Consider the following 276534-nt stretch of genomic DNA (forward strand, 5'->3'; position numbering starts at 1 on the left):
AATGGAATAATCCTTTAAGATACCCACCGGATAGGAATTAGTGTGTCCTCTCTTTATGTTGATCATCCTAACAAGCAAAAGCTTGAAACGCTTTGGTTCTGAAAATTTCCACAAGGATCATACTGAAAGAAAGAAAAGATGCCCTTGCTCATTAATCAGCCTCATAATTGCTGCCTCACACATGCCACACACTCAGAGTTGTGCAGTCACAGCATAGGCTTTTATGTAGGCCGTCAAATCACAGCTAAATGCCGACTAAAGTGAGAAAACACTCCCAAGATTTAGTAATGATTAGATTAGTAGCCTCCTAAATTAAAGAGAAAATGTGTCTTTCAGCCAAGCATCAAAAAGATGCTGTGAAAACATTCAGAATTGCAAATGATAGTGACAGAGCTAATTAAGCTGTGGGTGTTGTGTGGCTCTAAAGGAGCTGGCTAAAGGGTCTAAATGTAGAGCTGCAGTTATGTTCCTGTCATCTTTGCGCATTGTGCGATCATTTAAAGCAGAGAATAACAAATTAGGGGGTTTGTGTCTGTCGTTTGAATTAACCTGCCACACACTTTCGCGGCATAGTTAATCTTGAGCTGGAGCACGAGCAGGATAAATCCCTTGTTAATTTTTCTGCTTCTCTCGTTGATTAAAAAATTGGATGTGTGATAAATTGAAAATATTACCTTTTCTGATTTATATCTCCCTGTTCCTGTCCCTCCACCTTATTGATGCACAATTTGTATATGAAACAAGAGCAAGATTAAGAACCCCTGACAGTGAAATATGAAATGATCCAGATGCAAATACACTGAATGTCTGTGGCCGCTTTTTTGTAATTCAATTCAAGGGCAGAAATTAGACTTGCAAAACTTCACCCAAACGCAGGGAAATTACACCGAGATGTAGCCTTGCTCTTAGTGGCAAACAACAGGGAAATGAAACATGCACCTAAAAGATGGGAACATCAATCTAATGGGATTCTATTGCAAATTCTCTGCATTTCAGTATTGCCAGCGCTCACTGGGGTATAGTCAACAGTGGAATAGCTTTCAGACACTTCAGAGGACAGCGGCTCTCTAGATCCCACGCAACAAGCGTTATTGCATGTAAAATGTTTTTTTTCCCTTTTCTATAGAAAGAATAACAGCTTGAAATAGAACATTGTGGAATCCAGTAAAAGCCAAATCAGTGTCATTACACATGCTAATGGCCTCACTTAGTGATCGCGGCCACAATAGCAGTGGCAAGCATTAACTCTGCTCATTAAGAAGATTTGAGCCTCACTGTGACCTATACATTTTCTTAACCTTAACGTTGCTATTCATCATGGTGTGGTGCAGATATTTCATTTAAATTTGTTCGAGGGAACTAGCGATGTAAGTAACCTGAAGCATGGCTTTTTTTTTTTTTTATTCAGAGCAAAAATGGAGCTTGAGAAGCCAAACTCTTCCTGTGGGTACACTCATTTGTGCTGGAAAAGAAAGAAAGTGGAGGGTTTGATGACAAATTTGGCGGAGGGAGCGTGATTACCGAGACTCTGGCAGCATCGGTTGTCACTTCTGTAAAGCCTCAAAATGCAGCCATCCTTTTTTTCAGACTCATTACAACTAGTGTGAAATAGAGGCGAATGAGTTAGAGTTGCTTACACATTATGACTGATAGTAAAACATGAAGACACCATATGACCTTCTCACTACATCAGCAGATGGCTCAGTGCAGTCACGTCACGTCACACAAGATGAAAGTCCAACAACCTTTGCATCACTCTCGCTCTCAGCTACAGCGAGGCATCTGGGAATCAGATATGTGGGGAAAATTGTGGGCTGAAGAGTGAAAAAATCCACCACAACTTGTACAACAGAGTGTAATACATTAGGAGGCAACCGGGCTGCAGACCTGTACAGCCTGGATCTGCATTTTTAAAAGTCTAAACTAAATCCCCTGTTAATTGTCAATACTGGTTATTTGTGGTAATAAGCTTATATTGTAAGGCTCACATTATTACAAGTGTTCAGTGGACGACCTCCAGATTTAGCAACACGTTCTCTCTACCAACTCGTCAAATACCGCCATTTGACCAGTGACCCTAAGCTTCAAACTATGACCCTCTAGCTGCCCCTCTAGCGTCAGTTTTGAACGTGGCAGGGACGGCGTTTCCGTTTTTACTCGTTACATGCATAGTGTCTTTTCAAATAAACTTCCGTCTACGCAGCAGGTTAAGTTTAGGCAGCAAAAACACTTCGATAGGTTTGGGAAAAGAGCGTGGTTGACTTTAACTTGACTGCCGCGACGCGGGTAGGTTTACAGACACCGACAGGCACTGACCAAGCATCGGTATTTGACAAGTTGGGAGTGATGCCAGGTTGGATTGAGACTGTCCTCCCAAGAACAACAACAGCATCAGTCGTTTCAGCAAAAGCTCCAAAACAACATCAAATATGTTTGCGTTCAAATGACAAGCCCTCGAGCAGCCATAGTAGTTATGACGGGAGAAAAGGAGGAAGTCAGGTGATGTTAAAGTCTTCACAGGGAAGAGGTTGGTGTAGATGGGTCAACAAAACATGAGACTTTAAATTTCTTTTATTTCCAATCATGTTGATCCATAGCCTTAACCACATGTTTTATTGTTAACCTTACTATTAACCTTAATGTCACCAAACCACAATGTTTGCAATGCTGAACCTTAATTATATTGTCACCTCATCAACGCATCAACTGTGATTTGAAATAGTTTTTCGAAGGCACAGACGAATGATGTCATCCTTCTATGGTGCAGGAGGAAGCCGATATACATTGTTTTCCTCATTGAAGTCCTCATTCCCTCAAATTTGTAGAACGGAGGTGGCAAGTGGCAAGTTAGTGCGACCCATAGAACCGCACGAGCCACATTTATGGGAAGTTTCCCAAATTTAAATAAAGCAGAAATTTCTTTCAAATACCCAACGTGACATATAGGTGCAGTAATCAGCCAGACAACCATTTAGCTGTGTTTAAAGAGAACACCAAAACCTCCTCTTCATCATCCTGTTTCCAGCAAATGCAGCAATTGTTTTCAGCTCTAATTTTGTCAACCCCCGTGGTATCACTGAAAGGGGTGTCAGCGTTACTTCACAATGCATATCATAATGCCTGGATGCAAGTGTGATTGCCATGACGATTCTTAGCAGAATGTCAAGTTGAAAAATGAAATGTAAAGCTATTTAATGTTGACAATGTGAAGTTGTAGTTTCATTCGGTTAAAAAACTTTTATTTACTTCTTTAAATAAACCAATCTAAGGATTATTCTCATGACTGTTTGGGCAGTGAGTTTCTTTCAGGAGTTGCTCCATTACGATGAATTTCTGTCAGCGTCTGAGTCCAGCTTTGAATTCACTGCAAATGGTTTAAATGATGTCACCACCCACAGTCTCACTGGGCTAATTAGACAGTAGGGAATGGAGAGAACATAAGCTCAACTGTGGTGAGCACATCTATACTCCTAATTCAAAGCTTCTGCTGCGGTATAGCTGTTTCCGATAGATTTGATGCTCGAGAAATGGAGATTTAATTTCATATGCACAAAGTTTTATGCATTTTTCCAAACAAAGAAACTGCTCTCTGTCAGCTGGGATTCCACTGAACATAAGGTCAAACTACAGTATGTCAATGTAGATCTCCTCAAGATGTTCTGCAAATATTTTAACCTGAGAACAGTGTTTTCTTTCTATCTATAACATCTGGCATTATATTGGTTGGAACAATTTTCTTTAATTGTTGCTGCATGTCATTCCAAAAGTTTGGCTCTTTTGTCATTTGGTCTCATTTGCAAATGAAAAAGCTTTGTACGCTCCTTGAATAGGAAACGAATCTTGGAAGAGTTAGAGGTCCATTTGTTTTCACTGCACTTTAAACAAGGGTCAATATCCTGAAAGAAGAAATAAGAAGCAGCTAATTCACCATTATCAAGAAAATAAGAATAATTTTGACTAAAATCAAAAAAACTATTTAAACATTGAAATGTATGAACTTATCCTCGAGGTACCACTTTTCACTTGACTCCAACTGAACAAAATATAAATTCTAAACCTCAGCTCTAGATTGAATAACAAATAATGTAATATTCAACCTCACTGCTTCACTGTAAACACAACACTTTTAAAACTAAACTTCATATGAAAAGGATAAATGAGAAAAACAAATGGGACAATAATATTTACAGATTGTTGCATTTTCATTTTGCAACTCCTAGACGAGGTGCTAATTGTTGTAACATATGCATCTTGTTAGGGGGGGAGGCATAACCATTCCCGAGAGGTGGCATCCATAATTCATTACCTGTAAACTTAGATCACAAAGAGGAAAGAAATACCTTCATGAACGTGGCGGAATAACAGCTTCTGCATTGAAGGGTCATCGTTCCCTCAATTTCCAATTAAAACGTACAAAATACTTTAATAAATTGGTATACATCAATCAATCAGTCAACCAATCAATCATAACTGTTCACAGTCTGAGTCTAAGTCTGTTGATTTACATTGACTTTTTGCTGTGTTTTGTTACCAACCTGTTATTGAGGAAACATCCCTAGAAATCTGCAATACTGTAACAAGCTTTATGCAGCACTGTAAGTAACCCTTGAGGCAAAATAGGCAAAACGTGGTAATGCTTTATCTTAACCCAGCATTCATAAAAAGTGTATGACATTATAATGTGTCAATTATAATTCCTGCTTTGAAACATCCTTAGCTGATGTATAAATATAATGCAACATTTTAAATCATGTAAATACATTTTCATATGTTTAAAAATACGAAGAGTTTATTAATGATTTTATTTGTTACTTTAATGTTATCAATATATTTTTCTATAAACGTTTAATCTAATTCTATTTATAAACACTCGCTGAAAACTATCCTCTGATGAAGGCCACAAAATGTCTGAAAGCTCCAGAAGAGACGTCGTAAGTGCACCTTGAGTTGTTTATTTATATCTTTTTTTTTGTCAAGAATGAATCATTACGGTCATCATGTCTTCATGAGTTTTGAACATATTATAAACAGAGTTAAACCTGATTTGTATAATACAAACAGTTATGGATGCTCTAAAGGGGAAGTTGTTGACAAATATATTAACAAACACTTAAAAAATGACCATATATATCTGCTTACAACCACATTATTGTGTATTATAAATAATTGATTACGTCTATATATACACCTTATAATGGCTCAAGAGGGGGTGTCAAGTGCTACACAAAGTTAAATGTAATGAATGCAGGAACTAGAATCCTTCTTACAGGGTGGATGGACTGTTGTTGGCAACATCACCTCAAAATATACAAGCCCTGCCATCTGACTCAGATCCCTCTGTTCATTTGTCAATATCACTGGCCATTTTTGCTTTCAAGGGCGCATAAACGAAAGGTTGAGTGCAGACATTGAACCTAATTATGCGGATGGTTGCGGGACTCTAAAAGCCGTGGGTCATTAGCTCTCATAAAGGTCTACATGCCGTCCCCTGAGTGACGTTCTGCTGAGGACAGGGAGATGCATCTGATGCATTTTTATTATAGACTCCACAATGACTGCGGAGGGAGTTTGGTCGATAAAACAAAGGCTTGGGGAGTCACGGGAGAGTATTGTTTTTTCAACTGTCAGGCCCGCTATCACAGGTTTGTATGGAATCCATGCTTTGTATGCAGACCTGGATCATATATCTGCAGTGTAAGCCGCTATTTATGCTGCAGCAATGCGCTGAAGAAATCCAATGCATTCTTTCTGCTATGAAAGTGATTTAAAAACTAGACGAAATGTGTCTCTGTCTTCCTTGTCACAAATATTTCTACTTCATCTGAGGAATTTTCCTGAGAGCTAAATTTATCCATGCAAGGCACCTGGACAAGAACATTTAGAGAAACATTACTTTATTATTTATTGTGACTGAAAACTGGAGCACTTGTGTTCCTTCCTTTAATCTTAAATTCTTTTGCATGTATTCAGCTGGCTGATATATACACCCCCCCTCCCCCCTGGGACATGTATCTACCTCCCCCACACAATAAAGCCTGATTTATTTTCAGTCTTCTCTCCGTGTTCGATAATGTAGTTTAATCTGATCTAGGCAGAATCCTGGCATCCAGGTAGCGAACGCTCCTATTTGTCTGCTCATGGATTTGGACCCATCTTTTTCCCTCGGACCAAATACAAAGCATGTGCTGGATGTGAGCCACGACACAGGCGAGATGCTCAGAAAATGATCTTCAGCATGCATCAATCCTGAAATGATTTAGGTTGGGGGGGAGTGAATGTAGCATGTCTGCAAAACAAACAAATGAAAGTGTCTGGGTAGTTGCTCTATGCATATAGCACTGGAAGGATAACTGCTCATGGTGAAAGAAGCTTTGTGATTAAATGTACCGTCTGTTTGTATATTTAACACATAAACAACTTATTTCAAATATAGTAAATAGTAACCCACCATTCTTGCATGGAGTTATGCAACCACTGCAACATGTAAGCAAAGGTAAATAATCTATTGGATAAAGGTCACACATACAGATTTCAATGAGATTTCATTATTACAACCAGACCACCACAGAAATGCAACAATATATGACCTTTCAAGGCACATAAAGAAGGCTTGTGAGGGTGCATCGATGGTAAAAATTGATTATTTTTTTAGTCCTTCCATGTCAATGTGATATCACATTTCCTATATATAGAAATACCACAATATGCTGTAATCTCACTTGACTGCATGGTGTTATTTTGTTATCTTTCACCTCTCCACAGGAAATGCCATCAGGAGACTTTGAATCCAGGTGACATATTGCATGGTGAGAACATTCAGATGGCTTCGCAGGTGAGCTTGTGACATGGAGAGTAAGATAAATAACAGGGACATATATAAACCCAGGACCATGCATAATTGTCACGTCAAAAATAAACCCTTATTCACAGGTCAAATTAACATTAAACAAGGTGGGATTCAACTCAAATTTGCAAGCCGAGCTGTTGAACTCTAGTTTGTTTCTGCCTTCCTCATAGTCTGTGACATAGATACACATACTGTGTCCTACCTGGATGGACACAGACAGTAGAAAAGCAGTGTAGTGTTCAGACTTTTTAACAGTTTAGTTTCATTTGAAACAACGAGGAGAGAAAGGATAGGTTGTTCCATTGTTAGAGTAAAGAAACCTAATTCAGACTAATAAAGCTCTGTTAGCAGTGTGACCTTGGTGCTGGGTTGTTTGTGCTAACCACTGCCAGGCATGGCTACTGCCTGGGATCTACTGTGGCTCAATAAAACCATGGACACATAAGAGACAAGTTAAAGGCTGTTCCACAAAGATACAGAGTTGGAGTTTCTACCAAATATATTCTGCTATATTTCTTCTTTTTTTTTTAACTGTGCATGATAAGAATAGAAGACAGTGGTACATTTCCCTATAGCAATCCTTTTGTTCATCCGCATAACTTCGATTTTGATAATTACATTGCTCAAATGGAACTCCAGGCACCTACCCAGAAGCACTATTATGGCTGCTACTGCTTTGCGCTCTCACTTATGCTGCATTCAGACTTGGGCTAGTCATTTTTCAGGCTAGTAAAATATTCATTCCTCATTTTTGCATAAATTACATCTCATTATCAGCTGTGCATTCAGCTGCATACTTTTACAGATATTATTAATGTTATAGCACTTTCATCTGTTTCTGTGTAATTGGCTTCAACCTCCTCACAGTTTGTCGTCTCTCCTGGGTGAGATGTTTCTAATTTGATGCCGTTTCTTTGTGCAAGAAAACAGAATCCCTTATGTGGGGTTTGGGTCACAATGAATGTTTTGCTGGTTCTTCATTTGGAACCTCTTTGGCTTATTTTTTGAAAAGGTAACATATTACATACATCCCCTTGCAAATGTATGTCCTTTTTGCAGTTTCAGTTAAAAGATCATACAGTCTGAGATAAGAACTTCTCATAAACTTAAAAGAGAAAATACATTGATGAAGCTAACAGCTATGAATCAGAATGTTCTGGCATTATCAAACTGAAAGACAGTTTCATGAGGAACAAAAGTGTGTCGAGTCCTCTTGTCAGACCTTCTGGGTCCTCTGGAGTAAAAAAAAAAAGTCAATTAAAAGTAAAAGCACCTGCTTTTAGATTGTTTCATTCAATCAAAGATGAAAAGGGCAGAAAAGATTATTGAGACATTAAATTGCATCCCTGCTATGCCTACCTGAAAGGTTAAAAATGTGTCCTTGTTTATTATAATACAATTCTGCATCAGGCCAACACTCGCCACCTCAGCAGGTTTATTAAGTCTTGGAATAAATTGTCTATATGAGACACAATGTTAGGCTTGTATTTTACGTTTTATATTGGTAATTATGCAAGTAAGTGGAGACTCATTTAAATAACAGTTGTGGCAGGAACCCTGATGTTTGTGGGCGGCGGTGGATGAACTGAAGTTTAACAATTGAAGCTCTGAGAAGCTTCATACTTAATGTGTGCGGTCATTGACTAACACAACAGACTTTGACAGATTCATGAGCTGAAACACGAATGCGCGATATCATGCTCAAGTCATGGAATTGGTGTACAACACAGGGGATGTAGCTCTCTGCCATGATGCTGACAAGTTGATTTCTTTCATCCGGACGCGTTACTCTGACAGCTTATTTTGTGCAGCGCTGTGTGGCCATGTGTCCAAACATCTGCCGACTCTAGCGGCCACTCCGTGCCTAAAAAGAAGCCAGCTAGCGCCAGGAGGGAGATAAATGCAGCAACTTCTGAATTATTGAGGAAAGTCAGAGGTATTTTCATTTTAATGACTTTGGACATAAGGGGGATTTGAGGGTTGTCATTGCTCTTTTCAATCAGAGCAGGATATAAAAGCATCCTCTAATTTAACAAGGAGACAACTTCTAATCTATTTTAGAAACAGCAGCGATCCCAAATCAACTGAAACCAAACTCAATGATGACACACAAACCCTGTGCTGATTGTGGAGGATGACCAAGATGCAGCAGCTCGATCATATTTCTGTTACAGCCATCATTTAGGAACAGTAAGAAAAGGCATCTTATAAAGACAAATTGTTCGTAGTTTTAACCTATAACTGTATTATTTCCCTCTGTATCTCAATAACCATTTTGTATCCATCCTAGTTAGCATTTTCATTCATTCAACTGACAGCGATCCACATATGCATGCAAATTCCTTGAGCAATTCAAGAAGTGTTCAGTTATTCTCTCTCTTTTCTGCATCAGCTTTGCGTCAAATGATAAACGGTGAAGACTTTCAACAACCCTCAGTGACTTGCAAATTAGCAGAAGTTGTTGGAAGTGAAATGAAAATTGATCCCCGAGCTTTGCTCATCCCGCTGCAAATTATCTGTAGAAGAAAAAGAAAAAGAAACATTGATGTTTAACAAGGCTTCTCGCAGATTATTCTGCGTTGACTTTTCTTCCATGTTGGAAGCCAGACAGGGGCTGCCATGTGCAGAACAATGATTGCTATGTGAGAACACACAAACAAAGGTAAACTGGTTTCACTACTCAATATTGTAGCCCCAATAGAAAAGTAACATCATCATGTTTACCTAATACTGCGTATATAGTGACCATCTTTTCCGCAAGGTGGTTACCATTGGTTTCTGGTGAAGACAAACACACACTATGCAAGGCCTCTATAGACTGACATCAAGTAAGTTATTACGGCTTCAGTATACCAGATTAAACACGTTGACACTCTGACTCAATATTCTGGATTTCTTGGCTATTAAATCATCCATCCAAGTCCTTTGCTGGGATTCGTTGCCCTTCTGTGATAAATGAATCTATTATATTCTTCAGGAGCGTCGCTGACGGTCCTAGGTGGTTTGAACAACTGCAGTGATTAATGGCAACATGAATTTTGCAGACACCCTCTACTGGCTTCAAATAGTAACTACTACCTCCTCGAAACATTCGAGTAATAACTCTCGTCTTCTCTCTCTGCAAAACTCCTTTTTTTCCTTCTTTTTTTTCATCTCCTTTATTCAATACTGACCACCCAAATATGAAACTCTCCATGTTTCTCTCATTATCTTCGCATTACAGGACATTATTCTTCATCCTCCAAAATTAGGTCAACCGCACCAACATTTTACAACATGGCAAAGCCTCTCATCGTTTGAGTGTACAGTATCACTTTGATGAATGAAGTGATTTGCACATATGAAACAACTGTGTGGCCTTATAATGATAAAAAATGAATCATAGAAATGGGAGACAGAGTGGTTCAGGGCAGAATGTTGTGTTATTTATCTTAACACTCATTGCCAGTGTAAGTCTTCCCACTGAGGGATGGCAAGTACAATATCATCAATAATCAATACAGGGGATAGCTGTTCTCTCAGGAGTTGTATCCTCCTGTTTCCACAGGAACTGCAGAGCTTGCCATCTGCTTTTAGAGAGTTGTGTTGAGTATTACGGCAATTGACACCCTTCTGTTCTCAGGGGCAACTTTGTTTTGATGCACAATTGCGAAAGTTAAATTCAAACCTTGAATCCGTGAGAGGGAATTACGTGAGCACATTCAATATCCAAGTCTTAGCTGGCTGCGACAAAACTCACATTTTACTTGGCAACATCTGCCTATTTCCTTATTGATTATCTTCACACCTTCCCATCAGCATAACTCATGAATACAATCCTTTTTGGCGACTGACTTCCCACAGCACATGAATGCATTACACAGGCAGGCAGACTTTTCAAATCAATCGGTGCATTACAATACAAAAATAATAACTTCAACAAAAATAAAATCAGATGTAATGTTCTTTGTCGTGGATTAAGTTGTCTGTCAAACTATGAAGAAATTAAACTGAACCAGTGATTGCCAACAAGGCAACACAAACTCATTAAAAATGGTTGGCAGCCATCCCAAATACTTGTGTTTCAGTAAATCGACTAAAAGATGCAAAACGCCATAGTCTTTTAATCTTTGAAACAGAACTCAGGACTTGCCATAGATATGAACAGTTTGGCTATGAATCTATCAATGCCAAAGTACCCTTTCAGACTCTAAGCCTACTATAGGCTGATTTTAAAAATAACTCAGCTTCAAAAGGACGAGCATTGTTTTTTCATAAGGTACTTCTAAAGCAAATATTACATAACCTTCATTTGTCATATGAGTTAAGTCTGCAATTGTTCACCATCAAAAATACCCTGGACAGGATGATCCCATTTTATAAGTGTGCGTCCCACTTCTTTATCATTGTTGTTTTGAGGCTTATTTTTTAAAAAGAAAACCCAAAAGTGGTTTTGACTTGCTGGAGGCTTACAGTACTTTTTTGCAGTTTTAGAGTGCTACCCTTTCTAAGTTTGTCCTGCACCTGGCTGACAGTCGTGAAGCATTAAACGCAGAGTAGATTCAGTGAAAGAAACATGACACATTGATGTTGAGAACTGGAGGACGGGCCAACAAAAGATAAAATTATATGGGTAGAGTAATAATGGTAAAAATAGCTTTTGATTCAATAATGTAAGAGATTGAGAATCAGATAAATTATATATGGTCATAGCCTGAATTGAATTACATAATTGATGCACAGTCGTACATTATGTACCAACTGTCAACATGTGAAATGTGTTTGAAAAAATAATACAAGTGTGATTCCTCACCACTTAAGGGCAAAGAGGAAGGAGACGCCCGTGGGGACAATGCTGGTGTCATGGCTGGACTCACATGAATCATGTATACCGCATTTCTTTACTTTTTTAATCTGAGGCCCAGTTTATTTGTCAGAGGAAGTGTTGAAATGCCTTGAAGTGATAAAAGATTGGATTGTCAGATGTCACGGCACACGTTGCAAAGGTCTCACGAAACTACCAGAATACTGCAGAGAGCACAAGGGAAGTTTTGGTGGACTTTTTTGATTTTTCACGGTCAAGGCATGAAGCTCTGCTTTTAAGAAGAAAAAATTATGTCCATGACCCATTTAACACCATGTTGGCTGTGATTGCTTTTATGTATTAGCAACAAAGAGAAAAAAAAGCAGGACTTAGACCAGAAGCATCACCCGTGTGCATTTGACTTCCAGGTGCCATGAGGGCAATTTACGACTGTATTAACAATCATACTGTGTCTTTCACATGTTTCAGAAATGCAAAGTGCAAGCAATTTTCCAGTTCTGGTGCAGGTGTGAAGGCTGGAGTGATTGCAATAAACCAATGGGGGACCAATAGGGAGACAACCCTTCCCAATAAAATGTCAAAAATGGAAAAATGCACTCATTATGAAAGAAATGATTGCAAAAAGATGAATTCACAGCACACTGCATGCATGGAGGCTAATACGTGTTACTGTTCAGGAGAAAATTGAGTTTCAACAGCGGCTGAGTTGCAAGCCACACAATTAGTTTACAAGTGCAAACACTCATCTGATGAAGAACTCTTCAGCGGCATTTGGTTATTAATATTCTCAAGTTAAGATGTGTCATGAAGAGCATGTCACCCATCTCTTTTGTTTTGTTGTTGTTTAAATGCCATTTATTGATTATTTAAAAAAACAAAACAATTGTGGAACATGTACATGCTTTTTATTAAAACTATACGTCTGGATCTTGTTATGGTTGATTTCAAAACAGCTGCAAGACAATGTTTCAGAAAAGGCACAGTGTGCATCACAGAGCCTTGTGGAGATATTTCTTCAATTATGACCACAAATTCTACCATCTTTTTGCATTTTGAATAGTCTATTACTTGAGTTTAGACTGATTGTTTTTTTCTGAGGATGCATATTCCAGCACATGGAAAGTAGTTTGCTGAAACAATAAGGTGACATCTCTAAACTGCTAGTTTTTTGCTGCACAGTCCAAAGACATCATATATATTTCATATAAGACAAAGAAAGGCAGCAAATCCAAACAACCGAGAAGCTGGAACCACAGAATGATTGTCAACATACTTTAGAAATAACTTAAACAATGAACTGATCATTAAAACAGTTGCAGATTGAATTTCTGTCAATCGACTGCTGGACTTATTGTATATGAGAAATATTCAACTGAGCAAATTCTAGTCACTAACAAAATATGGTTAAAAGCTCTGAACAAAAAGAGTTTGTGTTGAGATTATTATGTTGAAATGAAATGATTCGTACATTAGAACTTCTTTACGTGGTTATTTGCATTACTTGTGATGTTTTACTGGTTTGGTGGTATATATTTTTCCACACGCTACACATAACGGTAAGTGCCCTGAGTCTATGTGCCAAAACATTGTTGGAGTCTGCATGATTAATCAGAGGACCAAGACAGAAAATAAAACTGAAAAGAATTCACAAACTACTGTTCAGGTTCATTGCTCTTGATCAGTCAGAATACAGTAAGGTCTGGAGTGTTGTCAACCACGCTCATGTTTTGCAGTGTGTACGGAGGTAGTGCAGCCTGGAGGATCGTGCAAAGGATGCCCACGAGGCTGTGGGAGCTTTGAAAAGGTAGGCATTTTGGAGAGGGAGCAGATGGCCCACATTAAAAGCAGAGGGCCCTTGTGACTGTCTTCAATGGCCCTGCAGAGAACTGGGTAATTAAATGAGAAATTTAATCAGATTCCTCAAATTAAATGTCCAGCTGGATAGTTCTGCGAGAAGACCACTGACTACACATTTACCTAAGGGAGTGTCACTGGTGGATGCATAATTCTCCAATCAGCACACACTCTTACATGATGATATTCCAGGTGATGATTACTGCTAAAGTATTCCATTCACAGTTCTGCCAGCAGGAGGCAAAGGGACATCAGTGTGTGGCCACAGGAGGGTCGTTTTAATAATGGGGCCTGGGAGGAAGCAGCACAACAGTGAGATGACTGGATGGGGGTTGGAATCAGTGGGTTTAGCAGGGAGACTGTTTTTCTCCTTTTGAACGAGGCTTCAATCCTCTGTAGATTCTGAAATGGCCTCGACAGCTTTTCCATCATGTTTGATGCAACATGTTTGATGCAACATTAAAAAAAATTTTTTTTTTAAAAGCAGCACAATCACGTATGGGCTTCAGTGATTAGAGTATCTGACACGCGCCACACTGATTTCTGGAGTCTTCCTTATCGTAGCAACATAGACAGAAACCAGACCCTGGGTCCGCTCCGACTGACTCATTTTGCATTCAGCAAATCCAAGAACCGCCTCCCCTCCCTCCGCTGGTCCCCGCCCCGCGCTGGCTCCCTCTCTCACGCAGCCTGTCCTGTAGATGGGACCAGCAGCCAGATATCCGTGCATGCCTGACCGCCAGTCCACTTCCTGGGTGGAAGAATGGGACGTTTCCAGCACAGCTTTTCTTCGCCTTGTGCATTGCCCTTCGTCACGCTGACGCCACGGATAATCACTTAATAATGACCACGTGCAATCAATATAATTCGACCACTTTTCTTTCTCCGCTGTAGTTAAAGACAGCGATTGATCGCCGATTGACCCTTCCACACTACGGGAATGTCGCTATCTGGAAGCCCGCTACAGGCACGGTGGAGTCCAGCACATTTTGAACTGTTTTTGCACAGCCGTAGCGTACGCATCGTTTCATTCCTCGAAGCTGAAGACAGCCTCCGCTCGGACTGGAGGCGAATAAATTTGTCGTTTTAAAAGAAACAACAACAGAAAAACAGTGACTCTGCCGAATCGCTAAGCGTTACTTTGATGCTCTGCCTTCGTGGCTGCTGTGCCAACTTCGTCCCTGCTTCGGTCGTGTGTATGTGATTTTTTTTTTTTTTTTTTTTTTTTTTAAAGAAGAGAAAAAGACTCAAACTTTGTCACCCGTTGCCTTCTTGTTGCTCTCGATGAGCAGTCTAACATGCGGAGAATACGGGAACCGAGTTACTGGTGGATTTTATCCTTAATGTTTTTAACCTTGCCCAAACACAAAGACTGTCATCTTGGTAAGTACTTGCAACACGGGTGTTAGCTTTCATGCGTGTAGCCTGAACTACTGAGAGTCCACAGTGTTGCATTTGTTGTTTTTTTTTTATAAAGAAGGCTAAAAGAGACTTTTCATTGTCGAATAAAGACATTTTTTTTCCAGAGGCACCGTTCAGCCTGGGTTCCACTAACGGTTCAACGTTACAGGGCCGAGCCGAGTTTAACGTCCACCGGGCGTGTTAACGCCGAGACGTTCAGGCTCCGTGATTTGTGTGCATGTTATTGATTAGGCAGCTGGACAATGGCGCAAACTATCCCCTGCTTTAACGCCAGGCTAAACATTTAGTCCCCGCTAAACAACTCCTGGTTGACCCTGACGCTTAACGTGTTAGCCACAACACTGGTTATTCATACAACATGGTGTCTCAAGAATGTATCTATCTCAGGAAATGTAACGTCAGCTGATGTATCATTCCTGTAGGCACTTAAGAGGGTTTGTGGAATTGCATTGAGATAGTTTATCTCCTGTGGAATTAACAGCATTTCGTTATCTGTTAATCCTTCAGTGTTGTTGTGGTTTTATAAGGAGTCCACAAGTTTTTGTTTAATTTTTATTATAGGCTTACTGTAGTTTTTGTCGTGGTTTATGTGGAGGTATAATTTATGTGTCTGCGTGCTGTCATGTGCGTAGGTAGAAATGAGGATGAGGGAGATAGTTAGCGCTGTTGGCTCGTGGGATGGATGTGCATGTATGAGGGGCGATTAATGCCATTGGCGCACAGATATAGTCCTGGAACATCGGCTTCAGGAGTAGTCTACCAGTTTGAGATGAATGGTGTTGCACCCAAATGTGTGACCCATCAGATTCTGGGCCACTATAGATTGAACTATTAAAGATTGATGGGTCGGTTGGATGTTAACAGGTGAGGTTATGATTGGGTTGAGGGATAACTTTAGCACGGGGACACACCAATACTGCTTTTCCAAGATTGTGCCAATGGCTCCAACATTTTTTATTGTTTTGATGCCTATATAGATATTTGAGAGTCAAGAAATCATCATAAAATAATGATAAATTGACCGATATAACATCATAAAAAGATAATAATACAATTTCTGTTAAGGAATCCATTATATTTGTTTATTAAATAATTGTGAAAAGGTAGGTTATCGTGTAAGCGAGTCGTTTTACACTTCTAAAATGAATGTAGTGCACTCTTGTGGACAAATAATGTGATGTTACTACAATTTTATTGGCATTTCTGTACTGCAAATGTCTTACTTGTTAGCAAACATTCACACTAATTGCTTTGTGGTAAGCTAATATAGCCGGATAGTAATTACCCAGTAGTTCATCAGTCTGGTTGTATCATTCTACCATTAGGAGCATTTAAAGTTACTAAACCGTCGTCGCATCATTATAGCCACTAGAAGGACTTCTAGTTCAGTGGATGTTTTTATTCTATGGCACAAATCATCTCCCATATTGAAGTCACAGTGATGTAACACAGGAGAATGGTTCCTCTCTGAGTCACCCCCCCCCCCTCCTCCCCCCAAATCCCCCAGTTCCCTGCATCCCCCTTCTTAGTTTGCAGCTTTATTGACTAGCAGCCTTCCAGGCCCCAAACACGTCTTGAGTTTTTCCTCATATGGCATTTGTCCCAACAGACCTCTGAGACGCAGCGATACAGGCTGACCGACAGACCATCTCCAAGGTGGTGGAGGATAAATCCAATTTTACTACTTGTTCACTGTCTCGTAATGCATTCATCTACCGACTAGGCAGGGTGACCTAAATCTCAATAATGTGAATTTAGAGTTTACATCACAGAGGGTGCTACCAAACCGGTGCTCGATCACATGAAAAGAGAAGATTTGAAAGGGACGGGGGGGGGGGATTATTTTCTTCCTTAAATCAATGCACACCGGATTTAAAGACATAGCTGTCTATGAATTTGGCACGATTTTCACGACATCTTAGAGAATTTTGTCTGCAGCTATATGTAGAGGAAATAGATTATAAAATGATCAAACCTGTTTGGGAAAAAAGCAGTCTTCTCACTAACATAAATGTGTCTCATGTGTTTCCTACAACGTTTCCCTCCCTACAGTAACATGGAGCGATACAAATCCTTTAAGAGGAATATCAGGAGTTGTGGTTGGTGAAGACTGTAGTTGTTTAAAGTTGTGTGGGTGGAATTGCAGCTCCCGTAGTCTTCTGAAGAGGCATAGCTTGTCATTAATTATAGAAATTCTCCTGATTGCATCACTTAAGTAATGAGGAAATGATTGCATGTTCTGTGAATACGGCAAAACAAAAATGGATAAAGGCGCAACGCCTTGTGGTACAGCTGGGGAATAATCTGCAGCATAGTGAATAACGTTTTGAGAGATATAATGACCATTTCCACTTGTGTGTACTGTACACCTGCACTGAATGTTTGGTGAGCAAACCTGCTGTTAATGTTATTAATGATGTGCTGCGGTGCCAGCAGGATGCCAGCTGTCTGGACATCACTGGTGTTAGCAACGGCATCATTATCATCAAGGTCCTCTTCTACGTCCTCTGGAGGATTGGTTGGATGTACGGTACTGACGCAACGTCTCCAAAGTAACTTTCTCCTGGTTTGTAGAATCGCATCAGCAACATATGCTCAGCGCTCCGGTGTCTGTTGTCTGTCCACCAGCTGCCGGTGCCACCCTCTAAATGGTCCGATGGGGAAACACTGCGACTGTAATCACTTTTCACCCGTGCAGATAATTCGCTGTTTATCCTTTTTTTTTTTGTTTTCCAGCGATACTCATCTTTTGCTTATTGCTTTCAAATTTAATGAGCAGCTTATCAATGTGGCTAATTAGACTGGATCATCTTTGTATGCAATGCAATTTAGTTATTAAGGGAAGCTGTCACTTAGTGTGTCGTGTGGTTGTCGCCATCGCAGCGTTATTTTCCTCAAAACTGATCAGCGGTGGTTTCATTTCACCTGCCCGACGATAGCCTGTGAAATGAGCTACATTGTTATTATTTCTTCTATAAATTATGGTTACTGACAACATAAAATCAGTTTGGTTTATGCTACAACACGCTTCTTTGAAAAATAGGATAATTATGTTAAATGAATGACATTTACGATAACCTCAAGGTAAATAAAAACTATTTTTTTGGGGGGCAGCAGATAAGACGGTCGGAAAAATGAGACAAAGTTTTACAAACGCGAGCAGAATAATTTAAAGTTTGTAATGATTTCTTGTTCGTATTAGAGTGTGAATGATTTATTTCGGGTTCAATGTTAATGTTGCAGAATGTCCTTACTGATGAGAAATGCTGTTGGAAAAATTGGTCATAATTTCCAGCGTGAGTAAACATTTGCAACCTTGTAGTAATTTCAGAATTTATGATCCATTCAATTGCTTTATTAACACATGTTTCATATCAGCTTTTTGGCAGTGAGGCCACTTATAATATGTGGTCATGTATTGAGCTTTTTAAAAAGAGATACTTGCTCTGTATTCCCACACTACTAGATGTAACATCGCTGTGTGCTCCGACACCAAAGAGTCATCTTAAGCACTAAGAAATCAAATCAATAGGCCCGTCTATATTTATAGAATATATTTACGCAACATGAAATGCTACTATGAAATGATGAAAGTGCAGCATGTTGGCAGTTAGAGGCTGTGCTGCTCCTTTAAAGGTGCCCTGTAGAGGTTTCTTGTAAACAAATAAGTTCTATTTACATTCAGTGTTGTTCATCGAAAGGCATTGTGGTTATTCTCGAGGTCTAACCAATCCGTTGAATGTGTGAACTTCCTCCTTTGTTATTTGCCGAGGAGATTAAAAAAAGAAAATTTCAAATCCCACACTGGATACATCTGAATTCTAGCGATCAGTCTTCGTCTTCGCTGCTGGCAGGATGTGTTGTCACGTCACCAGCACAAGGATGCACCCGCCGAAAACCAAACCGGGGGCCCCCTCCTAAAACCATTGGTTCATAGCGCTACGAGCATTTAAACAGTCAACAGGTTACATTTAAGAAATCTGCTGGATGAAAGGAGTGTCATTGATTCCCTGCAAGGTGCATGTACCATACAATGCTGTAAAGTAAATACACTCTACCACCTATACCTTGCTTCTCACTGCTCTTTAGTTTATGTTATTGTAATTGAATTAGTAGAGAATCGATACCCAGCGTACCGTTTCCAGGAGCCCAAACGTAGCCGAAGCAACCGGCGGCGATTACTGGCGAGCTCGCCCTGCCTGGAGATGTCTGGCATCAGTACTGACGTGGACTGTTTCAGTTGATATGAGCCCAACATTACGAGAACAATGCTTTTTATTTAAAGGGTAATTACAGTAATTTGACGTTTATTGTGATTAAGCTGTTTATTTGTATAAGTTATGTTAATCAAGGCAATCAGTCATCACTTCATTACTTGGTGTGTACGGTTGAGTTCACTCCGTCTTCAGCCAAGATACTCCAAGCCGGTCACAGTAGCATTTTAATCATTTAGAATGACTCACAGCCACTTCACACCAAATCATTTCATCTGTCCTAGCAACATGCAACCAACAAGGGACACACACACACACACACACACACACACACACACACACACACACACACACACACACACACACACACACACACACACACACGCGCACAGACCAGATTAGACCAGGCGGGTTGAATCTAGGGAGGATAAATGCTTTTGGGGAAGAGAGTGCACTTATTTCCTGTGCTTCATGACGATAGTGATTAATGTCCAGGCAATAAGGCGATGTCACTGAAGGATGTGTACTGCTTCACTCAAGGACTTCGCCATATCAATAAATGTCCCGTGTCCTTCAGTCGCCTCGTCCTCTTTCCCCTTTTTAACAGTCTTGCCGCGGTGCGATACTGTGTCAGCTTTACTTACAGCTGGACTGTCAGTCAACTCTGCCCTGTGGATGCTGGACACAATGGGACCCTCAGGCTTCACCCCCCCCCCCCCCCCCCCCCCCCCTCCCCTTTTCCTGCATTGTGCTATTGTGGGTCAAATGAGCGTGTGTTTGCTTTGTGCTCTCAAGATTGTCTTTTTTTTTCAGAGGCGAGGAAAGGCAAATTCAAAAGTAGGCTATCCCGTCCACGAGGCTCATTTTCTCTGCCGTGAATTATGGCGACAATCACTGAAGATGTGGGATTAGGCTGTGCATGTGTTATCAAGCTCAAGGTGCTCTGCAGAATGCAAAACAAGCTCATTGAGTGAGAGTCAAGTTGCATTTGATGAATTGAAGTTTAACCTTTTGCATAAATTATGTAGTTATTTTGAGCAACTGTGGAAAATGCCTGAAATATACCCGTGTATACCTTTTGTTGCTATGCAATTAGGTGACTTTTAGTCCACAGTGTCAAGGTTATTACTGTCGGGACAGACGATTGTTTTGTTCGAATGAAACGGAAAAATAATGCCTAGGATTGAAACGAAGGCATGCGAACCTGACGGTCCTTAGATCTTTGGCAGTGACAAAAAACACAGCTGCTTTTAAACATGTCGATTTTTTTATTGTTTAATTGTGGAAGATGGTTGATTATTGTTGGATAGTAGAGGCTGATATCGATATAAAAGTAAAACAAATATGTCAATATATCTGCTGATGGTTGATTTAAAAAAAATATATAGATGCCAAACATATAGTCCGAGAGACGTTTGTGATTATGATCCATTAGAAGTTATTAAAGAAATGTGACCAATGGGCTACATGTACCCAGATATATATAAACTACCTTCGGATTTGAAAAGTCTGCTCAAAAGATATGTTATCTTTGGTGTTAGCAGCTGTTAATCAGCAGGTGTTAATCAGCAGCTCTGTCTGCTCCAGTTTGGCTATTTATTTATAAAATCAATTTACAGAACTAATTGAACTCTCCTTTCAGACTCCATGTAGACTGTGGAGAGAGCAGATACATATTGCTTCTCATTGCTGAAGAAACTCGCTCTACCTTTTTGAAGGTTCTGACTGTAGGAAGTCTGGAGAGGTCCGTTGCTAAATTGGGTAAACAGCTGTCGCCTACCAGCACCCTAACACCTAATACCTTATCTTTCCAAATGGGTGTTTGACTCAGTGGTGACTAACACGCTTCCTATCACAAAAATTAGAGATGCAGCAGTAAATATGGCAGTTTGGAAATAAATCTACCGAGGCATTAAAAAATGTGCGCTCTCGGAATTTAAATGTCTTCTTTTTCTTGTAAGTATGATGAGCAGGTCGCCTCGGCATATCGCATCATAGTTTGATGATATACTCTTTATTTTGGGACGTACACAAACATATTGCAGCCGTTCAGCAACGATCCGACTTGATAACGATGTGATGCCTTATTAAGGGTCACTCATCGTGAGCATTGGACATACGTGGTAAATAAAGAGGAATAGTTGAGGGTAACACCGAGTTGATATCCACTCTTCCACTCCAGTGCTAAACCCACTTCATTAATTCCTTCTTTTTTTCCACCTCCCTAAGTTAACACCCTGAGAGATTAGTCCCCCAGCTCTTTTCCTTTGGGTTTCCATTCAAATTGATGTTCTGTTTGTTTCTCTCACACACTTTGTCTCCATGGGAGCTTTCTCTGTTTCGTGAGAAAGCTCTAAAAACAATAACGATAAGTGTGGGGGGGGGGGTCATTGGCATTTTACAATGTTATTAAAAATTAAAGCATTTTTGGTGGCCTTTTCCATGTGTTTCAATATATTGTATCTGAAAGCTTACTCTCGGATGCTCCACTGTCAGACTGTTTCACAAAATGAATTTTGTGAGAGGAATGTGTGGTGTTGTAATAATGACAGAGGCAGCTAGTGTGAAATTTTGGTGTTGGTTAATTTCAGAGGCGTCCAAGGGAGAAGATGTGCTGAGTTAGCTCTTTTTTTGAGGCAGAACAGGAGTTCAGAGACTACCCTATCGATCCTGCTGACACGCTCCCCTTTGGGGAATGCAAATGTTTCTGTTCTTCAACACAAACATCCAAACCGTACCGGTAGTGGAACCCTAATTAACTAGGGAGTGGAATACCATGGCCTTTTCCTTTTGACATTTTCATATTTCAGAAAGACATTGTTTAATGGTTCCTCAAAAAAGACAACTCTCGTCTTCATTATACCGTGAAGAGACAATGCGGTCAAGAGTTTAATTTGTTGAACATTTGTAGAAACTAAAATTCAGACACCTTCTCGTTGATCCCGGGTAATTTTAGCCGCACTGTCGTACAAGTTTCTGCGTGTCTGCTTTATCTGTCAAACTCTGGTGTGAGCTGAAGGTGTGATAGCTGCTGTATATCATATTACTGTATTATATTTTTACTGCTAAACCACACGACGCAAAGTGTTTACCACAGCGGAGGAGCCCTATCCCCAGGTCTCCTCTAGTCACTCAGGGACTCCAGAGATCATCAACACTTCTCAGGAAGGTGAGACCTAGCAACCACTCTGCCTCAACAGCGCCGAGGCCTCAAGGCATCGCTGTAACATTGAGAGTAAAAAGTAGAAGCTTCACGGTACGAGTGGAATCTCTGAATGCCATCTTTACAAAATTAAAGTGGGCGCTTTTCAGAGTTAAAAAAAATAAACTTTTATTCAAGCCTGTGAATACATTTCTGCTGTCGACGGGAGGTTTGAAGTGTTCGGTGAAGAGGATTCAGAGGGCACTATTAAGGACGTTCGTCTTTGCGCTGGCAGCACTTACTCTGCCTTCCCAAGTCGATTGACAGAAAACTTGCACATTATTTGATTGATTGCTTTAGTTATTTAAAAAAAGAAAGTTATCAAACATCCCCTGGTTCTATTCTCTTTTTAAATGTTTTATGGTTGCTCTTGACCATAAACTGTTATAAACTGAGTATCTTTAGGTTTTAAACTCTTGGTTGGACAAAATAATAATTTAAAGACATCACCTTAAACTGTGGGTAATTTTAACAGCCGTTTTTCACCATGTTCCAATATTTTATAGGCAAAGCATTTCATAAAGAAACTAATCAGCAGATGAATTGATGGTTGCTGCCCTAGATTTGTGATTGGAAATATACAGAACTAGAATAAGAGAAAGGCATGGCTGGAAACGGTTGGATGCAGGTGTTTGTATACGTGTTTCTATACGTGTTGTTCTGTGTCATATCGCTGTTTGTTTTCATGGCCCAAAGTAGAACTATTGTAGATGGACAGTTTACAGCAAATGGCAGTATGCTCCTTAATGTTGCTGTCAAAAAATAGTGAAAAATGTCCATCTCAATTTCCCAGATCCTTGTTTTGTACTAACAACAGTCATAGACTCTACGATATTCAGTTAACAATGATATTTAACAGCAAACACTGTTATCAGATACTGTTGGGCATATTGCTCGATAAATGGCATAAACAATTTTCTGTCAATAGACCAAATGATTCATTCTTTCAGCGACTTGGCTGATTCTGATTTCTTATTTTTACAAGTCTGATTTTCTGTCTAAGAAATATAATTGTGTAAAGGCTCCAAACCAACTTGTTTCACCGTCCCACAAAATAATTTGAACCATCCCTAAGTCAGTGTAAACAAAATGAGATCCTTTTTACTTTTATTATTGTCTTCTGGTTGTTTGCATAAAACAATTCAAATGAAATGCATTGTTGTATTATTTATTATAATACTTGCTTTGATTAAAACAAATGATTGGCATTAGTAGTTTTGATTACGTATTATAAGCTGCTTAAAGCTAGTGGTCGTGTAGGTTGTTCCTCAGCGGCTTACTTTGGACTTGTCGTCTTCAATGACGGAGAGGAACTTCCACACAGACGCCATGCTGAGTGTGTGTGTCGCTGTAACGATACTGTGTGTGTGTGTGTGTGTGTGTGCCGACGTAAAAACAATCACGCAGCCGGTGGCACACGGGTGTAGATGTGATCATGTGACATGGGTCATGGCCGATCAGCGGGCATCTGGCCGGTTTCGTTCTCCAGGCGATCAATAGGTGCATCTCTACAGCGGTAGTTTACGGCAATCGTCACAGTGATCAGAAGATTCTGAATCAGCACAAAGGAGGTAAAGAGCCTCGGTAGAGCTGAGAGAACGACGAGCTTGCAGAAACCATCATAGTTGACTGTGATGATAATCGTGCGAAGACACTTAATGATATCCCCTTCATCTAAATATATATATATATATTTTTAAATCCCATCAGAAGTGGAGCTACATTGTGAGAGCCTTATTTCTTGTACAAATGCTGTACTTCTCTAAAGAGTTACTTTTTTACATTTGGCTCTGATCCTTTGCTGTATTTCCGTTGACAAGCGTGTTTCAGGCCGTATAAACTGCTACTAAATGCACCCCCACATCGGCTTCACCTCTCGGCTGTGGTGTTGCTGCTTGATTAGAATCACTACCTTGAGTCTGGGCCAAGTACTGCTCAATTGAAGGCTGTTTTTCAGCCTTTGTTCGCTCCTGCTCTTGTGTGCATTCAATCTAAAGTTCACTAGCCTTGGGTTTGTTTTGCTGCACGTGTGACTCAATGTAGGATGCAATTGGTGCCAAGGGGGCTTCAAATATGCTTGATGAGAGATATAATTAGGGCTGCAACTAACGATTATTTTAAGAATCGATTAATCTCTCGATTATTTGTTCGATTAATCGATGAATCGGATAAAAAAACAAAAAAGCATTAATTTCCAACCCTTTATTCAAAAACAGAACTCACAGTGCAAAGAATCTTCAGAAAGTGCACAAAGGTTGCTCGAACATCCCTGAGCTGTTAAAGTAATAATTAAAAAATAAATGGACTAATATCAGGAGTGGGGTTCAGCGGGTTACCCACGCCTCTCGGTGAAGGGTAGACACGCTGAGACACGCTGAGCCACTCAGTGTGGCGCGCGTGCAGCCCCGAATATCTTACGGCATCACAGACCTGTTATTGCTCAATCTCGTGTGGCTGAACGCCACTTGTCCCTCTAAGAAGCTGGACGCCGACCGCACGGGGCCGCGTAACTAGTTAGCATGCCGGAGTCTCGTTCGTTATCGGAATTAACCAGACAAATCGCTCCACCGACTAAGAACGGCCATGCACCACCACCCACAGAATCGAGAAAGAGCTATCAATCTGTCAATCCTTTCCGTGTCCGGGCCGGGTGAGGTTTCCCGTGTTGAGTCAAATTAAGCCGCAGGCTCCACTCCTGGTGGGGCCCTTCCGTCAATTCCTTTAAGTTTCAGCTTTGCAACCATACTCCCCCCGGAACCCAAAGACTTTAGTTTCCCGGACGCTGCCCGGCGGGTCATGGGAATAACGCCGCCGGATTGCTAGTTGGCATCGTTTATGGTCGGAACTACGACGGTATCTGATCGTCTTCGAACCTCCGACTTTCGTTCTTGATTAATGAAAACATTCTTGGCAAATGCTTTCGCTTTCGTCCGTCTTGCGCCGGTCCAAGAATTTCACCTCTAGCGGCACAATACGAAGTGTCCCGGCCGTCCCTCTTAATCATGGCCCCAGTTCAGAGAAAAACCCACAAAATAGAACCGGAGTCCTATTCCATTATTCCTAACTGCGGTATTCAGGCGACCGGGCCTGCTTTGAACACTCTCATTTTTTCAAAGCAAAAGCTTCGGACCCCGCGGGACACTCAGTTAAGAGCATCGAGGGGGCGCCGAGAGGCAAACATCTCCGCGACTTATTGAGTGGCGTAATAATCGCGCGACACAACGAATCGATAATGAAATTCTTTGCCAACTATTTTAATAATCGATTTTTATCGATTTTATCGATTCGTTGTTGCAGCCCTAGATATAATGGTCGTCTATTGATGGAGTCTACTGTTGATTTGACCAGAATGGGATTCACTTTCACATGTTAAGACAACTATCAGGCTGCCACGAATGAAAGCAATGCCAAACAAGTGTGTGAATGCAGAGGAGCCGTGGTCGGAGCAGATGTCCTTATGAGTCGCCGTCTTATTGTGACATGTAATATATAACAATAGATTTATTTCAGCGGCATATTGTGTGGACATCAACTATAGTCTTTGCAGTTACAGTTGTTGAGAGTGAAATAAATGCCACACTTAAAATCATCAAATAGGTCCAGAGTTGACAAAAACAGGTTGGATTTTATACATTTTTGAAGAAACTGCATCTGCCACCTAAAGGTGCTACCATTGGTAATAACATCGCTGTGTTTTTATTCTGTTATAGCAAAATAAATGAGTTTTTAACAGTTGGAAACTGAAATTTAATTTGAGTCACCAAAATGGTGGGGACGAGCAGGTGTGAAAAAGAAATTATTTCATTTTCTTGAACACACAATTACACTTTAGCGTGCTATTTTCTTAGGTAGTGTAATCAAATTAAAACATGAAAGTGGATGATGAATACATCATGGATCTTGGGAATACTTCAGCTTCAGTGTGTAAAAACCTCATCTAACTACAAACTAAAATGTAATTTGAATTATGATGTAAAGATCAAAAAAAAAATCTATATTAGTAATCAAAGCAAGCATGGAGCCAGCATGCAGCAAAAATACTACTGACATCCTGTTGTGACCTTAACTTAATGTCTAACGGAACACAGGAAGTAACATATGAAACAATGTCAGTCTTTCATTCATTGTATTATATATATATATATATATATATATATATATATATATATATATATATATATATATATATATATATACCATTTTTCATGTTTTTGCACTTGTGATGCAGTATAAAATGTATATGTTTGGCTAGTAGCATAGTAGTGGAATAGTATTTGGTTCTTGTGGAATAAAGAACTGCGTACAGTCAACACCAGTGAGGCTGCTAAAGAGGTATGCAATGCATTCGTCGTCATAGTTTTATTTATCGTTTCTAAATCCTACCTTCAAGTATTGATTTAGAGTTCAACATCAAAAAGCATTTAGAGAGGATGGTGGGGGGGGGGGGGTCTGACTGCTTGTATGGCTCCCGGGCACACATGAAGAGCCTGTTTGGAAGTGATGCATGTAAAGTCATGCAGTGGGGTTATGGATGGCCAACATTGAGTCATTTGGCCAGTGAGCGGTGAGGTGTTTGATTCCACATCATTTCTAGAATTTGCAGCTTTATTATAGTAGTATTTTACAACTAAATCCCTTCACCGAAGCAACAACAGAACACTCGTTATCACCCGGGGTGTCCCGCGATCAAATCACCGGCTCGGCAGTATCGGTGTCACGCGCTACCTGTTGCGTGAGATGAAACCACTTACATCGGCAGTAATCAACCATCACCATTCATGAACAGCAGTAATGCGCGAGGAGTGTAATGTATCCACCAGAGGCAGCTGATTTTATTTCAGAATCAATCCCGGGACAGGTCACGCAGAGCTACACACCGTGTCCTCAGGAATGACCTCATAAGCTCTCGTCTCTTAAGCGATCCAATTGCCACGTATTGAAAATTGAAAACCTCACTTTACACTGCACATTTACTTGACATCGTCAGAGCTGTTATGTACGGTCCTGCCACTGTGTGTGGAGAAACGTTGGAGGATTGTTTATTGTGGTCTGGAAGGGGAACACGCTATAGCTGTTCTAGTAAAGAGGTCACAAGCCCTGAATTAGTTTAATCTTGTTAATGGTTTTCATCAGAGCCCCTGATGCACTCAATCAGTCAGCGCGGCAAGCTATTTAATGCACTTACTTTACTGTACCAGCGTTGTCCTAAAAGCACACTGACACAATTCAGATTTACTATGTAACTTTACCATCTATTGTGTTCAGTCTGCATGTGAATGTCCATGTTCAACACAGGAAATCATGCAGTTTTAATTGAGGAAAGAGTCAGTGTCTTATGAATAGAGAGAATACATGCCAGAATGTGTTATATTTTCGTCTTTCTTTCTATTTTTTTTTTTTTTTTATGTAAGGCTGAATACATTAGAGACTTCCATCTAGGTACGTGCATGAAGTATAATGCATTTGCCATTGTTCACATTGTATTGCCTAATGTCATTGGTCTAATGCAAATGTCTTCTGCTACGTGTGAGTCTGTTCTTCGATAGCCGATGCTGCTTAACCGTGGTTCACGCTTGCCTGTGTTACTGTCGCATTGAAAGACCACCTGTGATGCAGTTCAGCGCACCAAAACATTGGTCATGGACAATGGTAAATGAATTATACTTTATACACAGACTACACCTATCCGCCCACATGCTCTGTAACAGTCGTTGATGCACTTATTCTCACTTATTCCGTGGAGTCAAAGGTTGAAGAGCAGCGTAACACATGATGCACTGCTCAGGTCTCATTTTGTTTTACTTCTGTATTATTAAAGCACAAGTAATACAAATACTTACAATATAGCGATTCTTAAGAGCGTAGAATCTGAAGGAAATGCGAGTGAGTGAAGTGAAGTGAGAGTGGGTTGGCAGTTGTTGACACTTTTGAATTTGATTATAAAGAGATGGCCCCCATCATCCACTTTCCCTCTGATGCATTTAGAGAGAAGACTGCAGAACCAGTGTGGCATAATGAGAAAGTTGAGCATACCCCCTTTGACCTTCCTCCTATTCTGCTGTGTTCTGTTCGGGAGGAGATCCAAGGTGTGTGTGTGTGTGTGTGTGTGTGTGTGTGTGTGTGTGTGTGTGTGTGTGTGTGTGTGTGTGTGTGTGTGTGTGTGTGTGCGCCTTCTTTAAAAGTTGGGTTTCTGTCACTTCACTATTTCTACTTGTCTCTATATCTCACTCTGAAGTTGTATTTTAGGGTGTTCGGCACCCTGCATGGCTAAGCTCAGCTCTGTTGAATGTGCGATAGCACTTCCTGTCAATTAACATGATGACCAAAGAAGCCTGACAGGCCTTGACATGCACACAGACCATATGCAAAATAATGAAAAAAAAAGATTAAGACGAGCCATCGAGGGAAATTTGAAAGATTCGTTTTTGGAATTTTTCATTTTAGTTTTATTCTTCATTGAGTTACTGAAGGAACAATTTTAACTCTAGACTAATGGGCTTAATTTCACTTAACATGGCTGCATTTCTTTATTTTTGGCCCAAGGGTGCCAACGTCCTCTTTGCTGAAACTGCTAGTTTGCTTTTAGCTGTGTAGGCCTAAATATCTGCTTTGGGATTTGAGTTGTTGCTTTACTATTTCTGAGCTTGATGTTTCGGCCCTACGGCTCGGCTCTCTCTGTTCCGTATCTTTGGCTGATCTTGGCGGGTCCCGGTCCGAGATCCCCGTGTGACTCGGAACACTTCCGGGAATATCGAGCCACATCGTCCACCACCCGAGGAACGAGAAACACACACACTCTCAATATCAAGCTCCACTTCCCCTTCCCTCTATGCTCGACCCCCCCGACATTGTTTCACCATCTTGACTTGCGCTGGTAACCACGTAAACCTCCACACACTGCAGCTGTATGGCATTCGGAATAATATGAGCACATTTGAAATGTAGGTGTGTGTGTGTCATAAATACACGTGTTAGTTATTCACCAAAACAGAAAACCAAGCAGATGTTCTCACATTTGACAGACGCCATGCATTGCAGATGAGATTGTACCGGCAGCTGTCTGCCTCAGCATGCACTTTTGTTCCTCGTATACAGAGCAGTTTTGCATGGAGAGGCTGCCCTTCTATGCACTCGCGGTGCCTCAGAAACACTCAGCTCACTTCTCTTCACTACCAATTCAGACGGAATAATGTAAACGTTGTTAAGACTGCAGTTTGTCTAATTAGTAAATGTAATGATATGCCTTCTCTCTCCCTCTAAGTGAAGGAAAAGATGAGAAAATGGGGATGGGTGACTCCCTCAGTAGCTGCTGTCTGTACGTAGCTGTGTGAATGTGAAGCAGGCCGGCGCTGGAGGAAAATGTCAACGATAACAACGCTGACTGATGAGTTGGAAAATATTTGACTTTATTCAAACGTACATTTTGGTGAAACACTTAATGAAGTCCACGCTCCCCAGGGAAGTTAGTTGTGTTTCACATTTAGTTTTTTCTGCGGTTGACAAGTGAAGTAGTGTCAGCCTCACATTACTTATCGCGGACACAGTGCAAGTAAGCCCAGTTCACTTTCCCTTGATTATTAGGCTTAAATAAACTCATCCTTTCTTGACTACACAAAGTAACTTCAGTAATGTTTGTGGTTTTTATTTGTTCCACTGCCACGTGTCATTGCCGGTTTAAGAGGTGTGTGTGTTTGTGTGTGTAAAACACAGCACAGTTCTAAGATTATCCTGTTGTGTACCTATATGTTCTATCTCGATGTAGGTTGTTTCATATCTCCATTTACGATATATATATATCACAATATAGCTCATGTTAAGGTAATTCACTAAATAAATGGTCTACATGAAATAAGCAAACGGAAAGGTCGATGTGTACTGCAGTGTGAGTTACATGACAAATGAAAAGTACGAAGAAGTTTCTCATTTAATTAAGAAGTTTAGTGCAAAATGAAGTGAACAGTATAAAGTGAAATTATAAAGGAAAACGTAATCCAGCTTTACACTGACTGTTAACATGCCTGCACACAAAAACAGAGTCATTTGATTAAGACAAGCAATTGATTGAACGAAGGAGTTTCCGATTTTCTGAGAGGTTTAAGTTGCTATATGCTTGTTATCTATTTTATTAATGTAGTTGTGTATCACAATATCTTACATGATTTCATCACGATTTGATCCCATTGAAAGATGATGAATTACAGTAGTGACTTATCGCCCAGCCCTAAAAGGTTAGTTCTGTTGATATTCTATTTTATGTTTTTCTTACGGTCAAAAAATCCCAAGAATGAATTGATGCCAGTAAAAAGTGTTCCTCTGAGCCATACCCACAAACGCTTAACAACATATCAGAGCCACACTATTGTTCCTTCATTACCATTAACACGGGCGCTGTAGTTTTATTTTTAGGCACCACCCTGCTTCAGTAATTACTCACTCACACGCGTGCACCTGAAAATAGTCCCCGACAAATACACTATTAACTCCTGTGAAGTATTGAGAGACGGACTAATGCGTGGTTGGTTTTGGTCCTTTCTTGGGATTTGTTGATAGTAACAACATATAGAATATTGGCAGCTTTAGCCTTCACAACCTGTCACTGTGGATGGGTGAAAATAATCAATTCATTGATGACTCACTGCTTGTGTGCGGGCCTAATTAGTGTTCATTTATTCTTACTGTGCCGTTCGAAACATGCCTGTTCAGAACGGGAAGAACCGCTCATACAAACAACTGCACACTCGACATTGTGCTTCCTCAGCAGTACACCTGCTATTACATAGTGGTGTCTCGCACTCACGGGGATGAACAGCAGTGAAATAGGCCCTGGAACACCAGGGGCTTTATCTTTATCTTCAGGCATGTCACTGCCTGGGGGGGGGGGGGGGGGCAAACTAAAAGGGCCCCAAACAACTACAAATGTATTATGTAAAGGTATGAAAAGTACTTCTATTTGAAATCATTGTACCCAGAAATAACTTACAACCTCCACCCCACTCCACAGTTTACATTCCCCAAATTAGCTGTGATCGTTTTCGAAATGTGAGCGCAGCTACGGGGTCCTGAAGCTCCGCCCCCGCTGCTACACAGAGAGCTGTGTGCTTGTTTATTTAAAGTTTAATAAAATTGAACGTTAAAACATTTTTAAAAAAGCACTCCATGTGTGAAGTACATCGGATGAGCGGTTCGATTTATGCGAAGGAAGGACAGACGGACAGAGAAGAGATTCCTTGCTTTATATTTAGATCGTAGTCGTCTTTAAACAAAATGAACGAGAAGCTGGAACCATAGCCGTCTATGGGGAGCGGCAGAAGAGCCTGAGATCTGCACACCGGTGTCTGTTTCTAGTGTTGTGTTTTCTATTTTTAGCCTTTTATACGCCATTAGCTACCATATAGTGCACTTTTACTGTGTTCTCATTTTCACATGAATCACATTTGTGAATCAAATGTTTGTCACATCCGACTCTGTTTGTTGATAATAAGCAATAACACTATTTTAGTGTAAATAATGAGGGTGGCGATATTCTTTCTTGATGTGCATTTTCTTCAGAAGTGGTACCACACAATTAGGACAGCAAGCTGAATACATTTCCGTTCATTTGCTGTATTTTGGTCCCACATAGAATGACTCTGGAATCTGTGTTGAGCGAACGTGCAATCTGTACAAACAAAATCACAGAAGAGAGAAAAAATAACTTCCATTACTATCGTGAGCTTGAGGAAATGTGTTGCTTAAAACACCCTAACTGCGGCACTAAATGTGTAAGTGACACTGTAAATGCCGGATGTATTTGATAGCTTTTCCATCCCCAAACGATCCTGTCGACGCGGACATGCCAGCATTGCTGTCCTTCACGTACCTCATGCCAGCGTTGGTGGTGAGATTGATATTTTAACTCGGGCCCCCAATGACTAATGGAAGTTAAACGTTCCTGTGGCTGTTGTTAGGCTGCTGTTTTTCAAGGGCTCTCAGGGGTTCTTAGCCTGTTGTTGAGTGTGATATTATGGAACAAATAGCGTGGCTTCGTGCTGCTGTAGATGATTTAACTGCCCTCAGGGCAATGAAGAAAGGAAAATGATTTTGTATGCCTAGACATTGTACAAGCTGTTGTTCTGTAGGTGTTTTTGAAGCTTTTCCTTTCCTCCATGCTCCCTAAGAACGTACAGATTCAAAAATCAGGCTATCTTTCTAAATGTAAAAAAATACCCGTAGGGCCAAACTCTCTGTATCGTGCATCTCATTTCAACTATCAGTTAACCTACATAATCTGGATTTCAGATTTCTGTATGTTGCTTGAGTGCCGTGCCGCGCTCCTCAGTCTCCTTCAGGCCCAGCGCCGACTATGTTGCCTGTCTGCTCCGCTCTATCGGAGATGCTGTGGCTTTAATCCTTTGCCCACAGGGGACAGCTGACATGGATGAGAGTAAACTGTTGACATGGTGCTGTCTCCTATGCTCTCTGATCAAAGACGGCGCAGCCCTCCTGTTTCACAACCTGCCTTCAAAATACGCTGCGAGTGTCTGCCACAGAGACACCCTCCATCTTTGTTTCACACTTCACGTTAACCACCGTTTTCCCTGCAGTGAAGCGATACGTCTTAGGATGACAAAGCAGCCATTCATGACTTCGCCCATTTTGCCTCTGTGACCTCCCGTCCAACAATGAATTTGCTTTGGAAAACACTGTGTAAGTGGCTCATAGTGGAGACGGTAATGCATCGACTTTAAGTACAGGCAAAGACTTGGCTTGATGTAGTGCTTAGTTTAATTAATCCGCAGTAATGATGCAACTATTAGTAAGAGCTGAGCTTGTCTGAAGTGGCTGGAGGTGTGTGTGTGTGTGTGTGTGTGTGTGTGTGTGTGTGTGTGTGTATTTGGTGTATGCAGATGCTGATGAGCTGCAACTGACTGTCTTAAGGAGTTTTGACTTCAGGAGTCCAGGGAGTTCTGCTGTTTTTCTGAAGTTGCCTTTAACCTCATGAGACTTCTACCAAGCGTGATGTACATTAGTTGTCATGTTGCATAGCACGAGCTTCTACAGTAGCTGAAGGGAACTTCTGTCACACGTGTTGCGTAAGTGGAGATTTGAAACTGTTGATGTTGTTGGGAGAATCCTTATTAAAACATGCATAATCCGGATCTGTTTTGGTAGATAACATTATGTTATGGATATATTATTTGTACCATACTTCTGGTTGGTACGGCTCTTTTGCTAGTGATGTCTTTCAATGCTGAGACATACAGGTAGAGGCTGTTTTGTTAGTTTTAGTGCATTTCGGCAACCGCGTGAATAAATTTTTTCCTTTCATTTGTAACGTGTTTTACAAAAAAAACTGTGATACAACATGGATTATCTGAATGGATTAAAAAAACTGTATTGCAGCTGGTAAAAGTGATTTCTGCTTCATTTTGATTCTGGCAGATTGTCATCTCTGCTCTTGTTTTAGTTTTTCCTGCCATTCGCCCTTTTTTTTCACAGAAACAATCTGCCGACCCAATTCTTTGCATCCTTCTAGCAACAGGCAGCCAGTATTAGCCAATACATCTCTGGGTTGTGAATGCGACAGTAGGTTATGACCCCTTGAAGCAACACAAAACACTCTTGTTTTGCTCGAGCACCTGATTGACAATGGCTCCTGCTAGAGGCATTTTCTTCCCCACTGGCACAGGCTGCATCCGTTGTGGAGCACATTTCCCCCCGATGAGTTTGATTATTGCGAGTCTGGGACTATAGCGAGTGTGTATGCTAAAGGACACTCTGTGCCTCTAGCATTCGCTGTAATTCTGTTGACAATGTTTGATTTCTTTTGGGCAATTTGCCCTCAGAAGCTCAAGAGACATTTGTGCCCAGAAGACAGAGGGCTGATTGTAAACACTCCTGATAACATACATTGTCTGCATTTTGCTGAATGAAGTTTCCACATAAGAGCGTAGGAGGCAAGTCATTGTGACATTATAATGTGCATGCGTATCGGGGCTGCAGCTATCCATTAGTTTAGTGATCGATTATTCTATCATATTCCATGGATAAATCGGAGTAATCAGATAGAAAAATATATTTGTGCTTTATTTAGGAGCAGTAGTACATATACAAAAAAAGAAAATTAGACCGAACAACTAATTGATTTTCTTTTCGAAAAATCAATATGTTATATTGCTTAAATTGCATACAATATTATTATCTGTCAAAACTAGACCGTAGTTAATTTAAGTGCCATATTACATTCTGGGTTTCGAGGCTTTTTTAACCACCGTCTCAAAAAACGAATTGTCTAGATGCAGAGAATTTACATCAATCATTTTCCAAAGAAATTGCATCAATGATTTCTATCAATCAAGTTTAATAGAAAACGTACATGCTTATTTTGTGAACATATTGACCGTCCAGTCTATTTCAATTTTTTTTATTTTTTTTTCCCCAGCCCAGAAGCTGCTGTAAAATAATTTGATTTATTGTAGCTGTAAGAGAGCATGCAGCGTCATAGGGGCCAAAGGTTGTTTTCTGCTGGTCCCAGATGGTGAAGATCATCACAACCTATTAATAAGGCATGGAGTCAAATGATGTCATCTGGGCTGAAAGCAAAGGATTGTTTCCTGCACATCGTCACCACTGGACTCGTGCTTCGGCTTGCACTGGTTCAGTTTGTGAGACTAGGAAGTTCAGGAAACAGAAATTTGGTTTAATAGCCGAGCCGAGATATATCTCTAGTCAAAAGTATTTTTCAATCACAGTCAGCACTCGGGGCTGCAGTCCCTCCTGAGAGTAGCTGCAACAGCTGCAATTTGAGAGGAGATTTGAGGCACTTTGATTGAAAGTTTCTATCAAACTGAAGTATAGAGGTACTTATACTGTAATCTACAAGTTTGAGCATATACAGTTTTTTTTTTTTTTAAATCGGTTCTATGCAAGTGTATTTACTACCCGTTCATGTTAATAGTGGATGGCTCAGAAAAACCATGGATTTTGTTCCATAACGACACGGTTACATTTTTTCAATTCAATTTCTTTCTTAAAATCATTCCTGCCCGAATCTGCACATGACAAGAACAGTATAGTTAATTGTCAAAGTTTGAATCCGATATCAGGATTCTGGCATCATCAAAATACTGCTGAAATTTGAGAAACGATGCTATTGAGTTATTGCCCATCCCTAGGAGAGAGGAGATGAATCCCAGTGTGCAGAGTCAATGTTTGGCACATTACACACGTATCCATCACCCCAACCTTCATACTGACATTTTGCTGCATTGAGGGCACATTTCGTTCAGGATGGGAACTAAAGATTTTAAATCTAATGTATCCTTTTCTTTATACAGCCGTCACTTTGTTGCCAACTTTTGACATCAGCCATGTACATCTTGAATAGATTTTTTTTGGATACGCTGTCAAAGTATTTGTTCAGGTTCTAATTGAAACTTTTCTCTTCCTGTGGAGTTTCTTACCTCTGTGTCTTCCTCCCACAGTTGCATCAGGTGGCCAACCTCGCGATGCTGAAGACAGGCACCATGGGACCTCAGGCGTAATGAGGGAGAGGAGGGCAGCTGGTGACCCCTATTGGTCCTATTCAGGTGAGCTCTCATTTGTGCGCTGAGCAGAGACCTCAGTTGGAGGGGAAATGCATTTTCTTTGACCCGTTCACCTCAGCTGTGTCTTGCCCATCATTTTACATCGTTTTTTGTCTTCCATTTTTCCAGAAACCGCTATTTCCTCCTCACTGCTGTAGCCAGAAGGGCTCAATTGGCATTTACATAATTGTGTACCTGTACTGTACGTTTTCATTGCCCGTAGTAACTCTAATTACACTAATTCACCAGAAAAAGAAAAAGAAACCACTGACATACAACAACGCAAATTGATCTTCATGTTGCAGCCGTATTTTTCTTTATTACCGGTTACAGATCAGGCATACGGTTTGTGTGGATTGAAATGCATGCCCATCAGTTCATGTGCATTTCATTTAATAAAAAACGTTGCAATTAGTTGTGAACCCTACTTCTCTTCAACCAGTGATGTTTAAAAATACAACATTCAAACAAGTTGCCTGAAGGACTATTGTGACCTATAGGATGCCACATTTACAGTCGTCAGCTGTCGTCTGCAGGCCTCCATTTGTATTTAAGTGTGTTTTTATAAGAAATGCACTAGGCCTAGCTTTGAAAGCCTAGCTAGATTAGTTGTTTTAATCATTCCCTTTATTATTGATAATATGCATCGTTTTAATGCCAAAGGAATTTAGCCTCGTCTCCTCCTTCAATCTCTCAGCTGTCTTCCTTAACAAACTGGAAAGCTGGTCGGAAGTGGCAGCCCAAAGTGAACAGTCAGATGTACGCTCTGATGAGTGATTCATTGAGTGCACTTAAAGCCTGGTAAATATTCTCACAGTGGTAGTATATGATTGCATATGTGTAGAGTTTTGTTTTTCAAGTGAAAACGGCACGTTGATTGTCTTTAATAGGGAGCAGCTTAGTTATAAGCTTTAGAAAGTTGTGTGCAAAAAACAAATGAACCAAAACATATTTTTTTTATTTCATTTGTTAATACAGATGTCAGTATAGTTTCAACTCTAAAATGCATTTTGTACATGGGTTTAACACATCAATTATCATTTTTAAATCTTCACTCTAAAGGCTACCAACATGCAACGTTTTGCAGTAAACTAGTTTTGTATCCACTTACTTATATATTCAATATTTAGATACCACAGGGGAAAAGAAAATCAATGAGAAAAAGCTCCTTCTGCATTATACATCCCTTGTTCAAATGTAGGATGCTTTTTTTTATAGGGCTTAGCCCAAATAATGGACAATTCGATCGAAGGTACCTGATTCAATTGCCAATCTTACAGTCAAATCATTGCAGTGGCTGTAAAAACAAACAGTGTGCTCCGTTATTCTGAAACACCAGCTAAGCGATAGTCGCATGTATCTTGGCCAACAATGTTGTTGTTTTTGCTATTTCTCTCTCTGTGTATATAAATAGAACTTCGAGAGATGTGTTTTTTTGGCGGGCAATAGTTCTGATAAGCAGACATCAATGTTCTTTAGGAGCGCTGCTTCCTATTCAGCTGTGCACGTGAACACGGTGCAAACACAGCCCTCTGTTGGCCATCGAGCAGCTCCGGTGGGAAATAGGGGTTATGTGCTTTGATCGAGGGCACCTCACTGGAAGAGCTCAGGAAGGGAGGAGCACTGAGTTAAATTATATTTACAGGTTTCAAGGTCCAAAAACAGCCCATAGCAAATATCAAACGTGGTCCCTCTGCTCTTGGAGTGAATCACAGCTCTGAAATTTATTATACTGATGGAATATTTTGTCTTTGGCACTGCTTGTCCCATGGTTTGAGGCAAACAAATAAATAAATGCAATTACAGAAAGAGAGCAAAGAACTCTGAAAGGTTTATGTTTGTTTGTTTTTTCATAAAAGTGTATACAGTTTTTCATGATGTTAGTAGTTGGTGTCCCACTACTGCTATAAAACACAGGGGGAAACCATAGCTGCATTATATTTACATCCATCTTTATTCTATCCCTTTTTCATTGTATATGTGCAGATCTTTGATTTTAGTTCATGATTGCTTATTTAAATTTCCATATTCATCACATTCTGACTAGTGGGACTAGACTTAAGTCCAGACTCCAGCAGGAACCAATCTTATTCATGACTGGTTCCGATATATTTACTAACTAAGACATCCGTTTTGTTTCGGACATGGTTCATTTCTTTGCTCTGTTAAATTATAGGACCGTATGTCTTTTATCTGACAGAAAAGTATCTATAATTATGTAAACAGTCGACGCTGCAGGCTGACATGATACTTACTAACATTCAACAAAACCGTTTTCCGGGAATATCCAGCTTTGCTTTTGTGTGCAGTTGTGTGATTTCCTATCAAGAGGCAGGCTGGTAATTTGGAGAAGATAGGATCTCTTAATGTAAAAGATGTTTATCCAGGGAGGGTGGACAAAACAATGAACAAACATCGGGTTGGGGGACTGGCTGACATTAGTTGGTTTTGGACATTCATTTCAGGCCCGTGCAGAGCACCAATTCCTACCAGGGAAGGCAGCTGGCTGATTGTACTGAGAAAGGGGGAAGCATTGAGGGAACACAGAAATGTCCATTGCTTTGGAAAGGTAATTAGTGGCTAAGGCTGTGAATGGGGGACAGACGAGCGTGCCGTAGCAGCTAAATGGTTATTAAGGGCATTTGCTCCGTGCAAGTGAGTGTAAAAGAAATGCACACAGTAGGGTTAGCCTGAAGCTAGAAGCTACTGGTGCAAAACAGACTTCATTTCAGTGAGCTAGACACACATAGCGATAGCGTACATCGCCCATTGTTTCACAGACCTCCCACAGCCTTCACTGTGTATCCCACAGTCTACAAACTTCTGCTGGAGGGAGCCGTTTGAAGACTGTGGAACATTTTTGCTCAGAAATTTTGAGCATCGCAAATAGTGGCGCAACGGTTTGGAAGGTTTCTTGAATCCTTTTGTTCTGAGCAAATGTGTTGGTTGTAACAGTTGAAATGGGCACTCTATTTTGTAACAACAGATTGATGAGAAAGATTGCCTTCGTATTTTACACATCAGCCCAATGCAATGAGGATTAAGACACACGGTGCAATGAGAGCTCGTATCATTCCATCACATGTCGCCTTCCTGTGTGCTTTGGTTATGAACCTCATTGCAAGTTGCCTCGAAACCTGCACTCCGAAATTTGATTAAAAGTTATTTAAGGCATGCTGTGTGCGTGCGTGTGTCTGTGTGTGTGCGTGCGTGTCTCTGTGTGTGTGTGTGTGTGTGTGTGTGTGAGGGATGATATCATACTCACCATCAGACTCCCCGAGGAACAGGGCTATGCATCATTTCCCCCTTTGTATATCTCTGCAGGTTTTCACATCTTCTCTGTTGGTTCCTCTCACTTCCTTTATCGGTCGTTCTACGGTTTGGGCCAATGTAGGCTGTAGTTAGCTTTTGATTGCACTCGTGTTGATTTATTGTTCTAGTTTAATTACAGCACAACAGTTGGAGTACCTTAATGTGCATTTGCAGAAGCATTATGCTTGATCCCCTTTAACAGTGTGTAGAATGAAAAAGCAAAAGCAAATAAGTAATGGCGTTAGATGTGGAAAAATAGATTAACGCCCTGAAGATAATCAACACTCATTTTTTTTGTTTTCACTGCATTATGACATTTCGTCAAGTTCCTGAATTAACTCTCGTGTCATTTCAGACTGATATGAAGCAATCATTTCTAATGAAATAAATGTTCTCGCTGTGCTCACGGGGAGAATTATTGATGATGGTTAGAAAAAAAACTGTGCTTAATTGGGGGATTAAAAATGCAGTAAAGAGCACATGCTGCTGTAGCCCAAATCCCTCAGATGTGATGGAAGTCTACCTCCACAGATGAATAATATAGCTATTAGGCACTACACCTCCAGTGATGTATTTCTTCCTCCAAGCTCTGTGCTCTGCATTGATAGAGCTCCTACTGCAGCAGTCATGGATGTTTGGATGGAAGCCATCCTGACAAGCTGCTGTAGCCACTGAAAGAGCCTGCGATGGTCTGATACGTGGATTATATTTTCCTTCAGTCTGACTGTTTTATTCCACTTCACTGAGGTTTCCTGTGATCATTAGCAATCTTTCCACTCGTGTCTCTCATAATGAAGTGAGTGAAGTGTCATTTTCAATCAATTGCTACGTTGATCCAACTTAATTAGTACTTTAGAGGATAGAGGGTACAAAACAAGATTAGGTAACCCACTGCTCTTGATTGCCAGGGCTGTTTGTTTAGACTTTGCAATAACCCTCAAATCTACTGCTGCACCCACATTCTGTAGCTTTAGATCTATCCCATTATTCTCTTCATTTTTGGGTGAAAATGCGTAGCTACAATTGCACTGATGAGGTGTTCCCAGCTTTTCGGATAACCATGTCAATCATGCATTATTCTGCAATTGGACAATTTATCTCGTTAATATAATCTTTATAGAGACAGTTGTTTGACCAAATTCCCCACATGACTTTTTGTGTCTTTAACATGTTTAAACTCTATGGTTCATACAACCTTAAGTTTGCTGGCTGCTTGTGAAGGCAGGGCACTTTGTCTCTTACGGCATGACACCCCCGACAAAGACTGGAGGGAAAAGAGCAACGCTATGTTGTCATGGTGCCCAACAGAAGGAGCTCTGCCTCCTGGAGTTAATGAATCGAGAGGAGGATTGCTCCCAGTAGACCTCCATGTATGAGAAGCACTTGACTTTAAAGCAAAGCTCCCTGACTATAAGGCCGTGATGGGGTTATGCATGGAGGATAAAGTACGGGGCATTTTATTATACAAGGATACAGGGACATACTCTAAAGGGATGTTGATACAAATACCAGCCCTAACTGAGGTTTTTATGGATAAGAAGATGGAGGTGATTTCCATTAATGAAATCTGATTTATAGTAAATAATGGTGTTTTACTTACAAATATTATATATTAAAGTTTTTGCGGGATTTGTTTTGTGAACTGCATCATGATGCACACTTTTTGTTGTCCAAATCAACACCTGCAAACCAATTGTTAAATCAGATTTCCGCCAGGATGAAATACTTCTAATGGCAGCTGAAAATCACAGATGAATTTAATTTCCAATTATCATCCAGTCCAATAAGCGAGACAATATGCCCTGTGATTCTCCCAAGTGGCTGTTAAGTAATATCAATTTCAGAAGCGGTTGTTTCAGCAATATTTTTTAGCATTACCCAGTTGGAAATATACATTAGTAGGTCCTTTGGTGAAGATATTCTATCACTCCATCACTATGCACCCCAATCACCAGCCATTCACATGATATGTGTCTATTTTTGCGGTGCTAAGTGGTGCACCCAGTCTGCTGCTTGGTAAAGCATTTGGCCCCAACCCGCACCTGCTACAATTTTGTTAAGTTTAAGCAATAGGTTTTCCTCAGACTGTGCTTAATCCCAAAGGGACTGTAGTTTGCCGTGTTTCTGATGTGCCATTCCCGACGACATCAATAGTAAATTCATACTAACCTAGAAATGTGCACTCAGTAGAGTGCAGATCTCCGCCAGGTGCGTCTGCAAAACCCACTGCTGCATCGTTTGTTTGAATGAATACAACCCACAATTGGCTAAGCCCCAGTCTAAACCGCAAGTGTATCAGACACATATTCCACTGACACGTCAGATACGCTCTCATTTTGATCTATACAGACATCTGCACCGGCTCTGTGCAGCCGCGCGTCTCTGCTCCGTCTCACAGGCGTAAAGGTTTATCAAGGCGTCACGTGTATTTTTTACAACATAATATGCGTAAAACGTGACGTTGATAGCCAATAAAAAGGACACGAAATAACTGCGTCTCTGGCTGCTGAGCCACGGCGATGCAGTCAGGTGTTTGGTAATTCCGTTAGCTGATAGCCTTTCACACCGTACACGGCTATAAAAGTGGGCAGACTGTTTTTTCCTCATACATAAAGTCTATGGGTGTCCCCCACTGTGTCTCTGGCCGCAGGGCAGTGGCTGACGTTCGGCAATGCACTCAGCTGTGTTAGTGCCTGTGGCCCCTACCGGCCGACTGAGTTCGGAGTCAACAGGCAATCAATGACAACATAAAACAGGAATTAAAAGGTGTTTTGACAAAGTGTTAGCCACGTCAACCACAAGAGGACTAACTGGCCACCCACAATATTGTGCAGCTTGCTGCAGCAGAATGGGAGAATAGCCGTGGACAAGAGTTACTCACTCTAGAACGTACGCGCGCATACACACAAGCAGGACTGAGCGTCAGGCGTCAGCGTCATTGATGTCTAAGATATCAAAAATACATACATTTTGCACAATGTCAATTTCAACTATTCAATTTCAATTATTATTGTTCATCACTTGCAATACATCTTAATGTCATAACAATTTGAAGTTTTGAGTCAAGTACTGAAGTAAAAATACTGATTGTCCTGTTCAGGGAAAGGGCTGTTATGACATACAGTGACTCAATTAAATGATGTGTCACAGCGACCCTTTCCAATTTTATGCCCGGTATTTTTCTGATCCGGCATTTTAGAAATATAGTCTATTATATTGTTACATTTGTTTGTTTTAAGGAGAAGATGATTGATTAAAATATTGAAACATTAATCAGACAAGTTTTTTTATATTTATATGAGGTAAATTGATTGTTATATTAATTGGGAATTTAAAAGAATTAACTTTAGCATAGTCATTTATTTAGCATAACATACATTTGTCTTTTTCTTCTAAATGCAAAAGTTAACTCACAAAATATTTTGATTTACAATTTCGCTAAATATCCCAAATCAACCAGTTGGAGCAACACAAAGCAAACACTCACTGCCAGTTGACACATGTCATGTGTTCAGGAAAGCAGCAACTTTAACACATTCGATCCCTGGACTGGCACCTCCTGGCTACTGCAAGCCCCTTCAGGCAAATGTGTGATATTGAGATATATAGATAAAACAGACATGGCTTGACTTGTACCCTGACTGTATATATGTTTGTGTTGCCCTTTAGAATGATGCCCTGAGTGGAACCTTTTTCCCTTCATTTTGGGAATAGAAACTCTGTTCATTTACAGGAGGTTCCAGAGGAACTTTTGAACTTTGTTGTGCTCCTCCTGCAACATTCCTCTGCTGCCTCCCGTCGCCACAGCGCTCTCTGGACTTGATTAATTTCCTCCTCTTGGGAGAACATAGAGATTAATCTGTGTTACAACGCTGCATTTATAGTCACAGCCATTCTCTGTGATGATGGAAGCTTAACGCAACATCATCTATATTCCTCCAGCCTTGCTGATGTGTTGTATCAACCTGTAGTAGTACCTGCACTCATTTTTTGAGGAAATGAGAGGTGTAGGAACACTAATTATTAAAAATGAATTTTGCCAGGGCCCAAGCGGACTCATTTTTCATCTTGGTTATTGCTAGCAGTTTGGATCAGCCTTTGTGTGCCAGAATTGGTCCATTTGTCTCCGTCAGGGGTGGGCCCAAGACAGATGTGCCAATATGGCTACCGAAGTTCTGTGCTGGGGGAGAGGCATCTTAATTCTCCATGATGTATCACGCTGGCAGCAACCAATTTAGCCCAATTGAGCTCCAAATCATCTTACTTCCCACTGCTTCTGCCAATCTGTTTCCTTTCTCGAGATGACGTAAATATATTAAGGATGGAAATAAATGAGGGCTTCCTGAACTAATACTCTATCAGTGAGGTTTTGATTCGAGTTGATTGTTCGTATTGTCACATTGGCTTGTCAAGAGAACAGTGTCCTGGGCATGTGCCATTAGGATGCATAAAGCTAAGGCCCAATATACAGCAACAACAATAAATACAGCCAATTATTCAGCTTTCCCTGCATTGGGCAGATTGATGTATCGGACCGACAGGTTTGTTGTGTAAACCTAATTAATTTAATTTCAGGTGTCAGATGGCGTCGGTGTGCCTCGTGGCAGCATATTAGGCCTAGTTGGTGGCTCAGGTCCAACATAATGGATGTGGACATGCTTGGCCTGCTGGGATTTCAATATTGAGGAAGTATGAGATTGCCAGCCCACAGGTTTCCTCTCTAATGTGGTTATGCTGATGAGTTGGAATGAGCTAGCTAGCAGTTCAGCACATTTTGAAACTCATAATCATGATGACTTACTTTGTAATAAGTATATACCCCCCCCCCCCCCCCCCCCCCCCCACAGAGGTGAGGCGTTAACTGCAGGGGGGCAAGGCCGTAATAGTTGCATAATGGCACAATGTTGGGAAAATGTCCAATGCCTTGCTTGAATTATAAAACTGTTTGACAATCATATGTTACAATGCTGAGAGGTATGTTAGCATGAAATTGCACCAGCGAGAGACGGAGTGTATAGAAGCAATTGATGGTCTTTAGTACTGCATTGCTTCTAGTTCACTGCCGTTCTCAGGTTTGTTAGATTGTTTATCCTGTGCTACTATCTCTAGTTTACTGAATTACACTGTTAACAATCGATTCCTGTCTGGATTCTAAATTATAAGGACACTTGCTGTGTAAACATGTAGCCACTGTTGTCCCTGCTTAGCTTGCAGAACAACGGCAACATAGAAGAGTAATGACTGCTGAGGGGGTGAGCCGAGTTTAGAGAGGGCAATAGCTCAGAGTGCTTCCAGCCTGATTTTTGTACCGTGTTGTTTTGTTGGCTAGTGGTGCCTGAGGGCTGGTTGATATGTTATCTTTTTACAGGTGGTGGGGGTTCTATAATTAGTACGGATAGATAAGATTGTTGTAATTTTGTCAATATTGGGTCCATATGATGCAGTTTATCAATCACACTTCTTGTTGGGTAGCTTCAAGTCAGTTTAAAAACTCTGAATATAGCACGTACATCAACAACATACAATCTGAAAGACATTTATGTTAATCGAGGATGATCCAGCTTCATGTTCTAACCGTAGCAGCCAGGAGGAAGAAAACTCCAGCCTGTCATTCTTGGTCTTGTAGAATCTCATGACTCATTTAAGTGGGAGCTCATACACCTGCAAGGGGTAATAAATAATATAGATGTATCAAGAAATTACTGGGTTAGAAGCTACTCTTTGCATATTGCAAGAAAGGTTTAAGCTATCACACATTGTAGAATCCAAACACCCTCTGACACGTTTCCTTCAGCAACAAGGCAGGATTTATACATGAGCAAAACGCAATCCTCATGCTGGAAACATTTTAATGTGTGTTAATGTCTCCAGTTTTCTGATATTTATGAATGGAGCCATTTACTTCCTTTTGAGAAAGAAAAAAAATGAGTCCATTACCTGAGAGTGTGTGTGTGTGTGTGTACACCACAGCCGTTAGCTGCTGTGGTAAAATAATTTCATTTAGGTGGCACTTACAGTAACTTTCTGTTGCATGTGTCTGTAGGAGAAATGCATAGTGAAGGTGCAACAAAGGGCATCACTGGAGGGGAATTGAGAAATAGGATTTGTACTTTTTAACTTTTGTTTTGTATTTTTATGTCCATAGTGGAGAGCTGCCTGCAAGAGCTTTAATTATGAAATGAATTTAAGCAATCTTTTCCAGCACTCCCCTCTCCTCTGGAGTCAATTTTCTGCTCCTCTAAGTGAGCTCCCTCCTCCCTTCTGTCCTTTAATTTCCCTCCTCATCTATCTTTCCTAATGCCAGCCGCATTTCAATTCTGAGCAGGGGTTTGCACGAGGATGCTATGGGGGTAGTGAGGAGGGTGAGACACAGCGTGGATTAGGGCTGGATTTAAAATGGCTGCTTGCTGTGCTTAGCTCAACACTCATCTGGGGATGTGGTCATGTGCTATCTCGTGATTTGTGGCTTCATTAGCATATTTGGGGTACCCAAGGCGAGAAAAACCTGCACAGTTTCTATCTCCGCAGCACTTACTTTAATTCCTTCCACTTTCTTGCCTCTGAGTGTCTACTGACTGACACATGTACCCACATGTGCACACGCTCTCCCACTCTCAAGCTGTGGAAATACGAGCAAAGGACGAGTGAGAAAACCACACAAATACGCAGCAGATTGTAGCTTTGCAGATGGAGGCTTCTCCATACAGCCAATTTAATAAATACATACAATCTGTTTAGTTCAGGTCGAAGTACACAGGTGAAAAATGGAAATATAATTTGGCTCAAGCTGGTGCTTACCTCTGCAAAGAAGGTTATGTTAAGATGGCCCCTGGCTGTCTGCTTTCCGTGTCTCGCACTATTACTTTGGCTCTTCTGTGTTCAGCTGTGATCCCTGCAGAGAGCTCATGCAACAAAGAGGACACCTATTAAATGTGGGGACTTTTTTTGACCTTTCCTATACAATCACCAAATTCCAAGCGTTGGCTGCGTTACCTAACCAGACACTGTTGATTATGAAAGTGGCGGTTAAGTCTGGAGATTATTAGGACTTTTTCACACAGTTAAGTGGGTTTTCGTTTTGGCTTTTCAAACATACATGAATGCTTCTTGTTGATTTGCATATCAGTCGAAACTGGTCAGAGTGAAAATAGAGTGACACTAGCAGTACTGCTAGTGCAACTACTTCTAGTCGTACTTTTAGGAAAAGCTATTTTAATTGTTGTCTCATTGTCATTTCATTGTTATTTTGATATCTTTTTTCAGTGAATCTCTGTCAGTGTGTAAGCCTGTGTTTGTGCACATCTGCATATATCTGTTTCAACTAGTAGAGAAATAGAATAGCTCATAAGCCTTTGGAAGATAATTAGAATGTCAGGGCCGTGCATGGATCTCTGTATCAGTCCCAGACAGCTTGTGTACATGTGATTTCCAGAGCTGATCTCCACTTTGTGATGAAAGATGGAAATCTGATTTTTTTGCATTGCATACTCCCTCCCCAATGTCATTCACAATCTGTACAATGGACAATTGAAGCTAATATAAGAGACAAAATGTGTCCGTCACACATATTGTAAAGAGGACATAATGTATGTATTGCGCAGTACATCTTAGACATTTTGAGAGGAGATAAGCTTTTATATCATGGGCAATTTAGGGAGGATTATTGAGACATTTGCCGGTTTTCACAGTGTAAAATTGGCATTATAGGTCCAAACACTTAAAACGGCAGCTCTTCTAAAATAACACGCACAAGCAGGCGAAATAAAATGCTCGATAACATGTCATCCGATGGTTCACCGTGTGGGTGGAGATCTTTCACCTCTGCCTGCTGACTGGCTAATGGTCTGCTTACTGGTGACCTCATGCTCCGGGGTCATCCTGATGCCATGACATGCATGGCTGAGGGACCTCTGTGTGTCTCGCAGCCTCTGTCCCCTGGGGGACAGCAGCCTGCCATGTCTCCTCATGCCTGTCCTGCTTCACCGTTCTGCAGTGACCCACAGTTAACTCATCCTCCTGCCGTTGCGTCGTCCCTCAGTCAGGGGGGACGAGAGCACTTTGGCAGGCATCTGCCGCTGCTCCCTCTGCCCTCCCTCTCCGATGTCCAGCTGCTTTATGCACGGACGCTGACACAATTGCTTTTGTAATGTTTGGCATTTTTTTTTAGCCAATGCTAGCTGCATGGCTATAGAGACGGCATTGCCTGACTGCCTGCTGTTGTCCCCTTTAGGCCGGATTGAAATATCTCTTGGATGGATAACCATGAAATCTTGTACAAATGTCCACACTGCTCACAGGATGAATCCTACTGACTGGTGATGTTCTGACTTTTCCTCTAGTGCCACCAGAAGGTCAACGCTTTAACTTGTCCGGTGGAAAAGCTCCACATTTACTTGATGAATGGGCACAAATTAATATTCATGGTTCTCAGAGGACCTATCCTAATTACTTTTTATCTAAAGCAGCAGGATCATATTTTTGAGTAAAATGTCTCAACATCTACTGTAGCTAATAACATTGGTAGCAGCTTCAGCTGTACTTTGTGTGAAGGGCTAATTAGGAAATGTTGTTATGCTAATAGCCTAAACTCAGATGGAGAATATGGTGAACGTCCTACCTGCTTAATATCATCATGTTAGCGTTGTCATTGTGAGCATGTTGGCATGCTGATGTTAGCAATTAGCTCCATGTATCTCTGTGCTCAATTACAGCCCTGCAGAGCTTTAAGACATGCTGCTGTATGCAGCAGTCTACTTTGTCATTTGGCACGAATGTGTTTGAAGAGAGTCGGGTAAAAAGGCTCTGTACAGAAAGACAACCGAATCAGAGGAAAGAAAAAAAGATAAAGGGGGGGGGGGGGTTAGCTCTAAAGACGTCCTAATATCATGCATAACATGTATTTTGCTCTACCGTAACCAAACGTGTACTGAAAAAGACAATGAGAACATCATCTAGAGTTTACGCTTTCCACTTGTACCCAGTTGGAGCAGAATGATTTAATGACTCTCTGGCTATAGTGACTTGAATAAGTGGTCGAAGCGTGCCTTCTTTAATAGTCGGGTGTGGAAGTTCATAGCTTAGTTGAAGTTCCTAGAGCCAAAGAAGAGATAATTAAACTAATAGATGAGGCTGCTTAAAATGGAACATGAGGGTATAGCTGCTCAGAAAGAGGTGATGGCTTAGAGTGAGATAAGGTGCTCACTGAAAAGAAGTGTAACAATAGGAATAGATGGAAAGAGTGATGGGACAAATTAAAGATGGATTCTGGTGTGTGTGTGTGTGCGTGTGCGCACAGTCCAACTAGGCAGTGCCCCGATTGGTCCAGTCTTGAGAAACAGAACAGCGATTATTAACATACTATGGTGCAGTTGTTCTCAGTATCTTATCTACGTCAGCCTCAGTGCTTCATCTCGATTTTAATAACTACTGAAATACTCACTAATTATTCCTTAATATCCTATTGACTGTGATTTGAATACAATTGCTATTTCTTTTATTAAACCGTCCATCACACGACCAGCTGCAAGACATTTACGAGTGCCGAGGTTAGCGTCTGTGCTTCCGACAGTGAGCTGATATGAAACGGTTGCCCTTGGACATTGTGGAGTAATGTAGCGTCACTAATCAGCGGTTCACTTTGCGGCTCTACAGAGGAGAGATCTGTGTTCTGCTCGGCAGAGTGCTCACCTTTCCCTCCTGTTTACAATTAGCAAGAGGTTTCCTCGCACTGATGCAGCGTTGGATTGGTGTCAATGTGCACACAAGAGGGCAAAACCCTGAGAGAAACGCTGCTCTTTTATACTGTGGAAAACTATGAAGTTCAACAGAAATAGCCTTGATTCATTAGCTTTATTTAGTTCAGCTATGCAAAAACCCTCTCTCCTCAAACCGTGTCATTACAGACACACGATATGTAATCCTAAACTAAGTAAATTAGAGTGAAGTGTATTATAAGACAACATCTTCTACATCAAATATAGTACTTTTGAATTTCAGGGACTAAAACTCTCTGGATCTAAATAAAAATGTCTGTAGACGAGATGATTTGTTTGTACAAAGTAAAGATTTGGCTGAGCAGCTGTGTTAATGAATCAACGGTTACAGGGAAGCTAGAAATAATAAACAAAGACCATCCATGTGTTAGGCTTTAATTGGCCGTTCTTTTTGGATGTCATGAATTAGTTCCTAGCTGTCCTTTTCAAACAGAAATACATTTCTTCAGGAATGAGACACTTATTCTGTCAAAGTTATTATGAGAGGCCTTTTATTTTGATTGGGATACTGGTGATAATGCTTAATTGGTGGAATAAAAGGACTGGAGAAATGTTACAACAACTGTTGGCACAGTAATGTATAGGCCAAGAGCATGCAGCCCTAACCATGCAACATATTATGCAGTTCACTGCAGCAGAATGTGAGTTAGCCGTGGACAGACACTGAGGGGCACAGTCACTCACGCACTTACAGACGCACATCTAAACAATGTAAACAATGTTGAGTTGCATACAGCTACTGCCTATTGGACACCATTACATTAAAGCATCATGACAATGCCCTCAGGCACACACATAAATAGATGTTTAAATATACCCTAAATGTACCCGACAGCTAACAATGTTCTGGCACCTTCCATTGTAGTTCTCCAGAAGGCAGGCAGTGTAGGGCAGTGCATTTTTGGCCCGATTGCAATTAACCGGTCAGTTTTTCACTATCATAGTTTAATAATTTGATTACATAAAGAAATTAAGTAAAATGTGTATTGCATGCTTTGTATGCTGTTTCATATGTTGAGCTAGTTTGTGGTGAGGTCATCTATTGAAATAATGAACAAATCCGTCTACTTGCAAACAATTTCATCAGATTCAATCCACAACTAAGACTGATGACTGATCAGTTTGTGTAAACTCACTTCTAGTATTTGAAAAGTTGCACATTTTGCAGACTTTTGTTTTACATAAACATTGATCATTTAAACTGCTTGCATTGACTGAAACTGAATTTAAATCACAAATTAAACACAAGTGTCAAGTGAATTTTTTTAATCATAGATTAAATAATGCAATCACTCAAAATTGCGTTACTTTGTCAACATATTACCAAACAGAAAACAATAATTGTGCACTTACTGGAAAACATAAACTAGAAGAGACAGCCTAACCCATTCTCATATCAATAGAAAGGGCTGTAGCCTAAACATGCTTATCATGCAGCAAAATGAAGTAGACAGACCTTTGTCTTGCTTGTTTTTATTTCGAGAAAATGAAATGGGGAAAATCTACATAATCAGAGGTTTCCTGTAAGTCCTTGATAATTCAATTTGAAGCATAACAGGGGACTGGGAGGAATGGTAAAACAGGGAGCAGCCACAGTAAACTGGTTAGGACCTCTGGTATCAGAGCGGGTCTGAAGCTAACAGTGGTGTAAGAATACTTTTATATCATAGAGAACATACAAAATCAACTGCTCAGATATATAGGATACGTACTTATCACAGTAATAGTTTCTAAACGGTTTCCTTTTATTTAGTATTTTAAATAAGATTCTCTAATACTCTCTTAGTATTGCTATTGTGGTTTTTTTTTAATGTAAAGACTGGCTAGCAGAATATGGCAGTTCAGGGAGAATGTGCCCCATCTTTTTCTGAATATGTTGCCTGATGTTGTTTTTAAAAGTGCTAAGCAGAGATATCCCACACTGCATCAGTGTTTTCAGCTTTCTAGTTAACTTAATTAAACATTAACTCTCACGCACTGAGAATTGCAACTCACGCTGTGGACAGTAATCACTTAGGTCAGACCCCTTTCTCTTTCCCTTTTTAAAAGTTGATGTCGGACTTGAGCTAATTATTTGTGGACATTTTGTGTGCAGAAAGATACTGTAGTCTACAGCTGTTTGATCTGACAGAGCGATCTGTCCACCTGCTGCCTCTTTCTCCAATCACCTGAACAGCAGCTGTGCTATGAGGCAAGACGGACCACGTAAAGAGTGATGGAGCACAAACTGCACCCGTCTCGTCTTTCTCCAGCATGCTACATAAGTTAGCTGTGTAACATCAATTGGATTCAAGAATAGAGGTGTTCAACTCAGAGCGAGTCTAACTGGGCCTGAGGGCATTGACTTATTCTGGCTGTGTGGTTTGGGCATCAAATACAGATGTAGCATTTGCAATGAAGCATTATTACAATGATGATTTTGTCATGGACTTGCTTCATCTTTCACACACGCACCACTCTGTGTCGGTAATGCAAGTTAATGAGAATAGATGTGTCATTGTTTCATTTCTGTCAAATGTATTGTGTGGTGATCTTCCAGAGATCCACACAGAAGGAACGGTTCTGAAACATGTTGAGACATGTTGGCTCTCTGCCATGGTGAAGGGGAAACTGTTAACGTTTTTTGAATTGAAGGGGAAGCTCTCCCTCATGGGGACAGAATGTATTTCTGTCCCTCTCATTCTTCACACAAGGTCCTGGAGATTATTTTTACAGACTACGGGATGTTGTACTTACGCAGCGGCCAACACCCAAGAACAGGAAGCCACAATTTCTATGAAAGTCCACGAGATGGAAGCAGATAGCGCCAAGGGAAAACAATATTTTGGCTGGAGCTCATTCTGGTGGCCAATTAGGCCGCAGTGCCTGTATGATTTACCACTTCCTCTACCTGCTTTTATGTGTTTGGTGCTGCTGTGTGGAACACAATGACCCATGATGAAAGATTCAGCTCCGGCTCTGAGACGGCCGTGGCGCCATCCTTATCAGATGCCTTCTTCTCAGAACTCAGCAAGACCACCTGAAATCAATGGTTGTACAGTTTACTACACCAACATACGCACAAGCAGTGAGCATATTTAGACTTTATATATATATTTGATCATTATGATACCAATGATTCTGGTGCTATTTTGGAATGCACTTTCCCAAAGGTCTCATATAAGCGTCTAATCAACTACTCAATATTTGACTTCTTTGCAATGCGTGATGCATAAATGTGGTTAAGATACCAAAGATGGCTTCCCATTACTGATTTGTAAAGGGCCGGTAATGAGCACATGCATGAATAATCAACTTGAAAACGTAAAGTGTAGGCTTTGAAGTCGGCGGCTAACTATTAAGGGCCCTTTAGTCTTTTAAAGCATCTACTGAGACACATTGTATATGCGGATGGATTGTTTGTCTTTGCCTCCACCCTCTCCTGTAGACACAAGCTGGAAGGGAAGCCCGTATCTGGAATGGCCGGGTGGGGTGAGGGGTATGAGGTCACACTGTTAATTGCATAATGAAACATTGTCTGGGTTAAGATAACGCCTCAAATACCGTTATATAACCTCAAATGGGAACTGACTGCAACTTGACAAAAATGTGCAGTCAGACAGTGTTAGGACAGGGATATTTTTGTCAATATTTTAACTGTGATCTCCAGCACATTGTGTTCACAATTTAACAGCTTACTATCAGCTTTAAGTGCGGACTTTTCAGCTTTAATAAGGATGTTTTTAGGGTGTCTATTGTGGCAGTGTAGGAGTTTCTAGCAGTTTGTGTAAATAATCCATCAATTGAAGCACAGTGGAGTAGAACCACCGTCCAAAAATGACCTGATCGAAAACCAATTTTTAATGGGAAAGGGTGCTGTTGACGGGCCAAGTCATTTGACCTCAGACCAAATGCATTTCCCTTGGTGACCAAAAGCCATATAGGAAGGAGTGAAGATTGTTGTAGTGTCTACGGGTTGTAGATTTCAGGCACTGATTGAAAGATTGGCGACCAAATATGAAAAAAATATATAGATTTTGTCAGTATGTTTTACTTCCTGTCCCCTGAAATTCAGGGGATCCTGTTGAAATACAATTCTACATTTCATGTAATGTGAGCCCTTCTAGTCATTGTTTGCACAATGTGCACAGAGGGAACACGAAGGAAAACCGAACATTGTTCATTAGCACACGCCATCCACAATGCAACCAAAACACTGGTTCAAAACTAGCAAAGTTTCCCTTTTTATTCCACTTTTTGTTTGACAGACAGTCTCCAGATTATATTGGTTAACTTGTGTCACACACCCACTCTCTCTTTTGATTGCTAACTCAAAAGCTGCTCAAGCTGCTCACTGTATGGTAAAAAAAACAGTGTTGTCAGTGTTGGTGGGGGTGTGGGTGTGTACTTGCTGGTGCCCGTCAGTTTTTCTACCATATCAGAGGAAGATGCACTCTACTTGAAAGAAGAATTAAAGGGTATGTCATTAAAACGGCATTGACTGTATTGCTGTGTTTTTGTTAGTTACCATAGCAAACATGGTGGTGTTTGTCAGGGTAATAAGGGTCAAACCCTTTTTAAATCTCAAGATTCAGTTTTTCTCCATATACACAATAGCTCGGCTTGTGATCTCAGCTTTCACCGAGCCTCCTCCCACCACAAGTCCACATTACGACCTCATCACACTCTAGGTTGTGATTATTACTTCTCTGGAGATTAGACATTTAACCTCCTCTTCTTTTTCTAAAACATTTGGCTCCGGTCCTGCTAATTGGCCATTAGATTGCTGTGAAATGCTGGAGAGAATTAGAGAAGATCTTTCTTGACACTGGTTTGCTTTATCGCCTTTATTGAGATGACCACTCTGCTCTTCTGATCCTTTGTAGTTGAGTCGTGGTAGCTTGTACCAATTTCTGATGAAATGCAGATCTTCTGGACAAATAAAGCGGATGAATATCTATAGAGGCTAAGTGAAGTACCACTTCGGACCACCCCAGGAACTAGTTGGAGGCCTGGAAATCTGACTGATGCTTAAAGGCCCGAATCTGTTAACACAACTTGTGTCTTATCATATCATTCATCTACACCAGTGATTTTCAACCGCTGTGCCGCGGCACACCGGTGTGCCGTGAGAGAGCGCCAGGTGTGCCGTGAGAAAATGTCCAATTTCACTTAATGAGTCCAAAAACATATTATTTAGTTGTTGCAAATACTTTGCCATTGTTGAGCGTCTGAGCTGCAATATAGTGGCTGGCTAAGTAATAATACGCTTCCATGCCAGTGGGTGGCAGTAGGTAGCGCAATAATGACCGTGTTCATTTAAAACAGTAGCATTAAATGACGCGCGGGAGAGGTTGTGATGACAAGTTGAACAGCGATGGAGAAATATTTGAAAAGGAAAAATGCAGACTCTGAACTGGGTCCTGGACAAAATAACCCAGATGAAAAGCCTCGTAAGGATCAACTGCATGCTGCTCAAATGCTCTGTGTGTTTGGAAGCACATACCTGTGCGAGCAGCTTTTCTCTGTGATGAAGATGAACAAAAACCCACACAGGAGTCGTCTCACTGATGCACACCTTCACTCCACATTGAGGGTTTCCACAGAACCTAACCCCAGATATTAATGAACTGGCAGCCAAGAAAAGATGTCAAACATCTGGCTCTGGTACGTGCATAAAATAATGTAGTCTACCTAAACATGTATTCTTTTTGCACTTTGTCCAATATCCCTTCTATCCTGTTTATTAAATGGTGACTCTTATTTGTCCCTCAACGTATTCCCAATTGTTAGTTTTGGCCCTCTCTGAGATTGAGTTTGACACCATGGCATATATGCTGTATTATGCTAAAATGTGTCATTTTGTAACGTTTTTGGTTGTTGGTGTGCCGCGGGATCTTTTTAATGTAAAAAGTGTGCCGCGGCTCGGAAAAGGTTGAAAACCACTGATCTACACCAACATCTAAACTAACTGACCCCCTGTTATATAAGAAGCAATCTGAACTTATGTAACAGGGGTCAGTAAGTGACCCGCAGCATCAGCTTCAAAATGACTCTTGTGGAGTTTAATTCTGATGGTTGAGATAGCAGAGGATTATTGATGATCCATTGGATTTGATGATTTATGTTGGCTTTAGCGTTACATTTTGGGGGAAAGTAGTTACCTTATCTGAACCTACTGTCAGCTATCTCCCAGAGCAGACAGACCTTTAATCACCTGTCACAGTAGGTGTCTTGCAGTAACTCCAAGGAAGCTACTATAATGGTTCTGGATACAACAATGGAAAGTAATTATTACTGTATGGGGCTGGTATTCATCATATTTATTAGATGGTATAGTGTTGTGAAAGGTCTACAAAGGAAGGAGGTTGAGGAGTTTGACGGATAAAGTCAGTTTATTTTCTCAAATTTTCAACTGAATTCATTTTTTTCAACTTAAAAAAATAAAGCACTTTCAGCTCAAATAGTCGGGATGTGCACTTAGTTAATTTTTCCTTTTACATGTCTTGTGGTTAAGAAAAAAGTAAGAGCTCAATTTGATATCTGGAAACGGTTTTAGTCATTAATCAATGTGTGTGCAGATTTCGCTACCTTATCATTAATGTGTGCAGATGTGTGGGTCCAGATGTGGGAGCAGCTCTGCTGTAACAGCATGTTCTGTCCCAAGGATGTTTACATTCCCTTTGACTGAATCAAGGAGACATGTGTACGGCCCGATGGAATCGGTCTTACTTTTTCCACAGTCTGTTTTAATTTGAATGAATGAATTCTGTGTTTAATGATTCAACCACATTTTGTCATCAGAAGAAGGTGTGTTCATGCGGTGGATGGATACAATTTTAAGAATGCTTAAGATGACATTTGATCAATGAATTTGTTCAAACAAAAGATACAACCATTTTTTTTTCTCATCAAAGAAAGTGCTCAATACAATTCTAAAACAAAATATTCCGTCTTTTCTTTAAATAAAGTGCTTTGAATTAGTGTCGACTTCCTTTTTTGGATTACTAACTGGAGACTCCTCCCCCAAGTTTGCCCTCAACACATGTCAACCATCCCGACAGGTTCGATATATACGTTTATCCGCTCGTGTCTTTGAACAAGCGCCGAGCCAAAGCTAAATTGCCTCTGTCTGGGGCTTTTGTTGGGAAGCTCCAAAAATAAAAAAAAAACCTTGATTCCAGCTCATTCCATTTTAATCATCAAATCCGCCGGTTTACCTACTTTTGTGTCAGTATCTCTGCAATGAAGTGAATGAACACAAAGAGGACATTTCTGGTGTGCTTGCCTCTGTGTTCATGACAGAAAGACAAGGTCAAACAAAGGCACCTCTAATTTGGTGATGTGTAACTGAAGACTCAGTCATGCATCACTTTGTGCCCCCGTGGTGACCACAGATGCCTTTTTTCTTCCTCGCAAACTGCGCTGATGGAGTACCTGTTTTTTCAGATCTCTGAGAAGTGGATGTTCGACGATGTTGAGAAAAAGCTTTCAAAAGCACCGAGGACAGCAATTATTTTCACTTTCTGTAATTCCTTGGTAAAAATTCAGAGCCTTCCAACGCCCACTGAGGGCATTATGTTTTTTTTTTTTTACCTTCATGGTTCACTGATAATTAAGTCGTCTTAAGCATATGGGCCAGTAAAGGAATCGAACAATAAAATCCTGTGAAAGTACAGTTCTCTATGAGGAGATAGAGGGCTAACTGCTACAATTGATGATTTACTTCCATAAACATTCTCTCCGTCACCTGGAAGTTTCCTCTGTTTTTCGCAGTAAGACTTTGTGGGCATGTTTTAACTTTATCAATAAAAATAGATTTCAGTTGTTGAAGAGTAAAGTAAAGGCAGCAATACAAGACTCAAACTGGTTTTCAGTCGCATGAGACACTTCATGGCGTAATAGTTTGTAGTTTTTGGCAGCGTGACCTCATTTACTGGCTGGCCCAATTTTGCCAGGATGATTTTCCTCACTTTGATTGTGGTTGCATGCAGTCTCTTATTCTTGTCTATCTGAAAATGTAAGCCACAATCCCACATAGCACAGAAAATAGAAGTTAGACTGAGCTCCATCTAAGGCGATAATGATTCCAAGAAATTATGAACCTATGAGCTAGTGATTGGATTTGTGATCTATATCCATCCCTGGTTGCCTGTCATGCAGTGTGGTTTGGAGTCTGTATGTTTCTTGGTAAACTCTCTCAAACGGCATCGTTCAGTAGACCGAGTCTGCTCCTTTCTCCTCACAGTCCATTCAGCTGTGAGCTGAGCTCTCTCCCTTTCCCTCATCACATACCAGCCATTAGGTCACAGAGCTGCCAGGAAGCATGTAAAGAGATCTGCGGGACACGGAGACAGCGGAACGAAGTCTGTCGGTTTGTTTTGTGCAAAGGAGCTCCGTTATTGGAGTTCGCAGTAGTCGGGACTGACGTTGGCAACCATGCCTCAGAGTTCATTCTGAATGCTCTCCACATAGCCAGTAAAGGCGCCATGCATTGTGAAAAATATTAAATTAGTCTTTACTTCTGTGAATAGATGTAGGAATATGTATCTGGAGTATCTTAGTAATGGAAACGGATAGGTTTGAGGCACAATGCTTATGAATTTCTTCGCTTATCTGAGGGAAAAAGGACAAAGCCCTGCCATGCCGGCAGCAGGACTATAAGGAAAGCAATTTCCGTCTGTCTGTTAGGCCGTTGGGCCAACACTTTGGTCCAGACTGAAATATCTCTGTGTCAATCATTCAAATTTTAGATAAAAAAAAAAAAAAGATGATCTATTTAAATAAATATTTTGCAGCACCAAATGGTCCATGTTTGCCATACATACTGTTGAGAGGGTTCTCATTTTGACAAAAGGGATTTCCGACAAATTCAAAGATACAATTTCTGATTTGTCATAGTTTATTTACGGCACAAGGTTTCATTTTCATACCATCAGCCATCAGTTATGCCATCGTAGTCACCAAATGAACTGCTTGGGTCTCAAAACACGGTGACGTCGTTAAGAATGGGTCCAACAGGGCAACACATGTGAGCAGTCCGATGATCGTACAGGTCGTAACCAAGCTGCCAGGTTTACCCCATTAGCTTCCATTTAACTTTGATGGAAAACAAAAATTGAGCACATCAGTAATGCCACTAATAATCTCTCAAGAATGTGAAGAAATGCATATAAAATGTCAGAGTTGAACCAGGACGTTGGGCTGTAACATTATTCTAGAACATGACATTTGGGGTAATCATTTCATCTGCCTTTGTTTTCTCTTCCAAATACATGTAACTGTGGATTTATCTACAACCTGCGTGATCATCTGACCTCGTATACTTGTTGCCCTAATGGACCTATTTTTTAGCTATGTTTGAAATCCCAGCATTTCCTGAAGTCTGGTGATTTTAAAGATGTCAGTAACACTTTTACAGTAAGCGTTACTGACCGACATCGAAAATAAAAAAAGAATCCGTCATCAGTTGACTGATTGCAGACTTGCGTAACTATTCTGGCCTGCCCCACATTGCACAAGCCCTCAGCTCATCAGTTGTCTAACCTGGACACTCGATACCGCCGCTACAAAGCCTGTGTCTCCACCATCTGGAGTGTTAGCAGCATATTGAAGCTAACAGCAGGAATGTTGTTCAAAAATGTTGCTCCGATGCTCCTACTTCAGGGATTCTGCAGCATACACAATGCTTTGACCTCGCTTACCACTGCTCCAGCTGTTCTGGCCCCTTTCACCGCTGCCCATACTGTGTCTTATATCTGCTGGCCGTGTTATGTTGTCAGTGCCACTCACACATATGGACTGATCAGCGTAGATTTTTGCAAGTGCTAGTGTGCCAATCCTGGAAGAAGGTCTGCCAGGCGGCATACAGCATGGATGCTTTCTCTCAGTGGGACAAAACGGAAATGACAAGGCAATTGCCATTCTGTCAGCATTGCCATGGTAGCACAGGCACGGCTGTTTATCCCAAGGTTAATGGGATGACGCCTGGAACTGAAAGTGCCAGATTGAGAGAAACATGTGCCCGTTTTACTTAAAACGAGAGTGGCGTCGCGTCACACAGAAGTGTGCTCGCAACGGGTCGGATTAACAAACAGTATGGACTGTAAAAACGTCACTTGTCTTACTTCCAGCATAGATAATAAATGACTGAATGGAAGTATGATTGAATCAGTCAAAATATTGACGGAGATGGTTTGTCATTGTGCTGCAACGTTACTGAAACTGGTAAAAGCAGTCTTTGAGAACCATGACGTTTGTTAACATGGGGTAAATACTAGGCTTATGGGCATTTAGCCATCTTGGCTATATATTTCCGTATGTTCTGTACTGTTTAACCGGCTGGATGCTTGTTGCTGCTACATTTGCTGAATTTCTTTGAGGTAATGCAAAGCCTATAATATTGTTGCATATGGTAAACGGGTATTGTCTGTACATACTGCAAATGCAACATTGTGTGAATCCTTCAAGGACACCAGACGATGCAAATTAGCCACTTTTCTCTAATCTCTTGCAATTCGAAGTTGTCACTGCTTATTGTAAGCAGTTGACCAGATGAATCAGTCTGCTGTTTATTTAGGCACTAATGTCCATCAGAGTCCTGGCATTGCTCTCCGATCGCTGCAGCCTGGTGTACAAATACACATCTGATTGTTATCATGAAGCAAGTTCCATTTATTTCAAAGACAAATTAACACAGACCACACATAACAGCAAAACTATATAATACAATCCAACATGGGAGCACAAATCCTTGAAAAATAATCACAACCTCATGTTCACAGATTTGGTGCAGGGCTGTTGTATTGTGGTGATCAGATTCATCAGTTTCCTCTGCGTTGATGGTTACAGATGAATTTGGCTAAATGTTCTCATATTCCTGGAAGGTGAGCTGTAACATCGGTGTAACTCGCTCATCTTTGTCCATCATAAGTATATAAAACGATCAGCATACCGCATGAATTACCTGATAGCCCCTATAAAGATTTTCATTAGAGTAAGTGTGTCGCACAGCCTGGTGTGTATGAGCGGTTCTCTCAGAGCCATATGCTGAATGTAGTGGCAAATGTGGCGTGTAATGTTTTAGATAAATCAATCTACAATATTTTTAAAGATGTGCTTTTTTTTTTTTATTTGTTCACCTCGGCCATATAGAGTGGAAGGGCTGCAGTGGGAAAGGCTTACCCACCAGGATTATAGCCATTCTGATGGATGGCAATGAGACAGATTAATCGACTGCCATGCAACCCTCACTTATCTGATTTTAACGCTGCTCCGCCCTTTTCGTTCTTTAAAGGCAGAATTATCTCTCTGGCAGTAAATGGGGTGTAATGTGTTTTTTAATGGAAAATTAGCAAAAGATTACACATTTCTCGAGTTACACTTTGAATAAAAGTAGCCTGTGAAACATTTTAGTGGCTTCAGTACACTTTACTTATTACACCCTGTGGTTCTGATGTGATAACATATTGATATGTTAAAGATATTTATTTGTTTGTATACCAGCAATAAATATTGGGCTGTATCTTTTATAACTTCCTTTTAATGTTTTGAGTCAACACCAAACCTGTCTCAACACTATTGACTAAAATTCCATCTGACTAATGGACTTTTTTGTTATTGCGAGGTATGCCAGTCACATTTTATGCGCTATATATCTGAGTAGCATCATTAAATCTTCTTCGTAACTTGTCACAATTCACTTAAAAGGAGAAAAAAGGAATGAAAGAAATAGATGTTGAAACTGCCACCTGGAGAGCCTGAATAGTTCAGTGTTTTTTATTGTTGGTATCCCACATAGCACTCTTTGTCGGTTATGTGAATGGTAAATATTCAAAGCAACTGAAGGCATGGTGCTTCACACAGGTCTGCCTAAGAGAATATATATTTTCTGCGAACATAAATGGGATGAAAGCAAGTAAGTCATAACCAATTACATAACTGCCTCAAGTGTGTACTACATAAATATACAACCAGCCCTACACTGTCTTAGCTCCATCTTTTATCCTAGAAAAATTCAGAAATGTACCCTGAAAACTAGTCCAACTGTGTGGGTTTACAAGTGAACTAATACAGCTTGTCTCACAAAGGCCATCACTGATCAATACATATTACAGTCCGACAGACGCTCACATTTTGATACCATTACGGACATTTAGGAGTTTAGAAAATCGAATACACAGGCCGAAAGTAATATTTAAAAAATATAAACTAATAACTTAAACAACAATCGTCCTTTGTATCGTTGAAAAATGTAATGATTACAATGTTTCTATATTAATCAAACCTACTTGAAACTACTTTCTGTCCTGCAATTTCATGTTAATCAGCGGCAAGCATGTATACACCGACACCAATATATCTGCAATAAGCTGATATCCGCCAATATATTGGCCTTGATTTACTGGTCCAGCTCTATAGCTCCAGACATAGACTGGACATTTATTAGATGTCCAACTTTTTTCTTCAGCGCTCCCATATTGATTGTGTTGTCGATTCTCAGTGAGACTGGCCTTGCTAGCAAGGCGTTTAAATTATAGGGAGTCATTTGCTTTAGTGATGATATAAAAAAATATTGCCTCACAAAGCTTTAACCTTTTTAATCAGTGTATTGTTTAGTGGAGCTAATTGAGTTTAATTGAGCCTCTGACAGCTTCCATGTTGATGGCAAGGTTATGGCGAACCTGTTGCCAAGCACAACTCAAATGGAATAGAAGATTCATATCTAGTATCTTCTTTGTATGTATGATTGGCAAGCAGCTTTCCCTTGCCTAATAATAATAATAATAATAAATAATAATAATAAATAATAATAATAATAATAATAATAATAATAATAATAATAATAATAATAATAATAATAATAATCATAATAATAATAGAATTGCATTCCTAATGGGCTCTGTTTAAGGATATCAAATATTAGGAGTTGCTCTGGAACAGACATATTGGTAAGGCTAAAGCCATGCCTGACAAATGGAATCCCGCTGGCTTATGCAGTTATTAGTTAGAGATGCAGCTCAAACCCATTCCAACATTCAATTGCAATCCAGACCTCACGAGCCAATAATCTTGTGGGTGGTGTGTAGATGACAATCGATCTTAATTTACCTGTCAGTGAACACATCTCTGGAGACATTTCCAAGCACTTAACAGTGTTTAGTGCAGTCTTTTCTTCACATAGTGACATATTCATCGGAGAGATGAATGTGTGACGTGGTAAAACATTGGATATTTCCGAAATGATCCTGATTGGCGCTGTCTTTTCGAGGGTCTCGAGCACAGTGTCTTTGGCTGCAAGGTGTTTATACATTACAAGACATAAAGCCACCTTTTATCCAGGGTCTTTTAGTAAAGAGGGGTTCTCATATCGTTGCAATGAGCCAGGAGCCAAGTTGCCCTGTACCTGTAGGGAATAGGATCATGAATATTGTGTTAACCCAGAAAAGTTCAAATCCATGCATGCTTCCTTGTTCCCCTGATCCCTCAGCTTTTGTTGTTGCATTGGCCCATTGTACCCGAGAAGAGATCAAGGGGACCCCTGTCGGTTGTGGATTATTCCTTTGTAGAAGCGCCACTGTAGGGGATAGAGGATTAAAAGAGCAGACAGTGAATGGGGATTTTACAGGAAGTTCGTTTGCAGCACACACTGCACATTTATTGTTAAATTGGAGTGTTTTCTATTGAATAGCCTATTTGGTGTAATGTTGTCTAAACCTATTTGAGGCATGGACCCACATTGACTCTGTACCCATTCTAGGCTCAGTTTTAGTCTGTGTATCACTGTAGAGTCTGCCTCATTTGGATATTTATATCATATATGGACAATTAACGCTGGAATTGCCTGTAGCCAGATAATGAATTTTCATTGTGTTTACATGTTTTCCAAGCTGTTGGAGGGGTTTCGAGGGCACTGCAGCTGAATGAATATAAAAGAATCATTGTCGTCTTTCTCTCAATTTCCGTTAAGGGCATATTGAAACCTGGGAGCTGCTGTAGCAGTAATCTTGTCACAGTGGTTCTAATTGTGTGTGTGTGTGTGTCATAGCTAGAATCTTTAGACAAAGGGGAATTCTGTGGGCTAGTCTACATTTTTCATAAGCTCTTGCTTCTTCTATTTTTGCAGGAAGCCATGGACCTCAAAGCTGGGCTGCCTCATACCCAGAATGTGCTGCGAGGAACCAATCACCTGTGGACATTGCAGATGAACAAGCTTCGGTTTCGGAGGAGTACCAGGAGCTGGTGCTTGACAAGTTCCACACCGAGTCCTCCAACCAGACCACCATGAAAAACACTGGAAAGACAGGTCGGCATCACAGATTTAGTTACGGACTAGTTTTGTCCCTAAATCGCATTAAACATTAACATAACAATACCAAAATTCAGATTTCTTTGTACGGTTCTGATTTTTTTGTTGGTGAAACTTCAAATACCAGCGTAGAGTTGGGCTATGATTGCAATATACAGTGGGATAAAACATTTTCTGATTAATATCTTATGGTGGCAATCCCTTTTTATACAGTTGACTTCTGATTCTATTAGACCAGGGGACACTATTAGGTGGACCACGGTCCGGGTCCGGACCCAGACGCCTTTGTATCTGGACCTTGGACCAACAACCGATAGACAATTGAGAATTATTTAATTTTGACGGAGCGCTTATATTTTTAACTTTACCTTCAGCGGTCCAGTTACATGCGTTGTAAATCATCTCACGTGATGCTACTCAGCCAATCAAATATGAGTTTGGTCATTCTTCCCACGGTCTTTAAAACCAGTACCTCATATGTTCAGAGACCGTGACTGTTATTAAAAGCAGCGATGTGAGGCGCCACTACGAGACAAAGCACAAATCTTTTGAGCAAATGTATCCACTCAAATCCGAAATGAAGGAACAGAAAATAAACTGTCTGAGAGCCCCAATATGATCAGAATGCTAACTCATGAATTCACTGTCTAACAATGACGTTAACAGAGAGGAATAGAGCTGAAACAAGTGGTTTCAATAACCACAGATAAAGTCCCTGCACACAAATCTCTCTTTTTACAAGATGAGAAAAATATAATATGGTTTTCTTGGTTGACATCACTTCACCCTGAATGAACTGAATTTAAAGCTGCAGGGCAATTCAGTTCAATTAATTTTCCTGAAATGTAAGTACTTTATTTTGAGACGACATTTTTCTAAATCGTTATGTAAAGTATGTAATCTTAATCCTAAATACATCCCTTATTTAACTTGAAACGAGAGAAGAACATTGACTTATTATTAGATCATGTATTGTTTATAATTCATCCAGTTCAATTTGAAAGCTGACAGTAAATATTGTTGAGATATTATTCAATTGAACTTTCTTTATTTGAGTTGATAATCAGTTGTTGACGGCAGACAGAGGTTGATACAACTGTTGGCTAATTCAGTGTATGGGACTAAATCATAGCGCGAGTTGGACATTACTGTGATTCTCTCTAACTGGACCTCGCTGAAATTCAATTGAGTCCCCCTGTATTAGAGCATTGCACGCAGATCATTTAGCAGGAAAGCCTTATGGCAACATTGGATATAAAGGATTTTTGCATCACTTTTATGAACCTTCATTTTTACTGGATTAGCCAAAAGCAGACATTATAAATGGTAATTTATTTTTCCATAAACAGCTGAATGTTCAGTTAGTTTACCATTGCACAATATATACTGACAATATAAGAAACGTACTGTACTGTGTATATACACAGTGATAAAAGACGGTATCCATATCACATACCCACTTTATACATGTGAAGTACTTCCGATGGCATCAATCTGAAATGATTCTTGTCAATTGAGTACCCCTGTATTAGAGCATTGCTTTATTATTGCCTGTATTGTTCTGCCCGCTGCCCTCCTTTCCTCTTCCCCTCCTCTTTGTATCATCAGGCATGCCTTGTTCACAGAAACATTTTGAAGCTCACTTGATAAACTGCTACTTCAAACCATTGCCACTATTTTATTTTTCAATCAGCTAATCCGCGGACCATTGGTGTGAAAATCCTGAACTTAATTGATCTCCTCTGCTTCTGGCACTGTTTCTCTCCGAGTGTAGTTTCATCTTTTGCGTTTGATCATAATGAGAGTTGTTAGCCTCCATGACAACCAAGACCGCTGGGACAGCCGAGCGATGCTGCGGGCTGCTTATTTACAAAGATGGAAATAACACGGCTGGCTGTAATTTTGGGCACAAACAGTACAGAGGGAATTTTAGATGGCTAAGCACTGTGAAAATCAGGAAAATGGAACAATGTTACAAAAAAATATGAATCTGCATTCACTGTTTAGAAGAGGCCAACTTAATATTTAACAAATTCACCTCACAGTATTGTTTCCCTCAATGAGATAACTTTTATTTTGTTTGTTAAACTATATAGTTTGCCATACTGCCCTTTTGGAAATGACAGGACATGACCGGTAGACTTAATTGCTCATTGACGAAAGGAACCGTTACATTACCAAGACGAATGTATGTACACGAATGTGTGTATGAAATATTTAACATTTTTAAATAGCATTTAAAGATTCTAAATATTTGGACAATTCAATGATGGATGGATGGATAGATGGAGCAATCATGTCACAGCTTGTTGGCTCTGTTCAATAATTGGTTAGCTGACGCTCATCTCTACCAAAGCCTAAAAACCACAGTTCAGAAAGCAGTGGTTAACTAGCATTAGCATTTATTTTCAGGGCTGCATTTGATCGTCTGTATCCCTTGAAATGATGATGAATGTGTTCATGAACTAGCCAACATTCTAACAGAGTTAGTTATTGATCCGAGTAGATATTTGTCCTTTGTGTCATTTGAAGACAGTTTCAATGTTTTGAATAAGATGCGTCCTCCTCAAATGAATCTCTGGCCTTCGGAGTGGTCTTGCATCCTTGGTACACCGTGTATGCCCTTTGTTCATGCCCTGTCCTTGACAATCTTTTGTTGTTGAATTGTACTGAAGTTGTTAAAGATGACGTCAAACATGGCCGAGTGTATCCAAGCCCATTGTTGTCCTCGTGTAATTGTCACAGCGCTGTGGTCCTCGGGAGTCAAGCAGAGGCCCTTTAGTGACACTCTAACTTCTACTTTGATCATGGCTTTTAGCATTTTGTATCATGAAAATTCAACCATGCAGTGTGTCCTCTCATCTTAGCTGCAGTGTTGCGCACATCATATACCTCTTTGTCCATTCATGTACAGAACATTGTCATGAGACTAGGACTGCTTTTTCCCGGCTTCCTCTGTCATTTGTGTACATGGACATCTACAACAGAGTGATGAAGGGGGACGCTTCTAGTCCCAAATGTTAAGTCTCATTCGTAAAACCTTCAGTCAGATGTGCATAGGAGTATGACCATTTTACATGTACATGTGAGCAGTAAACATTGCCCATACCAGTGAGATCTAGCTGGCTTTATCAACATTTTAAGACACTTTGGATTTAAAACTGTCATAACTGACTTTTTGACTGATTTATTTTTTTCGAATGCTTTTTTTTGTTGTTGTTTTAAAAGTGCAAGGTTTGCCAAGCGTGTAGCAGAACTACGGTGGCCAATACACACACCGATACAGAGCCAGTGTTGGGTTTGTCCGTTCTAGAGACACGATGGCCGGCTCTTTGAAGAAGACTCGCTCCCTATACAAACATCTAATTTAAAGTTAATGAAGATGGTGATAAAACACTAAAGAAAACATACTCCTTAATATTATATTCCATTTCCATCAATAGAAACCCCCCCCCCCCCAAGGTGGCACATTGTTCCTTTAATGATAGTGTTTAATCTCAATTTACCATCCATAGTCAGGCTGTCCAGCTATTTGTATAGATTTCTGTCAAATATGGTAACACAGATGAATTGCCTTTACTGCATATGGACCAATTATGCGTCCTGTTTTGCTTCATGCTTCGACCAATTGTGAATCGGGGAAAAACCTCGACCCTGTTTATTATTATTTATTTTGTATGCAGCCCACTAGGGGCTGCTGAAGTCCAAATGTTGAAATCCTGCACAGAGGGGCTTTAACATCCTTCATTCTATTTAAAAGTCAATGTTGTAATTAAGAACTGAGTGAATAGATCTTAGAAGTTCATCGAGATTGATTTCACAAGGTTCCCTTGTGCCGTGACCTGCTTTGCGATTGAGCTGACTTGCTGCCATTCAAGCAGTGTTCCTCAACAAAACATTTCTCAGTGAAATTTCAAACAACTCTCAACCAAATTCATGAAATGGGAAGGCCCCAGAGACACTTGCATTGATCAAGGATTTACTTTCACACGCACTCCCCGTCTCTCACTGGATGTGATTCAAGGTCTTTTTGGCTTAGCTTCTAATTCCTGCTCTGCTGTTGGAGGGTTCAAACACACCCAAGGCAGCATTTCTAATGAAACTCTCATGACCAGCCAGTATCCCCTTTCCTTGACTTTCCTTGTGCTGCAGACAGGATTACACTAACTCAACAACAGAAAAACAGGGATTTATTACCATCCTTCTGAGTATGTATGTGTTTTGCAAAAGAGTTGCTCAATCATCATCATGTCATGGGCAGTTCTTTCGTACACAGACTGATTTTCCCTTTGACCTGATGCCTTTAGTCTGAGAAATCTCCTCCATCTGAGACGTGTTCCTTCATACTATGGGCCAGCTTAAGCAGCACTGGCACACTAATACTGCTGGCAGATTCTTTCTTGCCTCACAAGAGGGGCTCAGCTCAGCTCATCCTCCATCACACAAGGTTCTCCTCTCTTCAGATCTCTGCTTCTCTCTCTTCCTCTTCTCTGGATCTCACACTTGATTCTTCCTGCTGGTAATCACTGCATGGAGATCTGTTTCACTTATCTTGATGTCATCCGTTCCCTGTGCACAGCTTGTTCATCATGTCACCTGTGTTAACTGACTGAGTCTATTTGCTTGTACGAGCGCTCGTACTCGCGGTTTGCTTTGTGTGATGTGATTAACAGTGGGTTGTCCTTATTCAGAGAGGCTCACTTTGCTTGTGACAGGGGGGGGAATCAACCGACAGAGCAATGGTGCTACTCTCGCTAATGATGTCTAATGTAGACGTGGTACAGGTCTATAATACATTAACAAGTAACCTCAGCCAGGACAGCAGAAGGATGGTAATATGCCTTGTCATCGTAGTGTTTTGGATGTCATGGAAAACTGAAGAACTAATGGAGCTTAAACTTGCCCTTTCAGGACACCGCTGTGTAAATTCACAAACGTAGGCTTCCATGAGAAGCAGACAGGCTGAATTTTTAAGGGAAATCCAAATTGCTGTTGTCGTGTGAAAATATCATAAGAGCAGTAATGTGTGTTTTAACCTCAGGAGGTGGATTACATGTCCCACTATGAATTGTGAAAATGTTATGACCCTTAAAAACCCCTCTCAGAAGCCACTGCATGATTTTAAAAGTGCTCAAGCTAGTAACATTGATACATTTCTCATCCGAAATTAGACATTTCGGACTTAATGGACCTTTTTTGGCAGATAGGAACAACATGCAAAGCGGTGGTGTCATTCCCTCTGTGATTATGCTGTTTGATGTGGTCTGCTCTCTTCAAGCAAACACCAATATTTAGCAAAAGTAATATTTGAGGATACTGAGGTTAGAGTTCGGTTTTGCAGAAGTATTTCTCATGCAGTTGAAATGTTTTTATTTTGCTTCACTTCCTGAATCTCAGGCTTTTGATAGGTAGGGGAACATTGGATTATAAAAAGTCTAGTTTAAATACTAGCAACCTCACATCCTGCGTGAATATCCTAATAGTAATAGCAAGCTTCAAATGAATTTATACATTTTTTGGTTTCACAGTTTGGCTTAGATAAGACTTGAGACCAAACCATTGTTGAACATTAAATACTACAGTATTGCGCAACATAATACTTTCATCACAGCCTGTTTTGAGATCTCAAGGGCCTGAACTGTTATACTTACTGTATATTTACCCTTTCACAAAATGATTTAGCAAATCACTGATGAATGAAATGTCATAAAATATTGTATGGGCCTTTGTTCATAAACTCTTCCAGTCATATTTGTAAAGCCATATTCTTCTGTGTACAGTAATGAAACTTAGTTTCTGTAAACACTTTTACAATGCATTCATGGGACATTAATTACCATAACTGATTGTGGCACAGCATAAATAAATGCAGCAATAAACAACTAAATACAAGATCTGAATTACAAGATCTTCTGGAACAAAATGTCAAACCTTCAGCAATGCAGAAACTGGCAGTAACTTTGCATTCGAGACATTTTTAAAATGCTTGCTATTCTACAGCTGAAGCAACGGCATTACAGCCTTACAAAAAGCTAGCCGGTGGAAGAAGATAACAAAGCAGTTCACATATGCATTAAACACTAAATCAAATCAAAGTTGTTAGTTCATACTGACAATGTCACAGGGAGCGACTATGACTGATAAACAAATGAATCGGTGTCTGAAGCAGGTAGAAATTGCATTGTCGTGTTATCATAGAAAACGGATTATGTTTGATATTTGGAGATAACAAAGTTCATCGTCTCTGGATCAAAAGCTTATAGAAGAAATATGAACACCACAGAGTTGAAATGTGTTATTTTTGAGATCATGCGATAATTGAGTTGTCGTTACATCGAAAAAACAACAGATGAGAGTTTAGATAATAAGAATTAAGTTGTGATATTGAGATAACGGCTAACAAAGAACATGAGCAGCCTCCACCGCTCTATCTCCCTTTTGCTGCCATGAGTGTACTCAATTTTCCTACTTTGTTTGATTCCATATTTTTGTGTTTGTCTCCAGTTGCTGTTCTCCTGAAGGACGACTACTTTGTAAGAGGTGCTGGACTGCCTGGGCGTTTTAAGGCGGAGAAGATGGAGTTTCACTGGGGCCATAGTAATGGATCAGCAGGCTCAGAACACAGCATAAATGGCAGAAGGTTTCCTGTAGAGGTAAAGCATCCTTTCACCACAATCCACTTTGACAAATGTGCAATTTGGGGCCATGAGGGTCCATATTGAATATTAGAGCCAAGTGCAGTATTGAGGCAGCACAATGACGCTTCTAAAATTGAGTATACCTCGTCTCCAAGAAGCACCACTGGATTGAGTGCTGATTGTTGAAGAAAACCCAATTCAGTGTGATCAAAAGCTATTTTTAAGTAAACGCTGGCTTCCAAAGGATGCTGAAAAAGACCCACTGAAAAGTCAGGTAACTGCTGACGTCATCTCAGTTATCTCTCAAACATATGAACTTGAGTTGCATTATGGGAAGCGTAGAATCCAGCATTCTAGATACTTATCCCAGACTAGAGATTAGTAGTATGGCTATCTCAGCCTCTGCTGCTTTGATTCTGACCTTTTTAATTCATATTTTTTTCGTGAGTTCCCTAACTCCAAAAATCCATATCAAATTACTAGAGAACCCCTTTAAAACCTTAAGACTAAGAAATGAAAACAGTACAAGAAACAAACAAAATGGCTTCTATTTTTTTTCAATACTTTCCGCTGTTACTGGTCAGTTGTTAATCAATACAATAACATCTTTCTATGTAACATCTTTTGAACCACTGTCACAATCAGATATTGTTTTATTGCATTTACAATAGAAAGTATGAAAAATGTCATCAATGAAAGCAGAGTTAAAAGACGTAGAGGAAAAGTAAAGTTTTGTAGAGTTTAAATAAGATGAACAATGAAGCAGAAGTTTGTACTTTTCTTGCTCTAAAAGTGCTTTTTGCACAAGGTCGCAACACATTTCTCAATGCCATTTGTGTCAAAAGACAAATAGCAGACAAAAGAGACAAAGGACGAACAGACTGCAGAAGTAATAAAGGAAAGCCGAAAATAAATTATCATCCTCTCTTGTAGCACAGATATAAAGGGTATTAAGTCCGAAACCTTTTGGTGTTATTTATTCTGGCTCCTGGATTAAAGCAGAAATCCTATTTCTGTGTGGTGCAGAGAATTAGTTATTAGTGCCTTTCAAATGTTTATGATTTACAATGCCATTATCTAAAATGAATTAGCAAATGTGTCTTACTCTTACATTGTGTGGGGTTATACAAAATGGGGTTTTTTTATCCCCTCTATTGTCAAACACTAATAATTAGTGTAAATATAACAGTGTATGAAAACAGGAAATGGCTGTTAGTGTGTCCTATCTCCAAACACGCAGCTAGAGTCCTGTGTTTATTTCTTGGCCCTGTTCTTTGGAGCCCTCTATACAAGCACAGCTTTGCTGAATGGCTGAGTAATTAGATTTATTTTTGCCACATCACTTTGTGTTCAATGTAGTGTTAAAGGGCACCGGATTATATACAGCCATTATAAAGCTGTTGTGCGTACGGCTCCTTTGATGGCGTGCTTCTAAATAAGACAATGCGATTCTCCTTCATGACCAATTTAAGCAGCCGTTAGAAGAAGGAAAAAAAGCCGAGCAAGAAGAAGAGAATAATACCCTTAAGATTCATCATTTATAAATGTAAAATATATATATTTGTTGCTTTGCATGTTTTTGTGTGTAGTCCAAACTTTTTGCATCAGCCTCTCTGTCAAACAACATGGATTCCAAGGTTAATGTGCTCGTAATTTAAAAGGATGAAGCTCTCTTTAAATAGGAAGCATAAGCCAACGAGGGAAAATTATGAAGTAGCTTAGCTAATGAAAGGAAGAAAAAAATAAAATGAGGATATGTCAAAAATAAAAATCTAAACATGTCTACAAATGTGTGTATATGAGGAAAAGAAAAACATAACTAGGATTAGATATTGTTTTGATATTTCTTGTTGTAACTGCACAGGAAACGCATTCAACCAATCTGAGTCAGCTGTAAGACCTGAACGCTTGATGCTACAATTGAGAGTGCATAAAAACTAGTTTACAAGGAAGTGGAAATGTTGAAATAGACAGCTAAAAGTAAGAGGTACAGGATACAGTATAAATGCAAACCTTGACCAAACCTGTTGAAACAAAGAGATCAAGACAGTGACAGGATTACTGTGTCCAGTACAGTATAAAAACATATAATAATCCTAACCATGTTTATACACTAATAGGATTAAATAACCATCGGTTTAAATCCATTTTAAAGAACGCGATTTGGAACATAGAAAGGGCTACATCAGACAAAAAAGGTTGCTTTAGAGTGTTTTTGCTCATGCGTCCGTGTATTTCTTGCTAATATAAAGGCATTTGAATTACCGAAATTGGATGCAAAGGTAGGAATGCCATTTGTATGCAAAGGTAGAATGATTATTTTTCAGAACTCAAAGGATGAGTGACCCTCTTCTCGTACCATTTAATCTGTTAACACAGCCCTCATAGGACTTACTTGACATTCAGTATGAGGAGGTTGAGGTTTCGTAAATGACACCATGGAGAGATGTTCAAAGGAATCTCAGCATTAGTATAAATAGGCCCAAAAAAAGACCGCCACTCATGGCAACCTAGCAGTCATATCCTCATGGGAAATACATAGTCTCTGCTGCAGGAAGCACAAAAAGGAATATTCCATCAACATATCCGCAAAGATGTTTCCTGTGAACGACATACAGTATATGTGCACCATATATGCAGACACAGCACCGAGTGGGAGGTCTGCTTTTTTAAAATGATTCTCTTTACCAATAGGTTAGACTGCATGTCTCAAACATGATGTATTATTTCACTCTCTGAATGAGAAGGTGGAGGGAAATCAAATGATGAATGGTTGAAAGGGAAACGTGGTTATGCGGGATCTAGCCTTTGGCCATTAAACTTCATCCTGTGAGATGTAGAATTTTCATATTTATGCCTTGACAGAGTTTGATGTATTCAATATTGTATAACATCCGACACCACATGCGCAGCAACATTTTATGTTCATAAATGTTTGTGTTTGACATACCCGGTGATCTTTCACAGCAGAGAGGTGGGCTTTTGTTTTGTTTTGTATATCTTTTGTTCTTCGAGAGTTGAGCAGAATGACCTTGGGAGGTTGAGTTCTAGTGCTTGTTTGTCTCTGCTAAACAGAGACTGTTTTCCAATCTGCTGTCTAATTATCTCTCCACTTCAAATGAGTCACATTCAGCCCTGAGTCACTTATAAAACGCCACATAAAGCGTTTATTCTTATGGTCGGAGAAAAAAAGACTCTAAATGTGTATTCCACCTGCTTGGAAGCTTGAAAACACATATAGTTCACACATGGAACAGGGGCTGGAAAGAGAAAAACAAAGAGCTGCATTATAGAGCTGCTCTGTCTTTGTAACACGGCCATGTAAAAAAAAAAAAAACAACAACAAAAAAACAACAACCACGGCTGCTCGGCCTTTGGCTCACGAGCTTGACATTAATCTAACCACGGTCTCTTTCATGGGAGTGAAATGGGGGAATCGATAGATGGACCACCTGTTCGCTCTAACAGCACTATGAAAAATGAAACCGTGGATTTCTTTTTCTGCCTCAGGGTGCCATAAGGATATATTTTCTAATAATATATTAGGGTGTCACCAAAGTTAGATTAATTATGCATGGATTACAAATCACACCTCGGAAGGGTACACACAGTACTGCGGATGTATGAAGTGTTGGGTGGGTGTACAGTACGGTACATTTCAGGAAGAGAAAAGCTCCAGCAGCACTGAAAGCACATCTGCAGTCAAGACTAATGACGGTGGGTATGGCAACCCTGAGAGCTTTATACACACTAAAAGGAGAGATCACGGAAAACACGATATGTAAATGTGATGGAACTAAAAACTGATGAACACGTAACTGGTTTGTGGCGCATACGTTCCTGAAGCCCCATCAGTGGTGTTGGAAAATGAGTGAAGGATGAATTGGTTGGCTAGATAGACTAACGCTAGAGGCAAGCAAATATCTGCAATCATATCTGAATTGTGCAATCAGAATGTATGTTTTTTTCCATCGTCTTGTGTTTTGTCTATTTGCATGTGTTAAAGCTCTCAGGGTCACCGTAGCAATCAAAGGACAAAAGAATGATGCTTGTCTATAGATGTCTGGCTCGCAACAGCAACAAATCATCAACACAATGGATATGTTTAATATATGATCATATATAGAGATACAGTATATGATCATAAATAAAAGAAGTTCAATTGAATAGTTGAATTGTTATTGAAACCACAGATAAAGTCATTTATTTCAGCTCTGTTGCTTTCTGTTAACATCATTGTTGGACAGTGAATACATGTATTAGCATTCTGATCATATTGGGCTCTTGGGTTTATTTTCTGTGCCTTCATTTTGGATTTGAGTGGGTACATTTGCTCAAAAGATTTGTGCTTCGTTTCGCAGTGGCACTTCACATTGCCGCTTTTATTAATGGTCACGGTCTCTGAACGTATGAGCCATACTGGTTATTTAACTGCCCGTGGGAAGACTGAAGATATGAGTCTGTCCATTCTTGGTTGAAGGCTCTGGTTAAGCTATTCCAGTACTTACTATTCCAACTGTCCGGCTTCTCGTCCAGTCTCTCCCGTCTGTGTGTGTCTCACTCAAGCCGCGATGCTTATCGGAATACAGATACTTGATTGGCTGAGTAGCGTCACATGATATGATTTACAACGCATGTAATTGGTCGGTGTGTTTCCTGGACCGCTGAACGAGCGCCGTAAAATCTGGAAAAGCTGTGCCGGTTAAAATAGAAGCGCTCCGTCAAAATGTAATAATTTTAGTATATAGGTCCAGATACAACGGCGTCTGGATCCGGACCGTGTTCCGCCTATTAGTGACCCCTGTTTTAGTGAATTTTTGTGCATTCTTAGCGCTTTGTGTTATTTTAAATGTACGTACATAGTTTGTAATTACATTATATCTGTTTACGAACACATAATTCTCTCTCATCCTGTTCTCTTGCGATACACCAAGTTTCATGTATTAGTTCCTTAACTTACTGTACACATTTTGTGACACCTAATCCTTCTTGAAAATGAATGCTGTAGCACTTAGTAGATGCTCAAGTGAAAGGATAAGGTAGACGTTAATGAGATAATTATACGGTGCAGTAGTACTGTTATAAAGTGAGGAAAGAAGAATAAATGTGTGCTGCTGTGATGAATCTAGGATCTCTCTGCACACAAACGTATTTCTTGTAGTGTGCTTTTCTTGCCTCAATATCTGGCTGTCTTGGGAAATCAGGCCAAACATGACTTTGATTTTCACCTGTTTGTGCTTAAATGGAACTTGGGAATGTAGAGCAGCGTTCAGAGACGTCTGCTCCACAGACCAGACTGGAGGTGAATTATAAAGCTCAAATAATGTTTTGTTTGTCTTTGATTCCTCTGGTTAGATCTGGTCTTTCGCCAGCTGTCATTGGTTATTGGTACCCACCATTTTCAGATTTTCTTTACATATTTCTTTGTACAACAGTGTGGTACTTTTGTGCTGAAAAAACAAACATGTATGAGTGTGTCTGAATGATTTAAGAGAGCTTAAAAATTGGTCAGACCACCTGTCTGTCCTGATAAAAATCAACAACTTCCGGCGATATCTCAGGATGTGAATGAAGTTTACTCTAAGAAGGGCGTTTAGTGTCAGAGCTCGCAAACATACAGAGAAACAAAGCGTGCAATCAAGTGGTTCAAATTGCTTTCACGAACATTTCTTTTTATTGGCTGCAATGAAAGTGTTTGACAGTTGAATATCATGTTTTCCACTGTGCTCTTAATAAGAGCCGGTCACGTGAGCCAATGTCATTGAGTAAATGAAGCCTGAGGGGGCCAGCTTAATTGGGTAATGTAGTTAATAACATCTGAAGGGTGATGAATAGCTGGAGCTCTTTCTTGTTGAGTTCTCGCACAACAAATTAGTTCCATTAAAGGCTGCAGTTAAAGGAACTCTGAAGGAAACGCATTAACTTAAATTAGCTGGATTGAGTCATTTTGTACCTGTTTTAGGCCTTTGGTATGCAATAATGGATGGATTTATTCTTTACAGCCAATTGTGGCTGGTTTCCCCCCCCCCCCCCCTCGTAATTTTTCTTTGAAAAAAGGCATGCCTACCCTTTAATTAAATCAACATCGAGGACCTTTTTTTTATTGCCAATTAACTCGGTTCAGTGACATGAAAGGGTTTTTCATTTTAAAGAGGCTTCAGACAGCGAGATGATGGACAGCTCCAATCGCTACTTTTAGAATCATTTGCCGATTTTGATCAGCACTCACATAATATGTCTGCTTTAAAATAAAAGGAATGAAACATTTTTTTATTGGAAATCAGAGCCATGACATATATATATATATATATATATATATATATATATATATATATATATATATATATATATATATATATATATATATATATGATTTATTCAGTGTAAAATAGTTTTCATGTTATATACACACCTCACCGAAGCTTTTTTTTAAAACTCTGTAGCAATGTTGCGGGTGATATAAGGTAATTGGAAGCGATGATTATAAGCATAGGATTCTGTTAGATCTCACCACAGGCAAAGAGCACCATTCTGCAGTTCTTCCTCTCAGCTCGTAACTTGTCTCTGTGAGGACATTCGCCCTGAGGAATGGGATGCTGTATTTCTCCAACGTCCCCCAAGAGTGGCAGAACACAAAAAGGAATGACACAGATTATGGGAGATTTATGGGAGTGATAAATACACCCTCTTTTATGCCGCTCAAAACAGCTTTTCATCAGCTCCTCAGCAGTGTGTCCGAGTGATTGATGACGGGACTGTTGGTTCTCCTTGTCCACTCCTCAAGCTGTTTATGCTCTGTTTCCCATCCCAGATGCAGATCTACCTTTACAATTCCGATGACTTTGACAGCCTTAGTGCCGCCATCAAGGAACGACGCATCATTGCTGCCATGGCCGTCTTCTTTGAGGTAAGCTATCACCAGGCCTGAAGGTCAAGACAAATGTAATCTGAAAAAATCTGAGACAAGTGCACTTGAACATTTGTATCCATAATAGCAGCATGGTTCCAGGGAAGTGATATTCAACTAAGCCCCCTATTAATATGAAATTGAATTGATTCACAATGGGTTTCTTAAATTACTGTTAAGGTAAACAAGATGCTAGAATGTCCCCTGTATGTTAGCAAAGCACTGCTGTACAGCCTCATTGTGTCGCTAGCATGGCTGTAGAATCTTAGTCTTGTCAAAACGTCCGACTTTGTTTGCTCAGAAGTGTTTCATACTCTTAAGGGAAGCCTTTGTAATGGCTCTGCTTTCAGTTTTTGGTAGAACTGCCTTCATGGAAAATATCCTTTTTTACAGGCTTATTAAATTAAATGTCTTTATTTACACAAACTACGCTTCCCGCCAATTGTGAGAAATAGATTACAAAACCAAGGAGATGAGTGAATAAATATATAAAAAGCAGATGAAACTAAAATGACAGAAATAAGAAGAAAACAGGAAATAATACCAAGAAAATAAGAGTAAGAGTCAAATGTGCTGGAAAACAGACTCAATTAGACTATTGTGATATTAGGGGGATGGTTGTAATTGTATTAGTCCAATTATGACAATAATGAAGATCTGAACATGTTTTTGAGGTCAGTAAATGCTAAATATTTATTAGAAATGGTCTTTGGCACCTGTGTTGTGATAGCATAGTTTCTCTTCACTTTGAAGTTGATTATTTTTCTGTTTTCTGTGGCACATTGCAGATTGCTTACCGAGATGCAACAAATTGCCCCCTGAAGGGCTGCGCACATAAGCTCTTAATGGACAACAATGGTCCTAATTTCTGTTAACAGTAAAAACACCTCCGAGATTCATGAACCGTAAAAAAAGCATACACCAGCAGCACATGTTCCACCCTTAATTTGTAGTAGCAATATCTATGCGATTGATGGCAGGCAATCAATGTGGGCTAACCTTCAGCTTAATAGCATGTAGGCAGGGGTCAGCTCTCAAGAAGAGGGAGGCTGGAATGGGGACACAGGTGTTTGTAATGTAGGTCTACTCTTAGACACTGATAAACCGTTTGTGTACGAGAACCTAAATGCCTCCGCTGGGTCCTGACAGCCCTATTGCTTACTGCAATTAGCACCCGCATACACAACCCGCTGAATAGCAGTTTACAGTGCGAGAGTTTTTAAGCGGGCACACACACACATCGGCTCAGATTTACCATTTCTAATCAATGAGGAGAGTTCTTCTTTTGCTCCCCAAAGGCCTGTTAATGGCCTCTAAGGTGTGCATATTATCCACATTCAGCATTCAGTTGCACACAATTATTCTCCTCTGACTGACCTGAATTAATGTTCAGCGAGGGAAGATTGGTCCCCACATCGCAATATACTGTTTTGTCCATTCCTGTCTCTTAAGTAGGACATTTGGGATATTACAGAATGCGTAGCTGAACAGTATTTGCTTCTGTTCACTCATTTGAAGGAACTAACAGTAGGCCTTATAGCAAAGGAGGGAATCCCCACTGGTGTTAGTCCTCCCCTAATATTACAGGTACAAATGTAATCATCGTTTTCCTCAAAGAAGCATTAAATATTGATAGTCAAGTTATTTAACAGTAAATGTCATGAAAAATACACATCAATATAGCCATCTAGCACAACACCAGAAACAACAGTGTTGTAAATGACCAGGGGACTGAATCAATTCATCTGTTACATCAACCTTCAAAATCTCACCAAAAAATCAACCCATCACAGACTTCACAACAAGAAAAGACGGAGTTAGATGCTGCGAGACTATGTTGTGTTGTCGAGATGTTGGCCTCATTGTGTCCTGCTGTATTTTGTTCATATTGATTGTCCTTGGTCATTATGTTAGATTATTCCACGAGTCTTGTAATCCCTTTTGTAATCCTTTTGTCTCGGGACATTTCCTGCAGCTGGGGCAAAAAGACAATCCAGCTGTAGAGCCCATCATCCAGGGATTAAAAGGAGTAGTGCATCATGGTAAGTAATGGGAAAGTGTGTGTATGTATGTGTAAGTGTGTATGTTATTTATTTATTTATTTATATATATATATATATATATATATATATATATATATATATATATATATATATATATATATATATATATGCTGTTTATTTATTTACTATCCACTGATTATATTTTGTCTGTTAACCAAAATCTCTTCTACATGAAACAATACTGTGGGTATCAAGTGTATCTGGGATATTCAATCCCTTGATATCCTTTATAAAATCACTCACGGACATCAACATGAACAATCCACTTGGTTGATCCTAGAGGAGAATTCCTCACGACAGTGCAGACATTGTGCTCCTCCCCTGCAGTTTCTCCGTAGAACAAAGATTGACGCTCTTGCTTTCAGCTGCGTAACCATTGGTCTTCATATTTTAAAACCCCAAATTAGAGTCTAAACACAAGATATGAGCAGAGTTTAACTTCAAAAGGATGCAAAATTTGCAAGAGACCGCCTCTCCCTCGCTTGTGCAGCTGCACAATGGGAGACCTCTGAGGAGCCTCACTTACTGAGAAAGAGCTATTAATTACATCTGAGCCTCAATTAGACAGCACTCTGTTTTATTCTGACTCAGACATACATGTGTACATTGTGGCCCTTGGCTCCTACAGAGGCTCATGTTCACATTTAAATCATTACGGTCTTGTGTTGTTTTCATGGCCTATTATCTTAAATTACTGCTGCAGTGCTGCATGCATGACTTATGCAGACCATAAGAAGATGATCTAACATGACTTTGTAATCCTTTACAGCATCTGGGGACACAGCAGCTCTGTTTGCACAGACACGTATGGCTTGTTTTACAACCTGCCGCTGACAGTCTTAACCGTATGTGAGCATAGCTATACACCGACAAGGACACATAAATGGATAAGGATATATGGAAGCACAGAGTAATTGCGCTGTATCCATGCTGGTTTCGCATACTAGTGCTGGGCTTCATTGGGCTGTTTCTAATTATGATTTCACTCCCTGTGCTTTCTGGAGATGGATGTTTGGTGTTGTGCGCTTGTAAGGTTTTGACTTTTGTGTTGAGCATTGTAGGCGGGGAAATGACACAGTGAGGGTAAAAAAAGCTCACTTCGAGACCACTAGAGATTCTTAAAAAGCATGTGAATTGGCCCGGGATTCTTAAAATGGGTCGCTTTGTTCAATTTTCAAATTCCTACACTCAAAATTCCATTGAAGTAATTGCAGTAAGGAAATTGGCCTATTTTCCGATTGGCACGTTATCAGCTGGGAGGCCATTTCACCTGTGGTTTTAATTTCACAGAGGTATTTCAGCTCCTCTTCTCTTTAGTTGTAACCTTGATAAAGGCAGGTTGCCAAAACATGTTGGTTTTACTAGATTCTTTTATGAATCTCCATCAGCCTCTAAACGTGTCTGAGCCCTTCACAGATGTTCGTGCTAACACCACAGTATCTCTCATCTCCCAGATGAGAGAGAGCTCAGTGTGGGTGTGGGGTTTTTGGACTCACTTCCTGCTGGCTGCTAAATGCTCCTCGCCTCCTCCCCTGTTAGGGTGGTTGGTTTTCCGCTAGCTCGTTATCCCACAGTCATCCATCCATCAGCATCTCGGCGGCCCATGAGCGATAGGGCACGTACGCTGTCTGAAGACGGGGAGAAGAAAGGCTGTGAATACTGAATTTGACTTTGAGTATAGATGGGGCATGGGGCAAGGCATCCAGTGCCTCAGTAGTTCTATCAGTCCTATCACCCAAAGCCTCTGCTTTTTTAGATGAATTAATTAGCTGTTAGAGATTGGATTTGACAATTATTTGGGTTTTTCATGTCATAATTCAATAACAAAAAAAAAAGCCCGCTTGCATAGCTCACGCACGGGAGTAAAGGGATCTTCCTGCTGTTTTGTCTTGTTATTTTTTGACATGGCGTCGCCTGGTTCTGATCACGAAGGATGGAACAGTTCCGGTAATCATTTGGATCTGTCTTAATCCCCGTGGCCCATGTGACAGTTGTTACACATAACGGAGCAGGAAACCACCCAGCTCCAGATCAGCTGTCAGAGCAGGCCATTTTATCTGACTCCCCTCCCTTTGCTCCTTTCTAAAGAGGACCAAAGGGAGATCTCTGAGTACAGAGATCTGGCCAGAGTGATAACAAGTGGTGAGGCTTTTAACTGCTGTCACCATCATTCCACTAGTAGAGGTTTCAGGAAAGCAGTTGAAATGCCACAGGGAGAATGACATGAAACAACCATTTAAAATGCAACTGAGGATATTCAAGGTTTTTTGGGAAAGCATTTAAGGGCGGTAACAATGTGGTGCTTTTGATCCCATTTCCTACCCAGAAAAGGAAACCAACCTCAGGTCGTTCATCCTGAGAGATCTGCTGCCGTCGTCACTGGACAGTTATTACCGATACACCGGCTCTCTGACCACACCGCCCTGCATCAAGGTAGTGGAGTGGATCATCTTCTCCAGGCCTGTGTATCTGTCCCACTCACAGGTGCGTTAAGTCCACACATACACACACACACACACACACACACACACACACACACACACACACACACACACACACACACACACACACACACACACACGCCCAGACAACTATATTCGACGCACAAGCATCCCATATTCCCTTCCCTTCGTTCCTCCCCAACTCGTCTGCATATGAAACCATAACTGCCTATGGATGAGAAAGCAGGAAGTGGGTGCCAATTACTTGTATTTAAATGATAATTCGAGATAACCTTTATACACGTATCATGTTTTTGGTCTGAGACGGTGACAATAGGGTCTTGAATAGAATACTGCAGGCCATGGAGGCTGGTTATCACATTATTAAAGTTGTTCAAATGCAGCAATGTTCATACATTTAAATGTGCATTCATTTTAATTATTACAGTACATTTTTTATCATTTGCTAGATGCAAATTGTGGTATTTCACAAGATTCACCTAAAGCACCTTTGTGCTTTAAAAGAGTGGGGTTTTTTTTGTAGAGCTTCAGAGCAGTGTTTTTGCGATTTGTGATTTTAAGAGGTAATATATGCCAAATCATGCCCCGTGCTTTTTGCTGATCCCATACACTGTTGCTGCATCTTTTATACATACAATTCTTGGGTTACCCAGCTGCCTATCCTCCAGAGCGTTCTGTGCTGTAGAAATGTGCAGGGCTCAGTGGAATTTCTATTAACTTGCAGGAGGACAAATCTTTTGTTCAGAAATGACTTCTGCTGCAAGAATATTGACCACCGCCACAATGTTTGTGACGCTCACAGATAGTCTGTTATGAACCTGTAATTTATTTCTCCAAGCACGCATAGGACACATTGATTCCACAGTATCTGTAATGTGTAGTCATTACAGCACGCGGCAGGAGATCATTCATGGCAATCAATGGCCACAAATTTGCCCCATTGAGAAGTTACAGCCCGGTAGGTAGCCAGGATGATGATTGAGGTCTATGCCTGCTGGTGCCTGTGGTGAGAATGTTTCTTGCAAATCCTCTGCTCCAGTTTTGAACAGTCAGCTGCTGTCAAGTGGCTACAAATGCAGTCCTGCATGATATATTATATTCCACACGCGCGCGCACACACACGCATAGTAAAAATAACTGTAACTTGTTCAGTAGCTATTCTCTGTTTCTTTCCATCTAGCTGGAGGCGTTTTACTCCATCTTTACAACGGAGCAACAAGACCACGTCAAGTCTGTCGAGTACTTGAGGAACAACTTCCGACCCCTGCAGGACCTTGACAATAGGAAAGTCTTTAAGTCGGCTGTAAAAGATGCATGGCAGAAAGACTTAACGGAAGTCTTGGGAAGCCCTCACAGCACTGAGGCTTCAAGAGGTAAGCTCTGTTTCCTGCTTTGTACCCCCATTCTCCCTGCCGTTTCCACCACGGTTTAACCCAAGGGTCTCCTGTAATTACAATCATGACTTGCTGTTTTATTAATTCTTGTAGTTTTAGAGAGGCTGAGAAAAGACAACACCCTCCGAACTCTTTAAATGGCATTCGATAGTATCGTAAGAGCGATAATTCCATATAATAATGTATCGTCTTTTAGATGGGATCGATATATGTAATGGCCTTTATCGTGATAGAAGATTTTGGCCATATCGCCCAGCCCACGATTATGTGTAAATTAAAGATTTCACTACATATTATTTTCCATACTATTCCACAAAGACAGCTCTATTTACCAGCACTATTTTCTCTCTGGTCAAAAAGTTATTATTTTGAACTTCAATAGTGATTTGCGACAAAATTCAGGAAGTTCATCTAGCTGCTCAGTGTGTAGACCCATCCATAGACCCCACATCACTGGGTTAGTGAATATAATACGACCACAAAAGGTTATTCTTTTTTCCTACTTCCAGAACACATTCTGCCTCGGTTTAAAATAACCACATTAATAGGTAACAGTTCAAATTTCACATGATGTTCAGATAAAGATTGTCCTGTCAGGATAATGCGCCATATCATTCTCTCATTGTTGAAACTCATTTTTATACATATTAACATATTAATACAAAGCACAGACCTCATGCGGGGATTGATGAGAGTATTTTTTGTTCGTCTCTCTGTTATGTGGGCATCTTGCAGCGCTTGCTTTAACAGAACAGTACAGGAACTATGGAGACTAATGAGGAAAGCTGCTGCGCTTTAAAGTGGTCTTGTTGGTGTCTGGTGGGGAGAATTGATTGGGAATGCTTGTGATGAAGTTGGAGCACTCTCACAAGGCCGATCAGCAATCATCATTAATATGTGGCACAGCAAAAATAGACCCATACAAATTAAGTTGTGAAATTGCTTTTGTGGCATTATGTCAGTAAGGCAGAATGAATGTGGACCAGTGTCTCTCCATTCTTTTTCTCGCTTGCTTGTTTTCTCTTTGTGTCTCTCTCCTCTCGCATTTCTATTTCATTGTGCTAAAATGTAAGAATTCATACTTAACGGAGGTGCGCTGGGAGTAAACGGTGTCTTATCTTCAGGGGTGACATCTGTCAAGGTTGTATTGGGGGGGGGGATGGTATTTATCTGCACACAGTAAATTATGGTTTTGCTTGTAAATGTTGTGAGAGCCAGGGCCATACATTGAATGCCATCCCTGTGGCTTTTACAGCCATGAATGTTGTTTGGCCATTAGAGATGTATAGCTTCTGATGCAACATACATGTTGCAAATGAGTTTGTCAAGTAATTATGGCAAGATATATACAGCAATTTGCTTTATTGTGTTAATGCTGTATATGTACATGTGTGAAACCAAGCTCTATCAACCTGTGCATGCAAGCCTTTGGCGTTCCTCTTTGTTTTTTTTTTTCTTTGGTTAATGATGATATGGTCCATAGGGCTGCAAATAACTTTAATTTTCATTATTAATTACCCTTCTCTTGTTTAGCTGATACATATTTTGGTCTATAAAATGTCAGTCAATACGGAAAAATTAGTGAGCGCACAATTACATAAAACAGATAAAAGCAGCAAAGAATGTTTGACATGGTAGCAATGAATCAAGTTTATTATTTCTCAGTGCACTAAGGACATTGTTAACATGTCTTATGTGGTAATGTCGTTAGTCAGTGTTAAGACTGACGTTAGCTGTAACAACAGTCGTATATTATAATGAAATAAGTACTGTAGTTGCGGTGTTGGTATTTAGCCCTCAGAAGACATGCCTACCTTGACTGCAAAGTTCAGAAAATAAAATTCCTATGTCAAAATCAGCATTCTTTGTGTTTTCGATGACATTGTTGTTTTTCCTTTTCTTCCAATGACTATACAAAGCCTCCTTACAACAAATGGTACAGCCTTGAGAGGAGAGAAGCAGTGGAACTGCCGTTTGTTTACAACTGTCAATTCATACCCGATATGGTTGAATCTGCCAGCAGAAAAATGTGTGCTCTGCTCTTGAGTGGTGTTGCCGACTGAGGTGAAACCACTATGAGGCTGATTTTGGGACATTACAATACATCTATTCACAGAAAAGTGTTAGGATTTTTACTAGAGAGGCTCGAGCATGATGGATAATTGTGCCAGTGATTTTTTTTTTTGGTGAGCTTGAGATGAAGTGACCAAAATTCCATTTGCATACAAATTCTGAACCGATTTTAAATGAGCACTTGTTAATTCCGCTGGCAATCTGCCATTGTGTTAAAAGGTTTTCATAAAATGAACAACTATCTTAGATCAATGAAGTTAATAATTAATACAGAGGCATCATGATTTCTCATCAGTAAACCACAAAGTTGCCCCAATTATAGTGAACAAACTTGGCATTGGATGATATGAAAATTTCATGTCGTGCCGATCATGGCCAAATTAATTTAGATTCACGATGTTATCCCAGTAATCATCAAAAATATGCTTTGCACTCTTGAAATGGCACTTAAACATACTCAGAAATGAATTTATTTATTGCATCACAGATAGGACGTGAAGTGACATCATTTTTAGTGATAAACAAACAATTCAATAAATCTTAGGGCCCCCTCCATCAATAAAGAATAAATACGTTTGTTTTCGTAATAGTTCATAATCCCGATAATGGAAATTCACAACAATTAATTATTGTGAGTGTTATTTCATTGTCATCTGCAAAAACAAAAATCCTATATAGCCCTTTCAACAAACGTATAATTTTTAACAAAAATAATAATCGCAACTGTGTTGTATTTCAAGTTGCCAAATAGGATTGTAGAGCTACAGCTGCTGTTGCTTTCAGTGTTACTAGTGCACCAGTGTTGCTGGTGAAAAAGGATGATGGCTGACGTGACGGTAATGATGTAGACAGTAAAACCATCACGATGTCTTCAGCAGTTATTAAACAGGCTGCTTTTGAGCTACTGTAATTGACAACGAACATCTGACGGGTTATAATGCATTTCACACCTGTCGCACCTAATCAACACCCCGAGATATTCTTGCTATTGTGTCGTTTTTTTCGCCCTGTGTTCCTGTGTCTGATTTCCTCCCACCTTGTCTTCCTTTCACATATGATGCATAATTTGCACCATAGCGTCACTTTGTTAATGGAGAACTGTGGTGACAATTTGGATTTGATAGAAACCCTTTGTGCACTTAATCAGCTGACACTGGTTCTTGATTGCTGTTGCCCTGATGTGTTGAGAAGCATGTCCAGATTGTCCTTCACTCATACTGACTGATCCCTGTGTAAATATCCGTGCTGCAGCCTACACTGCCACCTTGAGGCTGACTTACGGGCTTTCATCCTCCTCATTTCAGTTTAATGTTGCACGGACAGGAACCTGCAGAATTACGTCTGGGCAGGAAATTGCGGTATTATCTTAACCACATGTTTAGCACTACACCCGGCTGTTTGGTATTCTACCTGGAATATCTTGCAGTGAAGTGTCCAGAGTCACAATCTGCACTGACACCAAGTCAAGCCTCCAGGAGTGTTTCTTGTTATTGAGTTACTGTATTATCTTGCACCTTGAGGTTTCCTCAAGTAGAAATGGCTTTGAGTCCAGTCGGCAGCAGACAGTAATGATAGGCTTGTTAAACGGCAACGTGCCTTCTGCCAACACACATCAACAAACATAAACACATGTGGTCACGCAGCCCTACACAGCCTTTCATTTTCACTCAGTGAAAAAGTGCCATTATTTTTATTTTCATGCTGTTTTTTTTTTTTAATCTTACTCCCCTTTACTTTCTGGTCTTTCAGTGTGCAGCAGTGCCCCAGTGAGCATGAAGATCAAGCCGCTGAACCAGACAGCACTGATGGTGAGCTGGGAGCGCCCTCTGGCCGTTTACCACCCGCCCATCACCAGCTACATGGTCTCCTACAGCTGGGTGAAACGTGATGTTGCTGATGAAAAGACCTTCACCAAGACTGGGGACCAGAGCATGGTGTGTACGATTGTATTATCAGCTGCCACTAACAACTGCCCCTACCGTACCAAAGCCGTTTCTCAGACTTGTCGTCATGGATATAGTTTAAACAGCTCTGATTGGTTTGCAGAGCCTCTGATGTATCCGGGCCGGATCAGAGGGTGGCTGGATCAGTGACAGTGTGTGTATAGGAGGTGACAGGTTGTGATGAACTCTGCGCTCGGCTGTTACTTGATATGAGGGGCCAGACAATCCCCTGTCACTCACCTGTCTGAAAATAGACACGCAGGACAGTCGCACACATTGACAAGTTTAACTGATATATATGTAATGTGTTGGCAATTGTGCCTGAGGCCTCCTCGTTTCAGTTTATGCATTTTCCATTTGATTCATTTACTGTCAGTATAGGCTGAGAGATAATGTAGAGCAAAATATATCAGACACAGCAATACAAACCAAATATTGTAGGGATGGGCTGCATAAACTATTGGCAGATAATGGTAAATTGATCTCATTATGTATTATTCCGAGAATCAAATTAGAGCAAATAAAGTATCACTGATGATACGGAAGCCAAATTTCTTTCATTTTTAAATTTTAAAGTGCAACATTTCCATATTGTAGGGGGCGGTGTGCACAATATTCAATACACTACAAAACAATCTAGTATACATGAACAAATATTTGATGAAACAGAGCTATTCTTTGTTTTTGTTGCATTAGCAACAGTGATGCCGGTTAGACTTGATTAGGTCAAAACTATGGAACATGAAATCATCCATCTTTGCTCACTACATCTTAGCATTTCTTACCCTCAGGTGTGCATTAACTAAAGATTACGATTTTTTTTTTCTAAAACACAAATGGGAAATTGTCATTTGTACTATCGGTATTGGCGATGAGAAGTAGGTAATTATTGGTAATGACTGGGGGAAAAAATCCATATTGTGCAACCCCAAAGTATTTTTTTACTATCATTTTTTTAACAATTTTAAAACATTTGAACATTTGAATAAATCCATTTTGTTATCAAGCATTGGAAGCAGCTTTTTGAAGACAAACCAACCAACGCAGGCAACTGTGCTAGTGTAGTCCTTTAGATCTCAGTGAAGTTTTTGACACCAGTGATCACACAATACTGCTCGTGTGCCTTCAACATTGAGTTACCACATCATTCCTTCCTGTATCCCGCCAAAGGAACATTCACTGTCTCCATAGAAAGATATCCTCCCCCCTGCTGTAGGTTACACCTACAGGGCTGTTCTTTTTCCACACTACATGTTTTTCTCCCTGGTCACATATCCTTCCATTTGAGGGAATCCAACACCCAGCTGTGCATCTCTTTTAAAGCCCACTGACCCCCAGCTGTCTTGGCAGTCTGCATGACTAACTCTTTAGATATAAACAGTGCAGGGGCAAAACACTCACCCACTGGTTCAGAGACTTTGGATCAGTTTCCTTGTGGCAGTACTACCTCCAGCATGCGTTTCAGTAAACACAGTTGTCGTTGTCATTTGTGGGAAGCCGGTGAGGGAACATGCAACGTTGCTGCACTAGTGACTACTACTGGTTTATTGGAGCAACTGCACAAAGGAGGTGGGATGTGAAGGGATGGATGTAAACCCTTTGCACTTATTTCCTCCTCCCTTCCTTCTAATGCTTAGAAACTAGCTAATGCATGAGCTAATAACCCCTTCCACCCATTAATGTGTTTCACTTACTTTACTTGGATGTTTAACCTTCACTGCGCAGGATTGTGTGTTACAGTTTGACAGTAAAAAGCTGTTTTAAAGATGCAATTTGTGGTCCAAAATGCAACTTACATACAGATACACTGAGGATGGGAGAAAAATCGGTGAAAAACATTTGAATTTAACAATACTTGCAAATTCATAGTAGAATCTGGTGGAGTATATGTCATTTTGTGGAATCCACACTCTATTAGTCCATGCAGTTTTATATGTATCTCTTTAAGAAACTATAGACAAGCAGGTTGAAATGAATAGGGAATCAGGCTTCCTGCAATCAACACAATCAACACCCCCACAGGATTTAACGAACGCTATCCTCAGCTAGAGATACATTAACATGTATTTCATTCATTTAACTCCTGCGCCCCTCAGGATAACTTGGGCGTCAAATATGAAGGAGTTATTTCTTGAAACCTACATGTGAACACATAAGTTGACTGGGGAGAATTCGTTGGCTACTTGATGACTTTAACAATTATCGGAATGACTGTCTCTCATAGAATGGACTGATAAGAATCATTTCTTTGTTGCTTTTATATAATATCTTTATATTCTGTTAGGAGCTTCATAAGTTTATGTTGCTGTACATTTATTGCAGACGGCTGACTGAAAGAATGATTAATGTGTCCATGAGGTGCTCAATCTGGTTACACACCATTAATACACTCGGTCAGTCGCAGTGACAGTATTCTCTCTGCTGTCAGTCTTTCTTATTTTGCCCACTTCATTTCCATTTCAATTTTCAGTTTCTATCTCTGGACACCTTTTTATCTGAATTGTTTTCAAGAAATACTAGCTCTCCAACACAAGAGGCAACAACCCATCCGTTCTGAGGGCCGTTTTAACATAAGTAAAGCCATCTGCAAAGTGCACCACACAATTACTTTTGGCAGGAAATTAGGTTTTAAACTGCATCGAACTCGTTGGTCATACACTGTTGACAGAACAGTGGCTCAGCATAGTATGTTTTCATTGTGGCCAATATAAATTAAGAGCATCCACAGTTTGAAATGTATTTTCATTTACCAATTTAAACGTTATCTACAACATGTTTGCAAGTGGTCTTAAGTGTATACGTATGTGCGTCTTTTGTTTTGCAGAAAGCCGTCATCACTAATGTGTCCTCTGACGTCCTGTACCTGTTCAGAGTGCAGGCAGTGTGTCAGCATGACCTGCGCAGTGATTTCAGTCAAACTCTGCTCTTCAGAGGTACCTGGTCAAAACCCTCCAGCCAATCGAGTCATTATTTATTCTTGAAGAAGAACTCATTTCGAGGCACAAAATGTATTTTTAAGTGCTTGCTTGCTCTTCTGTTTTTCAGCTAATACAACGAGAATATTTGAAGGGTCTCGTATTGTGAAGACTGGGATGGTGAGTTGACCGGAAGGTGGCAGTGAAAATGTGTTTTTGTACGTTGCTTTGCTGCCCGACATGCCAGCAGGCATAGAAGGCAATGATGAACATTCATGTGGTTCTGTTGGATAACCACTTTTTCTCTGCCTGTATCTGTCAGCCCACAATTTCTCCAGCGTCCTCGGCAGACATGGCTCCCATCAGCTCCGGCTCCTCCACTTGGACGTCCTCTGGCATCCACTTCTCCATTGTCTCTATGGCAACGGGGATGGGCCCCTCCTCTAGTGGCAGCCAGGCCACAGTGGCATCGGTGGTAACGAGCACCTTGCTGGCAGGCTTGGGCGTGGGCGGAGGGGTCATTTCTTCTTTGCCCAGCTCTGTTTGGCCCACAAAAGCGCCCCAAGCCACGCAGAATCCCACCCGTCCATCCATCGCGCCTGCAAAGTCCAGCACCGAGCAGACGGCGCCCCAGGGCTCCGACACAGACACTCCGTCTGAGGAGAAGCAGGCCGCACATGAGGACGAGGAGGAGGAGAAGGAGGGGGAGAGAGAAGGAGAGCAGGAGGAGGGAGAGGATGAGAAGAAGAGAAAGAACAAGACTGCACCTGATAATGAGGAAAAGCAAGCCAACAGCACTGTGGTCAAAGAGCCTTTAATCCCCACCCCCGCGTCCACAGCCAAAGAGAAAGGAGAAGGGAAGCCTACAGTCAAAGGCACCACGGTACCCTCAAGCACTGGTGCCGATCAGTTGGTCAACGTCGAGAAGAATCCCACAGATGTAAATGCATTCTCCACTACGGAGCCTCGTAATGACACTGCCGAGATGCAGATTCCTCACAGCTCCACACTGTCTCCAAAGATCAGCAGTGATGGCAAGAGTCTCTGGCCTTTCTCCGTCCACACCGGTAAGCAGACCTCACAGATTTGACACAATATTGCTTGCTGTACCTTCCGAATCAGACACATCCCTTTTTGAATTTGCTGCAAGTCTCTTCTCCTTGTTATCAGCTATCATACAAGGAAAGGCCTCTCCCCAAAGCAGAAATCTGTAATCACTACCAAAGGTTATGGAGCCCAATGTAGCATAACAAATACATTGATTTAAGACAGTGACTGCACTGGTTACCATTTTAGTCAAAGATAAAGCTCCAGGCTTTTGTGTCACTACAACAAAGAGGCCTGAAGGCAGGAATAAACCATCTGCCATAGGGGATTCTGCCTCGAGGAATCTCTTTCAGCATATTTCTAAAGAGTTTGCTTCGAAAGAGAGAGCATTTTGAAGATTCTTTGCCAGATATTGTACCCTCACAATGTTAGATGTCAGTGATAATGTTAGTGGGATTTAACGATGATAGACCCATGGGTTTATTATTCATCATAGGTTTATTTTTTATAAATATTAAGCTCAGACCAGGCTCAGGTTGACATTTGATATATAATAAAGTATGGTGAAGTTTAAAGCCCCTATGAGTAGAATTAAAACATTTCTGACTACTCCCCCAAGACACTTTGGCAGACTCTGTTCATGGATCTGACCTGGAGATACAGAATAAAGGACTAAAAACAACACAGAAACTTACTTAATTTCAAGCATGCTATAATTTAATAAAGATCCTGCACATAGGCACTTTAAAGTTGGCAAATGAGCTGGTGTAATTCAGTCAAATGTTTAGACATGTATTAATGTGCCTGTGTTACGTTCCAGACAGGACCATCTTGTCCAACGTGACCCGAACCCCTCACCCGGGTATGGGCAGGATGGTGTGGATCGTCCCCTTGGTTGTGGTGTCTGCTCTCACTCTGCTGTGCCTCATAATGCTGCTGATTGTGATGGTCTACTGGAGGTGAGTTCAGTGTACCACATCTCATTCCAGATGGAACATTGTAGGTCTTAAAGTTTGGTAGAACAGTCAAATCAATCAAGTTTTATTTCTGTAGCACCTTTCAAACAAATCAACTCAAAGTGCTTCACAAATGATTGACGAGACGAAAATGGAGAGAAGATGAAGAGACTAATAAGCAATAATAATACAAACCATAAAGGTTTTAGTTTCCTTTTCAAAATATTGATTTCTTCAGGTACTCTTAATTCCCCTGAAAGCTGTTTCAACAGTTTGGAGCATAGTGGGACTACAGATGAAAAATAGCCTCTTGGCTAACTCTGGTGCATTTACAGCAGAGTTTTGTCCCGTATCAAATAAACCAATAAATAAAGTGACTAAAAGCAGCATCATCAAATGTATTTTTTCTGCTTTGTGGAACAGCTTAAAGATAGAAACCAGAGGGTCTGAGGGGCCTTACAGGTTCATAAACTGAAAGCATTTCTGGTGCAAGCCCATGTAGTGAAAAAGAACCAATACAAATACTAACAGTTAACCAGTGTACATATGTTTAAATAGGAGTCATATGAGCTCTGTCATTACATGAAGTGCTCATTCATACAAAAATGTCTCATCTTGATAAAGGTGTCACTGATACCTCCCTCAGTGGTGTTAAAAACTAGCTGCCATATAACCCACACTGACCCCTCCCATAAATCTCACATTGCGGGTTAAGTGACAAGCCTGCATGCATGTCTGGATTTTCCAGTCGGTCTGCTCCACATTCAGACCCGTCTACTTTGGATGTGTCTGTTTTATGCACATGCATGCATGAGTGCGCATCAATCTCAAACAGTCTGGTAGCAGAGACTGCTTTCATGCCTCGGTGTCGTACATCAGGCCCATCACCCACCTGGGTGAGGGGTCAGGAGACCTGAAGGCCCGGCAGAGCCAGCAGGGGTCCCAGCTGTGTCCTCATCTGCGGGGCTAATTTCCAGCAATGCTATTGGAGCCCCCGTAATTACATATACCAGGCCATTGGCACATGTGGGATGGTTAATGAGTTACAAATAGCACTATGGGCCATATCCTCAGCTGGTCTCATGCATATTTACTGCCTACAAAGGGTCTGTTTCTTGTCGGGTGGCATTTTCTTTATTTACAGCCTGAGATTTATTTATTCGTGAAATGTGTTAGATGCATTTCATAAATTATTTCTACCATGACACTTTTCTAAGTGTGAGATCACTGCAGCAAATGATATGGGCCAACAAAACCTTACTGTCGCATTTTGTGGTGTCAGATAATATAGGAGCGTGGTATAAATAACAGCCTGGTTATCAGCCCCGTAGAGGTGTTCAAAAGCAGACCGTGGAAAACAGGACGACTGTAGCCGACTCAGTCAGTGGAGATAGATTACTGAGAGTTGTGGTATTTGAGTAGAAGAGCAGGGGCAGCTTTGAGATTAGAAATGCCCATCACAGCTGTTATTGTGACAACTCTTGACAGTTCACAGACAATGCCTGCTTCCTCTGGGGAAAAGACCATGGTGACAGATGAAATCAACCCATTCACACTCTCTTCACTCTCCAAGCTCTAGTCTCTCGTGGGGACCGTGCAGCTATTAACGCCAGATGTTTTGGTCACTAACCATTTAATACCACAATCCATTTTGTCTAAATTTCTTTGTTCAAAACGTGATCCGTTGACCATCTTTTGAAGATGAATGTCTTCATTTTTAGCGTGTTCCTTTTCACAGTTAGTCTTAGGTTGTGTCTACAATGGAATTAATTGCTGGCCTTACAGTGCACATCTGGAAGCCTCAGAGGCTTGAGGTGTTTGTTGAAAACCTCCAGATGTTCAGCTGAGGAAAAAAAAATCCCATTTTGTGTTAGTGACTCAGTGCTGCTGACACCGGTGTTGAATGGGATGCGTCTCTCCACTGACATCCATTCAGAAAGCCCATTTCATCCCAGTTGCATTCCCCCAAAGCAAATTGTTCCTTTGAGATCATGGAAGAGAATCGGAGAGGGGGTGTCGACTGTTAGCAGCACCACATCTGCACCCACAGGGGGCCATTGGATTGGGAGGCTGTGACGCAAGCCGGATGGGGGGGGGGGGGCTCTCCTCCCTTTCTGTTTTTCACCCTCCCCTCTCAGTCTTTCTCTCTTTCCATATCTTGTAAATACAGTGCAGCCATTTTTATTTTTCTCTCTATGCATTGCGTTATACCTCTTGAAGAATGACAAGCATCTGCTCCCTCCTCTGCATCAAGTACAGGTAGGATGAAACCTGGGAAAGAGTCTTGTACAATGTAGTCATTAGTGTAAATTGTGTGTTAATAGGGGGGAGGGAGCTTTCTAAGAAGTAAGGAACTATTTTTTTATTTCTACTATTTAGACTTCTCACTAATTATTAAAGAATTGTTGTTTTTTGTTGTGCTCTATTGGAGAAGGACATCTTCAATGTGGAATGTTGTAGCCTAAAAAATAGTACAATTCATCTTTTTACAAAGCTGTAATATCCACAGTCAGTTAAGTTAGCTATTCCCTAAAAAGCATGGCTGACTTCAGCCTATCTGCATTCAGCATTGATATGACACATTTTTCAGTCTGTGAACTTTGGACCGTGAACTGTGTAAAATTGGAAAGAGAATTTGCAAGAAGACATTTTATCTTTTTTGAAACAAGAGGAATTACCCCTATGGATAAGTAACGATTGTCAAAAGTTTCACCTGGTCACATCGGTGCATCGAGCAGCATCTGCTGGCAGCAATCACGCACATTTCTTCCAGAAAATTGACTTGGAGTTGATTTTGCTGTCCTCAAGTGGAGTGGGATTTCTTGAAAGAGGTGCATGTTGACCTGAAGAGAGAATCTGTGTTTGGAAAAGTTGTCTTCAGTTTGAGTAAAGAGCTAAATTTGCCGCTGCACTGTGTCGTTGCTGCGACTTGTTTACCTTTCCCCCGTAGTCAGCTCAGACTGTTTCCAGGAGCTGCTCTGTGTGCAATCAGCTGTGTCCCACTCACTCTGGGGTTTTCATTAGCTGTTTCCTGCCGGTCCCCGACCGTGTCATTCTACAGTATTCAACTTGCAGATGATGTTGTTGACAGACCAGGCTCTGAGAACAATGTGCTAACGACTCCCTAATAGACTTTACTGTGGCATATCAGTGTTTCTCTCTCTGTGTCCCTGTAGGAGATTTTTCCAAACAGCTCACTTCTATGTGGAGGAAAGCAGCTCTCCCCGGGTGGTGGCCAATGAGAATATACCAATCATCCCTATACCAGGTAAGCTGTATTTCTGACATTTATATCCAGTTTTCTTGATCAGTGATTCCCAACCAATGGTACTTGTATTATATAGTACCTGTGTGGTACTTGTGTACTCCAGGGGGTATACTGCAGTTGCTTTGCAGATTATGTAATAGCTGAAGAAATTGGAACACATAGAGATTACAACTGGAATACATCAAAATGCATCCTCATATGAAGTCCACTACAATACCAGAACACGTCGTTTAAGAATGTGTAAAAGTGAACAAGCAGTCAAAGAAGTTGAACGCTTTCTAATGAAAAGTAATAAATGAATATGATGAATGGCCAACATAGATGGCTAAAAGTGATGGTTAAATAGTAACAAAAAGTGAGTTGAAAGTAATGGATAGATGTTTAAAACAGCTAGCTAAAGGGGCTGAAATAAATAGACAGATGAAATGGTAAGCTTAAACTAATGGATACAAATTTGAGAAAGTCAGCTTAAAGTAAGTTTCAATTAACAGGACTGTGGGTGTACATGGACCAAAAAAAACTGTAAAAGTAATCTTGATTTTATTTTAAGTGATTTATGCTTGTTGGTAAAGGACACATCCACAAACCACCATGAACTGTTTTCAAATGGTTTTCTCCATTACCTTGATGTCTTGCACAGTTTCTGTTAATTTACATGTGAAATGACTCTGAGAGCATCTCTGCAGGAATTGTATAACTGGCTTTAAGTTACCTTTAATGTCCCAGGCAGCAGTGCAGTGGCAGCTAGTCGATATTAGACTTTACGACTTTCACAGCTCGGGGACATTTCCAGGCTGTGATATCACAGTTAAAGAGCGCAGTTGATGCCAGTATTGACTCCACATTCATTAGGCTTTTATTGCTTGTCTTTTTCATTCTTTGAAAGCAGACAGAAAGAAAAGGGAAAGAATAAAAAAAAGGCACAGACATCGAAACTATGGCAATTTTCTTGCAGCACATATGTTCTGCATGACTGACCATGTGCTTGATTGAAGTTGAAAATGTGCAAGAAAATTAATTTCATAGAACAGTGGCTTCACGGGCTCAGAATTTGCATCACTTATCTTCATGGATATTTGTAGAAATATAGTTTTAAGGGCAAAATGACAGAATGGGTCCGCTGGTAAAAGCATTTGTATTGCACATAGTATGGGACATGCAAGAATACATGTGAACATATCTCTGTACAATTTAATATCCCGTCAAGAAAAATGTAGCCTAATCAGCCTTACTTCATTTCAATTTGTAGCCCCTAAAGCCACATCTCAACCAGACCCATTCAGAGGAACTGGTTAGACTGATAAGTGACTCTTGACACTAATAGAGATTTTATAAATAAATGACCAGATTAACAATCCAGAATCCACCTTTACGCTGTAACCACTGAGGCAAGTAAGAGCCCCAGCTGCAAGGGTGTATTAGTTAAGACATTTGCCAGTATCGGCAGCAATGACAGCTGGGTCCCCTGCCCTATTGTCCCAATGTGATGATGACCAGCCTTGTCAAAGATCCCTCATGTGTGATTTGGGGCTGATTTGACTCCGATGAGACAGATGCTCCCGCCTATAAATGCTCAAAATACCAAATCTAAATATTTGTGATAGAGGTCAGTCAGTTAAAACACCACAGACATTTGTTTTTCTTATCTTTTCTTTTGAATTTATTTTTTACATTTTTGCCTGGTTGCAATAATAACAAAAATATAATCACATCGGTTACCAAGTATTGCAAACACATTCACGTATGTACACACATTCTCGGAATAGATGGTGGCTAGAAACAAAGCCTAGTAATGCACTACCACACACACACACACACACACACACACACACACACACACACACACGCAGTAATGGGCACTTTGCTAACTGTTCTGTTTGTTCTGCAGATGACATGGACGCCATCCCCGTTAAGCAGTTTATTAAACACATCATGGAGCTCTACAAGAACAACCTGCAAGGTTTTTCTGAGGACTTTGAGGTATACTTTCAACTCCACTCCAATATTTATTTGTTTTGATGCATTGTTAACCTTTGTTATATAGCTAATGGTGGTTTCACATTGGAGTTCGGTTCCGTTGGTCCGTACAAAGCAAAAGAAATAGGCAGTATATTAAGTCTTGCAGCACTTAACTGAACCGTAGGTGTTCATTTATGTTCTTGAGAGTCTCAAAGAGCTCATACAGAAACAATTGGCAATGAGCATTGTCATAAATAATGTATCATGCATCTCACTCAATTTTTAGTGGCTGGGTAGCTTTCCTGACAGTTCACAATCAGCAGATGATTTAATCATCTAAAATGAACTATTATGGCGCCAAATCCAGGCCAGTAGTAATGGTTTGAACTCTGAAAAATATAACAATGTATTCAAACTTAAAAACGAGTGAAGGAAATGTTTTTTTGTTAAATATATCTTTGATTCAGTTCTGGAATTGAGGAAGGTCCTCAGCCTTCTTTGTTAAGATGTCACTCATGATTACACGCCCCTCTCAGTTGATGCTACGTTAGATTAAGGTCAAAAGTCTGAAACAAAAAAATATATAATCTGAAATTGAAAAAAAAATCTGAGACTGAAAAAATTATTTGAAACCGAAAAAACAAGATTTGAAACTGTAATAAGAATAAGATATATATATATATATATATATATATATATATATATATATATATATATCTATATCTTATTATATATATATATATATATATATATATATATATATATATATATATATATATATATATATATATATATAATAAGATATAGATATATATATATATATATCTTATATATATATATATATATATATATATATCTTATTATATATATATATCTTATTATATATATATATATATATATATATATATATATATAATAAGATATATATATATATAATAAGATATATATATATAATAAGATATATATATATATATATATATATATATATATATATATATAGCACAGAGCTATGGTGGCCTTCAGGTAATGTGAAAACACAAAAGACCCTGTCTGGAGCGAGTGTTTGGTTTGTCTGTTCTGGGCTACTGTAGAAACAGGGCGGTGCAACGAAAACACAACGATTCTTAGTCTCAGGTGATTATACAGTACATAGTCATGGCTATTTGAATCCATATCCGCTACTTGCCCCCCCCTTAATCCTACACACTGGACCTCTAACGAACCGAACAGGCAAGTACACATATTAGTTTCAACTGAACCAAACCGGTTCGGTGTGAACGCACCATACAATTGCAGGAAACAAAGAGGTACCTTTTTTATCTTTTTTTTTCTGTGGTTCAGTAAGTACTGGTTGACCATACAGCGCTGTTCATCTCCCCTTCTACTATGAACACATTGTCTGCAAGTGGGCCTCGTTCTGAACAGTGGTTAGAGATTATTTGATGCATGTGTTTGTGTGCAGGGTTACTACTTCGGAGCAGATGGTTGTGAAAGAGACAGAGAGAAAGATCAAGAGAGACGGAGGTTAATTAGAGAAGGTCTGTCTGCTGGTTGACTGGATGGGAACACATTCTCTGTGTAACCAGGTTAAGAAAAAAAGGCAAACGCTTTGCCCCCAGAAGATTCCTTCTAATTGGGGTCATTTGATGTGAAACCCGTGTGCACGATTTTCAAATGCATCGCAATGAAGCTCCGTTAGAAAATGATTGTTTGATTTTAGGGGTGGATGGGTGCAGTGTGGTGTAGTGAAGAAGAGGAGATGAGGGCTGTCTTGCTGGAGGCCTGAGCTCAAGCCCCAGTGGCAGAAAGCATCTGCTCCTCTGAAGTGTCCTTGACCGAGACACTGAATCCCTGCCAGTGGTTCTGCTTTGCCCTTTATCCTGAGCTCCTTATGCAGGAAGCAAGTTTGAAAGAAGAAACGTTTCCCTTTTGAAAAAACGTCGAATGAAATAGAAATCGGAGAAGTTTTACTTGGTTTCTGTTAAAATCACTGTAATAGTTAGCGAGGGTAATTCCATTACATCTTTTCTGCTTGTTTAATAAAATCCATCTCCATATGTCTTCCCTCTCTCCAGGAGGTCCAACGCTCCACAGCAGACCTGAAAATCACTGCAGAACACTCAAATCATCCCGACAACAAACACAAAAACAGATACATCAACATTGTGGCCTGTGAGTCGGCTGTAAAATCTGATTACGATGTCTACTGCTGCACAATCCAGTAATCTGTTTCTAACATGTTATCATTCTTTTAGTAATCCCCCAAAAATATTTCAATTCTCTCCCTAGATGACCACAGCAGGGTGAAATTACGAGCTCTGGCGGGGAAAGATGCCAAACATTCGGATTACATCAATGCCAACTACGTGGATGTGAGTGACTAGTTTTCCTCATGAAGCGCCTAGTTTGGTTTTATTTTTTGTGTTAAAATGATTGTGAAATTCATCTGCATGGTTCTGTCCTGTGTCATGTGCTAAACGGGGATAGATGCGGACTCCTTTTTTTTTAAATATTGATTTGGGTAACAAAATCATATCAGCGACAGACAGAGCAATACACATTGTGTATCTATTTAAAGAATATTGATTAACGTATGAACATTTACAATTTCTGTCCGCTGAAGGAGTAGATTTCATGACCTACCTGTGTCAGTAAACCAGTCCTATCGGCTATATCCGTGGGTAATTTGTAGAATATTGATTGCATCTTACCAGTAAACATATCCCACCACTCTCCTGTTTCAGGGCTACAACCGGCCCAGAGCTTATATAGCTGCTCAGGGTCCTCTCAAGTCTACATTCGAGGACTTTTGGAGGATGGTGTGGGAGCAGAACACAGGAATCATTGTCATGATCACAAACCTGGTGGAGAAAGGCAGAGTAGGTTCATTTTTCATGTTATTTGCAGAAGTAAAAATACAAAACAAATCCCTTGCTGTATTTGGTATCTCATTCATTGTGTCTGTTGTGTCCTTCAGAGGAAATGTGACCAGTATTGGCCAACAGAGAACAGCGAGCAGTATGGAAACATTGTGGTGATGCCGAAAAGCACCAAAGTGCACGCCTGCTACACACTGCGGCGTTTCCTTATAAGGAACACTAAAGTAAAAAAGGTAACTAAAAGTCAGACTCTGTTTTGTTTGAACTAGATTTCCCTTATTTTATCAGGTTGCATCAGCTATTCGTTACTAAGTGTGTGTGTAAACTGATTTACTGAATTGGGTTGCACCATTAAAATGTATGAATGTCCGAGCTAGTGAAGACCTCAGTAATTTGTAAATAGTTTGCTAGAAAACATCAGTGATACTATCCAATCAAAAGCAATCAACTAAGTAAACAGGAAGTCTCTGTTGTATCACAGGGTGCAGCGTTTGTGTGGTATGTAAACACAGCTATAACTAAGCTAAGTCAGGATATAAAACAGCTAATGTTGGGAACGTGATAATACCTTCCGTGTACAGTAAATGAATAGTCTGCATTGTACGCTCGCCGTGGTCACACGTCTGCTCTCATGTCCCAGGGTCAGAAGGGGAACCCAAAAGGGAAGCTAAATGAGCGCATCATTGTCCAGTATCACTACACGCAGTGGCCTGACATGGGAGTACCGGAGTACACCCTCCCCGTCCTCACCTTTATCAGCCGCTCATCAGCGGCTCGCGCTGCAGACATGGGCCCTGTCCTGGTGCACTGCAGGTACGGCGCTAAATGAATGTTACTTACGAGAGTCTCAAATGTGCTGACTTCGTTAACGGCTCCCTCTATTGGCATGCCATTATGCTCATATTGCTTTATGTTCTGCTCCTCAGTGCGGGGGTTGGGCGCACAGGAACATACATTGTCATTGACAGCATGCTGCAACAGATCAAGGACAAAAGCACAGTCAGCGTCCTGGATTTTCTCAAACATATCCGCACACAACGCAACTACCTAGTTCAGACTGAGGTAAGAATCGCTTAACATCATCCCTTATTTTGTGAAACTGGATTCCTTCTTTTACATTAGAAAGGTCATTTGTGATTAAAGAGAGTTATGAAAGCTATTCAGTTTGATACTGTAGGCTGAAGTTTAGCCTTCCGACTTCCAAACGGTTGTTGATTCTAATCCTTTAGTTTAGTTACTTCAAATTATGAATACAAAATATAATCAACTACTGAGTCATTGTCATAGATTAAACTACAGAACAGTATATAAAGTAATGAAAATGAAAAAATAAATGGAAACTGCTGGAAATAAATAAAAATGACCAACAATAAAATGCTGGATGATCAAATAATATAATAGCATGTTGAGTTTTAAAAATGTATTGTTTTTTTTCACAGGGTATATAGATTTAGTTTTTATTATTATTTTGTCACATACATGTATGTATTTCAAACACTTTTCCATCTCAATATCCTTGGTCTCCTCTCAGGAACAGTACGTTTTCATCCACGATGCTCTGATGGAGACCATCATGAGTAAAGAGACAGAGGTGCCTGCCTGGCAGCTGCATAGTTATGTCAACAGCATCCTCACGCCCAACTCGACAGGCCGCACACTGCTGGAGAAGCAGTTCAGGGTGAGTAAATCTCCCGGGAGTGTCACTGGTACGTTTAGACGAGCTGTCACCATCTGCAGTCGCACCACCGCCAGCTGAAATCAAGGCTGTCTCTGGATCAGAAGCTTTGTTAGCAACGTGCACGGTGGCTTTCCAGTTTGGGACGGGAATAGATTGAAAGCGTCTCTGATGTTGACTGTATTAGAGTCATGTCTGTCACCCTGCTGCCTAATGCAAAGCTCGATGATCGATCAGGAGAGGGAAACTAATTGCTCGCACATAATTTCACTTCCTGCCGATCCTCTCATATGCTCATTGTGAAAAAGACAAAATCCTGGCTGTTAAACAACATTGTATCTTATGATTTTTAATGCAGAGTGACTCTCGGGACTTAAATCCGATTTTGTGATCTTCTGGTCTTTGCTTTCTGTCTCACCAGCTGTTGACTCAGTGCAACGCACGCTTTGTGGAGTGCTTTAGTGCCCACAAAGACTGCAACAAGGAGAAGAACCGCAATTCCTCAGTGGTTCCCTGTGAGTATCTTATCTTTTAGCACGGCGCAGTGGCAGTGGAGCTGAGGATTTGGAGAACCGAGGTCATGTTGAACATGTAAAGCCGCTGGAGTTTGCATTCGTTGGTTGTAATGAGTTTACATAGAAAGCTATTGGGGCTGCTGTCCTGAAAATAGTCCTACAACACTAAATACAATTTGGACACCATTTAAAAGCATTTCTACAGATATTCTTTTCTGTGTTGGCTGCTTTTCTTTGGAAAATGAGACTCAGCGTTTCCTAATGTAGCATTTTTACATCTTCCTGTTTTTCAGTCTGTAAATTATTAAAGACAATTCTTGTTCCAAAATTAGAATCTGTTTCCATAATCCTATAAGTTTATCTTTCTCTGGGTTTTCTGTGCCCTGGCAGGGAAAAGGACTTACTTGTTGCTATAGCAACAGCGAGCACTAGTAATGAATGTCTGCATTATCAGCCAGTGCGATACAATAGAAGCCTGGGTTTGTGATTTAAAGTGTTTTTCTATCTCTCTGCCTTCTTTTCAGCCGAGCGAGCAAGGGTCGGACTCACCACTCTGCCTGGAATGAAAGGAACAGATTACATTAATGCGTCCTACGTAATGGTACAGTGTAATAGTCCAGCTTCATCATCCTTGCTCACTGTTTTTTTTTATTTTATTTTTTTTATTGAAGAACTTTATTCTCAGGCCTTACAAATATTGATGACAATTTCTGAGAAAACGATCTGTCAGCTTTTACAGCCATCCATCGGTATGAAGGCTCTGAGCCTAAGAAATGCTAACAGCTCACATCTGTCACCTCAGGGTTACTTCAGGAGTAATGAGTTCATCGTTACCCAGCATCCTTTGCCCCACACCACCACAGACTTCTGGAGGATGATTTGGGACCATAACGCGCAAATTATTGTCATGTTGGCTGACAACCAGGGCCTGGTAAGTTACCCTGAAACATAACAATGGACTTGTATTCTTTAATTTTTTGTTTTATTCGCCCATTAGCTCTAGAATGACTAATTTAGGGCAAAGCTGTAATGTAGTTTACAAACAGATGAAAAGCATGATGACAGCTAAACCTGTGACACAAAGAATTAGCTATAGAGTTGATGAATAAAGGTACCTGCAACAGACTTTGTTTGACTCGTCTTTCTTTCTTTGCAGGCTGAGGATGAATTTGTCTACTGGCCGAGTCGGGAGGAGGCCATGAACTGCATCGCCTTTACTGTCACACTCATCAGTAAGGACCGACTGTGCCTCTCCAATGAGGAGCAGATCATCATCCACGACTTTATCCTCGAGGCCACACAGGTACCTGGAGCTCTCCTTCGTCTCGTGGCCGTACTTAAGACAGATGCTGACACGAAGCATCGCAAGTCAGGTGTTCCTCGGCCATTCCTGGTGTTTTGATTGCAATGTCATGTCGTGTGTGTCACAGGACGACTACGTTCTGGAGGTGAGACATTTTCAGTGCCCTAAATGGCCCAACCCCGATGCTCCTCTAAGCAGCACCTTTGAGCTCATCAGTGTCATCAAGGAGGAGGCCATGACTCGAGATGGCCCCACCATCGTGCACGATGAGTACGTTTGTGTTTATCTCTATGTTGTCCTCTGTCACCACAGGGAAGGTCTACTTGTACCAGAGATCCAGTCATAGAACTAGTCCAGGACTCTGTGAATTAATATCCATTTGATTTTGACCACACATTGTTGGTCTTTACCAGCTGCGACAGCGACGCTGGTATTGTTTTCACCTTGTGAGTTTCAGGCGTTGTCTAGATTTTGTCAATACAATAGTGTCACAACCTTGCAAGATGCAGTCGCAAAACTTTGCCAGTGTGTATTTGCGATCAAAATGAAGGCCGAGTTAGAAGATGGGTGAAGTTCGAGTAAGGGTGCTGGAGGTAGGGGGGGTAGAATGTGGGGAAGGGGCCATTGGCCTCCCCACTTTACGGCCCTGGTCCAATTTGGTGTGTTCTCATGGCCAGATGGTCTGTAGTTCTTATTGTTTAAATGCTTGATCTGTATTTTAAGGGCTCAGAAGTGTTAACACAATCCCAAGACCCGTACCTTTTCATTTGTCCATGTTATACTGTAGTGTTTGTACTAGTAGGATGGAAAACAAGCCACTAAATGTGGAGTGCTCTCCATTGCATGAGGTTTGAGAGATCTACAGGCGTCTACCGAGATGAACAAAAGTACCAATCTGACGTCTCTTAGAAACCAGGCTGTTCCCAGCTGATGTCTTTCCTGCAGACCTCTGTGCCTTCAGCACATCAGCTGCTGTTAGTGAAAACATCAGCTAATGGAATAGTCTCCGACACTGAAGGCCCCGATAATCAATCACACTTCATCCCTCATTTACCTAGAGCTGCATCGGAAGTTGCCGCAGACTAAATAACAAGCCACTCTGTCTCCCCACCTACGTACACCAGATGCTAATGTGATGGGAAGCTAATTGCTACCAATCTGCGTGGAGGTATCTGCTTACCTCAGACATTTGATCCTTTTCATATACTGTGGTGTATCTTATCAACAATTACTTGTTTGTTACAGAGGATATTATTACATCAGTCTGCAGTTAGTTAATGATGGATGGGATCTAAACACTAAAACTACACACAAGAAAACAGAGTTAAACTAAGGATTTAGTAGGTGTGATGTAACATTGTTTAGGAACACCTGAACAGGAATACAGTTTAGTCCACAGAGCTGATTTTGAACATGTTTGAACACAGGTATGGAGCTGTGTCAGCAGGCATGCTCTGCGCTCTCACCACACTGTCCCAGCAGCTGGAGAACGAAGGGGTGGTCGACATCTATCAGGTGGCTAAGATGATCAATCTCATGAGGCCGGGAGTCTTCACTGATATTGTAAGTTCAAGTTCATCAGATGATAATATATCAATTTTGTGTTTAAAGCTTGCTCTGCTGCCCCCAAGTGGCCAACAAATGGAATTAATACCGCTTTAAGCAACATTTAAGGCTGCATTGGTCAATTTCTCGTCACCAGCAGGCAGAAAAACACAACACAGCACAGCAACCACCAGCACTAGCTTCTGTTTTTATTGCTGACATGTTAGCAAACAAGCCCACTTTTCATCCACACAGCAGTGTTAGCATTCATTTCAGGTCACCTTAAAAGTAAGTATTCAGCTCAGTTTTTCATTTCATCAAGATTTGACTAAACTCTCTGGGGCTTTAGCTGCGAAATGCTCCACTATGTTCACCGGGCACTTGGTAACTTTCTCTTTCTTCCATTCAGTGCCGGGTAGGTAGTAGTTTTTCCGACAGTTGTCTAACGGAGGTCAGTGAGTTTGGTTCACACCAAACCATAAAGTAATGTGGATGTAAAACCAAAACAATGAGTTAAAAGAGACCCAAAAGGTTCCAGAGAGGTGCAGAGTTGGGCTCATCACCACCAGTGGCGCCTTTCACATCAGTAATTTTATTCAATGTTTGCATCAAAAATGTTGATTAACGCAGATTTGAAAGAAGTGTCCGAGTTCTGTAACAGGATGTGATGTGTAATGTGTGTTTTTTTTGTGTTCTTGTGCACAGGAACAGTACCAGTACCTTTACAAAGCCATGCTCAGCCTGGTCAGTAACAGAGAGTTTTGCCTGAGCCCCCTGCACATGGACACTAATGGGGTGGTGGTGTTTGCAGACGAGTCGGACCCCGCGGAGAGCATGGAGTCGCTCGTCTGAGGAAGTTCTCACAGGCACTTAATTTGTAAAAACCCGAGAACTTTTCTGAGGCCTTTTTTGCCAGACTATTGATTAAATGAATAACCTTATTACTTTTTATACTGATAAAAGTTTTTGATATTTATGTTTTTGTCCTTTATTTCTCATTTTAAATGTTATCCTGCTGAGCGTTTGCACCTGTTTAAGTTGACGTGAGGAAAAAGCAGCTCTGTCCAGTTTGCACTATACTATCAGTGTTACTGCCTGTATCCAGTGAGTGAAGACGTTTCACAGTTCAATGTTGGCATCACGACACAAACAAGATCTTTGGACCGCATTGAGACAAACCTGAAGCATGAAGACCAGGATAAGTTAAAGCGATCCACTAACAGTCATTTCTCAAAACAGAAACATCACATTACAACGTAGCCCAGCACGCATTTTGTCACTTTGTCACCTCAATAAAACAAACTGTTTTGAGGCTCCGCTCCACTTGGTTGAAGCTCTTTATCACATGCTAAGAGACTTTTACCTGCTTAATATTCATATATTGTCCAAATATTCCACTGCTGTCTTGTACAATGTACTTATTTTGTTAAAGTGTGTTACAACATCTAATGTGAACATGAATTTCTTTTTACGGGGATTCATATTGTTACATTGTTGTGTAATATATATCTCCTGAATAGCCAACCAATGTTTTTTTTCTTTTAGTGCTCTTGCCTTTTTGTCCAATAGCAGGGCGTAGGTTCACGTTTTATGAGATTGTCATGATTTTTTCCAGCTTCTTAAACCTCAACTGTCAAAGCTCAACTGTTAACATGTGTAGTGGGTATCCGTATTGACACAGTACAATGTCTGCAGAAAGTATTCACCTGAAACAAACTTCCATGTTTTATAGTTTCACAACATTAAATCGCAGTGGATGAAGTTATGATTTATTTTGTGTTGCCAACCAATAGAACATCCAGAAATCTATTTCAATTCATTACAAATAGAAAAAAAACCCAAGTTGATTGATCTTCATTATTTGTTAAAAACACATTGGTAGTATTTACAGTGACTCTATGTGGACAGCTTTGTACATCTTGACATGTATGCGGTTTATCACATTTTCCTTTCAAACTCAGTTTAATACGGACTGTGAGTGAACAGCAACGTTTCATGTCCTGTCACTTGTTCTGGACCTAACTGAGGTCTTAGACTCAGACTAGATCTCTCCATGACATTATCAATGCTTTTTAAAGACATTCCTTTGTAGCTGTGGCTTCATATTTGGGGTCATTGGTTTGATGAAAAATGAAATCTCGCACTTCTCTCGCATAGAGAACCGGGGTTTCCTCCAAGATTTCTTAACATTTTACTGCCTGTTGCAGAGAAGCGTCCTCACCAGGCCTCATGATGAGGACGGTGTGTTTCTGCGGATGGGCCATGTTTGGCTTACACTCCGTTAGGTGGACCTCTCTACGGTCTCACTTGTTGCCCTGGCCCTTCCTCTCAACACACTGAGATTTTGAGGCAGATTTTAAGAATTGTGCCATTTTTATAATCTTATTAGGAATATCCAGTGCCTTGGAAACGTTCTTATGTCCTTTCCCAGTTTAGTACTCTTAAGTAAACTCAGATGTGTTTGTTATCATGTTGCGTTTTTTGCTGGTAAATTCACTTTATAGCTGCTGGATCCAGGTATAGTTTACCTAAGACAACTGTCACTTGACTTCACACAGGGGATCTCCATTCAACTTGTTTTTTTTTATAAGTCTTACTTAGTTTGCAGCTTTTTCTTTTGATCATTGTAGAAAAGAATCCCAATTACATCCACTGTGACTCAAAGTTAGAAATAAATAAAACGTAAAAAGATCAAAAGGAGGTGAATACTTTCTCATAGGCACTGTAGTTTTTTGTGGGTGGGGGGGGGGGGGGTGATGCTTTATTTGTAACCAAAGATGTGGTTCTAGTTTGCGACATGTAAGTGGTTTTGTCTTGAGATCTATTTAATCAACTAGAATTTAAAATCAAAATGTTTAACTCTTCCAGTGCAGATTACTGGTGTCAGAGGTGTGAACTGAACAAGAGTTAAGCAAGTTTCTGTTCCTGCCTCAGGAACTCACCTCACAGTAAATAACCAGAGTACATGATTTTAGATTCAGACTGTAAAATATATTTTATTTGGGCTGATATTCTGTCTCGGCACCATTTTGTGACTATTAATTACAAGCCCTTTTCAACCCTGAGCATCCCTTTCTCTTGATTGATTTGTGTATCCTTATACTCCTTTGTACTCTCTGGTTAAAAAAAAAAAATAATAATTCTGTGAACACCCACTTCTCTGACAAAGGGGAGTTTGCTAAATTCAGTGAAACCTCTCCAACATTTGGAGACAAAAGTCCAGATTGCTGATCACTTAGCTCTGCAACAAAAGAGTTTTTCTTTTGTATGGATTCCAACGTCCTTTCTGTTTGATATTTCTATGCTCGTGGAGTACTGTGGTTGCACATGATTGCTTCAAAAAACAATTATCTTCGACTGTAATGTAATCTTTGTGATCATAGAAGTTTATATTTTCATACAAAGATTTGGTTTGTATAGTGGCCCTGTAAAAAGATTGTACTTTTTGGGAAATTTACTATCCAAATCCTCACAGCAAAATCCCCACCGTCATACCTGCCCCTCTGAGGTCCATGCTGATATTTAAATCTGATATTTCCTGACATTTACTCAATGGTCCAGGGATCCAGTGTGTTAGCCTCAGTGCATATCTGCCAGGTTGGTAGTGAAGTCTATTTTGTAACTTAAATAAAAAATAAAATGGTTTTGTCCATCATATCACATGTTTATATGATACTATCATAGCCATATATTTCTATGATGCTGTCATATACCATATTATAGTGTAATAGTGTTATTTAATAGGTAAATTGTATTGCTATTCATGAAATAAAGTTTGGGTTTGGGTGCACAGCATCCGTGTATTACGTGGATCTACTGATGGAGGAGTTTTTACTTAAACTGATGAAAAGCAAAAATGCAACCTGTTCATCCTGTCGTCCCGTCGGTCACCAAACAACCGTCGTGGAAGAAGTATTGAAGTCTTGCATAGAAAATATTAGCTAAGGGGATAAAAGTACAGCATCAGCAACAAAATGCACTTAAATACTTTAAGTACTTTTGAAGAGTTTATACTGTTGGTTTGTATAATCCAGGGGCTGAATTTAGACTTCAAAGGTGGTGGAGTCGGGGGTGATGATGGTTGGAACAAAAATATTAAAATACCCAAGCAAGAGTGATGAAATTGACCCTATAGGTGAAAAAGGGCAGAATAAAACCAGACTTTTAAATACGTTTTCATTGGTAGAAATGCCACACGGACATCTTTTAAAAAATACATTGACTTTCACTTGAGGTAACATGTTGGCAAAGTTAAGGGAAGCAAATTGATTAAGAAACTTTATACAAAAACAATAAAGGTGGTGCTGCAAAGCAACAACTAAAGAGTGAAAGGCCTTTGTATGTTAATGTATAAATAAGTGTGCAAAAATAAGTAGTTTATAAGTAGTATATATTGGCTGGCAATGTATCATAAATATGTTTTAACTCAACATTTCAAATATGTATCCTCTTTCAATATTAAAAACTAAACACTCCAATCTCCACTATAAACGATACTATTGCCACTTTGAAATATTTTATACAGATTCATACATATTGGACTAAGACATTTCATATGGCAGTTTTATGATGTAATGTACTTTTTTTTGACATTTCTTTCATTACATAAAATACAATGACATTTTATTACGCACTATAGTAATTATTCATGGAGCAGGCTTATGAGGGTGTTCCAGACGCCCCTCTCCCCAGCAACGGAAAAAATATAAATAAAAGACCATTGTTATGACATACTCATGGCATACTTAACGATGACATTTCTTATGGCATTTTTATGACATATTATACTATGAAATATTTTGAGAATTTTACAGTATATTACATTACATTTTCTATGACATACTATACTATAACGTTTTTTTAGGAATACTATACTATGGCTTATTTATGACTTTTTTCAACCCAGTATAATATGACATGATATATTGTGGCTTTTTGTTACTTTTTTTAGGAATACTGGGTGTACTAGGGTACCGTTTCTTAGGATCAACTCCAGTCCCCCCACTACCCTCACTAGGATAAGCAGTTACGGATAAAGTATGGATTACTTTTTTAGACGTACTATATTAGGATTACTTTTCTACATACTACACGATGACTTTTTTCAACATGATATACAAGGGCTTTTCAATGTCTTTTTTGATATACTATACTATTGCCTTTATTTCATTTTTTTAAACATTATACGATGACTTTTTCTGGCATACTACACTTTTTCAAAATGCTATACCGTCATGTTTTTATGACTTTTTTTCGAAATAATATACTATGACTTTTTATTTGTTTTTTCCACATACTATACTTTTATTCATTTATCATTTTCTACGATTATATATACATAATATATCATGACATGCAATAGTGTGAGATCTTTAATGATTTAATGGTTTATACATGTTTATTTATTATGACATAATATCATTTTGTATGACTGTTTTATGGGAAAACTATACCCTGAGATTTATTCAGAATTTATTTTATTACATTTTTACGACATACTATATTATGAAATTTTTTATGACATAATATATTCTTTTACGTCAGACTATACTATGACATTATTTATGACATTTCACGACATACAATTCTGTGACTTTTTTTGACATAATGCATTTTTTTATGCCATTGTGTGTACACTGACATTTTCATGACACCGTTTTAATGACATGTTATACCATGACATTTAATTAGCCATTGTGGAAAGTATTTAAATCACTGAGTAAACAGCCAATTCTGCTAACATGAGCAGTGTTACAAATGTAATAATGACAGAAATCATGTTCTGTAAGACGAAACTCTGCCAAAACTGATGCTGAACAGATACACACACGGATATAATTACTTTAACAAACCAAATTTAAGCAACAGAAAATATATCAACAGAAATATGTATAATGTCTGAACAATAACTTACATTATCACACAGCAAGGGAAACCAGCGACAGACACTATCAACACACATTTGCTTCTAGCTTTGTTATTAAAAACATTATTCTAAAACTTTGCAACATGACACTAATTGTGAGTATCGTGTTTATTATCGCTAATTACGCTTTTCTTTCTCAAAACAATCTTAAATTCCTGCCAAGAATCATTCGGGTGAATTTGACCTTTGGGTAATTGTATATTTTCGCTCCAAACAGCCAAGTTGGCTGTAAGTCTAGCGATGGACGCAGCGACCGTGTGTTTGTTTGTGCGGCCGCTCAGCCTCTGACTGACCTCATAATTCACAAGAAACTCCAGTTCTTTCCGTTGTTTTCCTCCATCTACTCCTTTTAAACTTGTCCTCCATACGTCTTTAACTAACAAGCAGTTTCATAAAGGACAGGGGCAGCTGTTCCTGCTCAGTTACAGAGACAATAAATGATTTCCCAAAAATAAAACTGAATAACAATCTTGAATAACAATTGAAGAATACTATTCTCTATGGCTAACCAAGCAGCCGATTATTCAGTTTGTCACAGTGAATCTAAAAATATCATGTCTGTGTGTTCAAACTTGACAAAATTGGCTGAAAGAGGAAGTAGCCTGAGAACCTAAAATACAGAGAGTACATGTTCTTAGCTAGTTTCCACCACTGCCAAAGCAACACTTAAGAGTACTGTTCAGTGTGTCTATAATTGTGTCTCAGGTGGACATGCAGCTGGTAAACATGACAGCAGATGCACATGTACAGTAATTTTTATTTAGAGGCAACAGCTCTTGCATATTACAACTGTTGGCTTTCATAAGGCAAAAGCAAGAATGAATCCACCAGCTAATTCACACAGAAAACAGAAAGCGTTTAGGGAGGGTGGGAACCCACAGGCATGCAGCGATGGCTCAGAATGCAATGTACAGCATTTTATATTTATATATATATTTATATAATATATACAAAACAACAGTGAGACCCAAACAAATGCCAGACATCTCATTCTACACAATTACAGAACAAAGACAGACCAACCTTTTTTTTTTTTTTTAATAAAAAAAAAAAATATTTTTGCTCTTTTCTCTGTAAAAGTGCAACTCAATTAAAATAGAACCTGTTTCAAGGCCTTTTAATGTTGAAATAAAAATAGAATCTCCCAAGTTATCAAAATGGACCTATGAGAATATTGCATCTCTAGAATACCAACTCGTTGAAGTTCATGAGTCCTGTTGAACCATGTCTAATTAGTAATTGAGATAAGATCACATAGCATTGACACATGATAAAAATGCAGGTCTGGACTTACTGTTGATGTTAATAACAGTGAGTAGACAACAATGTATCTGTAACAGCCGTGAACAAATACAGAGGCTTATTTTCAATTTGAAGCAGTTGGCATTCACTTAAAAACAGACAAGACAAAGAAAGGGGTCCACACACACTCATCATCACGACAATGTACCATTAATGAATGTAGAATACGACAAAGAAGCGCCATATAGGTTTGCATTGGACAGGGACACACCTATTAATCTCACTCAACATTGTCAAACAAATGGTTCTCCATATTGCTTAGTAACACATAGAAATGAATTTAGAAATGAATGAATCAAAGATAGGTGCTATCTTTATCATGACAGCTAAACTGCCAATCATGGATATTTTTTAAACATTTTTATTTAGATTTTCCTCAGTATAAGTACTATTTTTATAGTTAATAGTTCCTTCATAGGCATTTCGAGCTGACAAAGAGGTCCTAGAATGGCTATCTGAGTTGGTACATGCATCGGTAACCAGGCTAAAGTCAAAAGTGTGAAAGGGGGGTCGGGGTGAAGGGGTTCAGGGGGCGAGGGTTGGAGTGTCAGTGTACGGGCTCTAGTCGTCCTCTTCATCCTCCTCATCGCTGTCCTTCATGGAGATGCCCTGCATGCCTCCTTCCCTCACTGAAGCAGTGGCCTCCTCGATGATCAGCCTGTTGCGCACCGTGTCGTACATCTTACTGTTCAGGGTGGAGTCGAGGACACCCTGCAGGCGAAAGTCCCGGTACTTTTTCTAAAGCAGGACAGAGATACATTAGCACAGCGTGGACATGAGGAATTGTGGGTGATTCACCAACCTGACGGCTGTTTTCAGCCTTACCTTTGTAATCCTGATGAGGATTTTTAGCTGGTAGACGTGGAGCTGCTGTTCCATGCGTTCAGTGAGCCAGGTCCCCAGCAGGTTCATGGTGGCAGTGTACCATTGCTGAAACACATAAACACAGCACTCTCCAGCAAAACACACACTCACACACATACTCAAGGAATCATGACATAAAACTAGCCTAATCGACAGGCGTAAAGGACTACAGCTAAACACATACAGTATATGAGAATACCCTCTGTGTATTCAAGCATCACTTCAAATAAAACCTGCTAGCAGTTTTAACACACGTGAGGCTACATTTCATTTAGCCCATGTGAACAATATATACACCAGTGAGTAAGGTTTTAAGTCTCTATCTGACTTCACAAGACAGACATTCCTGCATTTCATGAGTCAGAATCTGCAAGTAATGCAAGTTAACAGGCTGCATTAATGTAGGAACGAAGTCGTGTTCAAAATAAACAAATCGGTAAGAATTACAAACTACAGTTAAGTGTGCTTGTTCCAACTGTTTCTTTTTATCGTGCAACTACATTTTAAGAAACAATAACTATGATTTATAGTATAATTTCCCTCTGCCTTAATCTAGTGCTTTTAAAGCCCCTGAAAACTTGGTAGCAAAAAATATATATATTTAAATATAAATGACTAAATAAGCTCAGATCAAAAGTTTGGAAAATAAACATCCTTATGTATTTTTATGAAGACACTTAATAAGTTGCCTCATTAGGACTGTGTTGGTGTTCTCACAGATAGAAATATCTTCTCAAGAAAGTTTGGCGGAAAATTGTGTGTTAAAGAAAAGTTTGTTATTTTAGGAAATGCGCTAATTCACTTTCTTTGCCGAGGCTTTAAATGAAGAGATGAAAACCACTCATGCCTGTAAGTTTAGTACAAAGCTACGGCCAGCAGCTAGTTTCCTTAGCTTAACAAAAACACTGGAAAAAGGAGGAAACGACTAACCTGCCAAACACAACACCTGTTTGTATAATTTGTACAAACTCAAAGGAAGAAACGCCATGAAGTTATTGCTCCGCCCCCGACCTCTATAATGTTGAATTATCTTTTTTACTCTTCAGCTTTTGTACAAATTAAAGAAACAAGTTATAACGTTTTATTAGTGAACTTTAGAGGTGCAGATTTTGTTACCATTGGACAGAGTCAGCTGTTTCACCCAGTCATCCAGTCTGTAGAGCTGAGCTAGCTGTCACCTGCTCAAAGCCTCATATTGAGCAGACAGACAGGACAGCGGTATAGATCAATAAGCGTATTTCCCAAAAGGTCAAACTATTTCTTTCTCGCTCATAGTCAGTAAGAAGCTGACTGAGAAAACATGTTTTCAGGGCCTTTACATATATTGAACACAGGCCTATCTATACTATACACTGAGATATTTTATTAAACATGAAAATTGGCCCCATTACAATTTGACCATAAAGAAAAATTGTATCTAATTATATGACATCTACTAAAGTGAAGTTTCTTGAACTTGGCCCTTACTGTTTAAGTAATGTTGTCAACACACACACACACGCACACACAGGCACACCATGAGTGTGACATCCACACACAAACTCTATATATAGAACTCTGAAGAGCTGAGAAGATACATTTTACTCAGAGCACTGGCACTATTGCTACTTGAAGGAAATGATAAAACCGAGGGAAGTCATGAAGCATTGACAGACTCAAACTGTAATTACCCTTATGTTGTCAATATTTTGTAAACACTGCATGGCCCATCAATTATTAAAGGAGATTACTTTGCTTTTATTTATAATGTATTCAAGTGGAGACGCCGAGCTGCATTTAAATACCCTACACTGAAGATAGAAAACTACTACTGTATGGGGAATTGAAATTATAGTTTTGACACGAGTTCATTAGCAAAAGAAAAATAGAATGAGAGTGAGTAAATGGTTAGCAGGCAGGGAGCAGCGGTGCTATTTTCTTGTACCTTTTCTCTACATTACTTAGGGTGGCAGTTTCCCAGACTGTCTAAAGTTTGAAGTTACAAGAGAACAGCACCCATGTTTAATAGAAACAGTTGTCACACCTCCAATTTCAAGATAAAGAAGTCAACTTTAAACATGTGAGTAGGCAGGAACGCAGAAAAAGGTTTCTTCGGCCCGAATTAGGAGTGGGAGGTTTTCATTTGTTTTGGCTGTTGAGGTTTAGTTTTGAGTCGAGGTTTCTTTAGATGAAGTTTAGGTGAATGGTTGAAAGGTTTGAACTTGAGGCCAGATATGCAGATGCCTGTCCACTTCACAGTCGAGTTGAGCGTGCAGTGCATGCAGACCTCGCAGGTGGGTGGGTGGCAGAGTACGTGCTAAGGAAGACTGCTCTATGTGCAAATGAGGCAGAACTCTGAGAAGGAGGGTCATGCTAGAAGATGTACACAGGAAGATTATTTGACTCTAAAATCATGCCAACCAACATAATGTGATAAAACAACGCAACGCAACACTAGAGATAAGTGCCACTTTTTAAATAGAGGAGGCAGCAGGAATGGTGTTAATCAGAAAAGAGCAGATAAAAAGGATTGAAATGAATCAGTGAAAGAAAGAGAGATAAAGTAGAGCCTATGCAACATCAAGGAACTGATTTTCACATGCATGCAAATGGATGGATGGAAATGCTTTCAAATGAAAGAGAAAAACATAGACATCCTTGAACTGAAGTATAGTTTAAAATGCTAAAACTGAAACATTCACAGCTTAAGAAATCTCTTAGAAGAATTTAACATGACAGCAGTGAGTAGGATTTCGGTGCACTTTGGGGCCACACAGAGGACACGAGGGGTAAAACTCCACACAAGAAAAACTGACACACAGACGGAGACAGGGGAGCTAGTGTGGACCTCAAAGACGAAAGCAGACCCACTTCACAACAGCGTCACTCCTCACTCCAAAAACAAACAGAAAAAAAAGTATATTTATCTGGCACAAGACTCCTGCTTCTACTGCCAAACACAAAAATACGTAACCAAAGGGAGACTTCTGAGTATCTCTCAGACATAAAAACTTCACGCCACTGCCTCACAGAACTGAGAATCTGTCAAACACATGAAGCCGTCACACACCTGTAGAGACACAGGTCTGTACAAATAGTTTCTGAATGACATGAAACACACACATCACAGCATTATGTGTCGTTTGAATCACACATGGAGGAGACATTACTGTCAATGTATCCTGTTAGGATTATGTTTTTAAAAGACAGTGCTCTCTTCACCCTCTATACACACTGGTTCCCAGCCTTTTGCGGCCATCTCATGCTCACTCACGAACCCTCATATCACAGGATGTGTATTCCTATTAGCTGTGAGCTGTTGCACCAGGAAGAGCAGTACATTCTCCCAGAGCTTGAACGTGGTAATATTGATCTATCTGAAGATAGACCCTTTAGAAAAATGGCACCTTCCCTGTGAGTCGCTCCTCATTAACTACAGACAGTAACGATGGGAGAACTGGAGGAAATGTTATTGTCGTGGAGGAGGAGGATTTTTGTTTATGTTGTTATTAATTGTGACCTTTTGCTATTTATGTGTCAGACAGCCATCCTTGCTCATCCTCAATGAGCGATAAATCATTGTTGTGTTAATAATGAGGACAAATACGTGTTGTATCATATAATATGTTACTTCAAACATGATACATAGATTACTTCTTCCTCTTAAATTAAACCGTATAGGTCTCTTAATTTCTGTCACTACTCTATAGGTAAAACATCACGTTCTGCTGCTATATTTTTCATTACGGTTATGCTCATGCAAGTTCAGATGCTGCACACATACAAAGAAACTAGTTAGAGCAGATAGTGTTGACTTTTTGCTCAAACTGGTGCAACAGGCCGCTGAGAGTGTTTCACAAGAGAAAAGCTCAAATTTCAGAAAAGTCCGAAAAAAATGTACATCTATTTTCTGCAGCAGAAATGTTTTTCTTCCACGTTTTCCTATCCTGTAAATCATCTCATGACCCTTCAGATTTATCTCACGACCACATAGTGGGGGCATTGACCCCCAGGCTGGGAACCACTGCTCTAACAGACCAAGGGTATACGACATGTCAGCCTCAAAGTTTGACTTCATGATGTCACCCCGGCCCATCCAGGAGTGCATCCTTCACCCAGCATGTTCAGTTCACAGAGAACTTTGCTCCACTGTGGACTGAGGCCAAGAGGGCGGAGTGTCATTTACTAAGGGGGCTGACATGCTTTACGTGGAAAGTATCTGAAAGCAATAGTGAGCTAAAAAAATACAAGTTGGTGTGTTGGTATGTGATCACTATCGGATAGTTCTGTCCTTTCCAGAGAGCACTGCTTTAGATAATCCTTTTTTGAGGATGCTTTTATGGACTCTTTGTAAATAAAAGTTTGTTTTTTTCATACACAAAAGCCCAAAAGCACTGTGGCAATGCACATCAGAATGCAGAGGGCAGCAACTAAGGTTAAGAGGGACAGAAAGTAAGAAAGAAAGAGAAAAGTCAAGAGGGGTAGAAGATCAGAAAAGCCTCTTTTACCAGGCTAAAATACATTTCCTGCTCTCAAAATGGGACTTATCCCTCTCTGCCCTGTTGTTTTGCCACATTTTGGAAGGCCCCTCCCTTGTTGTGAGGAGGAGACGGCATCTTACTTACATCAAATAACCTTTCTATATACACCTCCTCATTGACCTTATCACGAAGCATATCCTGAGAGTGGCGCACAAAGGTCACATAGCCATCGGCCACGTCCATCCCAGGTTTCTGTAAAACAGAAACAGAACAGGGTCGGGCCTCAGGAGAGGAATACACAAACACTGGCAAATGACTGTGATTAAAAAAGGCAGAAAAGAAACACTGTTGTTGATTAAAACAAAAGGTAGCTCATTCAACTGTATCGAGTAAACACACTGTAGCTCATGAGCACACAGGGAGGTAGGGTGTAATTGCACTTACAGGTACATCCACATATTTAGAGGCAGCTTTCACCTGAAATCAGAACACAATTGTCAAACACAGGCTGAGAGTTTGTAAAAGAACATTTTAATTCCTATTAATATAATTCTTTTTTTTTTACAATTTTCAATACTGGTATAATATAATACGCGAGTTTTAGCAGTACTTTAACAATAGCTTACTTTGAAAGATATAAACATCTTTTACTACAAATCCCACTTTGAAAGTAAAATACGGTCCAAACTTAAAACAAAATAAAAGACAGGAACTGTCTGATCAAAGAAAAAGTGCAGAACAGTACAACATCTGAGGAAGCATTTAATGCCAGCTTTAGGAACTACAATACTCGCTGGACACATTTTGGTCAATATCCAAAGAGTATTGATGTTTGATAACCAGCCCTAAATATAACTGAATCAGCCCATTAAGGTCAATGGGGCAACAAGGGAGTGAATAAAGAGAAGCTTCATCTCACCGTGAAGGAAAGGAATGAAGAGAAGAGGGTGCCTTCATCATATCTGGAAATCTTTGCCAACACGCCCTCCAGAATGGCAACAAACTGAGGAATATGAGAAATAAGTTGCATTCAAAAATTTAACACGGCATACATCCATGCTAATAGCACTGCTATAATAGTTTGGTTGTTATTTATGCTCACAATGACAGTGTCAACATGCTGATGTTCACCTCTTTAGTTTAGCATTTGATAATTAGCAATAAACACAAAGACCAGCTGAGGCTGATGGGAATATCAGGAGTTTAGTGGGTATTTAGTCATAAATCAAAGTATTGGGAAAATTGGAAGTTTGACCTCATGATGGAGCTAGATGAAAGGTGGGGATCACCAAAGTCAAAGTGATAATGTGTGTAGCAAATTTCATAGAACTTTAAATGAAAAGTAAAAGGATTCATCATCTGGAAACCTTGAATGTCTTCCCACAATTTAGTGACAAGTTTAGTAGATATTGAGATATTTGACAGAATAAGTATAAACTTAGATCTGATGTTGGCACAAGATAACAAAATCACTGGGTCACCAACATCATTCGGATTCCTCTGGGGAACATGACAAAATGTCATTGCAATCCATCAAATAGTTGAGATCCCTCAGTCTGAACCAAAATATCAGACCGACCCTCAGACAGACATCTCTGAAAATCCTAACTTTTACTAACAAATAATACAATAAATACAAGATGTATTTTCAAAGTTGATAAACAGTCGCACCTTTGCTACCAGATACTGGATCATGTCTTTCACACTTTCTTCAATCAGCTCGTCTATTTGGGTGTGGTACTGTTTCTGCGAAGACAATTTTAACAAAATCATCAGTGTGACAGAGACTAATTATACAAACTACTTGTTATTTATTAACATGCAGTCTGTGTCGTATGTGAAGTTTTTACCTCTTGGCCCATCTCCATTGCGCACAATTTAGCTGACTGGTCCTTGGCGTCCACCATCACGTTGAACATGGTGCATAATGTTGGAGAAATGCGGAAATCTGTGGACTTGCTGCTTTTTGTCAGCTTGGACTCAAATGCCATCTTAGTGCTGCAATGCAAGTAAAATATTTATACCCACTATAATATAAAATATTCAGTACTTAGTATTTCTGTGTGTCAATCCCTCTATTCCTCATGCGGGGACACACAAACGCACCGCTTGACGCAGTTCTCGATCATGTTGCTTGACATGAGCTGGATGCGGCTCTCGAGGTGTTTGGCAAACTCCTCCTCAGGCCAATGTAGGTCCCTGATGAAAGTCTGGAGGGCGTCCAGCTTCCAGAAGAGGTCCTCCGACGTTCCGGAGCCATTGCTGCCATTGACCCAAACACACACAGACACACAGGTCAGAGGACAACGGTCACCCTGCTGGAGAGAGGGGGTGGGGGTGGGGGTGCAGTGGCAGGTGCAGAGGAGGATGCGGTTCCTCCACACCTTAACAGTGTCAAACTATACTCCGACCATATACTGACTGGTTTGTCGAAATATCTGCCTCGATACAGGTGTTTGTGGACAGTCAGTGTATGGGTGAAAAGGAGTGGGCAGGGTTGACTGTAACAACTCAATAACCATGCTGTAGAGTGTGATTATTGACTGGGATGTGAAGTGGCCACATGCAGGTAAAGTCACTGCAGATATAGCTGCTAATCACACGGTGTCAAGACAAAGGAGATGGGAGTGGAAAAGTGAGGGAGGGCATGGAAAAATGGCATTTATAGGCCAAGTTTTTTTTCCCCACAAAATAAATTCTCCAAATTGATTCTTCTTTATCACAGGCCCTCTCTCAACATCCATGTCCCCAGGCTGGTGGGGCCCCTGCAAGAATTACTAAGCAAACCATGCAGACCTTTTAGGGCATCCTGAGTAGAGCTCATTGGGAAAGAGCTGCAGGAAAGATGTGGAGTAGGGAGGGGAGGTGATAAAGCGGAGAGGTAGAGGTCTGAACACCATGTCGCCTAGTCTCTCCGCATTATCATCTCTAATCCAACCCATTATCTTCCCTCCCAATCAGACTACTAGCAGGTGGTCAAGGTCAGGGATGAATCTACGGCCATTTACAATCTACAGTGCGCTAAGAATCACTAAAGCAGATGTCTGTGGACAACAACTCTGGGGAGATACATGTTTTTTTAGAACTGAGAACTTGACTTGCAAATTATATACATAAATATATATTTTATTTTTTTGTGTTAGTTTGTTTTGGCCTGTATCTCCACACCTCAGCTCAACAGCATGCATGTTGAGACAAATGAGTGTTTCTCATTTTAGAAAGCAGAACCCAATCTACTCTAACACCTCTCAGAGTGCCCTTGGCATGAACATGGACATAATCATGGAGTATTCACATGAGAGAAAACATACAGGAATTGATTGATTGATCTCCAGTAAGAGTCATACAGAAGAAATGTGGCTTTACTTGAAAAATGTGCTGTTATACTTTTGAATGATCTTTGGCTTCGGGCATCTTCATACCAAGGCAGTCTCTGATTGCTTAATATTTCTAAAGCAAACTAATTGAATACACACTCAGAGTCATATATAGCAGCCATCCATGACGGGGTAGAAAAGCTAGGCATTTGTGGAAGGTTAACTGATAGTCCTGCTACTGGCACTGGCAGATTTGGTACTTTGGGAATTTGGAGGTTCACATTTGGTAGATTCACATTGGGCAGATTACTTGTTAAACTCCTGCAGAAAAGACAGACAAAAAGAAAAAAGAATCGATAACAGTGGTGTGGGAGCTGCGAAAAGCCATGTAACACTCATCATAAAAGTAACGTAAAGCTGAAATTAGGTAAAGACATACATACATACATAAACAAGACCAACAGTAATTGTCAAAGACGTACAGTAGTAACGAGGTCTCAGGATGCACACAAATACTGTATTAAATGCAGCGAGAAGGAGAAGCAACTTAATAATGAAAAGAATAAAAGACAAATAAAGACCAAGAATAATAAATACCTTAATTAATCTTAAATATAACATTTAAAATACAAAATGCAAAAGCAAAAGTGTGAACACCACAACTAATGAATTATAACTGCAACATAACAGACTGGAGGCCTTTTTTCTTTTTGGCAACATGTCAAAGCACACATTATGAAGGTTAGTTCACAAAACAAAACAACAGAGATATTAGGTGTTGCCCTGACCCTAATGTGTCGGAGAGAAATTGGTTAGACACATACATTAGTCAAAGACTATTTTCAGAATAAATAACCCATTTCTTTCAGAGGGAAAATAGGTTATCAGCCCACTCATGGCTCATGCTTCAAAAGTGAACCTACAGGAAGGCTGGGTGAACATTACAGCTGCTCTCCCAGATTTGTCAGCCTCCACACAGTCGGTCTCACGTCTGAATATAAAAGCCTTGCATCTCCAACCATCCTACAGCCTAGATATGAAGACGGCGGCTCCTTACTTTACAGGCTCCCAGGATTCTCGCTCAAAGCCCTTGTGAATTGACTGTGCTATGGAGGACTCCATCAGATCCACATATCTAACCACCAGAGGAGCATACAGATCCTGGAGGTGTTTGTGGAACTTTCCATTGCACAGATGATCTGTGTAAAAAAAACATAATAAATAAGAGGCAGTGGCAGAAGAACATTAGCCTCTTTGTCTACACTTAAAAATAGCTTAAGTGTCTAAATCACTGTGGGAGCTTACAGTCTGTCCGGAGGAAGTCGTTGAGAAGCTGGAAGAGGGGGAAGCTGTCCCAGCTCTCAGGGGACTGGATCTCCAGAGCGGCATCCATGTCGATGGCATAGAGGGCCAGGAAGTTCTCTGCATGCTCCACCATGAGGTCTGTCCACCATGCAAACGCCTATACAGACACAGCAGGAAGGAGGAAAAACAGGTGAACAAAAAGCTTCAGTTTAGAGATGTTTTGACGCAATAAAGAAAGACAAGGAAGGAGGTAATAATACACACAACTGGAGCTCATTGGTTCTGAAAAGCAAATACCTCTAGAGTTCTGTATGCTCTATGTTAATCTATGTCAAAGGAATAGAATAGTGGGAAATATGAGCATTTGTATTCTTGCCGAGAGTTAGATGAGAAGATTGACCTTTCTCATGTGTGTCCCATTATATATGAAGCTCTAACCAAGAGCCAGCCGGTTAGCAGGAAACAGGAATAAACAGCTCTGTCCATAGTTTAAAAAAAATCCTAACAGCACCTCTGAAGCTCATTAGTTTAAAACGTCATATCTGGTTTGTTTAATCCATTAAAAACAAAGTGTATAAATAACACATGGTGGTTTTACGTGGGGTTATGTGCTCAGTGACCTCCTGGAGTCACCACAGTCGCTAGAACGTCCAGCAGTCTAACACATAATGGTGCATGAAATTAAACAAACAAAATATCACTTAATTGGTGAGCTGGTAGGTGGATTTGGTTTCACCTTTGGACAGAGGCCGGCTAGTGGTTTCCCTTTACTCCCAGGCTTTATGCTCAGCCAACCAGGTGCTATGGCTTCATATAAAACTAGTTGGTATCTATCTTCTCATCTCACTCTTAGCAAGAAAGCTGAAAGCTGAGTGTACATTACCCAAAAGATCAACATATTCTTTTAAATATGCATTATATGACTTCATGTTGATGAATACTCGTTTGTGTATTGTGTGTCTGTGTGTGTGTTTCCAATCGCACACTCTGAAATGAACTGTTTTTATTGATTAAGATTTAAAGGTGGGATTAATCTTAAGTAAGGGCGTTTATACTTCGCAAAATAATCACACAGTAGGGTTGCATGTCCGTGCCTTGTTATGTTCATGACAGCATCTATAGATATTAGGGAAAGGTGCCTTTTCTCATGCAAATGTGGAGCTCCATGCATGCCTTTCTCTCAAGCTAAGAGATGAGGGGTTCCACCATTCACATCACTGACAAACTCCTAGATGTGAATGTGACTCATGCACATCTTCCAGTATGGCACACCAAAGACTGCAGCACACAGCATCTCTTGAGATGGAGTGCATCCGTTACAATTAGTTAAGTAAGTCTGAGATTCAGCTGCATGTTTTCTAGCACAGTCAGGATGCTCACCCTTCGACAGCAGGAGTACCGTAGTTGCTTTACTGGCAGTCTTGGCTTATTTGCTTATCATTCAGACTAACATGTTGCCAAGTTCAATAAATGAAGCTTGATCTTTCCAAATTATGCTGCATGCTTTATTTTTGACAATTTTTCTGTTATTTTCCCATTTGGCCTTCAGCATCACATTTGCAGTCAAAACCTGACTTACCTGACTACTTACCTGCCCACTCCCAAAATTAAAAAATGCTTGACATTTCTAGTACTAGAGAAACAGGCAGCAAACAAAGCTCTTCTCCATCACATTCAAGGAGAGATACTCTTATTGCGGACGGGGGGGGGGATTAAATGGGAGGACTGTAAAGGTTTCCGACAGATGAGGGAGGAGAAAATGCTCAATGGTCGCCAGGCGGAGTGGCGTCCAACCTTTGATAGAGGTTGAGGGACACATACAGGTCCCTGAAAGCTTTAGGGCAGACCCAGTATTCAGCCAGACAGACTTTAGTGCTGTAACAATGCAACCGTGTCAAGGGAACAATCCTGAGAGAGTGTATGCTGAGGGGGTAAGGAGACGTGGCATCATCTACTTGACATGCACAAAGCATTATGGGAATTTCTCATTCAACTTTACTACATACCTCTTTTCCCTGCTTGGACAGTCACCAATCATATGACAGTGAGAACACAGGAAGATGTACAGAACAATAAAGTATTTTTGAGGCATTTCTCTTGAAAGGGTCTTAAACTGAGAATAGACAGCAGAGAGGGATGGAGGAGAAGCTGGGGAAGTAATGCTTGAACAAGTGCGGACTGTGAAATTAATCGTTGGATGGAGGGGAAACAAATGTTCATGGTGGATCAAACTTCAAAAAGTTCACATGGAGCATACTTTGGGAAATTTACTGGTTTAGCATGCTTGGAGAGAAAGGAAACCTCTTTATGGCCCGATGAACATGCTTTATGATCACAATTATGTTGTGCAAGCTACAGTGCCTTTTAATTTTAAAACATGTTTTCTCTCACTTCTATGCCTAAAAACCCACCCATTGCTACAGTATCTATGACATCATTCTCTGTCTAGAGAGGTGCCTCTTGCCATAATGGCGCACATGCCATACAGGGGGGTCGTGATGGGGACTGAAGAGGAAAAATAAATAAAAATACTGTACCGATTGATCTCCAGAACTTGTGACTGCCGCCTGTCAAGCATATTCAGAGAGATACAATAAATCTGCTTTATCTGGATATTCTATGATCACATCGGATCACCTTCAGATCTACACAACTACACACGCTCATCATGCTTTCCTACCAGCTCAATGTTTATAGAAGCGAACAGAATGCGATAAATAAACTATTGTCATTGGTGGCAATGCTACTTTACACGTTTTTGCTCCATTACATTTATCTGTCTGTTTTAGTTACTAGATACTGTTCAGAGTCAAATTCAACAAAAATAAAACAAATGATGAACCTATGAAATATGATGCATTGTTATGGATTAAACTTTGCAATATTTTTTGCTCGTAACCTATTACAAAAAAACAAACATGTTTTAGATGTGATTGAACTTCCCCTCCAACGTCTCAGGTGGTTTCAACTGTATAAGGCTGTGAAAAGGTCAAATGTTCCAACATTTCACAAAAAAATAAAATAAATAAAGAATGGAATAAAAATGTGAGTAGCGTACTCTTGTACTCTTGTACTCTCATCTCATGCTACCATCTCTTCCATTGATGCATCAATAATAATCTAATAATGTAATCTTGATACATCCTTCATTTTCTGTAAACTAAGCAATTTCACTTTCGATACTTAAAGAATGTTTAGCTGATAATACTTCTGTACTTCAACTTAAGTAGCATTTTTAATGCAGGACTACAATATTAAATAGGTAATTTCACTTTAGGATTTGAGCACTTCTTTCACCACTGGCTATTTTGTCATCTAATTGTGGCAAAAGGAGTTTTTATTAATAAATATTAAGAGAACGCAGAGGTTGTGAGTAATGTGTATCTTCCCGTACTTCTGTTTTCTGTTTGTACTGGACTACTTATTAAATATCTTATATGCATATGTAACATTGAAACACCAAGCTATGATCCGCAATCAGAGGAAAGAATTGCACACATGATATAATTTTATGCCTAATTTACAGTCTCTGCTCTCAAACACGACGCTTTGATTCCATGTAGCCATGGTCTGTCGAACACTAATTAGAGCTCTCCTAAATTAAATTCATCTTTTTTAGTTACCCATAGATGAAAGCAGCTTTATTTATAGAGGGCTGATAATAAGACTAACTCCCCTGCTGAGGGGCGGAGTGAGATAAGAGTGAGAGTATAGAGGGAAAGTGTTTTGAGGAGGAGAGGGTTCTCACTCACCTCCGCATGGTGTTCCTGGTTCTGCTGGAGGACCTCTATGACTAACTCCGCCAGGCGAATTGTTTCCTCCAGCTTTTTGGCAGGCGTGACTAAGCGGCCTACGTTCTCTGAGACAAAAGGATGAGGATGAGGGATGAGTGGTTAGTTAAGCACAGAGGATTCCAGCGGGATTTTTATGACTACTGAGAAGATTTTTCCTGTTTGTATTTTTAACTGTTAATAAAAGTATAAACACAGTGCTTACACTGGGATGTTTATCTACCATACCCTCACAATAAGAAAAATGTGTTCTCATTTATATGCATTTTGGGCTGCATGACATAGAGCAACATAACGTATGTGTTTGAAGGATAATGTTGGAAGAGAATCAGGCAGTAGAATAGTGACGTTGATATGAAGGTGCAATGCATGCATATGCAAGCCATCTGCATAAGGAGCTGTCGCATGGCAAAAAAAACACTCAATGAGCGCACACTGTAAAAATGATTCATTACTTCTGTTTAAAGTTTTCCTTTAAATTAACTTGAAGAGTTTCAATTCCTATTAAAGAATTGGTCTACTACCGTGTTACTGACTAGAATCAAGCTTTTAACTTATTTTTACTCTGTTGCTTATGTTGAATTGGTAAGAAGTTGCACCAATTTTGTGTATTTGTGTACAAAATGTATACAAATGTATTCAAATTACATTTATAGCCATTTGTAAGTCATTTTAAAACTTGTAAGGACAATTCCGTAGATTTTTTTAATCATTTATGCATTTCTAAATTATATTGAACTTCATCTTTTAATATCTGTACAATACTAAACAAAATACATTTCTAGAAGCAGGTCATAAGTTTTGTGTGTAAAGACACTACTTTGACTCTGAACACAGGCAAAATGCCTCATGTGTTTGTTTCATTAGATACTTTAAGGGTGTTATTTATTATAAATCAGCCATTATCCCATAAATTAATAAACTACTAACTAATCATTTGAATGAATGACTTTCAGGTGTGTTTTAATGAATATGTTTTACAGTGTGATGCTGTTGGGCTTCTTATCAGGTTTAGCGCACTAAAAATGGCTTTGGCACTCTTTCACTTGTCAACATTGGTCTACAATTTGCAAAAGCTCCAAATCGCTTGCCTGTACCTTTGCTGACAGAATGATCTGATAAAACAGTTAAACGTCATGAAATGAGATTATTCAAACAGCATGACTATGTGGAATGATATGTGTATAATTGGAACATGGAACTGAATGGCTACGCAAATCAAAAGCACATATATACATAGCTCTACATACAACAGTTGTGGTCTTTACACTGCAGTTCTGACTCGGGGTCTTTTGTTGTTTTCACTATCATTTTAGTAAGGAGTAGCATTTTATCAAATATTCCTCAGGTATTTCTACTCAAGCCAAATGGAAACGTGTATCTATTTTGGGGTCCTGGCTGTAAAATAGATTTGAAAAACTCTAATCTGCCACTTTTGTATTACTCTTTCAATCGTAATCTGAAGTTTATCATCGTGGGAGATCTGAGATATGTAAAGAGCCGAGATAATACTTGAGACATTGTCTTTAGGGATATTTAATTGACACTAATGGATGGATCACATGGATTTGTATTACAGTAGCTATATATTCTGTGGTCGTAATGCCCTGTGAAGGGCAGCAGTGGGAGCAGATTTGGAAAATGCTTGTGTAGTATTTTGTCTAGAAGAAAAGCATAGTGGACGCACCGTGAACGCATTTTAATCTGAAGCTGTACAGTAAGTAATATGTCTATTATGGCACTGCTCAAACGCCAATATACAATGTGTCTAACTACTGTGGGATATTAAAGGGCCAGTTCACCAAAATTATAACTTTTTTAAAACAAACAATAAAAAAAATCTTTTAGGATGGTGACAAAAAGTCTCAGTGGCAGACCAGCAACAAATAGTCCGTCTGTTAAATGAAGATGGCTGAATGCACTCCAGGTTTTATGTTTCGCTGTCATCTAATGTGAAATATTTCAAAAAGGTTTGTGTGGTGGGTTTTTATCTTTTGTTTTTATGATTTTCTATTATGACTGTTTGTCAAGACAACATTTCTCCTTGGGGACAATAAAGTTGAGATGCAGTTTAAGTTTAGGTTGCAATAAAAGCAAGACTGTATACCACGAAAGTAGGACAGATTTTATTTTTTGAATATGGATAAATTGACCCTTTAAGTATCTAAAATGACATTTATTTCTATCTAAAATTTGATATAAATGTACGTTCATTTAAGGTCATATTTGACATTAAGAAAACCTGTTTACAATATATAATCCCACCATCAAAAGTATCATGTTGAAATGTTTGCTAATATGTGTTGCAGTTGACGATGAGGATAACGTTAAAATATTGCTCATGTCCCTATTTTACCTTTATACTTTAACATGTGGGAACGTATGTGACTTGTTCTTTTTTGTAAGAGATTGTATTACTCTATAATTCCTTATGTTAAAATGTAAATTATATATATTTTCCAGTCACATACAACACCAAAACCACATAACTGTTCTGTGAATACAACACGTCACTAAAGCTGAACTAAATGGAAAGAAAACTTCTCGAACAAACTAGTCTTGAGTCACATCTTAAATTATATAAAGTAATACAATCTCCAAGTATTTACTTTATAAAAAGATGCTTTAAACATGCCAAGACATCTGAGAACTTGGATGAGCGTGTATATTTCAAGGGTGTTTAATATATTATATGGAGATGTGCTACAGGTAAATTCGGTGCATACATGCATATGTTGTGTATCTTTTGACAAAAGACAAAAGTGTGTGGAGGGGTGAGGTCTGTGTGCATGTACATGTATGTGTGCACTGTGGCTTAACCACAAGCTAAACATGGGTTCACCTGGATCCTTTTGATCCTTTTGACCTTTCTCCACTTCAGGGAGAAAAAGGGAGAGAAAAGATAAAGAGGAGATGTTTAGAATTAGCACGGTTTTAGGGTTATTTTCACGATACAGGGGGGGGGGGGGGGGGGGGGGGTTGTTGTTATTCATCGCCATGTGACCCTTTTCAAAGAATCTGCTGGGACGATTTCAGCTCCAGGGAGTGAGGTTTTCGGGGCAACAGACAAACGTCACAAACATACAATAAAAAACAAACACTGAAATATTAGCCTGTGGAAAATTGGAAATTAAAAAAGTGATAAGATGTTTGTTAACAAACAGACAAAGCTTAGACTATTGTAAACAGGTAAGACACATGAACAGCTGCCCGCTTCATAGACGGGACACACTAAGTGATTATAATACACAAACAGGAGCTGTTGAATCCATACACTCTACTCCCTGTCTTGTCCTCCCCATACAATAGATGCTCCTTCACTATCTGTGGTGTCACGGTGAAAGAAAAGCCTACCTGTTTGGCACAGCACACCACTGACACAGACCAAATGACTGGAGGAGATAACAATGTAAGCAATGTAAAAATGCATTCAAGTCAAAGGAATCGGCATCCAACCAAAAGAAAGAAGCTTACAGACCAGACTGCTCATTCATGTCCATCACAAACAGATGGTACTACTAAGAAAGGACCCCGACTGATTCAGTGTGGTACTGCTCAGATCTCTTAACTGGTGCGCTCCCCACTCACTCTCACAGACAAAAGGCACAGATAAAAACAAGCATGGCAAGAGCAACAACTCTGAAGGAAGAAAAGAGGCAGAGGGGGGGGGATGAGGTGACAGAGTGCTTAAATAAGGAGGAGAGAGACTGGGGAGAGGATGATGAAGGTACTCACGGATGGTTAAATCCATCACTTGAGACGCCAAGCAGAAGACAGGGTGCTCATACATTTCCCTCTTTTTTCCTATAAAAAAGGATCGGGGCATGCAAGAGGCTGGGGTCAGAGGTGGGAAGGCAAGAGGTCAGAGGCTGATGGGAAGAGGGCTGTCCTGGTGAAAACGAAATTCTGTTGGCCGGGAGGCAAAGTCAAATGTTTGGTTTATTTTGAAACCGGCTCCTCACAAGGACAGTGGAACGTAAATTCACATAGCATGGCAAGATATTAAGGTTTGAGTCCTTAGTATCTTTAGCACCCTGGGGGATTTCTTTCAAGGCATAAACAACATCAGAGTTTCCTATGTAGATATGCAAAATGCATGTCAATGCATTTAATGGGTATACTGGAAGCAAAAGACAGCAAGAGAGAATAAGACATTATGAAATGTCTTGTCGTTTTAGATGTAATCCATGCCAGTAAAGAAAGGCCATGTTGTTATGTCTCAAAGCACATGCAGGTGGCTGATGCTGGTTTGTAGGTGTTCAATCCCAGCATTCATTTGGTTAAAAGCCACTTATCACATTGTCAAGAGGTCAAATAAAGTGATAACTGTGGCAAAGCCAACAACTGTGGGTGAGGAGAAAAAAGCAGAGCAGAGAGTAGGGAGGGAGAGGAAGATTGTGGTCTTTAGCAAGAACATAAGATAGAGGTGAAAGGAGAGCTGCTGGTATTTCAAGGCAAGGAAGTAAAGAGAGGGCAGAGTCAAATCGGAGAGGTAAGAGCTAAGATAGTGGGAGAGGGGGAGTGTGCATCGACTGGGAGCTGGGAGTCAGAGAGGACATTCAGTTAAGCTGAACTCACAGTCCAATCATCAAATGTCAGAGGCTGGGAAACTACACAGCTTGAATAGTCAAGGCACAATGAGAGATCAGCACATCAACAGATTTCAGGGCTTTGGATTTGAATGCATTTTTACTCACACACCTCTACACAAAAGCCAACTTGACCTACAGAACAGCACAGAGCTAAAGCAGGCCTGAAACAAAGGAGAGAGTTATTGGACTGAGAGACAGAAAGTGACCGACACACTGTCACAAATAATTTGGGATGCCACAAATCATTTGGGATATGGACACAAATATACCATATACCAAGTGAATTCCCCATGTGTAAATACATAAATAACAGTGACAAGTACAATCTCATACTGGCGTAAGAATGAGGACGTCAGAGAATATACGTGTAGTTCATTGTAAAAAAAAATGTAAAAAGTGTCTTTTTCCTATCTTATTCCACACACAACCACTGGCTGAGCATTTCAATCTGCAAACGTACACGGTTAAATGACTGCATAACATACACTTACATGTATACAATTACGAGGATTTTCCATCATTATATCATTAACCCATTTACTCCAGCAGTCATTGTGCGATGTTACGTTGTGTGTTTCTGGTTACCTTCAATTGTAGCATATTCTTGAATCCGCTCGTAGTTCAGCTGAGCGGCCTGCTCCAAACATTTGCGGATCACTCCTTTAACTTCTTCTGGTGGAACTGGGGTCACAATGTCCTTCATCAGGACCTGCAGGCCACATCAAAGAGGAGTTATGTCATCTGTTTGTTGTCTCGTGGAGTATAAAATGCTTTTTTATATATATATATATTTACAAACCCTCTCCAGCAAAGATAAAGTTGCCTTCAGTGCTCCCTCTGGACGACCGAAGGGGAAACAATATCTACAAAAGAAGATGTCGACAGAAAATGCAATTGAAGTTGAAAAATACCGATAGGCATTATGTTTTGTGACTTTTGTGGTTATGTGCAGTTGGAGAGTCAGCAGTCACCTGAAATTTACAATCTGGTTTTCCAATATCACACGCAACCTCTCCTTGATGTCCTCAAAGCGCTCCTTCTCGTCCACTTTCACTGTGCTCAGCCCGTCTGGCCTATGAGGATCACACCCACACACTTTAAACCAGCTGTAAGCCTGAAAAGGTTCAAGTTATGCAACCTCTCATCGGATGGGAGCAAGAACAAAAAAACAAAACAAAAAAAACACTGATGGAAAGCTTTGTGCTCAAAAGGAACTGCCTGGTAATTGTGTGTGATGTATTTTTTGAGTTCCCTTTGTGTTACATAAAGAAATAGATGATAATGTCTCACCTTTTTTGCCCTTGAAAGAGTGGTATTTTGGAATCCTTTCTCTTTCTAAACTTGAATATGCGTGCTTGTTTAGAGGCAGTGCGAGGATCTGGGCTTTGGGAGGTCTTTGGGGACAATATGGCCTCATAGCCCAGCGGGCCCCAGTAATTGCTGCCCTCTCTGACTTTAACGGACGCATAGGAGGATGAATAATACGGACAGTAAGATACTATGGCAACAAAGGACAAAGAGAAAACAAAACAAAGAAAAATGGTAGAAAACAAGAACATATGTAGCTATAAGATTGATTAACAACTAAACATGTAACACAAAAAGCTGCAAAACGTTAATATGAAACTAAACAGACGTAAATATGGCAAAATTATATAGATGGAAGACAAAAAAAAAAATGCAGAGGATGCCTCTGATAAGGCTGACTTCTCTGTTCTTGTCCAGTGGGAATTAGTGTATCTACCTACACTGTATGAGCTATCAGTTTGCCTAAAGGAATACAAACTATATTATCATCTTAATGTGCTTTCAAATCCGGTTCAGCAATGTATCTTACAAAGCACTGACATGTGAAAAGAAGGGAATAGAGCACACCTGTTCCCATGGACATGGGATGCACAAAAAGCAAAGCTGTAGTGAAGAAGAGTGGGGTCAATAATAGCCCCAATTTCTGCTCTTTCCAGCAGATCACGCAGGTAACACAGATGTCTGTGACAACCTCGAACTCCGTTCCTGGCACAGTACTCATCCAAGACAAACACCTGGCCCGGGCTAAACCATCCCTGCACAACACAAACACACAAGGGGATTGCATTGCTGTGTATCAGCTAACAAACAAAAGCCCACCGCCATACATTTATTTATGTGGTGATGTTTTGACGGGCACGGAGAGTCACTCACCAAGCAGCAGAAGGTGTCATTGAGCCTGTGGTCCAACGTGAGTCGCTGCACCATCTCAAAAAGCGAGGCGTGGTCAAAGCTACAGGGGTTAGCGGAGATAAACTCATCCATGCCATGTTTCTGAGCTCTGTCAGCATCTATCCAGCCAACGGCACAGGGGAAAGAACACGGTTCAGAGGAGAAGACATCAGTGAGGTACGGGCAAACAGCAAGTCTTCGTCACAACACAGAAACAACAGGGATTTCTTTTTACTACTTCTAAGGGCAAATTATAAACACTTACAGCTTACATTGTCAACTTGCATTGTGTCAGACCGCGTAAAGAGATTTAATGTATTGGTGGATGAGATTCTATCCATCTGAAGCTAAGCACAAAGGCACAGGTGCTTTATTTTGTATGTGCATGCATGCAACTTAGTACAATATGTCACATTCCCTGATATTTTGCACGGGAAATAAACCTTTAAAGATCGAAAACATGTTTGGAAAAAGTGCTGGTTAGATAGATTTAGATGCATTTTTGTATTCAATAGATTCTGCCATTCGCGATTGTTGAATGTCACTCAGGTCCTGACAAATATTGGGATGCGTGCCAATAAAAAAAAAAAGACAGAAATATGGCAAAATAATTATTCATCTGAACACACTGTAGTGATAAGAGTATAAAGTACTAATTGAAGAAAACAAGTTATGTCGTAAAAAAGTTATTGACTGGAAATTTGCAGGTTTTTCTCAAGTTATGGATCATTGGAAGTCATACTCTTTCAGATTTGTATTGTTGTTGTCTTGCTTCATAACTTTTGCCAGCAAGAAGACTTTCAGACTTTTAAAAAAACAAAACCTGCTCTGTGAAATTCAATGAAGAAAGAACATTAGTAACATCAAATTGTATAAAAAATGTAATGAAACTTTGATGAAACTCTAAATATGGGCGATGAAAACATGATGGAATAATCGTTTTTTTATTTCTCCAAACCAAGGACAACAGCTACTAACTATACTGACCATGATTTCCTGTGATTTGTAAATAATACAGCTGTCAGAGACAAAGTGATGGGGATGAGGATGATTCAAAAAAGATAAGAGATGTCAGAGAAGTCATGTCCTCGGTATGAGTGACAGGTGTCATATCCATGAGACACTGACATGAGTGATGATGATTTGAGAGTGAGGGAAGTGGAGGCCTGATCTTGGCTGGGTAGGGCCGGGGCAACGTATAGAGCAGAACTGACATCTGTCAAACTCCAGGTCACTGAGAGGGAAGAGGAATGGGTGTAATACAGATGCTAAACATTCACTGAAATATTATATTTTTTAAAGGAACCTACAGAGGGTTACACTTCAGGGAATTGTCTTGTTTTTTACTACAGTCTGAGAAGAAAAACCTGTGAGACAACAAGTAAAACGTAGAGGATGGAAATAAGAGATTGTTCGAGGAAAAGGGACAAGACAGGGAAAGTATAAAGTCATAATGTAAAAAAATAGGACAGCTAACACGTGAGGGCTAGAAACACCGAAGGGAAGAGAGTAAATGGCAGTATAGGTGAACCCAGTGCTGGGAGACAGTAGCAGGATGAAAGTGGGTAAGACAACCTTTTAAATGGGACAATAAGACAGTGGTCGGACAAGTGCTGGACCGATGTGATGACCAAAAGAGGAAGATTCACTCGGGACCAAGTTACAACGAGAGTGATATTGTGGATCCGTGTAAAGATAGTGAGGTACATCCAAAGGGTGAACAGAAGGGGCCTGGGGTTGGGCTATGACAGACAGTGAGTGGGCTTTATCTCCTTTGGTTGGATTAAATGAGGAAATGGAGTTTAAGTCCAGAATACACTCAATACTACAGTAACATTATCATAACTTACAATAATGATAATGACTTCAACCATAGATAAAATTACCAAATTTCCAAAGTGATATAGGTGAGTACTTTTGCATACATATGTAAATTATCACATGCTGGAGAACATTGTGACTTTCATTGAGCTTTTAAATGTCATGCACATCTGCAGACCCATTTTCAAATTTGCATTTTATATCTTTTTTGGCATTCCTTTTTTTTTTTTTTCTCTACGCATTTGCAAGTTGACAATACTTGAATATGTTGCAGTGTAATTATGATCTCTACAGAGCAGACTAACAGGCATACCACTACCGGAGAACTCTAATAGGGTAGCAATACAATTTAGTGCAAGTACATGGGTAAATAGCATGAAGCCGACAGAGGCAAAACTGTATCATTCTCTGGGAGATGGGGGGAAATGAATGAAAACTCCTATTTGTACAAAAGTATGGACACATGACACATGTGTTCTCCTATTCAGGCAAACAAAGGGCAGTCAAAATAAATCAAAATGAGATCTCTCCTACCACTGGTCTAGCTGCTATCTACAGGCCGATCTACTGGAGGAGGGAGGGGAGGGGAGGGGGAGAGGGGAGTCCGGAGTATTTTTATCTTAAGAAGGGGAGGCATTAGCTACTCCTTGTCTTTGGCATACACAATACTCCGCATACATATTTGCCAACTCTCATTGAGGAAAGTTCAAAGAAAAATAGCTAAAAGCATTTGAGCCCTCTGAAGTAAAGCATAATCAACACTTAAGAAGTGTCAAAACAAATTTCACTCATGCAGGAGATATATTTTGAAAAATAACTGCATCACAGACGGCCGTCATTCACACCTTATTTACACTTCTGTCTTTGAATAAATCTATATAGACATCTGCTATTTTCAAGGTTTCATTTAACTGCAATCAAAGAATCACCGACTTGTTTTGAGCTCCAAAATTTATATTATTGATAATACATTTACACCATTTAATCTTTCTCATGACATAGGAATTTTGAGCTTGCTTCTCTAATAGTATGTCACAATTTATCATCATATTGCTTTACTCTGAGGGATCCAGTCACCAATATGAATAAAGAGAGAAGGCAATTATGCAGTAACAACTATAATTTCAACTTTAACCATTGCTGAGTCAAATAATAAGATCTTAGAATAAAATACATGCATCCTATACTGGCAGGAATGGATGCTTATACTTTGATCCTCAAGTTGAGGTCGTCAAAAACAAAAAAAGTCATCAACTAATATCTAAGACATGAGGCAAGACGTGAAAAAAGGAGAAGAGGGAAAGAAGAGAGAAAGAACGTTGCATTTGTCAGATAATCGGCGGGGATTATCTGAGCTGTGCCGGCTACAGGGAAGCACTTACCCTTGAGTCCAGCTAGAAGACAGCAGGGTAAGAAGGGACAAACCAGAATAACATAAAGACTAGCAACAAGGCTGGAGGAGAGCAATCACGAGAGACCCTGACCTAGCAGCTGCATTACTCAAGAAGGGTACAGGCAAAGCATGAAGAAGAAAACACAACTCAAAAACAACAACCTATACCAACATGAGAGTTTGTGGGCGGTGGTGTGTGAGTACATGTGAGGATATGTGAACTTGACAACAGATGTTGAGGCACATTAGAGAGAGAAAGAGGGAGACAGACAGAGACAGAGACAGAGAGAGAGAGAGAGAGAGAGAGAGAGAGAGAGAGGGAGACAGAGACAGAGGAAGGAAGAGAGAATTTACGATCCCCATCACTCCACTGCAGGGTTTTTTTCTGGATTCTGGACAAGTACTTAAGGAGTCAAGAACTACACGTTAAGTACTGTCACTCTGTATGACAGCAGATCAAACAGAAGACTTACTTTTAAAAGAGACATTGGCAAACACATACATCTATCAAGATGAAGTAAACCCTAAGTCAGTTTCATGTGTAAAAGATGCCCATATGTCTTTTTTAAAAGAAAAGAGACTATGAAGGTCCTGAAAAGGGTGAAATACTTCAAGTGGTGACATTAGTTGTAAAAGTGTTGGTGAAATAACACATCACAATTATAGCAGTCAATTTAAACATGCTTAAGAGGAGCACTCCACTGATTTCAGACACAGATCAGTCTACTAGTCGTGGTTAGTACTACTGAACCTGTGAAAACAGTATAATGTGTATTGCAGCTCTGGGGCAGCTGCGTCAACTCCGAAGCCCCATTCAGACCGGATGCATGTATCTGGGGAGGTGGGATTACGTTAACATTACCTGCACTGGTCACTGATTTTAATCCCATCCAGACCAAATTTTTCACCCACAACCCAAATAATAATTACTGTTGCAAATACCTACTGTTTCTCTGCAAACTCGCTTGTCCTGCTGTAAAGGGAACTTTATACTACTTCCTTGTATTTATTTTTTTAAGCTCAGTGTGAAAGGTAACAACATATAGGCCTACAGTATTTGGGAACCAATATGCAACAACTTGTAAGTTCCCTAAAAAAAAATGGAAGTGCCAGACCACATTGCTGGAGTACCCCTTTAAGCCGTCTATGATATCCTCACATATCATATTCATTTGTTGTATTTTCTGTGCAATCTATTATACGAAAAGTCCAACACAAAAAGCTTGCCTACGTTTATTAGAACACTTGAGTATGTGATGAGCACTTCACCACTTTCTGGTATGAAACTGGTTCTAAAATGTTGTGCGGATCGCTCAGAACCTTCATAGGACTCTTGTTTAGGATCAGTCCACTGCAGCAGAGTCAAGAGGGCTGTGTATGTTATGGTCCCAGTGCCATTCAAGACCACTAGGGGGTGAAACATGTACGCGTGGTGTGCCACAATGTTTCAGGGAGGGGGTAGGAGGTCTGTGCCACTGTGAGGAGGCTTTGAATGGCAACAGCTGGCATCAGAGGAGTCAACTAACCACAAGAACGATCACATACTGGACAAAGAAACCAATGGAGAAACAACATAGAATTTATGTGATAGGATTCTGAGTAACTGATCCAATTCATGTCTTTATAGTTTTACTCCAATGATATGATTAACAGAGAGTAAAATACATTTTGGGCTATATTATATTATTATTAATATTTTTAGAATTGTTTTTGTTATAACCCTGGATGCCCATTTTTTGGTATGAGTAAATAATGCCAATTAGTTTTTGTACAATTAATCTAAAAAATAAAATACAAATCTTGTTCTTTAGAGTTGAAAACAAATAATTCTCAAACTATGGAGTCAAAAGATGCACACAAAAAGTCGTGTTTTTTTTTTCTGAATAGCAGGATCTATTATTGTGGATCGGTAAAAAGTATGCAACATTAAGTTCAGTGGGTCAGAAAGGTCTATGTTAGTGTTGTTATTGGCGAAGACACGCTAATTTATCTAAAATAAGAAAATGACTGCCAGCAAAGGTCAAAACCAATTCGATATACAGATTTTGTGAAGACAAATGTTGCTGACATAATTTACAAAAAATACATATTTTTCCCTTCTTTAATGAGGGGGAACACAAGAGACGGTTACAACGGAAGTTGGTACAGATGCCACACTACGACAGTCTTACCTTCACTTTGCTACCTGACCTGTGGGCTGCTTAGAGGTGCAAGTACAGTGACAGATTGGTTAAAACTTCAGACATGTTGTCTGGCTTGGCCATCATTCAGTGACACGGGAACCATCTGAGAAACTGTCTCAGAACCACGACTGCCTTCACAGCTGCCCTCTAGAGCAATGGCTGGATTAAAACAGGCCTACGGTTAGGACAATCTCAACACCTCCTGGCATTGTCAGTCTGAATTCAATCCCAGCAGGTGTGAATCTTATGTATGGTGACCTATTTAGTTTTTAAACAAAGTTTGCACACCATATCCTTCTGCTGTGGGATAAAGTCTTTTTTCAGGTTGGTTGTTCCTTGTGAACAGACTGATGGAGTAGCATGGAGCTGCACCTTTAGCTAAACACTGTGGTAGTGGTGACAATGAGTGAAAGTCCATCAGATGCTGGAGGGATCTGTGAGAGACCAAGGCATGTGTGTGCGTGCTTGTGTGTTAGTTCTACCACGTTTTGTGACTGCAGTGTGGAGCGCGTGGCGTGAGACATTTATGGGTTAGAGCTTTCACTGCATTGTGGATGAAAGCTGCTTTCTGCTTAAGTGACTGTGTTTATTTCAGGCTACTTACAGAACTGAGAAATGGGTGCATCCATTTGGGCTGAGGCACCCCCTTTGGAGTTGAGTTTCTGGACCTGAGTGGGTGGGACAGGCTTATGGGACTGGCCAGTGGCACGATACATGGCCTGGACCCACAGGATGCGGTCCTGCTCATCATCGCTGGCAAAGATCACAGTGTCGCCTTCCTTCACGGCATTGAAGAAAGCCCTGCCACCATCCAAGCCTGAGACAACAGGATGTAAAAAGAACAAGTAGTTACTGTTTTACAGTGAGTGCTTCCATGAGCGTATAGTTACACCATGTATATAGGTGTGCCGTCTCACCTGGCTGGGGGTCGCTGTAGTCCACAGTATACCCGTCCAACTGGAGAAGCTCTTGCGGTTCTGACTTTTTCTCTCTGTAGCTGCACATGGCGAATGTATACTGACTCACCTACAACACATAGGATTAGCGATCAATTCAACAAGCAAGAAAAGCAAACTTATTGAATTCTGTACTCTCCTTGAGTAATTCAATTCAAAGTAATAGTCCGTCTCTTTTAATGGGAAAATGAAGAGTCAACAGATTTCAACAAATGCCCTACTTTCCTGCATATTAGTGTAATAAAAGAACAGTTGTTTAAAAGTAATCTTTAAGGAACAGAATCGGAACTGTACGTTACACATACATAACAATAAACACAGTGCAATAGTATGAGACATAATTTAAAAATAGAAAATATGAACATTTACAATCAAATATGGTAAACAAACAAACAAATACAAGTATTTTGAAAAAAGTATATTATTAAAGTGTCGAGTGTATATTATTAATAGAGAAAAAGATGTGCAAGCGTGTGTAACTGTAAGAAATTGTCCTGGGGCTGTAGTGTCTGAGTCAGTGGGGGTCCCGGGCTTTATTGATGAACCCAACCACAGAATGGAAGAAACTGTATTTTTGTGTATATTTTGTCTTGGTCCTGATGGACCGCAGCCTCCTGCCAGAGGGAAGGGACTCAAACAGTTTGTGTGCAGCATGAGAGGTGTCGGCTACAATCATTCGTGCCCGCCTCAGGGAAACAACACAAAACAATGCGTACTAATACACAGAGGCAGCCATCCATCCGTCGCGCCATCTAGAATTTAAAATTCATTAAAAAAAACTCATGAATGGGCTAAATGCCTGAGAGGAAACGACCTCAACACTGATGCTCTTACGATAACTCACCTGCACAAGCACAAAGAAACGCTTCTTCCAGCGCTTCCAAACATTCTTCCCAAAAGCCCACAGATACCTGTCAAAACATTGTCCACACACAAAGAGACACCACGTCATGATGACAACAAACACTGATTGGTGCATATACCTGGTGCAGAAAAGGTTCATTATATGCGATAATAAATAATTGGATTTGCAGTAAAAATGAGAAAAGTTCAGAAAAGAATCAAATTCTTTAGACAAAAAACATAATGGTTTCATGAATTAAATATGAATGATATTGTCTTCAATATTTTACATTTTTTGGAAACCTTCTAATAAATCTAAACTACACACTGGCATCCACCAGGGGGAGTAGTGCACTTCACAGTATTTTTCCATGGTACGTGACTAGAAATGAGGCCAAGGAGCTGAGAGGGCTGGAGTTCCACAAGAAAAACAAGGAAAATGAAAGACAAACAGGAACGTCACTACATGGCTTACTTGGCAGCACATCTCTTACCCGCAGTGTTTCATGTTCTGTGGTTTGTCCATACGTATAGCCAGTTTGATCCTCAAATCTTGGTCTGGGCACGCCTTGGTCACAGTCATCTTGTGGAGCTCTGACTGCTTGGGGCTGTTAGGAGTTGGGTGAAGGACAACCTGCACTCAAATAAAAAATAAAAGTAAAAAGTAATTATGAGGGGAATCTTTGATCGGAGTGTTTACAAATACTGGCGATTACACGTGTGTTTGTGTTTCATATATTTTGAAAGTGAAAGAATAAAGTGAATCAGAGTAGAGAAACAGAATAGTGCTTCGCTCTGCCTCCCTGAAGAGGAGGCCTAATCTCTCTTTGCCGAGTTAAAGAGCTTTGAGGAAGCCTGCCTTCCTGCCAACGCTGCTGCAGTGGGAGATCAAAGAGCCTTGTCACAGCCAAGGTCACTGCCACTACAGGGACATCTGAGGCGCGTTACTGCCCGAACGCAAACACCACCGTCCTTTACCATTTATCACAGTAACCTTAAACATTTACGCCTCAGGAAAGTGCAGGGTGGAGAACCGATAAATATTTCTGCTCCCTCTACATTTGAGTCAGAGGAGCTCAATATTTAAATAATACTAAAAGATAACAGAGATCTGATGTTAAAAAGGGGAAACGTTTTTGTCAACCTACCTCTATCTTATGAGAGAAGCACTGCAGCATAATTCCCTCACATAATTTAAACCCAAGCGTTAATGTCAAAGAATCGGAACGAGAAGTGTTTGCTGGGAACACAAGTAGTATTTGCAGAAATGCTCAAACAAAAGTAAAAAGGAATTGGAAGCGGAGCTGCGTTTTTGTATGTACAAAAGACAATCTTACGTTTGACTTGCAAAATAATCAAAAGGTTATGTCTAAATGAATCACATCCAAGTAGCAGTACACTGGAGGCTCAGTTTAATCAGAATATTTCTTTTTATTTCTATGTTTCTTTTATAAGTCAAAGAAGATGTAATTTATTTGTTTGGTGTTCATTTATGCAGAATGGGGGTTCCGATTACAGTATTCTCGTGGCTGTGTTGAAATCAGAGCATTTCTGCATCAGAAAAAATAAAACAAATGGAAATGTTACCCTGCCCAGTTCTTTGTCCTCCAATGCCAGCACCCCTGTGCTCTCTGTAAACAGTTTCACCTTGACACCAGGCAGAGGGTGTGTGGTGGTGAAGTCCCCCTGGGTGCCCCAGCTGAAAGACACAACAAAAGACACTCCAGAGGTTAGCTTCCATGACAGCCAGGTAGCACAGTGGTCCCAGACAATGACTTAATCTGCATCCAAATTAAATCCCGTTGAAAAATTCAGTAAACAACTTGTGAAATCAAAGAAATAAAATCTCCATTTTGTCATCCTTTTAGTCTTCACTTCATCACAGCCTTGAAATATCAGCTGACAGGTCACACGGATCTACAGAATGTCAGAGTCAGGACAAAACCACAGAATATAACTCACACACACACACACAAACACACACACACACACACTATATTCCTCTGTCTCACTGTCACTTGTTCTAAATGTATTCCTGCTATTTATATACCAGACATTTTTAAAGCTGCACTTGGCAAGATTTTAATTTAACAAAACACCCGTCTTATCAGCCAACATTATTTTGTGGGTCTGTAACAGAGCGATGCAGAGAGATGCCACAGACGGGCTAAAATTAACTTCAGCTGTCAAGTGTATTGTATTTATTTAACTCCTTATCACTGACATGTCTCAAAAGCAAGACAGTATATTTGTAGACCGTCTATTTAACACAGAGGTAAATCAAGTGATAAAATGTATTCATTTGTATTCAAATGTCATAACATACAAAAACACAAAGACATAAAGGTTGTAGTTTAATTCCAGATACCACCGTACATGATGGAACACATAAAAGCTCCTATTCACACTGAGAGGCTGTTAAGAGCCTTCAGTCCACCTGACCTGCATGTCTTTATATAGAAACATGGGAAAGCTCCACACAGAAAGTAGATTGTAGTTATGAGTCAGAGTTTGAAGGATATATTTACAGGTTTTGAAGTCTGCTTTAACTTACATGCAAAGCGAATTCAATGTAAGTGATGGGGGACAAAATCCACAGTCCTTGTTCTGTGTCAGCCAAAGCTAATACGAGTTGTCAAATCAAGTTACAGTCACTGCAATTTGTGTTTCTTTGCAGAGCCGTAGTCAAGGGATATTAACACAAAGACGAAATGTAATACTAAAAACAAGACACCTGCCTGATATGTTCAACTAAGCCTGCTGTCTACCTCATGAAAGCTTTGGTTGAACTTTGATTGTTACATATAAATAGGACTGTTTATCTATTTATATAAATAGACACCCCCCCAAAGGATTACTTTGTGGCCAGTATGAATGAATAAAGCAATCATTACGGCTAAAATATATATAAGCATGTGAATATTTTTTAGATACTCTCAGAAAAATGTGAACCTACCCTTTAAGAGAAAACCACTAATAATGACTAAATCTCATTATGATAAGCTTCGCCTCCACAAGCCCAAAAGGATTACGCAGGGAAAATGCAGTTCACTGTAAACATGTTACACAACATATATGGGCTTTTGTTACTTTCCGCTGCCATCTGGGGCTGCCAACATCATATAAATGCCTGAATTTGAGCTCTGTCGCGAGGTATGGAGGACATGGTGTCAATTTTCAGCCTTGGTAAGCTGTTTTCCTTGTAACCATTTCTAACATTCATAATTAATTGCAACTCAGTGTACACAGAGACACTGTAGTTCCAACATGCGCAAAAAAGCTGCTGACTGACCGGTGAGGAGGTAGCTGTGAACAGTGTTGATTTCAGATGGAAGCATTGTGCCGCCATGAAGGTGACCTTGTGGATCAATGTACGGTTTATTAATGGATGTGACTGAGCTGTGCTCTCAAGCTCTTAAAATGTATGAAACCGTTAGTGCTCAAGTTGGTCAGAAATAAAATAAATAAATAGCAGAACTACAAAACAATAACAGAAGATAAATGTTTAGCCAACGTTAAGAACATTAAGCCCTTAATTAATTATTCAAAGTAAATCATGAAATATAAAATATGTCTGAGCAAACAAGCAATTACTCTATGCAAATAACCTGCAGTAGTATGTGCATTAATACACGTATGTCACACACACACATTTCTCTCGCCTTGTTCTCCTCTAATCCCTTCTCTCATTCATGTCCCTCCATCTCTCTCATACTCTCTTCATAAAATGGCTCTTGAATTAGGGGGATCAGAGGAAGAATTTGGGCCTTAAAATAGCTCGTATTTGCATGAATGTTTCATGGACATTTTCTCTTGTATCTTGTGCTGTGCAATACTAGTTAATAAGATGAAAAGGGGTATCTATATTTAGCAAAAGATACACTGTATTTGCCTTTAAGACACCACTCTTGTTATGAGTTGGGTCTAGAATAAGAAAAAAAAATATTTTAGGATACATGCAAACCGCTGGGACTCCAAAAGAAAGGAAGGGAATTTACAAACTATGCCATTTCATTTCATACTTGACATACTGTGGGATTACGCAATACATTTTCACAACTTGGTCGGCTGAGTCAGAAATCACCCAGTCAAATAGGTTTTTGGGTTCAGCTGTGAATCATGAATGACTCAAGCAGCTTTAATAAAACAGAGACAGGAAAGGTTTTAGCTTTCTCATAGGTTTAGAAGGTTTGCTGTTGTGGCCCATCACGGTGCAAAACCAAATTTTCATTAAACCTATACATTATTTGTATGCATGTACAGTATTTGCATGTATTTCATTAAGAGAAGGTGCAGGTAAATGGTCTACTCTGGACCAAATAATTAATATATTTCAAAGAAAAAAAGAGTAAATTTAAGTTTTGTCCAAATACACAGTCCCTTTTCTTTTTAAATACAGTGTCTCACATGCGAAGTGCTTTCAAGAGTGCATGACGCATCATATAACACATGCAAGAGCACTGGAAATGTCTTCCTGCAACCAAGAACCCCCTAAGATGCAGTTTGGAAATGTAGGTTTGCTCTATTTTCTTGCAAGAGGATTTCACTCAGGGCTTCTTAAGCAATTCACAGGTGGCACCAGATCAATAAAAGAACGGGGCACAATCTCAACAGTGCAAGTTTGAAATGAACAGTGTTAAATTATTGGAGAGATAATTAAAACTATTGAAATTACATTTTCCCTTTGGATGAAATGAATAATTAAAACGAGCCTGAAAATTACTGCCAGTAGTGGAATCACTAGATGTCTAAACAGCAGAACTGATGCCGAAAACAAACATAAATGGACATTATCAACATCAAACAATGTCATTGATCAATCTCGGTGGATTTTTGTTTTGTTTTGTTTTCCCTAGAGCAATTCAATAAAACTCAAAATTCGCAGAATCTTAATCACAAATCTTGAAACAGTTGTTGTCTTATCTAAATGAAACAGCAGCAATCGCCAATCAATAATCGACAGCTGATCCATTTGATTTTGGAAACTTGAAGTGTGATTTAAAGTGTGCGTGTGTGTGTGTGTGTGTGTGTGTGTGCACATGCACCCTCAGGCCCTTACGTTGGCTTGGATGCTTCTGCTTGGTCGGTCTGGAGTTTCTCGCCTCCCTCCACCTCCATGGTGCAGTAGACAATCCTGTTCGGAGCCAAAGACTTCAGCCCCACTACTTCCATGATCACAACCTAGGAAGCACAGACACCTCAGTGAAGGTTGTAGACGAGAGATTCATCTCTTGAAACAGGTCAGCGGATGTTAAAGCGGCCCATCTTTTGAGTTTGATAGATATTTTAGCAATACTATCCCTGCCACAATCACTATTAACACTAATAGCCGGAGCTGTCACATTACTAGATCTTCTACTAGAGAGCCAATAGAATTACAGCCATCCTTCCAGTAAAGTTCAACTCTCTATCATTGAAACTGCTTGTCGGCATAATCTTACAAGTAGTCTTTAATCGCTCAGTGAATACCATATAACAAAAACAGTGCCAGGGCTAACTAATATATTGTGACTGTAAATTTCTAGTGCGACAGAAATATGTGCTGCTGTCAGGATAACGCATCCACTTTGAATGAAAGTGTCCACCAGATACACCGATGTCTTCATGGTGCCAATGTATTTTATTTGACTGTCGCTGTTAATCAGTCCAGCACACTCGGTTGGCCCCCTATACTTAAAAACATTACCAGAATATATATGCATATATAAATCTATCTACACCATTGAAAGAATGAAATGAGATTTGAAATGTTTAAAAACAAATATACATTTTAGCTAATAAACTGCTGGATTTGTAACGTGATTGAAAAAGCCTTTCAAGTATTTTCACTTTCCAAAAGTATTGTAAAAAAGGACTACTACAACGATCTTTGTACATTATCGTACTAATACTTCCATGTTCTTATTCACAGGGATCAGAATTGCTTTAGGACTGTGTTACAGCTGATTCCAACTAGATTATTTAAAGATTTCCCAGTTTGTTACTGAGGGATTTCTGGCAGCTGATGCAGCCAACCATTTTAAAACATTATACAGACTCTTACCAAAGCACTATGAAATTACCACCTCACACAAATAGCTAATTGCCACAAATTATTTTTGCATTCAAAAACCATAAAGGTCGTGCCCACTTTTGTGTGAAGGAACAAAGCAGTGTCACATTTTTTTGCACATTATGTACTTCCTGATTCTGAAATAGCACTGCATCATAAAAAAAATGAGGTGTGATTGGGCGCTGTTCTGTGATGATAGCTCATCTCAGACAAGCCGAGAACAAGATGAGTCACATTTCCCACTAAGGAGCAGGTACAGGTTTTTTTCTTTTTGTGCGTTTGTCGATCTGTTATTCACATAGCGTCTGTTCAACCCCCTAAACAGGTCTGCTGTCTCTTTCTATTCTTAGTCTCGAACAGACAAGTAGTTGACGACAGCTTTGATTTATGAGATGTGGTTTAGCCACATGCAGCTGTAGTTTTTTTTTATTGAGTTTAAATATTGTAATGAAATAATGTTTGCTCTATCTGGCTATTGTTAGGAATCCAGAGATGTCAAAGTGATCAAAACGGTGTAAGTTTTAACATAGATTTGATCATACATTCACATCTAGCCTCATTCCTAATGCACTATACCTCCAAAGTGAAGGACAGAACCACATCAGACTTGGACAGCGTGTTCTCATCCTCCTGACCCATGTCGATAATGGAGGTATTGTGTCCCCGTTTGAGCTTCTGGAGTTTGAACTCCCCTCCCTTGGACACAGGCATGCTCTCCAGATTGGCCATCAGCTGATTCACTGAGGACTTGAGCTCCTCGATGAACATGGCCTCCATCTCTTTAGACACAAATTTGGGGAACTTACCACCCTGTTGAAAACAGAGAAGGCTCAGCAAACAATCACAGTCTAGATGGCAAATAGCAATGAGGTAATAAATATTAGGATTTTCCAAAATGCTGAACATATAAAAGCAAGATAAGCGTAGGTGTCTCTTTTTCAGATGATGGATATCTAATTTAGTATAAATAACAGTTGTAAAATGTGTAAATTCTTTGAAATTCTTTTACCTGTGGGTGGAAGCTCCCACTGTGATGTTACACCATATTAGTGACATATTAACTATATAACAAAGCATATTAAAGAGTCCTCCACAGACTCTGACTCACCCTGGCAATCTGGTCCGCCATCTGAAGACGGCCATCCAGCTCTCTTCTGATCTGTGCAGCCTGCTCATCCAGGTTGTCCAACTATTGACAAATATCAGAGGAGCAGATCAATGAGGTCACAATAAGAGCTCAGCAATACTTAATGCAGCCAGGGGTCAGTGTCAAAGGTCACCTTCAACTCCCAGCATCAATTATTTTACCAAGAAATAAGAGAAATCCAAGAAATCCTTTCACGTGAGACATACATCATTGTAATGATTTAGGATTTGTTACGATGTATTTTCAATATTGCAATTTACATAGTAAATAAATACATTTTTTAACCATTAAGAGGTCTGGAAAACTCACTCATTTCTAAATCTACACCTCTGGGTTATTTACTTTTTTTAAACTTTCCGTCTTCAGCCCCAACTAATCCGATTTTGTGCAGCTCCCTCTGGAGCCACAAAAGGCTTGATACAACGTTTCACATATGCAGTAGAATAACCCAAGACCTCTGAACACAACTTGATATGTTAAATCAATGGAGCACCCTTTTAATGTCAAGTGTGAGGTACAGCAGAATATAAATGGCACATATCTAAGCTAGAGCAAATGAACAAGCACGTTGAAGCAAATGTGACCGACAATACACCCAAAGGTGCTCATTGACATTGGTAATGATGACGAATTGTATACAGCAGGACATAAAAAGGCTAATTAGAGCTCCAGTTTGCCTTAACAGGCTGCAATCATAGCAGCATGGTGCGGCAGCACACATGAATAGAAAATCACAAATGAAAATCGAAAGTAAATGCACCAATCCCTCATAGGAACCATGCTGCCGTCACCGTAGAGACCTTGAATGGACACCTGTTTGTGGAGAGGTCTTTCTGAAAGTGTCAAGCGTTTGGAATTGTTCTTTTCTTTTCTCTAACTCTCTGCAATGGTAGAGCGGAGAGAAGACAAATAAAGACAGTGAAATACATTCAGTGATAAAAAAAAGAAAAGTGTTGACTTGAAGAAGCCATTTCAAACTATTTCGGCACATTGAGACAAAACCAGTAATGTAATTTCTTTAAAATATTAGAAAATTGGCTGCATTGGACAATATCAGTTCTGGAGAAACAAGTCGGTTATCGTAGTTTTTGCCCTGGAGTAAAGAAAAGCAGAGATATTCATGGCTCTCTCACATCAATAATAATGAATGAGAGTTTTATCTTAACTGACACAAGGAAATAGAAGTGAGGGCTGGTGTCTCTCTCCTGCTTTCTGCTTCAGTGTTCTTCACTTATTCAGTTATTCTCTCCGCCAAAATGTCTCATTCTTGTCAAATGTGATGTTGCCATTTCCTCCATGAGGTCGAAAGCCTAATTGAGACATAGTATCTGCAGCACAGTTGCACCTGGGGAGTCACAAACCTTGAAAGTCTTCAGTGAAAAATAAAATCCACCTCGTCTTACTTGGGTGTTGGTATCCCTGAGTTGTACACACAGGGGTCGTAACACGGGGAAAACACGATGCTAGTAGTAGTTTTCAGTTTTGCTTTTTTATAGCGGGTGCATAACAAAGTGAACGTTTGGAATAAAATTGTGTCAGCTTGTTGCAGGACTATATTTGAACTGACATTTTCAAATTGTTAGCAACAAGAAAAAAACATTTAGTTATTTGACAGATTGATATCTAAAAGCCACCCACTTTATATATTTCTGTTTGGACTTCATCACGTTCTAACATTGAGAATACACACACAGAGAGGTGCAGACCAGTGTGAGTTTCAATGCAAGGAAAATACTAATTTGACTAATCAGTGCAATGGGTAAAAAATGTTGAATCTTCATTTTTCAATACAAAGCAGCAGCAAAAGTTTGACTGTAATAATGCATTTTGATTTCATGAGGAGTGAACATTGTATTTTGGCAAAACTCTTGAGACAATTTTTTAAATTATGGTAATGGTTTTCTGTACATTTAAAATAAGTGGTGATCTGAAAGTCACCTAACTGATCAACTAACTATATGCATCATCAGATATCATCCTTGCCATCCTAAGTAAGGGAAGTTTGTTGAATACAGCATAATGTGAGAGAATCGTCTCTACACAGCAGCCTGGTGTCTCCAACTGACCACCTGATCTATCCTTGATACAGCGGCCTAAAATCCTCTGGTGTCGCGTGCCAAAGCTGACCTCTCTGTGCCTTATGGTATTTTTCACCCACTCCCATTAACAGGCCGCGTCTTTCAGGCTCTACTATATTGATTCCCGTCCCGGTCCAGCAATCCTTTCTAAGAGAGAATGAGCTGAAGACACAGTGCAGCCGTTAACTGGGGGGAGGGGGGGAGTCACACAGATAGAGTGCTAAAAACACCCTGAAAAACAGTAGTCATAGAGGAATTATATGACTATTTTTCCTGCATTACTTTCTTTCTGTAATTGATTCTGTTCACTGATGTGAACATGATGAAATGATGTCAGCCAGATGGCATCTTAAATGGAGGACAGTCAGTGTGAAACATCAAGTCTAGTGTGCTACCAGTGCTGGCCACTAAACAGCCACCCTGCTACATAACCCAGAGTTCCTGTTTAGTAGAGCACATAATCAGACATTGCCACCAGCTGCAGCAGAATGTCTGCACTTGCAGCACAGTAGTACTCAGTACTGTTCTGTCACACAGTGACACTTTAACAGTGGTGAGCATCCTGTGCTAGGAACTCTCACATGCATGAGTTTTTTTTTCTTTTCATTGTCATGTCCAACAGCCGAAAACCAGATTCCCTCACAACCAGAACTGTGACTGATCCTGATTACGTTCTGTCCTGAGCTGTGCCTGAACGTCTCCTTTAGCCCTGCTGCTGGTGATCTGTGCTGCCTGTCAAAACACTCAAGCTCTGGGCACTATTGGACTGCGGTGCCAGCGACATTTGACTCGTGCAATCCCAAAAGAACTGTCACTGCCATGCCTGGAAATCCAACAGCTTGTCTAGTCGGTGTCTGACACTGCATCTTTTACAGTCTCATCTGTGGGCCTCCTTCTCCCAGAAAAACACAAGAGACCCACATTTCTCAAGACTGCAATACCTCAGCAAAACTGAATACTGCAGCAGCAGATAATCTTGGTCATTGTGACTATGTGCAGATTGCAGCTCGTCTGCAAAATGGCTAACATGAGAGGAGTGACTCTGAAGCATGTAATGTGAAGGGGGATGGGGCGAGTTTCTTCTATTACTCCCATCGCTCTCTTGACAGCAGAGAAAAGCAAAGACAGTCATGGCTGTGGTGTAGAGCTGGAGGTGTCTGTGTGAACTAATAGCCACCCCATACTGAGCCCCACAGCACCCCAATGTTATCAAGCCTACAACTACTGAAAGGTCACTGTTGTCAATGGCCCACAGGCATGATATAGGTGAACAGGCAATCTCATAAAAAATAAGACTGACCAAAAGGTAAGTTTCGCTCTGCGTTACCGAAGCTGACAGCAACGCTGCAGCTAAATAAAGGTGACACTGCCTCAGTGTTTGCCAAGCTGACAGCAGGTTAAAGGTGATGGAGCAGAAGTAGGCGGGTAGTTAACAGCACAGCTGAAGACAGATACCCAGGTGGATGCTGGGACATTAGCAGCAGATAACACAACCGGCCAGGGGCGGTTTCTTGTCGAGAACAAAGCTGGATGGGACCTGGAGGAATTGAAGCAGCTGGTCTATATTCAGACTGCGTGTCTGTATATGTGTGTGTGTGTGATTAAAAAGAAAAGTGCGCACTGTGAAAGAAAGCTTCTCTTGTGCGGGTGTAGCGACGCCGTGAATAATTATCCATCTCAACCTCTAACTTCTTACTCAACTTAAGAGAAATCTCTTCAGTCTAGTGCAGAGATTTGGTTTACTTTTTTCTTTTGATCTTGTTGAAAGCTAACCTTATCAGTTATTTTATATTCGATTAGTATTTGTAATGTGAAGGGAGTCACTCATATGGGAAAATGATATCACCAGACTGAGTAGTTCCCTCCAGCTCTACATGACATTATTTTGATTTGTACAGCCCACAACTTTACTGGGGGGGGGGTGCGTTTCAGCACCACTGCTTTTTCAGCTTAGAGGTGGACGGGCAGGCATAGGAAATGCTTTCATCCTCTCCCAATCCTCTGTGCAGTGAAGAGGCTCCATTACACAATTATATCAGCTACAGGCTAAACCAGGAAGAGCTCAGGCATCATTTCCCAACTAACAGTTGCTGACAAGACAAATTAAAGAGGAAAGGGAGGGGTCTCCTTCAAAGCCTGTTAGAGGAAAAGCAGATTTGAGTATGGTCTGTCAGTCGGGGGGGACGGCGGCACAGTACACGATTTATAACTCAGTGTGTGGGTGTGTGTGTGTGTGTGTCACTCCCAGGCTTCAGGAATTGAATCAGCCATTTGAGATTAGGGAATCATTTTAGTTAGCGAGTGTGAATAAATATCAATGATCATTGATCAGCTTGGGACCTGTAAGCAGTGTTTATAGCTGTAAAAATGTGTTGACTAATTCAGAGGTCGACAAAGAAAGAAAGTCAATCAAATGTTTCAATAATTGATAAGATTGTTTCTGAACATTTTCAAGCAAAAATGCCAAGAATTCACTCGTCTTGAGGATTTGCTGCTTTTGTTCCTCATATGATAAATTGATTACAATTAGGTATTGGACTGCTATTTGGAGATAAATAATCTGAATATGTCATCTTGTGCAGTGCAAAAGGCGCACCTTGTGGAGATTGTGTGGTTTCGCATCGGGCAAACATTTTATAATTGTAGGCAAGTAATAGTAATCTAAGAGAACACTAAAATGCAATCGAAGACATAAGAAGCTAAACATAGAACATTAAACATAGTTTAATAAGAGCCTGTTTAAATGTTATACAGTGTCGGATATACACTGTTCAGAGTGTGCTGTTTTCATCAAAATGTGGACACAAAAGTAAATTTGGTTAAATGATTTGAAAGATACAGAATATCTTTTCATGTGCTGGTTGACTGTCTTTACTCTCTAGACGGTCTGCAGTTGCAGCTGTTTTACTTAAACTAAAAATAAACTTTACCACAGCCAGGTTTAAAACCCATGTGTTTTTTAGGAAATCTTAGTATATGGCAACATTAAAAGTGGACAGTTAACACAAAGTTCTGTCGTAATATAGTTCAACAATTATGGTTCACAAAAAACTGTGCTTTGTGAAGTAGACACTCAACAGTTAAAGGTTTGGTCGTGCTTGGTGTCACCACAGCTAAATAACATCAGCCATCAGGGAGTTGAGCTGGTGCAGCCGACGGCTGTACCAGTCTAATCAGTATGTCATTTCCAGGGGCTGCTCTTGCTTCAGCATGAGACCGAAATAGACCAGTGCTTCCTTTCTACTATTTGGATGTAACTGCAAAAAAATGCAAATCCCCAGCGATAACAGTTAAAAAGTGATGGCCTCTGAATCCTAGCCAATCCAGGGAACCCTTTCATCAAATCCCAGCAGCCCTGAGCCCATGCTGACTGTATTGCTGGATCTCCTTTTTAGTGAGGACTTTATCATTTAGTATAGGGCAATATATGGCTGCTGCTTGCTTACTGATGAGATAGATTGGTCAACATCAGTACAGTCTGATGTATTCATTATAACAGCAAACGGGACAAGAATGAGACAGAGAGAACTCAAAGAACAGCAGGAAGAGCAGCTGAAGTAAAATAGAAATGTTGATTCTCTTATGCAAATTATATATTTGTTCATATGTAGGTATATGAATGATCAATTTAAAACAAATACGTCCCCTTTCCACAATGATGGCCTAAATCCATGTCTGTATCTGTTTGTCTGGTGTAAATCTGTATTACACCACAGTATGAAGCTGAACATACACATTTCTGCAGCATGTGTGTCTTTATGTTGCTCTGTGGTTGAATGTTCTTTAGTAGCTCGTTATTGTTCAGAGTGGGATCTGTTCAGCGTTACTGCATAATGTTCTGCATGCAGATTTTTGATCGGACACCAACAACTCGGCTGCCAGCAAATTAAGAAAAACTAGGTTAAGCATCTTCAAAGGCTTGGGAAGAAAAAACGCACAGTGGATTTGGAGGCTATGGCGATGTATTGCACCCCAGCATTAGAAGCATCTAACGAATGAACACTCTGCAGAACAGTGCAGAACAACCCTTATTGATCTTTGCCAACAGAGACATTTGAAGAATACTGAACAATCTAATTTGTTTAACAGCATTTCGTGCCATCTGCGCAGATTTATGCAGTACATTAGCAACTGTTGAAACAAGGATGACTCCTGGTCCAAAGAAATTCAGCATTTTAAAACTCACTGGCTTCCAAGAGGTGGGTCCATTCGATGGAAATAAAATGAAGAGGTAGGTTTTCTTATGCATTAAATGATGAGCAGATGTAAATGTGTCGAGCCCTCCCCCAAAATCCTGTCGTGGTGAGACTTTTAATCAACCTCCTGAAGAAGGAATACATTAGTATGGCTTTCAGCATTCCCATAGAGAGCAGTAAAGCAGTAAAGACAGCGAGGGAAGGAGAGTTATGTCTGACACGAGCCCCCTGTGTCCACTATTATCCACCTGCAATCTTAACATATCTCCCCTACAATGAAGTATTGCTGGCCTGGTATCAGGAGTATACATCTTGAGGAGACATATTTACTTTAAAATATGTCCATTCAACGGAACAACAATGACACTTTGTATATGGCAAATACTAATAAATAAACATACACCTAGAGTCATTCAGTGGCCATTATTATAGTTAATCTAGTCATCAAACCAAATCATATCATGTGATAAAAGGGTGATTATTGTTCAGCATTTGTCTCAGCATCACATTTCATGGATTTTGTTTGACATATTTTGCTAATCTGGTGATTCTATGTCCCTAATCTCAAATTGTTTTATTCAGATAAACCAGAATATTGTGTTTTCACAATTGGTCCGAGGAAGAATCCCAAGAATCTGGTGCATTTGGTGAATTGTTGTCAAATCTGGAAGTGGTTAGATAAGAGATCTCAGGTCTAACTAAAGCGTTGGTCTGGGGTTAACTTTAGCCACATAGAAATATAAAGAAATTCAAATTATATTGATCTATAGAAAGAAAAGCAGCAAATGCTTACTTTAAAGTAGCTGGAGCCAGCAAATAATTATTTTTGCTTGATTAAACAAAATGAATGACTAATTCACTATTACAACTGTTGAAGATGAATTATCCGATGAACAATTAAGTCATTAAACGACTAATTGTCACAGCTCTGAACCCATCCACTTCAATTCAATGATATCATAACTGTCATTATTGTAGCCAGGAAGAAGACGCTGTGGTCTTGTTTAGAGTGAAAATGATATATACTGTATACTGTAATTGATCGACAGTTCAGAATGATCTTATGTGTGAAAATAATAATTCTAATGATGCCTCCACCAACCCACGCATTCGAAAAACTGAAACAGTTCTGTGACAGCACTCAAATATTTGGGTCGAATGTGAAAACCTTTTGAGACGTTTCACACGGGCTTGAGATCTTACCTGACAGGCTTGATAAAGCAGCTGGTGCTCAAACTTTTTGATGCCCAGTATATTCTGGAACATCTCGTATAGCTGGTCCTTACTGAGGATCAGCTCAGAGGCCGCGCTGGCCGTCATGCGTTGCTGTGCCTTGCGGGGATCCTCGTCGCCGCGGTAGATGGTGTCAAACTTGGCCATCCAGGAGCTGAGCACCGTCTCCTTGCTCAGACCGTCGATCTCCGGAAGGCTGCGTACGCGCTTCTCGATGTGCCTCTTGAACACTTCCCTGAAATCATTCGCCGAGAAGCCGCCACTCTGGACCATCTTAGCCACACGGTCACTCTTCAGGAACACCTACATTGTGAGACACCAATGTCACTGATTGCAGTTATGTAAGACATAGAGTGATCCATCAAAAGACGCACTTTTTCAAATGGTTGTTAATGATTTGGTCGATTAAGACTTCTAAACATAGGAGTATTGCATAGGAGTTACTCTGCTATTCTGTCACGTTCCGTCTCAAACACTAAATGTCTGTCTTCGTCAGCGAAGGAAACTGTTCTTGTTAATTTGGAAATGAAAAATCAGTGGCATATATGTTAAGCTGTGACTCAACAAAGCTGCATTCTGTCTCCTGCTAATGACAGCCTAACAGGGACAGAGACAGGCGAGGCTATATTGTCACAGCATCAAGCGGAGTAACCATCAGAGCTGACTGCTTTGTCACTCTGACAGTAACATTTGGTTCTTAGCATCCATTATGGCTAAAAAGCAGCGACTACAGCACTGAAACATTTCAGCACATTTGGTGTATGTCTCCGAGGGTAACAAAGGTTTGAGATGCTGGTTTCCCATTTGCACACCACAACATTTAGTAAGAGTTTTGCCAAAGATTTTAAGGGTTTCCAATTATGTTATAATTTCCAACATTTTTAAGGACTTTGCAGTGATAAACAAGCACAATAATAAATATCATTACAGCAAGACATAATTGTCTTGAAATTCACAATCACAGGTTGAAAAATATGACTCAATGCACTTAAAAGAAATGTATAGACTAATTGTCAGGTGCAAGTATTAACTTTTAAATCATAGTATATTTAACATTAACAATAAATACATCACAAAATAAACAAAATCTCTGGTAGCTGTCACATACAGCTCATCCTGTATTTAACTTCCACGACATTCTCAATGATATATGTTTCCTGATGGTTCCAACTTCATACTTATACATGCAAAATAGCTATACTTGTTTTTCCATCATGGATTTGGCCTTCATCCCTTTATTTGCAATGCGTTTTGTACTGTATGCATGGTAATAATGACTTTTTCATCTGCAGATTGAATAGTGAGGTTGGAAAAGATGGCTGTGTCAGCCACATGCTCTGACTCATAATCTGTTCAGTGAAAAGCTTCAGCCACCATTTTACCACTCAGGCGTCTGAATAGAGGCATTTTGACATTGAATAGCAGGAGAACTGGTGAGTGCTTTTTTGGCTTTTTAGACTGAAAGCTGGTCATTCCTCATTTTAAATCTGCTGCAAAAATGATCCAGAGGCTATGGTGCACTTACAATAACAAATACTGTACATCATATATGTAAAAACAAAATTCAAGATATTAATAGATAATATATATTCAAATGCACACACATATGAATGATGTGTTTCACATTTAGTGGTTCATTTGAAAGCATCAAGTCGCTGTGGTTGGATAACAAAATGTTCCTGAATGTGCTGCTCTGGTTTGTTGGTGTGTTGCTACCTCATTGTAGCTCTGCACAGCATTGATGAATGCCTCATCAGCCACAATCTGCGTGTCTCCATTGAGGAAGGCCTGGAAACGATCCTTGGTCTGCTGAAGCTGCTGCTTGGTAATCTGTGGAAGCAAGGGCAAACAGAGGTCACCTCAGCATTAAAGCCAGGATAGGAAAATACAAAGAAGACATTATTTTAAATAACAATAACATTCACTCATTTCTGATAAGTTATTCTGGGCGAGCAGAGCACCCCAAACATCCTTTTCCCAAGAAGCCTCCTCAAGCTCCTGCCTGGGGGATCACCAAGTTCTCCCAAACCAGTTGTGACGCGTAATCCCTGTAGTGTTTCCAAAATCTACTTTTACATCCCTTTTAAGACAGTCGTCCTCTAAAGGTAGGTGGCAAGGAGGCATTCCTACTAAGTGCCGAAACTATATCAACTGACTTCTAATGCGAAAAAGTAGCAGCTTTAAAACAAGTTCCTCAGAATTCTCTGAGCTTAAAGCTCAGCTCTGTCTTTACCACTCACAGCCTGATACAAAGCCTGCATTACTACAGCCAGGGCCCCGAAACGGAATCTTTCAATCCTTTTTACCATCGTCATGAATTTCAAAAAAAGACACCTGAATTCCTCCAGTTTGGTAACCCCTCTTTATAACCAAAGCAGGGCTCAACAATAGGGAATACTCAAATGCCAAGCAACTCACTTACCCGATTGGGCAAGTGGTAAAAAAGAATTAAACACAGATTATTTTCTGGAGCAGATGATAGAAGTAGCTAAGGAGTGAGCCATCTTCCCTCTCATCTCTGTAGCACCGTACCGATCGAGCACTCGAAGCTGCTATTGCCGTCGCTCTCACTCGCTCACTCACTCACTCACTCACTCACAAACTTTGACCGCTAATACAGTTAATAAAACAATTTGTATCGGTCAAAGTAAAAGTTGACTTTGTCAACTAGAATTCTGATCATCTTGCCCAAAAAGGTAAGGAAAAAGATTAGACCTGTAAAACTGGACATTTACATCAGCCGCATATTTTGTTTAGTGCAAATGTTTTCAGGCTAACACGCTAAACTAAGTGTCACACATGAATCAGTGACCTAACTGTAAATAGATTAACAATCTCCAATCTTCAATCTGCAGTTGAAGTTGTTGGAACCTGCTGGTAACGTGCGTTCAGCCGATCATCGCAAGCGACAGACTTTAGTGTAGGAGTGAGATGGAAAAGTACCACTAACATGTGCGTTAGAGGCAATCTCAACACCATCTGTGCGTCCATCGTACTACTCAACCCCCCCCCCCCCCCCCCCCCCCATGAGTAATGTTCAGAAAATCAGGGTTCATGTAACATGAGATTTCTCAAAGTGAAAGTGCCAGAGTTTGGTCTAATAATAAAGATTTAAAAAGGTGCATATAAATACAAACATACAAACTAAACAAACACACAAGAGGTTGACAATGAGGACCTCTCTCTATCTCTCTGTCACTGACAATAAATATAATACAAAACCTGACAAATCATTTCAACAAAAAAGGCAACTCCTACTTTATCCGATTCACGATAGCTGCAGATGAGTGACTCTCACGATGATATACCACATAATGTCCAAACATAAAAGATGCACTTAACAGCACATCAACAACATCAGAGATCAATACGTGTGCTTCTGCTTCAAGGTTTCAGGTTTATTCGTATTCACAATAGCTACTGTAGATGTGAGATAAAGAGAACGTGAAGACCATCTCTGCCATTTTCTAATAGACCAGAGTGTTCAAGGAACATCCTGTGGCAAGAAATGTTAATATTAACACCAGTATGCAAATCAGTCCGGTCTACGGAGACTCTCAGAGGCTGAAGTCGATATACTCGTCCTTGATTTCTTGTCTATTTCTGACAGTGAGGGGGTCAGGATAAATACAGAACACAGTTTTCACTTTGTACTGCCCTTTCTCATAATGTACAATGGGAAGTATACAACACACAGCACTGTCTAATATTAATTTATGAGACTTTCATTCCTTTTACTGATGAGAACGAGTTTCCTATTAAATTCTGAAGTAGTCAAGGCCGGTCAGTTTTATTTCTGAAGGGGCTTTACAGTCTGTACAGCATACAACACCCTCTGTCCTTAGACCCTCTATTCAGATAATGAAAACTCTCCCCAAACAAAGTTTAACAGATAAAAATACAAGAAAGCTCAGGAGAGCAATTGAGGCGGGAACCCTCTCCCCCGAACGGAAGTAGCCTCCTGTTATCTAAGAAGGAGTCTTTAGTAGGATAAACGTTTTAATTAAAAGTAATAAATGGGAGAAAAATGTGTGCATACATGCTCAGACTTAAGAGTAGGCATGCTGAGTGATGAGCTACAATCAATTCACCACCAGGGAGAGCAAGATGGGTAATAAACTGAGGTATGGGCTGAGATGGTTTCTGTTAAAGGGCTCCTGGGCTTTTGAAAAAAGGCACAAAAGCAGACTTCAACCAAGCTGACTGAAATCTTTTAGGGCAAAGCACTTCCACCACTAGACCTGAGGTCACTGTAGCTTTCTTGAATACAAACTCTGGTACATAGCAACTGCATTTCAGTTTACAGCGTACAAAAGCAACTACACTATGCTGGGACGAATAAATAGATCACTGATCAGTTTTATTGTGTTTTGTTGAGGAGCTATAATTAAAGAATAATTACTGAGTAAATAATCAGCAGCTATGATAATTGATCAATCGTTTTGATAATTTTTAAAGCGAAATCTTCCAGCCCCTCAAATGTGAGGATTTGATAGATTACATTAAAAGCTTTGGGGTTTGGAGAATTAAACAAGGAATTTGAAGACATTGCTATGAGATCTGTAAAATGATGTTTGGAATTCTTCACTGGTTTCTGACATGTACAGATGAAACAATTAATCAAGAAAGTAACTGGCAGATTATTTAACAACGAAAAGAATCCCAAAGATAATATAATCACAAAAATACTATAATAAACTCCAGGAGATGGGGTATTGGCAGTCGTCCAACACTGGCAGAACACATTTGTGTTTTACCTGAAGATGTTACCATGAAAGGTCAAAGCTAATAATACGTTTGCTTCTGCTGACAGTTTATCTCGGCCAATTGGACTTTATACGACAACACAGCAGGCTGCTAACTCTGTTTGTGTGCGTGTGTGTGTGTGTGTGTGTTTGTGTGTGTGTGTGCGTGTGTGTGGGCGTGTTTTACCTGTCTTGTGGGGACAGAAATCTGATAACATGGTCACACTGTGGAGACTTGCCTTCATTTTTTTGACAAAAAGGGAACAATTGCATGTCTGCATAATGTAAATCCTTACATTTTAGGGTGAAGACTTGGTTTAAGGTTAGGGTAAGTTTAGGGTTAGGATTTGGTTGGTAGCAAATGGTTACGGTTAGTCTCCAGAAAATGAATGTGTGTGTGTGTGTGTGTGTGTGTGTGTGAGCTGACACTGAAATACACAGTAGAATCGAAATGCCACCAAAGTAAAGCTCAGCTGCATAAAGTATTTATGACTTTCAGTTCTGCATGCTCTTTATTGCACTGCTGATTGGAGAACTGTGTTGATTAGGAACCAAGTTGATGGATGAGAGAAAATGCTTCCATTTTCATCCGTATTACCACACTCCCAATATTCCTGCTTTGCTCTTATTGATTCTCGCTCTGTGGCTCTTATCAAGATTGCAGTGTTACATTGTGATTCATTGGCTTGCAATGAAGTGGGCAATGACATTAATCACCCTTCACATATCAATAGGGTTGATATGCACATTGCATTGACTTGATGTTCAGTAACTTTATTACAGTTCAGAATGACTATGGATTTATTGATATAGGGTATAGTGGTGGCTGATTCAACATTCAAGACATTGTCAAATTAACGACCCAAGAATTTTAAATAAAAAATAGTTTTATGCTCAATTATGTATTTTCTGTAGTTTAGGTCCCTTAAACATAACAACCCAAAATGGTAATTTCCAACATATCACTATTTAATTGACAGTGTGGAGTAAACAGATGGTACAAAATGAAAGAGAAGCTTAAACTAAGTAAACAAATAAATAAAAAATACTGTATGTTTAGCATCTTAAAGCCTATTCAGCTCATTTTTAGCCCCTACGGCACATTTCTTGTCAAATGAAAGCTGTCTTTAGTGATTATTCAGTGAACCACAAAAGAATAAGACTGTTTTGTCAATATGTGTGGAGTGTAGGTTGTAATGATCTTTTTATAACATGTTTTTGGTATTTCAGTTGTCTGTCAAGGTGACAGAAGATACCGGGGGGCATATAATAGACAAAGGAAGCAATAAACTGTCTAAATGAACTAAATTAAGGCTTCAAAAATTTTAGAAAATTACTTATTTTAAAGGATATTCAAATGTTCTCAGCTTTCAATCACTACATTCAATATAATAGGGGGGATCGTTACATAAGTATGTGTATTATTAAACATGGTTATTCTATTGTTGTAAACCTCCATGTGTGTGTAAGAAATAATGCATATCACCTGTAATAATAGACAATAATTATACTATTATTATATAATGATTGTGATTCTGTTCATATTTATTATATTATCTCTTAGAGGTTTTTATCAACCTGGCTTGCAAGGTATACAGCTGTTCTTGCACTGCTGTGATGAGTGATGTAATTAGCTAATTGAATGCAGTATATACAGTATACTGTACTTGGTTCAGCACATTAAAGATGACTCACACTTTACCCTCTTCTAGAAGTTGCATTATGTTAAATTAACACAGCAGATGTGCATTTTTCGGTGGTGGGCAGTGGTAGTAATGGATTCATAAAAAATAAACCAAATGAATACAAGTTTCATTCATAAAAAACAGACCAACATTAGCTGGGTTATTGTAAGGGCAACAACTAAATAGGCTAAAACATGCAATGTTATATACAATGAAGAGACAAAACATCAACGTTGGACATCAAACATCAAAAGTGCAAAGTGATGACGGAAGAATATCATACAAGCTAAATGTTCTTATTGAGTATACATCTGTTTGCTCATGAAAGAGCTGCCTAATGCTGCTGTTGGTTTTCAGCAAACATGGTATTCTTGAATCCTTTTGCTAGACAAAGCATATTTCAGTCATGTTGCAGACGACACCACCGGCCCAAATCTGAGTAAACAAGAGTACGGGAGCGAGCGCTGCATGGCAGCTGCATAAAATCTACCAGCAACAGGCCTCATCAAACACAGAACACCAGCATTGTGTACTGACTGTGGTCAAAAAACTACAATTATACAAAGACAGATGCACAAACTATTATCTCCAACCAGACACGCTGGCGTGGATTTGTACTGAAGGCACACACACAAACACACACACACACACACTGCGTTGTGTGAGTAAATACCACTCCGCTGGGTTAGTAAACAGCCAGGTGTATACTCTGCAGACAGAGCTTGACACACAGCGAAGAGGGATAAAACAGGAAGCTCTGGCTCTGTATATCCAGTCTTCACATCGTTCATTCAGGAGCTGTGGCTCTGCAGATATATCCAGCAGAACACTGTGTTCACAACCAGCTATAAGCCCCTTCATGTAACAGTCATCCAGTATCACACCACCAACTCACAGGCAGCAGCCGCACAGCTCAGCTGGTTCATCAATCTGCTCATTCAGTTAGAGGAGAAAATAAGTCCTTAACGTAATTAACCTAAATGGTATGGACACGTGAACTTCCACATAGAGAGGTTAAGATCAATGGGACAATTTGCATCAATTTAGTCAAAAACAATCAAATCAATGCAGTATATTACATTGCATTGGCATCAGTATATATACATACACTTACTGAAATACTGAAGTGCGAGTTATTTGTTCTGCCAGATTTTGATGACATTTATATGATGACATTCATGTTTACCATCACACTTTTTTTTTGCCTGACTCCACTATATGTTTTGTAGTTAGCAGCTACAGTTAACTTTTCAGATACAAAAAAAACATCAGTTATTATTTACTATTATTTGCATTGTTATAGATTAAACTACACAACAGCATATGTAGCTCTTCAAATCAACTCTACCTCGGCCAGCTACAACATTAAAGGAGGCGACTGATTAAATGGTCATGCTTCAATAATTGAGTCAATAATCAATAATAATATGAGTCTTTTGTGAGGGATGGCTACTTTTACTTAAATTGTATAGATTTTTAGGTTCTTTGGTGTCATTTTAAATTGAATATCTTTGGATGGTCAGAAACAACGTCACTTTTGGCTCTCAGAACTTTTGATGAGCATTTCCACTACTTTTTGTCTTTTCTTGAACTACTTGATCAATTAAATTGAAAATGGTCAATGGATGAATCAATAATGACAACCAACCAACGATGGAGTGGCCTTGTACTGTATGCTGGTCTCCAACATAAAAAAATTGAAATCGGGTAAAAAGGCCAAGCTTGAAAAGGCTCCTTTATTTTTTTTATTTTATTTTTTTAATCTGAAATAAAAGTGTGTCGTATTTATTTTGCATTCATCTATTGTGTCGTTGTGTGATAGTGTTTCTGAGACATGGTTCAGAGTACTGCAGTGCCGCACAAGTGTAGAGTACGCAAGGCAGAATGTGGGTTGGTATCTCCGTCTGAAGCTGGTGCATTACTCTCATCAACAACCGAAGTTATAAATCCTTTCCTTCCACCCTCCCATCACAAATCACTTACTGTCGTTTTCCCTCTTTCCACCGTCTAGTAAATCGCTCTCACTCACTCTGCTTTTAAAAGTGATTATCTCAGATATCTATTTCTTTGTGCCATCTCTTGTTCTTGTCAGATGCTCAGTGAGGATTGCAGTGTGAGTATTTTCCAAACGCAAACAGTTCAAGAGGTAGTGGAAATAGATCACCCAGATGACATTAATCAGACTTTTCAAACATGCTCTTTACTTGTGAGTTCAGTAACTCTTTTTTAAGATTGTAGACGGAAAGGTTAAGAACATATGTTTTCAAAATATTTCAGCATTCTCACAATGCAACTTAAATGCCAAGTGATTACACTTTAGCGTTGGTTGGGTCTAAAGAATACACGATTGAGAATGAAATAAATCTGTGTGGAGTTAGACAGCTTACCAGCCTACAGAGGGTAGGCCGCTCCTCATCTCTGCTTGAGGCTTGTAGAGCTACGTAGCTGCTACTAGCATAACACACTCAAATATCCGATCCAACTGTCAACACTTAATCAGATTTCTCCTTCTGGAGCGACAAAGGCTTTATACAACTTTTGCATGTAAGCAATATAACTCCCCAAGACCTGTAATCAGACTTTGACGTGTAATGATGAGTTTAAATCAAAGATTTTTTTTTTAATTAATAATAGGAGAGTTATGACCTTCTTATGTATTGTGAAGGCAGAGCAGAAAAAGTATGCATGAAAGTTAGTTTGTTTTCTTCTTGAGGTTGGTTTTTGAATTTTTGTCCTTTTTTCTCTCCACATGGATATATTGTTATTGTCTTACTGCATTGGTGTATGGATGATAATGCTTCTTCTGTCCTTCAATGAGAAAAGGACAGAAGGCCTCTGAAACAGATTGAATTGTTGATTATGTTTTAAGAAGATGGCACAGGATGTGTGTTTCCTGTGTTATCATGTGACACCCATGATAACGCAGGAAAGAAAGTGAGTGTCTACCTGACATACAGCATCATGGCTGCTCCAGGCTGCTGTTTGTGTTCTTTATGCCTCGGTGACAGTCGTCAGATAAAGAGGGAAAGATGGGTTCAACAGAGAGCTGCAGTAATGATCCTGCTGTAGCTCTTACCTCCGTCTTCTTTCTTTAATGTGGAAAACCACCACTACTAATCTCTCTCCATCTTCTGCTCTTTGTCTTATTCGAGTCATACACTGGTCATTTTCCCTTTGAAGCAATGTTTCGTGGTTGAAACCATACTTATTTGCACAAAGACATTCGACCAACAGCCGCCTGCCTTGATTTCACTTTCAAGAAACCAAAAAAGATTTCTAAAAGTGTGAATATGTACATCCACACATTGTGTTCATTGTGTTTTCATGTACAGTGATTATAACTCCGATATGTCATAATTATAATAATTATAATACGAGAAAACTATCCCATAATTATAAGGGTAAAAAACGTCCCAATTACAGTGTACAAAAAAATTTATGTGATTATAACAGTTTCAGAAAACAGGACCATGATGACACTAGCTGATTAATGTTGATCTGCTATGGTTTAACTGCTTGGTCTGACGCACGTAGAGGTACTGATGAGGAAGAATAAAGTAATTGGCATTATGATTAACACGTAAAGACTGCACAGACATATTTAGTCGCTTGAATTGTTCAAGCACAAACACACAAAGCACACACTGGTCCACTTGAAATTGCTCTAAGAGTCCACCGAGCACAGCAACTACTGACGTTTCAAATATATTTAGATTCCTGTTGCAATGCTATATGTAAACATCTGGCAGGAAGTAAACCCAGCTGTTTTATTCCAACACAATTCCGATTAAAATGTCTGTAATTACCAGTAGCATGTTGACGAGAGAATGTTTGACAATCAACTGTATTTTTTCATGCAAAAATACAAAAAGTAATCTCTGTTTCTGTTTGCTAAAATATGAATGGTAGCAGGGTTTTTTATAGCTTTATATGATGGTAAATTGAATATTTATGAATTGTAACTGTTGGCCTGAGAACAAAATTGTACTTGTACTCTCTAATAGCAATATTTCATCTCTTCTTTTTTTTACATTTTATAGACCAAAAAATAATCAGTAGATTAATTTCCAGATTGCAAATGGAAATAATGCAGCCGCAATTTAAATTTGAGAAGGTTAGTCAGAATCTTATTATAATCACAATAAAGGTGAAAATAATTGTAATGTTAAGCTTGTTAAAGAAATGTATGTTGTCAAAACATAATGTTTTTTTCCAGTTGCATTGCCAACCGGGGCTGCTAATGTCCATTTTCAATGTACCGGCTTTCGAGTATGACTAATGTACAGTATTGGGAGCATGAAGGGATTATAAAGCAACAATGCAAAAAGGATGACAGGAGCCCTGCAGATTAATCTGTCTCAACCCATGCACATACAGCATGAGGACATATTAACAGTCCACAACCAGACAATTCTTCTTCATGTCCACAAACTGTGTCTTTCAGGAAACATGGGGCTCTTTGTATTGTACCACCAGGATTAAGGTTGAGCAAATGATAACTGTAGCTGGTTAACATTTGCCTACCCAAATTAAAATGCAGCCTTGGACAGCAGACAAGATTAAATAGTCTCTGTAAGGAGACAAAGGTTGCACGATAATTAACAAGTAAATACTATATTCGGAGAGAGGACAGTTAGACACATATATATTTGCCTCTTATGAGAAATAATACCTTACACAATGCCATCTTGAAACATAAAATACTGTACATTTATGTGCAAGCATTCTGCGGTGTAAGATTTGCATTTCGGAAGCTATTTGGAACGTGATCGCTGCCTTAACACTAGTCAAACCTTTGGTAAACAATGTTAGTACTCTAACAGATACAAGCTAGTCTTCCTTCTTGGTTATATGCAGACAGAGGAGATGTTTCATTTGTGAAGCTGTGATTTGTTACACGCGGCTGCACTGATTGTAGGTGAGGGGGTATTTTGCCTGCTGCTTTTCAGCTGTCACCCCTTTGGAATCCACTTTCATATCCATACTATTGATGTACACCTCTGTTCTTCAATAGTGTTGCTAGAACACGCTCATACGGCAGCTGCTTAATATTTGAGACTAACATTCTGCAGCAGCAGCAATCAGCATGTTTTATGATGTTAACTCAAAGCATGCCTTTTTTCAGGCAGAACACCATTTAAAGATGTTACATAACAATGCACAGGATTTCAATGTCATACATAAACTCCCCTTTTACTGCTGCTCTCTTATTGTCTACATGACTGTGTGTTCTATGAACATAATGAGCTCAAGCAGTTTCACCTTAATTATCTGTATATCTACATGTTCGTTGTCCACCTATAATCCATAGTCAAAATGTCTTCTGATTTAGTTCAAGGAAGAAATAAGGGGCATTGATATGAGAGACGTAATCCATACATTATGATTTTTAAAACCATACAGTGTATGAACAGTTAGTCAAAATGCTTACTGCACATACACCAGTTAGAGGGTATTCTTATGAATTTTTTAATGTTACTAATTTTACTCATGCCTCTTCCAATTATGTCAGCGCTATCTGCTTGTCTTCCTCAGCTCCCTCTTCTAGTTTCCATCTCCTCAGATCTTCATGTCATGAATTATATCACCATGTTCATCCACTGAATGAACGTAAAAAGATGAAATAACCATGTCAATGTATGACTTTTGTGCCATACTGTATATACCTCCACGGGCTTAAGATAACTTCACTATTCACTCTTTTTAATATTTAAATTCATATTTAGAATTCATATTTTATATATCCTACTACCACCAATTGTCCTGGCAAGATATTGTTACTCGTTAGTAAGTCTTATCGGGTCAGTTCCAAATAAAGTGAGTCGTCATCAAGCACAGTTTTTGCATTCGCAAGGCAATTATTATGATTTAAATTTAAGAACATGATAGGAATCCCATTCCGTGTAGTTCACATTGGGACACTCAAAATCCTTTGCCAGGCTTAGCGATAAACACCAACGTTGCAAACTTCACCGTATCACAAGTATTACTGATTTGCATTTCACTCTACTTCACATTCATATCACAGAGCCTGCTGCACAATTCACAGCCCTCAGTGTATCAACAGGCATACTGTATAGTATTACAATGCTGAGCCAAGAGGCACTCTATTAAGGAGGCCTGCTGGCGGATGAGTTGATTGGTCAGATTATCTTATGGGCATCACACTTTCTAATTGAAAAAAATCCTGAACCACAGAGGTTACTCAATTCAGAAATACACATTCAACGTGAACTAAAAAAACATAGGTTTATATATAGCAGATTTAGCTTTCAGCAGTTTGACTGCTTGTGTTTGCTTCTGTTCGACAGCATGAGACCTTCCATTTTTTATTCAAATCTGCATTACACAAGAATATCAGAGCTTTTTCAGTTTTTGTACAGTTGTACTTATTACCAAACATTTTGAGAGCACAGCCATGTACGTGACTTAGTAAGGTTAGGATGAGGCACAGTAGTGCTTTGAGAAAATGTTTACTTAAGCATGCTGACATGCTGACAATGACAACGCTAACATATTGATGTTTGGCAGGTGGAATGTTCACCATCTTAGTTTAGCTTGTTACCATGCTAACATTAGTAATTATCAGGCATTTGTTTATAAACCAAACTGCTGGACAAATTCAACTTTTGCCTTGATGATGGCAAATGATGAAAAGTTAGAGATCACAAAGTTATTATATACATCCTGAGGGGAACATGAATATATTTACCAAATGTTCCTGCAACAGTTGCTTAAACATTTCACTCAAAACCACAAATACCAACCTCATGGTGGCACTAAATGAAAAGTCTCAGGATACAGAGATATTAGGATTCATCATCTGGGAACATGAAAGTTTGTGCCAATCAATCTAATAGATGTTTGAGATATTTCAATGGAGAAGTGGAAATGTTGAACTGCTGGTGGTGTCAGATGAAGTCAGGGGTTCACCAAATTTAAAAGGCTTCATCCTTTGGGTACCATGAATGAAAATGTATCGCAATCAATCAAATAGTTCTTGAGATATTTAAGTCGGATTCAAAGTGATTGTCTGACTGAACAGTGAAAGGCCGACATTGGCATTAATAGAAAAAAACTCCTCATTACAAGACACATAAAAACACTCATGACATCATGACCTTGCCTTCTGAATTATCCTTTAAATTTAATTCCCCGGTGCACACAGTTTGGGGAGCTTATTGCCATTAAATTAAGGAGGATTTTGCAATCCGGACAATCCACAGTGATGCCATCATTTCATGAATTATACCAATACAATAACCTCAATAATTCATCTACAACATGTTTAGTGAGGGGGCCACCCATTAGTGCAAGTGTGTCCCAGGACAGTTAACCTTGCATGCAAACACTTGTCACCAGTCAAATATGCAAATACACTCAACCAACATTTGAACAGCCGAGGCCTCCATAGTACTGCTTGAGAACACATCGTTCAGACTGATGGAGAAAATATTTCCCTCGCCCCTCAAATGGAAGCCTGTTACTGCCCTATTGTGTTACCCTTTCACAAGGTTATAGCAATACATTTCAAGGAGCAGCAGCAGTGGAGCTTGCTTACTCTGCAGCCTGGCCTGTTTCTCTGTGATAGCCCATCACTGCTGTTTGTGTGCCAGAGCTTCTAATAACGGATTATCATGGAGCTGCTCCACATGTTTCGCTGAGGCCTTTAAGTCTTTTCATTACAGAAATTGCTTCATCATATTTCTGTGACTAATCTATAATAGCCAAAAATTGTAATAGGCTACATATTAAATTGAGCAGGCAACGGTGTGAGGAATTTCCTTAATATGTTATTGTTATCGAACCTCTCAGGAGCCCACATTTAAGGGAGTTTTGTGGCGGAGGGGAATCTACAGAGAAAATATTGGACCAATGTTGAATGGTATATCTTCAACAAAGTGTATTTTGTGACAATTATTTTCTTTACAACCACACAGGACATGTAATTAAATGATGAAACGATGACTACTGCACAATGTCATGACACTGTTAATGCACATAACTGTCAGAATGTACTCTGTGTTGTTAAATTATTGTGTAAATAATCTTTTTTCAGTGTCGTACAAATCAAGCCAATTAAATATGTCACTAGAAAGGCTATAGACTTGTTGTCATTTAATTCTGCACAAGGTGTATAGTTCTTCTGAAGGGATTGTTTTAGGCCAAAGCAAATTTGGACAAAATCAAATTCAAAGGCAGACTGTAGGCACACAGACACACTTTGATTTCCTGGTCTGACAGCAGGCATTGGATTGTTTGACCGGATATTCACTCACCTACAGCAAAATGTTTGTGGCCTCCTAAGCTACCAGATATGAACGTGCATTACTAAGCACCAATTAGACCAGTAGCCATACGCTGAGCGGTACTACAAACAAACAAATAGATAGAAACACTGTGGTTTATGCCTCCCACATGCACTTGTGCATGAGTCAGCAGAAAACAATTCAGACCATATGGCTTGAACTGTGTCCAGAAGAAGAGGAATTGTTAGCAGGTTAAAGAAAAGCAACAGTCACAAACACAATTCCCTTAATACTGTTTAAAGAGTTTCCTTGCAAGAGTGATACATTATCAGTGATTTTAACTGAGCTGACTGAATCCTGTTCAGGTCCACACTGAATGCAACTTCTGCCTTGTGAGGAGAGCTGCAAGAAACTGCTACTACAGTCTCATTGAGCCATGTGAATGTCAATGTTTACACGATATACAGGCAGCCCTACACACAAAACGTGTAAATCGCTTGCATCTATAATGGCATTGGTGCCTTAACTAAGGAAAATGACATTACAGTCTTGGAGTACAAACAACAGATGGTCTATTTTTGGTGTGACATACAAATGCACATATCAAGAAAAATAAATTGGGTCATTGTCCACTATCAATTCAACCTTAGTACAATAGAGCCTGTGCATTGTGACTTTGACAGTAAGGACACCATGACCCAAAACGTCAAAGGAGCCTCACAGCAGCCACGTGAAACCATGATGTAGGCCTTGTCCCTTACAGTAACTTATATAGATCGTATAAGATGGACCGTCAGTACAAAATAAGTAAAAAAAAATAAAAAGAGTGGACATTTAATTTTTTTATGCAATTAATTAACTATAACCTGCCGAGAGGAGCCGACCTCATCTGCAGAGGAGAAGGGCTATTAAGCAACCCTCCTCAAGAGGTCTGTGCCTAAAAGTCACCTTGGGAGGCCAAATTGACGGGATAAGTGATGGCGCAAACGGGTTGGAATTGGGTACCCGCCAAGAAGGCAGGATATAGCCAAATACAGCTTCATATCGGAAAGCATCCGGTGAGATGTAGGCCAACAACGACAATGGCATTTTAAATAGCCATCCACCATAAACGCCCTTTCAATTATTGGGCTCTGAGATTAATATCACTTATGAGCTGTATGGAGTAACATGGACTGCACTCTGTGTGCAGCTCTGCAGCAGGCTGCCATGTGTCCTTTCACTAAACGGAGCTCGGAGCGCTTTTATGTGTTGCTGTCATGCTCCGAGGATTTCAACATTTTGCGTCAAAAAACAAACAGTGGTTTCACTGGGACTGTTATGGATCCGTGCGCTACCGGATAGGCCAAAACCCCCTCTGTGCTCTACCGTATGTAGGTCATCGATGACAGCATCTGCGATATGAAAGTAAGCATTTCGTCAGCATGTGGTTATTAAACATGCCTTTACACCGAGGACCCTTACCTTCTGCTGTCGCCTTGCCATATCTGTGGGCTGTTTTGCATTGAATGGGTAAGCGACGCACCGCATCACAAAAACATACAACTGCAGCTTCTTTTTACGGTCGTCTTCCTCTCTCTGCATCTTCTCCAGGTCCTCTTTCTCCTCGCTGGCGGCTGACGGGCTCGGGCTGGTCGGACGGGCACTGCTGCGGCTGCTGCTGGGCGCTAGTCCACCCGAGCTCTCGCTGGTCCTGCTCGGAGAGATGCGGGTTCCGGCCTGAGGTGCCATCGCCTCTTTGCTTTCCTCCTCTACTATCCCATCAGATTCCTCCTCGCTGGACGACGGATCTAACATCTTGCTCTAGAGGTGATGCGTTCCTACAGATACCTACTAAATGAGTATATCCCCCAGATGATGGCTGTGCCGTAGTCTTATCCGTGCCTAGATTTCATGAAGAATATATGCCCGAAGTCAAGACAGGGATGGGCCCTGATTGTAAGCTACTCGCTCGCTGGGGGGATGTCAGCAGTACGAGTGGAGCTGGAAGAGGTTGATTCTGCTTCACACTGAGCTTTCTCCGCCTGCGCCGAGCACTCGTCGATGCTTACGTATTTTCTGTATTTTATTGGCCAGTCACTGCTGCGGATGTACGAGGGGGAGGTGAGAAGAGAGCAGAGGGGAGGGGCAGGGGGAGTGTAGTGTGGCCTACAGCTGAGGGGAAGGAGAGCGGCTTATTTTCCCTCTTAGTAAAAGCGGGCGATGGCCTCTCCTTGCCTGCCAAGCGGGGACGCAGGCGCGGGGAGCTGGCCGTGGTCCTGAACACAGAATAGGAACAGAGAGTGAAGGATGCGCGACACGTCCTTGATCAAACGCTCTGCAGTGGTACACCTAAGATGGCTGCCACTGGATTTCTCTGATATTGTCACTGAAATGAGGCACATTATTCGGTTCATGGGCAGCGCACGGGATTCAGATTATGTGGTGTAAAATGTGGCTCTTGAGCCTCCCCGTGCCTTGTACTGTTGAACGGTGGAGAAGCCATGAACACATGACCTGCTCGCCCTCTGTCTGTAGGTTGCTGGTCGGGAAATTGATTGTTGCAGCATGTGCTGGTATCTCTTGCATTACGCTTCAGTCACATTATCGTTTCATCTTAAAGATAAAGATACATCTTCAGGTGCGTACTTAAAATCGCACAGCTCCGGCCAAATGCAAATGTTTAAAATATAGTGTTGATCTTTGATATAAAAAAACATCAACTGCGACTTGGTTGAATTATATTATATTTAAATATGACATTATATTGGAGTCATGTAATACTTTATGATATTGAAAATGTGGTTTGCTGCACTTTGTAATAAAGTGGCCACATGAACTTTCAAATCTTTTCAACATTACAATGTATACAAGTGCAAACGAACCACATTTACATGACACATAGTTTGACCTATCTGCTTGTGGAGACAACAATTGCCAACTGTTTTCATTCTTTATCTCACTATACAATCTTGAAAACCTAAAAAAAATCAATTTGCCAATAAGATGGTTCCCTATTAGCCAACCTGAAAATGCAAAAACAGTAATGTGTTGATTCAAAAATAGCAGCTATTTAAAAAGTGAATGTAGGTCACACTTACTTTCTGACCCTTAACCCTTTTGACATAATTAAACTGACACACAAATCACTGTTGGCCGAGATGAATTTAGAGAGACACAATCACATATCTACTGATCACATGTTATTATTATCATTTCATGTAGACCACATTAGAGAGAATCTCACCGCCGCTATCAAGCAATTCCCTACTGTATCATTTTCGAAAACCCTTTCTCATAATAATGACATAATATAAAAAGGATGCAGACGAAATAGACCAGAGTTGATCTGTTGATGACTATATCTCCCCCTGCTGATGAGATATTTTAAGAGTGAGCTTGTGTAACTGGTCCGATTGCCTGGTTCGGCTGCCGCCTGGATTATGATCTTAACTTTAGTATCTACATCCATTTTCCACTTTTTGGTTCATGACCTGTTAAAATTCAGCAATAGCTGCTAATGACTCTTTGTCACAGGCTATATATGTCAATAAGTTAGAAGCTGTTCGACCAAGAAGCAATATTCCCTTCTTATTGATTCATTTGATCAGGTTTTAGAGGTGTAGCCATCCAGTGTCAGTGTCAGTAATGGGAACAATTGCTCTATTGTCACTTTACCCACCAACCTGCTTGCAAATATATAGGAGAGATCAATTAGTCTCTGACTGGCAGCATGGTGACACGATCCATTTTCAGATGGAAAAGCGGAGGTGTAAATAATTAAATTAATTATTTTTTAATTATATTTTGCTGCTTCAGTTTCAGGGTAGGGTCAAAATATCATCCTGAGCCTTTAATAACCCCCACATCCCACCTATCACCCTCAAAATGCAAATGTACTCTATCTCCTCCAAGTTCCCATAAGCCTAGTGCTCTCAGCTGACTACACAAGTAGCTTAATGCAAGCCCAGATCCAGAAATACTACCACCTCTCACATGTTTAGTCATTTAATTAAACACAATGTAACGCAGTGGTATGCACCTGTACAAATAAATCTATAACAATAAATGAATGTCTTAATGGTAGATTTTGACACAGGACACATCAGTGGTTCAAACCTTCAAGATGGCATTGTTCACAATGTCATTCTGGTCGAAACCATTTCAGATTTTTGATTGAGGTTAGGTAGGTTATTTTCCCTCCAAACTCATCTTTCCTTACCACCAACAACACCTCTATGACCCTTCATTGTGTCACCTCCCCCACCATCATGGCACTTACAGGACCAGCACATCAATGACCGACTTTATTCTGTGAACTCAGCATGCACAGAACATGAGCCGGCCTGCCAACTTCAGCTCTGAGATTTTATTGACTCTGACAGCTGGACTGATTAGCTGCTACTCCAGATGTTTCTTATGCATCTGACCGGCAAATTCCTGGTAAGCATGCTTTCAAGGACTCCTCATCTCCAGTTTTGCTCCTGTTTCCCTGACTTGACAATTATTAGTCATTCTTTAGTTTTTACTCACACAGCAGCTTGCCCTATTGGATTCTTAGCATGAGGTTTGCCTTTGTTCCCCATAGTCCTCAGCTTGTTATAGGTTCTCAAAAGGCCACTGCCAGTTCCTGATGGGTGAGACCCCTCAGTTGTCTGCGACTACACACTCTTGCGATCCCTCTGAGAGGTCTCGCACTAACCTCAGCAACGGAACCTTTTAAACATCAATAATTGACTCATGTTCTCTGCCCCGTGCCTCTACTTCAACTAGAGTGTGTACACATTAAATGTTGATGTTCTTCAGAGTAGTAAAAAACAAAGGCGAGTGTGGAAGAAAAATACACGTTTTCGACGTGCAGCTAAAATTTAGTTTGTTTGTGTTTTAAGGAGAGTATGTTTGCTTTCGTTTTGTGGTAAATGTCCATTTTCAGACAATAGTTTAGTTTAGTTAAGTTTAGAAAGCAGCCTCACCCGAACTTGCAGTAACAACAGCTGTTACAGAGCTTTTGATCGCTCCATCTTCACGTGGTGATGAAGATGAAGGTCATATGATAAGTTTAAAAGCTCCGGAAACCACTGCTAAACAGACTTTGTCAGGATATTGTTCTCTCAACTGCTGTTGTCTTTCAAACCAACATGGGTGAGTGGTCCTTAAACTTAGAATAATAGATTTCTTGGTCACTCATGGCAGTAGGAACAAGTTGTGACCGCAACATCGGCATATTAGACAAATAAAGGTTCAATATTCACTCTCCTTGTAGATTTGTTTTGGTCTCCACCATATTCACCAAATATCTGGCTCTTTATCTGCTAAAGGCACCAGTATGTTTACCAGCTAGTTGCAAACGTTGTCTTTTTGCCATTTGGGGCTGGGCAGGTGAGGTACAGTAAGTTTTTACAGCGACTGAATACAGCGATGATGAGAACGGTGAGAGTTAACCAAACAGTAAAGAACTGCAGTCAGGTGATAATTATCTGTGGGTTGGTCACTCCAAGCAGCCCTCAAGTAGCCATTGTTACGATTGATAAGATCACAATTTAGAGTGTTTTTGAGCATCAATTCCATGTCAATCAGGCAAACTCCATCTGCTGATATTTCATGTAACACAGTATGAGTGAGCTCTCCAGAATAGCTAAATGGACTTTGTGGTGAGATTATTTTTAATGTTCATGAAATTTAAGGTGATGTCCCTTTAATAAAAGGTCATGTGATATTTAGTCATATGACCACTTGAAAGCAACTTAATGACTTTAAATATATTCACAAATAACAACACGTCTGCCAATTAAATGTTATCGGTAATAAAGCTGTCAGGGTGTGAATACCCAGTTGAATAGGTTTAACCTGGAGAAATATTCTGTATATATACAAGACAGACATACTATACACTTTGCTAGATATTTGACTGTGATCAGCATATACTGTACATCATTTGAATTTACATTGACCTTATCCAGGAAATTAATTATTGATTGAAGTCATACTCTATGGAAACCCGCCTGACTTCATCATCTTAACCCGCGTCTTTTTTTTCATTAATGTTGTCTCTAAGAAATTAGAAACTATAAATAACGCAAGAACCATGTTAATAGGAAAACGTGAATACCTAAAAATACACAAAATAGTCTTTTGCACACTGTGGGTGTCTTTGGACAGTTGACACAGACAGCATATGTAAAGCACATAGGGATTAATCAGAATATATTGCAGCATGATATTATTTGACTTCCATCCCTCAGTTCTCTTCGTTTATGAATGCTTCCTGCCATTCTATTGAGTATATGTTTATTTTATTCAGAATATATTCCTAAAGAGTGTCAGAGTGTAAGAGAGATTGAGGGGAACGTGATTATTTTTGCAGATAGAGATTTATCATGTGCACCTGAGCTTGTATCATTCAGATCCGTATTGCTCTCCTTAGACTTTAGCTAAGTGTTTAGTCACCATAACCTCTGGGTTCAACCGCATTTTAAAAACAGTTTAAAAAATGGTTTCTCAGAGTGAAAGTGACGCACTAAGTCTCACACACACACACACACACACAGGCACACATACACACACAGAGGCTCAGAGCATCTCTGGTGTTAGCAGAGGAGCTCTTTGAAATATTTAAATGCTGTGAGCGTTTTTTTATGTGAGAGTGATTGAATAGGGTCAGTGTCAGCATTGCTGCTACCATAGCCGTCTCACAGAGGGCTTCACACCCAGCAAATGTTGACGCTCAACATTTTCATCAAGAATGTGTGTACATCCTGGCTAACTGGCATTTTAAGATATGCGTTGTAACAGATGATTTTTGTTGTTGAAATTGACTGGATATATGGATTGCAGAAGAGTGAAATGCTTAACAGTTTAAGGCAAAGATGGGTGGTGGCATAATTGGCTTTTAAGAGTAAGAAGAAGCCTGTCTTTAATAAATGATCAATCTGTGCAAATCCTTTTAAGTAATAAAGTATCTCTATAATAAAGTATTCGTTGTGTTTTTTTCTAAATGCAAAAAAACAACAACGGTATTCTGATTTTCCCACGATCCCTCTTTGACATCAATCTTACAGTGAATATGAGGCGGCATCCAAGCAGGTCCAGAAGAAAATATTTTGTCTTTTATTTCATCTTTTTTACATTTTCTCTTCATCCGTTTGTGTATAATTCATTGTGTCTTACTGTACAATATTTTCTTTTGTTACACAACATTTTTCCTTTTCTTTATCTGAATGCAAAAAAACAAAACACAGATGGAAATATAGCAGATAAGATGAACTCTTTGTGTTCTCCTTTATGGACTATATTTACAGTTTCAGGTTCCTTTTTATAATTGCAGGCCACACTGGAATGAGGACTTTTTAAAACAAGCATATTGCATACATTCAGCCTTAATTAGGATTTGATGTGGGCTTGACTCTTTGCATGTTCTAGATTAGCACTGGGTCAAAGGTGTCCATCTGCAAGAAAAGAAAAAGCACTACATCAATTCATTGGACAGCACTTTTCCAGGTTGAAGCCTCATGACAACCACCAGATTAATGCTTGTCTCTTCTTCCCACAGTTTTCAGGGTAGAGAGGGGAAATGATGCCAGAAAAAGATTCATTAATAATGCAGCGAGAGGCTGGAGCCTCACCACTTTAACATGACGAAAAACCCTACAGCTGTAGTCGGACCAGCACAATCTTCTCATCAAGTGGGATATACGATTTATCCAATCAGTGCACGCAACAGTAGAAGAGTTGAGATGTATTTAGCTTTTTGTACATATAGGAGACACAACTGTTAACTTGGATTTTGGAGGGAGGAGAAATATCAAATGCAACGACAAAGGAAGAAGAGCTTATCACTGCAGCTTTAGAGATTTTTCTCTCAATGAGCATAGCTAAGTACCGCCCTCTGTTGGCTGAATTATCAAAGAGCAGTTAAAGTCACATGTTTCGCTGTGTTGCCCAAATGAAGTGAATATTTGACTACATCACTAATAAGAATATAGTCTCAATTGAAAGCAGATGACCACACTTCAAAGGTGTGTTTTCTTAGATTAAACATCACAGTATTTTCTTTTTATTTAAGGAGTTACTTAATGGACAACAAACAATCATTTTTGGTTAGTTGCTGTGTTCAAGAGTAGTCAATCACAATAATCCATTAATACTCAATATTGATGTGTGTGAACATGTTATTATAAGACTAAAGAATACATTACCACAGGGGTATTCAATTAAAGTTCAGCGAGGTCCAGTCAGAGAGAATTTCCTCGTGCTAAGGTCCAGAACATCACAATCATGTCTAAGTGTGTAGTCAACAACTGACTCTCAAATGAAATAAAGAAAGTTCAATTGAATAATATCTAAAACAATATTTATTGTCAGATTTCAAATTGAACTCGATTAATTATAAATAATACAAAATCTAACAATAAATCAAGTTTGTTCTCTTATTTCAAGTAAAATAAGGGCTGGATTAAAAAGACTTTATCTGTGGTTATTGAAACCACTTTCTTCAGTTCTATTTCTCTCTCTGTTAACATCATTATTGGAATGTTAATGAAGGTGTTAGGATTCCGATCATTGGTTGGTTGTTGGCTGTTAGGTTTATTTTTCTGTGACTTCATTTCAGATTTGATTGGGTACGTTTGCTCAAAAGATGTATGCTTTGTCTCGTAGTGGCGCTTCACATCGCCGCTTTTAATCATTTCCATTGAGACGTATTGGTTTAAAACTGCCCGTGGGAATAATAAACATATACGAGTCTGTCCATTCTTCGTTAAATGCTCTGATCTCACTGTCCACATTGCCCTTTTTCGAGAACGCCATATGAAATAACTTCTCTGACTCACGTACTTATCCGACTGTTCGGTCTTTCTCCCAATTTGTTTTCTTTAACTTTGCCTAGGTACAATAATGCTTATATGTACCATAACAAATCATCAGCCATCATCCTTAATTGTATTGTATTGTTGTGCTTTTTTTTTTGTACTGAAAGAAAAATGGATTCAGAACTTAAAAACATTTATTTTATATTACATTTATATTTACTTTTCATAATGTCCATGAATCCTAGACCAACAACCTGTGAATGACGTTGTGAAGTTGACATTGGAAGCACAGTATAATAATTAATTCAGTAAACGCAAATAAATGGGTTGAATAACCTGCAAGGGACCCCTGACCAGAGGTGTAAAGTAACAAGTATAATTTACTCATATTTTACACTAGAATAGTACATTTTTTTAAATACTTGTACTTACTTGAGTAACTCTACACAGGAAGAATTTGTAACCTGTTGCGGAAACACGATTCCATAAATCAGTTGATAATTTACAGCACTTACTGGTTAAGACGAGTGAAGAGTCAGCAGTCAATGACGGTACGAAACAGTCTGCCACAGTATGAGCAGTGAGTAAAATAGGTTTTTAAAAAATTGGGAATCATCGCAACCCACGACAGGTCATTGAGCATACATGTGTACTGAAAATATTAGGCTGATGGGTACAGTATGTAAGACTAACTGTGGACAGACAGATGCACACACGACTGAACGCCTGATCCCATACAGGCTAACTCCTGGTGGAGATAACAAAAAAATGATGATGTATAGATTAAGCTCACACACAGTATCTAACTGATGAAAATGAGCTCCACCTTATGAACACATTTATGCATCAATAATGCTTAGTCCAATAATATAAGACACATTATTATGAAAACAGCCACTCTGCATGATGAGTACACTTATAAGTGTATTTAGATGCTAATACTTGTACTTTTACGGAAGAAAGATTTCAAATGGGGCACTTTAACTTGTAATTTGTAACTTTTTTTTTTTCACTTTACAGTAGCATTAATAATTGATTTTAGTACCACTGCCTTCAACCTACCACCTTCCATGTAATGTGTATGTACTCTTTCACCAATAAGTTCCCTTCAGTCCAGTAGAAGTAGGGCTGATATACTTTGTGTAGCATGAAACCATGTGAGCACAATACAAACAAAAGTGTTTGACAAATGACCCCTCTACAAGTCATGGCCAAAACAATATTAACGCAAATCATTTTCATCACAGCTCCACTGGCCTCATTCATAAAAATACATTGGTTTGATTGTACGTGCAAAAAAGAGTCAATGTAGTCCTGAACTATACAAATCTATAACTATACTATACAAAGTTTTTATCAATGAATGAAATGGACAGAGGAGTTTCATGTCTTAATCTGTTTTCTGCCTCAACCATCTTCTTTTATTATCCAAGTTTAAGTTTAATGTTCTTGTCAGCCTCCAGCTTGTAGAAAATGAGTTTTAAAATACTCATGACTTCAGCCTTTACTCTCCAGCATTGGGTATATATCCCTTTCAGAATTGATTACTAAACGCTGTGCAAGTCTGCCATCTTGCTGGCATCCTTTCAAATCCTTTCACCTCATTCGAACCTAAAAACAGCCTTCCTTTGGCATCGACTTTTCTGGCTGTTTTTCAGCATCGACTGAAAATATCATCAGTCATTTTGCCATTAACATCAAAAACTTGCCTGAGGGAATAAGTCAATCAAAGTCACTATCTTTATTTATATAATATTTTATATAATATCTTAAGACACACTTCTAATGACTTTCGGAAGTTATTCATTTAACTCATCAATAGATTGTTTTACTTTCAATCCATTTACTTTTTTGTTTTTTATCCTGTTATTATATTGTGTTTTTTTTTTAAATAACTGCTTTTATCCTGTATCATAAAGACCATTATGTCTTTGAGTATGTGCTTTACTTGAAAGATGTGCTTTATTTGAAAGTTGCCTATAACATATGTATTATTTTTAAGTATTGTAATGTGTGATCTGGTGATGTAGGGATATTTGTGGGTATAGTAGGTACAGTGTTTTAGAATAGTGTGAGCAAATTAATGGAAACAAAACTCAAATAAAAAAAAAAAAGTTGAAAAAAACCTAACCCCAACACATTATTTGCGAACTTTTTTCAGTGCACAAAAGCAGACATGTCTAACATCTGGGTTGCAAAATATTTACATTATAACATGAGTTTTTTTTTTTTCTTCAAATTTTGGAAATCCTAAAAACTGTCTAGCCAAAATACAGACAATATTAAGGATCCCATGGCCATAAAAACATGCATTCTATTATCACATGTTGTCCTCTAAGGTAACAAGTGCAAGTTTTTTTTTTATATGACACTGGGAAAAAAATGAAATGCATCATAATCAATGTTGTTGCTTTTCATTGTCTGTGGGGGAAAACAGAATTGACCAGGACTGAAGTTGGTTAATAGATTAACTCAGTAAAAGTGTAAAGTAATATTAATACATGTGGCAGTTTATTTACACCGATATCTTTGTCACCTAAGGACATAAGAACACATTTCTTATCGGGTTAATTTTACTCCGTGATGTGCACAACTCGAAAATCATTTAATAAAAGTAAATCTGTAAAACAGCCTTGCTACCAAAAGAGGTCAGCAGAATCCTTTTTATGCCCCAATCAATGATCAAGAAAAGAAAATGTAATTAAACTACAATGATTACAATACAGTAATTTACACTACGATGTTATTCTATTTCATCACATTGAGCATTGGTTAATTACTATTTTAGTCACAATATCAAGTGCTGATTTATTACAAATATCAGCTGTATTATTTGAAATCATATGATTATATGTGTCTGTTGATGCAGCTAATGTACATATGAGACACAGTTCAATCAGAGTCATGGTTGCTGCTCAAGTTGTCTTGAGGATTTCATCATATAGCCTCACAGGTTAAGTCATTTTAAATGAACCCATGTTTGAGAAACATATTAACTTAATGAGAAAAGGTTGATACAATGTTGAAAAATGTCACTTTTTTTGTGCCGGAGAGTTTGGAACACTCTTCAGTTACCATAGCCACACAGGTTTTGCGGAGGAAATAGGTTGGTGCAACGTATATTCAAATAAATCCAATTAATTAGCTCACATTATCATACACCCACACAATTGTACATGAATTCAGAAAGAAAGAGAAAATAATTTAGTCAAATAATTATATTATATTAGTTGTATTTTCCTACTGACTTTTTCTACGCTCCCAGTCTGCCACAACTCAGCAAAGGTGAACAAAGGCAGGAAATAAAAACAGCAGTTGTTTGTCTTATTATTATTATTATTATTATTATTATTATTATTATTATTATTATTATTATTATTATTATTATTATAAGGATGACAAGTAAAACAAAAACACAAGTTCAAAAATTATGTTTTAAGATCAGTTCTATTAAGCGACTATTGAAGTTTAACTTTGGAAAATAGTTAATGTGTTGAAATCGTTGCTGTTCTGGGAAACAGGCCTGTTTTCAGCTTGTTTACCGCATTCTTTAGATGATACAATAGGGTTTTGAATAGTTCATATCATTTAAGAAGTATGACGATTTTCTCATTTCTTACAGCCACCCCAAATCCTTCTGTTTAAGTGTATAACCGCTAAATTTGGAGGTACAAGTATTTCTATTTGTTTAATAATTCTGATGAAGCCTTAAGAAAAAAAACAATGTCCTTATGTTACTGTAAAAAGTAAACAACAGAAAACTGTTCACACATTCTTCATTGTATTTACAGTTTATTGCAGTGATGGTGAACAAATTGTAGCAGTACAGTAAAATCTCAGACTCCTCCCTGGGGAAGAGGTCTCCTGTCAGCCCTCCCCTCCGCTGAAACAGTCGCTCTCTTTTTCCACGTCTACATCAGTGGCATTTCAACCCTGATGATAAAAGCTGTCGACACTGTGTGGAGTAGGACGTGACATCTGTGATTTTTAAATGTGTATGGTTATATTTGCTCCGGTAAGTGTCATTTATTGTCTTGTCATTTCTACATTTTGCTTATTGTGATTTCTGCTTCTATACATTGTATGGATTACAATATCAAGTCGGATCTTGATGTTTTGACTTGCTGATTGGTGAAATAACTGTCAGGTTTAGAATCAGTGCAGCTTGTTGAGGCATGTATGTGCCACATACATAAATGTAAAGAAAAATCTATTCAAAATAGTGAAGACAGAGTAAATCTCTCATTCTTGATATGAATATTCTGCATCAGAACTATAAAGATAAAACGACTCACATCTTCAGATTTAATCTGCACTGTACTGCTGTGGCCCCCCGTCAGCACACAGTAAGCAGCTCCGTTAGTTGCCTTCCAACCTTTAAATTATTCACGTTTTGTTTTAAAACCAATTATAGATGTGAATAGCAGTCCTGTAATTTATTGATGTATATACATTATGCAGACCTAATACTGGATCAATCAAATGTATGAATTATAAACAGATCCTGATCCTTTTATGACATTTTCTTTCCTAGATTTTTGCCATCTGTGCTTTTGCAACATGTGGAGGATACTATGGTCACCTCCAGGTTAAAGTGGACTGTGCAGACAGGAGGCAGAGTAACCTCAGCATCAACATTGATTTCGCCTATCCTTTCAGGTAAGGACACCCAACAAGATGATTTCGGACTAACCAGACATGAGCAGACAATCATCATGTTGTCAGGCTCATCAGGGAAGAGCTGCTCTCTTAAAGCTCGCCCAATTCAAAAACAGGAAACCAGACAGCTAAGCAGGAAGACGGCTCAATAATATTAAGTTGACAACAAATATGAAGACACACTGTTTAGCTGAATGTCTTCCACATATTTAATATCCTGAAGAGCGTCTGGCCACCATTACATCTGGATGATGACTGGTGGGGTGTGTCTGAGCTCTTTGATGTCGTACTGCAGCAGTGCAGTTGTGTAGTCGACCAAACCCAAAGTCCATGCCTCAGAGTAAGTGATGGCCACGCTAAACTGTTAATTAATCGTCTAATTAGAGTAAGCTGACTCATCCGACTTGACACTGGTGTCAGTGTGTTAGTTCAGTGGTCATTTTTTTTATTGTTCACTTATAAAAAGCAGATAAAAAACGGTGCCCCACACTAACCAGTAATGAGCACTTTTCAATAGACTTAGATCATGCAGCATATATAGACTCCACGCACCATATGGCCAAGGAATTTATGATTTATAAAACAAAACAAGATAAAACTTTATATATCCAAAGAGAAATTGTTGTCCAGCAGTTGCAGTACAAAGTGGGAAAGAGTGGGCAAATATAAATAAAAAATAAATACACTACGGCAAAAATAAAAAATGTCAAAAGTGTGTGTATGTATATATATATATACACCTTTAACATCTTTGCAGAGGTGGATTTATTTTTTACTTTTTATGTATATAATTTAAGGTAAAATGGTCCAGAAAACCCTCCCAATCATGAATGTCATGATTAATCCTGTGTGACAAAAGGAAAAGACAAGTTGCAGAACTGCTTTTTCACTGGCAGCTTCTTAATACATCTTTTAGAATCTGTTCCTTTATACGCAATGCCAAATAAAGATTTCTCAGCTTTTCATTTATGTTTTTTGAACTTCAACCGTCTTTTTTTAGTCACAAGATTGCTAACGAAAGGGCTCTCATAGTGCCAGTGAACAATGGGCGGCTAAAGTGACGACTTTCTTCCACACTGAAGCTCCTCATGCCAGTTTTAATAGCAACCTGTTTTTTATCCATTCACTATAAACCTCTTCATTCTGTCTTGTAGATTACAAGAAGTGCATTTCAAGGCTCCCTTGTGTGAGGCAAAAAGAGAAGAGGTTCTCTTCCTGGATGGCAACTTTTCCTCATCTGCTCAGTTTTTCCTGACTGTGGGTGTTTTTGCTTTCCTGTACTCTCTGCTGGCAACCATCGTCTATGTCTTCTACCAGAACAAGTACCTAAGGAACAACAGAGGCCCACTTGTGGTCAGTGAGTTTATACCTTCACCAAAAACATTCCCTTAATGTCCACACCTGAATCAGATCCAATATACAGTGATAATGTTTCCTTTCTACTCTTTTGTCCTGAGCAGGATTTAGTTGTTACAGTCATCTTCTCCATAGTGTGGCTGGTCAGCAGTTGCTGTTGGGCCAAAACTCTTTCTGATATCAAGACAGCCACAAACCCAACTCAGGTGCTACTGCTCATCTCAGCTTGCAGAGCCCAGGAGAACAAATGTACGGCCACCCAGGAGCCTCTCTGGTCACGGCTTAATGCATCTGCGGTAGGTGTTAAGTCTACAAATTAAGCATTGAAACACAAAACTGGGTAAAACAGACTATTCACGCCTTCTTCTATCTCCAGGTTTTTGGTTTTGTAAACGTCGTCCTCTGGGTTGGAAATATTTGGTTTGTCTTCAAAGAAACAGGCTGGTACAAGACAGTTCAGAGATATCCAACCAGGAGTGCTTCTGGGAAACGCACCAGTGAAATGCGACAGCGGCTCTACAATGAGAGCAGTTTCGAGCAGCCGGAGGAGGGTTTTGGTCCACAACTCTACAGACAAGACAGTTTCAATCAGCAGGTCGGCAGACAAGGTAGCTTCAACCAGGCACAAGTAAGCTTGAGCTTACCGCACGCATATATTGGCAAACCGGTAATTTACAACGAAGAGAATAAAGTGGCTTCTCAAGGCCCGATGATATTTGTCAACGAGATGTGATTTAGCTATTAGTAGAGTGCTGTACATGGTGAACGAGATGGGGAAATTATTAATACCTAAAATGAAAATAAAACACTGGTGGTAAATATTTGGCAAATATGGCCTTCATAATGTGATGTAATATTTATATTATAACTTTTGAAATTAAGAAATTTAAAGTCATTACTTAATGCTTTGTTTGTTTGTATTCATTTTCAAGATGAGCTTTGTAAATAACCAGGCATAGCTGTGGGCTCTTTGCTCTGCACAAAATCACTTCACACTCAAACTGAGTGGTCAATGCAATTCAAATTAAAAACAATATCTTGTAATATTATTGCCATCAAACATTATGTCCCAGTCATTGATAAGGACATCACCAGGACAAAAGGACACAAATCATTACAAGCCATTTTTTAAATATAATAATTATATAGAATTATATAATATTTCATAGATGAACAATGAAATATTGACATAATATAAAACAGCAGTGACATAGTGGTTGCAAAAATTAAATAGAGCCTATAATATAACTGCTAGTTAAGACAAAATGATACAACATATAATGATGTAATATTTGTATATACATTATGTATGTATATTATGTTGGTATGGTGTAATACAAAGTTTTATTTACAAAATTTACAAGTATCCATTAACTGTGTTGAATAAATTATTTACTCAAGTGATGCAAAGTATTGTGGTAGCACTCGGTCTGGTCTGCAGGAAAATGCTCTGTGGTGGTGCAACTTAGTTTAATTAACTACTTTATTCATTATTTTTAATTATTCATAGGTGATTTTACAAGCTAATCGTTTTATAGTTCATTAGTATTTCCCTGTGTCACAGTATGATTTTATCCCGACCACCAATTCCAAATCCCCAAAAAGCCATTAAAATAAAATGTCGATGAATAAATGCCCAGTGATCTAGTCGTTTTTTGCATGGCCTTAGGACTTAAATAATTAACTAGCTTCACTTGTTTCATTAAACGTCTTAATTTTTTACCTCTACATCAATAACCTTTTTTCTTATTTCCTTTTCTGTTATATATCATGTTACACATTCCACACTGCAAGGTTTGACAGAAAACGTGCAGTATCAGTATCAGTTTGGAAATATGTCTAACCAAAGTGCTCAAGTTCTCTCTATAAATATCTAATGTTTGATTGTAACATATATTCACTTTGTCATTACTGATGGCTTATGATCAATGTGGCACTCCAGTGTCTTTATTAGTCCTTTCTTTTTTAGGAAATATTGATTTCAAATGGATACTGAACCTTTTATTTTGTCCGTATTTCCGTGTAAATACATGTACAGTATTTTCGCATTTTATGATACATATGTCAAAACTGAAGAATTATCTTCTAAAAAAATATGTTGTATACTAAACAAACTAATAATATGTTGAAGTGCGCGTGTTACACTCAAACCGTTTTTGTCACAGTCCTCTGCCCGATACTGATAATTAAAACTATAATGTCATACAGGAAGATGATGCCCATATAATTCATAGAATGCAGCTCAAAATGTGAACAGTATTAAGCATTTAAGTTCATGTCAGGTATTACATTTAGTTTGTTGTTTTAATTGTAGTGTGGATGGAGTGTTGCTTTGCAAGCCTTTTCTGTGATTCTCTGGTTTTCTGTAACTGATATCAAAGTGAGTGTATTCACTGTGGTGCTGGTGTTTCCACGGGTTTTCCTTTATGGCGTCAGCCTCTTAATTTCCATGGAAAAGGGAACAGAACAGAGGAGACTGAAAGTGAGGAAATGCTGAAAAAAGAAATGTGGTCAACCGATATAGAGAATGAGTAATGAGTGTTTACTTTCATGGAGACACCGGCGTAGATGTTAAAGAATGTTTCACACGGTGTATCAGGATTATCTCAAAGGCTGAAGGGATAATCCCTCAGGGTGTCCGTTACATCCTTTCTAAGACAGTTAACATACTAACTAATGCACAAAACCTCTTGGCGCTCCAACTATATCGTACAACCTGTAGAGTTTGAAATGAGTTTGGTTATACTATGTTTCTCATTGATTTAAAGGGGCTCTCCACCAATTTTACACATGAAGTTCAATTTACTCATCATAAATATTGCAGAGCCAGTGAAAACAGTTGTGTAATGTCGAGGGTTAATGGTTTTTAGGGTTTTTTCTCGACTGTTCTAGTCGACGGTCTGAAGATGTACAGATTTTAAAGATCCCTGAGGAAGGCAAATTTGTGATTTGAGGATATATAAGTAACATTTGGTTGACTTTTTTGAAAAATGACAGTTTGTTTTATTCTCAACATCACCTGCTGCTGATGTTCAGAAGCTTGAACTGAATTTCTGGAGCAAGCTGATAACAGACAATTGTGTCTATTTCTTTATCAGACTGAATTTGTTCTTCTCTGAATTAATTTGTTTTTCAATAAAGCTTCGACTTCATGTCCGAATATTTCAGTTAGTGTATGACATAAAAATAAAAAGAGGAGGACATCAAATCACACACATCTAAGAAAATGTGAGGGTAAACTGACTGTTTCCATTATGGACTTTAACGTTTTACGGAAAGCTTACATTTGCACATTCCCAAATGTAATAGTAGTTTGACCTTCTTTATATGAATTTTAAATGATTATTAGTATTAAGCTCCAAACAACCAAAATAAGTAAACAGTATTGACAACAATTGCATTATTATTATTAATATAAAAATATTGTCGAGCTCATACATGATCTCATCAATAAAGCTTCTTATAGAAGTGTATCTGTCTTCTTCCAGGCTTTTCACGGTGAACATAAGCCTGGAAATACATCCAGTGCATCCCCAAGTATGTTCTTAAAGCCTCTGTATGCAGCTTTTCCTATCTGATCCGAGCAATTAGAACAAAGAGAGCCGCCCCTTGACAGAGACACTAAGCACATGCAGGTGTCCAGAGCATGCTCTTTAAAGAAAATTACAGTGCATGTGCCCACTGCATGACAATTAGGGTCAGGTTACCAGCAGGAAATAAAGGGTTACACCATGAGATAAATGGCCTATCTGAGATGGAACAAGGGTGCATTTATATGTAATTGATCCCCTATGAGCAGCAACATGTTACACACTGGTGTGTAGTATTTATCCTTAGTTATGTCTGTATTTCCCACCAGCAGAGCATGAAGCAGCCGTGGCTTTTATTTACAAATGGAGCACAATCTGGAGCATATAGAGCAATTGCTCCCTTCTTTGCAGACACCTGCAGGGGGCATCATCTGCCAGTCTTATCATCTGAAAGCTCTCCAACTGAGGATTCAGTTTGTTGAAAAGGATTTAAAAAAAATTCACTAAGCTTTTGCTCGCTTAACTTGACACATATGTGATAGTTTATTCAACTATAGAGCAGAAGCTATGTGTAGTTAAAATGTATGCTTGCATATACCTGAAACCGCATGCTGCACTGCAGATATGATGTTAGGGTTAACGTAATGATGGTGACCTCAAGGGGATGGTATAGTGTCACACCAGAAATGCAGCATACATGAGTTTGTCTCTGGGTCTGCAGGATACCCAGCAGATGTAGCATGATGAGGTGTGATAATCATGTCTTCCTACGTGGACTGCAGGACTTTTTCCTTTATATTGTCAGCATATGAACTTCCGTTCTTTGCTCGTTCTCTTTAACTCTGAGATGAGAAAGAATCAGTTGTAAACTAATTCTCAAACTGAATCTCCGCTGGAGTGGCAGTATTTATTTCACATTTTGGTATTACACGTAATTCCCTAAGGTATGTGGTCCACAGAGGTGAGAGAGAGTTAGTTATTTACAACTTCAGATGATGTCAACTTAACATTTGGCTTTTGTGAATTAATAATGCTGCTTTGCATTTGCAGGTATGACTCTGTTAGTTAAATGTGTCCTTGATCAAATCATAACTCAATTAACTAAAATCGCAGATAAAACTTTATGTCATAATGCTTAATCTCCCAGGACACTGGGTATCTAGAAATGTGTCTAATCTAACTGCTATATATTTCCAGAGGACCCTGTACTCAGCCTTGAAAGAAAGGTAAAATCAGACCTTTACCCCGACATACTGGCTATGTAGACCAGTGGAAATTTTCCATAAGTGAGATATTTTACTTGAGAAGATATAATCATTCAGTGTCTTGTGACTCTATGATTTATCTCAACAACTATGAAATCAATATGCATGTAAGAAATGCATCACTTTTCTTGATTTGTGTTTTCCAGTGCGCTAAGAGCTTAGAACAATTACATTTATATTTAATAAAGTGTTCAACTACTAAGCTTTCACATACTGAATAAGCCTGCCATTTGTCTTGCACATTGTCATAGCTCATGACATTTTTGTTGCTTTAGACTTGCGTTCATGTTAACCAAAGTGACAGTTACTGTAAAACAATTACTCTAAATGTTACAGATGTCGTTTGAGTACTTACACTATGGATTGTTCTCTATCGTTTGAGAGTGACACTGAATGTGAAATATTTTACATTCCCATTAAATCCTATTGTTTGTCGGAATATATTTATCTCTTGCTCACAAAAATAAACGACTGGTAATTTACCGTAAAAATATTCTGTATCTCTAATCTTTGAATTTATACTTTGGTTTAAACAGCAGGTAATCCAAACAGCAGAGTTAGAGATAATTCAGAGTAAAATGAATACAGGAGAACATTTCTTTTCATGCATGCATTTATTATCTAGTTAATTCTTTATATATTTTTTCTTTTCATATTATACGTGAAAATGTTGTCACTGGTAGCCCAGTAAAACACATAATTACAAGAAAATACCCCACGTGCGACACAATCAACATAGCAGGAAGTGTTGTCACATTTCAGCAGGTTTAGATTGACTTGACAGTTGAGGTGTTTTGAGGGTCATCAAATCCTGCACAGTGAGTCACATTTCATTCTCTCTTATTCACTCACTCACTCATTCACTCACTCACTCACTCACCCACTCATATGCTCTTGCGCGCACACAGACACATAAATGCTGCGCAAGAAAACTGCCAGAGCAAATGCGTTTCATTACATTCGTTAGTTTGTACATATTAACAGATTGATTTCCTCATCGTGTTTGATCCAGAGTCCGTTCATCAAATCCATGAATCCATTTGGCAAAAGTTTAAGACTTTTTTTTCACAGGGTTGTTTTGAAAATCTGAAAGTGATCAGTCAGAAAAATGTCCACAGATTTGAGGATGCCATCATGATTAAGACACAGAGGACACTTCTGTCTTGCTGGCAGAGACTGAGGTCTCATCCTCCACCAGGCCGCCCATTCCAATAGTGCTCAGCATGCAGTTACGGAACTGAAAATAAGAGCAAAGACAGCAGCGTCAGACACAAGTTCACGGTTTCAAGATTGAGCAAAGAAGAAACGCAAATACTAGAAATTTGATAATAAATTGAGCCAACCTGTTTGTTCATCAGCACGTAGATAACAGGGTTATACAGGGCTGAGCTCTTTGCAAAGAAGGCAGGGATAGCTGCTGTCGGGGCTGTGAAGGCAGCTCCCTTGTTCATGAAGATCCAACCGGCAAAAGTGGCATATGGCACCCAGGCTACTAGGAAGCCAAAGACCATTAAGATGCACATACGTGTCACTTCCCTCTCAGCTTTCTGGGTAGACTCTGACTCCTGCTGCTGGGCTGCGGCCTGAAGTGTTTGATAAAATGAAAGATCAGCTCATTAAATGAGTTTGTCTTAACATAGTAGTGGACATTTTTTTGTTAGTATATCTGAATGTCAATGACAGATACAAAGAAAAAGCCTAAATAGTGTAAAAATATCGTAAACTTCACTTACAGCTTTGACTGTCAGCACCAGGCTTCCATAAGTGAAGAAAATGACGAAGACAGGAATAAAGAAGTGGACGACAAACATGTATATGACGTATGATTCATTGTTGAAGCCTGGAGCCAGAGTGTAGTAGTCAGGTCCACAGGAGCACTGCATGCCCTCAGGAAGGTACCTGTGTGAAGTTTAAGAAAAACATGAAAGCACATTTCTTTATTCAGTTTTATCAACAGATATTTACCCTCTGCATCTACAGTATCAAGACAATCTGAATGGTGTGTTTGAGAGGTTTAAAAATATATAAATCTTTGTAGAGCACTTTAGAAATAGAAATCCATATTAAACTAAAACGTAAGATTTAAAAGAATGTGCTAATCACCTGGACCAGCCAAAGAGAGGGGGGGCAGCACATGCCAGAGCCATGATCCAGGTGAAAAGGACACCAGCTCCTGCATGAGTACCAGAGAACTTGAAGCTTCCCATGGGTTTGCAGACTACGATGTATCTTTCAACAGCAAGGACTACCAGGGACCAGAGAGCAATTTCACCTGTCGAAAGAAAAGACATCTTACTCAAGAGCTTCACAAAAAGACGTCTAGGTTGCTGGATGTTTAAGAAGTTAGCTGAATGCCCAATTCATGTTATATCCTTCCATGCAATTACAACTGCTCTGTGGAAAAACTGAACTGAACTGTACTGAACCGGAACTTAAAGGACCATTTTAAAAAGCAATTCATTTCTTACCTCCTAGTGTAGCCATGAATCCCTCAATAGCACAGAAAGTGGCTCCAAGAATGAAGTAGCCGTTGACAGCCGATGTGATGGTGATGGTGAATCCGAAGGCGCACATGATCAGTCCAGCCACAGCCAGGTTGACCAGGATGTAGTTGAGAGGTTGCCGGAGCTTCTTGTTCTGAGCTGTGACGAACAAAGTCAGAGCGTTGATCGGAGTTCCAGTGCAGATCAGGAAGAACATGTAGAAAGCTAGAAGCTTGAACATGATGGGATCAGCCAAATAATACTGTTGGTATTCAAAGGGACTTCTAACAACCCCAGTCCTGTTGGACATGGGGATGTAGAAGTTCTTGCCCTCTGTGCCATTGGGCTCGATTCCTCCTTCCCAAACCATTTTCAGTTGCCTTTTCTGCTGGAGCTTCAATCGATGGACAGTGGCGAAGTGTGCAAAGTCACTGAGTCACAAGTGGTGTAAGCCAACTTCCACGGCTTATGCTGTCGTGGGTGTGGCATTTTATACCTACTCCGGGTTATCCTCAAATTGGCCAAATTAGATTACAGGAGTATTGTGAGGAAGTGGACAGCTCAAGCCTGATTGTTAATTGACTTTAAGAAAGTGCTAATGGCTGTGACGTTTCTACATTACAAAAAGATTAGATTATAGGAGTATTGTGAGGAAGTGGACAGCTCAAGCATGATTGTTAATGGACTTAAGAAAGTGCTAATGGCAGTGACGTTTCTAAATTACAAAAAGATTTCTTCATCTATATGTATGTGTATATATATATATATATATATTTTTATAGTTGAAGAAATATTAAATATATATGCACTATATAAGTTACTTATAAGTGATATATGTTAGAAATTAAGTTTAGGACATCCTGGAAAATATATCTATTTAAGATATTACTAATTGCAATTTTAAAGTAAATAAATAAATCATTCACCGATTACATTTTCTTAACCCACCAATGACAAATGATTAACTGAAAATCTATACATCCATGCAAACTATATCAACATTGATGGAGAGAACATTCCTACAGTAGATGCCTTATTCACAATGCGTGTTGTGTTCAGATATGCCTTAGTTTCCTCAAATGAGTCCAGAGTGCGCTTCCACCCAGGCTGTGTGTTGCTCCCGCGGCCACCTCTAAGCTGTGATTAAGCATTACTGTCTGACAGCCCTGTTGCCATAGGAACTTCTGGGATCAGTATCTCTCTTCTCTGGGCAGAAGCGTTTTATTATTTTGACCTTTTTTTTGCGTTCATTGCTTTTAACAAATTTTGTAGCGTAATTCAGGGATAGATTCATTTAGAAAATAGATAGATAGAACATTGTTGAGTTTTCTTACTAAACCAATTCATTCATACAACATTTTTCAACCTGGACCTTATTTTTTTATTCATGTGTTTGTGTCTAAATGACTAATGACACAGTTTTTGCAATTGTGTCAATGTGACATACGTTCACTATAACAGCTTGTTTTGCCACTGGCAGGCTTAGATTGATATTAGCTGCCAACATTATGGAAAGGACCCAACAGAGAAACAAAATGCTTTTCCTTACATTTGTTTTTTAAAAAACATTTGTTTTTTAATGTGTCAAATACATTTGCCACTGGGTGGGCATCTGAGGCCAGCTGAGGACCACTGTTTCCCGACTCCTTCTACCGGAAACTATTGCTTCCTAACGGGACTCATCACCGGCTGTAGAGCCTTGAGTCGACCCCAACTGGAGCAGAAAAACAAAAGGCTGAGCCCACTGCAAAGTCTTGTGGAACTACGCTGCAAAAAGTAGGAAACTTAAATCTTACTAATACAGTATGTTCAAGAGTTGGTGTTGAATAGCGCTCTGAATTATTAATATTTACATTTATAAGTTGGAGTAGCATCGGTATCTTAAATGAAATCACATCCTTCCTTCACTATCCCAAATCATGCCCATTTGCAATTTGAAAACTAAGTTAATTTATTAATTAGTATCCCTGTTCCTTTGTTAATCCATTTATTCTTTCATTTGATTTTATGATAAATAAATCACATATCTATCGCTAAATCGTTGTCTGTCATATTCTTTCAAAGTGGGAACTAAAGATCAATGAACTCAGAACTTACTACTGAGATATGAGACTGATTAATTGGTTATCAACCTGTTGTATTCCTTTTTATTTATTTTCCTCCAGGAGGAGGTGGTGCCCCAAAATGTTATAACTGTTACATATATTATACATTAAGCTGCACTTTCTGAACTCCAACAAACTGCCTTGCACTCGCATTTCCACCCTTCTCTACCGGCAAATCCTTACCTCGCGAAACATTTGTAGGGATGTAAATGGCAGTGCCAGCTTGCCCCAAGGCTCTACTGATCTCTCGCTCAATACTGGACCAATTTCTGAAATTGTTGTCTATCCTCTCCCATTGGTAATGTAGACAACAAACATGGCAAAATAGGGTCCATGCTGAAGTTTATTTAAGCAGCCCAATAATACACTGATGTAAAATTTGATATCTTTCATTTAGGGGTACTTAAGTTTTCACAGCAAAATGCACAATATGAAAACAAGACCACTCATAATAAACCTTTGTATTGTATTACATTGTTAAATATATGGGCTAGTAGTATCATTGCACTGATGCAGACGCAAGTGTAAGCAGGATTTTGTTTAACTATTTTATTTCTGTTGGAATTAAAAGTGCATTTTATCTCATACATTGACAGTTTTTGGTATACGGAATATAAACTGTAAAGTAACTAAAGCTGTCAGATAATTGTAGTGGAGTAAAACGTAAATATAGAAACACTCAAGTTAAGTCGGCTATAAGTACTAGTTGAGTAAATACTCAGTTACTTTCCACAGTCATTCTGTACCCCTGTTTTCTAAAAATAAATCAGAGTAAACAGCTCGAAATGTACGATGTGTTATAAACTAAAATGTGTCTTAGGATTTCCTAAAATACATTCAATTTTTTTATGATTTTGTCAGTTTAATCATGTATCTGTTGCCTGGTCCTGATCACCTAAAATATTTTTTTCAAGGCTATTAAACTTTAAATAATCTTACATATTGGATACAAAATTAAGTTGTACCAAAGTAAAGAATACAATAACATTAATGATGGATTTTCCAGATTAAATCCTTCCACAAACACCTATGAGTCACAGGCCACTGGTTAATCCTCTGGCTTTAAAGATAATTTACAAGTGTGTTAAGGTCACGAATGACAGGACTTTTGACTTCAGCCTATAAAAAAGTGTCACACTTATCTCCGTGGCTTATAAAAAAAATTTTAATTCACCATGTACACAATTACAATACAGTAACATTGATTTGTCATAATGTTTTTACACATGCATTTTTCTTACAGTTTAAATCAGTCCACAATAATAAAGAGTCACACAGAAGGGAGAACGTCCAGAGCTGAAATTGACTTTATTCTTAGGACGCAATGAGACTTCTGTCTAACTGGTATACTCTTAGGTTTCATCTTGAACCTATTAACTATAATGTCAGTAGTGACCATACATTTACACTTATGGAAATGAAACGTCAACAACACTGCTGTAAAGCTAAACAAATAATACATATACATTTTTTTTTTTTAAAAGCTTGTTCGTCAATGCAGGGCTGCTGGCAGGCTCTGGTTTTGCATTTTGTTTGAAAAGCAACTTGTTCTCTCAACTGGGCAACCGGATTAAACAGAGCTGAGTGCTTTAAAAAGAAGGCAGGGATTACTGCTGTTGAGTTAGTGAAAGCAGCTTTGTTGTTTCCCGAAGATCCAACCTGCAAGTGGAGTATGGAGTCCAGACAACCAGGAAGCCAGTGACCATCAAGACGCACAGACATTACTACTTTCTGTGCGAATTTTGAAATGTTTTAGAAGACATTAAATGTGATGTTCAAGGCAACGTAGGTAGCCTGACAAGGACCTGATTTACATGGACATGAACATCTTCAAGAATCATTTTGCACTCGTGGGGGTTCACACAAAAAAGTTCCAAATGAGTTGTGAAAAAAATAAACTTCCCTACAGCTGAATGTCAGTAGAATGCCCCCATAGCTGAAAAATTAAAATGATTTTCTGCCTACGATCTTAATTAATGTACATTCTCTTTGCACCAATATTGCTCACCCTTCAAATATAAGTCTGTAATTCTGAAGACTTGGTAGTTTATGCTGAGTATGCTTTCACTTGTCTCATGTTGGCAGTAGCTCTGTCTCTGTGACGTCCTCGAAACTGTTGTCAGAACTGTGGTGCTCTCCAAGGTGCTGATACAACGAATGGGAGCAACAACAATATTAATTGCTTTTGTTTCCTGTTTGTAGAGTCCTGGGTTCACCTTTCATGACTGCCTCTGCCTGAGGCATTACATTTGTTGTTTTCAGGGCCTTGGAGGCCATGATACAACAATTTTTTGTTTTGTTTTTGTTTTGAAAATAATATATTCATCAAACTCGTCTTCAGTCTTTTGACACTAACTGCACTTTGGTCCTCACTGCATTCTCACACTTGCACTTTGGTGTGTGGACAAAAATGTATTGTATCTCTCACCAGCCAGCATTGGAATAGAGGGCAAGGAATAAATCATCACATATCTTTGACAATAGACAACATTTTAAAGCTTTATAATAATACATACAACATATAAAGGAAGTGTAGTAGTAGTGGTGAACAGTAGTTGCAGCCGTAATAGTAATTTTAATGGTATGGTGCTGTGTATATTTAAAGTGTAAGTAAAACCATATATGAAGATTCAATAGAGAAACATATGCATGACAGTTTTTACATTATTTGCGGTATAAGTAGGTTGATTTCTATAATCTTTATGAAATTACATTAAAGATATTTTTGTGACTGAATTAATATAAACTTGATAACTTGAAATTCAAGCATCATCTGCTCAGTCTGTCATCTACAACTACTGTAAATTGATATTTTGACACAACAGAAAATTAGCTGATTAACACAAACATCTTACCAGGATTTATTAAATAGTCTAGAGGCAACTAATATCTCTTATTAGCATGGATGGATAAAACCACTACAAATAGACACAAAACGACTACAAAGAGACACAGAGAGACTTAACTACGACGAATATTAAACGACTAAAAGGGAGCAAAGCAACAGCAAAGAGACACAAATTGTTTACAAAGAGACACCAATAAACTACAAATACACCCAACATGACTAAAAGAAGATAGAAAGAAACACAAATGAACTACAATTAGACAACACATGACTACAAGGAGACAGAAACTGACCACAAAGAGATAAGAACCACAGAGAGATGTGTAATTACTACAAAGAGACACAAAACAACAACAAAAAGAATAATCCACCCACGCCTATCAGTCACCATCTCTTGTACTTTACCTCCATGTGTGATTGTGAATCCCTGGTTAGTCAGTTATTTGGTTTGGTGAAGATGACCCCAAAGCAGCTCATCTTCAGTCCTCCCACAGCTGAGCTGACCAGGATTTGGGATGAGAGGTCGTTGATCTTGGTTCAGGAACAATGGAAGTCCAAGTTCAGATCGAAACAAACATGCAGAAACGTATGATGATTTACCAGATAAAACGGTGGTTACCCATAAAGACTTCTCACACTCGCTGTTGGACACAAGAATGTAGAAGTTCCAATCCTTGATACTTTTAACATCTTCAATAATTGGATGGACATGATGAGCTTGTTTGTGGATGTGCGCAATCACCCGGCACTTAATTCAATTAATTACAGTTACTTAAATCTTATTAATGGCAACAAGCATTTAATCGCCCTTCAATTAACCCAAGGACACTTGGCATGCAGGAAACAAGAAAAGAACTACAGCACACAAGCAACAACTACATTAAACAAACATAAACTACATAAAATGAGCAAAAGAAACTACGTTAATGAGCAAAAGCCTAAATTACCAAGCATGGACTGCATTAAACTGGATGTACGCAACAAGCAGCTTTTCCTTGCAGTGAATTAAAAACGTTGGATCATCTGTTGGCATCCACTATGGTGAACATAGACAAATGTAGTGCAACTGTAGTCTACTACTACTGGCCAAATTTGCTAGTTGTTTTAACTATTATCTGTCTTCAGTGAGGTCTTTAAATGTCTTTGACTTTTCAGAACGGGCTCTCTAATTATTCAATTCAATTTCTTTTTCTATTGCCCAAAATCACAAATTACAAATTTGCCTCAGAGAGCTTTACGATCTGTACATATACGACATCCTCTGTCCCGGAACCCTCACATCAGAACAGGAAAAACTCCCCCAAAAAATACTTGAATGGGGAGAAAAGAGGAAGAGACCTGTGGGAGAACAGAGGAGGGATCCCTCTCCCAGGATGGACAGAAGTGCAATCGATGTCATGTGTACAGAATGAACAACATAACGTTATGACACATTCAATGTATATGACAGAACCATGGCAGGAGGCAAGACCAGGGTCCAGGTATAACCAGGATCCATGAAACCTGCGAGGCGAGAAAGCACAAAGATTCTGGAGAAGAAGCAAAATTAGTAATGAGCATTAATGGGACATGAATTCATACAAAAGGACATGAAGAAGAGGAGAGAGGAGCTCAGTGTATAGGAAGTCCCCCGGTAGTCTAAGCCTACACCAGTTTATCTAGGGGCTGGTCCAAGGCCAACCTGAGCCAGCCCTAACTATAAGCACTATCAAAAAGGAAAGTTTTAAACCTACGCTTAAATGTGGTGAGTGTGTCTGCCCCCCCGGAATGAAACTGGAAGCTGGTTCCACAAAAGAGGAGCTTGATAACTGAAGCTCTGGCTCCCATCCTACTTTTTAAGACTCTAGGAATCACAAGTAACCCTGAATTTAGGGAGCGCAGCTCTCTAGTAAGGAAATATGGTACTCTAAGCTCTTTAAGATATGATGGTGCCTGACCAATTAGGGCTTTGTAGGTAAGTAAAAGGATTTTAGATTCTATTCTAGATTTTACAGGGAGCCAGTGCAGAGAAGCTGAGTTTAACATTAGGAAGTTGCAGGTCATCCAGGTTTTTATGTCCTTAAGACATGCTTGCAGTTTAGTGAGCTTGTTGGTTTCAATTATCACTATATGTTCTGGTTCACTGATAATGATGCTGTGGCTTAGTGAAAATAACAAATTAGAGAAGTCTGTAACTGACATTTTCTTTCTAAGCTGTGACAGTAAGCTTTCGCTACATCACAGCCAGGTCAATACAGGTGAGGCAATGAGGTTAATCCAGTTGAGATAATGACACAAACAGTTCCTCCATATGGAGACGGACAGTAAAAACGGTATGTTACTGGCTGGAAAGACACACGCATAGACATTCAACATAATGTGTTTTGGCTGAAAAAGTAAAAGAAATAAGGGAATGATTTACCTGCCAAAAATATTGAAAATAGGGTAGAAAGAAAAGTTAACAAAAAAATAGTAATTGAGATAAGGATTTTAGCCTTGGCTCAACACAAGCAGAGGTCAAGTCCATGTTCATGGGTCATCCTCACATCCAGTAATTAAAGAAGGGTCTATTGTTAAACTTAATCATAAATGTATATAGACATGTGATTCCAGATTTAATTAGCTTGTTTAGAGTAAGTTTACTAGATGGTGTTATAAGAGCTGTTGACTGATCTTAATTCTGATTCTTTAATCAGGATTAGAAGAATTCTCCCGGACCTGTAAAGTGGAGCAAATTACTTCGTGTCCAGACTTCTCTATCCGGTGTTAAGATGAATTACTGTCCTCTTTCAATTTGTGTCCTTTAATCCCATGTTGGCACTTTGATGATAGGGTTAGTGGGGAGGTATAAAAATCAGACTGTGCAACTCTGACTGTCGAGTCCACCAACACTTTGTTTTTTGAGGCGAATAAGCTCAACAGGACAACAGACTAGTGAAGATGGTTTGGGATGGAGGAATCGAGCCCAATGGCACAGAGGGCAAGAACTTCTACATCCCCATGTCCAACAGGACTGGGGTTGTTAGAAGTCCCTTTGAATACCAACAGTATTATTTGGCTGATCCCATCATGTTCAAGCTTCTAGCTTTCTACATGTTCTTCCTGATCTGCACTGGAACTCCGATCAACGCTCTGACTTTGTTCGTCACAGCTCAGAACAAGAAGCTCCGGCAACCTCTCAACTACATCCTGGTCAACCTGGCTGTGGCTGGACTGATCATGTGCGCCTTCGGATTCACCATCACCATCACATCGGCTGTCAACGGCTACTTCATTCTTGGAGCCACTTTCTGTGCTATTGAGGGATTCATGGCTACACTAGGAGGTAAGAAATGAATTGCTTTTTAAAATGGTCCTTTAAGTTCCGGTTCAGTACAGTTCAGTTCAGTTTTTCCACAGAGCAGTTGTAATTGCATGGAAGGATATAACATGAATTGGGCATTCAGCTAACTTCTTAAACATCCAGCAACCTAGACGTCTTTTTGTGAAGCTCTTGAGTAAGATGTCTTTTCTTTCGACAGGTGAAGTTGCTCTCTGGTCCCTGGTAGTCCTTGCTGTTGAAAGATACATCGTAGTCTGCAAACCCATGGGAAGCTTCAAGTTCTCTGGTACTCATGCAGGAGCTGGTGTCCTTTTCACCTGGATCATGGCTATGGCATGTGCTGCCCCCCCTCTCTTTGGCTGGTCCAGGTGATTCCCATTTGTCTTTGGCATTTCACTTGCAATAGATATGACTTTAAATCCTTAGAACCTGACAGCTACAATTTAAAAACATTGAGAACTACTCAAACAAAACAGTCAGGCTTAAGAGAATGCCAATGTAGAAGCATAGACGTGAGGTTGGTAGATACTGTACATGCAGATTTTGTTGAATTGCTCAAGTCTTAATGATTTGCAATAATGTATCTTCTTAAACTTCACACAGGTACCTTCCTGAGGGCATGCAGTGCTCCTGTGGACCTGACTACTACACTCTGGCTCCAGGCTTCAACAATGAATCATACGTCATATACATGTTTATCGTCCACTTCTTCGCTCCTGTCTTCATCATTTTCTTCACTTATGGAAGCCTGGTGCTGACAGTCAAAGCTGTAAGTGAAGTTTACGAGATTTATACACTATTTAGGCTTTTTTACTATGTTAATACAAACTTATTTAATGAGCTGATCTTTTATTTTATCAAACACTTCAGGCCGCAGCCCAGCAGCAGGAGTCAGAGTCTACCCAGAAAGCTGAGAGGGAAGTGACACGTATGTGCATCTTAATGGTCTTTGGCTTCCTAGTAGCCTGGGTGCCATATGCCAGTTTTGCCGGTTGGATCTTCATGAACAAGGGAGCTTCCTTCACAGCCCCGACAGCAGCTATCCCTGCCTTCTTTGCAAAGAGCTCAGCCCTGTATAACCCTGTTATCTACGTGCTGATGAACAAACAGGTTGGCTCAATTTATTTTCAAGTTTCTAGTATTTGCTTTTCTTCTTTGCTCAATCTTGAAACCGTGAACTTGTGTCTGACGCTGCTGTCTTTGCTCTTATTTTCAGTTCCGTAACTGCATGCTGAGCACTATTGGAATGGGCGGCATGGTGGAGGATGAGTCCTCAGTCTCTGCCAGCAAGACAGAAGTGTCCTCTGTCTCTTAAATATAGAGACATTTTCATGTATCTGGACATTTTATTTTTCTATTGTCTCTTTGGTTGGGAATAACCCTGGATGTGGACTGACTGAAGTTCAGAGATGTCTGGACTACTTGACCAGTGATGAACGGCTCCAGCAACAAACTCTTTTCTCATATTTTATTTGAAGGATGATGAAAACTGTTTGTCATGTTGATGTGAATTCAAAATCATGCAAATAATGGGAAGATCTGTGAACACATGTATGTGGATGCTCACTTTGACTCCCCCTGCGGTCAGAGGCATAGCAGCCCCTGAAATGTTTTAGGTATTTGGCACCATTGAATCTACATAATATCCTTAAAGAACATGTGGTGTGATAGCCACAATATTTGTTTTCTCTCTTTTATCAGGGGGAGCACATTTTGTACTGAATTTTCAAAATGAGCAACTACATAAAATCAACTATATTTTTGTCACTTGCTGAGTTGGTCATCATGAACTGTAAACATTGTATATATATATAAATGAATATAGATAAATAAATGCATGCATAAATATGTGTTGTCATACTGAGTTAATTCCAGACTACAGGCCATAAAAAAGTGTCTGCCAATACTATAAAAAGGTGTTTATTCATAAGACAAACAACAAACCATTATGTTTATCAGTATTTAAATGGGCTTTATGAAACTCATAGAGATGTTTGTGTTTCTCTTGTTCATGTTTTTCAGAGCTAAACTGGTTGACTAAATGCCCTTTATCTATGTCTCAGTCTGACCTTATACAGGTCTCTGTGCTCGGCCTGTGGAGCGTCATTGTCATGTCATCACGGTTACAAGATCATGACGGTGTGGCAAATCTAGATCAGGTTAATCCAATTAAATAAGGATAAGATACAACTCGGGATAACAACACCAGAGTGTTGCAATTGTAATTTACCGTAAGCACATTGGTTCAGAAAAGTGGACATTTGGTGTTTTATATTGAATGCACACCCTTGATTATTCTAAAACAGATAAAGGAACAATTCAGATTACATGGTGATGGTTGGATTAGATTTGAATAACAATTTCTATGTGGGAATTAATATAGAGACAAAATGTGAAAGTATGGGAACAGGAGCTAACAAGGTTCAATCAAGATTTTAGTCGAAACCAAAAAGAAAACCCAAGTGCAGTGTTGGAGGAAGTGCTCAGATCCTTTATTGAAATCAAAGAACTAATACCACATGTAAAATACTCAGCTACAATAGGCATGCAGGACATAAGTATTATCAAAAAGTGTAGAATAGCCACCTTCAGATTGTCCCATTATTGGATTATTTCTACAATGTATTAACATGTTAGCAGCATTTCAATGTTGCAGCTGGTTGAGTGAAAGTTTAATTTAAATGTTGTACCTTCTTTAACTCCTGGTCTTTAACTATAAGGTGTGAAGAGACATGGCAACATGAATTTCATGTAATTTATCTCTCTACTTTTGACACAGTGTGAAACAGAATCCGTCCTATATTAATTTAAAATATGGAAATTATAACTTTAATGGCTCAAACAGAAGGGTAAAATTGTGGGTGGATTTGGGGGAATTATTATGATACTACAGCATCAAAATAAGATGCTGTGTCAAATATTCATCAAAAAAGGCATATATGCATTTGTTGATGGAAGAATCTTTTTTAGACCTTATATGGCGGCTTTTATTGTTCAGTGTTGTAGTGATGTATTGTGAGAACAAACAGTTTTGCGGGGGTTGTTGTGTGTTGTGCTGTACTCTGTAGCGTCCATCAGAGGGGAGGAAGTGAAATAGTTTGTTTGTGGTCTTAATTTTCTCTCGCCTATTTCCTGACTCAGGTGGGGTATAAGCCGTAGAAGAAGAGCAGGTTGAAGGCTTGAATAAAATAAGAATCAGAATCAGAACCGTTTATTTGCAATGGTATGTTGCACATACAAGGAATTGTACATGGCGGATGGTGCATAACATTAAACAATCAACAATCAATCAAAAAATAGAAACATATGAAAATGTACAATAAAATATAAAATATAGTGCACAAACAAACAGATAACAGTACTTTAAACAAGTATAATGTAAGTGTAATGTAAAAGTGTCAAGTGTATATAAATATAGAAAGAGGGTATGCGCAGGGGAGTGTACCGGTAGGAAATTGTCCTGTAAAAACATCTCCTGGGCCCCTTTATGTATGTGACCTGAATATATGTAATGTTCCAATTTTTTTTTTTTCATAGTGTATTTTATGATTTTTTAATAAGGTGATGGTTAACCATACAATATATTGTACTACTTCTTTGTCCTCTATTCTTAGGGTACAGCTACTCACAAGTCAGTCTCTAAACAGTAGGGGGAGATCTTCATTTGTCTGCTATCGTGAGACTAACAGTACAGTAGAGGTAATCTACTTATAAATGGCTTCTACTAACTTTTGCTTTTACACCTATTTATTGCTCTTTTAATGTTTGTCTCAAAGTTTGCTGGTGTATTTTTTTCCCCCATTATTCTTGTAAATATCCTTATGGCTAACCTACTCTTTGTGGTGAGGAACATTAACCCAATAATAAATGACTTTACCATTCACACAGCTTAGGTGTATGCATTGATAATAGTTTAGTTTAGTTTATTTATTATTCACAATTTAAACAATAAAATAAAAATAAACAAACATAACAGAGATAAATAAATATCACAGTGCAGGAAGAGGCAAAAAGTCAACTGGACTTATTTTAAGGCTATAATAGCTTTATATATTCCTATTTTCTGGCCTAAAAGTGAAAAATAAGGCAAAACAATTATATAAACTGTGAGAGGCTATACATTACATTATTATTTTAATATGGTAAAATATTCTGTTAATAGCCAATGTTTAAATCAATAAATAGGGATGCTTTATGGTAATATAGAATTTGTAAATGATATTTGCATTAATTTGAGGTTCTGTGATATTTCAGATTATTTAATTTGCTGGATTTGCATAAAACAGATTCATGTCGGGTTATTTAATGCATTCACTATTTCTCAATTGATTTTCCAGAAAATCTAATACATCATAAATATTTCAATATCATGATGGTACTACAAATACTGAATGAATGAATGAGGCAGCACTCTGCACTCATTCAGTGCACAGTGCACATTCAGTAAGAACAGGGACACCATGCAGTGGAAGAGAGAGATCGGGGCTTGCTGCTAAAGTTATTTATTTCAGAGGGACTGATGTGGAAACTCACTGCTTTGGTTGTAGGGGTTGTAGATGCCGAACATACCGGTTATAAAGTATACAATTTCCTCAAAATATTATGACTTTATTCTCTGCTTCTCAGAGAGCACAAATATCTGGGATATGTTTCGAATGTGTGAAACGTTTTGAACATGAGCAAAAATCTTGCTATAACATATTTTAAAGTCCAGGGGTTTTAATTAATTATTAATTAATTGATGCAAATTTGAAGAGGTAACTTCCCCAAACAAAAGACACAAAAGAGGGAGAGATTGCCTGACGTTAGATTCCCGGCCTGAATTATGTCCTCAGTCCGGCCCTGAGAGTAGGGCTGGAGTAAATCCTAACTCACATTGAGCAAGAGGTGTGGTACAACCTGGACAGATCGTTAATCTATCACAGGGCTGAAACATATGGACAGAAAACCACAAAAACACTCAGTCAACAGTTCAACCGTTCTGAATGTCTTTGGACCGTGAGATCTGCTACCCAATCAAAAATCATAGATTTTCTCTATGTGCCCATGCAAATCTTTGGCCCAACGTAACAGCTGCACATACCAGCAGGGACAATAATTACCATGGGTGTTTCTTGTACAGTGTGTACAGCCAGAAAGGACTTTTGCTACACTTTAAACTACTGTGATTCTTCAAAAATAACAATAAACAAACACATGTGCATGCATGAATTTATTGGACTACATTTGCAATGTCATAAGCATTTATAAAATACAGTGGTGGGCCGTCAGGGCCTGCAAAGCCTTCTCTGCTGGCCTAAACAGAATCACAAAGTTATAGCTATTTTATAATTGAATAATCTTTCTTAGATACACTACATATATCATAATTTATACAAATATTTTTCCCATTATCTTATTTTCTCATTGCACAGCTACTGTGTTCCTCAGTTGCTCTGCTTCCAGTGCAGCTTGTTTTACGTAGAGCTTTTACCCAATCAGATTTCACCCCTGTGTCTCTAGGTAAGAGGAGAGGCCCCAGGCCTGCAGACTCACCAGTGAATCCATGTGCAGTTTAAGTGAATGGGGACGATATTGTTGATTGGCATAGTGTTCAACCAATCAGATTTTTAGTTTGAGATTCTTAGACGCGCCAGAGCGGCCTGCAGGCCTACAGCTACGTCAGCATTAGCAGCAGCGCTGCAGTGAGATTCTGTGCTGTGATTGGTCAGTGGGCGAGCACGTGACTGTCGTGAAATGAAACTTAACAACAGAGACTTCGTCTAGTAGTGAGTTCATATTGAAAGATATGAATGAAATTATGATATTTTTTGCATTTTGCTTGGTGTAGATTTTAATTTTTTTTTTACCTAGCTTTGTTTTTTAACACTCAATGGCTGAAGGAGGAGAAATGGATTTGTGAGTTGGGATTTAACCGTGGGATTAATCTTTGTCAACAAAGAAAAGAAGCTGTGATCAGCATTTGGTAAGTCAACTGGTTCGTTTTTTTACATCTAATATCTGAATGGCCCTTGAGTGTGTAGCAGAATGCGTGTTACTGCTGTTGTTTTCCCGTTAAGCTAGTTAGCCTAGCCTCCCGGAACACTTGCGGAGACTCAGCTGTTTTTTGTTGTGGTTCTTTTTGTTCCGGTTCAGAGGTCACACAGACCGCTGTCTCCTAGTGAGCGCAGGAAACATTATATTTCCTACAATTTAAGCTTCTGTATTTTCCAAATGCACTAGTATTTTTCAAACATATTGTTCGGTTTGTAAGCCTCGTACCAAACGGTTTAATACGAATACGTAACGTTATATAGTTACAGCCCAAGAAACGAATAATAACCCTAGCTGTGGCGCTATCATGTGGTTATAAGGTGGTGTTTCAGCAGTGAAGGCCCAGGTATGAAATGCACGGCCCGCCACTGATAAAATATATGTACAATTGGTTAAGAAAATAAATCATGGACCCCCCAAAAATAAAAGTCAATAAAGCAGAACCAAATAAGTGCTTTAGAGAGATGATGTTATTAGAAATGTAAAAAACTCCCTGCACTCATGGAGCCAACCGGTTTGATTTCCTACCAGATAACAAAACACGTTCCATTTATTGGTTTCACAGTATCGCTGATGTTTCCTTTATTTTGAAAGCAGAAATAACTGGTATAACGTAAGATAGAAAACTGATGGCCTGCAGTATTTCTTGGAAACCCTACTGTGCGTAACCAAATGACACTACTGTCTGTATATACTTGTCATTAGTCCATGTGAAAAAAGTTGTTGAGATCCATTGGGGTTTAGGAAACAGAGGACACTTCTGTCTTGCTGGCAGAGACTGAGGTCTCATCCTCCACCATGCCACCCATTCCAATAGTGCTCAGCATGCAGTTACGGAACTGAAAACAAAGTACAAGGTATGATTTAAATAAGGAATCATTGGACACTGAACAGTAACACTTTTTCAACAGTTGAATTATAAACTATGTGATTTATAACACTATAAAATCCTTGTAAACAGCTATAAGACCGCTGTAAGTGTCTACTAATGTATTTGTCAACATAAATAATTCCTCCTGTGAAGTACTCCTAGTTGGTGTATAAACAGATGATGAATAGTTGGCAATATAACATTACACAGTTGTAATAATATCAAATATGTCTGCACACTGTATATGAGTCTTCGTTGGTTATATGTTGTTAATGAATTACTTCTTATAATCATATTTACAATGGCATATGTAATTATTTACAACAACGACAACTAATATAATTCTTAAATGCAAGCCTAAGGAGAAATTGAGTAAGTGTACGTTGAGTCACACAACATCATGTCTTCATGTGTTTTGAACACTTTTATAAACTGTTTGCAGCCACTCTGTGAATGATTTGTAAATATGTTAATAAATGTTTTATAGCACACTGTAAAGATTGGGTTTTTCAACATACAGAACATTATTAAATATGAGTATGCCTATGTTATACTGTATGTTGTACTCTTGTTTGTGTACTGCTGTAAGATAAGTTATAATTAGTGCAAATACATTAATAAACAAAAATGTCCTGATATCTCCTTACATCTACATATAACACAGGGTAAATAGGGGTTTTAAATGAAGTGTTACCATATTGGTTTTACCATACCTGTTTGTTCATCAACACATAGATGATAGGATTGAACAATGCTGAGCTCTTTGAGAAGAAAGCAGGGATAGCCATGGCTGCTGCTGAGAACGCAGCTCCCTTGTTGAAGAAGATCCATGCAGCAAAGCTAGCATATGGAGTCCAGGCCACCAGGAAGCCACACACCATCAGGATGCACATACGTGTCACTTCCTTCTCAGCCTTTTGGGTGGATACAGAGTCCTGCTGCTGGGCTGCGGCCTGAAAATCATCATCAGTTATTCAATATTCTTTAACATTGATAAGGTTCAAATCAACAATATAAAAAATCTCATTAGATAAAGTAACTGTCTCTTACCGCCTTCACTGTGCACACTAAATTTCCATAAGTGAAGAAGATGGTGAAGACAGGAACACAGAAATGGCAGGTGAACATGTACATGACGAATGATTCATTGTTGTAGCCTGGGGCCGTGGTGTAGTAGTCTGGTCCGCAGGAAACCTGAATACCCTCAGGAATGTACCTGCAATTACAAAACATGCAATGTGGGATGCAACATAAATGTTGACATTATATGTTGCAACCTTTCTGTGTCTAAACTTTGAGAGAAAGCAGGAAAAGAAAAAGAAAATAACAAACTGCAGTTTCAAGTGGGACAGCAATTGTGCAATGTTAAATGTTAAAGGCCATTGTACAGTTAAAATGCTAGGATTGTTGTACAAGCTTTAAAAAAAAAGCATTACAAAGCATAATGGCAGTGGCACCAAAAGTACCGTGTGTGTTACCATGCAATGACAACCCCGCAGGAATCCTGATTCCAGAACTATGGGAAACGAGTGAAATGTCATAAATTTAATAAATGGATTGTCCCTTTAAAATACTAATCGATAGGTTTTGATGCATTGTTTAAAGCAAAGGCAATCACCTTAAAGTGAGACAGACAATAAGCATCTGCAAAGGCTACAAAATGCTAACCAGATGCTAAAGTCTAATAAGTAAAACATGGACAGCAAATGTTGGTGATGTCAGTCAATAGTCTGTCATCAGTATTGATTAAAATCCTTGAACAAATGAACTAATTCCCTCCAGTAAGGCAATTTGTTCCCATGAGAAAAAAACAAGAGCAAATTGTTTGATTTGTTTGGTAAATATTAAACTACAATATAAAGATTGGAGTCATTTGATCCTCTGAGATGTTATTTGTGGCTGAAGTAGATTTAAGACGCCTATACCTTGGAAGATAGCCTCACCCACTTTTCTGAAGAATCAGGAGGATGGAAATGTGGGGATTGGTTTAATGGGATGGATAGATTGCTTCGAAAATACACCTATAACACTATTTTCTCCAATATTTTGGAGCATTATAAATTAAGTCACATGTTTAGGCACTTTGTTTACATTTGCATCATGTTTTAACTTAATGGGTAAAAACAGATGTTTGTTTGAGCTATGCTAGTTTGAAGAATAAGCATCTGTATCGACAGTCATGAATTTACTTCAAGACATTTGTTTTGGTTTATGTTGTTGTTAGATTTGTTGCTTGTTTACAAACCTCCATCTTAAGATCATCTTAAACATTTTGATGAGAAAAAACAAAAAAACATCCAAGCTGTGTTATGATCACCCAATGTATATAACTGTACGCCTGCACAACTTTGGGAGTTTGCTTGGTCAAAGTTGAACCAGAGAAATATGTTGGATGTTTTCAAAAGGCAATTTGTCTGATAACCTTTACTTGTACTTTTGTTTCTTTTCTAATCCAGTGGTGTAAATAACATGGCTTATCTGGGTGTTTGTTCTACTATGTGATCATGTGACTGTGTTGCATCTCTACTAAAACTATTCTAGTAACAGCACTACATCCCAACACCTTGGTTAAGATGTTGGTGAGTAAAATGTTTGCAGACCAAATTGGAAGAATGAACAAGATGAAAAAATAGGTTGCTAAGTAAGAGTGTGGTAAATGCTCTAATAAAAGACTCATCCATTCTTTGTTCTTCCACCTCCAGTTTTGGGGAATTACCTTGACCAGCCAACAAGAGGAGGGACAGCACAGGAGGCAGCCATGACCCAGGTGAATGCACAACCTGTTCCAGCGTGGGTGGCTGAAAATTTGAAACTACCCATTGGTTTGCAGACCACAATGTATCTCTCAACAGCTAGAACCACAAGAGACCACAGAGCAACTTGACCTGTCGATAAAAGAAAGAGAACATAAGTTGTGATGAACACCATCAAATCTTGCCATATGTTGTACTAGCTTAGTGCTGTTATACAGCTTTCTTAAGAAATTATGACTTTATTCAGTACAATAATAATGATAACGGCCAGTAGACATCCATTTTCCTTTTACCTCCAAGTGTAGCCATGAACCCCTCAATAGCACAGCCAATGGGTCCCAAAGAGAAATAGCCATTCAGGGAAGTATAAAAGGTGACTGTGAATCCAAAGCTGACCATGATCAGTCCAGCCACAGCCAAGTTGAGCAGGATGAAGTTGAGAGGTTGTCGGAGCTTCTTGTCCCGAGCTGTGACGAACAGTGTCAGAAAGTTGATGGGAAAGCCAGTGGCCATCAGGAAGAACATGTAGAGAGCCAGTATTTTGAATTTCCATGGCTCTGCCAAATAATACTGTGGGTACTCAAAAGGACTCCTCACAATTCCCGTCCGGTTGTTCATGGGGATGTAGAAGTTATTGCCCTCTGTGCCGTTCTCCATCTTTGCAAGTTAGGATTTGGATTGGCAGAGTAAAAGTAGCTTGGAGCACTGTCAATGCAGCCTTGGTGTCTGATACTGCAGCTAAGGTTATATAGTTCCTGCAGGGTCAGACTCACAATGGATCAAGAGGATGAGCAAAGGGGATCTGCATGAGAATTTAACCCATAATCTGGCACTGTATAATCACTTGTGGCACGACAGAGCAATTTAGTTTGTTAGGATGTTTGTTACGACCCCACACCTGGCTGAAGTTCACAGACAAAATACAAACAAGATCAGAGAGAATAAACATTTCTTGAAAGCATTGTTGACTAATGGGGAATGCAGTCAGAGGCTATAAGGGTGCTGCAGATGACAGATACCCACAGACAACTGGAAAAGGATGGATGAGATTGACCTGTGTGACCTGTGTGGCTAATCTTAGCAGGTGTATAGGTCCCGAGGCGAGGCTGCATCTAGTCTTTGGGATGCAGAGAGTGGAAGGGCGATTTTCCGTGCAATGATGTCACTGAAAGTCTTTCATACTTTCTCAAAACCGATACGATTTGTCACAGTTCAGCTTCACACCCTCCTCACTCTACCTGTCAGTCACTCCCTCAGCCTAATTCCCTTCACCTGCTGCTGATCTGTAATCAAGATCTTCCCCCTCATCAGCACAACTCTTTTCACCTGTTCACTCACCTGCTGCTGATCATTAATTAAGCCACTATTTAGACTCCTGCCTCCCAGGCACACACTGCCAGATTGTTCTTCGGTTTTTCCATGCCAGACTCTCCAGCACTCTTTCCCGGACTGATCTCCTGTTGCCGACCATGCCTGTCCCTGTTCTGCCCGCCTTGCCTGACTCCCGGTAAACCCACCAGCCTTCTGATCCTGACACTGTTTTACTCTGCCTGCTGTGCCTGGAAGTTTGAAATAAAGAGCCAAACTTCCCTGGAATCTTGTGTGTTGCATTTGGGTCCATATACTACCGGTTACACGATTTGATAATCGTGAGTCAAGACCAGCAAGGCGTGTGACAGACAAACTTGCGGCCATAAGAGAGGTCTGGGAGAAGTGGATTCCAGATTAAACACAGTCTTTTTGCACTGTGAAGAGGAAAAACTTAGATATTCACAAAGTTTGTGATTGTTGTTTCTTCATGCAAAATAGATTTGGGGTTTAAAATGCAATCAAGCTGTTTTATTTTAGGGGTTTAGTGAAGGCGGGTCATTTTTTACCCTTAGGGCAAGTGGTGTATACAGAAAGTCAAGACAACACAAGGGTTAAGGATCATTTATTTTTTACCCTATCTCAATCAGAGAATAAAGTCATAATATTTTGGATAATAACACTATCATGGTTAACACAAAGTAAATGTAATAAAGTGTTTTGGTTCACAATCACACACTGGTCTCTTTGCTATACTGTGATCTCAAGTTCCTGCAGTGTGCAGTAAATCTGGTTAATCCATTACTCCATTAGGCCAAAACCTATTACTCTGTTAATGTTGACTTGCAAAAGGCATCAGTTGATTGTAAACCACTCACTGCATAAGGTCAAAAGGCTTCTCGATGAGGACAGTGTTGTTTGAGTTTAACTAGCCCAGATAATCCCTGAAAAAACACAACCAGGCCGGACCAGAGTTTGCTTGAAAGATTTATGAATTTAAGGCACTGAATCCAGCTAAAAACAATGATAGTTAGCTAAAGCAACTGACGAAACCCTGTACATTTCATATTACATCCTGTTAGTGTTTAAAAACTATAATTAATAATCTATGTTCTCCTCTTTAATAACCAGAAGCACATCCGTCTTAACCAGTGTTTCCAAAGACGCTGTTGTGAGCACAGTATTACATTAAATGTAAAAGTGTCGAAAGCATTCATAATTTCATATATTCACTGTCTTTAACTCAGTATGAAATACAATTTCATTACTAGTATCATCACTATGTGGACTCAAATTTCTACAGCACTGGGCCGATCCGCATGACTTTATTGTAAACAGGTACTGTTGACTGTAGTTAAGGAGTTTAAAAGGACCTTTGGCTTCTACACCCTGACTCCCTCATCTTGTTTGCAGTTCTACTTATTTATAGCTAATCCATTTTGGTAATTACTGAAAGGCGATGCAGTTAGATAATGGGATAGAGCTCTTTAATTGATAAAGAAAATTAGAACCAATTACTTCATTATTACTGGCCTGTAAGTTAATTAAACACTTATTCTGAAAAGTAGCTCTGGCAGAGTCAGTATCCATAGCAACCAAGATCAGTTTGAATGGTCAGATTTTTTGCAAACAAACTTAACTTTGTTTTAATTGTTTGATGTTGTTTGAGCTATCAATTAATTAACAACCATTAATCCTTCCATACATCTTGCTTTATCGGTTCTCATCTAGTCACGCTTTATATATCGTTTTTACTATTCGCCTGCAAAATTCGGTTATGAAAACGAATTGTTGTGAATAAATGTGAGCCTCATTTATTTTGAAATTACATAATTATTCATATTTTAAAAACAAATCTATGTTTGAATGATTTGACCATTTTTATGTTTTCAAGATGTTTGTAAGTTTATAATGGCTCATCCATGAAATGGATTGGACTTAAATGGATTACAAACGTTTGTTTATATACAGTGACACATTCTAAATTGTCATCATTATAAGCAGTGTGAAATTTAAATGGAGGTTGTAATGTCTATAAAGCTGTAAGTTTGTAAGTCTCTGAACTTCAACGCATCCACAGAGGAGTTATATAAATTACCACAGCACCATTAGTAAAGGGAATTAAAGATATAACTTTTTTAGAAAACGCCGTAAGTGTCCCATAAAGATATTCCTGTGAACCAGCAAGCTAAGTGGAATGCAGTTATCATTATTGTTAAATGTTTAGTAGCGTGGAATGAGTCTTAAAACCCGGAAATGAGTCAGCATTTTTGTACTGCGGGTTCTGTCATTCGTGTAAATGCAAATGTGGTGTAGTTGGTTTGTATCCTAACATTAGCTGTGTCTTCTTCACACATCATAAATCTTAAGATAAAAAGATTATCTTGCTGATTAAAATGTGAAAGTATCATAAACTTGTGTATGCCACAGAGTTTGTTTTCTGAAATAATACAAAATCTAATAGAAAAATCCCATTGGCTCAGGTCGAGGGAACCAGTGATTAACTTCTAGGTTGTCCTGTAAAAAATATGTCATCCCTGCAGCACTTTGCTTTCCTACTATGGTTTCCTCTATGAATGTTAATGTTTTATCCTGCACAGAGTGGAGTGAAGACAGACTGCGCGGCCTGCAGATGCAAATTGGTGTAGATGCTACTGTTACTTTTTATTGCTAATAGATCATCGTCCAATAACGTCACAGAGAGTTAAAGACGTGTCTCTGCGGCAAATGTATACATTTCATATATTAAACTTATAGGCAAGGCAAGTTTATTTGTATAGCACATTTCAACAACAAGGTCATTCAAAGTGCTTCACATAAAACCATTAAAAGCATCAAAACATAAGGCAAAAGAAAAGGAGATTTAAAAACAATTAAGAACATTCATTGAAACATTAAAAACAGTCAAAAAGCAGTATAAGAAATAAAATACAGTGGGAAAATGCAGAAATGCAGGAAATTGATTAACTTGAATATGGTTCAATTAAAGGCAGCAGCAAGCAGAAAAGTCTTCAATCTTGATTGGAGGACTTCTTGAAGGACTTCTTGAAGGACTTCTTGAAGGAGCTGAGGGTCTCAGCAGACCTGCAGCTTTCTGGGACTTTGTTCCAGATATGTGGAGCAGAAAAACTGAACGCTGCTTCTCCGTGTTTAGTTCTGACTCTTGGAACAGAAAGTAGACCGGTCCCAGACGACCTAAGCCTTGGGGTCAGGATGGTTCATAAGGAAGCAGCAGATCAGAGATGTATTTTGGCCCTAAACCATTCAGTGCTTTAAGTCAATTCTTTGTTGGACAGGAAGCCAGTGCAAAGACCTCAGAACTGGAGTATACAATCAATATAAGGAACAATTGTAGGTCAGGGAAAATATAATTTCAGAAACATATTCATTTAAGGATTTGAACTGTAGTTTTGAATGTGCAAACATATCAAACTAAGTCATTTTGACTAAATGTATGCTAGTTAATTACAATTGTAAATACATATCTAAATAACAAAATTAGAAATCCCCAGTTTTGGAAAATAAAACACATTCTATAACTTACTTGAGCACTAATCAACATACTTTCAGTCTACAGCTAAAAAAAAGTGAATTAAATGATCATCATCCACAAGGTATAGTGGTGTAAATTTCTGCAGGTGTAATACGGAGTATGGAGTTCAGATTGCCTTTATGTTTCGATTACTTTTGATTTAAATAGATATGTAAAAAAAAAAAAAAGAAAGATCTTTGAGACTACGACTGAATTAATTAATAAATATATTTATGGGTTGTTGGGTTTATTTTTTCAAGGTTAATTAATAAAATCAGTCTTCTTGACAACTAATCTGCATATGTAGAATATAAATTGATGGGGAGTTTAAAGTCATTGAAATATCTGGAGAAACATGATAGTACAACCATGGTCATGCCCTGGATGTTCAAACAGGAAACCATCTGTCACACAGCTTTTATAAGTGTGCCAATTCCCACAAGTGGGATTTCCAAGGAGCTTGTGTTTATCTGCTTAGCATCCAAAAATTGTCACAAGCTGTTAAACCGGAGGGGTTTGGCCCATTCTAATCTTCAATCCGAACAAATTGGATTCACACCTTGTACGTAATTCAGAGGCGTTGAGCAGGTTGTCTGGGAGTCAGGGCACACGTTAGAGGTGATACCTGTCACCTTCAATTCACGTAGTCTTCAAATGTGATTACAGCGGCCACGCACTATCTCCAGAGTTCAAGGACATCAAAGGCAGAAACTGAAAGACAGATATATTTTATCATGCTCCTCTGATGGTGGTAATGAGATGTATTCTGTTTAGGGGACATATAGAGGCCAATATTGCCCCTAATAAATTTAGGTACAATAAAATGTAATGCTGGCTGCTCTGTTTTTGTGATTTAAAACATGCTCGTCTAATTATTTAGATGCAATGGTAGATACTGAAAACAACCTACATTGTGTCTCCTTGTCAGTGGCAGAACAAGTATTCTAAAAGCACAAGCATCAAAATATATTAAAAATAAAAAAGTGAAAGTACTTATTATAGTCTACAGAATAGCCAATTACAAAATAATGTATATTATATTACTGAAATATAATTATTGATGTTTTACGTTATGTGTACATAACTGTAAAGTTGCAGCAACAGCTAAATGTGGGGCTTATTTCTGACTTTATATACTGCTATATATAGATACTATATGTGTATATTCAAATAGGCATATTATACATTATAAATGGCATATTAGTTTATCATACTAAATCATGAAAATGTTGTAATTTGTTAATTTACTTCAACCTTAAAAATGAAGTGCAATTTACTGAAAACATTTTATAACCACTGATAAGATTCATTCAAAATGTTTTCAGTAAATGTATATTTTTCTTGAATTTGCGACCTACCGAGCATTAAACAATCAAACCAACAGCAACCGAAGAATACACTTCTTGGAAATAATGAAAACTACAATTATTCATACAAGGCTGCATTAAACCCTGTTTAGGCATGGTGTAAAGGGGTCAGAGTGGTGATTTGCTTGCGTGGTACAGCTGGTGCAACGAGAGCTGAGCTCTAAATGAGATTGAAATAGAAGCTTGGAGATACTCTCAAGCCCGAGGCAGGTGAGAAGTCTCAAGCTTAGATCAAAAGGGTGCCTGCTCGTGCGTAAGGTCATAAGTACACAACACAACAGTTAATTCGGATTAGCTCTCTGCTTTACAGCTATGCAAATACTTAACACACTCCTGTGCAGGCTAAGTGTTGAAACTGTAGCAGGAAGTGCTGTACCTGAGACAAACAGGAACCGTAGCTAATCTGTTAGTAGGTCAGGAAGACACTATGTGACTGATCTCGAGCGCATTGTGCCACATTAGAAGCAATCAATGAACACATTGACGAACACTTCTTTAGAGTTTTGAAGCCAGGTAAAGAACACATAAATCCCACCCTGTAAACTTAATTTCTAAGAGACAGGGTTGCAACTCATTTTTTACTGTTAGCAGATAGTGGGTTGAAGGTTCATATGGCTAAAAGGGGAATATAAAGTGAATACTCTCCTGCGAGTTGGCACCATGATGATAAACTAGAATCTTCTTAAAATATAGTCAAAAATCAGAGCTTATTGGAAGCATTGGAATGTCTGCGGTATATTTGTGACATTTTCTAATATCTTTCCCGAGTAGAGCTGAAACATTTTGTTGATCCTCAGGAAAATAATAGGCAACTGTTTTGACAGCTATTCTAATCATGTTGAATTACAATAGTGGTTGTTTGGTTTATTGGATGTTGTCTGTTGATGTTTCTGCAAGGAGCCTGCAAATAGTGGAGTTTAACCTTCGGTGTGAGGGAAAATAACCACATACAAGGACTGAATCATATTTTCAGTTGCTGCTGTAGCACCCTCTGGTGGTTTATTATATACTGCTCAGAAACGTTCAATATTAGCAAATGAATGATGGTGGTGGTTTGATGCTGTTTTGTATTAGGGCAGGGGTGCCCAATACGTCGATCGCGATCGACCGGTCGATCGCGGAGGTAGTGACGGCAGATCGCATGCCATTCAAAATAAATGTGATGTCCTCATGGCATTTGCCACTTGATTGACGCACAGTGCAGCCAGTCTGAGATCACGTCTTTTCTAACACACGAGTCACCACGTATGCGCGATCAACAACGTGAGCTACTGCAAAACTCCGCGAGCTAATTAGTTAGCCTTCCAATTTATTTCTACTAAAGAAGCTAAAGCTGCAGCGCCATGATTTGGGGAACTTCCAAAACCTCGCGTCAGAGCTGGAGACGCAACGGAAGGCGCGCGCGCAACTTGACAGCAGCGCGCGCTACACAGAGCAGATTGACAAGTGTCTGTCAGAGTTTGACAAACGCTTTCAAGACTTTGCTTTACTCGAGCCAGTCGCTACATTTATGTGCTGCAAATTTCAGGAAGATATTGAGGTTGATTCACTCGCATTGAAAATGTCAACGCTGTCATGGACAGTTTTAGTAACCAAACATGAGGAAATGTGCCACCTTCTTGACTGCATTATTCGGCTCTACTTATTTATGTGAGTCAGCCTTTTCCCACATGAAGAATATTAAGTCCAAATATCGTTCCACCATGACTGATGATCGTAGAAGTCTGCTTGAGGCTGGCTACCAGCAGCTACTGTCCGGAATATTTAAACCTGGTTGATTCCATTCAGTGCAAGTCATCAGATTAAGGTAATGACCAAAAATGTACAGGATTGTATTGTGCCATAAGGGTTCATGCAGTTATGCAAGGTGCGCCAACATATATTGTAAATATAAAGTATACTCAGGATATATATGTATATATATACATTTATATAGAAATAAATAGATATTTAGCATTTTTAATGTAGGTAGATCATTTTGACTTGGTCATTTTAAAAGTAGCTCGCAAGCCGAAAAAGTGTGGACACCCCTGTATTAGGGTATCAGCATTAGTGCCAAATACAGGAACATCATTCAAATATGTATTTATGCTGGCTCTATTATTGGTTCAAAGAGTCCAATCCACCATGTTAAATGACCTCAAAATGATGTTTCACAGGACTGCATGGGATATTCGTTTTCTCTAATATTTAAATGTATTTCTGACATAATGTTTAAGGTTTCATTTGATATAAATTGCCAATTTTCGGGGTTTTAAGGGATTTATTAGGGTTCGCATTTTACTAATTGACTGAATGTATTTCTATTGTTTTGTTTATGTAAAAAACTGCAATTTTCTTCGTATTCCCAGGTAGGAAGAACATGTTGAAGTGATACATTGCGTATGTGCATGGATATACTCCTACAAAAAAGGACCAGACCTTGGACACCTTAGGATATATCCTGCTGTAATAAGGTTATAACGTTATTGAGGCGGAGTGTTTCGAACAGAGACTTGCAGCACCTTCCTGTGGCCAAACCTTGAATAGGCAATGTCAGATATGTCTGTGTTTCTTGTATTACACAAGGTACAAAAATAACTTTGCAGAGTAAGAAAGAGATGCATGTGGAAAATGAATGTATTTTACAAAAATCACCAGGTACATTTGACTAAGAATTACACTAAGACATTTAGAAATATGAAGTGCCTTGGGTAGGGGGTAAATTAATCAATCAAGTTTATTTATAGGCGTAGACTTAAAGTGCTTCAAAAATAAAACAAAGGCAAAGATCATCCATGACGAAAATATATAACTAGAGAGGTGAACTCAGTTGGGTCCAGGTCTCTGCAAGTGTGTCTGTATTGTGATTGAATAAATACAACCAGTGCTGTAAAGCGTTGTCAAACAGACTTGATTCAAATTCAAAAAGCAAGCGACTCAAAGTCATCGTATATTACTATCGTGCCAAAACAGAAAGGTAAACTCACTAAGCTATGACAAAAACATACAAGATAGAAACATTAAGATAAAGAGGCATTTTAATAAAAAGGGAATACAATAAGAGGGTGTTATTATAATTATTAGAAAGATGATAATAATACAGATTATATAAACAGGAAGTCACAGTGCACCAATCGCTGTTGATCAATTCTGCGCAGGCCTGGCTTATCTCGAACGCGCCTATTAGCTGTCTGTTGCACCTGTGCCCCGTATATAAATTACCTGCCACACTCATCCGCACTGCCACCCGTGGTCAACCTGAGGTAGGCTATATACAGATATAATACACAGACATAACTAATGGCTCCTACACAGATTCTAAAACAAAAGTTGTACCTCTTAACCACACACTAAACACAACTAAAAGTTTTGGGGAAAATATATGTTTCTCGTTTCCTTTAAAAGCAGACAATGTTTCCTCAAGTAAGCTCTTCTTTGTATCTCAAGTAAGCTCTTCTTTGTATTTATAGTGGAAATAAAACACAGGGAACTACAGTTACTCAATCAAAAAGCAATGCTGTACAATGTAAAGCTTAAAACTGGTTTATTTATAACTGAATTAGTTATGTTGATAGCTTGTACACAACGCATTTTATATTGCTGCCCACACTATTTGTATTTACACTGTAATTAAAGTGTAAGATGGCTGAACAATGACGCTTGTTACACTGAACATGCAATGTGTTGAATTACAGCCTGCATACCAAGTTTTCCCTCAGTTTCAGGTGTTAAGGCAAAAAGCTGTGGTCTCATAAATTACACAGTTGCATTGGCAAGTGTTGCACTCACCTAACAATATTATTTACCTCCTATACCTTACTACCCATTTTATATTCCCATTTTTCCTATGGACTTTTAGTAAGTTACTAATTTACAAATATGAACTGCTAAATTCATTAGAATGCTTTCTTTCTCAGGCTTCCTGTGTGTTTCTAAATTAACATTATGTACACAATAGCTATGTATCAAACCCTATTTAAAACTGTGTAATATTTAAATTATATTTGAAAATGAATGATACAAAAACATATTTAAAATATTGCCATTATTATTAATATTGTTAACCAGTTTTTCACCGCCTTGTGTTTTTCACCCAATAAAGATACTATAACAACTATTTATTGGCATTGCAGTAATTAAGATTAAATAAATGTTTTATTTCAGTACTTTTTCTTGCAGTTTAGATAATGGATGATCTCTGAGCTCTGTCACCTTTGTCATCAGGACCTACTGTTGTGCGTAGTGTGTACAAGCCCGTAAAAGTATGAAATGCTTCTTTATTTGCTGCCTTCTTTAACGTTGCAGTGGGTAAGTCCTTTTCTGGAGTGCAGAGAAATTTCAGTCTCTGTGTGGAGAAAGAAATGACAGTTACTGTATGTTAACGGTGGTTAAATAACAAATCAGCTGAACTATAATCATCTGTCCGAAACAACTACAATACAGTTTTGTCTTGTTTTTTTTAAATAAGACCACAGCATGCCTAGTTGCTACATTAAATAAAGTCAAATCCGGAGCAACAGCAGCAAACACCACAAACTTTTGGAATTTTTACAAACTTTTTACTTGAAATACATTTACATACTTAACATACATACTTACATACTTAGGAAAAACTTGGGAATAGGCACCAACTAGCAAACAAAACGTTGGTAGAATTTGAACTGAAAACGAATCCTGCAATATAAAATTGTTTGTCGTCTTTGTAAGAAGTTTGCCCTCCTCACAACTCTGATCTACTTATTCTCACAATCTTCACTCAACTTCACTCAATACAGATACATAGTAGTGTGGATGTAACCTCAGTTATCCTATTACAGACTCTAAACTGAGGTATTCAGTAAGCAATTTACCTTCATGGTTTTTAGTTTCTATTTTCTGATCTACCTTTGTAACAGTAACATGTGACTGTACCTGTCTCAGTGTTCCTGGAGTTACACTCACAGCATACAGCATCCACAGAGGAACCATGAGGGTCGAAGAGAGAGTGAAGAGTCCTCCAATGGTGTAGCCCCACCAGGGATATTCATAAGTGTTGTTGAAGGTGAGCGGAGTATATTTCACCAAGGAGAAGAGAAATGTTAACTAAAAAAGGACAAGCAGAGTAGAGAAGGCGTAAAAACACTCAAACTGATCAGATTACTCATTCTTATGACAAACAAAACAGAAAATGCTCAAACTAAGTTATATAAACTTAGTTCAGGAACAAGGACCACGCCCCGAACATATCTCATTTCCTCCGCACAAAGTATTTAAGCACAAGTGACCCATTGACGTCCTCGGCCGGAGAAGCCCAGCCATCCACATCAGTCCCTTAAGAGGGCCAGTACATATCCCATCCTCTTCAAACTCCCTCTGTCCCAAAGAAACCTCGCCTTGCAATTTTATTTTCCCCAGACTTCCCCATACCCCATGCACAGTCATCCCTTCATCCTTTCCTGTTCTCTTGCTTCTGCCTTTCATGTCCCACCCACCTCGGCCAACTTTTCTCCTCCGACCTCGACACTGGCTACCTCAGCTGCACAGACCGCTCCAACAACAGGGATCCATTAAATATAAATACAATATCCCATCAATGGTAATGGTCTCCATCTGGTGGAGATATAGACTATACCTTTAGGACAGAAGCCTCTGGCAGCTGTCAAATACACTTGTTTGTTCGTAAAGCATGAACAACATTACAAGGCAGTCATGTCTTTGTCTCCAATACTTACAGTACAGATAGCTGGTGTAAAGTACTGCCAACAATATTTCATCAAAGGCCATGGTTGATATCCAATCATGTCCTTTATATTTTCATACTGACGATCTGCACCTGAAAAACGCAAATGTTAGTTACATCAGCGTTATGGCTATCAACTGAATTATTCCCAGTACTATATGATTTTGCATACGGCTTCTCAAAATTCAGCCTCACATAGTTGGAACGACAGGAAATTTCAGGATCTCATCTTGCATTCAAATGAATAGTTATACAGGTTTGAACCAGGGTTTCCCCAACCTTTAGGCTTGTGTTTAGATGAGCCCTTTGAAATTATCAATCTCTACATACAGTATAACTATGAAGAGCTTAACAAAACCCATAACGTTTCCCTGTTTTATGTAAATAATCCAATCCTGTTAACTGTCTTGCAAACTCTCAGGTTTAGAACCACTGGTTTAAAAATAACATCATTTTATGAAGAGGGATCCAATAATGGCTCCGTCACATTTTACGAGGTTAAAATTTCACCTTACCATAGACCCATCCAATACAGAGAGACTGAAGAATAGCAAAGAGCAGGAGTGTCGTCCCACTGCAGGCATAGTAGTCAAACAGCTGGAAGATATAAAGGCCTCCCTGCGAACAACAACAACCAGGTCCTTCAGTTAAATTCAATACAAGGTCGTCATTGCATCATCGTCACTCTGTTTGTCCAATATATTATTGTAAAAGTATTTGTCGTATACAGCTACATATTAAATATTTCCTTTAGGTCATAGTGTAAATCAATGCTTAATGCTAATTAATGCTAGTCGCATGTCAATGTGTCCTTGAGCAAGACACCAAAAACATTCTCCCGTAGCTGTGCCTACGGCATAGAAATGTGATAGAATCTGAATTGTAAGTCGCTTTGGATAAAAGCGTCTGCTAAATGACTGTAATGTAATGTAATGTAATTCAAGAAATCAATATCAGAAAGTGTAAAACTCACCTCTGTGACCATCAAAAGGCCGACGAAGAAACTTCCAACAGAAATGGCAAGAAGAAGGAGTTTGCGGCGACAATGGTTTTGAAAGAAATCAGGATACATGTCCGTGATGGTTGTAACCAATGCCTCCTGACATACAAACTGTGGCAAAAATAAGACAGTTTAACACAAAATGGTAGTCTAAATGTGATTATTACATTCCAAGCAGACTTGTAGTCCTACCTCACTATCTAATCCTAAGAAAATGATCATAACGAAGAAGAAAATAGCCCAGAGCTGAGGAAGTGGCATGAGAGCCACAGCATGAGGATAAGCAATGAAGGCCAACCCTGGACCTGCAGATGTGATAGGAAAAAATTGTCATATTTTCTTAAACTATTCAAATTGTATCTCTCTGGATTTTTGTCAGGCATTATCAATGTTCCATACCTGATTCAGCCACCATTGATATATCCACACCTTGCTCCTTCGCCATAAAACCGAGCACAGAAAATATGGCAAAGCCAGCTACAAAGCTGGTTAAACTGTTTAACAGGCAAAGGTAAACACAGTCTCTGTGAGAGAATAGAAATATAGGAAAATTAGCACACCTCTGCTCTAATCCAAACTAATCAAAGTTTGAGCACAGTCTGCGGATGAAAGAAATACAAACCTGTAGCAGTTGTTGTTGTACTTGTTGTAACTGCCTAAAGATGTCAGAACACCTGTGCAAACGCCATAGGAGTAGAAAACTTGGCTTCCAGCATCCATCCATACCTGAGGAGTTTGGATGTGTTTATGTTCAGTTTAGGTTTGTAGAGATGCATGTATTTGCCACGTTGCAAAATAGTCATATTGAGAGTATCTGCAAAATGTTCACATGAGATTTGTTTTACTTTGATTCTGCCATTGCAATACAGTATCCGCTCGAAGCAACTTAACCATGATTTAAATGTTTAGTCATTGTGCTGCTTTTAAAAGTAGTATTTTAAATTAGCTGCAAGTCACATAAGTTAAAAAGTGAACTTAATAAAGTTACACGTTACATAAATGTGCATTGGTCAAAGACGAACAGTCCGGGATTACTAAATTAATACCAGAAACGCTTCTGCCTTGTATTTTTCTTAATGTGTGTAAATATCAAACACATTTAAGGAATGCCATGCTAAAAATAAATGCTATTGTTTTGGTAAAATGTTTGATAGCTAGCACTTTCAGGAGTAGCTAGCTCTGTTCACTAACTGCCTTTGTGACTTGTAGCTGTATTAGTTGCCAAGCCTACCATTATGCTAATAAAGACTGTGAACATGGTTAATGTTATATTTGCTAAACATCAGCAAGTTAGCAGTGGCACTATGAGCATATAACCATGCTGATATTAGCATTTAGCTCAAAGCACAGCTGTGCTTACGTACAGCCTCATAAAGCAGCTAGCCAGCTGCAGATGCTTTTGGTTATAATAAAGCACTCTAAGCACTTGGTTCAGGTTTGGTCGTACCTCTGGATCAGTGAGGCGGGATGGGTCTGGGTAGAGGTAGAACATGATTCCGTCTTTGGCCCCCGGTAATGTAAGACCCCGAACAAGCAGAACCAACAGCATTACATACGGAAATGTGGCAGTGAAGTAGACCACCTAAGACAGAAGCAACAGCTTTTGTGTTACCTTTTGAAGTTAAATATTTTAAGAACAGGGTTTACATGAATTCAGTCATTAAAAATTAACATTAAGATTGTACTGTACCTTTCCTGTGGTTTTCACTCCGTTCCAGATACAGAAGTAACACAACATCCAGGCAAGAAGTAGACAAAGGGCCAGGTCCCAACGAACATTGCCAATTTTCTCAATCCCACCGGACAGGCCCAAGATTCTCCTTCTGTAACAAAGTTTATTAAGGAAAACACAACAAAAACAATACCTGCCCTGATATAATGCTTTCATTCATGCTACTTACTCCCAAAATTCTACAACCGAAGACGTGCTATTTCCATACAGGTGCAGAGGGGATGTTTGATTGTGACCATGCTCAAAGCAGCCATCTTACATGAAAAGATAAGAAAGGTTGTGAAAACTTATTTCAAAAGTGAGCACATTGCAGAGTTTTATGAGTCATTAAATAAAGTCTGGATACCTGTGTTCCAGCTGTTGCGACAGGTCGCCCATGGAAGCTCTGAGCTGAAGGATGAAAACAGGTAGAGAAACGCCCAAGCCAGGATGATGATGTAATACACCCCAGTGTACAAAACCACCACCTGGCTTCCGTAACCTAAACCTGCAGAGAGATACAGATGTCAAATTGTAATACCATGAAAAATGACTATTAATGAGGCGTTTGTACCTTGCTTACACTTACTTACTTTTTAAAATAATTTATAAAAGCATATATTAAGATTATAAAATACAACTCATTGTTCAGGATTAAACCTGCATTTCCCAACCTTTTTGACTTGTGAAAAGTAAAAGTATCCAAGATTTAAAAAAGAGAAGAAAAAAAAAGTTAGTGAAAGTCCCAAAAATGTGTACCAATTTGTGTAGCAGAACTGTAGGTCAACACTGCTCTATGTACTATGAGTGAGCCCTGTCACATACAAATAGTAATTTTAGCCATTGTTTGTATACAAATATAAAGAATCTAGCTTTGAGTACATAAAGCAGTGAGATAAATTAAAGAACACTTGCATTGTAAGCAGAATATTAAAGCAGCATATTTCAAATTAAATCGTCTTTCACTCTTAAATTCAACCCAATCTCCGACAATCCTTACTCGTATGCAAACATATTAATTACTCAGAATTGTTTTGAGCTGATAAAATAAAGTGCCGCCAAACAGTATAAAGACTTACCTTCAAAAAGAGGGCAGATTTTTCTCCAACATGTAATTCCACCCTGACTGGTGTACTGGCCCAAAGATGTCTCCAGGAAGAAGAGTGGGATGCCACAAGTGAACAAAAACAAAACATATGGTATGAAGAAAGCCCCTTTAAAATAAAAATGAAATATCTGGTTAAAATATTGATAAAAATGCATACATTTGTGCACACAAATAATGATTTGTACAATGAATGTAGTTAAGCGGCGAGAAGAAACAGGTGTCATTATTTTAACATTAAGAAATCCTAGTTACTTTATAACAATACTGAGTTGTAAAGTTGAGTTGTAGGGTTTCTTTTGCAAAATAATATAACTGAATACAATCGTAATCCCTTCCAAGGCTGGCTACAACACAGTATTTTTTACACCTGGCCACAACAACAACGATTTACCTCCTCCATTTTTGTAGCAAAGGTATGGGAATCTCCAGACGTTTCCCAGACCGACAATGTGCCCGGCCACTGCCAGGATGAACTCAATCTTACTGCCCCACTGCGCCCTCTCCTGAGGTTTGTGTTGAGCATGTCCTGGTCTTGACCCACAGTTCATCACATTTAGTTTCACCTGTGAGTTTTGTCTTTGGTCCATGTCAACCTTTAGTAACAATTAAATTGTGTCAGAGATGTTGGAAACACCAAACAATGGCGTTCATTTGTGGTAGATTAACCTGTAGTGAATTCAAGATATATATTTTTTAGGGTCAAATACATTTCCTTTCTAGAAAATGAAATAACATTCAAAGATTGCCTTTAATACCTTAAACAATAGCTAAACAAGACCTACACTTTAATAAAATATACAGTCCAATAAAATCAGTCAAAGACAAACCTGAAAGAAGTTTGAGTATTTCCTCCTCTGACAGTTGTGTTCTGAAAGAAAACGCCAGTCCCCCTCCAGGAATAAGTTGAACGAAATGGGTTTCTGTGAGGAGTGGCCACTGAGACTAACTTAACCAGTCTTTTCTTTGGAAACCAACAGAAACCATCGGAGCAGGGCTAGAGCATAACCATTATATATAAATGCAGCTCATCTGTTGTTCTTGTTGTACATTTGAAAAAGTATCATCGTTGCTGTAGTTAGTTTATCATAAATCAATAGAAGCCTATATTGGGAAACACTGGACTAATCTACCTAGATACGTATTTAAAAGTAGCCACCTCGATCAGCTACAACATTACAATTATTTGATGCATAAGTATTACCAATCTATTAATGTCAAACAATAAATATGACGATTATCAACAATGAGCACTAACTTACTTTTGATACTTTGAGAACATTTGAGCTGATAATACTTCTTTGCTTAAGGATTTAGAATGAAGGACTTATTCTACTTAATAATGAATATTTCCACATTGTGGTGGGCCTATTAGTAATGTGTTTATGTTATCCAATATGCTGTTCAGATAAAAATACACAAAGTTCTGTTTAAAGCTATACTGTCACCTGAGTCTGAAGGCTATCTCGGACAGGTTTCCCATTCTTTGTGTCACATTGCATAACAAGACGAACAAAAGCAGCTAATCTGAGTATAAGATTTCTCACCTCTCTCCGTCTCATTGTTCTTCCAGAAAATCAAAGCCCGGAACCAGTCATTTTTATTCATGATTTTGGGTTTGAGGCTTAGATCTTGTGGTGTTTTTACATAATTCTGCATACTTGACGGTTGTACCAAATGATAGAGTACATCGTGGTCAAATAAAAGAGATATCTTACTTATTTTTGATGTGATGCTGCCAAGTGCTTTTTAATACCAGAGACAAACGTTTTTGGTATGCACACTCAACACCAAAGAGACTAAATGACGACTTGAGCTTAAAATGTTGATGTTAAAGACAATTTGTGATCTTTTGAAACCCACAAACTATGACTGTTAATGTGGCACAATAAGTCAGATGTAGTTCAGTCAGTACAATAGTCGCTTGGGTGTAATGTAAGTTAAGTGAGTTTATTATGTTTCCTATGTGTTTATGAGGAGGAAGTGTTCATTGTAGTTCAAATGTGGGGTACAGCGTTATTTATCACCAGCTACCTTTGTAGGCAGTAGATCCAGTGGATCGCCAGTAGGTGTCAGTGTTGCGACATAAGCGGTGTCTGTGACGGAGAGCCACAGGGAAGTCTCACGTGAATACACACGAGAGGATGAGAATCTCTGAACAGGATAGAAGCAGAAAACGCGGTGGAGCGACTGTATACCTAAAAGCAGAGATGGGCAGTATTTCTATTACTTGTATTTGAAATACGTATTTCAATTACTTTTGAGTATTTTGTAATTTGTATTTGATAGGGCCGATTCAAAAGTTAACTTATCAGTCGAGTAGCTAGCTATAGGAAGAGGGAGATTGGGAGCTTGTATGTCATATGTGATGAATATTTTCTTGTTGATACAAAGCCAAAGTTTATGGGCTGTTAAGTCCCATTAATAAAAATATATATATACATAATCAAGTTGTTGTCTTTCAATAGCTTTGCTTAGTTACACTGACATTCTGTGACTGTTCTTCCTTTTTGTGGGGTTCACCAGAGCTTTGTGTACATTATATAAACCTGAATGCTCTGCTATACCAAATTGTGAGAAAACAGAAAATCTAGAAAAAAGTATTTCTTATATTTTAAATACAAAATACATGTATTTTGTTACATTTTCTGGCACCAGTATTTTGTATTTTGTATTTTGTTGTAATACATTTATTTGGGTCAATTGTTGTGACAGCAACAATAACTACAACAGGATTTTCCAACCAGCGGTTATAACATTAATGACATGGAGGCAGAAGCCCCGTCTGTCCTGACCTGTAGACTTGTAGGCCTACTATACTGAAGGTCTGTCCTTTACACTGGTGACTCTTTACGGCCATCTGCAGTTATGTTTGATCAAGTTTATGAGAATTGACATGTAAATGTAGTATTAAATACATTTTTTTTGACACTTCAATCCACATTCCATCTGCTGTGTCTAACTGGAGTGGTGTGGCTCACTGCCATACCACAATTACGCGAGGCAGATCGGCTGGTTAAAGTGTGTGCAACCAGCATCAGACTGTCCTAAACACTACAGAACCCCTCCGGGTTTATGTGCACATCAGGATTAGGACGACCTCTGCAGGCATCTTGAATTGGCCGTCTGAGAAGCAGCCAAGCAGGAAAAGCATTATGCTCCCCTGCGGAAGAGGAAGGCCGATATCTGCTCGCTGAATAAGCACGGCCGACATTGAGTTTGTGTGAAGACCCCAATCCTGATCTCCACATTCAAGGACTCACAGACTTTGAGGCGCGTTCTGGTAAAAGTCCGTGAGGGTTTAGGGCTGTCCCACTGTTAAATCATTGAGCGTTTGAGGGCTCTCTCGCAGACATTTTGAAAATTTCATGAAGACTTTCCTGAAGTACACATCCCAAGGGAATTACCCACAATTCATAGCAATGTGACATTAAACCCGGGGTTACAAGAAGGTGAACAGAGGATGGCACATTGGTGTTTGGCATACATTGAATCAGAAACATTAAGGATAAAGATGGTTGCTCGATTGCTCGTCCACACTCTGGGCAGTTTGACATGGTGTCCAACCAGCCCCCCCTTCTAGTCTTTACCACAGCAACTTTAAATCCACATTCATTATTGTTTTACCAGACTGGCTGTACAGTTTGAAGTCTGAGTAATTGAGTTTTTACTGTACAACTTCTAAATTCTACAACACTTCTCTGCACCCAGATTATTTATCAACCTGCTTACACTGTCGGCTCCCATCTGCATCTTTGTGATGTCAAACCTGTAACAACATCCCTGATTTAAATGAAGTGTAGTGGAAGTAAATTGATATTAATCCAGAGCAGTCAGGCGGAATAATTGGAACAGAAAACTGTTGTATATTGTGACATTTATTATCAGCACGAAAATAAGTGTACGGTCCATGATTAACAAATGAGGAAAAAATAACAAAGTATGACTTCTTTAGTATTTAGAGAAGGAGGTAATATGGTACTCAGATGCCAAAAATGAAGAAAAAATGTTCAGGCTTATTGTTCATAAAAGGGAAATGATTTGGACATCGCTGAGAAGAGTGAATTTTTTTTTCTCAGCCAAAATATCTTTTCTGAACAGGTGGAGGCTCTGCTTTGTTCACACTCCTCTCCTGAACAAATGAGATTACAGCGACGAGACTAACACAATTCAACGCTCAGGATTTCCCCTTCAAGGGCCGCTTCAAGCAACCAAATGTCAACACACTGCGTGTTAAAAAGAGGAACGGTTAGTGTGTCTGTGTGAGCCAAACAGACACCACAAATCGGCAAGGGAAAACTGTCTGGGAAGCACAAAGAGAGAATTTTGTACCAAAAAGACTTTCATTTTGGAAGATACCCACCTGATTTGTTGAAATTTCATAATTGGCTATAGAAGTCATTTTCACAAGAGCAAAAACTGTGGATTTTGTCCACCGTCGCCAACATGGTAATTGCTCTAGTAACTGAATACATTAGACGATCATTTATATCAGTATTTTAAGATTTATATATGTATATATATATATATATATATATATATATATATATATATATATATATATATATATATATATATATATACACATATATATACATATACATATATATGGTTACATATAGTTTAATTTCTTTGCCATATTTTAAGGATCATCAGAAATCATTACATTCATAAATTCAAAGATAAACATTCAATCTGGTATCCATAGTAACGATGCCATGAAGGACTCCATGGACAGAACAGTGTCATGATGACATCACGGATTCTCTGCCTTTAATGTTGTCTTTGTGACGTCATTAAGCCCCTCCCTACTGGTATTCAGCCCCTCCCCACTGCTTCATGTCTCACACATTTCACAGCAGGCAGTAGGTTTGTAGGTTGGTTTTGAGGCAGTAGGTTGGTAAGTTGGTTCTGAGACACATTTGACGATTCATATAGTTAGCATATAGACAGATACATATACATACACATATACACCATAGTTAGCTCACATAGATTATTTCATAGATACATAGAGACAGATATATATACATACACATATACACCATAGTTAGCTCACATAGATTATTTCATAGATACATAGAGACAGATATATATACATACACATATACACCATAGTTAGCTCACATAGATTATTTCATAGATACATATAGACAGATATATATACATACACATATACAAGCAAATTGGTTCAGAGACACATTTGGCAATTGCAATGGAACGCTCACTGAACAAAAAAACACGACAGGTGCTGAAGGGTCAGCAAGAGGAGATGGAATTCAATTCCAAAGAGGTCGAACCTCCAATGAATTTTTATTTAAGTTCACTGGAGGAACAAGTGAGATGTGAACTGTTGGACAACGAGGCGAGGCTCACCCCAAGATCTGAGGGGAGAGTCCTCCTAGACGTTGATGAAGACTGTCTGCAACAATTTCTAGATGTTCTCCACAAAAACAAAACCACGAAATCCACCGAGTGGGAGATGGAGATATCTAAGGAAAAAGCCCCTTCTAAGGCTTTCTGTCAAGTCCAGATGGACAAACAGAAAGCGGAGACAAACAAGATCGCAGCAGCTCTGAAAGAAACACAGGAGCTGCTGGAGTCTGAGCGTCTCAAGCTGAAAAATGGACATCAACAATGGCACGAGGAGAAGTCTTCCCTCGTAGACCAGAATAAAAGAGCTCGTGAACTTTATCAAAAACAGGGGAAGATCATAGCTGATTTTGATAGAATACAGAAGGAGGCTAAGCAAACGCTGCAGAGATTCCAGGCCGCACATGAAGGCCAGTTGGAGGAGCAGAGGGCAGAGACCAACAAGATCGCAGCAGCTCTGAAAGAAACACAGGAGCTACTGGAGCACGAGCGTCGGGTTCAGCCTAAAACCACCACCAAGGCTGAGATGGAGTTATTTAAGAACCTCTGTCATGCTAGAATTGTTGAACTGGTAGATGTCAACAGTAAGCTCAAGGCAGCTCTTCTTAGAGCTGACCAGGAGCTGAAAAATGGACATCGACAATGGGAAGAGGAGAAGTCTTCCCTTGTAGACCAGAATAAAAAAGCTCGTGAACTTTATCATACACAGGTGAAGATCATAGCTGATTTTGGAAGAACACAGAGGGATGATAAGCAAACGCTGCAGAGATTCCTCGCAGCACATAAAGGCCAGCTGGAGGAGCAGAGAGCAGAGACCAACAAGATCATGGCAGTTCTGAAAGATACTGAAGATCTGTTAGCAGCAGAGCGTCTCCGTTTCCAGGAACAGTCGTCCATCACGGCACACCTGGAAAAAACCTGCACGGACCTCGAAAATGCCCAGCTGAAGAACGTAGCTACTCATCAAACATTGGAGGAGAAAGCTACACAGATGATCATAAAAGACCAGAGGTCTCAAGCCAAGTTGGAGAAGCAGCGAGCAGAGATCGGCAACATCTTGGCAGTTCTGAAAAAGACTGAAGATCTGTTAGAAGCCGAACATCTCCGTTTCCAGGAACAGTCATCCCTCACGGAACACCTGGAAAGCACCTGCAGGGACCTCGAACATGCCCAGCTGAAGAACATAGCTACTCATCAAACATTGGAGGAGAAAGCCACACAGATGTTCAAAAGAGACCAGGAGTCCCAAGCCCAGCTGGAGGAGCAGAGACTGGAGACAAACAGGATCAAAGCTGCCCGGAAAAAGACAGAAGATCTGTTAGAAACCGAGCGTCTCCTTTGGCAGCAGGAGAAGTCTTCCCTCCTTCAGGCCATTGAAAAAGATCTTCAGAACCAGAACACCGACAAGGAGAAGAAGAAAAAACGGCTCAAACTCTTCAAAAAGAGTTAACTAATGAACACAAAACACAAAGGAAAAACGAAGAAAAGACGAAGAAAAAACAGTTTAAACTCTTCAAAAAGAGTTAACTAATGAACACAAAACACAAAGAAAAAACGAAGAAAAGACGAAGAAAAAACAGTTTAAACTCTTCAAAAAGAGTTAACTAATGAACACAAAACCCTAAGAAAAAACGAAGAAAAGACGAAGAAAAAACAGTTTAAAATCTTCAAAAAGAGTTAACTATATGAACACAAAACACAAAGGAAAAACGAAGAAAAGACGAAGAAAAAACAGTTTAAACTCTTCAAAAAGAGTTAACTAATGAACACAAAACCCTAAGAAAAAACGAAGAAAAGACGAAGAAAAAACAGTTTAAAATCTTCAAAAAGAGTTAACTAATGAACACAAAACACAAAGGAAAAACGAAGAAAAGACAAAGAAAAAACAGTTTAAACTCTTCAAAAAGAGTAAACTAATGAACACAAAACCCTAAGAAAAAACGAAGAAAAGACAAAGAAAAAACAGTACAAACTCTTCAAAAAGAGTTAACTAATGAACACAAAACCCGAAGAAAAAACGAAGAAAAGACGAAGAAAAAACAGTTTAAACTCTTCAAAAAGAGTTAACTAATGAACACAAAACCCTAAGAAAAAACGAAGAAAAGACAAAGAAAAAACAGTACAAACTCTTCAAAAAGAGTTAACTAATGAACACAAAACCCGAAGAAAAAACGAAGAAAAGACGAAGAAAAAACAGTTTAAACTCTTTAAAAAGAGTAAACTAATGAACACAAAACCCTAATATGAAGGCAAATCACTGTCAAAATCCATAAATGAGATCTGTGCGTGCGTGTGTTCCCAAACTCAAATAACTTACAAGTAATTAGTGGATGAAACATTTTTCAGATCCTCCACTATAGTAAAAGCAATTTTGCTCGTGTGAGCACAGATCTCGCACACAGATCTTTTGCGCTCTCGGATTTTGACAGTGATTTGCCCTCAATAATGCCCACTCAACCCACCCATCAACTCTGTTCATTCTGTACACATGACATCTATTGCTCTTCTATCCATCCTGGGAGAGGGATCCCTCCTCTGATGCTTTCCCACAGGTTTCTTCCTCGCTTCTCCCTGTTAAAGGGGTTTTTGGGGGAGTTTTTCCTGTTTCGATGCGAGGGTTCTGGGACAGAGGATGTCGTATGTGTACAGATTGTAAAGCCATCTGAGGCAAATTTTTAATTTGTGATTTAAATAAAAAAAAAAAAAAAAATGTAATTGAATGTGTTTGTTTGAATGATTTCATGCTTGTAAATCATTGTAGAAAATTCTAAGTTGTACTGCTGTCATGTTTAATATTTGAATCTGTAAAAATACATTTTGATGTATAAATTCAGGGACAATCACTGATGACTTCTCATTTGCACCCAACAGCCTGAAAATATACAGTAAGTTAGCTCAACTGATTTGACATGTTGGTCCAAATATAGTGTCTTTAGTCTGTTGGTCATCTAAAGAGAATAATTCAATTAAAAACACCTCAACATTACTTTCTGCAACATTTTGATGGTTTAGTACGAGTCTAAAGTGGCTTGAGAACTTAAGGCAATAAGGTTCATTTAATGTCACAGCGCCTTTCAAACACAGCTGCAATTCAAGGTTTTATGGCAAGGAAATGCATTAGAAAGGTTAATATATCCCGCATCCAGCAGCAGACGTGAGCAGAGGGCTGTAAAGACCCGCTGACGACATCATCAACTGTCTGCAGAGACCTGAGGCCCCGCCCACGCTAATGCACAGAGCGCCAAGGTTTGTATAGTAGTAATTATCGTTAATATTTATTCATTCAGATGGAGCGATACCGAAACATATTTCTGATATCAGTCCAAAACTGACTCAAATAGCTGAATCAGCTATCGGTGACGACATGCAGATCCGGTATTGGATACCAATATTTAAATAAATAACAATTCAGTACATTTTTATCTATGTATTCTTTTGTCTAATTTTGTTTTTCAAAGTTAGAAAAGCAATGTTTAAGTCAAGCCTGATTTTGCCTTAGACATAAAATAGTGATCATAGGAACTTCCACACAGTGAGGCATACAGCGTATTAATCTAACACTGGTATCAGATTTCATGTATTTATTTATTACTGTGTTTATTTATACATTCGTGTGTTTACATACATACATTTAAAAACGTAGGTATCATATACTGTAAATATATATACATAAAAGTGTGTATCAATTAGTATAGTGGTTGATCTGCTGACCTACTTTTGCATGGAAAAAACATCAGCAGTCTCCTGGACAAAAGTCTGTATGTCCCCTTTTCACTGTGTTTCTCTTGCAAGAAGCACTCTCTTATCCCACTGTTTTTGAAAATGGATTTTAGTGTACCTAAAATGAGTACATACATGTACTTGTCTGTCACAGGAACCTGATAGACACTTGTAGTTATATCTCCACGTGTATCCAATCTCACACCAAGGATGAATTCAGGCTCAACTAATTCCCATTTTTCATATTTTTCTCTCTTTGTCTCAGTGTTTAATGTTGAAAAAGGATTACCTAATTGATTTAAACAGTGCTCTATCTTCTTATAAATGAAAATATCAATATCCCAGCCTTAGAGACATATAGGGTATTTAACAAGAAAAGAAAGCAATGCAGAAAAAAAAATACTACTTTTGTTTACTAGAGCTCCCATTTTCTGAAACCGTTTTAATTAAGTAGTTCTAAAGGTATTCTTCTTGGTTATTTAGAAGCTGCAGTCAATATTCAAATGACCACTGAGTCAAAGTCCTCTATTTCAGGACTCTTTATTTACATGTAGTTTACTGATATTTGACATTGCAACTTCGGTATTTTGGATTTAGAAAAATATTTACCAAAGTCATTCACAGCCACAGGGTCAGAGGCTGCCCGCAGCTCCTCAACATCAAGACTTAAGGGAAGACTGTGCGGGATGTGTGGACATGCCCCATGTGTTGCCGTTGTCATATGTCCCTCTCATTGAACAATGCCTACATACCAAGGGCGTAGGTTTGGTCTCAGCAGTGGTTAGGGACACTGCCCCCCCCCCCCCGCCATATAAAAAAAACGTAGTTGATATTATGTTGAACAGAACTTTATTAATAAAATATATTAACATTTGTGTAACTTGGAAATGATTTAAACATAATAACAGTAATACGACCTTAGTTTAAATACAAAACAGTATTCTGCAGCAAATAAATAATAATAATAATAAATAATTAAATAAATGAATAAAAAACGTTCTGCTAAAATGCCAATATACAGTAACAGTATATTCTATATCCAAAATATATATAAAAAACGTTTCCCAGTTGTGCAGCCAAAAAAGACAAAAAAAATAAATCTATTCTGCAGCACTTAATAGGCTATAAATAAAGTGTTTTCTTCCTTTATTTATGCAATTAGTTGTAGTGCTGGGCAATGATTAACATTTGTAATCTCGATTAATCGCATGGATGTTTTGCGATTAATCGCATTGTTATGGCAAAGTTCAATAATTAATTCAAAAGTAGTGTATTGCGCACTTTTATTTGAAAAGTACTGCTATATGAACAATAACATTTGGTTTGCACACTTTAAACAAATAAGGTGCTTTTTAACAGCAGTATTCCCTTTACACAGTAGCAGTTATATTTCTTGCACTGTCTGTGCTCAGTGTGCTGACTGTATGTGAAACGTGTTCCACTGCTGTGCAACAGGAATACAATGTTTCAATGTCAGAGCATGTGAATGCAGCTCTACTGTTGATCAATATAATTCTGTAACTCCGAGGTGATGATGGTTACCCAGCGATCAAAGAATAAAGACACTTTACGCACAATTTAGGTGTATTTTCCCTTTAACTCACGAGATGCAGGTAGCATGTTTTATACTTAATGTGAATATAATTCATACTTTGTTGGCATCTTATTCTGAAATCCGGATGTTAGTCTGAAGAAACCGGATGTTGTCTCACGTTAATCTTTCCGCTAACTTTCAAAGTCCTTCGCTCGCTCCCGATCTGTGCCGTTTGAATGCGTTTACCGTGAATTTCAGTATATAGGTGCACTAACATGTAAGTGTCTGCTGAGTTGAGCACGGAAATCTGAGTGTCTGCTGACTTTACCGCAGCGATGTCCAGTAGTCTCCATTCCTCCACCGCTGCCAGCGAGCAACAGACTTTCAAAATAAAAAGAAACGCGCTATAAATAATTGTCGGCGTTAATTAATGAATGCGTTGACGCGATAATAACGCGTTGACTTGCCCAGCACTAATAATAATACGAATGAGTTTGCAAATATATTGTGCAAAATATTTTTTTCTAACAGGCAATTCAAATTAACAAAATATTGGTGGGGACAATTCGTTCCCAAACTTTGGTCGTGACTAGTCCCTATGGACCATATGCAAACCTACGCCCTTGCTACATACCCTAATGGTTTTGTCCACCACCCTTATCCCGTCATTGCTAGTAACATGGAAGACAAACATGAAGACGTGGGAGCGGCAGTAAAACTTTATTTCACACTATGATGATTAAACTGTAAAAAGGAAAACAAAATGCAATTAATCCGCGGTTCACATGTGTGCCGAACCGTGAGAGGTGATCTGTTACACCACTAATGTCCAATTAAGTGAAATTGGACATTTTCCCACGGCACACCTGACAATCTCTCACAGCGGCACAGTGGTTAAAAATCACTGACATAAGGTATCAACCACAAGACATATCAGAAGACGATATTAATGCATCTGCCATTTTTAAAGGGAACCTTAGACACAGAGAAATTAGTATATTATCACCATTGGAGTGCTCGCTCATCGCTTGTGTTTACCATACAGATGAACGTTATGTTGAGCCGTTTATCCATCACGGTATTGGCGTTAGCTAAAGTTAGCTGACTTAATGCTAACAGCTCAGAACCGAAACACTGCTTAAGTTACAATCGCTTAGGTAATAGCTCAATAGGAAAACTCTTAAACGTTCGTCATTGTCGCGGTCTTTGCCATCTAACGTTAATGGAGAGTTTTAACTAATTAAAATGTATAAATCAGCTAGCTAACATTATTATATACAGGGATTCCCAAAGTGTGGTGTGATTTACAGACTCTTTGTTTTGACAAAAACATGACACACAGCTGCCGCAGCCCAGTGCAGGACATCTTCCAAATACAGAAAAATCAGATGATACTCCTTAACTTTAGTCAAAGTTGTTGATTAATAGACGAGTCATCATAAATTGTGTAGCCTGTGGCATGGCAATACAAAACAGCTACATTCTGAACAAACACAGCCGTCAAAACAATTTGTTAAAAAGCACTCTTACAAGTAGCTTTATTTGTCATTAAAATTGAACTATTAACATCTGGCTCTACCAAAGGAAAGTCTTATGGGAGAGAAGGATGGCACCAAAGACAAACGTAAAAGAATTATCACTAAAACCAAAATACTCCATTCACCCAACATAAGGTGACCACACCCAAACTACCATCGCTCAAACTGGTTAATAGACATTTCTCAATAAATACCAGATATTTAAGTTCACACAACCATAAGCCATAGGGGCTTATGGTTGTCCAACATACGTCAGCAGTATTTGTAATTCACTTAAGCTGGGCAGATTACCATTTAAAAACAAATCCAAATACAGATACGATGCAATGTGGGTAGACTGACATCGAAATAAAGCCGTGACTTACCAACGGTACTTTGAATTAGCACAACTTTAATCACCTTTCCTAAGAGAAGTAGAGATATACATTTCCTGGCCAACTCCTGCTGACACACACATGACTCTTGAAGATCCCTTTATGTCTCTTACCTTAGATGCCTTTGTTTCCCTCAAAAAAGAGGAGAAAGACAAAGAGGCCTCCCACACTTCAAGCTTGGCCTTTTCATACCCAAGCACCCACTGGCACCTACTTCCTCATCTGTCCGCTAATTTACTACATCTCCTGGATCCTAAAATCCCACCTACTACAACTGCAACAATGCGTTTGATCATATTGAATCATATTGTCTTAATTAATAACATGATTTATGTACTAAAAGATTGCAGGTGAAATTCACCTTTCTTAGATACATTTTGTTACAATGAGGAAAGAGCATTTGATTTTTAAACACCAGAGCGTGATATATTCAATCGTAAAATGTGAAAATGTGTATTAAATGAAATGGGCATTATAAAATAAATGTATATATATACTAAAATACTGAAGAGTTAATTCCCTCCATTCCTTACTGCATGTCCAAACAAAGTCAAAAGCTGCATGTACTGTATGTAGGCACTAGAGGGAGCCAATGATCTGCTCTTTCTTAAAGTATATTCTAGCTTCATTATGCATGAAAGGCCTATTATACATGATGCTAATGCAGACATATGCAATCACCACATGTTGTTATCATGTTTATTTCACAGCTGGATGAACATCATCTAATAAATTACAATACAACATTTTTGTCAGTTTGGTGGTGCACTTACCTTCGAGTTATTGTACAATATCAATTTATTTTGTATTTTCAACATCATTTTAGTATTTGCCTTATGATGCTTGCATTTCTAGTTTGTCTTTGTATGTATTTCCTGTCTGTCTGTAACTTTGTGTTGTGTTGTGTCTTAACCAGGCTTCTCTTGAGAATGGCATGATGTCTCAATGAGCCTACCTAACCTCTGAATAAAGGTTAAATTTAAGTAAAAAAACAAAAAAAGAAATCACTGAATCTCTGAAGACTGGACAGCTCTTTTTCTGTACCCATCCTCTGTTTACAATAAGTTGTTGTGCTTACACAGAAAAATAGGTCACTTGTCAGTACCTTGCAAAACAACTCATATGAGCCAAAAAGGCCAGAAATGTTGTGGTCATGGTTAAAAATAGGCTCAGGGCAGGTAAGGGAAAGACGGTGGGGAAAGTTAAAAGAGGAGCTGGGATAGAAACCACAGTCTCACGTGTCAGTGTCAGAAAATTCAGGCCCAACTATCCAACAAACTGCCTTGACAGAGAGAAAGAGCTTTTGTGGCTGGACAACAACAAGAGGTTGCTTGTCATGAAACATCTACATTCAGTACTGTGGGTCATTTTAAGCATTTGAACAAATGTTTTTTCTGTCCCTCTGTTTTACTCTTTGACTGTCATTCAAATGGATCTAATTTGAAGCTGTGAGATAAATAAATACTGAAATTTGTAAAGTAAATACCAACACAAGCATAACACATCTATTGCTAATCCAATGAATATTCAATCAAGACTAGCTTTTGAATGGCACACTGTTAAAACTACACGTCTGTCTAGCTCAGTGTCTCAGATTTAATACATCACCTCAGTCGCCTTGACTGAAGTTAGTTTAAACATTAACATGTACGCTACATAGTGTAATATATGTATATATGTATAAAAATAGTTATTGGAAAAAGGTTAACATAAAAAAACACCATATACAGTTATACTTTAAGATTACAAGTATGTGTAAGTTCGATGAAGAATTAAGACTTGTGTTGTTGCCTCAGGTGGCAGCTGTGTTTCCTTGAACTCAAGTACCCCTGTTCAGAGTGACTTTGACGAAGTTTGCCAAAGATAATTCATTTACAACCAGAACAGTGATTTGTCCTGTATCTTGTACCTTCTGCAGCCGGCACACTTGTTGCAAGCTCCTCCGTCAGAGATACGCAGAAAGACTAAAGTGGAGACGAGTATTTTGAGATGGAAAAACCTGAAACAAAATCAGGAGACCCACTAGGATGTCAATCTGCTTCAGACAATGGCAAATGGTGAGTATATATTCCCTTCTTATTGATTAGCAACTTTGCTGTTTTGGTGCAGTGTCACATCTCTCCGTAAGAGCTGTAAAAACCTACTGTACACAACCTTCTCTGCATCAGCCAGCAGACAGTTAGTGACTATCTGCTGAATATAGTGGAGCATTTAGCAGCTAAAGAGACAGATATTTCCTTGTTGGTGGAGACCAGAACCTTTCCGTAATAATGGGATGTACAGTTGATCGATTAACTTAAAAGGTGTGTCATGTCAATGACATATTCACAACTTGTTTCCGCTGCCCCCAAGGGACCAAAAAAAACAGTAAAAGACGGAAACAGATACCGATAAAGCAAATACAATATGTCTATGAAATATGCAAGAAAAAACATATTGAACTAAATGCACTCATCAAGCACCAGACACAGTTATGAGTGTGTGTGTGTGTGTGTGTGTGTGTGTTGTGTGTGCGCTTCACATACTGCATGCATTTGTGGTATTTCACACAGCATGTGTTGAAATCTTTTGTGGTGAATGTAACATAACGTTGTGGTGGAGGGCTGTGAATGCTGGACCTTTCAGGGTGCCTGTGTGAGACAGAGACTGGCGCAGCGGGAGGGAGAGAAAGGATCATCTTGGGTCACCAGCTGTGCCTTTGTGTCAATACAAATCCTATTGTGGCTGAGAGTAATTATTTACCTTAACTTACTTTGAGTTTTATTATATTTTTTCCCTTTGACTTGCATTGAACAAGGTTAGCTTAGGTAAACATAAAAAGGGAAAGTAGGAAGAAAAGCTAGCATTAGTGTCTCCAAAGCTCAAAACACACTTACTACATGATATCTTGTTTGTTTGATTTGTACATTAACGGAAATGACGTGATGGAGCTATATATTTACAAATGAATTGCTCAGTTGGCTCACTTCCATTAAAAAATGAATGGGGTGAACTTTGAGCAAACTTTATAATGTTTACCATCTTCACCATTTTAGTGAAGATGGTAAATTGCGAATTTGCTAATTAGCACAAAGCAAAAAGTAGAGTTAAGTCATTAGTTGTCGTTAGTTTTGCAAAGCACTGGACATTTTTATGACCTGATGATTGGTCAGTAAAGTTATTAGGATTCACCCGCTGGGAACCATTCAATTCATTGTTGAGACATTTCATTGAATACCTGAAATGTCAACCTGCTCGTGGCGTTAGAGGCCATGCCATATAACTGACTGATAAGCCCCCTCAAAAGACCGGGCCCCCTCCGTAGGGTCTGGGAGCTGTTTCTTTAAAAAAAAAAAAAGAAATGGGCTCAAAACCGCCCTGGGCCGGCCCCCTCCTGAAAAGGTCTGGGGGCGACCCAAAGCTGGACCGATCAGTCTTTAAACAAAAAGAAGGAAAAGAAAAAGAAGAAAAAAATACAAACAACAAAAACAATAAATTAAATAACCTAAATAATATCTAACTCGGCTGATCCTACTGTCCTGTTCTGGAGCTCCCTGACGGTGCCCTGGTCGTGGTTTGATACTGCCCTTGACTTTGTTTACGTTAAAAGCACTTTATTTTTCCGGACGTTATTATTTTGTATGTAATTTGCCCTCATTTATGTACTTTCTTATGGTTATTTCTTTCATCTCAAAAGGCTCAGGCACACACACACACACACGCACACACACCGTTCTCCCATACACTGACTATATGATGTTTGCTGGCTTGTATCCCACTGTTCTTGTTGTCCTCTTGTTGTTATGTCTATGTATTATCTCTTGTCTTGCAATAAAAAAGTATTTTTTTTTTTAAAACTACTACGTTTCCATTTTAAAACGCAGAACTTTTGCTACGTTTACACTGGGCATCCATGCTAGGCAGGAGTTTTAGAGCACTGAAAACAGATACGTTTAAAGGTTTAACGAAGCGGGTGTTTGAAGTCATGGTTTGCGGCTTTGATGAGGGCGATGAACACAAAATGGAGGACTTTCCTTATCTTATTAATGTTTCATGTTGTTCATCGGCAGAGCTACGAGTGTGAAAACAAACAACAACGACACTGAGGAAACGAGTGAGAGATGTGTGTTGACCAAATGTATTGACCCATTAATCTGGTAAACTTTGATTTGTAAGTGTTCATTTTGAAGTTGATTTGATGTGTGTGTGAGAGGGAGAGACAGAGCAAGACCTGCAGCCTTGGAACTAAGTCTGAAGATTTTAGATTAAGATCCTAAGTATCAAGCACTACCTTTTATTATTTTTCCATCTGGAGCACAGTGTTGATCATACTGACAGCAGACATAAATACCCACAGAGCCATGCAGCTAGCCGGCTACTGTGCAAATCCCCTCCTCTTTACTGTTGGAGCTCGTGGCCTCCATGAACAGTCTCCGCCTTAAGTTGCTCATTCAAAAACACATAACACCCTGGCCCCTCCTCTCTCACTCTGTCCCTCTGGCTCTTTCTCTCTCCCTCATTGTAATACAAATACTGCTCTCTCAGACCTCTACTCATGGACTCACTCATGTTCAGAGCCGGGAAGAGCACTTGTCCTGGAGAGACTAGGGGATCTAGACTTGTATTTTCTTCAAAAGGCACCAAATGAATCCCACCTAGGGATAAATGGAAACATAACCACAGACTAAAGACAAGAAGCAACCATTCTCAGGTACTCTTAACAATACCTTTCCCTTTAGGTCACAAGCAGGTTTTTCTGTCTTTATTAAATGTGTCCTTTTTATACATTGTGAGTGTACACTATATTGAATAGGAAACAAATGGTATCCTTGCAGAGACAGCTGGGCTTTGTGGGTGCACTTGTGCTTGGCGCCTGTAGCTGTATTATGTAGGCCAAAGGTTACTGGCTATGCTGCAGGGAGAGCAGCTATTTCCCGTGTGCAGTGTGTTTAGTGTGACACATCAGGTTGCTCTGTGATCATTGCTGCTGAAAGCTCGCATTTAAAACAAACACATGACAATGTGTCTTCTGCAAATGTTTTAACAAATAGCATAATAACAGACTCTTTTAAAAGTTACTTATAATCATACTGATATTGTACTACTATGATTGTTTGCAGAAAACAAAAGGTGCATGCATCAATGTTAATTGATAGCAGAATAAAAGCATGGAGGGCTGGTCAAATAATCAAAACAGAAAATAATTTACCAATGAGCCCACGTCTCCCGGGTAACTGGGATGAAAAAAGAAACATGACCAACAACTATTCCTTACGCTGTCAAGATTTGGTGGCAGATTATTGTTGTGTGTCCCATAACCATCATACTACTTCTGAGCAGGTTTTAATATATTCATTGTAGAATATTCAGTAGGGTACTGTTCAATACCCCTCCCTAGACATTTAGACAGCTCTACAAAATTATGTACACAAAGTTGCCTGGGCTTGAAGCCCAGTGCAGGCGGGGACAAAAATGTGTCTGCCTATGATGAGTATGATGGTTTGAAGAGATTAGTCTAGCGACTGTTGAGCTTCCTAGAACCTAGAGCCCTTCCTGCTGCACATATACCCTGCAACTTGCAGCCCTGAATACAAAATACAAAGCAGTTACTTTAGTTAACAGCTCTTCTAAAGCAACTCTTCCTATATATCAGTGATTTAGAGTTAGTCAGTCAAAAGACAAGTTTTGCTGCAATTGTTTTTTATTTAGTCAAAGTGCAACAAGTTTCAACAAGTCTGAAAAAGGCAAAAGAATAAAATGTGTATGCTGATTAAAATCAGTTTACAACAGCTACATTGTTTATTTGTTAACCTGTGTACAGCTTGATATTTGTGCACAAAATAAGATGTTTTCTGACCAAATATGAATGAACAAGGCCCATTGTGAGTGAACATGCTCTTCTTGTGTGTTAAGCAGTACTGTTTCAATAGAGTGTTGTCTTCAAGGACAACAATGACACCATTTACACGACATGAACTGAAAACATGACAGCTATGCCATACGCTATGGCTCAGTTGATTTTTAGAGCAGTGGTACTGTCTTTTGCCTGGTTTCAACCCTATACCGAGGGCATGAATTCCTCTAGGTACACCATCCTTTAAAAGGTCGTAGGGTTGAAGTCCCACTAAAATGTCTTTAAGAAAGACGATGAGTACCTACAACCTCTGTGTATGCGTCGGCATGATGAAGACACACTTGTGTCTTCTTTTAAAGTTTGTTGACTTCAATTTGTGTGCTCCAGTATACTTTGGATCTAAGCTCTGAAGTTTCTCCCGATACGACACTGACCTATTTCTGAGAGCACCGAACAGTCCGACCTGCACATTCTCATCCCTGCTCTTCACATACTAAGGGACCCTTGGCGTCCATTACGGTCACAGTAAACATGTGGTTAACAGTTTGAATTTGAACAAAAACACTTGTTTAGCTAACAAAACCACTTAGTTAGGTTAAGGAAAAACACCACGGTTGGGCTTGAAATAAGTATGTAAAACATAAACAACGTAACATAAGTACTGAAAACACATAACTTCAAATGATCTCTACACTTTGAGACACTAACATTAAATGTTCTGTGTTTGTTTGACCCATCCGCCTCCCCTCTCTTCTGTGTGTTTTTTCTTTGTAGTACACCAACACACACCCTGAGAATGTTCTCTGAGTGTCTGAAAACGACGGACAAAGCGTTGGAATGAAAATGGGCTGGAACATGCCATATATTCCTTGTGAGGTGGTTGAATATAGCATGTTGTACAACGTCTGAAGTCAACAGTGTTTAAAGCTGTTCTAAACATCTAGCCTGGTGAAAAGCCCGTTGTCATAGAGGGGGGTGAGATGTCAAATAAGGCCCACACTGAGGCAATCTGTTTTGGTCTCCATTGTGTTGGTCACTTTTTTTTTACATACAAAAGAATAAAAAAAGACATTTTGGAAAGATTTTATTTTTTTTAAGTAAGCTTCAGAAGGTAGTTAGGAAAGTTACCAAAATTGTCAGATGCAGCCCTAATTTTGACATTGGAAAGGTATGGGGTGAGGGACATTCAGAACCTGTTTAACCATCCAACAAGCACACGGGGACCATATGCATGTTGGAACATGGTGAGGATGCCAGGCAGACCTTGTTGCAGAAGATCATTTGTGTCTATGAAAGTCAGTGAGAGTCTTTAGTAACGTTTCCACAGATGGATGATATGAGAAGGCAAATAGGCCTCCCATTCATTTTCATTCACAGAGTTTACACTCCGCTTTACCACCTGAGCTACGGCTTTCTTAATATGCTCCGATAAGTTTGTGCCAGTTAAAATGTGGTATAGTAATGTGTGTGTAATGTGTGTGTCAGAAACACATGATAAACTTTGATATGTTTTCCATATGACACAACCTCTGGTCTACTGCATATCACCTCTTTTAAACAATATAGTATACACTGTATACACATACATTTACATAGCCATCTCCAGCATCTTTGATCAATTCATGTAACTTGTCAACAGCAACTCAAGTTTCATCAAGGGTTCATTTTCCAGTTTTTTTCAAGTAGTTTGTTGCTTACAAACACAAGCGAAAGATTCTAAATATATGCCTCACTTCTCATCTCTGCACTTGAAGGCTCATCTTTAATTTTGCAGAACTTTTACTTGCAGAGCTTTTTTTAACGTGGTATTTATCCTTTCACTTGAGATCTAAGTACTTCTCCCACCACTGCCAAACATGGGCATCTTCTACAAAACGAGAACCAAGTATACTTATGATGAAATAGGGTTAAAGAGTTGCCATCTGCGGAAAGAATTTGGTCTTAATCTAATGTGTGTTTATGTTATATAACATATTAGATAATTGATAAAATATCAATTTAATAGGCAGCAAAAACCCAGTATAGGTTGGGCTATGCTATGTCCACTGATGCAATGTCATTAGTCAAACTTGTTGTACACAAGCAATCATCCAGTCCTTGTATTTCAATTCAGTATTTATTGATTTGCACTTGACTTTTATAGAGACATTTTATATCTTATTGTATTGTTGGTCATTGCTCCTTTTTCTTAATATTCATATAATATTATTTTACATCCATATTTATCTGTCCAGCTTGTTGTCCTTGTCCCTATTATTTATATTTCTTTGTTAGTAACTTGAGAGAGATGCAAAAAAAATAAATAAATGAGTCAAATCCCTTGCATGTTCACTCATTGGATACTTTTCATAATTCTCCTCTCAATTAATGATCCCGAAAACACTTTAGGAAAGTTGTTTTGAGCATCTACGTGTTTTAAGCTTTTTCACAGTAGTGTAGTAACACACATATTTTCCAGTCCATTTGCTCCAGTCCCACAACAAATCCGAGGCAGCAACACAAAAGGAACATTGATGAAAAATTTGCCCTCATGCCAAGAGGTACTGATTCTGGTGACATATTACAGCAAGACTGCTGGCATTGTGTGGATCGTGAACATTAATAAACAGTGATTAAATCTTGCCCACATCCCCGCTGTGGTTAATGTGTATGTTGACATCTAAACTAAGAATGTGCTCTTTGCTCACAATTTGCTATACTGCAAAATGAAATCCACAAATAACATGAATGATTACTTTGAAAGTGTAGTTTATATCATTGTGTGAACATTGTAATTTTGTCACTGAACGCCACTTCGTTGACCCTCTTGTTTCAGTTCAATTGAGAAGCCTTATGGTCCAGAGGTCAAGTTCATGCTGGATATGGGCACAGCACATCCTGCACCCATCACCCTGACCAGAGGAGAATGGTCAAGCAAAATTGAGTTCCTCTTGGCTGTTGCAGGACAAATCATAGGCCTAGGAAATGTGTGGAGGTTCCCTTACCTGTGCTACAAAAACGGAGGAGGTAAGTTTCATAATAGTCAAAGAAATTTGTTCAAAAGTACACATGCAGAATGTAAAAACAACTCCAACTGGGTTAGCACTTGATGGCAACTAGAAACCAACATTGAATTAGAATTGAAAGCTGCGAGAGCCAGATTTCTTTTAAATCATTATAATGTTTGTCTATGTATTATCAGCCAAATCTAATTTCAGAACTACTATGTAAATATTGCCTTCCAAAACTATAAAGGCTACTCCTTTTCTAAAGAATAACAACACACAAATTATAAATGTTGCTGGTGCTGCCATCTAGTCGTTGCTGCTTTCCCTGCATTCATTCATATCTCAATGTGATTCTTGTGGCTTACCATAAGTGCTCAACCTTTAAAACAACTCATGTGGAGTAACTTTCTGTTTTCTCAAGGGGTGTTCTTCATTCCTTATGTCCTCTTCCTCTTTACCTGCGGCATTCCCCTGTTTCTCCTGGAGACGTCACTCGGCCAGTACACCAAACAGGGAAGTATTACCTGCTGGAGGAAGATTTGTCCCCTTTTTGAAGGTAAAGATCTAGAATCACTTTCAGACTATTAATTAATGTCACATCAAATAAATAATCAAATTAAAACAGGTGTATGTGTTTATGACATGGTCGAAAAATGGCTGCCTGGGCCTTTAAGCAATGAAGAAAACCCCCAAAAAATGAGGTGCAAGCTCTTGTGTTTATTGCAACGTCTCAGTTCTAATCCTTCGCACAACAAATTGTAAAATTCATGCCTCGCATTTTTCTACAGTTGCTGCAGTGAATGTAAGACAAAACATCCCTAGATTAAAAAAATGTGATATTACAGACAACATGTGTATATGTGCTAATCTGAACTATATTCTGCAGGGCAGCAATACTGTATTATATTTTCTCAAATTCTCATGAAAATATATATTTCTTCTTCTTCATAAGAAGGTCAATGGTTGCTGTTGCCGGATATACAACCTATCACTTGTGACTTTCTGCAAATGTTGTTTTGTGTGCTCACACTTTTGCTACAAATCTTGCATGCAGGGATATGTGATGAAAGTGATTTCACCACTTTTCAAACGCAACCTATGTCAGTTTTGTGTTTAGAAAAAACTTGACCACCCACTTTTACACCATCTTTTCTAAGGAACCCAACAAACTGTGTCAGGTTTGGTTGACATGGCTCACATTGGTTAAATATTGCCACCTGTGAGCTATTACATTAGGCTGAAAGGATGTCTATCTTTCTCAAGTCAGCAAACACTCAAGCTCACAAATCTTTAGTAAATCTACAACAGAGAAAATGTTCTCTAAACTGTATTTACTCTACAATAACAGCCTGGTCTTGGGCAGTATCAACATTGTTGTGGGGTGGCTGTAGATCAGTGGTTAGAACAGGTCGATCTTCAACCACAAGGTAGATGGTTAATCCCTCGTTACCACTGTTCATACGTTTACGTGTCCTTGAGCAAGACACACAACCCCAAGTTGCTCCCCTGCTTAATGCTTAGGATAAATACAGTGGTCAGGTTTTATTATGTAACATTGATTTCCTTTAAATGGCATTATTATAATATTTAATTTATCAGTTTTATCAGTATCATGCTATTTGTTTTATTTGAATGTAATTATATATATACATAATTAGATGTGATAATTATATGTTTCTTACTTTTTTATTTAAATACTTTTGTTTCTTTGTTTGTCTGTTTTTGTCAGGCATAGGTTATGGCAGTCTTGTGGTTGTTTTATACTCCAGCATCTATTACATCATCATATTGGCCTGGGCTTTCCTGTATCTCTTCAACTCTTTCGACACTGAACTTCCCTGGGCCAGTTGCAGAAACAACTGGAACACAGGTTTGTCCCAGTATGCAACGTGACTGAAATAAAAATACATGAAAACAAACAAATAATAAGATTATTATGAATCTTTAGTTCAATAATGAATTAATCTGATTTTTTGGCTCATTTGAGGATCTGGAGATCCCCTCCAGACACATCTCCTAGTATTGTCCATTTCAAACAAACCCCCACATATCCAACGAGACTTACTCAAAGGATGATCCAAAAGGTTCAAGATTCCTGGTGTCTACCAATTCAGGTTTAGTCACCCTCCATACAGACCAGGAGGCAACAAGGACTTTGCATTCGCTCAGTAATTAATAGATTAGGCTCTTTGGAAATGACCCCCATTCCATTTATCAAGTTAAATAAGAAAAACGAATTAAATAAAGGCTTTGACAAAGGCAGAATGTTATAATGTGTGTCGTTGTCCTTGAATGCATTGTTTAAAGCATCCTGTATGCCTTTGCAACAGAGACCTGTGTGGAGTTTGATCGAAGAGCTGGTTATTTGAACTGGACTGCTGCTGAAAATGCAACGTCACCAGTGAGAGAGTTTTGGGAGTGAGTATGACAACTAAACCTAAATATGGTACTAAGTTCTGAAAGTGATTTGACTTTCATGAATGATAACAAAAATTTGATTTTCAGGAGAAGAGTTCTGAATCTTACCGGAAGCATCCAGGAGTTAGGCAGCATTCGATGGGAGCTGGCTCTGTGTCTTCTGTTGTCCTGGATCATCTGTTACTTTTGTGTCTGGAAGGGAGTAAAGTCTACTGGGAAGGTAGGACAAGGACTTTAGAATAATTTATGTTGTACCAACTCTTAAACCGTTAAAAGATAATGATTCAGGTCAAAAAACAACAACATTGCACACCTATCACTTTGCCAGGCACACTGCCTGAGACCGTGATGTACTTGTACAAAGGTCATGGTTGATCATACATTTTTCCAAGCACACAAGTATAAAATAAAAGAACATGAGAGGGAAGAAGCCACTACACAGGATATAAACTTAAATTACATTACCTCAAACTGAGGTGTCATGGATCATTTTTATTAGCCATAGAGGCTCTAGTGATGGCTATGTCGGTCTGACTGCTGGTCCCCCACTTTGATCCAGACTGAAATATCTCAACAACTACTGCATTCATTTCTATCAAATTTGGGCAGATATGTATGACTTTGATGATCCTCCGACTTCTAGTGCCGCCAAGAGGTTCAGATTTGTGGTTTGAGTGAAATGTCTCAACAACTACTGTGAAGTCTGACGTTGATTTCCTCCTCAAGATGAACTATAACCACTTTGGTGATTCCATAACTTTTCATCTTTCATAAAAGCTCTGGGCATTTGACTCAAAACACGGTCAAAAATGATATTCAAGACAATGTTGAATGTTGTTTCAGGAGCTCCACAGTACGGTGACCCCGCAACATCCATCCTGGCAACACAGCTATCAAAGTCCACCATTCTGCCACAAAATAACCCTTACTCTTCCACAGGTAGTTTACTTTACCGCCACATTTCCATATCTGATGTTGGCGGTGCTGCTTGTTCGTGGAGTCACGTTGCCAGGGGCCATAGATGGGATCAAGTTCTACCTCTACCCAGATCCATCCCGCCTGTCTGATCCACAGGTGTGAGCACTCTTCACTACTTCTCTGTTTGAATGACATGTGACTCTCCTGAACCCTCGTTAACAAATGCATTTTGTTTGCAGAAGCACTGTTAACGTGTTGTAAATTTCCAAAGACATAAAGCTGAACTATACAGAAATGTGTATACATGTGTTTGGTTTCATCATATAATAGCAGTCAATTAAAAAAAATTAAAAAATGTAGCTCAAATGATGTGCTGGAGCAAGGAAATGCAAAACAATGATATGACATATCTTAAATTGGTTACACTTTAGTGGAACGTTAAGGGGAAGTCAGAGTTCAGGAGATTGAAAGGATTGGTTACCATACTGTAACTTTATTTGCAGATAATTGCTATGGTGATGTCACACAAATCGACCACAGAGTAAAACATTAAAAAGATCTGTATTAGGTGGTTCTGTCTAGTTTTACTGCAGAGTTGCAACACATAGTAAATTTCATATTTCGTATGTAATTTTGTAGATAAAAACATGTCCTTTATTGTCTTGCAGGTGTGGATGGACGCTGGCACACAAATATTTTATTCCTATGCTATTTGCATTGGGTGTCTAACTGCACTTGGCAGTTATAACAAGTACAACAACAACTGTTACAAGTAAGTTCGATTTAAAATGTAGAATGTGTTTTTTAGTTTGGGTTACGTAGATTCACAGAAACAAACAAGAGCTTTTGAACCGTGAGCTAGAACATCTTCAATGCCCATTTTAGGCAAAATTAATTTGAAGAAGCTTATACCAAGAATAGTTTACTCACAAAGGATTTCTTGTGTATTCAGGAGTCTTGCCATGAATATAAAAAGCCTTCTTTGGGCATTTAAGGATGTGAGTCCTTAGAACAATGTAAAAGTGTCATAGATCTAATTCAAAATAAAGGGAGTATAAAATGTATTTGTGTCTTTTTTGTTTTTAGGGACTGTGTGTACTTGTGCCTTCTGAACAGTGGGACAAGTTTTGTTGCAGGCTTTGCCATTTTCTCTGTACTTGGATTCATGGCATATGAGCAGAACACAGACATATCAAAAGTGGCAGAGTCGGGTAAGAATGTAGAAAATGTTATTAATAAATAAATCAAGGAATGAATGAGAATTGTACGTTTCAGGTCAACAATAGCACAAAAATGCATTTCATTGCCATACAAGTGAGATATTTTGACTCAACAGCATTCAAATTTGCCCAATATTCTATTTTGACCATCCCATTGTGACTGCAGGTCCCGGCTTGGCGTTCATTGCCTATCCTCGAGCAGTTGCCATGATGCCTTTTCCCCAAATCTGGGCGATATTCTTCTTCGTTATGATCATCCTGCTGGGACTGGACAGTGAGGTAAGCTGTCTCTCTTTAATTAACCACTGAGAGAACCAGAAACAGCTGTTTTATTTCCCTCTTGACTAAAGTTTTCATTGGAGGATAGTATATTTTTAATGATCATAAAATAACATTATGAAATGCAGATTATCTGTTCACGATGACCTGGATAGATTTGCTTCCCTTTACTATATGCATACATTGCATAACAGTCTTCATGAACATGTGGGAGGTTTGGCTTCATGATCTTTGGCTTTTGGTTGGAGGTCTGTGGGTGTCTCACAGTTAGAAAGAGATCAATGTATTACCTCTAGATGTGTTTTGGTCTTGTTTCTTTGTCTGTTTGCATATAGCCAACAGATTTACAACACTGTGAGAAAATGTATTAACATCATTACCATTGACTGCAGCAATTACTAATGTGAGAACAAATCGTACACATGTATCCCATGATTTGGTCTTAATCTTTAGAATAAAAAACAACTAGATTAGAGGATTGTGCAGCCTTGGCAGAGGTATTCACTCTCTGAGTACTTATGAAATTATTATGAAATGATCTCTGCAAAGTTTGTATGTTTGTGTGCAGCATATGTGGAGTTGTGTAACTGGGAACTCTGTTTCAGTTTGTAGGTCTGGAAGCCCTCGTAACATCAATTTCAGACACGAATCCTTCCTTCTTCCATGTTGGCCATCGACGTAAACTTCTTCTACTTGCTATCAGTGTTGTCTGCTTCTTCATTGGACTTGTGATGGTTACAGATGTAATATCATATTAAAATGTCACGTCACTTCTATTACAATAACCTTGCTTTGTTAATAAGAGAACAGCTAACGGATGTCTCTCACACAGGGTGGACTGTACATCTTCCAGTTGTTTGACTACTATGCCTGTAGTGGGATGACTCTACTTCTCTTTGCCATACTGCAGTCTGGTTGTGTTGGATGGATATACGGTGAGTTAATAAACAAGAGGAATGCGCATGGTTTCTTCACTGTGATGATGAATTCATTCACCACTGCTTTTCCATCTACTTACAGGTGCAGACCGGTTTTATGATAACATAGAGGACATGATTGGATACAAGCCTTTACCCCTGCTTAAATATTGTTTGAAATACGTCACTCCAGTAATATGCATGGTGAGTTGCAGAAAGAGTTCAATCAGTCACTTTTTATGTCCCTTCGCTAAGTCCCGCCCCTTGAACGCATACTGTCTAAGCATAGCGCAGCATCGGCCGGCTCCTTTTTTAAAGGTTCTCTATAATAAGAAAAAAAAAACTTTTTGAAAAGTAAAGATATATTGGAGTAATGTCTACCTGAGCAGAGAATAAAGTTGCCCTCCCTCTGTGTGTGTTGTAATCAGAGCATTGCTGTGCTTTGTTGACATAGCTGGGCCGGGCTGTTTTTTTAGCGCATGTTAGTGCATGTTAGTGCATGTTAGTGCATGCTCTTCACTGCCTTCACACTGTGGTTCCAGCTGATAACGCCATATTGACCGAGGGCGTTGTTGCGGAAGCGTGGTGCCCACCATCCGGTCTCCCCTCAGGTTAACAGTGTTAGCTCTGTCAGCACTGTTACCCATGTTTAGCAATGTTAGAGCTGTTAACACCATTAGCTGCAAAACCACCAGCTCATCCGTTGCCATGTTGAGAGCCGTGTGGGGGCAATAGATATGCTCTGAATTTAACTTTGTACACCTTTAAAGAGGTTTTGATTACCAAGTTACTCATATAAATTACATGTTGATTTATTTATTTTTAAATTCCACCTTTACTTTATCGTAGGGTTGATTTAGGGAACATTTCTGACATTTTGTACATTATCTAACCAATACTTTAATTGCTTTCTCTGTGACTATTTTCAGGGAACGTTTGTTTTCTCCTTAATCAAATACACTCCTCTGAAGTTCAACAACATAATTGAGTACCCGTGGTGGGGTTATGCTCTTGGCTGGTGGTTCACTCTCTCCTCTACACTCATTGTTCCTCTATTCATGTTGTACAAATTGAGCACCACTCCCGGTACACTGCGACAGGTAAGCTGTTTGTACATCTAAATGGGTCAACACGTCTCCAAAAAGCTATGTAGTTATGGGTTTTATGTTTTTTATTAAAAGCTATATTCTCCTTTGTTAGAGGATCTCAATCTTATGCACTCCAGCTGAAGACCTTTCTTTCAACAAATCAGACAAGAAAGGACTTGAAATGCTCGACTTGATCTCATCTCCTGACAGCATGGTGTCCTATTGACGACAACAAACTGGAGCAGCTTCACATTTACTGAACACCATGAGGCATAAGGAGAAGCACGCCCTCAATACAGTCCTCCTACTCAATTTAAGGAAAGGTTCCAAATCTTTTTGGACCTCTTAAACAAAGCAATGTCTATTTGTTGCTGTCATCCACATTTAATGGTTGCAAATAAATGCAGCTGTCACTTGAACTCTTATCGCTGACAGCACTGACAGCTAGCGAGTAGGGCTGCAACTATTGATTACTTTCATTATCAGTTGATCTATTGATTTCTAATACTTATTTTCAAATACCAGTAAATAGTGACAAATGCACATTCCAATTTCCCAGAGCCATGAGTTCAGATGTTCTAAAGACAATAAATTAACTTTAATATAAAATGTCTAAAAAACCGTTCACAATCCTCACATTGGTGATGGATTAGTATTCTTTTGATCAATAGATTCATCTCCTAGTTGTTTCAGATCTATTAGCAAGTGAACCTTAAAAGTTATCGGTCATGGATGAACAACCATGCTCAAATTCATATTGATATTTTAAATAGTTATTTCTGTAAAGAAATATTGTTTTGTTTTGTTTAACCAGGTTGTATAACTATCTGGAGTAAAATAACATTGATAAACCCTTGCCAAATAAGCCATATAGATTGAACACTTGAGTCACTTTTAGGTCGCTGTGAGTGACGGAAATTTAATTTCAAATTGTCAATATAACTAAAACAGTGACATTAAAGAAGAAAGGTTATCCAGCAGTAAGGGTGGGATTCAAACCTTGCCTGCACCTTAGCCATCTGAGCCACCGGGCTGTCCCAACATTAAAGTGTTTCTGACCTGTGCCAAGTACTGCTAAAAACTAAGAACTACTTAAAATGTGTGTACTGCTCACACAGATAGGAAACAGCTCAGCATTTACAAGTTTGTGTTTGGCGTTAAAACTAAACATCAGCGAGTTGAATTGCGGTGATGGCGTCCATCACCGCAATTCAACTCGCTGATCATTTAGTTTTAGTGCTTCACCAAATACAAAAAACAGAAACACAGAGCAAACCTGTTGGTTGTAACAGTTCGAATCATAAAGGGTATATTTTTACCAGAGTTATATTTTTTACCGTAGTCTTAACTCTAAGCTTGTTTATTATAGTTTTTATACAAAAGGTGCAGGTCGATATTCATGTCATGTTCTATTGTTTTTTGTATCATATATCATTTTTCACATTTCACGATCAATCGATCAATTTTTCTTTTTTTTTTAAGAAAATGTTTTCAGAAGATATCTGTGGAACAAATTCAATGAATTACAACCCTCTGACATAATCCACGACAAAATACATTTCCCTCTAAACGTATTTCACAATATAGTTTTATTGGATAGAGAGAGCTGATGGATTTACGTTTAAATTGAGAATGTTACATTTTATAATACCTATTGTTATCAGTAAATATGTTCTGATCAACCAGTTTGCTATTATTTAATTAATGAAAATGTTCATGTGATTGAAAGAATCATAGGACTGGTGCATAACACTTTAATCTTCATGGTTTGATTCTTATTAAACAATGTGCCATTTATAAATATTATACATGCATATAGCCATCTGGTATTCATGTGATAAATTACTAATAGGCCTCAGTAAGCTGGTGGCTCATCAGTATTGATTATTTCCTTATTTTCATCTCATTATTTTGTCAAACTGACCTAAGAATCAGAATCAGATTTAATAAAATAAAGGTCATTAATTTAGAAACATTCTGTAATGATCAGTTACCAGTTTTTTGTCGAATGAACGTTTTTTTGACCATTGTTAAGACATGAAAACCATGAAAATCTGTAAATTCAGTTTTAATAAAATGTTAACAATTCATATTTGAAATAAGTCACAATAATTTGTTTTGTGAGTACACTACAGAAACAGGTTCTTGTCTGGGTGGTGTAGTTTTTAGAGCCCAATAAAGGAGTCATAATTCATAATTTCTTGTGTCTTTGAATGCACCCACACAAGGACATTTGCAAATAATGTCCTACTAAGCTACAATACATCAATAGCTTTCATAGGTTCTGTGGCTCGGATCACATGACTTCCCTCAACGGATGGAGCTGCATGGACAAAAAGTCCTTAAAGAGCTCAGAAAAATGAACATTTGAACAACTACAATTATATGACAACCAAGCAAACTCCATCTGTTGATGAAGATCATGTGATTTAACCAAAAGCTCCGGACCAAACAGATCTTGTAGTAGATTGTTTTTTTTCAACTGCTGTTTCCAAGTTTAAGAATTACTTTTGATTCTCAAATGAATTAGTAATTACCCAAATTAGAGCATAAATATTAAAGCTGCTATTAACAATATTTTTATAATAAAAATGTGTGAAATTACTGAATGAAACAATGTGAAAAGGGTGGCGTGTAGAAATAGATCTACAAAGACTCACCAGAATCTGCATCTCCCCTCGCTTCTTTATAGTGAGTTTAAGCTCAAAACTTCACCGTTCTGGTTCAAAAAGCTCTAAAATCCACAGTACCTGCTCAGCTGACAGACAGTTAGCAACTAGCTGGTGAACATCATGGAGCATTTAGCTGTTAAATAGCCAGTCATTTCTGTAATGATAATGTTGCTTGATAACTGCTGGATGTGTAAGCAAGCAACTGTTTTCTATGTTCACCATATCAACTGAAAAGTGATGATATGTCAATATTGTGTTCACAACTTGTTTTTACTGCCCCCATGTGGCCTGAAAAAACAGTTATGTGGTAAATCAATGTAATGTATAGCTACCATGCATGATGGGCTCAACCTGAGTGTAAACATAACCTGTCAGTATAAATGAGTAGCTGATTCTGCAAAGCCACAAATGGTAGGACTATACCTATATCTGGTTATCTCCTAAAATACCATGCAGAAAAAATGTTCTCGTTCTTGTTTTCGGAGAATTAAATGTAATGTAAAAGAGTTAAAGACTCTTTGAGGAGGAAATATTTGTAAAATTAAGTTTAAATAATTAAGAAATTAAATTAAAATAACAATTTAAAAATGTTGGTAATGATGGTGCTGAAGGGTGGAGCTATCCTGATACACAAAATCAATTTTGTCAAATCGTGTACAACATTTTAAACATATTTCTTTATGATAGTTTTACCATTTAACTATTTGTATGACAATACAGCTAGTGTCAAAAGCAAACGATAAAAATGTTACCACACTGTCGAAATATTGACCTATAACTTGAAGAATGACATATTTCTTTAAATGCAACTCTTGGATTTATTATATGCTTTTAAAGTGCAAAAAAATATAAAAAAATATATATAAAGAACACATGAACAAAGGTACCTTATGCATTTTTTTGTCTGAAAATATTTCTTTTGCATAAATGCCATTTTAATACATTGATAAAATTTAGCTTTACAAGGTGAAGATCAATCGAATACATGTAAACATTTTGTACGACATAACAGTTCAAATTCAATCTCACATTGGCAGTGCTGCAGTTTGACCAGCTGCATATTATCCTGCTTGTGTATGTCCATTTTTTCCAATTTATTCCTGTCAAGTTATCAAAAATGAATGTAGCACTAAGAGGCTGGGAATTTTTTTTGTAATTGACAAAGAGGGATAAATATTCTGTATACGCTTAAATGCAATTTATAATTGCTAGAACAAAAAGTACTTCATGCTCATTTCCACTGTACAAAATGTTTGAATGTTTAGAGCCAGCAGTACTTGAAAACATAAAGCAATAGGCTGTTTAAAAACCTTGCTAACGTACAACAATATATATTAACACACTGTTGATTTTTTTACATAAAATATTTAAGACAGCTAAGGTTTTCATTCTGAACCAACCAATGTTTATATAACATTTTAAGATTATTGTCAAGACCGTATCTAGACATTTCATGAAAAGATAACAGTGTTGGTTTGACAGTCACCAATGTGCAACATTGTCTACTATCTAACATTCACACATTTAAAATAAAAAATAAAAAAAATGAAATAGATGCAGTGAAATAAAGAGACACCAGGTCTGGGACTGAGGCAAAAACACCTACACAGATGTAAAATGTCGTTGATCACATTACCAGACTTGAAATTTCTGAAAGATTAGACTGGGGTTCTGACGGTTTTAAAGCTTAATTGTGGTTTCTGTGTCCCTCTCCCACTTGCACTCACAGGGTGCACCTGTCCTGTCAAATACAGAGGTGGGAATAGAGGTGATGTTATGATCAAATGCCTCCTTTTGTAAGAGGTTATCATCATAATTATAAGGATTTCTGACAGTCATCTGTTAATTGAAGGTTTTGATGATTGTGCCATGCTTGCTTATGCAAGTAGCTGATAGATAAACATACAATAAGTGCAACAGAAGAAGAAAGTCATCAATCACTAAAATCCACCAAACCTTGGGAGTAGAAACATATCACTTTATATATATATTTTATAGTTTTGTATTTTTTTTTTTTTCATAAAGTTTTTGCAGCTGCCGCCTTAAAATGTAATCAGTCCATGAAAAGGATGATGTCATCTGTTATCACTCCCATAGATCATCATTTTACGACAATACCAGACTGGCTTCTCATAAAAAAAACTTGTGTTTAATGGATAAAAAACAAGATTTCAACAAATAAAAAATGACCTATCACACATGCATTCATGAATAAATTATTTTAGTGCAGGGTCTTATTCATTGTAAAACAACGCTTCATCTTTGCCCAAAACAAGAGGCTTAATTTGAATTATATTTCTGGAAATCATTTCTGCACCAGTTTATGTTCTGTTGTAGGCTTTTAAAAAAATACTAATTACCCTGTATAGGTAGCAGCTTAATGTCACAAAATAATATTAATTCAGCTGTTACTAGCAATAACCAAGTACAGTGAATTGTGATTTTGCCAGAACGCCAGAATTAAAGATTTATGTTTTGGTATAATTTAGTATCTGTAGTTTGTGCTTGTTTCAGATTCTACGCTCTACATCTGCTGATCGGAAACTTGAGGTTTCTATTGTTGATTACAGCAATATTGGAGATTTATGTTTGGAGGACAATTTCTTTTAAGTCCTGGATTTCTAACACTTTAATGTTTCTGTATTTTCAGTTTTCCCAACATTACTTTATATGAATGCAGGCGTTATTATATTTTTATGAACAAAGTTATGGGTTTTTATTTTTTCTTACTTTTGCAGGGAAAGGTTTAAAATACCACTGAGCTTCTGGGACTTGATATGCCTTTTATCCAAAGTACATATGGTATTGCAAAATTCAAAGAAATAGCAAAGTTTCAAGTCTGAATTCCAAACACCTCGTGATGCCTGCATGCAGCTGCCCAAGAAAAGGCTGAATAGCAAATACAAGCCAGAGGTCTGAAAATCAGCACATACAGTTTGGGAATATGAAACACACTGTGGAGGCACATCTGAACTCTACACTGTAGCCTAATGACAAATTAAATGGAATTGCTCTGTGTTTTTAAAGAAATAAAAGACGGGGGCTAGAAGTGTTCACCAATCTTAACTCACTGATTCTGCGTTGCTAATTCCATCTGAAGGTACGTCCTGGCAGTTGCACAGGCCATGTGACGAGGGAAATGCTGTTTGGCTTGCAAACGTCCCTGTTTACACTCTGCTTTGTATGCAGGAATGGTAATGTTGGATTTTGGGATGAAGAGGTTTGGATTAGAGGCTTTTATACGACTTTGTTCCTGCCCCTGCTTCCTGGACTTGTAAAGCAAAGGAAAGCATGTCTTTCTTTTCCTCCCCTTTAAATGTCTCTTTTACGATGGACAGTCCTGACTCCTCCGCCGTCGTTTGTTGCCCACTTCACCGTTCATGCTGCTCCTCACGCTCTCATCCCGCCTCCTCTTCGTCTTTCCAATCTGTTGATAGGAGATAAAGCACACATGACTACAGTTAAACATTGTTGATAAGGAAAGTCATAAAAATAATACAAATAATCATAGATTTGACATGCCCTATGTCCATTTCGTGAGAATGTGTCTCCTCTTACAACAACTGAAAATTAAAATAGATTTGTCATTAATATTAAGAAGTTGGTTTAATAATGTTTTGTGTTGTTTCTTTTTTACTCTTGAGATAATAGCTCCTTTTTTCTTTTCTTTTTTAAGAGAAGAGCATCAATAGGTGAGAACATCAATAAATCAATGAATGAACACTAGAGGTCAGCGTAATACTGAGGAAAGCACAGTAATACACAGAATGCAGATACAGTTTTACTCTCAAAATGTAATTCAAACCTTTGAAATAAAAAATATAAATCAGCTTTATTATTGTAATATATTTGAATGAAGGGGTCCTGCTATGAATATCAGCATCATCAACGTTACAGGACATTGGTTCATCGGTGGAATGAACCTCCATCAGTTGTATCAATAAGTCTTGCCATGAAATTTAAAATGGTTGACCATTAGTTGAAAAAAAATCCCAAACCGTGTCAATTAACTAATTAATTTATGGGAGTCAGATGTGCCCAATGTAATTTCCAGAGCTGAAATACATCACATTTTTTTGATATATATATATAATTTAGTTCCTAAAAATAACACATTTTCACATCCTAACAGTTGTGAAGTCTAGTCCCTAAGCTATTCATTGTTTTACTTATCTTAAAATAATGAATGCAGTGGGCCTTAATCTTGTAATTATTGTGGACCTGATTTGTTTTAATTGTGTTATTAAAACAAATCTGGTCCACCTACCTGGTTTGGTAGGTCATAAAACTCTGCAAAACAAAATGATTAGTAGAGTTGTAACTGTTTCTTCTAATTTAAGATAATTGTTCATATTAAATTCTCTTAGTTAAAGAAGACAAAACACAAACATGTCAGGCTGACTGTCTACATTTAGCCAAGAACAGTAAGTGGACAGACCTTGGTGTCCCGTTCGGCAAATTTCTGGAACATGTTGGCGTAGGTCTTCTTGTCCTGTTCATGATGTTCCTTAATCTTGCTCTGGCAGATGGAAATCTGAGCATGTGCCGCTCGATTTGAAGGGTTGACTCGCAGCACTTGCTGAAAGTCTTCCATGGCCAAGCTGAACTCGTTACGAAGGAGACGGGCTTCCCCACGACGATACAAAGCCTTCTCGTTGTCCTCATCAAGCTCAATCACCTTAATCACACAAAGAGTAATTAGGTAAGACACAGAGAGACAAAGTGGCGAAACTAAATGGTGTTTAAATATGGATAAATATCAGCAGGGTGTTGCAGCTCACCTTGTTGCAGTTGTCCACAGCTTGTGAGAACTCTTTCATCCGCAGGAAACACAACGCTAGATTGAGGTTTGCTGTCAACATAAAAGACTGTATCCTCTTCTGCTGCTCTATCCCAGTACCACACTCCATCTCCAGCCAGGAAACGATACGCTGGTACTGGTTAACTGCCTGGTGGTACAGACCTACCTAATACAGGAAGATAATAGCATTTTAGGAACATGTTAACAATAAAATATCAATTAATTTGTTTGGACAAAAGATGAGGACTGTACCTTAAAATACTGATTCCCTTTATGCTTAACTCCAGCAGCCAAATCTAGCTTTTCAGGCAACTCCATTTCCCAGGTTTCTTTAGCCTTGTGGAAACACAATTAAAGACACGATTAAAATAAAGGGAGTGAACATTGGTTGTCATTGTCTTAGTGTCAGCTGAACTGATCTACATAACTATGCAGGACTTGTTGAACTTTGCTCAAAGTGTACTTATTTGTCTTAAATAGAAAAACAAACCAAAACTAATTTAACTCTTTATTTCTTCAGACATTGAAGAAAACAATGGGACTCACCCTTTGAAAACTTTTGAGGGTAACTTCGTATATTAAGTCTCTGTCTGGTCCAACTTTGTACTCAGGTTTACCTTCGCTTCCAAAGCCATACCTGTATATAAAAAAAAAAAACATGAGCCTGAAGAAGAAATTCACTAGAAGAAATCTCATACATATTACAAGATGGGATTACATAGTGCAGTTTATTGAAAGGGAAGACATAGGAGTAGCAGAAATGGATAGTTCTAATCCCTAAAAGGAGTAATGAATGTGGATTTGGGGTATTTAAATTGTAGATGGATTATGTAAAGAGTAGTTTCTGCTTTTGTTCATTTGTGTGTCTTTATTTTCTTATTTCAGATTCAGTTTCTGTGTTTACTTGGCATTTACTCTTAGTTTGCTATGAATTCCTGGTACTTGTCACCAGCCACTACTTGGTATTGCTTTTGCCTGAGGGGATAATTGGTTAGGTTTGTGTGGGAGGGGTTAAGAGAATTATATTATGGGGTTTGGGCAATACATTACGTTCTTTTTACCTTTGCAATAGCTCCTTATTTCTGACCGATATGAATTTTCTTTATCTTTTGGATGACTCATTCAGGTGTTGGGGACCCAAATCACGCATGTCACCCTTCAATATTGATGGATTTTAAGCTTTTTAGAAATGACCCTGACAAATAAGAGATTAAATGTACTGTTGATTTAGATGTACATGTTTTGGAACAATACAGCATCTTGATAAACCAAAATCCGTACCATATGCTCACTATATCAGGCAAATGTTAGCCTTTCAGTATTCAGGTTACTGCCAGTGAGTGCTTTCCACCTCTGAGGAGACAGATACAATACTGTTCAATAATATTTAATATATGTGAGTCCACACACATGTACAAAATATATATTGATAATAGTAGCATCAACAGCATTGCTGATTAGATATTTGTAAATGTATGGCTTCTTCTGGTTATGGTATTGGTTTTCAAAACCACATATCAAAGAAGAAAGAAATGCATATTAAAATAGAAACATTTGTATAATTATTATCTGACTAAGGGTTTTATGTAACTTACTTTGGTTTTAAGTAAAGTACACAGCACTCTCCTTTCTGCATCTTGTCCATGGCTCGGTCCACTCCGAGAGGAACGCCTTTATCCTCAGCCTCACCAACAATAAAGCTGACGTCCCTGCAGTCAAAGAGTCGATCACCACACCTTCCCTCCAGGTGCACTGTGAGTCAAACGAGACAAATCATGACACAATTTAACCTCTGATATAACAGGTTAATGTACTGGTTATTTGGTACAATATCAGTAATTATCCATTAAGAAAATAATTACCTTACCTTCAACGCTTGAGCCATCGTTGGGATTAGTGTAACCGTCACCTTTGACCTTTATTCTTCTTATGATGCCGGAATCGTCAGTGAGAATCTCTCCTTCAAACTTGAGTAGCTCCATCTGTTTAGTCGTAAACGTTAATTCAGTGATTGTTCGTTACGAAACAAATACAAAATTACAGCTCTGCAGAACTGGGTGTATGGTGTAATAGTAGGTGTGGGAGGGGGAAAACAAATTCATGACAAAAAACAAGTAGGAGTCATCACATCAAGTCATGATAAAAAAAAAAGAAAGATAAATAATGACTATTAAAGTAACAGTACAGGTAGACTGTTTAATCAGACATTATGCTCCATACTTCTATTGGAACAAAACAAGCCCAAATAAAACATCCCTCTCAGCTAAATAGCCCTTTAACCCCTTAGTCCCCTCTTCCAGTCTCCATGGGCATCCTTAGGTTTGAAAAGTCACCCTGTCTGAAAGTATATAGTAAATATTGTTGCAACTCTTTATTGAAGCTGCAGTTTACACTGAGAAAAATATTAAAACCACAGTTTTTATGTCTGCACTACTCAAACAAATAAAAAATGTTTACAACTTGTACATCATTTTAGGCATATACAATATTATCACACTGTATTTTATTATATTATCATTCACTATCTGGGTATACAGCAGCCTACACTTACAGGTGAAGGAGGATGTATAGTTGTTGACAAAAGCGTTAATAAGCACTTATAGCTGCATACAACTACATCACCGTATGTTATAACGCATTTAACTAATGTTTATATATGGCTTATGAACGCTAAATAAGGGAAGTTACAGTAATGTTGACAAAATGTCAATACCTCTGTTAAAAACGAATGAATAATCTGAATATAGTGAGCAATCACATATACCATTGAACACCTGATTGTAAAATGTGTGTGGTAACACCTGACACCGTTAGATAAGATTGGGAGTATTAACAAATTCATTAAAAAACATTTTTATGACTAACATGTGCCATGGGGGGGTAACGTGTAAAGCCGAGCAGTTGGCTAAACCTCTTTAGATATTTCCCAGAGCTGAATTATAATTGGAATTGATTATAAAAATCAGAGAAAGCCTGAACGGTATCCCTCAGGGTGACGCAGAAATAATGCACGGCACAAATGGCAGCACTGACGTGGCACACCTACCTCAAACACAACTGACGACTTGGGAGGAATTTTTTCAGGATTTCCCGCAGATCCATAAGCGTACTCTGGTTTACACAGTAACGTGCACACCTCGCCCATCTGCATAGACAACACACCAATATCCCAGGCCTTGAGGACTTGTCCTGTGAGTGGATGAGGCAAAATAATAAAAACTATTAGCGATGTTGCTGGTTTATAAAACGGGTTAAAATGCTATGTCATAATCTTAATTATATTGATAAGAATGCAAAGGAATAGTTTGACATTTAGGGGAATGCGCTTATTCACTTTCTTGCCCAGAGTTTGATTAGAGAACTGATACATCTGCCATATCTGTCTAAGAACCAGTCCAACACATAACCACATAATCCCTCTGTCAAACCCCGACTTGTTGTTTTTACTCTTTGTTTTGTATGGATAAAACAAACAAGATATAACGTGTTAATTGGTGAGCTTTATAGGTGCTGGTAAGTGAATAAGAGGTGTTAATAATCTCATCTATGTAACTCTCAGCAAGTAAGCACACTTTCCAAAATATAAAACTATTCATTTAAGTAAGATACAACACTAAGGCACCGTCATTTATGACAGTAATGCATAAAGTCGCCGACCTTTGCCCACATTGAAGCAAAAAGCTTCTTTGCGATCTCGACTGCAGTCAAACTTCTCCCCGGTGAGCAGCTTCCCAGTGTAGTGGACGGTCACTTTGTCCCCAACCATCGGTCTCTCTCCATTGAGCCCCTGACGCTTCACAACCTGCAGACAGAAAGAGACGCTTCCAGTTCAACTAAGACACCTTTTTGACAGAGAACATAGAAGAGATAAGATCATGAAAAATCATGACCATGCCATATGGTGGAACAATGAGTCCTACTTAAGCCTGAACACCTGCAACAAAACATTACAATCTAAAGCAATGGCAATAAATACCTTGATAACTCCTTGGTCTTTACTAGTTGTTACATCAATGCCCTTTGCAGCAAACACGGCTGTGGCTGGCTGGCCGTCCATAGTCAGATCCTGATCAGTGGTCATGTCTGTGTGTGGGCATCACACGGTAACACTGTAAACATTATGAACACAAGCCTACGCGTTAGCAATCTGAGCACCATAAATAACATGTCCTCATGTCTCATGTTTTCATTTTGGGACCAACTCGCAACAAGGAAAACGGCTCATGAAATAAATCTCATTTGTCGAGCCGGACTGGAAAATCACAGTCTCTGACAAAAAGGAAAAATCAATGCAAGATCTCCATAATTCACACAGTAAATATGACTTTCTCCTCCACATTATATAACTTGTAGATATTTAAGGACAGATGTTCTAGAAGCATGTACTGTACTGGAGATATATTTACAGTTTTATTGCCTTGTCTGATCCCCCACAGATGAAGTAATTACATAAATATAAAACTGAAGGCAGCAGCGTGGTGCTCATGTCAGTCATTTTATTTTGTAACATGAGCTGCAACCTCCAAAGTACAGTATGTTCAGGAATATTAGTTTATGGCCCTTTGCGCTCTTTGTCAACCTATAAATGACATCGTATTTTACGGACGTCAAAATGAACTCTGCAGCCCGGCAGAACCTCGTTCCAATATTTTCACTGTTCATTTTGTATTGAGGATTTCAACATTAGTCTTCTTGTCTGAAAGCCTCATATGTGTAAGTGTGGGCTCGACTACGCTTAGACTCTGTACTGATAAAACTGCACCTTCACAAATACAGTCATGTAATCTCTCTCAGTGTTTGTGATGAGGCAGGTTAATATCTTGTATTTGATCATGACTCTCAAATTTAAAGGTTATACATTGATATAAAATCTTATCATAATATGAGGCTACATGCTGTCTAGTTTTATCTGGTGATGAGGTGATAGAGCTCCAATGGATTACTGTTAAGTAATGTGTTTTTTTAACAGTATTTGACCTCTACCTGCATGACCATCATATCAATACAACTACTGATCCCTTCTTCAGAATTTATATTCTCATCACAAATACTCCACAGTATATTGTCACCGTATCAATTGTAAAGCATTCTGTCAAAAACATTGTTGTTTTTTTCTTTTCTTTCCCTTCAAAACAATGACAGACAAACAGACAAGACAGATAGAAATAAAATAAATCTATGACAAATCAAAACATTTTGGTCTCTTACTATGAGAAATGTTAGCCAATCTGTCAATCTATCATTCTATCACTCTGTCTGACAGACAAACAGGTGGATAGACAGACAGAGCAAGAGAGAGAGAGAGACACACAGTAGATAGAGAGATAGATAGAGAGTGAGTGAGTGAGTGAGTGAGTGAGTGAGTGAGTGAGGGAGTGAGTGAGTGAGTGAGTGAGTGAGTGAGTGAGTGAGGGAGGGAGGGAGGGAGGGAGGGAGGGAGGGAGGGATGGATGGATGGATAGATAGAGAGAGAGAAAGAGAGAGATGGATGGATGGATAGATGGATAAATAGATAGATAGAGAGAGAGATAGAGAGATGGATAGATAGATAGATAGATAGATAGATAGATAGATAGATAGATAGATAGATAGATAGATAGATAGATAGATGGATAGATAACTGCTGTCGTTGCTAAATGTTGCGTCTCTTGTCACAGAAGTGATCTTTGTCGACACGCTCTTTTACTCAATAAACGTGGCTGGAGACATTTTTCAGTTTGAGCTGGCAGAATAGCCTTGACATTGTTTGAAGACAATGAAAAAGCTAATTAGCTATGTTAATTAAGCATGTTGTCAAACACTATTTGGTGATTATGATCACATGCAACAGCTAAGACATTAACACTTGCTCGAATAGCCTCAGCTCAGTGCTCTGAGAATGTGCCAGGATGTTACCAGAGGCCAGAGTTGTGAAGCAACAATTACAAATAAAAATGTTACATCTACGATGCGATTAATGCGTTCATCCGTTATGCGTTAATCTGACCAACAAGCGTTTTCTGATTCTTCCTACACTGTGGAATGTTCCCTTTCATTTTCTTTTTTCTAACTTTATTATATTCAAATGTGCAACATTTCAAACCTAAATTGGCTCTTCATCCGGGACAGAGGGATAAAGCCAATACTATAATGTAATTAAAGTTTAAAACACGTTTTTAACAGAGCTTTAAGATATGTGTGTGTTTTGCACACTGACTAACAAGTGTAAACAAAGAAAAATGTATAGATTTCAATTATTGGTTGTATGCTTGTGAGCCACCAGGGAAAGAAATATGACATAACTGTTTATGAAAAAATATATAAATAAAGATAGTCTCTCAACTTCTATGACATCTTACTTTACTGTAACTCTCGCTCATCTTTCGTGCTCCCTGCACTGGATATCATGTAACATTAGGACAGCTTTAGGTAGTGGACATTTTCTCTATTCCGCTGAGGCAAATTGAATCACATTTAATTTGTCAACCTGAGTAAAATCCTGTTCATATTAACTGCAAAGCATAAGGACAGTACTATGAGTGATAGGTTATGCAGGGTGCTGATCAGACGGCAGTCTTGTGGCCACTTAACGTTTCCACAGAGATGGTTTCACATTAAAGAGGAACGGCAGTTCTCATTCCCTGCATCATTTACTAGATTTTTCCAGCAGTCGTCCTGTACACTAATAACATCCCAGATGTTGTTGATGACCATGTACAAATATTAGGATATTATTCCGTGCTGACTAAGTTCTGAGCTGTTCTGAGCCTGTAAGTATGAAAATGAAGCAGCAGCGCTCGACCTGATTAGCCTCATTTTGAACTAATTTTTCTTGTGTGAGAACTGACATAGGAACAGTAAACAGCCCGGGCCATGTTCTTCAACCCACAGGGTAAAACCATAAACATCTGTCTTACCGACATCTGCTCAATTTATTCAGCTTCTTCAATTGTGTGTCACTCTCAAAGATCAAGTGACGTTAACTGAACTCCTCAACACAAGCGCAGAACAAAATGTCCGTCTCTTATGCAGCAACACCTCGTCCTATTTATTTTAAATTTCATGGATTTCATTTTAGATATAATTCATTTTCACGTGCATGTGAGTGTGCGTGTGCGTGTGCGTGTGCGTGTGCATGTGCTTGTGTGTGTGTGTGTGTGTGTGCCTGCGTGCGTGCGTGTGTGTGTGTGTGTCTGAACACAATGTTCCTTCTATTCACAGTTCCCCGCTGGCAAAGCCTGATGGTGTTCACCAATCTGAGACCCTCTCACGTACAACCTAACTTTAATTTTTGAATGAAAATAAGCTGATTTGAATTATTCAAATTGACCATTGACATTTAAATGAACGCAAAATTCTAAATGAAATAAAGCAAGTGGGGTTATAGTGTGATAATAACCATTATTATTAAATTCCCATAATCAAAACATATTCATTCCATGACGTTCATCATTTTTGCGTTACCTGTATGAGAGAATTAATTATTAAACACTGAACGTGTGAAACCAACTGCCAATAGTTATGACACAGATAAAATGACATGTAGGCTGCATGTACCTAAAGTCAGATGCCCTGCGGAGGAATGCAGGAACAGAACACGATGAGGCAAAGACCACATCCACAAGCACACAAGGTTTATCTGTACATTCTGTCTCACATCCGTACTCTGCTGCTGATTCATATGTGAACATGTGAGCACACACCGTGCATGACAGACCCATAGACTGACATCCTGGGCAGAGCATTGTCTGGCATGGGAGATTATTTTTAAACCTGACAAAAGACATGGGGTTATACAAATGTATGAAAGAAAAGCTGCTTTTTTATGGAGATCACTTTTTGAAACGCTGCTACAGTGGCGTGTTTACTGTTAATGTGAAATGAATTGAATTTTATTGTTTTCATAAGGCAAAGCTAAAGAACCAATCACCCTTTACTTAAGTATCTTTATGTGTTAGTTTATTTAAACAATAAGTTGCTTACAGCCATTAAATATCTCCCTCAGGCAGTGTGATTCATCACTGGGAATTTGCCTCAACTCGTGTCCATGTCAGCAGGCCAACTCTTCTTCAATCTCACCACATCTAGATCTACAATACGTCATGTACGTTGACACCCATATATTTTTAAGTAAGTTATTCAGAGGTTACCATTATGCCCAGTGATGTACAACTTCGTCCACAATGAAAAGGGATCAGCACAGAATGAACTACAGTTAATGTTACCAATTCTCAGAAACAGTGTTACAACCTGCACTTTACGAAGATACACCTAAAGCCTAAAAGGTATTCTGGATGTGAACTCCTGTCCTCATCCGCCTCCATTGGGAACCATCCAAGTGCCACACACACACACACAAACACATGCACACACACACCTATAAACACACTGGGAGTCTTATCAGCCCTTAGTTTTCCAGGGTACAGTGGGATACAGCTGTAACCTCAAATGCCCCCGAACGTGTGACAAATTCAACATCCACCCTAGAACAGTTTATAATCAGACGACCTCAACTGTTGGGGCTATATTTTAATCATTAACGTTTTTATGAGACCGGTTTTGATGTTTTACGAGGTATAGCAAGTGTCCCATCTACTCAGGCAGACAGAAAACACTAGAAAGCCGGTAACCTTTATGCATTAATTAACTAATGAATTAAATCTTGTATCAGGAGAATAGAGGGGATACAGTAAAAGACTCACATTTCCTTGCGCTCCTTTTTTTGTAGTTTTTCCCCGTAACGGCCGGTTACCCGCTGAAATTCTGTCGGTAGATTTTTTTTTTTCTTTCACCGCGTCTTTACCTCCTCATTCAAGCCCGACCCTCTCTTCTCATGTCCAGGGTACTAAATGTTCTGCCCATGTGGTTATTACGTCGCGCTGTTTATGTCCCGTGTTCCCTTTATCCCGTTCCTCTCTAGTGGCGATGAACGTGTCGGCGAAGCAGCCACATGGATCCTAGACTTCAAAATGACACTGGTGAGGGAGAGAGGCTGAGGCACACAAGCGAGAAAAAAAGAGAGAGAGAGTAGAACAGAGTAGAGTTGTGGGAGGGCGTTTAGTGTAAAATTAAGGGGCAGGTCTTGGAAAGCAGCCACAAAGTAACACAATGTTCCGGCTGTACTGTAGCTGTACCGCTGCTGACGAGAACACTGTGTTCCAATAGACACCCTGACCTGTAACCCGTTCCGTGCCGAGCCAGGCCGGGAACAGCCTGTACCGCAGCAGGCTGTCCTCTCCGCTCAGCTGACAACACTTATCGTCAACACTGCCGTGTAGTAGCTGAGCCCTATAGCCACACAGGCGGGATGCGTGAGCACCGAAATACAAACACACCCCACTGCCCGATAAGAGGCGCGGTGAGGCAGATTACTGTTTCTGTAAAGAGACGGTAGAAACCCCGCCTTTTTATTTTGGTCTAGCGGGGGATTTTCACGCTATAAGTACAATTGCTGTAACGTTTCTTTAACTTATTTCAAGGTAGGGATTTCGACATATGCGGATGAATGTATGATTGTTGTGATTATTTGCCTACTGCCTGGTAGTAGGCTAATGTTCCTTTATTGTGACGGGTGGATGATTTGTCAACAACCAGTGTTTGCATTACTGCGGTGTTTACAGTGGTGGAATAAGTATTATTCAAGTCCTTTATGTGAAAGTAGCAACACCATGACGAACAAATACCACAAATGTGAGTCATAATTGTCTACTAAATTAAACAAGCTAAAGAAATGTAGTAGTAAACTACATTAAATAATTAAAAGTAAAAGTAGGCTACTAATAATCCTTGACTTCTATAGCAATAAGTAGTCTATATGTAAGTAGCGCTATGTGTTGTTATTTATTTTGATTTTGGGAAGAAGGTACAAAACATGCGTGGAATTAAACTTATAACCTGGTGCATGTGTCATTTGGGGAAGTTTATTGCATCATATTGTTGAGCTCTTATGTTACAACTCAAATATCATTCTGCAAAGAAAAAGGCCCTGCAGCTGTTTGAAGTATAGGCTGTGTCATAACTGTAACTAGCCCCTCGTTATTAATGCTATACTCTTTCCTGGCTCATACCTGGCCACACAAATGAAAGCACGTACATCTCTGAGTATCACATGTTTTCCATTCATTCATTACCGTCTGTTGCGGTGGCAACAAGGCCATCTGACCGCGAGAGGAGTCTATTTCCCCGCAACTTCTTTCAGCCTCTGGGCGTGCGTCGGTGCACGCAGAGATGGGGGACAGACAGGCCTACATAGCAGTGTCAAACAATCAGACACCATATCATACTAATAACAGCAATTCATTAGGCAAATAGTAGCCAATAAATAGATTCTAAAACTTTACAGAGCACGTAAACTTTGTTGGGCAAACGATACAATTTAAATTCAAAGGTAATAAATCCTGATTTAAAATGTGTATTTTTTATTTTTCATCATGTGTCCAATAAAGTCTTGTTTTCATTAGAGTCTGTCATAATCCTATAATAATTTACCGTTTACAGCTCGTTGAGGTTGGCACTCGGATTTTACAAAAATAACGGGAGACTTCAGGGGACGTTCCAGGAAGTTACCTGTTAGCCAGGAAGTCCCTGTCAATGTGTGTTAAAATATAACTTCAACTGTCCAGGTGTATACTTGACATAATTTCTTGTGATGTTTAATACTTTGTTTTATGAGCTCTTGTTTTGCAAGTCAAATATTAATCTGCAAATACAATTGTACAGCTGTTTTGCAGCAAAACATACAATAGCTTTCTCTGAAATGTAGAGTAAAAAATAAGTATAAAGTAGCCCATCAATAGGCCTTTGTCAAAGCTGTAACTTGACATAGGCTTATGTGATTAATTTCCTAACTTACTTTTATTTTTGACTAATAAACAAGGGTTAAAAGTATTAGAACCAACAGTGAAATACAAAGAGGGATATTGAAAGTTAAACATACTTTCTGTAAAGCATAATATCAAAGTAACAAGTGAAAGTAAAATAACTGGTCCAGGTGTGTTTACATGTGTGGTTACTGCAGGTGTATGGCACTTCTAAAATCACCTACTATGATCTGAGGGTCATTGACTCCAGCATGTAATTCTCCGATCAACACACCTTGGACAGAGTGTTGTCAATACATGCCAGTGTAGGTAACATTGAGTAAATATTTCAAAAAGACAAAGGAGGCTTAGATAACCATTGATGAAATCCTGTTTTCAATGTCATTACAAACATGAGATATACAGTATTACGCAAACACATTTAATTAAATTATCTCATTTATTAGATTTTGTGTTTAAATAAACAGCATAAGATGTTATAGATCAGGTTCAGAATGTCTTTGGCTTTCACTGAAGCGAGACATATACATGGGGGTTCCCATAAAAGTCATAAAAGATGTTTTATGGCTTTGCCTTTGTGCTTTGAGGATACTGGTATATTATTATGTCCACATTGGATGTTTACAGTATACAGCATGTTTTATGGCTACTTCTTCTATTTTATGTTCAGCATATTTTTGCATTAAAATGTTGAGAAAATGTGGCATAGATTCTTGGTGTGAGAATATCTTCCTCATGGCTTGAACCGAGGTGCTCAGATAGTTCAAACTTTATTGCAGCTCTCTGGTGGGTGAATCCTGCAGTCAGAGGTGGTGAGGACACTGTCTGATCACGCTGCTGGCAGACAGCCAGGCAGCTATTATTGAAGGGAACATGATGATCCCGTTAATAATAAAGGTGACACAACACAGGTGAACCTGAGTGTACAAACCCACAGGGATGTTATCAACCGGCTGAGTAATCTTCTGAGCAATCAGTGGTTGTAAGGGAGTATAGGTGTTACTCGTATTAGAACATTCTATTCACATTAAAAAGAGAAAATAGTAGAGAAGCAGAGTGACTGGTGTGGTCTCACAACCATCCAAGCTATTAACAATAAATACATATTTTGTAGAAATCATGAAGGCTCCGGCTCAGGCAGATATTTGTTTGTTTTTCCAAACCCTCGACTGTACTGCGGTGTCCTGGTATAGCTTTGTTGGCACTTCACCCTGTCTTGTATGCGTAAATGGAGGTCAAAGATGAACTCAGCTGACCTGAGTTGAACTGAAATGCATGAATATATTTCTATATTGACACACAGCCTGAGATGGTGTCTTCCTTCCTGAAACATCAAGAACATCTTGTTGCTGTCGTGGTGAAAGCAGCAACCGGGTAGAAAATAGGAAAATTAGATGCGTGTAAGGTTAAAGCAACAGTTTGTAAAATTGTCAAATTAAATATAAATATAAACATATTTATAAACTTATTGATCATGTTCTAAGATTAAGAGCCTCTTACAGCTCTGAGAAGGAGCTCAATATTCACTAAAAAGTTGTTGTTTTTGTTAAAATAAATCAATAAATAGTCGTTCTTAATCGTCATTTTCTTGATGATTGGCTTACAGGATTACTAAATATTGTATGAAGTACAAAGATCTGACAGACAGTGTCAAGAATAGGTCTTTCTGAGTGAGTGTCTTGGTGAAACCAGAAGCACGCGGGTGAGTTCATTCAGGGATACAGGCTGCACAGTCATCAGGAAGTGAAACAGAACAGAATGTGCTGTACTAATCTGATTGAAAAACACTGCCCTGAGTGGAGGCATGAAAAAACAAGGATGTTTCATTTAAACAGCTAAAAGGAGAATCCTATGGCAGCAGGGAGATATGTACAAACACAACTAACTGAGCTCAACTCTTCATTTGGTGATTTTAAAAGACAACTGGTGAGGATAAGGTCAGAAAAGCAGTCGCTCTCACACAAACATGCACGCTGCACTAAAATAAAGCTGGGCAACATAATGCTCTTTGTGTTCTAGGCATCCGTGTTACGTACATGGGAGTAATCTCCTGAGAGATCCCTTTTATCCCTGAACTTTTGCCCCCTGAAGCAAGAGGTCTTTACTGCTGTGTCTACCAAGGACCCTAAATTAATTATTCCTCACTGCCGCTGATGAAGAGAAACGCAGTGGACCAGTGACTAACGGGACAGATCTTTTCAACTTGAACCTTAAATGACTATGTTTTATTCTTGACAAGATCTGGTGCTCATTTTAATTCCTTAGATATTTAGTTAAGATTAATTTACTAAATAGATGAAGTTGTCAGTGATGACAGAAGTATTCACATATTCTACTTTAGTTAAAGTTGCAATACAACAGTGTCAAAATACTGCATTACAAGTAATGCAACGTATTATAAAATGTCTTTAAAGTACAGTACATTTATATTAATGTATTGGATTATTAAGTGTGAGAACAATTGTAATGCTGGAGAATTGGAGAATTCAAGTAAAGTACAACTAGATGTACTTCAAAATCGTATTTGACACATATACGCATACATTTGGAACGGTGGAAAGGTTAGCTTAGGACGGTTTTAGACATACAAATTACCTGTATTCATTTCTAAATATGATTTCCCTTTATATCGAATTTACCCCCTCACTATTTTGGGAGTTTGTTTATTTATCAGCCTCTGCACTGAATTACACTCATGCATGAGAGGAACAAAAGAGTGTCAAGACTGCCAGATATTTGGCTCCTTTTGTTCGGTCATTTTGTCAGTTTATACTCCGGTCATAAATAAATATTATTATTAAGGAACTTAACCCTAATGTTCTGTTTGGAAATAGTCTGCATTAGTAGTGTATGTGTACATGTTATGTGGCACACTGATTTCCATATTTGGTGTGAAACAATGCCTCACGGTCATTTCTGCATTTTGTCAACCTTCAACCAATGTGGAAACAAAGTTTGTGACAAAGGGGAAATTGCCACTTCAATAAGTTTCTACATAATGCAGATTAATGGGGTCAGAACAAAAGAAAATAAATATGGAGGAAGAAAATAGATTTTGGAGGTGTTTTTAAACGTGCAGAAGTGGGGTTTGCGGACCCGAAACAATGAGGTAAACCCAATGTCAAGTGCTAAACTTGAAACTGCTGCAAAGAACTCTCTCCTTTCACCAAACCTGTGCTAGGGTGTTATTATTCTTCATTAAATGATCAGTCACAGGGAAGTAGTAAACATCAATTTCATAGTTATCTGTCATGTCAGACAACTATTATTCAAAGCTTTAGACAAAGAGTGATGGCTTAATTACTAATTTGACTGCACACAATGGCATTTTGAGCCCAATCCAAACATATTAAAGATTGACATCGTCTAATTACCTCAAACGAGCACCGTGGTAGCCAAATGGTTAGAGCAAAGCCATTTAACCACTTAACATTTAACCATTTAACATCTGTTGTGTTGTTTGATTCTGGCCTGAGTTGGGACCTTTGTTGCATGCCATTCATACCCCCTCTTCCTCCCACTGTCCTCTATCAAATGAGGGGACAAATGCTCCAAAAAAATAATGTTAAGAAACATATTCTACAAACCAGAGACATGATATGTTTGGTTTACAAAATAGGATCCTTCAAAACAAAGTCAACCGCACCATAATCTCTTAAAAAAAAGTTTTTTAAAGACTACATTTTGGTCTAGTGCAGAAACACAAGATGATTATTAACAAAAAATAAACACAATTCTATATCAACTACAACTGTATGCAGATTTCCACTTCAGGCATGGATTAAAGAAATAAATCTTCCGTTGTTTTATGTTTTATTTTACGATGTGAGGAGTGAGAGGTTCAGGGTCAGAAAGATTTCTGTTATTCACACCACTTCCCCTACTTCTTGAATGCGTCTATACAGGAAATGTGTACAGTAGTCAACCACACATCTGAACACTTACAAGGGGTCGTTTGTGGCGTTTTCTCCGGTTGAGCAATAACCGTCATGCTCTGTTGATTTACTTGTGTTCCCTGTACTGTAATCACTACATGGCAAGCCTTACATGAATAAAGTTTGTTTCCTGTCAACACGAGACATAACAGCTGAATGATGTACTGTCTGCTTCTGTACCAGCGATACATTTGATGGAACAAGACATAACATGGCAGGGAATTTCCTCAGGCTCACTAGGCAGGGTATGGATTGTTTCTTGTACATAGTAATAGTGATTAGTTATTTGCAGTCAAATCTCAAAAATGTAAACTTCTTCAAATTAAGCAATTTTCTTATTCCTCTAATCAATGAGTGGTGGAAAAAGTTCTCAAATCCTAATAAATACAGACGTTTCTTAAGCTAAATTTACTTGAAGTATTATGAATAATACTTGTTTTGCACAAAATCTGCCCTTTGTGATAGATATAATAAACATAATTAATACTGAGGGTGGAACTAGTTTCAAATACTTAATAGGTGAGGTAGTTTAATCGAGTGGTTACCAAACCAGGGTTCAAGCCCCTCACAAAGGGTCACAAGATAGATCTGGTTTTGCTGTAGATAAATTTGGATTGGAAATATTGAAGAAATGTACCTCTTTGGTCCTTATGTGAAATGAAAAACAATGTGAGAAGTATATCTAGAGAATCTCTTTTTTGGTGAAACTGACATCTTAAACATGACAAGGGGCCCCAACTAGACACTATTTTCTTGTGAGGGGTCCAAAGCCAAAAAGGTTTGGAAACACTGGTTTAATCTTTATCAATTCATTGTATTCTAGTAACTGATGTTTTTAGTGTAAAGATTGAATCTACATCTATAGCTGACAAACTATATTATAGAAATAATATTATATTATATATATATAATATATTCATATTTGATTCTGAATTATAAAACGTTTTTTCTGTAACAAAAGCAGAGAAAATAGTCAAATGTAGAGGATGGCAAAATTAAACAAAATGTGTCTCTACAGCTATAACACATTGTAATATTGCATTATTGCAGTAAAGTGAAGTGTCTTACTGTGCCATCATGTAAGGTGTGCATTCAATACACAGTATCTATAGCTTTTACTTTACCCTAATTAATTGAATAATGTATGGCTTTTAATGTAATTTTGCTTTCATCTCTTCTATTTTGTGATTTATGTGACTTAGCTGTAACACAGCAATTTCCCATTGAGTTTAATAAAGTAGCCTCCTCTATCTTT

At 39.0% G+C, this 276534-nt stretch overlaps 9 protein-coding genes across 14 annotated transcripts; 4 read left to right on the forward strand and 5 right to left on the reverse strand.

Annotated features, from left to right (window-relative positions):
- Positions 1 to 14799: 14799 nt before the first annotated feature.
- ca16b (carbonic anhydrase XVI b) lies at positions 14800 to 106583 on the forward strand. Its single transcript, XM_079157104.1, has 30 exons — positions 14800 to 14888; positions 35807 to 35911; positions 63098 to 63277; positions 69785 to 69933; positions 76730 to 76825; positions 78801 to 78867; positions 81215 to 81372; positions 82531 to 82723; positions 86567 to 86751; positions 89585 to 89693; positions 89806 to 89855; positions 89998 to 90742; positions 91543 to 91681; positions 93899 to 93937; positions 94855 to 94946; positions 96835 to 96926; positions 98981 to 99077; positions 99195 to 99277; positions 99650 to 99784; positions 99883 to 100017; positions 100425 to 100597; positions 100711 to 100846; positions 101316 to 101462; positions 101881 to 101974; positions 102499 to 102575; positions 102777 to 102905; positions 103131 to 103277; positions 103405 to 103547; positions 104705 to 104840; positions 105528 to 106583. The coding sequence occupies exons 1-30, from the start codon at positions 14804 to 14806 to the stop codon at positions 105672 to 105674; spliced, it is 4263 nt and encodes a 1420-aa protein (XP_079013230.1). The 5' UTR covers positions 14800 to 14803; the 3' UTR covers positions 105675 to 106583.
- Positions 106584 to 112611: 6028 nt separating this feature from the next.
- On the reverse strand, positions 112612 to 170956 carry cadpsb (Ca2+-dependent activator protein for secretion b; the record flags this gene model as incomplete). 5 transcript variants are annotated; one of them, XM_079183392.1, is made up of 29 exons in its annotated part: positions 112612 to 112788; positions 112876 to 112980; positions 117519 to 117626; positions 117819 to 117851; positions 118294 to 118377; positions 119046 to 119120; positions 119225 to 119372; positions 119481 to 119636; positions 121749 to 121890; positions 121997 to 122153; positions 125749 to 125855; positions 128630 to 128662; positions 129523 to 129591; positions 130965 to 131088; positions 131179 to 131242; positions 131351 to 131452; positions 132255 to 132442; positions 132561 to 132697; positions 138580 to 138792; positions 138893 to 139001; positions 139776 to 139842; positions 140269 to 140408; positions 141362 to 141473; positions 144834 to 144955; positions 146403 to 146636; positions 146935 to 147015; positions 154451 to 154783; positions 156197 to 156310; positions 170624 to 170956. In XM_079183392.1, the coding sequence occupies 29 exons, from the start codon at positions 170954 to 170956 to the stop codon at positions 112612 to 112614; spliced, it is 3867 nt and encodes a 1288-aa protein (XP_079039518.1). The 5 variants fall into 5 exon arrangements, with proteins under 5 accessions (XP_079039518.1, XP_079039517.1, XP_079039519.1 ...); XM_079183391.1 differs by lacking the exons at positions 128630 to 128662; positions 129523 to 129591 and adding an exon at positions 120851 to 121012; XM_079183393.1 differs by lacking the exon at positions 128630 to 128662.
- A 10980-nt stretch (positions 170957 to 181936) lies between these two features.
- Positions 181937 to 184693, forward strand: synprb (synaptoporin b; the record flags this gene model as incomplete). The annotated part of the gene is made up of 5 exons (XM_079156541.1): positions 181937 to 181960; positions 182480 to 182604; positions 183759 to 183957; positions 184065 to 184256; positions 184337 to 184693. The coding sequence occupies 5 exons, from the start codon at positions 181937 to 181939 to the stop codon at positions 184691 to 184693; spliced, it is 897 nt and encodes a 298-aa protein (XP_079012667.1).
- A 5200-nt stretch (positions 184694 to 189893) lies between these two features.
- Positions 189894 to 191608, reverse strand: LOC306715909 (green-sensitive opsin-like; the record flags this gene model as incomplete). The annotated part of the gene is made up of 5 exons (XM_079186393.1): positions 189894 to 189992; positions 190099 to 190338; positions 190489 to 190654; positions 190859 to 191027; positions 191224 to 191608. 5 exons carry the CDS (start codon positions 191606 to 191608, stop codon positions 189894 to 189896), a joined length of 1059 nt encoding a protein of 352 aa, XP_079042519.1.
- A 7502-nt stretch (positions 191609 to 199110) lies between these two features.
- LOC306715907 (green-sensitive opsin-like) lies at positions 199111 to 200807 on the forward strand (the record flags this gene model as incomplete). Its single annotated transcript, XM_079186390.1, has 5 exons — positions 199111 to 199495; positions 199692 to 199860; positions 200096 to 200261; positions 200363 to 200602; positions 200709 to 200807. 5 exons carry the CDS (start codon positions 199111 to 199113, stop codon positions 200805 to 200807), a joined length of 1059 nt encoding a protein of 352 aa, XP_079042516.1.
- Positions 200808 to 206265: 5458 nt separating this feature from the next.
- LOC306715910 (green-sensitive opsin) lies at positions 206266 to 209806 on the reverse strand (the record flags this gene model as incomplete). The annotated part of the gene is made up of 5 exons (XM_079186394.1): positions 206266 to 206364; positions 207110 to 207349; positions 207447 to 207612; positions 209113 to 209281; positions 209443 to 209806. 5 exons carry the CDS (start codon positions 209804 to 209806, stop codon positions 206266 to 206268), a joined length of 1038 nt encoding a protein of 345 aa, XP_079042520.1.
- A 9712-nt stretch (positions 209807 to 219518) lies between these two features.
- Positions 219519 to 225463, reverse strand: slc6a22.2 (solute carrier family 6 member 22, tandem duplicate 2; the record flags this gene model as incomplete). Its single annotated transcript, XM_079186314.1, has 14 exons — positions 219519 to 219683; positions 220250 to 220420; positions 221050 to 221150; positions 221573 to 221675; positions 222031 to 222168; positions 222250 to 222362; positions 222457 to 222581; positions 222680 to 222783; positions 223505 to 223639; positions 223748 to 223880; positions 223959 to 224043; positions 224136 to 224276; positions 224848 to 224982; positions 225268 to 225463. The coding sequence occupies 14 exons, from the start codon at positions 225461 to 225463 to the stop codon at positions 219519 to 219521; spliced, it is 1845 nt and encodes a 614-aa protein (XP_079042440.1).
- A 16514-nt stretch (positions 225464 to 241977) lies between these two features.
- On the forward strand, positions 241978 to 254259 carry slc6a22.1 (solute carrier family 6 member 22, tandem duplicate 1). Of its 2 annotated transcripts, XM_079186211.1 has the most exons (15): positions 241978 to 242102; positions 246061 to 246251; positions 246654 to 246788; positions 247962 to 248102; positions 248563 to 248650; positions 248738 to 248870; positions 249590 to 249724; positions 250237 to 250340; positions 250655 to 250779; positions 250955 to 251067; positions 251673 to 251810; positions 251900 to 252002; positions 252088 to 252188; positions 252914 to 253084; positions 253185 to 254259. In XM_079186211.1, exons 2-15 carry the CDS (start codon positions 246098 to 246100, stop codon positions 253296 to 253298), a joined length of 1755 nt encoding a protein of 584 aa, XP_079042337.1. In that variant the 5' UTR covers positions 241978 to 242102; positions 246061 to 246097; the 3' UTR covers positions 253299 to 254259. The 2 variants fall into 2 exon arrangements, 1 of the variants encoding a protein (XP_079042337.1); XR_013767699.1 differs by lacking the exon at positions 252088 to 252188 and having other exon boundaries at positions 253185 to 253319.
- A 3440-nt stretch (positions 254260 to 257699) lies between these two features.
- fkbp5 (FKBP prolyl isomerase 5) lies at positions 257700 to 269513 on the reverse strand. The gene is made up of 11 exons (XM_079186215.1): positions 269227 to 269513; positions 264522 to 264654; positions 264203 to 264347; positions 263592 to 263734; positions 262413 to 262527; positions 262141 to 262297; positions 261092 to 261182; positions 260798 to 260881; positions 260526 to 260711; positions 260183 to 260422; positions 257700 to 259171 (listed from the first exon to the last, which is right to left on the reverse strand). Exons 2-11 carry the CDS (start codon positions 264624 to 264626, stop codon positions 259070 to 259072), a joined length of 1368 nt encoding a protein of 455 aa, XP_079042341.1. The 5' UTR covers positions 264627 to 264654; positions 269227 to 269513; the 3' UTR covers positions 257700 to 259069.
- Positions 269514 to 276534: the final 7021 nt, after the last annotated feature.

Source organism: Pholis gunnellus, assembly GCF_910591455.1.
Source record: "Pholis gunnellus genome assembly, chromosome: 3".
NCBI classification, from domain to species: domain Eukaryota; kingdom Metazoa; phylum Chordata; class Actinopteri; order Perciformes; family Pholidae; genus Pholis; species Pholis gunnellus.

Coding starts and splice junctions, on each gene's coding strand:
- ca16b (XM_079157104.1), top strand. CDS start 14,804: ATGCGGAGAATACGGGAACCGAGTTACTGGTGGATTTTATCCTTAATG. Junction 90,743..91,542: donor GCCTTTCTCCGTCCACACCG/GTAAGCAGACCT, acceptor GTTACGTTCCAG/ACAGGACCATCTTGTCCAAC. Junction 94,947..96,834: donor ACCAATCATCCCTATACCAG/GTAAGCTGTATT, acceptor TTTGTTCTGCAG/ATGACATGGACGCCATCCCC.
- slc6a22.1 (XM_079186211.1), top strand. CDS start 246,098: ATGCTGGATATGGGCACAGCACATCCTGCACCCATCACCCTGACCAGA. Junction 246,252..246,653: donor GTGCTACAAAAACGGAGGAG/GTAAGTTTCATA, acceptor TGTTTTCTCAAG/GGGTGTTCTTCATTCCTTAT. Junction 253,085..253,184: donor CTCCCGGTACACTGCGACAG/GTAAGCTGTTTG, acceptor CTCCTTTGTTAG/AGGATCTCAATCTTATGCAC.
- fkbp5 (XM_079186215.1), bottom strand. CDS start 264,626: ATGACCACTGATCAGGATCTGACTATGGACGGCCAGCCAGCCACAGCC. Junction 262,528..263,591: donor AGTCGTCAGTTGTGTTTGAG/GTAGGTGTGCCA, acceptor ACGACTAAACAG/ATGGAGCTACTCAAGTTTGA. Junction 260,423..260,525: donor CTGTGGACAACTGCAACAAG/GTGAGCTGCAAC, acceptor TGTGTGATTAAG/GTGATTGAGCTTGATGAGGA.